The sequence below is a fragment of the Cetorhinus maximus genome, chromosome 20 (genome assembly GCF_964194155.1).
Source record: "Cetorhinus maximus chromosome 20, sCetMax3.hap1.1, whole genome shotgun sequence".
NCBI lineage: Eukaryota > Metazoa > Chordata > Chondrichthyes > Lamniformes > Cetorhinidae > Cetorhinus > Cetorhinus maximus.
In genome coordinates, this window is record NC_135898.1 from 83,057,559 (window position 1) to 83,309,326 (window position 251,768).

The window sequence follows — 251,768 nt, forward strand, 5'->3', positions numbered from 1 at the left end:
TGCAGTGAATGAGATAGGTTCAGTTCCATATTCCTAGAATTATGCACCACTTTCTTTGTGCAGTTAATTACTGTCCAACCAAGTGAATCTACTACAACATACTCGCATTTATATATCGCCGTTAACATTGTAAAACATCCCAAGGTGCTTCACAGGAGTGTAATGCCACCCAGATTAAAAAAAGAGACGTCAGGAGAGGTGACCAAAAGCTTGGTTATAGAGATGGGATTTAACTCTTACAGTGGGAGGGATATTTGGGGAAGAGTTTATGGTCCAGCATCTGAAAGCCTGGCCTGCAATGGTCAGCTGAATGAAGTGGGTGTGGACAAGAAGTTGGAGTTGAGGAATGCAAAGTACTCGGAGCGTTATCAATCTGGAGGTGGTGGCAGGGGTGTGGAGGAGAGAGGCCAAGGAGGGATTTGGATATGAGGATCAGAACTTGGCCTGAGCTCTGCCGTCAGGTTTGGGCAGAGTGGCCATTGGATTAGTGATAGTATTCCTGCCTCTGGGTCAGAAAGGAGGACTTGGACCCCGGTGAGCAGAGACCAGCCAGGAATACTGAATTGACATTCAACAGGGTACTTGCATAGTAAATGATAAGTGGGCCTCTTTAGTGCTGGTTGGACACTACTGTTCGCAGAGTTTTTGCCATGGCTGAGTACTACTGAAATACATTGTTAATATGAGCACTGTGAGACATGAAGTACAATATCGGACCATTTCTTACCTAATGGTCAATACTTCTTTACAGTTGAAATTTTTATGGGGAGACGGGGGTGTGGCACTAGGTGAGTTGCTCATTCAGAGAGCTGGTGCAGACACAATGGGCCGAATGGCCTCCTTCTGCTCTGTAACAATTCTGTGATTCAGCAGGCCACTGCGGAGATGGTGTTCTGAAGAGGAAAAGAAAATGTGAGGAAGGCAATAGGAGACCATCTGAAGCCTGGCCGATGTTATACTCATTTAGAGGGACTGACGACGGCTATTTCATTGGTTGAAGAACCTCAGTGTGTCATTTGTGTGAGGATCCGCGTTACTGAAGAGTTACTGAACCTCCTCTCAAACTATTAGTGTTAGTTCTCCCCGGATTTCATCGAGTCATACCTGTTTTGTCCCTGAATCTTCTCACTTCTTTCTGTGAAATGAAGGGAGGTTTATTTTCTGGCAATAAGAAGTTGTTTGCTTAGGGGGTTGTTTACTCTGAAGACAGATCATTGGCAAGATTCCCACAGTACCATCTGCTTCTGCCTTCATCAGTAACAAAAACAGAAAATGCTGGAAAATCTCAGCAGCTCTGGCAGGATCTCTGGAGAGAGAAACAGAGCTAATGTTTCGAGTCCAATGTGACTCATCTTCAGAAGCCTGGATTTTGAAGAAGGATCATATTGGGCTGGTTTAACTCTATTTCGCTCTCATGCTGTCAGATCCAACACTTTCTGTTTTTTTTGGGAAACATATACTTAATTCATAAAATATCTGAGAGAATATTACAAAACATTTCTAAATGACCATCACAAAAAGTGCAATGAGATTCAACTTTTACACATGGATCACGAGATTCTTTAATACAATCAATGAATATTACAGTCATTTCAATATGGTCATTACAGACAGTCAGACAGTGCAATGGGATTGGAGTTATTGACATTTATAATGTTGCACTCTGCAATGCTTCAATACAGTTATGATACATTTAATATTCACTACATGCATTTATTGTGAGTCATACAGCCCGAGGGGTCTATAACTTTCCCAGCCCCTCGGTGCACCATAGCAGACAGGTTTTAGAAAGCAACCTTTCCCCATTGCGCCTTTGCGGAGGCTGCCCCAAGCTTTAGTGCATCCCTCAGCACATAGCCCTGGACCTTGGAATGTGCCAGTCTGCAACACTCGTTCGGGGGCAACTCTTTGCACTGGAAGACCAACAAATTTCGGGCAGACCAAAGAATGTCTTTCACCAAGTAGATGATCCTCCAGCTGCAGTTGATGTTTGTCTCAGTGTGTGTCCCTGGGAACAGCCCGTACAGCACAGAGTCCTGTGTCACAGAACTGCTCGGGATGAACCTCAACAGAAATCACTGCATCTCTCTCCAGACCTTCTTTGCAAAGGCACATTTCACAAGGAGATGAACAATGGTCTCGTCTCCACCACAGCAACCTCTAGGCAACGTGCAGAGGGGTTGAGACTCCTGGCGTGTTGGAAGGATCTGACGGGGAGGGCCTTTCTCACCACCAGCCAAGCTACATCTTGGTGCTTGTTGGAAAGTTCTAGCAATGAGGCATTCTGCCAAATGACTTTGACAGTCTGCTAGGGGAACCATCCGATGGGATCCACCATCTCCTTTTCCCTCAGGGCCTCTGGGACGTTACTTGCCGACCACTGCCTGGTGGACTTTCCAACACTTTCTGATTTTATTTCAGGCCTCCAGAATCTACAGTATTTATTTATCCTCGCCCTCTTCAGCGTTGAGGGTTCACCCCGCCCAGTCGCTGGTGCCTCAAAGTCAAGTGGAAAAATATGACACCTAATTGTGCATTAACTTTCATGCCAAGTTAAGGAATTAAATATTTCAAAGTATGGGGACAGTAGATACTGCCCCCATGCACCGGCAAAAGCCTTAATGTGGGTGAGCATTGCAGGGCACGGGATTAGTCGACAAGGCAGTAAAATTACTGAGCGGTAAAATACAAACAAGAAATAAGTACATTCCCCAATATTATTTTAAAAGGCAACAGTTGAAATGATCGCGATGCATTACCATCATTGCCGAAAGATCAAATCATCCATGTCAAGTGTTTCACACACACCAGTGGATTCCCAGTTGTTCACGGTCCAATAGCTTGAGTTGTGTTTGAGGGACGCAGCGATCTATCGATCTGAATAAAGGCAAAACAGTGCGGATGCTGGAAATCTGAAAGGAAAACAAAAAATGCTGGAAAAACTCAACAGATCTAACAGCATCTGTGGAGAGAGGGACAGAGTTAACATTTCGAGTCGGTATAGATCTCCTTCAGATCTTGATAGATCTTCTCCGCTTCAGCCCGGGAAAGATACACTTTGCGGAATCGTTGACTCTTCTCCATTTCGCAGACACTGAGGTGTTTGAACTTCAGAGGGACCGGGAACTCGGGTTTCTCCTCGGGCAGGTAGAAAGCAAAACTCAGGTACTCCCAGGAGCGACAGTCTGGGTAACAGTCATCGACTCTCCAGCCCCCATCGCCATCCCGCCTGAGCACTCGGATCTCCGAACCTGTTGACTCTGGTTTCCATTTCCATTCGGCACCTTCCCGGGATATCACTGGGGAAGGGAGGGGAGGACATTCCTGGAATATCTCGACCCCGGGAGGGTGCACAGCCACAGTGTGCATGATTTCGGAGTTATATCTGAAAGTTCCCAACACCCTGAACTCAGGATCGTTCCCCTGACAGATGGATTTTTTATATTCTCCGATGAGATCGTTGATCTTGTAGGTGAATTTGAAATTCCCGTAATTGGACACTTCCAGGAAAGCGGGAGAGCTGACAAACTGCTCCATCAGGGAGTCCCGCAACATTCCCACATCCTGAGGCAGATTTCCTGTAGCTTCTGTCAGCCACTTTTCCGTTGTTATCTTGAGCTCCCCTCTCCTTTTCTCTTTCTCCACTTGGCTCGCTTCGACATGCCACCATGAGAAAAGGACTTTCAGATTCTCTCCTATTCCCTTTCCCTTTGCAAATTTCATGCATTGGTCGTGGAGGATGCCCCTGACTCCTTTGGAGTCAGTGACATGGGTGAGGTTTGTGATGGAAAACCAAGTACGCTTACTCTCCCGGAGATCATCGATTTTTACACCAAGTACAGCGGAGTCTGGGAAAGTGAAGACTCTGCCCCATTGGTTGTAGCTAAGGTGTTTCAGGGGGTAGAAATCTTCAGGGCCGCCAAATCCGACATTAATTCGATGCCATTCCTGGGCAGTGTACATGGTTTCTGCCAACCGAAGAGGCAGGGTGAGAATTTGGGATGGGAGTCTCATGGAGCATCCTTTATACCATTGGAAAGTATGGGCGGGCTTTTGAAGAGCGTTCAGATCCAATCAGCTTCCATCAGCACGCAACAGATTCATGAAGTTGTCCTTATATGGTAACGTCAAACGAAAGTAAACCTTTTCTCCGGAATTGGAAAGGGGGGAGGTTATGACTTTGGGAGTCAACAGGACTGAATTATTGTGTGGATTATATAACTAAACGCAGCCCCTTCAAGCTGGCATTGCGAAGGGATGACTGAAGATTGAAGATATTGGATGATGAACCTGTTGATCTTCAAAACAGCGAATAACGGATGTGACACCGCCCAACAATATGTATAATTGGGTGGGGTTACAGGAGGCTTGACTGACAGTTGGATATTGAGGAGGGTGACCAACCAGCATTGTGGCGACCCCAAGGGGATAGCAGAAGCCGAAGAAGCTTGATGCCTCCCGCCTTTTGTCGTTGTACCTAATTCTCACTTCATGACCTTACCCTGCTCCCCTCACTGGGGGTGCGGAGTATATTCAACACGATTAAAAGAGAAATCTTTTACCCAACTTTGAGTTGGTGCATCTCTTAACACTGAAGCTATGTCTTGATTTAATAGGTGACCTGGTTCCGTGAAAACTTGCCAATTAACAATATATCTGTGTTGAGCAACATATCTCTTTTTGGTTGATAAAAGTAAAATACTGCGGATGCTGGACATCTGAAATAAAAACAAAAAACGCTGGAAAAACTCAGCAGGTCTGACAGCATCTGTGGAGAGAGGAAGAGTTGTATCTAAATTTTATATACAATGTGAAATGAAACAAACAACACAAATAGACCAGTTTGAAGTTTTTATTTCAGTCCCTCAAAGCAAAAATAAACATTGAATTAACGCATAATCGATCAACTCAACCCGGGGTTTAACAGAGTCACAGTTCCCCTCATTCCTCATTAAATGTCTGACATTCAACATTACTTTTGGTCACATTTCCAGAAAGTGAAAGGGGATTGGACAGAGCCCGCACAGACAGAAACAATTTTTTTTTTACAGATATAAAAACACTTTCTACCTTTCAGGCTCTGGCACTTTAACATTAATATCCAGGGCAAATCTCAGATCATCAGAAAACAGCAACAATAGGATTGATAGGCTAACAGCGAGATTCCTGTTCCAATCAGACTGCCTCACACAGCACCTTGGCTTCCTCCTCATCCAGCCCAGGACCATCCCCAGATTCAGTCAGTAGCTCTAAGGGCTCTTCAGTGAACAGGTGACCCCCGACTTCAGCATCCATCCTCCTCCCTGACCTCCTGCTCGGCTGAGTCAGCAGGTTCAGACCAATACTTCCACCCAGGTTGAGGAAAGGTGCATTCTCCTTGTGGACTGACTCTTTTACAGGGCTCTGTCATCACAAACCCGCGTAGAACTTCTTCGCTTCGTCCAGGCTCATGTAGGTGTGAGGCGGCCGAAATCGTTGACTCTTCTCCATTTCGCAGACACTGAGGTGTTTGAGCTCCAGAGGGACCGGGAACTCGGGTTTCTCCTCGGGCAGGTAGAAAGCAAAGCTCACAAATTCCCACCGCCGACAGTCTGGGGAACAGTCATCGACTCTCCAGCCCCCATCGCCATTCTGCCTGAGCACTCGGACCTTTGAACCTGTTGACTCTGGTTCCCATTTCCATTCGGCACCTTCCCGGGATATCACTGGGGAAGGGAGGGGAGGACATTCCTTGAATATCTCGACCCCGGGAGGATGCACAGCCACAGTGTGCATGATTTCATTGTCATATCTGAAAGTTCCCAACTCCCTGAACTCAGGATCGTTCCCCTGACAGATGGATTTTTTATATTCACCGATGAGATCGTTGATCTTGTAGGTGAATTTGAAATTCCCGTAATTGGACACTTCCAGGAAAGCGGGAGAGCTGACAAACTGCTCCAGCAACATTTCCACATCTTGGGCTGGTGGGTCTTGGATGGTTTGCCTAAGCAGTGTTTCCACTGCGTCTCTCCTCACCTCCCTCTCCCTCTCCACCTCCTCCTGGTCCACTCGGACGCTCCACCAGGAGAAGGGGAGCCTCAGGTCTTCTCCAATCTGCTTCAACCTGGCGTTTTTCAAGCACCGCTCGTCGAGGATGCCTCGGACTCCGTTGGAGTCGGTGACATGGATGAGATTGGTGATGGGGAACTCAGCCCGCTCGCCCTCTTTGGGAGCATCGATGTCCTTGGAAGGTAGAGCGGAGTCTGGGAGGGTGAAGCTTCTGCCCCATTCCTTGTGGCTGACGTGTTTCAGGGGGTAGAAATCTTCAGGCCCACGAAACCCGGACTTAATCCGCTGCCATTTCCCAGCGGTGAACATGGTTTGTACAGAGCAGCGAGATCGAGCTCAAGTACCCAGCGCAGCATCTGCTTTCTGTGCCGCAAAGAAGCGGAATTGGCAAATCAGATTCAGACCCAACCCTCCTCCATGTCCGCACGTCATCTGTTTGTTATATTTGCTTCTCCGGTTCTGAATATTCGGCTCCAGCCTCCAGCTGTTGTGTCCAGTGTAAATGCGTCATGTCGGCCGCTTGGAGTAAGTTGCGCCCCATTAGTTCAACATCCCGGCCGCATCCCATTTCAACCACTTGAACTGGCTTGAAATAACTCACTGACTTCACTCCAGCTCCCAACAATGAGGCAGCGCCGCTTCCATCCAGCCCACAGCCTCTCCATTAAAGCAGCAGATCGCTGTCCTGGTGCTGAGAATGCCCGGTGTTCCTGCTCTCTCCGCTGGCCCAGAGTTTACTTTAAGTATTCGTCATCCTGCCCAATGTGAACTGTCAGTGAGGCCGCCCCACAACAGCGGAAAATGAAAAACAAACTGGAAATATTCATACACTATTAGACTTTGTTCTCATTTCACCCTCAGATAAATGGTACTGATTGATGTGGCTACCGCACCAACAACTGCCACGTACCGCCCTCCCTCAGCTGAATGAGTCAGTGCTCCTCCATGTTGAACACCACTTGGAGGAAGCACTGAGGGTGGCAAGGGCACAGAATGTACTCTGGGTGGGGGACTTCAACGTCCATCACCAAGAGTGGCTCGGTAGCACCACTACTGACCAAGCTGGCCAAGTCCTAATTGACTGCTACTAGACTGGGTCTGCGGCAGGCGGTGAGGGGACCAACAAGAGGGAAAAACATACTTGACCTCATCCTCACCAACCTGCCTGCCACAGATGCATCTGTCCAAGGCAGTGTCAGAAGGAGTGACCACCGCACAGTCATTGTGGAGATGAAGTCCTGCATTCACATTGAGGATACCCTCCATTGTGTTGTGTGGCACTACCACCATGCTAAATGGGATAGATTTCAAACAGAGCTAGTAGCACAAGACTGGGCGTCCATGAGGAACTGTGGGCCATCAACAGCAACAGAAATGTACTTGAACACAATCTGTATCCTCATGGCCCGGCATATCCCCACGCTACCATTACCATCAAGCCAGGGGTTCAACCCTGGTTCAATGAAGAGTGCAGGAGGGCATGCCAGGAGCAGCACCAGGCAAATCTAAAAATGAGGTGTCAACCTGGTGAAGCTATAACACTGGACAACTTGCGTGGCAACCAGCATAAGCAGCAAGTGATTGACAGAGCTAAGCAATCTCACAACCAATGGATCAGATCTAAGTTCTGCAGTCCTGCCACATCCAGTCATGAATGGTGGTGGACAATTAAACAGCTCATTGGAGGAAGAGGCTCCACAAATATCCCCATCCTCAATGATGGGGGAGCCCAGCACATCAGTGCAAAAGATAAGGCTGAAGCAATTGCAACCACCTTCAGCCAGAAGTGCCGAGTGGATGATTTATCTCGGCTTCCTCCGGACGTCCCCAGCAGCACAATTGCCAGGCTTCAGCCAATTCGATTCACTCCATGTGATATCAAGAAATGGCTGAAGGCACTGGATGTTGCAAAGGCTATTGGCCCTGACTATATTACGGCAATAGTACTAAAGACCAGAACTTGCTGCGTCCCTAGCCAAGCTGTTCCAGTACAGCTACAACACTTGCACCTACCCGGCTATGTGGAAAATTATGAAGTCAAGAGGAACGCCCCTGTTTCCCCTAATGCCACAACAACCACTGCAGCCCTCTACCAGCCTGTGCTCACACCACCCTCCCTGACTGGGATCAGCACCTCAACAATGATCCCCCACCTCCAAATCTGACATGCAGTTAGCTCAGCATAGTAGCTAGCCAAATATTGATGTAAGCTTAAGTTGAGCACCCATCTGTCATCTGAGACCCAAACCCAGGAATAATTCAGGACTCCTGATTTTAGCTTCAGGAGAGAACCGTAACCTCTGCACCAACCGGGATCTCTTTTCAGGTAGAAGTGACACACCAACCTGACTTGGACATATATCACTGTTCCTTCATTGTCGCTGGGCCAAGATCCTGGAACTCCCTATCTGACAAGCATCTTCACCACATGGAATCCAGCATTCAAGAAGGTGGCACACTATCAGCTCATCAATGACAATTGGGGATGATAAATAAGTACCAGCCTTAGCAGTGATGTCCTTATCCCCGAATAAATTAATAAGAATAAAGGAACTGCCCTTCAATCTGGTACCATCCTTAGGTACATCAGCTTTCCTTAACCCAATGTTCATGACAATAATATTCAACACTGTTGATGTTGTGTGTATGCATTTTCAAAATGCTTTTGATACAGTGCCACACACAGCAGACATGTGAGCAAAATTATAGCACATGAAATAAAAGGGAAAGTTGGCACTTGGACAAGAAATTGACTGGGTGACAGGAAACAGAGGAATGATAAACGGTTGTTTTTCAGATTGGAGGAAGGTTTGTAGTGGAGGTCCTCGGGGTCAGTGTTGGGACCCTTGCTCTTCCAGATATATATACTAATGACCTAGGCTGTGGTGTGCAGGGCAAAATTTGCAGATGAGATGAAGATTGGAAATGTTGTCAACTGTGATGAGGATAGTCTTGAACTTCAAAAGGACATAGACATGTTGGTGGACTGGGCAGACAAGTGGCTGATAAGGTTCAATGCAAAGAATTGTGAGGTGATTAATTTTGGCAGGAAGAATATGGAGAGACAGTATAAAATAAAGGGAGAAACTCTAAAGGAGGTGCAGGAACAGAGGGACCTCTGTGTATGTGTACATAAATATTGCTGTACATAGGTCTTTGAAGGTGGCAGGGCATGTTGAGAGAGCAGTTAATAAAGCACATAGTATCTTAGGCTTTATTAACAGGGGCATTGAGTACAAGAGTAAGGAGGTCATGTTGAATTTGTAAAAGATACTATTGGGCCTCATCTGGAGTATTGTTTCCAGGCCTGGGAGCCATACTTGAGGAAGGATGGGAAGGCTTTAGAGAGAGTGCAGAGGAGATTCACAAGAATGATTCCAGGGATAAAAAACAATAGCTATGAGGATGGATTGGAATGGTTAGGAATGCTTTCCTTGGAGAAAAGAAGGCTGAGGGGAGACTTGATAGAGGTATTCAAGATCCTGAGGGGTATGGACAGGGTAAATAGTGAGAAACTGCTCCCACTCAAGGGAATATCAAGAATTAGAGGGCACAGGTTCAAAATAATTGTCAAAAGGAGTAAATGTGATGTGAAGAAAAAATATTTTCACCCAGAGGGTGGTTGGAGTCTGGAACAAATTTCCTGAGAGGGTGGTGGAGGCAGGTTCGAATGAGGTATTCAAAAGATAATTGGATTGTTACCTGAAAAGAGAGAATGTGCAACGTTACAGGGATAAGGCAGGGGAGTGGGATTAGGTGAAATGCTCTTTCAGAGAGCCAGTGCAGACTCGATGGGCTAAATGGCCTCCTTCTCCAATGTAAAGATCGTGTGATTCTGATGGTTGGAGTAGGGAGTCTGTACTTGGCTGGGGTGGAGTTGGGCAGTTTGTACTGGGCCAGAGTGGGGGTAGGAGGTCTGTACCAGACTGGGGTGGGCGTGGGGAGTATGTGCCGGGCTGGGGTTGGGGTGGAGGGTCTGTACCAGGCTGGGGTGGGGAGTCTGTACCAGTCTGGGGTGGGGGTGGGGAGTCTGTACCGGCTGGGGTGGGGGCAGGGAGCCTGTACCGGGTGGGGGTGATGAGTCTGTACCAGTCTGGGGTGGGGGTGGGGAGTCTGTACTGGGCTCAGGTGGGGAGGTGAGTCTGTACCAGTCTGGGGTGGGGGTGGTGAGTCTGTACCGGGTGGGGGTGGGGAGCCTGTACCAGGCGCGGGTGGGGGTGGTGAGTTTGTACCGGGCTCAGGTGAGGGTGGTGAGTTTGTACCAGGCTGGGGTGGGGGTGGGGAGTCTGTACTGGGCTCGAGTGGGGGTGGTGAGTTTGTACCAGGCTGGGGTGGGGGTGAGGAGTCTGTACCGGGCTGGGGTGGGAGTGGGGAGTCTGTACTGGGCTGGGGTGGGGGTGGGGTGTCGGTACTGGGCTCGGGTGGGGGTGGTGAATCTGTACCAGTCTGGGGTGGGGGTGGGGAGTCTGTACCGGGCTGGAGTGGGGGTGGGGAGTCTGTACCGGGCTGGAGTGGGGGTGGGGAGTCTGTACCCGGCTAGAGTGGGGGTGGGGAGTCTGTACCGGGTGGGGGTGGGGGTGGGGAGTCTGTACCAGGCTGGGGTGGGGGTGGGGAGTCTGTACCAGGCTGGGGTGGGGGTGGGGAGTCTGTACCGGGCTGGGGTGGGGAGCCTGTACCGGGCTGGAGTGGGTTTGGGGAGTTTATACCGGGCTGTGGTAGGGTTGGGGAGTCGATACCGGGTGGGGGTGGGGGTGGGGAGTCTGTACCGGGTGGGGGTGGGGGTGGGGAGTCTGTACCAGGCTGGGGTGGGGGTGGAGAGTCTGTACTGGGCTGGGGTGGGGAGTCTGTACCGGGTGGGGGTGGGGGTGGGGAGTCTGTACCAGGCTGGGGTGGGGGTGGGGAGTCTGTACCAGGCTGGGGTGGGGGTGGGGAGTCTGTACCGGGCTGGGGTGGGGAGCCTGTACCGGGTTGGAGTGGGTTTGGGGAGTTTATACCGGGCTGTGGTAGGGTTGGGGAGTCGATACCGGGTGGGGGTGGGGGTGGGGAGTCTGTACCGGGTAGGGGTGGGGGTGGGGAGTCTGTACCAGGCTGGGTTGGGGGTGGAGAGTCTGTACTGGGCTGGGGTGGGGAGTCTGTACCGGGTGGGGGTGGGGGTGGGGAGTCTATACCGGGCTGGGGTGGGGGTGGGGAGTCTATACCGGGCTGGGGTGGGGGTGGGGAGTCTGTACCGGGCTGGGGTGGGGAGTCTATACCGGGCTGTGGTGGGGAGTCTGTACCGGGCTGGAGTGGGTTTGGGGAGTCTATACTGGGCTGTGGTAGGGGTGGGGAGTCGGTACCGGGTTGGGGTGGGGGTGGGGAGTCTGTACCAGGCTGGGGTGGGGGTGAGGAGTCTGTACTGGGCTGGGGTGGGGGGTCGGGAGTCTGCACCGGGTGGGGGTGGGGTACCACTGTATCAGTCAAGACCCATCAGTTAAGCAGAGCTAAGCAGCTGAACCTCAGAACTTTCTGACTTGTGGATAGGTTGTTTGGCCTATCGGATCTTACTGCTATCTTTAACTAAGTAAACCTGTGTTGGTGGGTGAGAAAGGATATGATCAACAATGCGAAGTTCATTTGGTCTGTTACCTGACATAAACTGCTTTGGCCTGTCTGATTTCTGTTTCATTGCATCAAATAGTCAGAATTTAAGATGAATCTGTTGTTAGTTTATTTTTGCAAATTGGGAATTGTATCTAGAATCCAAATTTGAGAGGAAATAACAAAGAATAACAAGGAATAATGGTATCCTCCTCATGTTAACTGCTTTGAATGACTGGAGCTGAAACATCTTGGCTTCATGTTGATGAACAGAAACATTTCAGATGGCAACCTTAGCTCGTGGGTGGTAACATCCTGCTCCTCACTGAAGCTCCCCTGCCAATGATGTACATGAACCAACAAACTCCTGTTCTGTTATTAATGCGGGCTCCGCCCTGTATTACAGGTACACCTGCACGGCTGAAATGTTGAAATGCTGAGGTCACTTTGGTGATTTGATATAAATGCATCGATCCACAGTCTTGATGGCAATAGAGGGTGAACAATGAGAAAACTAACATTTCTACCCATCAGGCAGTTTAAGGGTTAGTGTGCACTGGGATGTCACACACGACCAGCAGATGGGTTATCAGCACTGAATGTCTGCCAGCCACTTTATAATCACCATCTCAAGTAAGATCCTGCACAAACGGTGTCTTAATCCCTAACTGTGGAGGGCTCTGCACACACAACAGGCATGCTTGCTTCTGATCTGCTCCTTCATCCATAGCGCTCACAGCCAATTCATCTGTATTTATGCAGGACAAACTCACCCACAACCAACTGGAGAGAGTGAAGACCAGAGGGAGAATCCTGGAACTGAAGATACTCTCCTCCCATGAGGAGCGAGCGGCAGAGCTCGCTGCAAAGGGCAGGGATCGTTCCTGCACAGAAAGTGAGATCAGACTCCGCCAACAAGCCAGTGAGGATCCATCCAGTATACATTGGCCACATGGAAACAATGACTGTGAGTGACCTATAGTGTAGGAGCCTGCCTAGTCAGTCACTAATTATCTCTCTTCCCTATTCCAGTTACCAGCAAGAAAAGGCGAAGGCCGTCCTCAAGCAAGCGCCTCAGTCCCAGCCCCCAGACCACCTCTGATGAGGAGACAGAGGGTCTATTGCATGAAGACCTGTAACTGCATTCACCTGCATCCTCCAGCAACACAGATACACACACCTCGGTGGGTCCTAGTTCTAGAGTAGGCTCAGGGTCACAATCTGGTGACCATTTCATGGACACGTGTCCACAGCAGGCGGAGGCAGTAACAGCCGAGGTCTCTGACTCTCCGAAGACTGCTGGAGACCAGGCCCCGGCTCAGTCCGAGTCTGATGACGAGCCTCTGCTATTGGCCCTGAGAGAAATGTTGGAGATGCAGAGCCAGGCAAGGGAACATCAGGCAGAGCTGTCAGAGGCCGTCACCAGACTGGAACAAAGGATGGAGAAGTTTGTCCACGTCCTGTCTGATGTCGTGACTCGGCAAGCAAGCGCACTGAAGTCTTCGTGGGAAGAGTGACGGCTGCCTTGTTGACCCAGGTCCAGCAGAACACATAGTTTCTGTTGGATTTGCGCTCAAACCTGCACTCCATGGCTTTCAGCATGGGTGCATTCCAGCAGCGGCTAGGCGAGAGGGGAAGGGGCACCTCAACCTCCCTCCAGGTGTCCCTCCTCCTCAAAGAGTCAGGGAGGAGCCCTGGGCACCCAAAGGCAGGAGGAGTGCCAGCCAGATAGCCCGGGGGCATCCGCCCAGGACTCTCCAAGGGTGTCCTGCCGCTCCCTCTGCCTGTGACCCCATGAACTCCAGCGCTCAGGTTGAGGAGGGTGCACCTGCCCCTGAGCAGGGGACACTTAGCAGACAAGAGTCCCTCCAACCTCAGGCTTCCAGAGGACACCTGCCAAAGCCATCTCAGATAAAAGGGCGTAGCAGTTAGCAGGCTGCCTCCACCTCTGGTGCAGGTATCAGGGCTGCACTAAGACCTAACAACAGAGAAAGGAAAATTAAGAAGTTTTGAAATGCACAGTGATGGCATGGGAGTTCATTCACTGTATCTAGTCTGCACTACTGTAAATATATTTTACATTTATCCCTCTCCAAGTCTCAGGTATTGAATGGCTAATCGACATGATGCAAGATCCTGTGTTCATTCAAGGATACAAAATGAACCCTACCCCCCCTTGCACCTCCGCCTCCCCGCCTCCCCCAGTTATCTTCCATCTTGTCCCTCAGTTCCATTAAGCCTCACTTAATCTCATCACAGTGAATCGCCTTTAGTTCCACATCAACAACATGAACAAAGACACTTCCTATATGAAAATTAAAAATGGTGGCAGGACAAGGCACATGTAATCCTTTCATCTCAGGCAGACATTGTGTGACCTCAATGGAATTGTTATGGAAGGTTAGTGATTATCGTGATGCTGTCACACTGAGGCCTGTTCTTTGTGTTTATCGTGATTTCACTCAGGCACACTTTGCAATGGTATTTATTTTGCCTGGGGGTTTTGGTTAAAGTATGATTCATCGTCGAGCACCTTAACCTTTCATGCCTCTCTGTAGCGTTATTTTGTCTCCGTCTTTAAGGCTGAACGTTATTCCTTTATTAGTCCCCACTCTCCCCATGCATGACACTGAGCGATGGAGTTTGTTTCCACTCGGTGACATTTAAAACATCTGCTAGACAGGCAGGAATGAGTGTGTGATGTCAGAGGTATGTGCTCATCCTGATGAAGCCGTCCAATTACCCGTGAGGATGTTACTTTGCCCCTGAACAGCTGCCTAGTGTTCCTTAACGGAATCGCTCTCTGAGGTCACAGAACTCCAATCGATATGGGATTCATTACAGGGCTGTGCAATCAATGTCTTAGGGTTTATAACAAGGATTGACCTTTGTGAGATGTACAATGTTAAGGGCTGTAATGGTGAGAAAGTGATGCTGCAGCACATTTCCTGAGTGCTCAGCAGTATCTCTGAAGGTACTAAGTTATCATTGGCCGCTGTGTCAAACCTGACTGGGCCACATCTCTCCCAAATGCCAAGACAACGCAGGATGTAAACTTGGTAGGTTTTTGACAAATGTAGGGTAATGAGTGTTTATCAATAATCACATGATGATTCTGCTGAACCACCCTCGGTGAGGACATTGCTAACATAACTTGCAGCTTTGTGTCCATGCTGTCATGTTACTGATCACTGCGTCCTGATGTCCGATGGGGCTCAGTGTCAAGATGCGGGCTCTGCGTTAATCATGCATGAGAGCTGGCATTTGAAGAGATGGTGCTGTCTGGATGTAGCTCTGTCTTCAGACAGTCAAGCACTAACCATTGATGAATGTCTTTCCTCTTCGCGCTGCCTTGCTAAGCTGCTGTCACATTGGCATGAGTGCATCGACGTGTGCAATAGTGTTTCAGCATCTTGAAGAACTCCATGGCCACTGACTTGTTCATGTTATGGTTGAAAGGACTGCACGATGTGTAGTTGCTTGAGGAAGTGCACTAGTGAGTGCTTATCCCATTCTAAACAGCCCTATACTCCCTAGGCTATTACGTTTTCCAAGCATGACCCCATCGCTAGGGTTGAAGGTGATTTGTGCTTCCTCTGTGTTCATTGTGAGATTGATGACCTTTTGTGATATGTTGAAGATGACAATGAAGATGTTGTAGTGACCCCTGCATCAAAGTGTGAAGAGAAGTGCGCTTGTAACAACTAGTCTTCATGTTATACCTCCTGGAATCCTGTAGCTATGAGGTTGTCACAGGTATGTCTTCCATGTCATGCCCGTGCAATGGCATCCTCATGTGGCTCGTCTGAATCTGCGGCCTCTTCAAATTCACCCCATTCAATGTCCTCCTTGTCTGAGGAGATGTCTAGCTCCTCCATGTCTCCCTGTAGCAACACGTCCCCCTTTGCAGTGCTAGGTTGTGCAGGGCACAGCAAACAACGACGATGCAGGACACCCTCTGCAGTGAGTATTGGAGAGAGCTTCCCTGATCAGTCCAAACATCAGAAAAGTATCTTTAAGAGGCCATAAATGCTCTATTAAGGACCTTTTGGCTGAATGTGGAGCCTTATATCTCTCCTCAGATGCTCTCTGTGGGCGATAAACGGGTGTCATTAGCCGTGTCTTCAGGGGGCACTCCTTATCACCGAGGATCCAACCCTCTGAGGACAGAGGGCCCTCAAAGATCTCTGGCGCCTGCGAGTGACTCAAAATGTACGAGTCGTGTGAGCTCCCCGGGTACTGAGCACAAACACACCATCAAAGTTGGGAGAACAAAATTCTAAACTAATTTCCGGCAGGTGGGAAACTGACTTTTTCTATCACGTCAAATTTAGTGCTCCCGGCAGCCACAGTTCCCACTGCAGGCAGGAGAAAAAAATTACACCCACTGTGTAAATGCAAATTGCTGTTCTTGCATTTATTGGCAAATCATTAGCTCCTGGAAATGAATGTTCTGGATTTTATTAGAAGGAATTTGTAATGGTTATAAATCGCCTTGTCCATTATTCTGTTTATTCTTTCATGAGAAGTAGGCATCACCGACAAGGCCAGCATTTGTTGCTCATCCCTAATTGCCCTTGAGGTGAGCCACCTTCTTAAACCACTTCAGTCTGTCTGGCGTAGGTACATCTACAGTCTTGTTAGGAAGAGAGTGCCAGGATTTTGATCCAGAGGCAGTGAAGGAACGGTGAGATAGTGTCAAGTCAGGATGTGTGTGGATTGGAGGGGGATTTGTAGATGATGGTGGTCCCACACACCTGCTGCCCTTATCCTTCCAGGTGGTAGAGGATGCAAGTTTGGAAGGTGTTGTCGAAGGGGCCTTGCCGAGGTGCTGCAGTGCATCTTGCATATATTTCACAATGCTGTCACTGTGCGTCACTGGAGGAGGGAGTGGATGTTTAAGGTGGTGGATGGGGTGTTGATCAAGTGGGCTGCTTTGTCCTAGATGGTGTGGAACCTCTTGAGTGTTGTTGGAGCTGCGCTCATCCAGGCAAGTGGAGAGTATTCCATCACACTCCTGACTTGTGCCTTGTGGATGATGGACAGGCTTTGGGGAGTCAGGAGGTGAGTTACTCACTGCAGAGTTCCCAGCCTCTCCGCTGCTCTTGTAGCCAAGTATTTTTTGGCTAGTCCAGTTCAGTCTCTAGTCAATGGTAACCCATAGGATGTTGATAGCGGAGGTTTCAGTGATGGTAATACCATTGAATGTCAAGGGGCGATGGATAGATTCTCTCTTATTGGAGCTGGTCATTGCCTGGCACTTGTGTGGCACGAATGTTACTTGCCATTTATCAGTCCAAGCCCGGTTGCAGTTCTGCTCTTGTTGTATATGGACATGGACTGCTTCAGTGTCTGAGGAGTTGTGAATGGTGCTGAGCATTGTGCAATCATCAGCAACATCCCCAGTTCTGACCTTATGTTGGAGGGAAGGTCATTGATGAAGCAGCTGAAGATGGTTGGGCTGAGGACACTACCCTGAGGAACTCCTATCGTGATGACCTGGGGCTGAGATGATTGATCTCCAACAAGCACAAGCATCTTCCTTTGTGCTAGACATGACTTCATTGCAAAGTTTTCCCCCTGATTCCCATTGACACCAGTTTTGTTAGGGCTCCTTGAGCCCACACTCAGTCAAGTGCTGCCTTGATGTCAAGGGCAGTCACTCTCACCTCACCTCGGGAGTTTAGCCTTTTTGTCCAGGTTTGGACCAAAGCTGTAATGAGGTCAAAGGCTGAGTGGCCCTGGCGGAACCCAAACTGTGCGTCAGTGAGCAGGTTATTGTTGAGTAAATACCACTTGGTAGCACTGTCAATGAGACCTTCCATCACTTTACTGATGATCGAGAGTAGACTGATGGGGCAATAATTGCCAGGTTGGATTTGTCCTGCTTTTTGTGTACAGGACATACCTGGGCGATTTTCCACATTGACGGGTAGATGCTTGTGGTGTAGCTGTACTGGAACAGCCTGGCTAGGGCATGGCACAATCTGGAGCACAAGTCTTCAGTAGTACAGTTGAGATGTTGTCAGGGCCATAGCCTTTGCAGTCCAATGCCTTCAGCCATTCTTGATATCACGTGGAGTGAATCAAATTGACTGAAGACTGACACCTGTGATGCTGGGGACCTCCAGAGGAACTATTTCTAGACAATCAGATTGGATTCAAGAACATGGAGAATGTGGAGCATGTCCCTTATACACTGGAATACAAATGGTAAAAAATGCTTAGTAGAAATGTTATAATGAGATAAAGAAACACTTGCATTTACACAGCACTCCTGATGCTTCAGTCTTGTCTTTTGCAGTGATGTGCTGGATTCCTCCATCATTGAGGATGGGAATATTTGTGGAGCCAAATTGTTCACCGCTATGCACGACTGGGTATTGCAGAACTACAGAGCTTTGATCTGATTGGTCGTGGGATAGCTTTGTTCTGTCTGTCACATGCTGCATCCACTGTTTGGCACGCATGTAGTCCTGTTTTGTAGCTTCACCAGGTTGACAGCTCACTTTTAGGTGCTGCTCCTGGCATGCCCTCCTGCACTCTTCATTGAACCAGGGTTGATCGTCTGGCTTGGTGGTAATGGTAGAGTGAGGGATATGCTGGGCCATGAGGTTATAGGTTGTAAAGATTACAAAGCATCAGTTTGTTAACAAAGACATTCACATGAAGAAATAAAGACTTGCATTTAAATGGAGCTTTTCAAGGCAACCAGAAGTCTCAATGCACTTTACAGCCAATGAAGTACTTTTGCGATGTAGCCTCTTTTGCAGAAAAAAACCACAAGAGGTCAATGTGTTTGAGTCTATGTTTGTGTGTCTGTGGCTGTGTGTGTACATAGCATGTGTATGATTGTGTGTGTATACAATGTGCATCTATACAATGTGAATAGCTAGCAAACCAGAGACATGAAGACATACAAGGGCGGCATAATCATTTATTTCTGTTGTTAGCTACTTACTGAGGGTCAATGCAAAGAGGCGAAAGAAGCAAGAAAGGATGAACAGAAAGAGTCAAGGTTGATGGATAGGTAAAGAATCATTAATATAGCATCAGTCCTGCTGGAACAGGTTTATTATATCAGCCACCAAGAATGGCTGGAGTTTTATGAAAGTAGCTCAAAGAGCAAGAAATGGCTCTCTTCCCAATTTAATATTTGGGGAGATGGCCCCTTTGCCAAATCCAGGAGATTAGATGTGGTTGAAATTGTCTGATTATCTGCTGCACAGCACCTGGGGCTTTAGACTTTTTCTTTAATTTATTCATTCAGATAATGTGGGCGTCGCTGGCAGGGCCAGCATTTATTGCCCATCCCTAGATGCTCTCAAGAAGGTGGTGGTGAGCTGGCTTCTTGAACGGCTGCAGTCCATGTGGTGTAGGTACACGTACAGTGCTGTTAGGAAGGGGGTTCCAGGATTTTGACCCAACCATAGTGAAGGAACGGCGATATATTTCCCAGTCAGGATGGTGGGTGGCTTGGAGGGGAGTTTCCAGGTGGTGGTGTTCCCATGTGTCTGCTGCCCATGTCCTGGATGGTAGATGTGATGGGTTTGGAAGGTGACGTCAAAGATCCCTTGGTGAGTTGCTGCCGTGCATCTTGTAGAGACTACCCAGTGCACCACGGTGCGCTGATGGTGGAGGGAGTTACGACTAATAATTGGTTGTAATGCATCATTGTGCAATTCATGACCTGACCACATCCATTCCTGTTGCAACAGGCAGCACACGAACCTGGCACTGTCTCGTTAATTACCTGATTGCAGTGCTGGCCCAAGGAGGGTCCATTTTGCTGGTTGCCTGAGTGTCAGCAGGAGGCCAGGCTGGTTTCATGTGGTACAGCGAGACTACTCCTCTTAAATGGCCATCTGTCTCTCTTAAAGGTGAGCTGCACTCAGTGGAAGGAAGCTGCTGCTCACTGCCTGTACTGACACTACCCGCAAGAAGGAGTTGCACAAATAGAGCAGGGAAGCAACAGGGCTCCTGTTTGGGTTGAAATGCAATGACTAGAGGCAGCCATATTACATTCATTCCTAATAAAGACAGAGTACAAGCAGCGGTGTACTCACTAAGCTCGTAACAGCTTCTAGGTTCATGGATGTGGCACTGGGGTCTTGTCATGGAGGTTGCCAGGAAGAGAGCGGTCATGTTTCTACAGGGGGTCAGAAGCCCTCAAGGCAAACCCTCAGGTGGGGATGGAGCAGTTGGCAAGCGCGGTTAATACCTGGAGTTTGGCCCCGAGGTGCTGGTGGAAATGCCGTATGTAGCTCAATGACCTCATGCAAATGATCAAGGTTAGTGAGTCCATCTTCAAAAACATCTCCTAGCCACCACTGCACCAACCACTCATCCATCAGCAGTCCTTAGAACTCAGGGCTCAGGCCTAACATCCAAGTACTCCATCTCACCCTCACATACTAAAGTCCTTTAGGGAAGGAAATCTGTCTACATGTGACTCCAGATCAAATATGATTGAATCTTAAATACCTTCTGAAATGGCCACTTAGTTCAAGGACAATTAGTGATGGGCAACAAATGCTGGCCTTAGCAGTGTCAGCCACATCCCATGAAAGAATAATTTTTTAAAAATACACTGCAAGAGGACTTTAATTATCCTAAATTAGACTAGGATAGTAATAGTGTAAAGAACAGGGAGGGAGAAGTTTTTCTGAAGAAGATTCAAGAGAATTTTTTTATCAGTATGTTTCCAGCCAAAGGAGAAAGGAGGCATTGCTGGATCTGGCTCTGGGGAATCTGGTGGGGTTAGCGTAAGTTGGGGAACTTTTATGGAACAGTGGCCATTGTATCATAAGGTTTAGGATAAGCAATCTAAAGTAAACATACTAGATTGAAGGTGGACCAATTTCAGTAGGGTGAGAACAGGTCTGGCCCAGAATCAAAGACTGGCAGGCAAAACTGAAACTGCAATGGACTGCTTTTAAAGAGGAGATAGTTCATATACAGTCATTGTACATTCCAGGAAGGGGAAAGGTAGGACAAACAACACCAGATCTCCCTGGATGATGAAAAAGATTGAGAGTGAGGTGAAGCTGTAAAAAAAGGATGTATGACAGATGTGAAATTGATAATACCCACAAGAGTTTGGGCTTTTCCATGTCCAGTGAGACACGAGGCAGACAAAGCCTGTGCTTATGTCTGTTCCCATGGCTAGTTTTTCCTGGAACAGATCACAGGCCTATTTCCAGAGACTATAACTTGAGGGGCACCACTCTGCATCAAGCACGGCCGACCAGGAGACTCCCACTCGCCAAAGACATTTGGAAGGATTTACATGTTGATAATTGACCTGTTTGGCTATGTTGTGAACAAACTTTCCTCGGCCATTGAATACCTGGGGCAGGACTCAAACCTGGAGCTTCTGGCTCCGAGGCAGGGATGCTACCCACTGCCCCACAAGTAAGAAGTATTTAGATGAGCACTTGAAACGCCATAGCATAGAGGGCTACGGACCAAGTGCTGGAAAATGGGATTAGAATAGATAGGTGCTTGATGCCCGACATGGGCATGATGGGCCGAAGGGCCTGTTTCCATGCTGTGTAACTCTACAACTCTATGACTCTATGACCTCCATAGCATGCCAACTAGGCTGAATATAAAAAGTTCAGACAGGAAGTGAAAAATGAAATCCAAGAGGCAAAGAGAGAATTTGGCAAGTGACCAGCAGGAAAGTTCAAAACAAATCCAGGCACCTTCTAAATACTTATAAACAGTGACAGGGTTTTTAGGAGTAGAGGCAGGGCCAATTAGGGACCAGAAAGGGGAGCTATACAAGGAGCTGGAGGGCATGGCTGAGGTACCAAGCAAGAAGGTGCTGCTGAAGTCATAGTGAGGGAGGAGAGAGGTGAGATACTGGATGGGTTAAGGATTGATAAAGAGGAGGTATTAGAAAGTACTTAAAGTCAATAAGTCCCCAGGACCGAAAGGGAAGCATCCGAGGATACTGACGAGAGTAAGGGTAGAAATTGCGAAGGCATTGGTCATAATCGTCAATATGAGGGCTTTACCAGAGGACTGGAGAATTGCAAATGTTACACATTTCTTCAAAAAAGAGTATAAAGATAAACTCAGCAATTACAGGCCCATCAGTTTAACCTCGGTGCTGGGAAAGATTTTAGATACAATAACCCAGGACTAAATTAATAGTCACTTATATAATAGACACTGTTAATTAGGGAACATCAACATGGATTAGTTAAAGACAAACCTTGACTTGATTGTGTTTTGTTGTTGAAGTATCAAAGGCATTTGATAAAATGCCACATAATAGGCTTGCAAACTTGAAGCCCATGGAAAAAAGGGATAGCGACAGCATTGATTCAAAGTTGGCTGAGTGACAGGAAACAGTTGTGGAGAATGGTTGTTTTTTGGACTGGAGGAAGGTATGCAGTGGGAATTTCCAGGGGTCAGTATTAGAACCATTGCTTTTCTGTGTTAATGACCTAGACTTGGGTGTAGAGGGCACAATTTCAAAATTTGCAGACGACACAAAACTTGGAAGTATTGCGAACTGTGAGGAGGTTAGTGATGGAGTTCAAGAGGACATAGACAGACTGGTGGAATGGGCAGTTAGGGACCAGAAAGGGGAGCTATACAAGGAGCTGGAGGGCATGGCTGAGGTACCAAGCAAGAAGGTGCTGCTGAAGTCATAGTGAGGGAGGAGAGAGGTGAGATACTGGATGGGTTAAGGATTAATAAAGAGGAGGTATTAGAAAGTACTTAAAGTCAATAAGTCCCCAGGACTAAAAGGGAAGCATCCGAGGATACTGACGAGAGTAAGGGTAGAAATTGCGAAGGCAATGGTCATAATCGTCAATATGGGGGCTTTAAGTGGCAGATGAAACGTAATGCAGAGAAGTGTGAAGTGATACATTTTGGAGAAAGAACAAGGAGAGGCAATATAAATAAAGGGTTCAATTCTAAAGGATGTGCAGAAACAGAGACCTAGAGGCTAGAAATCATGCAATGAGTGACTCACCTCCTGACTCCCCAAAGCCTGTCCACCATCCACAAGGCACAAGTTAGGACTGCGATGGAATACTCCTCACTTGCCTAGATGAGTGCAGCTCCCACAACACTCAAGAAGCTTGACACCATCCAGGACAAAGCAGCCCGCTTGATTGGCACCACATCCACAGACGTTCACTCCCTTCACCACTGACGCATAGTAGCAGCAGTGTGTACCATCTACAAGATGCACTGCAGGAATTCACCAAGGCTCCTTAGACAGCACCTTCCAAACACAAGACCACTACCATCCAGAAAGACAAGGGCAGCAGATAGATGGGAACACCACCACCTGGAAGTTCCCCTCCAAGTCACTCACCTAACTTGGAAATGTATCGCCGTTCCTTCACTGTCACTGGGTCAAAATCCTCCCTAACAGCACTGTGGGTGTACCTACACCACATGGGCTGCAGCGGTTCAAGAAGGCAGCTCACCACTACCTTTTCAAGGGCAGTTAGGGATGGGCAATAAATGCTGGCCCAGCCAGTGAAACCCATATCCCGTGAATGAATTTTTAAAAATTGGGTACAAGGTGGCAGGACTGTTTGAGAAAGCGTTTCAAAAGGCATATGGAATTCTATGCTTTATAAATAGAGGCATTAAATACAACAGTGAGGAACTTATTATAATCCTTTATATAACACTGGCTCAGCCTCAGTGTACAACTCTGGGCACTGCACTTTTGGAAGATTGTGAAGTTTTTAGCGAGGATGCAGAAAGAATTTACAAGAATGGTTGCGATGATGAGGGACTTCAGTTATGTGGAAGGATTGGAGAAACTGGCGTTGTTCTCCTTAGAGAAGGGAAGGCTGAGAGAAGATTTGCTAAGTGTTCAAATCATGAGGTACCTAGACAAAGTAGATAGGGAGAAACTGTTCCCATTGGCAGAAGGGTCAAGAACCAGAGGTCAACAATATAAGGTGATTGGCAAAAGAAGTAACTGTTACATGAGGAAAAACGTGTTTAGTAATGAGTGGTTAGGATGTGGAATTCACTACCTGAGAGTATGGTGGAGGAAGATGCAATCGTGGCTTTCAAAACGGAACTGAATGAGCACCTGAGAGAAAAAACCTGCAAGGCTACGGGTGGGAGAGTGGGACTAACTGAGTTGCTTTTTCAGAGTGTCAGCACAAATATGATGGGTTGAGCGGCCGCCTTCTGTACTGTAACCATTCAAGGATTCAATGATGCCAGCTTCACCTCTGATTCCCACTGCTCCTACATAGCTCCAGCTGATCAGCTGTGGCAGGCATAACACCCAAATATACTGCAACACTATCACTCATTGCCATTCAGCCAGTGTCCTTGCTATTGCTGGTCACCCCAGACTGCTGCGGCTGAGATGGTGCAGTCCAAAGCTGAGCCCTCAAGACCCAGAGCTGCTTGAGGGGTCCTGCAAGACCACCTGCAGTCTCCCCCAGACATTCTGCAGCCACTGAGTTAGTTCTGTGTAGGAGCAGTAAGACAGGCAAGAGAACCTGCAAGACAGGCACTAAGCAATTACACATGGATGAGTTGTTCATATTTGAACTGTTTCATCGAGTGTGTTGTTTGATAAAGATGTTATGGGAAGGTTTTTGTTGGTGGCTTTTATTGCAGGATTCTGGACGTTGTGATGTGACATCGCAGATGAACGGGAAGGTGGGGTATATTGGAGCTATGGCAGTAATGGAATGTCATCCTACAAGAACCAGAGTCTGAGTAGATGCTCACGAGCAGCCCGCCTGGAGTGAAGATGTTCAAGGTACCTCCTCCCTGTCTCCTTTTCTTTCTTGTTCTCCCTTTGCTCAAAGCTTCCCCTCTCCGTAGCCTCTGCTCCATCTCCTTGTCATGTTGCAAACCCAAAGACACTACAGCGGAAGATTTTGCAATCTTTGTGTGGTCAAGTTACCAAATGCTCTGCCCTTCCTGTTTGCTTATCATAACACCCCTTACTAAATCCCGTAACTCACCACAACATTTCCAAACACATTGCACAGTAATTTCACAAGTTCTATTAAAGCAAACTTTAACTTAAATCACCTTATCAGCATGTTGAACTTCTGGTCATAGAAACATAGAAAATAGGAGCAGGATCCCCTGATCTCCTAGCTCAATGCCATACTCCCACTCCCTCCCTTAAAATAACACTAATTGGATGTCCAGCCTGCAGTTCAATACATCTTCTTTGATGAGTGACAAGCAAATGTGTTCAGTGGACTTGCTTATCCTGATTTAGGGAAACATACATCAGAAGAGCCACTACAGCTGATTGCTATCCCAATCCGGCCAGTTAGGATGTGTCTAGTGCATCTTCCCAGTGTGGAGTACTGCACTGGCTGTGCCAGAAGCAATTGGAGGGCCGTCATGCCCAACTACACTTTGGAGCTGAATTTCTAGTTCTAGCTATATAAGGTGGTGGATGGGGTGCCAATCAAGTGGGAGCTTTGGTCTGGATGGTGATGAGCATCTTCAGTGATGTTGCACTCAACCAGGCAAGTAGAGAATTTCCTATCACACTCCTGAGTTTTATCTTGTGGATGGTGGACAGGCTTTGGAAAGTCAGGAGGTAAGTTACAACAAAATTCTCAACCTCTGAATTGCTCTTGTAACCACAGTATTTATATGGCTGGTCCAGTTAAGCCTCTGGTCAATGGTGACACCAAGAAATTGATGGTGAAGTATTCAATGATGGTAATCCTAGTGAATATCAGGGGGAAGTGATTGTTGGAGATGGTCATTGTAGCACATGTGGTGCCAGAGTTACTTGCCACTTATCAGCCTGAATGCTGTCCAGCAAATGGGGCACAGATTGCTTCAATATTTGAGGAGTTGCAAATGGCACTGAATGCTATGCAATCATCAGTGAACATTTCTACTTCTGACCTGATAATGATGAGGAAGTCACCAATGAAGCAGCTGAAGATGATTGGGCCTAGGACAACACCAACATCCCCCCTCCCCCACCCACTGAGGAACTCCTGCAGCGATGTCCTAGGGATGAGATGATTGGCGTCCAACAGCCACAAGCATATTCCTTTGTGCTAGATATGACTCAAACCAGTGAAGAGTTTTCCCCCTGATTCCAATTGAATTCAAACTCGCTGAGGCTTAGATGTCACACTCACTGTCAAGGGCAGTCACTGTCACCTCATCTCTGGAATTCAGCTCTTATGTTCATGTTTGGACCAAGGCGGTAATGCGGTCTAGAGCTGAGTACCTCTAGCAGAATCCAAACTGTGCATTGCTGAGCAGGTTATTGGTGAATAAGTGAATAAGTACCACTCAATGGCACTGTCAACAACAACATCCATCACCTCGCTGATGACTGAGAATAGACAATGGGGCGATTATTGGCCGTAATGGATTTGTTCTGCATTTTGTACCTGAGCAATTTTCCACATTCTCAGCTAGATGCCAGTGTCATAGCTGTACTGGAACAGCTTGACTAGAAGTGAGACTAGTCCTGGAGCAGAAGCCTCTAGCATCAAAACTGGGATGTTGTTGGAGACATATACATTACTTATCCTGTGCGCTCAGCCAATTCTTGATATGGCCTGGGGTTAGTCAAAGTGGGTTTCTATTAAAAGTGTTTTATCACAGTGTGTGGTGCTGTGGTAGTCCAGAGGAGGAGGTAGGAGGATCCATCAAACAGCTAAACCAGATTGGCTCCCCCTGCAAAAATCACTGTGAAAGTTATTTCAAAAATGTTTATTAGTAAACCAGTTGGGAAAGGAAACCTTGAAAATTGCTTTAGAATGTTTAAGCAGGTGAAGGATTTAAAGTTAACACTCGTGAAGACAAATTCTGAACTGACACCACAAAGTATATTGTCACATAAATCAGTGTATAGAATGGAATTAAGAATGCAGTGAGGCCAGATTCCCTGGAATCATTTATGACTCAATTATGAGCTGTATAGGTGAATGTTAGAGTACTGCTGGATGAGTGAACTGAGAAGAACCAAACAGCTTTCTGTATCTGTATTTGTAATATTTTATGATCATGGTTAGAATGTCTCTATATAATCTTGTGTGAATTAAAAAGGGAAACTGAGTTCTTGTATTATGCACTTGATACAAACAGCCTGCTGGAATTTATTCCCTTGTGAAATCAGCCAGTGCTTCCTGTTTATTCCAGACTGCAGCAAAGACGAATAAACCTTCACGAACACATTCTCCCTGGTAACAGCTGATTCTATCCTGTAGTTTTGTTATCATTGGTCAATGGTAGTGAATTAATCCTTGGTTACTATTTCCCAAATTAATTGTTCTATTTTAGGGGACAAGTTTAGAGACAGAGGGCGGAATTTCCCAAGCCCGCTGGCGGCAGGCGGGTAGGTGGTGTGCGTGGAAAATATGGCAGGACCCACTTCCACTCAGCTCGCTGATGCCTGGCCGCGTTTCCCGCCTCACTCAGCAGGAAGCTAATTGTATTTACGTTAGCATAGAATTAAAAGGCCATCCCGCCAGCCTCTTGGAACCCCGCCATGTCGTCCATCCACGTCAGCGGGAAAGCACGCCGACGTGTTTCACAACAGCACGCAGGCGACATGCACTTAGCGGCCTTCACTTTGGGGGAACTGAGGTGAGTGAGCAGAAGCGTTCTCCACAGCTCGCCCATTGTTTACAGGCCTCAGGGGCGCCGCGGTGGGGGAGGGGGTGGTGGGGGCAACTGATGCCTGGCCCCACAGGTGTCCGGGGGCAAGTGCTGGCCAGCCTCGGAGGCAGCTGCAGAAGGGGAGAGTGGTGGTCAATGCTAGCCTTGCACTGCATGGCGCGCACAGGCAATCAACATGGGGGGCAGGGTAAGCGAGGGAAGTGGCCACACATTAGGGACACGTGTATATACTGACCATGGCTCCACAACGGTGACAGATCAGGCGCACCCACAGTGATATGATTGGGTTCAGGCTCCTAGCCTGCCCGCCCATGCAAGCATTGCAGAGGCACCAAAGGGCCACCAAGCACTCCATACTTTACCCCCCCACCACCCCCATTGCTCCCCTCCAACCCCCTGGCACAGACTTCGAGTCCGCCACCACTTTAATGGACTGCGGAGCAGTTGGACTACACACGTTGTACAATCTCCTCGTCAACGCTGGCCGTGTAGCTGTCACTGCTGGAGGTGCTCACAGGCCCTTGCAATCTCAGCATCCCGGTTTGGACCAGTGTCCCCCATGTCACAGGTTGACAGGGCAGCCATGCAGCGCACTCACCTCTGGCCATCCGAGGAGGTGGCCAGCACTCTCCAGTAAATGTTAAGGGGTGGTCACACAGGGCCAGGAAAGGTGCTAAATACACCCATGATAACCACGTCTCTCTCTCTCTCTCTCTTTCATGCTGCAGGAGGATCATGTCAGGATCATGGATCCTGGTTACCTAGCTGTATGCCTGATGGCCTACCTAGACATAGAAGATGAAGGAGAGAGCGACTGACGCACCTGACCACACAAAGGCAGGAGCAGCAACCTCATGAAGACGAGGGCAGCAGGGGCTCCCGCACACTTTACCCAGGAGCCATGGCTGGTCTGTGCCTAGTGACACCCAGGGTCTATAGACACTGCTTGCCATTCCTGCAGATGACTGAGCTGATGACTGCGCATGTCTAGGGCCTGGAGGCTTCCATCTGCCACTTACTGCAGGATTTGTCGCCAAGGGCACATGGACGGCATCCGGTGCCAGTGGCTGTGAAAGTGACCACGGTGCTCAATTTCTATGCCAATGGCTCCTTTCAGGGTTCCACAGGTGACCTCTGCGGGATTTCACAATCCGCCACCCACAAATGCATCCATGAGGTAACGGAGGCCATCTTCTCCATGGCACACAACCTTGTGCATTTGTTTCTTTTGGGTTACATCAGATAGCTTTCCTTCATTCACAGCCAGTTGCTTGCTCTGCACTGCCACCTGCTATTGCAGTTCAGGTAATGTCTCAGGATTTCTGAAAATATATATTTTTGAGACTTCCGGAAAGTTCCCTGCCTCTCTGGTGCACTTGTGTGATATACTTGAGTATTTTTCCCTTTTGGTACTTTACTGGGGTTTTCTGTGACTCTTTTAAACTTCTGTGTGCTCCACAATTTGAAGATTAAAATACTTGTCAAAGGCCTTTAATATCTAATCAAAGCAGGTTGAAGATTCATCAATGCCTTCATGAGGATTACTTTATCTTGTCACAAAACTATCATACTTTTCAGAATATTATTGTGGAGTATTTTAAATTAGGCTTATGTTTGTCTGTGTGTGTGGATGGTTCTGACTGTGTGACAGATTTAATTAAATTAGAGATGGATAGACTGCAAGTTTGAAATTATCAAAAGAGTTAGTTGTGAAAAGGGCATTTGAAATGCTAATGAGTGAACTAGGGTAAAGTCTCAGCAGATAGGGTGTGAATGAAATTTGCATTTTAAGCTAAGTGGAGGGGTGTTTGGTTTTTAAAGAGCCATGGTAGGATGTTTACAACTAACAAGATAAATAGAGCAGATTATTACATTGATTTTTCCCAAAAGTGCTGACCATAATGACAACATAAAAGATGTTTATGTTATGGGAAAAGTAAATTCCAAGGACATGGGGGAGCAATGGGATTTATAGATTAAAGATGAAGAAATATATTTAAAGAAGGTTTGGAAGGCAATGGGGTGTGGCAGTGTAATATCTGAAAGGTACTCCATGTGAAATAGACCTGGGGAAAAGCCTCTGGTCACTTTGCAGAAGTCTGCTTTTCCAGTAACCGAAGTTGTGTTAAAAACCTTTGGAATTCCACTGTCAAGTGGGCACTTGTGGTAACCTTGCTGGATTGTTGCTATAAATTTAAAATCTATTTTGGACTGTTGCCTTAAGGTGAGTGTGTAGTTGGGAGTCTGGTTAAAGAGGAAATTTGGGAATTGTTATAATATTAAGTAACCGTGTAATTCGTAATCTTGTGTATGTGTTTTATTCTTTTATTTTGTTAATAAATATTTTAATTTAATTTTTTAAATCTTCAAAGGTGTTAGTGAACTCATTACTTCTGAATTCGGTGCACAAATCTTCTTGTAATAAATAGGAATTGCAAAACTGTTGTGATAGCATGGCCAAGCTTGACTTGTGGATTTGGTCAGCCTGGCAATTACCACCAGCCGTATCATAACAATCTGCAACTACACCAAACGAGCATTAAAATGTATTAACTTGTACTACTTCTGATTTCTGACTTAATCCTAATGTACTCCCGCAATTTATATTTTTTCTCCATAACGCCCAATTTTGTGTCTGGTTTGGCCCTTGCATGAGCTCAAATTAGTTTCATAGTTTTAATTTACTGCCCGTAGCTGTTTTTTTAAAACAGAGGAGTTCCTCTTTAATTTTTCTTTCTCTTCAGCTTGGCTCCCCAGCAGCCATATACTTTCTAACCATGCTTGCTGGATTTCGGTGGGCTCCCATTGCCCTGGGGGTGTCGTTTTTAAAAACTTATTCTTTCTGCAGAAAACCTTCAAAACAAGTCGCTTGGGCCAGTTACTTGCTTTTTTAAGCCTGGGGATCAAACGGGTGGCAATTTTCAGCTCTGCCATTAATTTGAAAAAACCTTTTCTTTATTCAGGTGAGCGCGGCCGCCAAATGTGTCGGCTGTGGACCCATTGCTGCAGCTTTCTTGTAGCTGTGCTCAAGTTTGCTATTGCTGATCCTGATTGCCGCTGAGTTTAAAAGGTAAATCCTGCTTTTTGACTGGATTTTGCTCACCCTTTTGTGATCCAGCCAGCTCCCCTGCCTCTGCATTCGCTCAGGTTCTCCTTTTTATCTGCACGGTGGATTATTCTTCTGCCTTTCAGCCTTTTTTCATTTTTTTTGAATTTTGCTCAGCCTTTTGTGACCTGGCCAAGTCTCTTGACTCTGCGTTTACCCACATGGCAATGCATCTGTTTTAGGTGATATCCAGCTGTGTCTTCGATCCAGGCACACTTCTCACAGGTCAGACTGCAGTTTCTTTACTTTTTCAAGCTTTCAGGATTTCAGGATCCATCCTTCACCATCACCACGTTGTTTGGTGTCTCACTAAGAGGTTTGGAGGCTCGTATTGTTAAACAGCAACTTATAAACAGCACATAACTATATACACCCCCAAGATACAGCCCTGCATGGGTGCTGTTGCTATGCTGGCTCCTTCCAGACCCTTCATATCATATTGTGGGTGGTACTGTTTTCCAGTCCCACATTAAACCTTCTTCTGCCTGAACACCCTTATATTACATCGATATTCCCAGATTAAGTGTTTTATTTTAGGGCAAAGCTTAGGGGCAAAGTGAGCTTTGTTTCCCTATTCTGGAGACCTATTCCCTATACTGGTTGACTGCATTAACCTGTATCGTTTATTCATATATCTAGTGCAGATAAAGTGAAAATCGCCAAAGTCCCGGAGGGCTGCTCTCTCATCACGAGTAGGGGTGAGTTTAACCTGAGGGTCACCACAGGGTGAGGCTGAGAAGGTGGAGCCTTCCTAGTGACCTCAGTACAGGGGTTGAACCTGTGCTGTTAGTGTCACTCTGCACCAGACAACTGAGCTAACCAACCACCCCCCCAGATAAAGTACTTATTGATTTAAGGCCTATGTGACAATCAAACTGACTGTTTTTATTTTATTCATTGGATGTGGGCATCGCTGGTTCAGAGGGCATTTAAGAGTCAATCACATTGCTGTGAGTCTGGAGTGACATGTAGACTAGGCCAGGTAAGGACAGTAGATTTCCTTCCCTAAAGGGCATTAGCAAACCAGATGGGTTTTAAGAACAAATAACAATGGTGTTGTGGTCATCATTAGACTTTTATTCAGGTTGAATTGAAATTCCACCATCTGCCGTGGCAGGATTCGATCCCAGTTCCCTAGGCATTACCCTGGGTCTCTAGATTACTAGTCCAGCGATAATACCACGTTGCCTCCCCGGCTTGACCAGTATATGGTCCGTAACAAAGTATTTTCTGACAATGTGTGGCATTTTCTTGTAGCAAGTTTACAGAGAAAACTCCCTTAGTTTGGATCTCGGGCTCATGCGATCATTCATGGGGAATGAAATAGAGAAGGATGCACTCCAAATCACAGGGGTCATGAGGTCGATTTACACAAGGGACCAGTGGCAATGAACCCAAAAAAATTCCAAAAACTGACAGCATGGCTACCCCAAACTGTACATAGGATTTACAGCACAGAAACAGGCCCTTCAACCCACCAGCTACTGAATGGTTCTATGAAAGCTCTCCAATCAGTGTGATGTGAGTTTTTTGACATTGCAACATCAAAACACTGAACATCTTTGGTTTGTACCTGCCAATTGTCACCAATCCTCCTATTCTAATAACCTTCACTGGGAGTGGAGTGGTGCATGCAAGACACAGTTATGTGTCTCCATGTAATATTATGTGAATCAAAAAGTAATTTCATCACAACTTTATAAACTGCAGGCTCCAGGAATTTCTCAGTCCTCACTTCTGTCAAACAGTTGAATGATCCAGTGCTTCCTGTTCACTCTGCATTGCAGCACAGACTAACAAACCTGAACTAACACAACCATCCTGGTAACAGCTCATTCTATTTCACAGCTTTGTTTTCATTGGTCACTGGTTCCATATTTATTCCTGGTTGCTATGTTCCCAGGTTATTTGTGTTGAGGAATCCTGTGTGAAACAAACAAGAAGTTAAAGAAAAGGAGAGAAGAAATCACACTGGAGCCAGTCTGACTGAGATTGATTTAGGCTACCTGCCAGAATAACACTACAACTATAACCTTACTTCATAAGACCATAAGACATAGGAGAAGAAGTAGGCCATTCAGCCCCTCGAGTCTGCTGTGCCATTCAATAAAATCATGACTGATCTGATAAACCCCAACTCAGCCTCTACAGTCCACTGCAGTAATGAATGCCACAGATGCACCATCGTCTGAGAGGAGAAATTCCTCCTCATCTCTGTCTTAAATGGACGACCCGTTACTCTGAGATGATGCCCTCTGGTCCTAGGCTCTCCCACAAGGAGAAACATCCTTTCAGCATATACCTTGTCAAACCTTATGTTTCAATAAGGTCACCTCTCATTCTTCTAAGTTCCAATGAGTAGAAGCCCAACCTACTCAACCCCTCCTCATAAGAAAATCCCTCCATACCCAGGATCAACCTAATGAACCTTCTTTGGACTGCCTCCAATGCCAGTCTATCTTTCCTTAGGTAAGGGGACCAAAATTGTTTACAGTATTCTAGGTGTGGTCTAACTACTGCCTTCTATAGTTTCAGCAAGACTTCCCTATTTTGATACTCCATTCCCTTTGAAATAAAGGTCAACATTCTATTTGCCTTCCCTATTACCTGCTGAACTTGTATGCCAGCTTTTTGTGATTCATGCATGAGGGCCTCCAAATCCCATTGTGATGCAGCTTTCTGCAGCCTTTCTCTATTTAAATAATAGTCAGCTCCTCTACTCTTCCTGCCAAAGTGCATAACCTCACATTTTCCCACATTATATCCAATTTGCCAAGTTGTTGCCCACTCAATTAACCTGTCTACATCCCTCTGTAGACCCTTTGTGTTATCCTCACCACTTGCCTTACCACCTATTTTTGTGTCATCTGCAAATGTGATGATAGTATATTCACTTCCCTCACCCAAGTCATTAAAATATACAGTAAATAATTGTGGCCATAGCACTAATACCTGTGGTACTCCACTAGTTACATGTTGTCATCCTGAAAATGCCTCCCTTATCCTAAATCTCTGTCTTCTATTTGATAGCCAATCTTCTATGCATGCTAATATGCTACCTCCAACTCCATGGGCTCTTATGTGTTTAAGTAGCATTATGTGCAGTACATTATCGAACACCTTTTGGAAATCCAAATATATTACATCTACTGGTTCCCCTTTATCTATCCTGCTTGTTACCTCCTGAAAGAATTCTAATAAATTTGTCAGGCATGATTTCTCCTTCATGAAGCCTTGCTGACTCGGCTTGATTATATTATGTATTTCTAGATGCTCTGCTATTACATCCTTTATAATAGACTCTAACATTTTCCCAATGATGGATGGTAAGCTAACTGGCCCATAGTTATTTATCTGTTTTTACCTGTTATTTTTTATCTCCCTCCCTTTTTGAAGCATGGTGTTACATTGGCAGTTTTCCAATCCTCTGGGACTTTTCCAGAATCTAAGGATTCTTGGAAGATTAGCGCCAGTGCACCCACTATCTCTGTACCTACTTCCTTTAATATCCGAGGATACAGCCCATCAGATCCAGGGGACTTATCGGCCGTTAGCCCCATCAGTTTCACTAATACTTTTTCTCTAGTGATAATTATTGTATTTATTTCCTCCCCACCTTTTACCCCTTGATTATTTTGTATTTTTGGAATGCTATTAGTGTCTTCTACTGTGAAGACTGATGCAAGGTATTTATTCAACTCCTCTGCCATTTCCTGGATCCCCTTTTTTATTTCCCCAGCCTCATTCTCTGAGGGGCCTATGTTCACTTTGGCCTCTCTCTTCCTTTTTATATGTTTAAAGGTGCTCTTACTGTCTGTTTTTATATTACTTGCTAGTTTACCCTCAAAGGTTATTTTCTCCCTCTTTATTGTTTTTTAGGTCAGCAGCAATGACCAGCCAGAAGTGCAATGACATGGACTTGCTGACAAAGTGTCCAATGGGAATTTAACTTTGCAGTTGCATTGATGCTATCACTGAAAGTTACAGGACATAGGAACATTAGGAACAGGACTGGGTCAATCAGCCTCTCGGATCTGATCCACCATTTAGTTTGTTCATGGATGCTCTGCAAATTGACTCACCTGCCATAGATCAACATCCTCTTCCCAACAAAAACCATCAATCTCAGGATTGAAAGCTTCAATTGTCCTGGAATCCATTACCTATGGAAATAAAGTTCCAGATTTCCACGGCAGTTTGTGCGGGAGAAGTGCTTCTTGATTTTGGTTTGCATGACCCAGGTCTAATTGTTTCCCATAGAGGAAATAGTTCCTGCATATCCACCCTATCAAATCATGTTAAGGATTTAAACCCCACAATCAGATCATTCCTCAACCTTCTGTACTCAGGGGAATACACGCCAAGTTTTTGAAACCTATCCTTATAATTTAACCCTCTGCCACAGTATTGTTGGGAGATTTCAATCCTACTCCGGAGGCAGAGATGTGTAGAATGTCAAAGTTTATTCAAACATATGCAAGGGAGAAAATCTTGATGACTCAAAGCACCTCTCAGTGATAGAGTTTACAACACACATTTATAGTTCTTACCTTCCTGCTTTCACTACAATGTTTCACGACAGTCATTAATCCTTAACCAAGTTATTCCATCAGTGAACTAGACCATGTAGGTCCAGATGATGTTCCCCTTAGTCAACCTTCAGCATTAGGTCTGCTAGTTTCCATGGTCACTCAAAGATACTTGCCGCTTGTCAGCCCAAGCCTGGATATTTTCCAGGTCTTACTGCATTTGAACATGAACTGCTTCAGTATCTGAGGAGTCATGAATGGTGCTGAACATTGTGCAAACCAGCAGAGAGTTTTCCCCCTCGTTCTCATTGGCTCATTTTGCGAGGGCTCCTTGATGCCACACTCGATCAAATGCTGCCTTGATGTCAAGGGCAATCAAGGGGAGGTGGTGTCATTGTGGAATTGTCAGTGGAGTGGCAATCCAGAGGCCTAGGGCTCAATTTACACAGAATTTCACTAAGTGAGATAGCAGGTGGGTAAAATGGAGTACAACCAGCCGATGAAAATGGTGGGATTTCACACCGTATCTTCCCGAGCCCACCTCATTATATATTCACTCCCGCGAAACATGCTGTTTTGATGGCGGGCAGGCTCTGATTCACCCGCTCGCCATCTCCCCGCTGTTGCATCACGCTGGCCGCCATCTTTAAAAGGCAACTGCCAGCAAAGCGCTCATCGCCACCACCTCACCACCGCTGCCTGGGGGACATGGCCAGCAAAGGAAAAAAGACTGCAGCCCTCCCGCTTCAACAACGGGTCCCTCGAGCGACTGCTGGATGCCGTGGAGTCCCACTGAGATGTGGTCTATCCCCACTGTGGCCACAGGATGGGTAGCAATGTCACCAACCCAGCTTGGGAGGCGGTGGCAGCAGTGATCAGCGTGAACGCCCTGCAGAGGAGGACAGACACCCAGTGCCGCAAAAGGAAGAATGATCTCCGTTCCGCCAGGGTAAGTCACTCTTTTCATCACTCCCAGCTCACACACTCACAAACCCATCACACACCCACAGGGCCCTCACTCACTGCCAGTGCTAGGGACATCACCATTCAATCTCTCACACACACACTCATTGTCCCCATCCTGTCCATGGGACCACTCACCACCCGCACAGGCCAGGCATACTTATCATCTGGTCCGGCAGGCGTCCGGATACACTCTCCCCATCTCTATACATGCAGGACAAACTGCCTCAAACAGGAGGGCGATGTCGCAGACAGGTGGAGGGATGGGGGAAATCAAAGTTCTGACAGAATTTGAAAACAGAGCCATCCAGCTGGCCGGTGATGACCGGGACCGGTCCTGTGCTGACGGTGAGGTCGGCGCTGCTCTACCAAGTGAGGATCCAGCAGTGCAACATCCTTCACACAACCATGCTCTTTCACAGGCCACTGCCATGTACTAATCATTTCCCCTTACTTTCACAGGCACATCCGGGAAGCAGCTGATGGAGTCCACAACCCAGAGCCTCCGAGCAAGTTCTGAAGAAACTTTTGATGAGGAAGCTGAAGGTAAGCTCCCTGAAGTCCCATCACAATGCTCACCCACCACCGATGACCCCCTTACCCTCATCCCCATCAGCGTCCTCTTCATTGGAGAAGACCTCCAGCTCCTCCATCTCCTCCTCAGCCAGCTCCTCTCCCCATCGCAGCATCAGGTTGTAAAGGGTGCAGCAGACGACAATGATGCGTGACACCCTCTGCGGACTGTATTGCAGGGCTCCACCAGACCGGTCACGCACCGGAACTGCATCTTCAACATCCTGATGGTCTGCTCCACCAAGTTGGGAGCTGCTGCATGAGCCTCATTGTAGCGTCGCTCTGCTGTAGTCTGAGGCCGCCGCACGGGTGTCATCAGCCACGGCCTCTGTGGGTAGCCCCTGTCCTCAAGGAGCCAACCCTGCAGCTTCTGTGGACCCAGGAAGATGTCAGGGATCTGCAATGGACTCAGGATGTAGGCGTTGTGCACAGTTCCTGGAAACAGTGCACATACCTGCAGGATGCGTTTCTGGTGGTCACATGCTAGCTGCACATTCAGTGAGTGGAAGCTCTTGCGGTTGATGAAGCCCACTGAGTGTTGTGATGGAGAAATGAGCACCACATGAGTCCAGCCCGTCGCACCCTGCACCAGTAGGAATCCCGAGATCAGGCGAATCCAATGGCCCTTGCATCCTGGCTGACCCTGTCCCGGGCAAATTGCACAAAGTTGTGTGCCATGGAGAAGATGGCACCCGTGACCTCATGGACGCATTTGTGGGTGGCAGATTGTGAAATCCCACAGAGATCATCTGCCCTGAAAGGAGCCACTGGCATAGAAATTGAGCGCCGCAGTCACTTTCACAGCCACTTGCACTGGATGCCCTACATGTCCCTTGGGGCCAAGTCCTGCAGTAAGTGGCAGATGTGAGCCACCAGGTCCCTAGACATGTGCAGTCGTCGGCGAGACTGGTTCTCAGACATCTGTAGTAATGGCAGGCTGCGTCGATAGACCCTGTGTGTCTCTAGGCGCCAACCAGCCATTGCTCGCTGTCGCTCCTGGGCAGTGTGCGCGGGAGTCCCTGCTGCCCCTCCTTCATGAGGTTGATGCTCGTGCCTTTGTGTGGTGAAGAGCCTCAGTCGCTCTCTCCTCCCTCTTCTACGGTCTCTGTGGGCCATCAGGCATACAGATAGTTCACCAGGATCCATGATCCTGACGTGGTCCTCCTGCAGCATGAAAGAGAGAAAGAGAGAGACATAGTTATCATGGTTGTATTTAGCACCTTTCCTGGCCTTCTGCTGGCCACCCCTCGGATGGCCAGAGGTGAGTGCGCTGCATGGCTGCCCTGTCAACCTGCGACATGGGGGGACACTGGTCCAAACCAGGATGCTGAGATTGCAAGGGCTGTGAGCACCTCCAGCAGTGACAGCTACATGGCCAGCGTTGGCGAGGAGATTGTACAATGTGTGCAGTCCAACTGCTCCGTGGTCCAGTAAAGTGGTGGGGGACTCAAAGTCTGTGCCGGGGGGTGGGGGTGTTGGCGGTAAGGTGTGGAGCCCTTGGTGACCCTTTGGTGCCTCCGCTTTGCTTGCATGGGCGGACAGGCTAGGAGCCTGAACCCAATCATATCGCTGTGGCTGCGCCTGATCTGTCTCCGTTGTGGGGCATGGTCAGTTTATACAGGTGTCCCGAATGTGTGGCCACTTCCCTCGCTTACCCTGCCCCCACCTCGATTGCGTGTGCGCGGGATGCAGCGCCAGGGCAGCACTTGAGCTCCCCCCGCTCAGCAGTCCCCTCCGAGGCTGGCCAGCACTAGCCCCAGGACAGCCCCCACCCCTCAGCAGTCGCCTGCAGGGCCAGGCGTTAGTTTCCCCTGCCCCTCCGGCCCCCCTGAGGCCTGTAAATAACGGGCGAGCTGTGGAGAACGCTGCTGCTCATTCACCTCAGTTCCCCCAAAGTGAAGGCCGCTAAGTGCATGTCGCCTGCGTGCTGTTGTGAAACACGTTGGCGTGCTTTCCCGCTGACGTGGACGGATGATATGATGGGGTTCCAAGAGGCTGGTGGGATGGCCTTTTAATTCTATGCGAACGTATTACAATTAGCTCCCTGCTGACTCATGGTGGGAAATGCGGGCTGAGTGGAAGATGGCGACCTGCCTTCACGCAGTCCTGGTGGGTCCCACCATATTTCCCCCGCTCGCCACCTATCATGGCCTCCGCCAGCGGGCTTGGAAAATTCCACCCCGAGGGTAATGCTCCGGGAACCTGAGTTTGAATCCCACCACGGCAGATGGTGGAATTTGCATTCAATAAGAATCTGGAAGTAAAAGTCTGATGATGACCATGAAACCATTGCCGATTGTCAGAAAAACCCATCTGGTTCACTAATGCCCTTTAGGGAAGGAAATCTGCTGCCTTTACCTGGTCTGGCCTACATGTCACTCCAATGTGCAGCAACGTGGTTGACTCTTAAATGCCCTCTAAACAAGGGCAATTAGCGACGGGCAATAAATGATAGCCCAGCCAGCGACACCCACATCCCATTCAATAAGATCACGGCTGATCTGATTGTGGTCTCAACTCCACTTTCCTGTCTGCCCCTCATAACCCTTGACTCCCTTATCTATCCAAAATCTGACTAAATCAGCCTTGAATGTGTTCAATGACCCAGCCTCCATTATTTTCTGGGGAAGAGAATTCCACAGACTAACAACCCTCTGAGAGAAAAATAAGGGAGACGTCTTATTCCTAAACTGTATGCCCTCGTTCTAGTATCCCCCACACGTGGAAACATCTTTCTGGTATCTACTCTATGCCTGGGCGATTTTCCACATAGCCGGGTAGATGCCTGTTTTGTAGCTGTACTGGAACAACTTGGCTAGGGGCATGGCTAGTTCAGGAGAACAAGTCTTCAGTACTGTAGCTGGAATATTGTCAGGGCCCATGGCCTTTGCAGTATCCAGTGCCTTCAGCTGTTTCTTGATATCACATGGAGTGAATCGAATTGGCTGAAGACTGGCATTTGTGATGCTGGGGACCTCTGGAGGAGGCCAGAATGGTTTATCCACTCGAAACTTCTGGCTGAAGATTTTTGCAAATGATTTAGCCTTGTCTTTTAGTTTGTTTTATCAAAACCCCTCATGATTTTGAACAACAAACTTCTATATATTTAGCGCATTTAACATAATAACAATGTCCCAAGGCAATTCAAGGAAGCATTGTAGAAAATATGACACAGAGACCCCCATAACAATAACACCCACCACAACAGCACACATCACAACAACAACACCATCACAGCAACAACACTCACCACAGCAACAACTCCCACCATAACAACAAATCCCATCACAACACCCACTGCAACAACGACATCCAGCACAACAACATCCACTCCAGCAACACTCACCGCAACAACACCCATCACAACAACACCTATCACACCGACAACTCACACCACAGCAACAACACCCACCACAACAACAACACCTATCACACCGACAACTCACACCACAGCAACAACACCCACCACAACAACAACACCTATCACACCGACAACTCACACCACAGCAACAAAACCTTGGTCAAAGGGGTAGATGTTAATGAAGGTCTTAAAGGGGGAAAGCGAGATACTGAGGCAGAGGGGTTTAGGGAGCATATTCCAGAGCTTAGGGCCCAGGCAGCTGAAGGCATGGTGACCAAAGATTAAAATGAGGGGTGCCCAAGAAACTGGAATTAGTGCAGATATCGCGGAGGGTTGCAGGGCTGGAGGAGATTGCAGAGATAGGGAGGGGATCTGCAATATTTACAGGCCAAGCTTTTGGTCACATGCCCTAAAATCTCTTTATGTGACTCAATGTCAAATTTTGTACTTGGCCCTGTGAATCGTCTTGGAACACTTCATTATTTTACAAGTTACCAAAAAGGTGCAAGTTGTTATGCTGTTGCCCCTCCACCTTAGCATACCTGTGTACGTGGAGAGACAACTCCATAGTCATTCATCTAAGTCATTAATGGATATGGCGAAAAGTTGAAGCCATCAAAATAGATCCATGGTGAGTGCCACTTACCACACTCTGCTAGAGGTAACATTCCCCTTTATCCCTACTCTCTGTCTCCTGCCTTGCATCCAATTTCCACCCCAAGTCACAAGGCTCCATTTAGTTCTGTGCACCGTCATTTTTTCTCATCTCTTTAATGAGGAAAAGAAAAACCAGAGGCTTTTGTTGCAAGTTTTACAATACGTTTAATGACAGCAATACAGATTGTTAAGTACTAGCGTTTAATATACAATCAGAGATACACGGAACAAGGAAAGGCTTCAAAACAAAGAAAATAAAACACATTTCCCCTACACGAGTTAACATTAAAAAACATTACAAACAATTCTGAGGGGAAATTGTTCAGCATTCCGCCTTTTTAATTATTTTTTCCAGATTTTTTTTTGCTGTATAAAACAAGACAATGTGCATCTTATAATATTACTGTCTCTCTACAGATTTACAGCCAAGTAAAAAATCATGTCAAGCAGCCAAGAATTCTCTGTCTCCGTCTCGCTCTCTCTGTTCAAAGAGGTACCAGGGGTTAGATGTGGCAGGTAAAGTTCACTCAGGCAAAATTTAAATTTTGAAAAACCTTTTTAAAAAAGGTCCTAGCAAAGATATACATATTTCAGTAGCTATGTACCCTTCACAGGGGTGGGGAGTGAGGGGCAAGCCCAACGGACAGTGGTATGATCAGAGTTTGTGAATGCATACAGCGACTGTCTCCATCAATAAATGGCTCAGTTAAGCCCCTCCCAAGATCACTAACACAATCTAACTGCGCAAGATTGACTTATTGATTGATCTTGAACATGTCAGCAGCAGACAGCAGTTTAATACGTATTTTTAAAGCTTTTGCAGCAATCTCTAAGTTTTGAATCTATAAGCCAATTATTCCACTGACTGTCACTTACAGTCCTTCTGACACACCCTGACCAGAAGACAGATATTGGGCAAATTGATAGGCCACACGTCCTCTGTGTCTGGAAAATAACCCAAGCTGATTCCTTTCCCAAACCCAAAGGTGCTGGCTCCCCGTAATCAATGTCCCAAGCTGAGCTCAGCTAACTCAGTACAGAGCAGGCACACCAGAGTTCAGAATCCTTGTGAGATACAGTGACTGAGCTTAGTGATTCCTTCTCCTAATATTTTACAGGTGGGCAGGATAATGCTGGAATTCTGACCGTGTCTCCGGCACAAAATCTCACTGCCAGAGATCCCCCACCCCCCCTCTGCCTCCCACCGCCCAACCCCTTACACCTCGGTGCCATTCATAAAATCAGCCTCACTGTGCGACTGCAAACTCTGTGGCAGGTTACATCATCACGGTGCTGCCTATTGAGTCTGGCAAGGTTACAGCACTGACCTAACTCAACTGGATCCACAGTGCAAATGTTCAGGGCTGTTTCTAAATTGTCCCACTTGGGATGCATTGTGACTGGTACACAGAAACAGAAGACACGAGAGATGCACTGTGGGGATCTCTCAGTGCCTGAAAAGATAAAAGGCAAGTTAATATTTTGGGTTTGGACCCTTCCTCAGAATCTAATCCACTCCATGCCAGAAACTGGATTTTGGATATCCAGAACATTTGACTTGTACTTTCTACTGAATCTGCTATTTACTTCCTACATTTCCTGTTTTTATGTCTGATTTTCATATATTACCTGTTTGAATATTACTGAAAAGGGAGACATAATGCTGAAGATTTTCATCTTGCACCCACCAGGACAAACACAAGAATGCCAAATTTCAAACAATCATAACAATTTATACTACCCCTGTGATATAAGTAGTTGTAATTGTTTGAAATTTGGTATTCTTGTGTTTGTCCTGATGAGTAGAAGATGAAAAGTTTTGACAACATGCCTCTCTTTTCAGCAATATTCAAGTTCTGTTCTCCCAAGCGACTGTATGAACTGTTTCGTTCTTTTGTATTCATAATTGAAAATCCACATAGATAAATATTCATTTTGTTCAGTATAGACCTGCACACGCTGCAGTGATTGGGACTTACTTCCCTACATTTCAAGAGTGATTAAACTTCAAAAGTACTTACAGTAATTGGCTGTGAAACTCTTTGGGATGCCCTGAGGTCATGAAAGGCGCTATATAAATGCATGTTCTTTTTTTTAATAACCCCAGAGTTTTCAAGTGCAGGCTGGAGTCAAGGCTGAGCGATCTTCCCAAGAGTGTGTAGAAGTGCTGCACTCTACGGAGTAGCACATTGTGATCCCAGATCCCAACTCACAGGGTCCACAACACTGGATTCAATGTAATGTCCCAATCGAGTCAGGTCAAGAATTGTGTGATCCTTGACCAGTTTTACAATGCACGTTAAAAAGAGAACTAGTTTGTTGTGTTAGTTAAAGAGAAGATTTGAAAATATTTGTACTCCAAATGCTGAGAGGCATCCTGCATTAAAACAAAGCTTAACAAGGTACCTACCTCACAGACTATAATGTTCAAGTACTGCCAAAGACCAACAATCGCAAGGAAAATCTGTTATGTATTGAAATCTGAAATATCAGAAAGCAGTGGAAGACCTGTCACCATCAGTCAGAACTTGGAGGGTTCTCCAACACCTTGTCCAGATGGCCAGTCTTCACATATGTGCCAAGAGAGTGAGTGGTAGTAGGGTATTTAACCGAGGGAGTAATCAAAGCCAAGACTGATCCTGTCCTTACATTACATCCACACATATACACTTTCCAGTATTACTCACTGAATACAAACCATGACCAGATGCCTTTTTTCCCTCCAGCCCAAGGGTGCTGAGGTCTAGTGTAGCACCTAAGACATTGTCCTGAGCCAGATGCCAAGCACAGCTTGGCCCAGGAAGGATACTCGAGACCTGCCTGGTCTACGTAACTCAGCTATTTAACTGCTGAAGCTCTGGAGAGTATCATCACTATTTCTATGAATACTAGCAAAAAAAAAGCTTAAACGTTTTTTTTGAATACCATGCAATAAAATCACCAACATCCTTTGAAAGAATATGCAAGCCGTGAAGTCCATCGCTGCTGTAAAAATGCAGGGGTTTGGCGGATTCAGAAGCATGTCACTGTAGACTTCTGTCTTGACAACTCCCTCTAAGGAGGTTCTGTGGGAATGTGGCTTATAGCAGTCTTTTTGAGGGAGAAGAAGAAAATCTGGATACCAAGAATCAACACACCGTCCCCACCCCACACCACCACCCCCCCACCTCTCCATCCCAGTGTTTGCCCCCTTTCTCACTTGTCACTTAAAGTCCCATAAGCATCAGCTGCCCAGACATATGTTCCATTCTTCATGTGATCTAAGACAGTAAGTGACTGTGTGCTATTCAACCACATGGGGCATCAGAGTGCTGTCTTCACCCAACTCCCATGCATGGGTACTTTTTCTGTAATGCATCACTGGACAGTGATCGCAAAAGGAACCCCTAGCTGAGTCCAAGTGTAGGAAGCTATCCCCTCCCCCCACCATATTCTCGCCCCTGCTGAATGCAGCACAGTCCAGGAGATCGAACTTTGGAATGTCCTGGTCCGTACGGCTCAGTACTGCACAGGTGGCCCATTTGCCTACTGCGCCAGCTGTGGAACCTTCTAGAACAGCAATTTCTTTTCCTGCCCAGATCCAAAGTGAGAGAACGCTTGGCAGGAACGGAGAGAAGCCAGAATTGGGGTGAGTTTTAAATCTCCTCAGCAACAAGCTGTTCGTTTAACACTTTTTTAAAAGAGAGAGTTAAAAGGAAAATACTTTGTAGTAGCTAAAAACAATAGAAGCGGGCATTACATCCAATAATTAGTGATAGGTTGGGAAGGAGAGACCAATGATGCTTGTGTTATTGGCTGCACAAGTTGGTTGCACAGTGACAAACCAGCCCCCGGTACCTCCACTTGTGTTTACTTTGACAGGTAGATTTATTTTGGGTTTTGGAACAGCGCTGGCCATTTTGTGCATCTTTACTGTGAGGCCTGCGATGTTGGGTTCTCCGACTTGCTCTCTTGGCTTGATGGAGGCTTGCTGTTCCAGGGGCTGTTGGCCCCCAACGCGGGGGAGTTGTTGAAGCTGTCCTTGTCGTCGATGCCGTTGGTCGCATCGTACTGCGTGTTCTCCAAGCGTGTGATGAGCCGCTCGTCCTCGTCGCCAAACTCGCCCCCCATCAGAGTGGGCTCACCCACCACCATCACGTCCTGCAACAGGGAGGTGACCTCAGCTCATTTAAAGAACAATTCACGACAGGATAGACAAACAGACCCATACAAACATGCACATGCACAGAAACACCTGAACACAACAATGACTTGCATTTATATAGCGCCTTTAACACAGTAAAAACATTCCAAGATGCTTGACAGAGGGTAAATCAGAAAAAAAATTGATTCTGAGCCACATTAGGTAGCATTAGGGCAGGTGGCCAAACACTTGGTCAAAGGGGTAGATTTTAATGGGGAGAGTCTTAAAGAGAGAGGTAGAGAGGCAAGAGGTTGAGGAAGGGAATTCCAGACACCTTTTGAAAACTAGTCTTTGAATACGATTTGGATCGCCTGTCCAATTCTTTCCTATGTGGTTCAGTGTCATTTTTTACCTTTTATGCTCTTGTGATGTACTTTTGGATTTGGACAAACAGAGAGATTTAGGGAGGAAATTCCCTGAACAGCTAAAAGCACATCGCCAATGGTGAGGCAACAAAAATTAGGGATGCATATGAGACCAGGATTGGAGGAATGCCGAGATCTCGGGAGACGGTATGGCTGAGATAGTGAGGGGTGAGGCCATGGAAGGATTTGAACACACGAATGAGAATTTTAAATTCAAGGAATACCAGTGTAAACATTCAAAACACAGACAGTTAAACTCAGCCCAGACACACACATAACTCCGGACACACTCCTAGATACACTGACAACAGAGAAATAACATGCCCATGGTTTTTACATGAGTCCACAGTTGACCATAGGGTTGCAGCCCATGTGCCAATTTGTTAGTGTGTTCGACCCACCATTAACATCCATTTTCACCAACCCCTCGTGACCAACCCGCCTCTCACAACTCCATGCACACAACACTTTGTCAAGAAGGAAGGCGGACAATCTATTCCCAAATCTCTGCCGGTACCACCCTATAATTAGCTTGAGATGGGACCAGGTCTGCTGGACATTCTTTCTCCCACCCATGTAGACTTTCCAATTCACTCCAGCAAACCCAGATGGTCTGAAACTCATCCCATTGGGTGACTTTTGGATCTGAGGTCAATCACCAATGCATCTCATATGCCAACTCTTTTCTATTTATTATTTTCCTCCTAGCACCACCCCTGCCTTAAATTCTCACTCCTCTCCAGATCCTGAAGGTGTGACTCTTGCTGGGTGTAGTTCGAGGGGTGCTTGGCCCCACCATCACACCCTTGAGTGAGGTGCCTGAGTGGTCATCCCAGACCAAGGGTGCGAGTCTGTCATTAGTTCAAAGTTCAAAGCTGACACTGGATGGAAAGAGTGAAACAAAGTGACAAAAACAACATTAAATCCAAAGAAAATTTCCCAGAAAAAGAGGAAACTCTGGTCATTTCCTGTCCTTGTATGGTTCAGTGAGTGAAGGGCAAAGAAACGTGGATGCTTACAGGTACCTGACTGGACAGCGCAAAGCTACTGGCCGGACTCTTCTTTTTGCTGTTGCTGTTGGTGTTGGAGTTTGGGCCACTGCTGATGGTGCTGCCCCCGGACATTTTCCTTTTCCTGCGTTTGCTTGGTGCCTGTCTGGCTGGTTCAGCTGCCAAAACAAGTAATCAATATCAATTGACAATTAGTAATTTTGTCAGAACTTCTTAAACCTGCCTAAGAGGTACGTCCACCTCACCTCACCATTCTCCCCATGAGGCAGCATCCATTTATCACCCTGAGAGATGCTTGTTTTGGGGAATGAAACCAAACCACTCACTGCCAGTGACAGGTTTTTAATTCAACATCAGCCATCCTGGTGCTTGCTTGAGAACCCAGGACTTTCTAATCTGCCTAGCTTAGAAATTGTCCAGAATTGGTGTGAATATCCACTGAGGCTAATACGAACATACGAACAAGAAGCAGGAGTAGGCCATTCAGCCCCTCGAGACTACTCCGCCATTTAATAAAATCATGGCTGATCTGAATCTGCATTCCAACCACCCCCGATAACCTTTCACCCCCTTGCTTACTAAGAATCTATCCACCTCTGCCTTAAAAATATTCAAAGGCTCTGCTCCCACCAGCTATTCTGGAAAAGAGTACCAAAGGCTCATGACCCTCTAAGTGAAAAAAATTTCGCCTCATCTCTGTTTTGAATGGGCGACTCATTATGTTTAAAAGTGACCCCTAGTTCTAGATTCTTCCACAAGAGGAAACATCCTCTCCACATCCACTCTGTCAAGGCTCCTCAGGATCTTATATGTTTCCCATTATTAAAAAAGGGAGGAAGGGATAGACCAGGAAATTACAGGCCAGTCAATCTAATCCCAGTAGTGGAGACGTTACTCAAAAGAATTCTGAGGGACGGAATATATCTGCACTTGGAGAGACACAGATTAATCAGGGATAGTTAGTATGGATTTGTTAAGGGAAAGTCATGTTTGACAAATTTGATCAAATTTTTTGAGGTGGTAACTAAGAGTGTTGATGAGGGTAATGCATTTGATGTGGTCTACATGGACTTTAGCAAGTTTTTTGATAAGGTTCCTCATGACAAACTGGTCAAGAAAGTAAGAGCCCATGGGATCCAAGGCAAAGTAGCACATTGAATCCAAAATTGGCTGAGAGACAGGATGCAGAGGATGATGGTAGAGTGATGCTTCTGTGACTGGAAGTCTGTTTCCAATGGGGTTCCACCGGGCTTGGTGTTGGGGCCCTTGCTGTTTGTGGTGTACATAAATGATTTGGACTTAAATGTAGGGGGAATGATCAAGAAGTTCGCAGATGACACGAAAATTGGTAAGATGGTAAATAGTGAGGAAGATAGTCGTAAACTGCAGGGGGACATCAATGGACAGGTCAGGTGGGCAGAACAGTGGCAAATGGAATTCAACCTGGAAAAGTGTGAGGTAATGCACTTGGGCAGGTCTAACAAGGCAAGGGATTACACCATGATTGGTAGGACTCTGGAAAATACTGAAGATCAGAGGCACCTTGGTGTGCATATCCACAGATGCCTGAAGGTAGCAGGGCAGGTAGATAAGGTGGTTAAGAAGGCATATGGGATACTTGCCTTTATTAGCCAAGGCATAGAATACAAGAGCAGAGAGGTTATGCTGGAACTGTATAAGATGCTGGTTAGGCCACAACTGGAGTATTGTTTGCAGTTCTGGTCACCACACTATTGGAAGGATGTGATTGCACTGAAGAGGGTGTAGTGCAGATTTACCAGGATGCTGCCTGGGCTGGAGGGTCTGAGCTATGAGGAAAGATTGTATAGGCTGGGATTGTTTTCCTTGGAGCAGCGAAGGTAGAGAGGGGACCTGATAGAGGTGTATAAGATTATGAGGGACATAGATAGGGTGGATAGGAAGGCACTTTTTCCATTAGTAGAGGGGTCAGCAACCAGGGGGCATAGATTTAAGGTAAGAGGTAGAAGGCTGAGGCGGGAGTTGAGGAGAATTTTTTTCACCCAGAGTGGTGGGAGTCTGGAACTCACTGCCTGAAAGAATGGTTGAGTCAGAAACTCTCATAATATTTAGGGAGTATTTAGATATTCACTTGCGTTGCCATAGCCTCCAGGGCTATGGGCCAAGTGTTGGAAAATGGGATTAGTGTAATCAGATCTTTGTTGACTGGCGTGGACACAATGAGCAGAATGGCCTCATTCTGTGATGTAAGCATCTATGAGTTTCAATGAAGTCGCCTCTTACTCTCCTAAACTCAATGGATACAAGCCTAACCTATCCAATCTTTTCTCATAAGACAACCTACCCATTCCTGGTAATTAGTCTGGTAAACCTTCTCTGAACTGCCTATACTACTGAAGCATAACCTTCCTACTTTTGTATTCAATTCCCCTCACAATAAATGATAACATTCTATTAGCTTTTCTAATTACTTGCTGTACTTTCATACTAGCCTTTTGTGATTCATGCACTAGGACACCCAGATCCCTCTGCACCTCAGAGCTCTGCAATCTCTCACCATTTAGATAATATGCTTCTCTCTTATTCTTCCTGCCAAAATGGACGATTTCACATTTTCCCACATTATACTCCATCTGCCAGTCATTTATATAAATTGTTAACAGTTGAGGTGCCAGCACTGATCCCTGTGGCACACCATTCAATACATCTTGTTAACCTGAAAAATACCCATTTATGCCTACTCTCTGTTTCCTGTTAGCCAGCTAATGGGAATAATTTTTTTTTCCCACACCAGTTTTCTCTGACACTGTTCCAGAAGGAATTGACTTATTCCTGAGTTATGGCATTTACTGCAAGGAGAATGGAATATAAAAGTAGGGAAGTTTTACTGCAGCTGTACAGGGCCTTGGTGACACATTGAGAATACAGTGTACAATTATAGTCTCCTTGAAAAAGGATACAAATGTGTTAGAAGCAGTTCAGAGAAGGTTCACTCGACTCATTCCTGGGATGAAGGGCTTCTCCTATGAAGAAAGGTTGAACAGGTTGGGCCCATACCCATTGGAGTTTAGAAGAATGAGAGGTGATCTTATTGAAACATATAAAATCCTGAGGAGGCTTGATAGGGTGGATACTGGGAGGATATTTCCCCTTGTGGGAAAGACTAGGCCTAAGGGACACAGTTTAAGAATAAGAGTTAAGACGGAGATGAGGAAACATTTTTCTCTCAGAGGGTCGTTAGTTTGTGGAATTCTCTTCCCCAGAGAGCAGTAGAGGTTGGGTCATTGAATATATTCAAGGCTGAGTTAGACACATTTTTGATAGACAAGGGAGTCAAGGGTTACGGGGGGCAGACAGGAGTTGGGACCACAACCAGATCAGCCATGATCTTATCGAATGGTGGAGCAGGCTCAAAGGGCTGAATGCCCTACTCCTGCTCCTTAATCCTATGTTCTGTTGCAGAGGTGCCAGTCACTCTGTAGCAGCATGTCTTAGTGCCAGGAATCATGCGAGTGTTGATGGTTAATGTCACCAGGTTGCATGCATTTTATAAAACCAAAATCCTGCAGACGCTGGAGATCTCAAATAAAAACAGAAAGTGCTGGAAAAACTCAGCAGATCTGGCAGCATCTGTGGAGAGGGAAACAGAGTTAACATTTCGAGTACAATATGACTCTTCCTCAGAACATATTGGACTCAAAACGTTAACTCTCTTTTTCTCTCCACAGATGTTGCCAGGCCTGCTGAGATTTTCCAACACCTTTTCTTTATATTACACCAAATATTGCCATGTGCAGCAGGGCTCAGGGGAGCAGGGAGCTTTCCTTTATCTTCCCTCCCTCCTTTAAAGTTGCAGACATCAGTTACAATATGAACTCATGAACTACTGAACCTAGATCTTTGTGGTCTATGACTCAGCTTCTCACTGAAGCATCAGGGGAACTCAAGTAGCGTTCTTTTTACTTTGCGGCGGGCATTCCCTAATGCCTCTTTTCGAGCCGGAGGCTAGCCCAAAATTAGGCTTCGAGCCTCCTTCTCTTATTTGGGCAAACTGCCGGGGCCTGTCGGACCTCCACGTGCACCTTATCCATTTTGGAAAAGTCAATGTCAGGACCCTTGCCTTGCCAGTAACAGTGAGTGCAGGGGTGACGGCTGCAGCAGCAACTGGAGGCAGGTTTGGGGTGGTGCTGATCAAAAGTGTTGTGGGGTCCCCTCCACCCCCCCACCCCCACCACTGCCCCTGCCACCCCCCCCACTCCCCCACCACATCCCCATCCCCCACTCTTTCTGGGTTCCACAGGGACAGTTTGAAAAAAGTTTTCCTTTTGTAGACAGTCACTGTCGCAGCCTGATTTCAGCAGCTGTCATTAGGCCCCTCATTTACAATATGTAGTGGGGGGAGCACAACATCTTTTATAGATGGCTGCCAGGGACACCTGACAAACGACCAGACCCAATCTTTCCGTGGTCCTTTGGGTGCAGGCCACTGGTCCCTGAAACAATCTCTCATTATGCCCGCTGAATGAGTGCAAAAAGGTCTAATTACCCCCGTGGAAGTTTTTTTTAATGTATAAACAGTACTTTTCTCATTTACTTTCGCTGTTACAGGCACGCAGAAACTAAAGATTCACAAAGCCTCTCATATACTCACCAGGGGGAGCAACCATCCGCTGCCATTTTTGGAACAGGCATGTCTTGAGGCAATCCCTGGGGCTTAAGCTGTAGGTTTTATGCCTGGACATCAGCTCCTGCATTGGCTCTAAAATAACACAGAGCTGCGAGAGAGAGAAGGAGGGAGTAAGGGGGGGCATGAAGAGGAAATTATGTATTTGTAGGAGGAGGAAGAAGAGGAGTTGATGAGCAAGAAGCAGAATTGGATAAAGGAGGGAGTAAGGAGACAAAAGAGGAGAAGAACCAGTTATGCACCTTGATTCACAGATGATTGTTCATGACGCTGATATTCTACCGTGGAGACGCGGAGGCTCTTTCCGGACATTGAGAATTATCATCTCAGGTCTTTCCAAATCATAAAGGGGTAAAAATTTGTTTTGTTCTGCACAGCCAATGACAAGCTTGCATCTAACCTGGGTCTAAACAAGGCTCACACAAATTTGGCCTTCGGCCCCATGTTATTCAGGGTGAGCTGCTGGTCCCATTCTACCTCCGGGGGCAGCTGCTGCCACTGGTCTGAGTTTGAGTCACTTGGCTCTTGGTGAGTCCTCGAAAGTGGGAGAAGGAGAACATGAAGAGAGATGATCGCAGCCAACAGCAGTCCATGGGAGCGCTGCGGAGACCGGATCATTGATCCTGCTGCTCCCAGCTCCACAGGAGGAAAGTCTCCTGTAGGCTACAGCAATCCCACCAAAACCAGAGAGGATCAGCCCTGGATGCTGTTCTGCTCAGCACTGAATGAGACCTTAAAGCAGGTTTAGGCCTCTCATTAGTATATGCAAAGGGCCTAACACCTCTTTAAGAAGCCTGTAACTCATCTGAGGCGATTATGACATTGGACATTTCAGGCATTATGGGGCCCAGTGCGTTTCCGTGAAAGACTGATCAGCGTTCCCCTGTTTGACCGCTGGGCAAAGAGACAAACAAAGATCAAACTCTACCCAAAGTCTGAAAGGGTAGAATTTGAACTCGGAGAAATGAGCCAGGAATCCATCATCATATATTCTAGCACTTTAGATAGTGTAAAGTCTATTCTAAAACATTTGACGGTCACATGAACATACTTTACAAACCTCCCACAACCTCCCTCTATCACAATAAGATTCTGAATCAGCTGTCCTGGCAACCAAGTTCCCAGTATTGCATCTCCCACGTCTATCGCTCCGTTGGCCAATTAGGCAGTAAAGTTTTTCTACAAGAGGAGCTTGTGCAAATCAACCAGAATCCCTGCCACTAAGTGTGGAAGCTGTTGAAAGAAACCTAACAACTTATCACTGCATTATGTGCAGATAAAGGAATTAGCTCTCTGCACTGAGTCCAACACCACCATCTGTTCTAGAAACCTCAATACTTTGTCAGTGACATCCACATTCCAAAGAACGATGAATTAAAACACTGTAGGACTACAATAATCCAGGGTATTAACGCTGTCACATCCCGAGAACAAATTAAAATAAATTGGAGCAAAGGAATCTGCTTTTCTTCATCTTTCTACCTTGACACCAGTGAGGTCACATACAAAATCTAAATAAACTTTCTTAATAATTGCATATATTTCTAATTGCAGATACTATAAGGTTCTGATATTTTGATTCTTGATTTTTTTGTAAATTATCACAAGTGAGTGGTTGGCTCGGCAACATAAAAGCCCAGTTGGAACTAGATTGACCTTTTTTTTCACTGTCATTGGGTCGAAATCCTGGAACTCCCTCCCTAACAGCACTGTGGGTGTACCCACACCACATGGACTGCAGCGGTTCAAGAAAGCAGCTCACCACCACCTTCTCAAGGGCAACTAGGAATGGGCATTAATAGCAACACCCCTCATTCCAGGAATGAATATTAAAATCATGTACTGTGTGACCAGAGATACCTGTAGATGAGATAGGTTCCTTTCCCAGCAGGACATTTCATTTTTTAACAAATGATAATTAAGCAGCTTTGTAGTCATTTCTTCCTGGTACCAAATCAGATTTACCAAATTCAATTTCATAATTTGTCCATGCTGGGATTTGAACTCAAACAGGTCCAGTACCACAAACACTGCACCACTCTAACCAGAAATGAAACACCTGCGTTTGGGACAGCCCATTCTAAACTCCCAGACCCCCAGATTCAAACGAGTGAGAAGTATAAGTAAAATTGTCCTTTGCTTGCTGGGCAATGAGGACTAAAGCTCAGGAGCCACAGTTTGGCAACCCTTGCCCTAGGATATCGCAGTTAGCACGGTGCTCAACAAATACTATTAAAATCTGTCACTCTCTGTTAAAAAGTTCTCGAACTGCATTCCCTGGTGTTCTCTCATGCACAACAGTGGGAACAGTGGATTCGAGCAGTGGCTAAGGACCACAGGAGGAAATCCAAAGCACTTGGCTCGTTGGGGCTGTGCCTTTCTGCAGCTACAATCAGTAGCCGCATCCCAATTTGGCGCCTTCCCTAGTCTAATAACTGGCTGGCTCCACATTGCTAAGGGCTCACACTTGAAGTGTGGCCATTTTGGTAAAGGACCCAGAGAGTACGTGAGCTCAAGAAAATTGGCAAACAATTTTACTGCTAAATGATGGGAAACCCACTGCCATAAATATTTAATATATTCAGCTGCAAGTTGAAATTTCCTTTCAATTATAATCTTCTAAAGAACACGTAGGGTTTAGTAGTTGCTATGGAGTAAAGAGTCACCAAGGGACAGTGATGCCTTGTTTCTACCTGGCAGATTTTTAAACTAGAACACTTTACTTTAAACTGTCCTTACTCGGAGGTAGTTGAGAGTAGAGTTGGACAGACCACATCTTGTGATGTTCTTTGACAGCTGATCCAACATCTGTGGGTCCTGGGACTGTTTAAAAACAAGTAATACAGATTAATAAGCAGGTTGGTGAGGCTGAGTTGTATAAATGCAAAACCTCAGATTCTCCCACGTTACCAGAAACTCGGAGCAGGGTCATGAGTTTATTGTCAAAATTTGAGTTTGTGGTTTTTGCGGGGGTGGGTGCAGTGGGGAGTGTTATTGATTCATTCTTACTGACCATTATCATCAAGGCATCAATGGCCTACCACTTTAAAAACGCAGCATGTATCAATCCAAGGAAGAGTTTTACACCTTTACTGATGATATGACAATGAGCTGCTTCCTCATTGGAAACATTTCCATTTTTGAGTTAGAAGATGAGTGGTTTAAGGCCCACTCCAGACAGCGCCGATGAGTGGAAATGGAATATGGTCTCTAATTCCTGGGTTGACATCCAGGAGGACTCATCACATGCAGACAAAGTGACCTCTGGCTCAGGGGTAGCATTCCCGCCTCCAAGTTGGAAGGGCTGGCTTTGGATCCCACTCTAGATAGCCCCGGTGAGCAGAGATCTGTCTCTCAGTGCTGGGTTGATGTCCAGTGGGAGCACAGGAGTCTGATGGGCGTAGGTGACCCCCTGCCATTGTAAAGGGTAAGGGGGGATCTTAGTCTTAATTAGAGCCCATCTTGGAGTAAGTCCTCTGAAGCTAAAAACCATGAGGAAGGCAAGGGGAACCCACCTCAGCTACTACTTCCCTAGAAAGTGGCTCAAGAATCTCAAAATTTTGGAGTCTTAGGATTCATGAACATAAGAAATAGGAGCAGGAGTACGTCATAGGACCCCTTCAGCCTGCTGCACTATTCAATAAGGTCATGACTGATCTTTGACCCCAACTCCACCTGCCTCACAGCACACACCAGAATAAATTGAGAATGTAATGTTCCATTTATGGAGGTTAAATCACACATTAAATACAGTAAGAATTTTTAATCGAAATATTAATTGAAGAGAATGTTGAAGTATGAAAACATTCCAAAGACACAACAATAGCACTGAAACTGAGTGAAACTACTTAATCGAGCTTTTCACCCCTCAAATCAAATCAATTACTTCATTCATTTCTGACGGAATTAGCTCATTGAGACCAATGGGAAATAATTTTATCAAACTTGTGGCATCAACCAAAATTCATTCACAAATTTGGCATTTGTGAGTTACCAGTTTAACTCATTTCTTGCACACAAAGCAACTCAAATCACTTTACAAGAAGCAGATATTGTTTTTGAAAGGATTGCTCCCTCCAAACAATGTTGGGGTTTTCTCCCTCTCAAAGCATCTGAATTGGAACTGGAAGAGCCAAATCTCTGGAGGAAACTTTCTTCTGGGTTTTGGCGTTTGTTAAGCTGAGGGTTGGAGAGTTGAACATTTGCTCATTTTAACAGACCAGTGTCAACAATGAGTGCTATCTCTGGGAGTTTGTGGATCATTGAGTTCTTTATCAGATAGTACAACAGATAGTTCTCAGGAGAGGGCTCAGCTCTGAAGAAGTCATATAGACTCGAAACGTTACCTCTGTTTGTCTCCCCACAAATGCTGTCAGACCTGCTGAGTTTTTCCAGCATTTTCTGTTTTCATTTATGAGGGCTCAACTACACCAGCTTCATATCTGATAATACTGCGGGAGCTCACTGCTGGTGTAGTGAACGGTTGGGAGCAAGACACCAGGAAGAGAGGAAATGGAGAGTTATTGGGAAATAGAATAATGGAACTGCTGTACTTACTGTATCGCTTTGGCCCATCTTCCAAACAGAAGGTGATGGTTAACATGGCATCATCTTCAAAAAACTCTGTGGTAAAGGCATCCCACCAGAGATTGTCGCATTCCTAAAGAAAGCAAGATTCAGTTAGAGGACTGGAATGTGAGAATGAAGAGAGAGAGAGCGAATGAAAATGTGTAAATGAAAAACATCAATGAGGTGGAAACCAAAGGAAAGAATAAGAGAACAAGCGCAACAGAATGAGAGTAAGAATGAGAAAGATTGAGTGAAAGATGAGAGAAAACAAAAGAAAGATTGAGAGATGTAGCGATTGAGCAAGATAGTACAAGAGAGACTGGGAAAGAGAGAGGACAAGAGACAGTGGGACAGAGGGAGGATAAGAAAGACTGTGTTTGAGAGACAGTACGAGATAATGTAATAGAGTGGGAGAAAGTATGTGGGTAAGAAAGGCAGATGCATTACTTCATCCCAAGTTACTTAAAAACTATAGCCAGACTGCATTAATGTTAACAATCCTCACTAGCGTTCTAACGTCTCTGCCTGCTGATTGATGTAGTTCATTGAAACAAATAAAATTCTAAAGATGTTGAAAGAATGTTATCCCTGGCTCGGGAGTCTTGAACTAGGGGTCACAGTCTCAGACTAAGGAGTCGTCAATTAAGACTGAGATAAGGAGAGGTTTCTTCACTCGTCTATGATCCTTTTACAAGCTAGATGGGCTGAATGGCCTGCTCCTGTTTCTTACATTCTTATCTGGTTCTTGACCCATTGTTATTCTTCAATCCCTGATCTCCACACACAAAACCAGCTACTAGGCGGTGGTCTTTGACAGTCTTTATTCAGCTGGGGCACATTCCATCGCCTTCAATGTGTCAGATTTCATTAATATGTTTTCCAAATGTCTTCTTAAACAAACCCCTTCACCAAAAATAGAGACCGAACAGCCAGGAGTTTGCAGTCAGTCAGTGGGAAGTGTGGAGAAGTGTACTGACCAACATCCTCCTGATCCACAAATAGCTGGCACCATTGTCACTATATTTCACTTTGACAAGTTTCAAGCTGATCTGATCAGTCAGGTAATTTAGGGGAAGCTGGATAAACACATGAGGGAGAAAGGAATCAAAGGATGATAGGGTGGGAGGAGGGTCTTGTGGAGCATAAATGCCAGCACAGAACAGAGGGGCCAAATGGCCTGTTTCTATACTGTAAATACTCTAACTTCCAAATGAGGCATACTGAGCAGGTTGGTCCCAGTTCACTCCAGGTCTGAACTGAGTCACTCACTCTCAGCAGGGCAAGGGTGAAAGTAAAATAACTGATCTCAACACCCATGGATTAGAAACCAGAGAGAAAGAAAATCAGAGTTTGCATTCCTATTTCTTGCAGCCCGGGGATAGATGGGACAGTGTAGAGGGAGCTTTACTCTGTATCTATCTCGGTGCTGTGCCTGTCCTGGGAATGTTTGATGGGGACATTGTAGAGAGAGCTTTAATCTGTATCTAACCCTGTGCTGTACCTACCCTAGGAGTGTTTGATGGGGACAGTGTAGAGGGAGCTTTACTTTGTATCTATCTCGGTGCTGTGCCTGTCCTGGGAGTGTTTGATGGGACAGTATAGAGGGAGTTTCATTCTGTATCTAACCCTGTGCTGTACCTGTCCTGGGAGTGTTTGATGGGGGTAGTGCACATAAGATCATACGTACGAGCATACAAATTAGGAGCAGGATAGGCCATTCGGCCCCTCAAGCCTGCTCTGCCATTCAATAAGATCATGGCTGATCTGACCGTGGCCTCGACTCTCACTTTCCTTCCTAACACCTATACCCTTTGACACCCCTTGTCATAAAGAATCTAACTCAGCCTTAAAAATATTCAATGGCCCAGCCTCCACCGCTCTCTGAGGGAGAGAGTTCCACAGGCTCACAACCCTCTGGGAGAAAAAAAATTCTCCTCATCCCTGTCTTAAATGGGCAGCCCCTTATTTTTAAATTATGTCCCCTAGTTCTAGTCTCTCCCACAAGGGGAAACATCCTTTCAGCATCCACCCTGTCAAGTCCCCTCAGGATCTTAAAAGTTTCAATAAGATCATCTCTCAATCTCCTAAACTCCAATGGATACAGGCCCAGCCTGTCCAACCTTTCCCCATAAGGTAATACCCTCATCCTAGGAATCAGTCAAGTGAACCTTCTCGGGACTATTTCTAATGCAGTTGTGTCTTTTCTTAAGTAAGGAGACCAAAACTGTACACAGTACTCCAGATGTGGTCTCACCAACGCCCTGTAGCAACTGTAGCAAAACATCCCTACTTTTATATTCCATTCCCCTTGCAATAAACGCCAACATTCAATTTGCCTTCCTAATCACTTGCTGTACCTGCACACTAACTTTTTGTGATTCACGTACCAGGACACCCAGATCCCTCTGTACCTCAAGCGTTCTGCAATCTCTCTCCATTTAAATGATATGTTGCTCTTTTATTCTTCCTGCCAAAGTGAACAAGTTAATATTTTCCCACATTATACTCCATCTGCCAAACTTTTGCCCAGTCACTTAACCTATCAATATCTCTTTGCGGACTCTTTATGTCCTCTCCACAGCTTACTTTCCTACCGACCTTGGTGCCATCATCAAATTTAGCAAACATACCTTTGGTCCCTTCACCCAAGTCATTAATATAGATTGTAAATTGTTGAGGCCCCAGCACTGATCCCTGTGGCACTCCACTCATTATGTCTTGGCAACCCGAAAATGTCCCATTTATGCCTACTCTCTGTTTCCTGTTAGCTAACCAATCCCCTATCCATGCTAATATGTTACCCCCTACATCATGAGCTCTTATTTTGTAAAGTTACTTTTGATGTGGCATCTTGTCAAATGCCTTCTGGAAATCCAAGTGCAGCACATCCACAGGTTCTCCTTTATCCACTTTGCTTGTTACTTCCTCAAAGAACTCTAATGAATTAGTCAAACACGATTCCCCTTTCAACAAACCATGTTGACTCTGCCTGATTTTCTAAGTGCCCTCCCTGCTCTAACCTCCTTAATAATTGGTTTCAGCATTTTCCCTATGACAGATGTGTTAAGCTAATGGTCTGTAGTTTCCTGCTTTTTGTCTCCCTCCTGTCTTGAATACAGAAATTACATTTGCTATTTTCCAATCTGATGGGACCTTTCCAGAATCTAGGGAATTTTGGAAAATTAAAACCAATGCATCTACTATCTCAGCAGCTACTTCTTTTAAGACCCTAGAATAAAGTCCATCAGGACCTGGGGACTTGTCAGCTTTTAGTTCTAATAATTTTCTCAGTACCATTTCCCTGGTGATTGTAATTGTTTTAAGTTCCTCCCTCCCTTTCACCTCCTGATTCACAATTATTTCTGGGATGTTATTTGTATCCTCTACATTGAAGACAGATACAAAATATCTGCTCAATTCATCTGCCATTTCCTTATTTTCCATTATTAATTTCTCATTCTCACGCTCTAGAGGACCAATGCTCACTTTACTTACTCTTTTCCTTTTTGAATACCTGGAGAAATTCTTATTGTCTGTTTTCATATTTCCAGCTCTTGTACTCTAATTTCTCCCTTTTTTTTACCCATTCTTTGCTGTTCTTTATATTCTGTCCGATCTTCTGACCTGCCACTAACCTCTGTGGAATTATACACTTTTTTTTCAACTTGTTACTATCTTTCACTTCCTCAGTTAGCCACAGGTGGTATGTCCTTCCCTAGAGTCTTTCTTTCTCACAGGAATGTACCTTTGCTGAGTGTTATGAACTATCTATTTCAATGTCTGCCATTGCTTCTCTACTGACCTATCCCCTAACTTAATTTCTCAGTTCACTTTAGCCCTCATATTTGCCCTTATTTAAGTTGAAAGCACTAGTCTTAGACCCACGCTTCTCTCCCTCAAGCTGAATACAAAATTCAATCATGTTATGATCACTGCTACCTAGGGGCACCATTACTATGAGGTGATTAATTAATCCTGTCCTGTCTGTAGAGGGAGCTTTATTATGTATCTAACCCTGTGCTGTACCTGCTCTGGGAGTGTTTAATGAGACAGTGTAGAGGGAGCTTTACTCTGTATCTAACCCCGCGCTGTACCTGTCCTGGGAGTGTTTGATGGGGACTGTGTAGAGGGAGCTTTACTCTGTATCTAACCCCGTGCTGTACCTGTCCTGGGAGTGTTTGATGGGGACAGTGTAGAGGGAGCTTTACTCTGCATCTAACCCCGTGCTGTACCTGCCCTGGGAGTGTTTGACGTTGACACTAAGTACCCGATATAGAAAGTGTAACATTCTCCTGCGCTATAATTCCCCCCATTAATGAGCAAAGGTTACAGAAACAAAGTATATTAAAGAGTGAATTATATTTTACCTCTGCCCAGTTCTGTAATCGTTTGTTGAGTTCGAATATCCTGTAGTCGGTTTGGTTCATGTAAGGTGTGTGTCTCCTGTCATAAAAGAGAACAATTGCTGAACAAAGCACCTCATTCACAATGAATCTGCTTTTCTAGTTTTTGTGTAAATGTTCAGAGTATTCTTTTAGTTTCCCATCTCTCTTTACTTCTCTTTTTAAATTCAGTCATGGGATGTCAGCATCACTGGCAAGACCAGCATTGATTGTCCATCCCTACTTGCCCTCGAGAGTTGGTGTTGAGCTGCCTGCCTGCACCGCTGTAGTCCATGTGGTGTATCTACACCCGCAGCACTTTCCTCTGTAGCTGTTTGCTACATTGAGTGGCTTGCTAGGCCATTTCAAATCAATCACATTGCTGTGGATCTGGAGTAACATATAAACCAGGCCAGGTAAGGATGGTAGGTTTCTGTCCCTAAAGGACATTAGTGAATCACATGGGCTTTATGACAATCTGGTCACTAATGATCATTAATAGTGAGACGAGCATTTTATTCCAGATTTGTGAACTGAATTTAAATTACCCCCAGCTGATGGGGTTTGAATGCATGTCTATGGAACATTAGTCCAGGCCTGTCTCCTGAAGGCTTCTATCTCACCGATAGTCTTAGACCTGTCTTCATTTCAAACTCCTTTCATCTGTTCTGTTGAAGAGTCATACGGGCTCGAAACGTTAACTGTGCTCCTCTCCACAGATGCTGTCAGACCTGCTGAGTTTTTCCAGGCATTTTTGTTTTTGTTTTCCTTTCATGATCTTCAGTTTGACACGGCACCAAGGCCTGAATATATGCTACCTGTCCACTGCCAGGATTGGCGGCAGCCATTCTGATGCCTGAGGAACTGAATGTGACTCTTTTGTAGCTGAAGACGGCAGCCTAGGACCGAAGGCTTCCTGGTCAGGAAATTCGCTGGCGCACCAACAAGCTGATTTCAGAATTCCAATTACAAATCCCCCTGTGGCCTGGCCTCATACGATGTCCACCGGCCTTATTTTCCCCACATGCCCCTGATCAGCTGTGGCTCAGCTGGTAACAGTCTCGCCTTAGAGTCACAAGGTTCTGGGTTCCTGCGGACTCGAGCATCAAGGCTAACACACCCCCAGTGTAGCACTGAGGGTGGATAAAGCTCTGCACTGTCAGAGGTGAGATAGCAATCTGAGGCCCTGCCTGCTCTCTCAGGCGGACATGAGATGTTCCGTGACACTATTGGTAGAAGAGCAGGGAGTTACCCCTGGTGTTCTGGCTAATATTTATCCCTCCATTAACATCACTAAAAACAGACTACCTGATCACTATCACATTGTTGCTTGTGAGAGTTTACTGTGAGCAAATTGGCTGCCACATTTCCTACATTACAACATTTTAAAAGTACTTCATTGGCTATAAAGTGCATTCAGATGTCTGATGATTGTAAATGGTGCTATATAAATGCACATCTTTCTTTTTTCCCTTTCTTCACTCCACATCACTCACTACGCCCTCTGCTCCACCGTTGGTGTCCACTCCTTCAGCCCCTATGGAAATCTTTGCCTTCACCTTCTCCACTCCATTCCTGCTTGCAAACCTCCTTAAAGCCCCTCTCTTTCACCCTTCCTTTGGTGTCTCCCTCCCACCACCCCGCTCACTCTCCATTTTACCTTCCCCCTCTCCTGCTTGGCAACAACAGTTTTGAGATTCCTTCTGGTGCATGAAGTGTCAAATAGAAGCGCATGTTGTTAGAGAAACTCATGAATTGGGGCAGGAAGGGGGTAGGTAGGGCTGCCTGTTGCTGACTTGGCTCCTGGACAAGAAAGCCACTAGATCAACTTTCAGTAATGAAGGGCGTCAAACTTCAAAATGGCTTCCACAAATCCTGACAGTGAACAGATAACAAGGGTTCAGGCCTCGGTACGCCAATCTACACCTCTACATCAGGGCAAGCTGGCAATGCAGGCACAATCTTAAAACTAGCGCAAAGCAATTTAGAAGTGAAATCAGGAAATACTTTTTTGCACAAATGGTGGTGGAAATTGGGTAATATCTCCCCTGGTAACTGCAGATGCTGGGGTTCAGTTGAAATCTTTAGGCAGAGATTGATAGGTTTTGTTTTGCTGTGTAAGGGAATCAGCCAGGGTATATCCCTAACAAAAACAGAATTACCTGGAAAAACTCAGCAGGTCTGGCAGCATTGGCGGAGAAGAAATCAGTTAACGTTTCGAGCCTTCATGGCCCTTCGGCAGAACTATATTCCTATCTTCCTTCAGTGACCTTTGCTGGAAACATTGTGAGTTCTCACAACGCCTGTATCTCAATGCACCTTCTTGTTTGTGGAATGAGTGCGCCATGAGATAGCTTTCAGTTCTGCTGAACAGTGATACTTTGTAAAAGATGTGGGAGATCCCTCAGACATGTCTTGGCCATCTGGGGTATCTTGCTTGATCACCATTTATTGTAATAAAGCGATTCAAGAGCTTAAGTGGGCCAGATAACCATGGCAACAGAATCATTGGGAGAGACTGGGATGAACATGAGTGTATCTTCTTGGAACCATGTTAACTGAAATTTGAATTGACTGTCTTTTGATATATTGTAGTTTAGTGTTAGTATTGTATAAATATAGAGATTAAAGGTAGAATTGGTATAAGCATTTGGAGCAAAACACTTTCTATCGTCATGCTGGAATTGTAAAAGACAGTACCTGAGGTCTTATAGTGAATCGTGAGCTCACGAATAAAGGATTATATAATTATATCGAATCACACCATATTACTTGACTTATATTGGATTGTGTAACATGAGCTTATTAAAGGATAAAGATGGTTCTGCAGTTGTTACTTTAGATGTCAGTAATGATGAACAAAAGTAGAACTGGAAAGAAGTCCATCACATGTTAGGAGACACTGGGTGAGGAACGGATCAGCTCTCTGCCTTTGATGACTTCTCTTGGTGAAAAGCTTGATCCACTGTCCTTGGCCAACACCTGTAGAATGGGCAGTCGGGCAGGTTGGCACAGGTTTGGAATCAAAGGTGGAAAATTCCAGCTCTGTATGTCCCAATACCACAAGATCTATCCAGCCTAAGGCCAAACTATTATTACAGTTCTACCACTCACCCAATGCCAGGTTCCAGATATGTCGGAGGATACATCGGTGTCGGACTGTCAAGAGGAAGAAAAAGTACATAGGATAGTTGAAAGTACAGGAATATTCAGTTGGATTCACTTTTCATCCTTGGAATAATATAACTAACCCCCTGCCCCCACCGTGGCAACTTGCCAAGGCTTCTTGAACCAAACTTCCCAAACCCGTGACCTCTGCTCCCAAGAAGGACTGACAGGTGGGGACCACCACCACCAGCCCAAGGGCAATTAGGGATGGGCAATAGACACTGGCCTTGGCAGTGATCCCCACATCCTATGAATCCAAGTCTCTCTAATCAGATAAACACTGCCCAGCCCATTGGTGCATCAGTTCCGGAGGGGAGGGGGAGGGCGGAGGGTTTGGATGAACTCTGAAAATAGGAAATTTCACCCTGAGAGTTTCTGACCTGAATTTGGGGCACAGGACAAGTGTTGAGATTGGAGTGAATGTTTGTGCTGTGTACAGAGATTGAACGCTTTCCATTTCATGGATCCCAGAAGAGATGATGTTCTCATCATCATTTCCCCTTCAAATATCCCCACCCAAAGAATTAACTGCTTACTCATTTGACACGGGCACAATTTACTGGCAACAAACAAATTCAAGTTTTTGTTGTTGTGGTGAATGCTGCCACCTTGGGGCGCTTTGTGGTACTGCAGTGCCTGGCTTTACAATAGCGCCACCAACTGGCAACATTGTGGTAGTACAGTTCAAACATTAAACAACTTGGGCCAGAGAAACTTACCGCACGGAGGAGGCCATTTGGCCCATCGAGCCTGTGCTGGCTCTTTGAAAGAGCAATCGTGCTTAGTGCCACATCCCTTTTTTTACCCGTAACTCCCGTGGTCAGAGATTGTTACAGCGCAAAAGGAGGCCATGGTCCCATTGCACCTGAGCCAGCTCATTGAAAAAGCTATGCAATTTGTACAGGACCATTCCCGTCCTTTTCTCCATAGACCTGCAACTGTTTCCCCTTCGGGTATTTATCTAATTCCCTTTTGAGAGTTACCCTTGAACCTGCTTTGACCAACCTTTCAAGCAGTGCATTCTAGATCATAATATCTCACTGTGGGAAAAGGAAATCCTGTCACCTCTGCTCCTTTTACCTTTAGCCTTTCATGGGTGTACTACAGTTACCAGTCCGTCTGCCACTAAAAATAGTTTCTCCTGATTTCTCCTGATTTGCTGCAACAAAATCCTTCAAGGTTTTGAACACTTCTATCAAATCTTCCCTTAGCTTTCTCAATTGGGAGCAATCTCTGCTTCTCTAGTCTCTCCACATAACTTAAGTCCCAGATCCTATCATTCTAGTAACCTAACCATTCTAGTAATTGAACCATTCTAGTGCCTTTTATTTTATAAAGGTTTAACATCGTTCCTTTGCTTTTGTACTCGATGTCTCTATTTATGAAGCCATGCAACTTTTTAATAGCCTTCCCAACTTGTCGTGTGACCTCCAAAGATTTGTGTGTGTGCAGATCCCCAGCTCTCCCTCCACTATATTTTAGCCGTATGATTTCATTTATATTGTCTATCTTCATTCTTTCTGCTCCAATGTGTCACCACTTGATGTCAAATCAGCCATTAATACAGGAGCATTTGAAAGAAAGCAGCAGGCTTTCACACAGGTTTGTCTCCTCCCACCCCCTTAGCACAATAAATGTCCCATTTGAAATGGCATCATCCATGCATTAATTGGAAGAGAAGGAGTAGAGCTGGGTGTGGGAGTTGGAAGTGGAGGGAGATATGCTGGAGGCCTGAAACCAGCTGTTCCTGAGCTTACAGTAGAAGTGTGCTGAATGTATTTGCATGGCACTGGAGGCAATCGTCCAGGAGGTGGAAAGGAGCAGAGACGCTATGGTTCTACAGAGGCCCAGGAAGCCCAAAAGGGAAGGAATTGTGAGCAGGTCTGCAGGGAGGTGAATCCCTGGAGTCTGTCCCTGAGGACCTGCCTCCAGGTGCTACAAGAACTTCAATAACATTACATCGGACATCTTCACATGACAGCTCCTATCCACTGTATCACCAAACTCTCACCGCTCAGAGGCCACACCTCTAGCAATCAGGGTTCATGCATAATGTTCGCATACTCTACCTCACCCTCACACACCTACCAATGCTGCCAGCCTAACGCCCACCCCTCGGCGCTTCCACATACCTCCAGCTATTCGGCTGGGTGATACATCACCCAAGCAGATTGCAACACACTCACTGATATTCTTCCCTCTCTTTTGGAGGACAAGGTGGCCCATTCCTGTAGGGAGCAGTACAGCACTGGCTGGGGTAGACGTGCTTGCAACAGCCTAGATTATGTGCGGAGGTTGTGCAATGGGGCTTGAACCCACCACCTCCGAATGCTAAGGCAGAGCACCAGCTTTAAACCAAGCTGGCCAAGCAGCTTTTAAACGGAAAATACTTTCTGATCATCGAGGGCAGATGGTGATTTGGGTTGAGAAGCCCACAAGACACATGCACACAGCTTTGCAATTTGCAGAGACCTTAAGGCTTTCTCCCACAGGTGATGACACTACAGGGACCGCAGCTGTTCAAGAAGGCAGCTCACCACCACCTCCTCAAGGGCAATTAGGGATGGGCAATAATAGACCCATAGACGTTTACAGCACAGAAGGAGGCCCATTCTGTCCACACTGGTCAACAAAGATCTGACTACATTAATCCCACTTTCCAGCACTTGGCCCATAGCCCTGGAGGCTATGGCAATGCAAGTGAATATCTAAATACTTATTAAATGTTACGAGAGTTTCTGACTCAACCACTCTTTCAGGCAGTGAGTTCAGACTTCCACTACCCTCTGGGTAAAAAATATTCTCCCCAAATCCTCTCTTAGCCTTCTACCTCTTACCTTAAATCTATGGCCCCTGGTAATTGGCCCCTCTACTAATGGAAAAAGTGCCTTCCTAACCACCCTATCTATGCCCCTTATAATCCTATACACCTCCATCAGGTCCCCTCTCTACCTTCGCTGCTCCAAGGAAAACAATCCCAGCCTATACAATATTTCCTCATAGCTCAGACCCCCCAGCCCAGGCAGCATCCTGGTAAATCTGCTCCGCACCCTCTCCAGTGCAATCACATCCTTCCTATAGTGTGGTGACCAGAACTGCATGCAGTACTCCAGTTGTGGCCTAACCAGCATGTTACACAGTTCCAGCATAACCTCCCTGCTCTTGTATTCTATGCCTTGGCTAATAAAGGTAAGTATTTCATATGCCTTCTTAACCACCTTATCTACCTGCCCTGCTACCTTCAGGGATCTATGGATATGCACACCAACGTCCCTCTGATCTTCAGTACTTTCCAGAATCCTACCATTCATAGTGTAATCCCTTGCCTTGTTAGCCCTCCCCAATTTCATTACCTCACACTTTTCCGGGTTGAATTCCATTTGCCACTGCTCTGCCCACCTGACCTGTCCATTGATATCCCCCTGCAGTTTATGGCTATCCTCCTCACTATTTACCACCTTACCAATTTTCGTGTCATCCACGAGCTTCTTGATCATTCCCCCTACATTTAAGTCCAAATTATTTTCTTCCTTCATGGGATGTGAGCCAGCGAGGCAGCCTGGTATAACACAGCTGAAAGGACAAACTCTTGCTTTGACAGGCTTGGAGATCAGCCAAAGAGAACCTTGAGGCTGCTGTACCATTTTCAACAGCAGCACTGGTCTTGCTGTTACACTGTCTTTAACCTCTCCATCTCATACTGTCCACTGGCATCTCTGGAGTATCAGCTACTTCTGATCCTACCTCAGCTCATCCACCACTCCAACCCTAACCCTAATGCCCTGCTCAACTTTACTCCAGACTATTTTACCATTGTCCTGCACCAATGGTAGGAGGTGCACCAATCTTATAATCTCTGGAATATTACCTGAGCTACATGAAATTTGGATGGAGATAAGCAAGTTATGGAAATCAATGCATGGCCGAAGAAACGGTGCGAGGAAGAGGTGTTCGATTTCATGGAGCATGAAACCAGTGCTGGAACAGAAAGGAGCTATACTGTTAGGACGCGCTCCACCTGAACCGGGCTGGAGCAGTATCCAAGCAGGAAGGATAAATAGGACAATCACAGGATTTTCAACTAGTAAATTGGAAATTGTTTTATTAATCACTCTATGTAAAGGAAAAACTAAAAAATACAAATTAATTAATCCAGGAGGGAAATTTAAAAATGTGCAGGTAAAACGTTAGAACTGAAGGAGAGGTTAGGGTGTGTAGACCAAATAGACGTTCTTTATACGAACACACAGAGCACAGGGGGCAAATCGAATGAATGACGGGTGCAAATTCATGGCAGCCATTACTGAGACGGGGCTGTTAGATGGTCAGGTCTGGAATCTAAACACACCAGGTTAAAAGATCTACAGGAAAGATACGAAAAATGGCAGGAGGGAGCAGTAGCCTTTGTAATTAAAACTGCAATCGCTTCAATGATACAAGAGAATATTTTTGTTTATTCATTTATCGGATGTGAGCATTGCTAGGTTTCTCCAACAATGGACAGAATCATCCCAGATTTGCACAAAGTGCAGTTTCGGGCAGGAAAAGGGTCATTTTAGCCGTCGGCTGCAGTGATACCTTTTTGCGCCGAAGAGTAGAAGATTGGCTGGCGAACAGGTAACAGAGAGTAGCCATAAATGGGTCATTTTCTGGTAGGCAGGATGGAACGAGTGGTGTGCCATTATTATTAATCTCCTCCCCCTCACCTTAAATTCCCACTACTCCCCAGATCTTGAAGATGGGACTCTTGATGGGTGTGGTTCTGGGGGAGTGCATGCACCCACCATCATATAAGCATACGAATTAGGAGCAGAAGTAGGCCACTCTGCCCTTCAATAAGATCATGGCTGGTCTGATTGTAACCTCCCACCTACCTCCGATAACCTTTCACCCCCTTGCTTATTAAGAATCTATCTAGCTCTGCCTTAAAAATATTCAAACTCTGCTTCCACTGCCTTTTGAGGAAGAGAGTTCCAAAGACTCACGACCCTCTGAGAGGAAAAAATTTTCATCTCATCTCTGTCTTAAAGGCTGACCCCTTACTTTTAAACAGTGACCCCTAACTTCTAGATTCTCCCACAAGAGGAAACATCCTCTCCACATCCTCTCCTTGGCCCCTCAGGATCTTATATATTTCAGTCAAGTTGCCTCTTGCACTTCTAAACTCCAATGGATACAAGCCTAGTCTGTCCAACCTTTCCTCATACGACAGCTTGCCCATTCCAGCTATTAGTTTAGCAAACCTCCTCTGAACAACTTCCAACACATTCACATCCTTCCTTAAATAAGGTGACCAATACTGTACACAATACTCCAGATCTGGTCTCACCAATGCCCTGTGTATCTGAAGCATAATTTCCCTACTTTTGTATTCAATTCCCCTCACAATAAACAATAACATTCTATTAGCTTTTCTAATTACTTGCTGTACTTGCATACTAACATTCTGTGATTAATGCACTAGGGCACCCAGATCCCTCTGCACCTCAGAGCCCTGCAATCTCTCATCTCTCTCACCATTTAGATAACATGCTTCTTTTTTATTCTTCCTGCCAAAATGGACAATTTCACATTTTCCCACATTATACCCCATTTGCCAGATCTTTCCCACTCACTTAACCAGTCTCTATCCCTTTGTAGCCCCCTTATGTCCTCTTTTTTTCCCACCTATCTTTGTGTCATCAGCAAATTTAGCAACCATACCTTTTGTCCCTTCATCCAAGTCATTTATATAAATTGTAAAAGGTTGAGGCCCCAGCACTGATCCCTGTGGCACTCCAATTGTTGCATCTTGCCAACCAGAAACAGAATGCTATTATTGAAAAAGAGACTTGAGAGAAGTTTGCAGACCACATCCTGGGTTTTCAGTTCACAGCTGAGACTGACCACAAATCTTTGCTTACTCTATTGAATGCGAAGGAATTAGCAAAGATGCTGCCAAGCATACAAAGACTTTGTAAGAGTTTGATGAGATATGATACCACAACTGAGTATGTGCAAGCAAAGAAACAGACTGTAGTGGATGTGTAGTCGCGTATTCCTGTAGCAACGCCGGAACAAGAGCTTATAAATTTTGTTGAAGATGTGGAAACCTTTACTTTGCTAACTACCAAATATCTACCATTTCCAGCACTATGCTTAAATGAGATCAGAAATGCGCAAAGGTCAGATGAAGAAAGTGCTCAAATCCGTGCATACTCTATCAGAAAATGGCTGGAATATTCACCACAAAACCTTATTCTGAGGCAATATTTTGAGCAAAGAAGTTGTTGTGGATGGCTTGTTGATTTATGATGAGAGACTGGTTATATCTAGAGTCCTACAACTCAGTTTACTTCAGAGGTTACACCAAGGCCACTTGGGTATTGTGCCAGAGTGAGAAACTCTGTCTGGTGGCTAGGCCTCTCCAAATCATTGGAAGAGAGGATATCCTGTTGCATCATGTGAGCTGTCCATTGGCAGGAGCAGAGGGAACCCCTGACAGTATCCTCATTTCTATCCAGTCCATGGGAATGTCTGGGGATGGGTCTTTTTGGAGCTTAGAGGGATAACTTTTTGATAGTGATTGACAATATTCAGGGTGGATAGAGGTAAAACGTCTCCAAGGTCATACACTTGAGGCTGGGCATTGTTGAAAGAAATTATTGCAACACACAGGGTTCAAGACCTTGTCATTTCAGGCAGTGGCGGACAGTTTGCTAATGAATACTTCAGCGAGTTTGCTGAAGCTTATGGCTTTGTCCACACGACTAGCTCACTGAGATACCCTCAAGCTAATGTCGAGGCTGAAAGGAGAGTGTGGGTGGTAAAGGCTTTATTCAAAAGAAGGATGGCATTAACCTGGCACAGCTAAGTTATCGTTGTACCCTGCTCCAGAATGGTCTGGCTGCATGAGCCTTTAGCAGGAAAGAGGCTGAGGGCTCAACTTCCTACCCCTCCGCACGCACTTACGCTGTCTACAGCAGCAGATTTGGACAATGTGAGGGAGAAGGAGGATGAGTACCATTCCACTCAAACGCAGAATACAATAATTGTCATAGAGTGCACAAACTGCCAGACCTCCAGCGTGAAGAGTCAGTGTGGATTCATGACCAAGCTCGTCTAGTCCAATTTCTTGAGAGAACACCGCATCCGTTACGAGCTCAAAGAATACATTGCTCTTGGGACAATGTCTTTATGAGAACTGAATGTAACATGGCTCCCCCCAGCCTGTGCCTCATGGCAGAGGTCACATGACTATGGAAAGCCAGGTAGGACCTTGAGTACCTGATTGCATTTGAATCCATAGATTCCCCCTTTTCATAATGAAGAAAAGACTAATTTGCATGCACTATCATATGTAACAAAGAGTCACCAAGTTACCCACTATAAAACAACTGTTCTCACGCATTAACAAACTGTTCATTATTCTAGTCAGAGACCTTGTATTGCATTGGTGACCGATTTCACCAGTGTCTGAAGAGATGAGACCATTCCATGCCCGAAAAAAGCAGAGTTAGGTTGTCAAGATAGAATCTTGTTGTGGGCATCAAGAGTTGTCATCCCTTTGCAAGGAAGAGAGCCATTCTTTACAGAACTTCACAGCGCACATCCAGGCATATCGAAGATGAAGATGCTTGCATGAAGCTATGTCTGGTGGCCAGGCATTGACAGTGACATTGAAAGCATGGTCAAGCGTTGTCTCCATTATCAGCAATAACAGAAGATGCCTGTTTCAGCTCCGCTGCATCCATGAGAGTGGTCTGATTATGTAGGACCGTTCTTCGGTACCATGGGCAGGATTTTGAGGTTGTTGGGCAGTGGGCGGGAGCGGGAGCGACTGGGAAACGGCTCGCTGCCCGCAATCGACCCCTGACCGCCATTTCAGGCTGGTGGGCCAATTAAGACCCGCCCACTGTGAAACGTGGCTCTTCACCGGTCAGGAAGGGCTGCACAGGGGGCAGGGGCCTGTCGGCCATTGGGTACAATGGTGAATCGGTGGCCAGATTAAAAATGGCCCAGGTAGCCCCTGGAGGGCTGCCATGGAGGGACGTCTGTCACTCATTGTCCTAATGGAGTCGAGCGCAGCTGGAAATGCCAGGTGGGAGAGCAGGTCGGGTGGGCACTCAGCCCCCCGCTTCTTGGAGAGTGCCTCACTGTCCTCCTGGAGGAGGTGGATGCCAGGATGGACACTCTTGTCCCCAGAGATGGGAGGAGACCACCGCACCTCACGAAGAGGGCACGGTAGGAGGTGACAGCACGGGTTAGCAGCGACGATGTGGTGTGGCACACATGGGTACCAATGCCGGAAGTGCTTCAATGACCTGCTGAGCTCAGGATGGGTGAGTCCCGTATTGGCATGGGTCAGTGTGCAGAAGTGTTAAGGTCTGGCTGTCCCCCTGTGGACCTCAGGGGTGCTAGAGTCTGAGTACCAACTGTCAATGACGCCGGAGCTGGCCAAGGGGGTGAGCCCTGGCTGCTTGGACTGAGCACCTTGTGGCTCGAGGGCCATGACTCAAATGTGTCCTGTGAGGTGTTCCTCAGCTGGGGTTGGCCAGGCTGCAATGGCGCTGCAGGTAGAGAGTGGACTAATCCATGCTCCTCTGTCCTTTCAGGAGAAGATGAGCCATAACTGAGCTGTGAGGGCAGGTACAGGCAGAGACCCCGCCCAACCTGTTGCTGCTCTCCCGGTTCGAGCAAGATGCCCTGGAGCTGGAGAGCTGGCACACTCCCCGTGTAACCGGGCGTGGAGAGGCGGAGGTGCCAGACAGAGGTAAGAGCGCAGTGCCCAGAGGTGAGACTTCGGATTGTGCAACCATTCTAGAGTAGTCTCCTCATTGATGGGAGCCTCGAACCTGGATTCCCCATTGATCACTGGAAGACGATGGCACCATGATGCAGATCTCCATTGTCTCACCAGGGTGCCTGGCATGCACAGTGACAGTGTGGTGACTTTGACTTATAATTATCTATAATTAACGAATGACATGTCCTTGTTCTCCCTTAGATTTGCCAGCACACAGTCATTCTCTGGATCCCCTGATGCCAGAGGGCTGCCAGGCTTCATCTGCAGCTGTGTCACACCCGCCCTCTGAAGCTGGCACCAGCACAGATACCAGTACCTGGATGGGCATTAAATCAGCGGCTAGTGCACATTGATGAGGGCACTTCACACTCGCTTGAGGTGCAGGCGGAGGCAGAGAGTGCCCAGGGCACCGGCAGTGGGAGGACTGTTGGGGACCAGGATGATGCTGAGTCAAAGGCTGATGATGAGCCTCTGGAATCGTCCATCAGGTGGCAGATGCTGGATGTCCAGTGAGATGTGCAGGAGTATCTAGTGGAGATCCATAAGGGTCTGCGTACCATGGTCTCCATTGTGGAGGAATCCATGCGGAGCATGAGTACTACAGTGACCCTCATGGCCGAGCGCACTGCCTCCCCCACTGAGAGAGTGGCGGCTCTCATGGAGAGGCAGCTCCAGGGACAGAATGAGGGGTTCCTGGGGTTGTGTTCGGACCTGCAAACCCTCACACAGGCACTGGCCTCAGGTGGGCAATGCCAGTGTGGGAGATGGATGAAGCACCCAGTATCCCAGCTAGGAGCCCGTCCATCAATGGTGAGCAGGAAGGTCCAGAGTGACTTCATGTTGGCACACGAGCTGCTTGTCATCTCTGTGGGCTCCTTTCAGGGCACTGACAGTGGAAGCTCCTCCGCCCCTCTGCCAGTGACCGTGGCATCTGATGAGGCTGCGATGACTGGGGGAGATGTCAGCCGTGGCACTGGCCACTCTCTCCCTCCTGAGATCTGCATCATGGTGCCACCATCTCCCAGTGATCAGTGGAACCAGACCTTGGTAACCTCCTGGGAGGCAGGGACACCAGAGACGCCTTGATCCAACACTCCTTCAGCTAGGCTGCCAAAGATCTGCTTCCACCTCATGCCAGGGCTGCCGCCTCCATCCCGGGCATCTGAAATGATCCTTTCCTTTGACCCCAAAGTCCACTCAGTGCCTGTGCAATAAAGTATCCAGGCACTCATGTCCAGCATTACACACTGCTGCACCCTGCACCAGAAAGGTAAAATGTGAAGCATACTCAGACATCAGAGCCAAAGCAAATTTAATGTTATTGTCACATTGAAAACATTATCACGTTACCATTATTGGTGTTCGTGATCACACCAGCAGACATATAATCCAAACATAAATGAACAGAAAATCACCCGTGAGCTGTCCCTCTCGTGTTCATGGTGCCTTTAATTTATGTTTGCGAGAGCTATGTCTAGGTGCTCCCCCTTCACTGGCAGCGGCATTGGAGACAGCCTCTGACTCTGCTGTCTTGTTGGCCTTGATGACCTTGGCAGTCGTCCTCTGGCCAGTGGAGCCTGTGCTGACCCCGCCTGGGAGAGAGCGTTCTCCTCACCGTGCTCCTCTTCTGAATCACCACTGGATTCATCCTCTGTGGCCTGTGCAGCTGTGTCAAGATCCTGTTCCTCCAGTGGGTCCCCCCTTGCCAGTGCCAGATTGTGGAGGGCGCAGCATGCAACCATTATCAGTGACACCCGCTCTGTGGGTATTGTAGTGCTCCCCCTGAACGGTCCAGGCATCGGAAGCGCATCTTAAGAAGACCCATGGTTCTCTCTATCACTGCCCTTGTGGAGGCATTATAATGCTGCTCTGCCTCTGTTCTTGGGTGGTGGAGAGGTGTCATGAGCTACATTTTCAACAGATAGTCCTTGGCACCCAGCAGCCATCCATCCAGTCAGGCTGGAGCACTGAAGAGCCTCGGCACCTGGGAGTGTCTGAGGATGTAGGCGTCATGGTAGCTGCCTGGGTACCTTGCACAGACTTGCAGAATCTGCATCCTGTGGTCACACACTATCGGCACGTTCATGGAGTGGAAGCCCTTCCTGTTGGCAAAGGCACCCGGCTGACCCGCTGGCGCCTTGATGGCCACATGTGTGCAGTCGCTGGCACCCTGGATGCAGGGGAACCCAGCAATCGCTGCAAAGCCTCCGGCTCACTCAGCCTGGCTGGCCTCGTCCACACGGAAATGAATAAATGTCATTACCCACCTGAACAGAGCTTCTGTCACCAGCTTGACACAACTGTGGACAGCTGATTGGGACACTCCACACAGATCACCCACTGAGCCCTGGAAAGAGCCGGAGGCATAGGAGTTGTGGGCCACTGTGACCTTCAGAGCCACTGGCATGGGGTGTCCACCCACACAGTTGGGGGTGATCTCAGGGCCAATCATCTGGCAAATGGAGGTCATGCTCTCCCTTGAGAGGCGGAGCCTCCTTCGGCCCTGCACCTCGGACATATTGAGGTAGCTGCATCGCCGCCTGTAAACCCTGGCAGCAGGGGGGTGGCGTCTTCTGCAGCCCCTTCGACCTTGGACTACCTGCTGGCCCTGCCCCCTTGTGACTGTGGCTCTCCTCCCACAGGTCCCTCCCCAGAAGCTGCATTGGGACACCTGGCCTCCTCCCCCTTCTGCCCCTCTCTTCCCCCTCAGAGGAGGAGCCTCCAGCGGAGACCACAATCCCCATCACCAGGGTCACGAAATGCTGTCTGATATCTGGAAGGTTCCACATGGTTTGAATCCTCTGGGGAGACACCAAGGAGACCCGAAATGAAGCCTGGCAATGCTAACAATGAAGCCTCAAACAGCGATGAAACTGCCAAGTACCAATAAGCAACTAGCAGCAAACTATGTACCAAACTCCTCACACCTACTCACACTGGCAACGCTGCTGATGTTTTTTTATCCCGCCCATGGATAAGGTTTTGGAAAATGTCGGCTGGACGCCTGCTCGTTTTGCCCATATGGTGACCACGAAATCACATGGGCAATGAAAAATCGCCGTCAATCTGCCCCTTAACCGGCCCCTTAATCAATTGCGGACGCGCCGCCGACTCTCACGTGTGCCCACTGACTGGAGTATCGCGCGAGTGCGCGATGACGTTGGGACATTCGCCCGATGTCATCGCGGCTATTTCACGCTCGAGCGTGTCAGGCGTGCGTCCGCACACCGAGCAGGAGATTCTGCCCCGTATTTTTAATGAGTGTAGACGCGTATCCTAATTGGATGGTTGTGGATGAAGTCAGATCACCGACATCGAGCGCAACTACCGAAATGCTGCGTCATTGTTTTAGCGCACGTGGCCTACCGGAAATCATTGGCTTCTGATAATGATACAGTCTTTACCAGTACAGAGTTTCAGAGATTCACGAGTTTAAATGGAATCAGAGGTATTAAAACAGTACCATGCTATCCCCCATCAAATGGTTTAGCTGAGAGAGCTGTGCGAATGAAGAGGTTATCAGAAGGTACTCGAGAAACTCGGCTTTCCCGATTTCTTCTCAGTTATCATACATCGCCTCATTCGACCAGGGGGTTCAACACCGTCTGAATTACTGATGAAACGCTGCCTATGTAGAAGGTTAAGTTTGGTGATTCCAAACTTAGAGGGGAAGGTAGAGAAGAATCAGAGTAATCATAAATTGAATCGCGATATTCATAGCAAAGCTCGCAGATTCACTGTAGGAGACACAGTTTTTGTGCGGCATTTTGGAAGTGGACCTTGTTGGGGTTCCAGATACAGAAACTGTCTCAGAAACTGGTCCCTGTCCTTCCAGGTAGAAATGGAAAATGGGATTGTTCGAAAACATGTGGATCATCTGCAGGATAGAGAGACATTCCAGCAACCAACTATTCTGTCTGTAATTAACTTCGAAACATTAATCCCTGAGATGACAGATTGACCTAGAATAGACATGCCTGATGTCTCTGTAGAGTTGCCAAACCCTGAAGTGCTATTTTCTAATGATGTATCTAGTGCTGCAGTTCTTGGTCATGTCGATCCAGTGGGAAGAGCCTCAAGTGGTAGAGCTACACCGCTCTAACCGAATAAGGAAACCACCTCAGAGTCTTTACTGTTAATCACCTGACTTGTATATATGTATATGCTGTGGGATATTCGAATGTTCTCTGTAAATCGAAAGTGTAAAAAAAACACTAAAGGAGGAGGAAATGTAGTAATTCAAGGTATTGCCTTTCCTACTATCTATCAGGGGTCATGTGATTGTTCTTGGAAGCTCTGACCAATGAGCCCTAAACACGTGTTCCAGGGGCTGGATTTTTCTTGTCGAGGGCCTGGTTCAAGCATGTAGCATCTGAAAAGCTCCCTGTAATAAAGTTATCTGTTTCTAGTTGAAACCTGTCTGGTACGTCAAATCATTACAGTGCATCTGAATCAAATCTCCCTTCAGCCTCCTCTGTTCCAAGGAGAACAACCCCAGCCTATCCAATCTTTCCTCATAGCCGCAATTTTCCAGCCCTGGTAACATCCTGGTGAATCTCCTCTGTACCCTCTCTAATGCAATGACATCCTTTCTGTAATGAGGTGACCAGAACTGCACACAGTACTCAAGTTGCGGTCTAACTAATGATTTATACAGTTCCAGCATAACCTCCAAGCTCTTATATTCTATACCTCGGCTAATAAAGGAAAGGATTCCATATTCCCTCTTAACCACCTTATCGACCTGTCCTGCTACCCTCAGGGATCTGTAGACATTCACTCCAAGTTCCCTCACTTCCTCTACACCTCTCAGTATCCTCCCATTAATGTTATATTCCTTTGGCTTATTTGACCCCTCCCCCCACAAATACTCACCTCACACTTTTCTAGGTTGAATATGTGAAATGTACTTACCGCAGCACCCAAAATATCATGCATGTGACCTTCAGCGTTTATACACTGGCTGAAAGGCTGGACACTTATTAATTCCTTTATATCGATCTCCAAGAGTGAAATTTGAAATTAACTCGTGCTGTGTGGGTTTCCCAGGGATATGAAAACATCCCAGTGGAACAGAGACAGAAGCTGCCTCCCCAAATTAGTAGGAGCAGGAAGGCTACCTTGCAGCATCTCTCCAGCTTTTCCTATCACTTGCCTCTTCCCAAACCCCAACTGTTGATCTCATTCACCCCACAATTACCATGGGCCTTCTCTGGGAGAGGCTGTCCTTTCAAATGGATGTAAAAAATTATATTGCATTCGCTTCCTGGCTGATAAATAATATTTTCTGTCTGTCTTCACGGGACAAGACGCAAGTTACATTTCAGAAACACACAAGAACCTGGAGGCTAAAAAGAATGAGGAAATCACGTTAATTAATATCAACAAAGAAAAAATATTGGAGAAATTGAAGGGACTAAAATCTGACAAATCCCCAGGACCTATTGGCGTATATCCTAGAGTTCTAAAAGAGATAGCTGTAGAGATAGTGGTATGATTTTCCAAAATTCCCTGGAATCTGTAACAGTCCCAGCAGAGTGGAAGTTAGCAAATTTGTAACCCTGCTATTGAAGAAAGGAGGGAGAGAGAAAACAGGGAACTACAGTGCTGGGGCCTCAGCTAATTACAATCTATATTAATGACTTAGACAAAGAGACAGAGAAAAATGTATCCAAGTTTGCTGATGATATAAAGCTAGGTGGGAATGTAAGCTGTGAGGAGGACACAGAGAGGCTGTAAAGTGATGTAGACAGGCTAAGTGAGTGGGCAACAGAGTGGCAGATGGAGTATAATGTGGGGAAGTGGGAGGTTATTCACTTTGGTCATAAAAATAGAAAAGCAGAATATTTTTTAAAAGGCGTGAAACTTGTAAATGTTGATGTTCAAAGAGACTTCGTTGTATTCATATAAGGAACACAAAAAGGCTAGCATGCAGGTACAGCAAGTCTTCCTACAATTGTACAGGGCTTTGGTCAGACCACACCAGGAATGCTGAGTGCAGTTCTTTCCTCCATATTTACGGAAGGATATATTTGTTCTTGGAGACAGTACAGCAAAGGTTCACTCGATTAGTCCCTGGGATGAGAAGGTTGTCCCATGATGAGAGGGTGAGTAAACTGGGCTTATATTCGCTGGAGTTTAGAAGAATGAGAGGTGCTCTCATTGAAACCTACAATGTTCTGAAGGGGCTCGACATGAGTTGACACTGAGAGATTGTTTCTGTTGGTCGGGGAATCGAAAACACGGGGGGCACAGTCTCAGGATGAGGGGCTGATCATTTAGGACTGAGATGAGGAGAAATTACTTCACTCAAAGGGTTATGAATCTTTGGAATTTTCTACCCCAAAGGGTTGTGGATGTTCCATCATTGAATACGTTTAAGGTTGAGATAGACAGAATTTTGGTCTCTCAGAAATCAACAGATATGGGGAGTAGGCAGAAAAATGGGGTTAAGGCAGAAGATCAGCCATAAACCGTATTGAGTGGCAGAGCAGGCTCAATGGGCTGTGTGCTCTACACCTGCTCCTATTATGTTCATTTACTGTCTGAGTGATTTGCATGTGGCTTCAGTCAAGGGACACTAAGTTAAGAGGGAATCTCTGAGTGCAAATGTTTAATTCCCCCTTCCTGGTTCTTACTTCAGCAACATGTCCAAGGCTGCAATTTGTGCACAGCAAGATCCCACAATCAGCAATGGCTTAAATGACCCAATAATCTGCTTTTGTGTAGCTAGTTGTGGGATAAATGTTGGGGTGAACACCAGGTGAAGTTCCCTGCTCTTCCTTGAACATTGCAATGTCACAGAACTTATTACATCCAATGAAAGGACAGAATGGGTCTCGGTTTAACATCTGCCCTGATGCCTGTCCTTCACACTATCAGTGATGGCGCTAACCATCACACTTCTCATTAACTTTAATATTCACTAATGCCTGTCTGTAAAACACAAACAAGGTTTCACCTTGTTCACTTTGTTAATTCTGGAATGTTGGAGTGTTGTTTCTGTTTATACTTTCTTTGTAAATGGAGGTTGATTGGAGCTGAGAAATGCACTTGTGCAACATTCCAACACTATCAGGGAGGTAGTGGCATAGTGATATTATCACTAGACCAGAAACCCAGGATAATGCTCTGGGGACCCAGCTTCGAATCATCAGAGCAGATGGTAACATTTGAATTCAATAAAAATCTGGAATTAAAAGTCTAATGATTGTTGTAAAAACCCATCTGGTTCACGAATGCCCTGCAGGGAAGGAAATCTGCTGTCCTTACCTGGTCTGGCCTACATGACTCCAGACCCACAGCAATGTGCTTGACTCTTAAAAAATGCCCTCTGACCAAGCGCAATTAGGGATGGGCAATAACTGCTGGCGCTCATTAGCATGTCATGAGTGCTCATTAAAACAGCTGCTCTCCGGAATTTGCCAGGCTTTCCAATCTTCCGTCATGCCAGCGAGAAATTACGTTGGCGTCAAACCCGTTTGAAGAGGGGCTGGTGTGCACAAGTCAAACCTCAGTTTGCTGGTAACTTCGAGGTGAGCGGAACATACCTGCCTGTTGGATTCCGGACCCCGGTGAGTTGGGACTTAAGGATCTGGGTTGCACATTTGTTTCGAGATGACCAAGTTGGTACCACAGACGGAGAAGATCAGTAGACCGTTCTTAGAAGAAACACATTCTGTTTATTTGAATTCAGCAGCTTTGCTTGTGTGCTTACAACTCAAACTCTGTCTCTTCACTTCAGACTCTACTCAAGACTACTGACTATAGAGGTAGCCCGTGCTACTCTGCTATTGGATACCAAGATCATGCGATCTTCCATTACAACATTCGTCTTAAAGGTATATTACACGTTAGATTACTACATCCCTTCCCCTTTAATCAGGAATACATTTTACAATTATGATTACAATTTTTCTCAAGATATCAAATTATTCACACAGATAAGTAATTTATAAAGTCAGTCTTCCTGGGGGTTTCCTTATGCATGTAGAACATCTCAGCTCTACAGCTTCAGACGTTTTGTCCAGAACCTCTTTTACTGAAGCCGCCTGAGCAGCAGGCTCTTCGATAGGTATCTGCAAATCTGTTTCCTCCACTCTTACAGGTACCGTCGATCCTTCAGATACATCTGTACTTAGCTGAGTTCTTTCAACAGGAGACGGTTGACTCAGTCACGAACAATGGCGGAATTATTTCTGGGTGTTTTGTTTCTCCCCTTCTTATATGATCCATATATCTTCGTATGACTCGATCTTCCAATTTCACGTGGTAGGAAAGAGATCCAGTTACTGCACTTATTTCACCGAACAACCATATTGATCCTTCTCTAAAATTCTTCACATATGCCTTCTATCCATGTTAAACGTCCTGTCACAACTGCGCCAGTCATGTCCAGTTTTCTGACTTCCCTGACTCCTTTCCACCTTCTCCCCCAAGTCTGGCATAATTGGCTCAACCTCGATCAAGATGGCGTTTCATCAACAATTCCGCAGGGGTGACACTGTTGTTGTATTAGGGGTGGTCATATAATGGAAAAGAAAATGTGTTAGTTTAGTCGCTATATAATCCCCAGACAATTTCTTCATACCAGACTTGAATGTCTGAACCGGTCTCTCGGCCAGTCCATTTGAAGAAGGGTGGTACGGTGAAGTTTTTACATGAGTAATATCGTTGAGGCTGAAAAATCAGCACTCGCAAATATCATTCGATTGTCTGATACGACCACTTCCGGTAGTCCATTGATTGTAAAACTTTGACACAGCTTGTCTATTGTAGCAGAAGATGTTGGTGACTTCACCTCATATATGTCCATCCATTTTGAGTGAGCATCCACGATAAGTAGAAACATTGTTCCCATAAGAGGTCCCACATAGTCGATGTGTAATCGCACCCATGGTCTTCCTGGCCATTCCCAAGGGTGTAACGGAGCTGTTGGAGGTAACTTTTGCACTTGCTGACACTGCATACAACTTCTCACTAAGATCTCTATTTCTCCATCCATCCAGGCCACTACGGATAGCTGCATGCTGTGGCCTTCATTCGGGGAAATTCCTGGGTGTGCACCATGAAGTTCAGACAACAATGGCTTTCGTCTTTTTGGAGGAACAATCACTCATGCCCCCCCCCACAATAAGGTACCTTCCTGACTGGTTATTTCATATCTTCTCTGAAAATATGGTTTCATTTCATCAGATTCCTGTTCTTGAGACCAACCATGAAGAACTTGTTCTCATACTTTGGATAAGACTTTTCTCGACTTGTCCAATCTCTGATCTGTCTAGCACGTACTGGTGATGAATCTAAGAAGTTCAATAATAAAGCAAATTCTTGAGGGATTGGAACATCCTCGTTGTTTACTTGCAAGGGCAAACGACGGAGTGCATCAGCGTTTGCAATTTGACATCCAGGTCTATGAATGAAAGTGTACACATATGCTGCCAAGATCAATGCCCATTTTTGTATTCTTGCTGAGGCTATAGGGATATAGTCTTGCCTTCGCTGAACAATCCCAGCAAAGGCTTGAGGTTCAATATGATAGTAAAATGACGATCGTGTAGGTGCTGGTGAAATTTCTCAACACCAAAGGTGATTGACAGGCCTCCTTTTTTCCATCTGTGAGCATCCCTTTTCTGCTGTGTTGAGTGTTCTCAATACAAATTCTATAGGCCGTTGTGATCCATCATCCATTCGACGGGTGAGCACTGCTCCCACTCCATAGCGAGCTGCGTCACTTGCCGGGTCAAAAGGTTGGATGATTGCAACAACTGTTTCACTATTGTGAAAGCTTCTTCCTGTGGTGTTTGCCAAGACCAGCGCTGGTTTTCCTTGAGCAAATAAAACAGTAGTGCCAGTTCTGTCGACAAATTAGGCAAGAATCGTCCATAGTAATTGATCATCCCGAAGAATGATTTGATCTCGGAGGTGTTCTTTGGTGCTGGTGCCTCTCTAATGGCTCTCGCTTTTTCAAGTTCCTTCGCATCCGTTGCATCTGTTCTGATGATGCCACTTTCCTAAGCAGTGCTTCTGACATGTCTTTCTTCTTCCTTAACCGAGGTTTCCCACCCACGGTGGTTGACAGGGCCCTCAACCGTGTCCGACCCATCTCCTGTGCCTCTGCCCTCACACCGTCCTCTCCCTCCCAGAAACATGATAGGGTCCCCCTTGTCCTGACTTATCACCCCACCAGCCTCCGTATTCAAAGGATCATCCTCCACCATTTACAACAACTCCAGCACAATGCCACCACCATACATATCTTCCCTTCACCCCGCTGTTGACATTCCATAGGGACCATTCCCTCCGTGACACCCTGTCCACTCCTCCATCACCCCCTACACCTCAACCCCCTCCCACAGCACCCTCGCACGCAATCACAGAAAGGCAACACCTGCCCCTTTACTTCCCCCCTCCTCACCGTCCATGAGTCCAATTACTCCTCTCAAGTGAGGCGGTGCTTCACTTGCACATCCCTCAATTTGGTCTACAGCATTCGCTGCTCCCAATGTGGTCTCCTTTACACTGGAGAGACCAAACACAGACAGGGTGACCGCTTTGCGGAACACCTTCGGTCCAACCGCAAGCATGAACCAGACCTCCCTGTTGCTTGCCATTTCAACGGTCCACCATGCTCTCATGCCCACATGTCCGTCCTTGGCTTGCTGCATTGTTCCAGTGAAGCTCAACGCAAACTGGAGGAACAGCACCTCATCTTCCGACCAGGCACTTTACAGCCTTCCGGACTTAACATTGAGCTCAACAATTTAATTGTTCATTCGGGGAAATTCCTGGATGTGCTGATCATGAACTCTCTCCTCCATCCTCACCCCTTTTTGATCCCCCTTTTATCAAATAATAATTTTAAAATTTTTATATATACATTTTCCCCCCAACTTTTTTCTATTATTTAAAAAAAATTTATTTCCATTCATTGTTTTCCCCCACCTTTTAGCCTAGTTTGATCCTTGCTCCCACACCATCCCCTCCCCCGACACGACTCACCCCACCCCCACTAGGGCCATCTGTCACTTGCTTATTCTGCTTTCTACTCTTAATATCACCATTAGCACTTCCTTTAGCCAGTATCACCACCATCAACACCCCTTCGACCTTTTGTTTATGGCATCTTTTGCAATATCTCCTTTCCATCCACCTATCACTGGCCTTCTATCCAGCTTCACCTGTCCCACCCTCCTTATACAGTATATATTACACCACATTTCTACTTCCCTTTAGTCCTAAAGAAGGGTCATCTGGACTCGAAACATTCGCTCTGTCTTTCACTCCACAGATGCTGTCAGACCTGCTGAGTTTTTCCAGCAATTTTTGTTTTTGTTTGAGTTGCTAGATCTGTTCAAAATCTTTGCCAGCGGGAGACGGTGGCATAGTGATATTGTCACTGGGCTGGTATTCCAGAGACCCAGGTTAATGCTCTAGGGACTCGGGTTCCAATTCCACCCCGCTGGATGTTGGAATTTGAGTTCAATAAAAATCTGGAATTAAAAGTCCGCTGATGATCATGAAACCATTGCCGATTGTTTTAAAAACCCATCTGGTTCACTAATGTCCTTTAGGGAAGGAAACCTGCTATCCTCACATAGTCTGGCCTACATGTGACTCCAGACCCACAGCAATGTGGTTCATTCTTAAAAATGCTCTCTGAACAAGGCAATTAGGGATGGGCAATAAATGCTTGCCAGCGACGCCCACATCCCATGAGCAAATAAAAAAAAGATTGCTGAGGATGAGGTCAAGTATGTTTTTCCCACTTGTTGGTTCCCTCACCACCTGCCGCAAACCCAGTCTAGCAGCTATGTCATTTAGGACTCAGCCAGCTCAGTCAGTAGTGGTGCTACCGAGCCACTCTTGGTGATGGACATTGAGGTTCCCCACCCAGGCTACATTTTGCACCCTTGCCACTCTCCGCGCTTCATCCAAGTGATGTTCATCATGGAGGAGCGCTGATTCATCAGCGGAGGGAGGGTGGTACGTGGTAATCAGCAGGAGGTTTCCTTGTCCATGATTGACCTGACGAGACTTCATGGGGTCCACAGCCGATGTTGATGTCAGGCTGCTGGTTGACTAGTCTGTGAGACAGCTCTCCCAATTTTGGCACTAGCCCCCAGATGTTAGTGAGGAGGACTTTGCAGGGTTGACAGGGCTAAGTTTGCCATTGTCGTTTTTGATGTCTAGGTCGATGCCAGGTTGTCCGTCCGGTTTCATTCCTTTTTTAAGACTTTATAGTGGTTTGATACAACTGAGTGGCTTGCTTGGTCATTTCACAGGGCTTTTAACAGTCAAAAACTTTGCTGTGGGTCTGGATTCACATGTAGGCCAGACCAGGTAAGGATGGCAGATTTCCTTCCCTGAAGGGGCTCCAGCAAAGCTGAAGCCCATGGAAGTCGGGGGAAAGCTCTCTTCTGGTTGGAGTCATGCCTAGCACAAAGGAAAGGTGGTTGTGCTGGTTGGAGGTCAGTCATCTCAGTCCCAAGACATCGCTGCAGGAGTTTCTCAGAATAGTGCCCTAGGCTCAACCATCTTCAGCTGCTTCATCAATGGTCTTCCTTCCATCGTAAAGTCAGAAGCGGGGATGTTCTCACCAATGTTCAGCACCATTTGCGACTCCTCAGATACTGAAGCAGTCCATGTCCAAATGCAGCAAAACCCAGACAATATCCAGCTTGGGCTGATAAGTGGCAAGTAACATTCGTGGCACGTTGCGCCAGACAATGACCATCTCCAAAGAGAGAATCTAACCATCTCCCCTTGACATTCAATGGCATTACCATCAATGAATCCCCCACTATCAACATCCTGGTAGTTACCATTGACCAGGATCTGAACTGGACCAGCCATGTAAATACTGTGGCTACAAGAGCAAGTCAGAGGCCTGAAATTCTGTGGAGAGTAACTCACTTCCTGACTCCCCAAAGCCTGTCCACATGGCACAAGTCAGGAGTGTGATGGAGTACTCCCCACTTGCCTGGATGAGTGCAGCTTCAAAAACTCAAGAAGCTTGACACCATCCAGGACAACGCAACCTGCTTGAATGTCACCCCATCCACCACGTTGAACATTCACTCCCTCTACCACAGTGTGTACCATTTGCAAGATGCACTGCAGGAAATCACAAAGGCTCCTTCGACAGCATCTTCCAAACCTGTCACCTCTACCACCTAAAAATCAAGGGCAGCAGCTACATGGGAACATCACCACCTGCAAATTACCCTCCAAGTCACTCTCCATCCTGACTTGGAAATATATCGCCGTTCCTTCACTGTCGCTAGGTCAAAATCCTGGAACTCCCTCCCTAACAGCACTGTGTACCTACACCACAGGGACTGCAGCGGTTCAAGAAGGCAGCTCACCACTACCTTCTCAAAGGCAATTAGGGATGATCAATAAATGTTGGCCACGCCAGTGATGCTCACAACCCACAAATAATTTTTTTAAAGTCACACGATTGCACTTTGTGGCTGTCATTTGTTAACGAGCATTGGGGGAAAAGTTTTTCAGTTTCTAACACAGGCTGGCGTAGATTGCCCCCATTTGAGGTACTCCAAATTTAATACTTGCTATCAGCGTGCTTCACCTTCCTATGTGTTGTTGGATGTTGCACATGGTGACTTATTTTTCTTGTTTTTCTCAATGAGAACACTGGCTTCAATATTAAATCCCATCTCTCAGGTTGGATGAGAGAGGTCAGGGGTAAGAACAGGGCTTAACATGTGAAATATACTTAACGCAAACCCCAACATGTCATGCATGCTCCTTTTGCAATGTGTACATTGACTGGAAGGCTGGACACTTATCAACACCTTTATACAGGGCTCTAACAGTGAAATTTGGAATTAACCAGTGGTGCATGAGTTGCCCAGGGGTATGAAAACATCCCAATGAAGTAGAGGCAGAAGCTGCCTCCCCAAATTAACTCATTCTTTCTGCACCTCTTCGAGGCCAGGAGGAGCAGGAAGGCTGCCCCCCAGGCTCTTCAGCATCTCTCCAGCTTTCCCTATCACTTTTCTCTTCCCAAACTCCAATTGTTGATCTCGCCCACCCATCCCAATTACCATACACCTTTTCCAGCAGCTTGAACAGGCTCCTGAGATTGAGGTGTCTCAAGCTCTACCTGTGTATCTGAGATTTTAAATCACAATTTGGTGCTGAATAACATCATTTCTTGATTTGTCACATCTGCATAATTGTCTGTTTAGCTTTTTCAATTGTTAGGACCGAAGAGTGTGCAGTTTCTCTCGCCCACTGCTTCACAGGTTGCACCATTAGTTTAAAAGTTTAATTCATTCACCAAATGGCTAATTATTTGTCTTCTCTACTGTTAGACCCAGAATAAAAGAGACTTTAACCAGACTTCTTTCAATAAACTCAGGATAATTGATTTATTATAAACAAAACCTCTTTTTTAAAACAAGCTGCAAGAACTGATTAATACACAATTTGTATTCTGGAAGTGTAACTATCTATCCCTTCTAAAATACCCCAACACACCCACATACATGCACACACACACACACACACACACACAGAGACACAGACACAAACAAAGGACAAGCTTGTAGGATCTCTGCAGACACGGGCAGCTAATGAAAAACTTTATGAAAAGGATGAAATTCGTAGCATTTCAACGCTGTCAATGTGGTGCTCTCTTGTGTGAAGATGGATCCCTAGTCCGAGTAGATGTCTGGAGATTCTCACCAATGGAGCTTCAGCGTGGAGGAGAATAGAGCCAGATCAATCCTTGAGCAGAGACCAAGTAATGTTTATATTGTGAATAAAATTGGTGCTATAAAAGGGGTTTTATTGTTAGAAGAGGTGGAGTTCAAAGGGCCTGGTAATACAATGAGAATTTACATTCAAAGAGAAGTGCTGGATATAACCCGAGAGGAGTTTGTGTGTGAAAGGCAGAGGCATGTAGCATCAAAGCAGCTGTAAGCCTATAACTGTCTGCAAAGGAACCAAATTGAAAGGGGCCTTTTTTTGAATTTGTAAGGTGAAAAAGCTTTGCTTGGTGTCTGCTTAAAGCCTAGTTGCCTTAGTGGAGATTAATTTGGGAATTTGTTGAAAAGTTATGGTAAAAATAATTTGTAGCCATTTGTATGTGTTTAATACCTTGTTGTAAATTAATAAATCTCTCATTTAGTTTGATATAAAAACCTCTCGAAAACTGATGGTCTTATTCCTCAATTTAGAGCTGCAACTCAAAACATAAAATTGAAAATGTAGGTTATGACAATTGTTTAAAGTGTCCCTCTGGTATTTTAAATAACTCAGCCTTTAAAAGCTGCTGTGTCATAACACTTCCAACATCTCACCATTATTTATCAGGCTGGAGGAGAAGGTTGAACATAACAGGTGGGAACAAGGGACCATCAGGGAACCCCCTCCACCCAGCACCAATCTCCAAATTTTAGGCCAGAGCCTAATCCGAGAGGGATTGGGAGAGAGGAATCGGGAGATCTCAACAAGCTCAGCACTAACACCAACCTTTTCATCTTAGACCAGACAAAGTGATGTTCTGGATCCGTATTCCTGCTGTGTTTTGGACACCATGCATCATGTCACTTTTTGTTCTTTACTCTCTCATGGTGCGTGTGCATTGCTGACAAGGCCAGCATTTGTTGCCCGTCCCCAATTGCCCATGAACTAAGTGGCTCGGTGGGCCATTTCAGAGGGCAACTAAGAATCAACCACATTGCTGTGGGTCTGGGGTCACATGTAAGCCGTTAATGATCCTCAGTGTGATCCACTCACTCCAGCTTTCCCACTAGGCTGGGATCTGCAGATCATGGACGATTAGAGAAAGGCCATTCAGTCCATCGGGACTGTGTCAGCCCTTTAAATTAGCCCCACTCTTTTCCCAGGGCCCTGACATCTTCCTGAACAGAACAGTTCTGATTAAGAGTCATAGGGACTCGAAACGTTAACTGTGTTCCTCTCCGCAGATGCTGTCAGACCTGCTGAGTTTTTCCAGGTATTTTCATTTTTGTTTTGGATTTCCAGCACCCGCAGTTTTTTTTGCTTTTAGCATAAGGGAAATCAGGAGCTGCTCCTGTTGTTTGATTTTTTAATTCACTCTGGTTTGAGGAAGGTGACAGTGAGCAAACAGAGAGCAGCTGGTCCTGGCTGAACAGTAAAGGTTCATTTACAGGGTTAGGGAATTGGGGACCACTTATATTTGGATTGTCCTTTTAGTAATCTAATGGTTTTTATAATAGTGCTGTCACTGCAGTTTTTATATATTTTAGCATTGACGCAGTGGTGACTCTCGAAACATTAACCCTGAGTTTCAACTTCCTCCATCAATTGCTGACTCACCCATTCTCCCTAAACTGCTGGAAGTTTTCTTCCGGGAACACCCATTGCCTTTACTGACATAAATTGACATCTTCAGCAGAATCAGAGCAGATGTGGGCTGAACGGCAGGTTAACAACTTCACACCATGTTCGCCGCCGAGACCTGGCACCAAACAGACCGAGTGAAGAATGAACACTTCTGCCCCAGGAGTCACGCCCTCCTGGATCAGCGGCTCATCAACTACCAGGTAAAGACCGACTTGGAGATGCTTCACGCCCCTTCTGGAGCAAAGCGATCTTCATTCCAGCCCTTAAAACTCTCCCATGTCACTGACTATAACGCAGCGAAGTTCATGGTCAGGGAGGGAGCCTTCGGGAGTCAGACAGCAAAGAGGATCGGAGAAGAGGTGGAAGCTCATTTCTCCTGGTGGAGTTTTGAAATAGACGAGGGTCAGAAAGAGAGAGAGAGCGAGAGGTACCAGCGGATAAATGACAATCCCGCGGTCCATGTTGACCCAAGCGGTTACCTTTTCAACTCTCCCCCTTTTCAGGGCAACTCCCGCTACGGAAATTTCAAATTCTCCTATCATATTCAGACCCTGGTTGAATCTTATCAAAACTCGGTCTGCGATGGGAGGGAACCAGAATTCCGGGTCTTGGGCACTTTTTATTACAAACAGGAGATCATGTACGCGGTGCTCGTCGTTGCTCCGGGTGTCGATTTATTGGGGGATTGTCCCCGAATCCCCCATGGTCCTGATGCGGTTGTTGCTCTTTCTGACCAGGGCTGGGAGTGGAGACCCTATTCAACAAGTGCTTATCAGCCAATTCTCCGCTATCGCTGCTGGGATCATGTGAGTTTTGCTTTCTACCTGCCCAGGAATAAGCAGGAATTTAAGATGCCGGATATTGACCTGCCTGTGACATATTGTGGGGTAGGAGCAATAAATCTGTCTGGTTCTGACCCGATCGAAGAAGAGGAATTCGAGCGGCGCAGAGATGAGTTGTTCGAGATCCACAAGAAGCGGAGGAAGGAACCAAAATCAAACTAGAAAATGTCAAAGCTGAATCTGGAGAGAGAAAAGCCAAGTTATCGCCAGATCGGGACTGAGACACAAGAGCCCAATCACTGGACATCTCAGCATTCATCTCTGTTCAGGATACCGATATTAAAAATGATTCCCCTGCACTGCTTTTTATGAACTGTTACTGATTATGATGTTTGTATGGCTTATGGTTAATGGTAGTGATACTGGCTAAAGGAGGTTCTGATGGTGGTATTAAGGTTAGAAAGCAGAATGTGGTAACACAACAGTCTCCCCGCCCCCTAACCCCCCTCAAGTGATGGATGTTAAGGGTTACAGAATTAAGGTGGGTAGATTGAGTTACTAGTCAGATCAGGTATGGTCTAATTAAATGATGAAACAGGCTCGAGGGGCTGAATGGCCTCCTGTTCCTGTGCTCTCAATAGGAAAAGGAGGTGGAATTTGGAATTCTCATCAAAGACACTCAATGGATACAGAGCTTAAAGGGACTGGAGTCAAACTGTGTCAGAGAGTCAGTTCATCAGATGGTGGAGGGCAGTTTATACTCATTATATAATTCAAATGCAAATCCCGATTTATGCTGTTACTGTCAATCAATAAATTCATCCAATACTGGCTACAAGATATCTCGAATGTTGTGTCTTTTACTGTCTTTGCAAATGGTCAGACTGCCTGGACTCACTGTTCACTCCTTCATGGATGCTTTGATGTATTCCAACAACAACAACTTGTATTTATATAGCACCTTTAACACTATAAACACTCCCAGGTGCTCTACAGTAGCATTATAAAGCAGAATCTGACACTGAGCCAGCTAAGCGGATATTGGACAGATGATCAAAAGCTTGGTCAAAGAGGTGGGTTTTAATGAGCGTCTTAAAGGAGGAAAGTGAGGTAGAGAGGTTTAGGGAGGGAACTCCAGAACTTTGGACCTTGACAGCTGAAGACAAGGTTACCAATAATGGAGCGAATAAAATAGGGGATACTCAGAAGAACTGAAAAATAAAGAATACAATTGAAAAGTAGAGAAATTATGCTAAAAATGGTTTACAGTAGAACTGCAAGGATATACTTATCAGGAGAGGATGAACAGGCTGGGGAGGCTGAGGGATGACCAAATAGAGGTATTTAAAATGATGAAAGGTAATGATAGAATAGATACAGGGGGAATGTTTCCTCTTGTGACCAAAACTAGTGGCCATCAATATAAGATCGTTACTAAAAAAATCCAATAGGAAATTCAGAAGGAACTTCTTGACCCAGAGAGTGGTGAGAATGTGGAACTTGCTACCACAGAGAGTGGTTGAAGCAAATAGCATTGATGCATTTAAGGGGAGGATAGTTAAGCATGAAGGAGGAGGATAGAGTGTTATGTGGAGAATTAGATGAGGGAAACAGAGAGAAGCTCAACTGGAGCAGGGACACGAGGGTGGACTGATTGGTGTCACGAAGATATGTCGGGTGCATGAGCGGTATTAATCTTTAATTTCATTGGCTGACCAAATATATATTGAACTGTTTAAAAAGGGCCTTTAAAAAGCAGGCAAAGACATTGACTTAAAATGGCTGCCGTAAGTCACCTGTTACCTGATTTTGCAGGTTGGCTAGTTTTCTGGATGTTTCCAAGGTGGAATGCAATTGTCAGGGGGAATTTATTGAAAGGGAATTACCTAAAAACCCAGCCAGTCAGAGCCATCAAGTACTTTAACAGTTAAGGGTTAGCAGATGAAGTTTGCACATCCTTCGACCCTGCAATCATCGGAAAAACCCTGGGAGCCAGACTGGAGACAGAGAGAAAAACAAGATAGGTTAAGTGTAACTCTTCAACAGATAAGGAAAGGACAGATGGTCCCAGCTTAGATAGGGGGAGAAGGCTCTGCCTGGGTGTAGGGGGATGTATGTACCTATAGGCTGACAAGATTAGAATCTGAACAACGTTCTTGTACATGACCAGTAATGTATAAATATGCTGAATACTTGCAAGAGCTTCTACAGGTATATAAAAAGAAATAGAGTGGCTAAAATGGGTATGGAGCCCTTGGAGGAAGCGACTGGGGAATTGATAATTGATGCAATCCGGCCTTGCATTATTCCCTGTGCCTTAACAGGTCTATATTTGCTCTGACTTCCACACTGACTTAGCTTCTCTTCTATATTTGGCTGTGCATCACCCTCTACTGTATCTCCACTCTGTATCCCATGCCCTGGCCAAATTAGCTTAAATCCCTCCTAACAGCACTAGCAAACCCCGCCCTGCACAGGGATGATGGTCCCGTTCCAGTTCAGGTGCAACCTGTCTGACTTGTACAGGCCCCACCTTCGCCAGAAACAGACCCAGTGCTCCAGGAACTAAAGCCCTCCCTCCTGCACCATCTCTTCAGCCACGCATTCGTCCTCTTTATCCTCCTAATCCTATACTGACTAGCACGTGGCACAGGGAGTAATCCAGAGATTACAACCTCTGAGGTCCTCCATTTAATCTGCTACCTAGCTCCCTAAACTCTTGTTGCCAGACCTCATCCCTCTTTCTAACTATGTCGTTGGTAACAGTGTGAACTACGACCTCTGACTGTTCGCCCCTGCCCCCTTCAGAATGCCCTGCAGCTGTTCAGTGACATCCTTGACCCTGGCACCAGGGAGGCAACACGCCATGCTGGAGTCACGTCTACAGCCAGAGAAGCACCTGTCTGTAACCCTCAATACTGAGTCTCCTATCACTATTGCTCTTGCGCTCTTACTCCTCCCCCTTTGTGTAGCTGAGCCACCCACAGTGCTGTGAACTTGGCTCTGGCTGCAATCTCCAGGGGAACCTTCACCCTCACCGTTTTCCAACACAGAAAAACGGTTTTTGAGTGAAATGCACTCTGGGGCTTTCCTGACTATCTGCCTGCCTCCCTTCTTCTGACTGGTGGTCACCCATTCCCTCTCTGACTGCACTTCCTTAAGCTGCGGAGTGACCACATCTGAAAACATGCTATCCATGTAACTCTCAGCCTCGCGGATGCACCGCTGTGTCTCCAGCTGACGCTCAAGCTCCGAAACCCATTGCTCAAGCTGGTCAAGCCGGTGGCACTTCCTGCACATGTGGTCATCCAGACTGCAAGGAGTGTCTAAAAATTCCCACTTGTGCAGGCCGTACAACACACGGGACTGAGTTCCCTTACCATACTTATTTTTGTTTTTAATTAAAAGGCTCTGCTCACTGAAATCTCTCTCTTTACAGTCCCGCTCTGCTCACTGAACTCTCTCTCTTTACAGTCCCGCTCTGCTCACTGAACTCTCTCTCTTTACAGTCCCGCTCTGCTCACTGAACTCTCTCTCTTTACAGTCCCGCTCTGCTCACTGAAATCTCTCTCTTTACACTCCCGCTCTGCTCACTGAAATCTCTCTCTTTACAATCCCGCTCTGCTCACTGAACTCTCTCTCTTTACAGTCCCGCTCTGCTCACTGAAATCTCTCTCTTTAAAGTCCCGCTCTGCTCACTGAAATCTCTCTCTTTACAGTCCCGCTCTGCTCACTGAAATCTCTCTCTTTACAGCCCCGCTCTGCTCACTGGAGCCTCACTCTTTACAGTCCCGCTCTGCTCACTGAAATCTCTCTCTTTACAGTCCCACTCTGCTCACTGAAATCTCTCTCTTTACAGCCCCGCTCTGCTCACTGGAGCCTCACTCTTTACAGTCCCGCTCTGCTCACTGGAGTCTTGCCCTTTATAGACCCGCTCCGTTCACTCAACACAAATCCAATTAAACCCAAGAGTCCACGAGGGAAAGTCACCAGGACCTGATGGCCTGCACCCAAGGGTTTTAAAGGAACTGACTGCAGAGATAGTGAAGGCATTGGTCGAAATATTCCAGAATTCACTGGATTCCGGGACAGTCCCAGCAGATTGGAAAACTGTTAATGTGACGCCTCTGTTCAAGAAGGGAGGGAGACAAAATGTAGGAAACTGTAGGCCAGTCAGCCTAACATCTGTCATTGGGGAAATGCTAGAATCCATTATTAAGGAAGAAATAGCAGGACATTTAGAAAAACTCAACGCAATCAAACAGAGTCAATATGGTTTTGTGAAAGGGAAATCATATTTGACAAATTTGCTAGAGTTCTTTGACGATATAACAATCCAAATTGATAAAGGGGAACAGGTGGACGTAGTGTATTTGGATTTCCACAAGACATTCAATAAGGTGCCACATAAACAGATATAGACAGGTTGAGCGAGTGGTCAAAAAACTTGGCAGATGTAGTTTAATGTAGGAAAGTGTGAGGTCATGCACTTTGGTAGGAAGAGTCAAAAGGCAGACTGTTATTTAAATGGACAGATACTCCAAAAAAGTGTAGCACAGAGGGATCTGGGTGTTGTGCATGAAACACAAAATGTTAGCATGCAGGTGCAGAAAGTAATTAGGAAGGCAAATGGAATTTTGACCTGTATTGCTAAGGGGTTGGAGTTTAAAAATAGGGAAGTCCTGCTACAACTGTTGGTGAGGCCGCACCTGGAGTACTGTAAACAGTTTTGGTCCCCATATTTAGGAAAGGATATACTGGCATTGAAGGCAGTTCAAAAGAGATTCACTAGGCTGATTCCTGGGATGAAGAGGTTGACTTATCAAGAACGGCTAAACAGGTTAGGCCTTTATTCATTAGAGTTTAGAAGAATGAGAGGTTATCTTATTGAAACGTACAAGATTCTGAGGGGGCTTGACAGGGTAGATGTTGAGAAGTTGTTTCCACTAGTGGGGGAATCTCAAACTAGGGGACATAGTTATAGAATAAGGAGGCAGTCATTTAAAACTGAGATGTGAAGGAATTTCTTTTCTCAGAGGGAAGTGAATGTCTGGAATTCTCTACCTCAGAGAGTTGTGGAGGCTAGATCACTGAAAGTATTTAAAGAGGAGGTAGATAGAGTTTTGAAATATCGGGGAATTGAGGGTTATGAGGAACTGGCACGATAAAGGAGTTGAGGCCTGGGGCAGATCAGCCATGATCTTATTGAATGGTGGGACAGGCTTGAGGGGCTGAATGGCCTACTCCTGCTCCTATTTCTTATGTTCTTATTGCCATGGTCTGCTCAGACATCAGCTAAGCATATACCTTCTGAAATCATTATGGGGAGAGATGCCATGTGACTTTTTATTTTATTATTCATTGATGGGATGTGGGCTTCGCTGGCTAGGCCAGCATTTATTTCCCATTCCTAATTGTCCTTGAGAAGATGGTGGTGAGCTGCCTTCTTGAAACACTGCAGTCCCTGTGGCGTAGGTACACCCATGATACTGTTAGGGAAGGAGTTCCAGGATATTGACCCAGCGACAGTGAAGTAATGGCGGTATATTTCCAAGTCAGGATGATGAGTGGCTTGGAGGGGAACTTCCAGGTGGTGGTGTTCCCATGTATCTGCTGCCCTTGTCCTTCTAGATGGTAGTGATCATGGGTTTGGAAGGTGCTGTCGAAGGAGCCTTGGTGAATTCTGCAGTGCATCTTGTAGATGGTATACACTGCTGCTACTGTGCGTCGGTGGAGGAGGGAGTGAATGTTTGTGGATGTGGTGCCAATCAAGCGGGCTGCTTTGTCCTGGGTGGTGTCAAGCTTCTTGAGTGTTGTTGGAGCTGCACTCACCCAGGCAAGTGGGGAGTATTCCATCACACTCCTGACTTGTGCCTTGCTGGTGGTGGACAGGCTTTGGGGAGTCAGGAGGTGAGTTACACGTCACACTATTCCTAGCCTTTGGCCTGCTCTTGTAGCCACAGTATTTATATGGCTAGTCCAGTTCAGTTTCTGGTCAATGGTCACCCCAGGATGTTGATAGTGGGGGATTCAGTGATGGAAATGCCATTGAATGTCAAGCGGCGATGGTTGGATTCTCTCTTGTTGGAGATTGCCTGACACTTGTGTGGCACAAATGTTACTTGCCACTTGTCAGTCCAAGCCTAGATATTGTCCAGGTCTTGTTGCATTTGGACATGGACTGCTTCATTATCCGTGGAGTTGTGAATGGTGCTGAACATTGTGCAATCATCAGCAAACATCCCCACTTCTGAGTTTATGATCGAAGGAAGTCATTGATGAAGCAGCTGAAGATGGTTGGGCCTAGGACACGACCCTGAGGACCTCCTGCAGCGATGTCCTGGAGCTGAGATGACTGACCTCCAACAACCACAACCATCTTCCTTTGTGCTAGGTATGACTTCAACCAGTAGAGAGTTTTCCCAATTCCCATTGACTCTAGTTTTCCTAGGGCTCCTTGATGCCACACTCGGTCAAATGCAGCCTTGATGTCAAGGGAAGTCACTCTCACCTCACCTCGGGAGTTCAGCTCTGTTGTCCATATTTGAACCAAGGCTATAATGAGGTCAGGAGCTGAGTGGCCCTGGGGGAACCCAGACTGCGCATCAGTGAGCAGGTTATTGCTAAGCCTTTGCCGCTTGATAGCACTGTTGATGACTCCTTCGATTACTTTACTGATGATAGCGAGTAGACTGATGGGTCAGTAATTGGCTGGGTAGGATTTGTCCTGCTTTTTATGTACAGGATATACCTGAGCAATTTTCCTCATAGCCGGATTGAAGCCAGTGTTGTAGCTGTACTGGAACAGCTTGGCTAGGGGCACGGCAAGTTCTGGAGCACAAGTCTTCAGTACTATTGCCGGAATATTGTCAGGGCCCATAGTCTTTCCAGTATCCAGTGCCTTCAGCAGTTTCTTGACATCATGTGGAGTAAATTGAATTGGCTGAAGACTGGCATCTGTGATGCTGTGGACCTCCAGAGGAGGTTGAGATGGATCATCCACTTGGTACTTCTGGCTGGAGATTGTTGCAAATGCTTCAGCCTTATCTTTTGCACTGATGTGCTGGGCTCCTCCATCATTGAGGATGGGGATATTTAGGGATCTTCCTCCTCCAGTGAGTTGTTTAATTGTCCACCACCATTCATGACTGGATGTGGCAGGACTGCAGAGCTTAGTTCTGATCCATTGGTTGTGGGATCACTTAGCGCTGTGTATCACTTGCTGCTTATGCTGTTTGACATGCAAGTAGTCTTGTGTTATAACTTCACCAGGTTGACACCTCATTTTTAGGTATGCCTGGTGCTGCTCCTGGCATACCCTCCTACACTCTTTATTGAACCAGGGTTAATCCCCTGGCTTGATGGTGATGGTGGAGTGGGGGATATGCCAGGCCATGAGGTTACAGATTGTGTTCGAGTACAATCCTGCTGCTGCTGATTGCCCACAGCACCTCATGAACACCCAGTCTTGGGTTGCTAGATCTGTTCGAAATCTATCCCATTTAGCACGGTGGTAGTGCCACACATCACGATGGAGGGTATCCTCAATGTGAAGCCGGAACTTCGTCTCCACAACGACTGTGCAATGGTCACTGCAGCCGATACTGTCATGGACAGATGCATCTGCGGCAGGCAGGTTGGTGAGGATGAGGCCAAGTATGTTTTTCCATCTTGCTGGTTCCCTCAGCGCCTTCCGCAGACCCAGTCTAGCAGCTATGTCCTTTAGGACTCGGCCAGCTCGGTCAGTAGTGGTGCTACTGAGCCACTCTTGGTGATAGACATTGAAGTCCCCCACCCAGAGTACATTCTGTGCCCTTGCCATCCTCAGTGCTTCCTCCAAGAGGTCTTCAACATGGAGGAGCACTGATTCATCAGCTGAGGGAGGGCGGTACGTGTTAAGAGGCAGGCGGTTTCCTTGCCCATATTTGGCCTGATGCCAAGAGACTTCATGGGGTCCAGAGTCGATGCTGAGTCCCAACTGTATACCACTGTGCCTCCACCTCTGCTGGGTCTGTCCTGCTGTGGGCAGAATATACCCAGGGATGGTGATGGTGGTGCCTGGGACATTGTCTGTGTGGTATAATTCCATGAGGATGATTACATCAGGCTGTGAGACAGCTCTCCCAATTTTGGCACTAGCCCCCAGATGTTAGTAAGGGGGACTTTGTAGGGTTGACAGGGCTGGTTTTGCTGTTGTTGTTTCCGGTGCCAAGGTTGATGCCAGGTGGTCCGTCCAGTTTATTCCTTTTTTTTCGACTTTGTAGTGGTTTGTTACAACTGAGTGGCTTTCAGAGGGCACTTACAAGTCAGGTTTCTTTCCTTAAAGTCCACATTAGTGAACCGGATGGGTTTTTACAACCATCGACAATGGTCATCGTTGGACTTTTGATTCCAGATTTTTGTTGAATTCAAACTCCACCATCTGCCATGGTGGGATTCGAACCCGGGTCCCCAGAGCATTACCCTGGGTCTCTGGAATACTAGGCCTGAGCTAGGACGAGCATAGCAACATCTGCAAGTGGCCACTGTCTCTGTAGATTCACCATCTCCAGCCTGATGAAACAGAATGTTGCTGTTATCGTGATGCAGCTGGTGGGAGACATTTTAAGTTTCAGTCCATCTTTGAGGTAACCCTTGGCATCAGCAGGTGTGAAATTCCACAGTGGGGTGCTGCCTGGACATGTCTTAGTTGAAATCCGCATTGGAAACTTCCACAAACTTGACCTACTTGCAGTTGCAGACATGTCTGATGACAACTGGCAGCTATCTTAAATTAGCGCCTTTCTTACCACAATTGAAACTGCGCTTTTTAGAAATTCCATATGTGAGTCCAGCAGGTGAAATTGAAATTTAATGTCTGACATTAACACACCTCTGTGACACTTTCATCTTCCCTCCACTAGGCGTTTGGCTCCAGGTTTCTGCCTGTTTTGTAAAAAAGAACAAAGTTCATCAATTCCAATTTCCCTTTCCTGTATGACTGCCAATCCCCACCCAGGCCAGCTCTGCTCTGAGGAGTGTACCTGGGATTCCCACCTCCCGGTGTTGCCCTAGAGTCTCTAGGAATTAAAAATTAATCTCCTGGACACTGATGCAAATAACCTCAAGAGAGAATAATTCATAGCAGCATAAAAAAAAAAATGGTCTGTTTGTTTAATTTTCTTTGAACACTTCCATTTATTCCCGAAAACAGGGGTGGCAGTGTTGACAAAGGAGAGTGCTGCTGCCCGTGCTGGAGGAAGAGGATGTCGCAAGGGGATGTCTGTGGGTCGAGAATCAGCCTGTTCAGCCACACGAAGATTCACGGTGGAAACTTGCGACCCTGAGTAGGCGTCGCCCTCGGACCGAGGGGCAGCCGTGGCCACGCTGTGATGTGGCTAAGAGACAAACTTCGAGAGGAGTGCAGATCGTTGGAGAAGTGGGGAACAGCGGAAAGGACATGCTGTTTGATACGATCTGCCAGTCTTTGGGGCGGACGGCCTACATACCTAGCATCACACTGGCACTGAAATTCATATACCCACATTACTCATTTGTGTGATAGGCAGAGCGTGTTTTTAGCTTGACGGCAGTTAGTGACGAATACCACTCGTGTTGCTACTGCATAGCAGCATCGTGAAACAGCTAGCTTCACCTGTTGCCTTATGATCGTATGGTTTAAAGTAAGACAGGGAACTGGATGGAAGAGGCCAGTTATCCTGTAGCTTAAAAGGTAAAACATGAACTGGATTAGGAGGATTCAGCTTCTATGGGACATTTATAAAATGAAGACACAATTGAACTGAAATACATGAGCTTTGTTTCTCATTGGTAGGTCCTGCACTACGTTATTCTCCTGTTCATCAGCTATAAGTTTCAGTTTCAATGAAGTTAGTTTGAGAACGTTATAATCCTATACCTTTGCCAGTATCATTATTGATTCTATTCAAACGAACATACAAACAAGGGGCAGGAGCAGACCATTCAGCCCCTCGAACCTGCTTTGCCATTTAATTAGATCATGGCTGATCTGATAATAACCTGAAATCTGCATCCCACCTACCCCCGGTAACCTATCACCCCCATGCTTACCAAGAATCTATCCACTTCTGCCTTAAAAATATTCAAAGATTTTGCTTCCACCACCTTTTCAGGAAGAGAGTTCCAAAGACTCACGACCCCCTGAGTGAAAAAATTTCGCCTCATCTCTGTTTTAAATGGGCGACCCCTTATTTTTAAACAGTGACCCCTAGTTCTAGATTCTCCCACAAGAGGAAACCTCCTCTCCACATCCACCCTGTAAAGAGCCCTCAGGATCTTCTATGTTTCAATCAAATCGTCTCTTACTCTTCTAAGCTCCAGCGGATACAAGCCTATCCTGTCCAACCTTTCCTCATGGGAAGAATTTTCCCCCTGTTGGGGGGGGAAGTGCAGCAGCAGGCGCGGGCGCGCGCGCCTCCGATCGGCGCCCCCTATTGGGGCGCGCTGTCATTTCACTTGACAGCGTGATGTCCGCCAGGAAGCACCATGCGCTCCCTATGTAGGCCGGGGTGGATTCCCTCATCCGGGAGTGCGCTCTTTCGAGCATTGCGCAGGAAAGAGCGCATTGATCTCCCTGAGGCTAAGTGCTACCTCAGGGAGATTGGCTCAGAATTAAAACTTTTAACGTAAATGTTTAAAAAATTTCCCTGACATGTCCCCTCATGTGACACTGTCACATGGGTTGGGCCACGTCCATCACTTAAACTCAAACCTTTAATAAAAATTTTAAAACCCTCATGAAACCTCATCCCACCCCATGGATGAGGTTTCACGCTTCTTCTAATTCCCGCCAGAGCCCCCGGCTTAAGGTTGGACGGGCAAATCCATTAATTAGGTTAATGACTTTTTAAATGGCTTCACCAGGCTGTTGACAGGTCGGCGGGCGCACAGCTGATTCGGCTGCGCCCCCCGCCAACCTGAAAATGGAGGTGACGCAGGGTGATGACGGGAGTTCTGCCTGATGTCATCCCGCGTCATTTTACGAATCGGCAAGAGGGCCCCGCCACCCCCCCCCCCCACTAAAGATCCTGCCCCATAAAACAACCCACCCATTCTCGGTATTGGTCTGATAAACCTTCTCTGAAACCTTATCTGAACCTTCGTAACAGTACAAGTGTTACAGAAAACATTGCAAGGCACTTCACAGGAACATTCTTAATTAAAGAGTGACATCGAAGTACATGGAGATATCAGGACAGGTGACCAAATGCTTGGTCAAAGAGGTAAGCTCTTGATGATCCCAAGTTTATGCAGCTTGGAAAATGGCAAATCGGTCAGGAGAGCATTGGAGTCGTTGACCCTGGATCTTTAGAAAATCATGGTTAAGGATTTGAGTAGCATTTGGGCTGAAGCAAGGGTGGGAACCAATGCTCCCTCTAAGCTGTACAGCCAGCAAGCTGAGAGTTCCCACATATGTTTTGCACACGTTGATTCCTCAAAGTTACCGCAAGTACACAGCCGTGCAAAACATTTTAAAGGAGCCACTCGCTTAAACAAATTACTGCACACTTTGAAAAAGATTAGATATGTGTTGGTGGAGTAAATGAGTAGCCATTGTCCACAAAGGGCCATAGACATCTCTCGCCATTAGAGTTCGGTGACATTATGGAGGTGGTCACCTTGGCTGATTTTGGAGGTCAGCGCAGGGTAAATAGGGGTGCGGCAGTTGTGAACGTTCTGGTCCAGCCTCAGACAGTGACCCTGGAGGTTGCTGCATTAGTGGCCCGGAAAGGGAGCTTGTTGCGGGGACTGAAGACAATTGCTTTGTTGTTCCAATATCGGGGGGAATTTTGTCCCTTTTCTCTCTCACCATCTCTTTGTGTCTCTCTCCCAATAATTGTGTAAATGATTCAGATAGACGGTTTAAGGGACAGGAAATTGTGGTTAGGTAATGTTTTGCAAACTGTAGATTGTTAACTGCGGGTAAGAGAGGATTAATTTGCATTTATATAACGCACTGTCCCAGTTAATGAGTTATCGCTTGAAGTGCAGACAAAGTAGGGAGTTCCAGTTTTCAAGTTTTAGGGACAAGTGAATTAGAGTAAGAGAAAGTGAATTTTCGTCTTTACACAATGCAGAATAAACAAGAAGCAAGAGCTTAAGTTACGACATTTTGAACGTACAAAAGACAAATCGAAGAGCATTAACCACAACAGACTGTGGAGGCTGAAGTAGATACAAAAAAGGTGAACAAAAATGATATCAGAACTGTGACGTTATACTTTAGGAAAGACTGAACAGACTGTGGGCCTTTACTTTTGAAAAGAGAAGGCTGAGGGGTGACCTGATAGAGGTCTTAAAAATTCCCAAGGGATTTGATGGGGTAGACGTAGTGAAGATGTTTCCATTTGTGGGGCATTCATAAAGCAAGGGTCATAAATATAAGCTAACCACTAATAATTTTCAGAAGGAATTCAGGTAAAACCTTTTTAGCCAGAGATTGGTGAGACTGTGGGACTCACAATCCACAAGATATAATTGAGGTGAAGCATTTAAGGGGAAGCTGGCTGAGTAGATGAAGGAGAAAGAAATAGACAGCATGTCACAGGAGTGTTACCAAAGAAAATTTGACTCTGAGCCACATTAGGAGATGTTAGGACTGGTTGGGTGAGGGAAGGGGGGCAGGAGTTTGGGGGTGGAGCACGCACACTGTGGGACACAGAGTGCAATCTCTGCATAAATTAAAGTCTCTCAGTGAGCCCACTGCTTTTATTGGTTAAAAACAGGAGACTGACCTGCCCTGCTGTGCAACTTCAAACCAAGAACTGTGATTGTACTCGAAAGAGTTGCAATCTGTGACTGTTGATATCTCAAAAGAGTTTCATTGACTGCTGCAGGGCAGCTCGGGCCCTTGTGCCTCTGGATTTAAACCACACAGTCATCAGCAGTTAGGGTCATCCTTCAGGTACGTGTTTCAGGAACGGGAAGATTGCCCTGAGGACATAGGAGCAGACCCAGGAACGGGCTTCGGAAAACAGGGACTTATGGTCACCTTCCTCCAGGCCCACCTTCAGTTTGTTTATTTGGCCCATTACCATGGTGAAAATAATGTATTACAGGCCAGTTCGCTCGGCACCAGCCATCAGGAAACTGCAACCCTTCATTAAGGGAATAGTAACAAGGCACTTGGAAAATCATAATATGGTCAGCAGAGTCAACATGTTTTTATGAAAGGGAAAGTGTGTCTGACAAAGGTTGTAACTCACAGGGTAGACAACAAGAAGCAGTGGATGGAGTATATTTGGATATTCAACAGGTATAAATTAAGCTGCACCATGAAAGATTGTTGTACAAATAAGGATTCAAGATGTAGAGAGAAATAATAGCACAGTCAGAGGTTAGGTTAAAGGACAGGAAGGAGAGAGAGTAGGGAGAAACGCAACATTTTCACAAGCAGCCTGTCTGTACAGGAGGGGAGGAAGAGCAATAGTAATAGGGGATTGTATAGTCAGGGGAGCAGATAGGCACTACTGTGGCTGTCAACGTGACTCCAGGATGGTGTGTTGCCTCCCTGGTGCCAGGGTCTGGGATGTCACTGAACGGCTGCAGGGCATCCTGAAGGGAGAGGGTGATAAGGCAGAGGTCATGGTACATGTTGGTACCAATGACATAGGTAGAAAGAGTGATGAGGTCTTGCATCAAGAATTCAGGGAGTTAGGCAGTAGACTGAAAAGCAGGACCTCTCAGGCTGTAATCTCTGGATTACTCCCAGGGCCACGTGATAGCGAGCACAAAAGTAAGAGAATAGCGCAGATAAATACGTGGCTTAAGAGTTGGTGCAGGAGGGAGGGTTTTAGATTCTTGGATCACTGGGACCGTTTCTGGGGAAGGTGGGACCTGTACAAGCGGGACGGTCTACATCTGAATCAGAGTGGGAGTAACATCATTGCTGGTGGGTTTGCTAGTGCTGTTGGGAGGAGTTTAAACTAATTCGACAGGGGGAGGGGACACAGAATGTCAGCAGAATAGGGACACATGATAATACAGTAAAACAATCAAGTCAGAGGCAGTACAGCTGCATTAAGCTTCAGGGGAGTAAGGCAAGGCTGGATGGCCTCTACTTTAATGCCAGGAGTATTACAGGTAAAACAGACGAGTTAAGGGTGAGAATTGACATGTGGAATTGTGATATAGTAGCCATCACTGAGATATGGTTGAGGGAGGGGCAGGATTGGCAGCTCAACATTCCGGATATAGAATCTTCAGGCAAGACAGGGGAGGGAGTAAAAGAGGAGGTGGCATTGCATTATTAGTTAAGGAGTCAGTTACTGCAGTAAGGAGAGATGATATCTTGGAGGGGGCATCGAATGAAGGTTTGTGGGTAGAGCTTAGGAATAAAAAAGGGGCAGCCACAATGTTAGGTGCTTATTATAGACCCCCAGATAGTCAGTGGGAAATTGAGGAGCAAATACGTGCACAATTTGTGGAGGTGTGTAAAAACAATAACAATAGGGTAATTATATTAGGTGATTTCAACTTTCCCAACATTAATTGGCATAAACATAGTGTTAAGGGCTTGGATGGAGTGGATTTCTTGAAATGTGTACAGGAGAACTTTTTAGGTCAATATGTAGAGGGTCCAACAAGGGACGGCGCAGTGCTGGACCTAATTTTGGGGAATGAAGCAGGTCAGATGGCTGAGGTGTTGGTGGGGGAGCATTTTAGTGATAGCGACCACAACATGGTACAATTTAAGCTTGTTATGGACAAAGAAATAGACAAGTTGCAAAAAAATGTTTTGGATTGGGGGAGAGCGGATTTTAGTAAAATAAGACAGGATCTGGCCAAGGTAGACTGGGAACAGCTACTTGTGGGGAAATCTACAGAGGAGCAGTGGGGGGCGTTCAAAAAGGAAATGGGGAGGGTACAGGCTCAACATGTTCCCTCTAGGGTGATAGGAAGGAGTAACAAGCCCAGAGAACCATGGATGACCAGAGATATTCAGGATACGATGAGAAGGAAAAGAGAGGCTTTTAGCGGGCACAAGAGGAGCAAATCAGCAGAGGCATTAGTGGAGTACAGAAAGTGCAGGGTGGAGCTTAAGAAAGCAATTAGGAGAGCAAAGAGGGGATATGAGAAAGCTCTGGCTGGGAAAAGTAGGGAAAACCCCAAGATATTCTCTAAGTATAACAAAGGGAAGAGGATAACCAGGGAAAGAGTAGGGCCCATTAGGGATCAAGGGGGCAATCTATGGGTGGAGCCAGAGGACATCGGTAGAGTGTTGAACGAATACTTCACATCCATCTTCACCCAAGAGAATGAGGATGAAGATATGGAACTCAGGGAGAGAGACTGCAAGGTTCTTGAGCAAGTTGATATAGGGAGTGACAAGGTATTGGAGGTGTTTCAGGCTTAAAAGTGGACAAATCTCCAGGTCCGGATGATTTGTGTCCCAGACTGCTGAGGGAGGCAAGGGAGGAGATCACAGGGGCTCTGACCCAAATTTTTCATTCCTCTCTGGCCACGGGGGTGGTGCCAGAGGTCTGGAGATCAGCTAATGTTGCTCCGCTGTTTAAGAAGGGTTGTGGAGATAAGCCAGGGAACTACAAACCAGTGAGTCTCACATCAGTGGTAGGGAAACTATTGGAGAAATTTCTGAAGGAGAGTATCTATCTCCACTTGGAGAGGCAAGGTTTGATCAGGGATAGTCAGCATGGCTTTGTCAGAGGGAGGTCATGCCTAACAAATTTGATTGAATTTTTTGAGAAGGTGACCAGGTGTGTAGATGAGGGTAGTGTAGTTGATGTAGTTTATATGGATTTCAGCAAAGCCTTTGACAAGGTCCCACATGGGAGACTTATAAAGAAGGCAAATGCACATGGGATATAAGGTAATTTGATAAGGTGGATTCCAAATTGGCTGAGTTGTAGGAGACCATGGGTTATGACAGAAGGATGCTTTAGTGACTGGAAGCCAGTGTCCAGTGGCGTACCACAGGGATCTGTGCTGGGTCCCCTATTATTTGTCATTTATATAAACGACATAGGTAACTATGTGGGGGGGCTAGGATTAGTAAGTTTGCGGATGACACAAAGATTGGCCGGGTGGTTAACAGTGAGGTTGAGTGTCTTGGGCTACAGGAAGATATAGACAAGATGGTCAAATGGGCAGATAAGTGGCAGATGGAATTTAACCCTGAAAAGTGCAAGGTGATACACTTTGGAAGGGATAATTTGTTAAGGAAGTATTCAATGAACGGCATGACACTAGTAAGTTCTGAGGAACAAAGGGACTTTGGCGTATGTGCCCATAGATCTCTGAAGGCGGAAGGGCATGTTAGTGGGATGGTGAAAATGGCATTTGGGACACTTGCCTTTATCAATTGAGGCATAGATTACAAAAGTAGGGAGGCGATGTTGGAGTTGTATAGAACCTTGGTGAGGCCACAGCTGGAGTACTGTATGCAGTTCTGGTCACCACATTATAGGAAGGATGTGATTGCACTGGAGGGGGTGCAGAGGAAATTCACCAGGATGTTGCCTGGGATGAAACATTTAAGTTATGAAGAGAGGTTGGATAGACTTGGGTTGTTTTCGTTGGAGCAGAGAAGACTGAAGGGCGATCTGATCGAGGCATACAAGATTATGAGGGGCATGGACAGGGTGGATAGGGAGCAGCTGTTCCCCTTAGTTGAAGGGTCAGTCACGAGGGGACACAAGTTCAAGGTGAGGGACAGGAGGTTTAGAGGGTGGTGATGGTCTGGAATGCACTGCCTGGGAGGGTGGTGGAGGTGGGTTGCCTCACATCTTTTAAAAAGTACCTGGATGAGCACTTGGCACATCATAACATTCAAGGCTATGGGCCAAGTGGTGGTAAACGGGATTAGGTAGGTAGGTCAGGTATTTCTCACGTGTTGCTGCAGTCTCGATGGGCCGAATGGCCTCTTCTGCACTGTGAGATTCTGTGATTTTCAATTTGGCAGGCTGTAATGAGCGGAGTGCTGCAAGGGTAAGTACTGGGGCCTTAGCTATTTACAATCTATATTAATGACTTAGATGAAGGGACTGAGTTTAATGTATCCAAATTTGCTGACAATGCAAAGCTAGGTGGGAAAGTAAGCTGTGAGGAGGATACAAAGGGCTCCATTTTAATCCTGAGCAAATGGATGTGTTCCAGTTTATTCAGATAAAGTTGGGCTCAAAGAGCCTGCAAAGAGATATAGACAAGTTAGGGATAGAGTACAAGGTGGGGAAATATGAGGTTATTCACCTTGATAGGAAGAATAGAAGAACAGAATAGTTTTTAAATGGTGAGAAACTTTTAAATGTTGGTATCCAGAGATAACTAAATGTCCTTGTACATGAATCACAGAAAGTTAACATGCAGGTACGGCAAGTAATTAGGAGGACAAATGGTGTGTTAGCCTTTATTGCAAGGGGGATGGAGTACAAGAACAAGGAGGTCTCGCTGCAATTGTGTAGGACTTTGGAAAGACCACACCTGGAGGCCTGTGTACAGTTTTGGTCTCCGTACCTAAGGAAGGATATACTTGCTCTGGAGGATCACTAGGCTGGTTCCTGGGATCAGAGGCTTGTCCTATGAGGAGGGATTGAGTGAGTTGGGCTATACTCTCTGGAGTTTCGAAGAATGAAAGGTGATCTCATTGAAACAAGTAAGGGACCTGAAATTGCTTGGTTGGAGGAAGGGAGTGAGATTTGGGTTTCAGCCAGGGAGGTGGGGCCAGAATTTGAGCTGGGAGGCAGGTCCACTGGGTTCCCACTCCAGTTCCCCAGCGTCCACAGATCCCAACAGGTGGAAATCAGTACATGGTTGCGGGATAGGGTAGGGTGATGGGGGGATTTGGCATCCTTCTGCAGACTTGGAGGGCATATCTGTGGTAGCTCCTGGGCTGTCTCAAGAAATCTTTAGAAAGAGTTATTATTCATTCTGGGGATGTGGGTATCAATCAGAGAGCAATCAGATTTATTCCCAATCTGTAGTTGACCTGAGAAGATGGGGTTCGGTTTTAATACAACTGAGCGACTTTGCCAGCCACTTCAGAGGTCAGTTAAGAGTCAGCCCTGTTGGTATGGGACTGAAACATAGAAACATGGGCCTGAATTTTACCTTTGGCGAGTGTGCGTGATCGGTGGGGCCTGGGAGCGGTCGAGGAATGGACCTCCGACCACGATTGGACCCCCCCCACCACGATTTCATGCTGCCTGGCCAATTAACGGCCGACCAGCATGAAACACGCGCTGAAAAGCTCAGCTCTGCTGGGGTGGGGGCGGGAAGAGGGCGGGCGATGGGGTTTCCATGGGTGCAGGTGAGCGCTGCCAGAGAGCTCCCTTAAGGCAGGCAGCTGATTGAGTCCGGCGCACGTCCGCGCGCAGGACATCAAATTCAGCCCATAGAAAATAGGAGCAGCAGTAGGCCATTCGGCCCTTCGAGTCTGCTCTGCCATTCAATATGATCATGGCTGATCCTCTATCTCAACGCCGTACTCCTGCACTCTCCTCCATATCCCCGATGCCTTTAGAATCTAGAAATCTGTTTCCTTCTTAAATATATTCAGTGACTTGGCCTCCACATCCCTCTGTGGTACAGAATTCCACAGGTTCACCACCCTCTGAGTGAAGAAGTTTCTCCTCATCTCAGTCCTAAACGGTCTACCCCATATCCTGAGATTGTGACCCCTTGTTCTAGGCCCCCCCCGCCGGATGAAACATCATCCCTGTATCCTGTATATCCATTCCTGTCGGAATTTTATATGTTTCAATGAGATCCCCTCTCATTCTTCTAAACTCCAGTGAATACAGGCCTAGTCGACCCAATCTCTACTCAAATGACAATTCTGCCATCCCAGGAATCAGTCTGATGAACCTTCGCTGCACTCCCTCTATGGCAAGTGTATCCTTTCATAGTTAAGGAGACCTGTACACAATACTCCAGGTGTGGTCTCACCAAGACCCTGTACAGCTGCAGTAAGACATCCTTGCTCCTGTACTCATGTCCTCTCACAATGAAGGCTGACACACCATTTGCCTTCTTAACTGCTTGCTGCACCTGCGTGCTTGCTTTCAGTGATTGGTTACAAGGACACCCAGGTCCCTTTGTACTTCAACATTTCCCAATCTATCACCATTTAAATAATACTCTGCAATTCTGCTTTTCCTACCAAAGTGGATAACTTCACACTTATCCACGTTATACTGCATCTGCCATGTATTTGCCCACTCACTCAACCTGTCTAAATCTCTTTGAAGCCTCTTAACATTCTCACCACTCACATTCTCAACAAGTTTTGTGTCATCAGCAAACTGGGAAAGATTACATTTGGTTCCCTCATCCAAATCATTGATATATATTGTGAATAGCTGGGGTCCAAGCACTGATCCCTGCAGTACCCCACTAGTCTAAAAAGTACCCATTTATTCATACTCTGTCTGCTAACCAATTCTCAATGCGTGCCAATATATTACCCCCAATTCACATACAAGCCAGACCAGCTAAAAAAAAGGGCGATTTTCATCGCTGAAAGACATTGGTTGGAATCGCTCGGTCCCGTTGGCTGTGGGCATCAAGACAGACGTGAGCGGACAATATGGTCAGACCGCCAAAAATCGGTTTCATACCGTCGTGAAAGTAGTTTGCAATCTTCCACTCCACCCATCAATGACAGCCACGTTTCCCACCTCGCATGTCGGGAATCTAATTTCAATACTTTTAGCATCTCATTATAAGCCCTACTTGGCGGAATCATCCACCCGCGCTGGATCATCCAGGCATGTCGGCGTGTGTTTCACAACTGTACATAAGCGACATGCTCCTGACAGCTCGCAGTTGGTTCGAGGCTTCGAGGTTTGTTTGTCTATTTTGCTTTGGGCAGCACCTCCAGTCATCAGCGCCAGGCTTCGCAGGCAGCAGCACATCACTTTGAGGGGGGCTCATGGGCAGGTCTCTACCTACCGGGCCAGCCATAAGGCGGGGGTGGCTTTTCAATGTCTGCAGGGCCAGGGCTCGCTTGGAGAAAGGGGGAAAAGTGGCCTCAGGCAAGGGAAGAGGCTGCAGGGTGAGGGCTGTACTGGGGAAGGGGGGTACCCCAGTGTGTGTGTGTGGGGACACATGTTGATCTGTGCAAGTGGCCTCAAGAGGGTGAGGGCTGAGGAGGCAGTCTCCAGAGGAGATGAGGCCAGATGGAGATGTGAGGGTGTGTGTGAGAGAGTGAGTGGTGATGTCCCTTGAGCTGGCAGTGAGTGAGATGCCAGTGAATGTGTGATGGGTGTTATGGCAGACAGATGGTAAATGCCAAGCTGCCCTAATCCCAGAGGGTAACCTGAAGCAGCTGCCACAATTATTTGCAATTTGTACTTATTTCGAGATGTGGGCTTTAAATTCAGTAAAAAGAAGGCCATCAAGTCTTATAGGTTTCTAACAAAACTAAATTAAACCTTTAATAATAGAAGAAATGATTTTAAGCACATACATAGATCTACAAATTACTACTATGATAACTTCAAAATCCCCTCATTAATCTAAACCCCAGTTACACCTCTGTTACAGCAACAGTGAAACACATAGATTTTAAAAGACCCAGGCAAAGTAACACACGATACCCTGAACAGTCAAATTCAAAATGAGTTTTTCTCAGCTTCAGTTCCTTGTAGACAGCAGCTTGAGGCTTAGACACAGGAGGCTTTTCACACTTATGTTAAACCTTAGTATTCCCTCCCTTACACACAACCTTTGCTCCTTTATACAAATTTGAGGGCAAATTCCCATTGTTTCACTACGTCTTTGGACTTTTACCTCTCTAATAATAAAAGTCCATCAAAGGACGAATTTTACCAGTAATCATTGGGAAAAATAAACACACTGTTTCTTAACTTCTCCTGGCTAGGTGTATCATTTCACTTCCTCTTTTGAATTCAAGCTAGTCTGGTTTATTTTAAAATATAAATGTTCTCTTTACACCTTATATTCTAAAACCTCCCCCAAGTTTGCCCACTTAACATTTCAAACCTGCCTTATCTTCTGATACATCAAAGCGTTCAGACCAGCTGCCTTTAATTCAATTAAGTCACACACACACACACACATAGACACAGATCCCACTATTACTCTACTTTACAATAAATTCCAATAACATTATGAAAATTATTATATCTTCCTGACATGGGCCTGTGAGTGTGTGAGTTTAGAGTGATGAAATCGTTGCCTTACCCTGGCTGCATGGATAAGATCATTCATCCTTTTTCTGCACTGGATGGCGAACCTCTTCTGTGCAGCGTTGGCACTGACCACCTCTGCCACCGCCTCCCAAGCCGGAGTGGTGAGATTGCTGGACCTCCTGCGGCCAGAGCGGGGGTGGAGGACATCACGGTGGGCCTCCAAAAGGCACTCCAGGGACAGGTCACTGAACTCTTCTTGGCTTTCAGGGCCATGTCTTCACTGGAGCGGTCCTGGGCTGCAGACATTGAGAACTGTGTGCGCGGCTGTAGTTTAGATATGGCGCCTGGAGTGAGGGAACGGTGAGGTAACGGAGTGGTAGGCGATTCAGAGGTGAGAAGGTGTGTTTCCCGTGGCTGCATAATTAATGAGGCAGGAAGTGGACAATATGGTGCGAAAACTAGCCATGGCGGCCAGCGGGTATAACACCTTTTTTCATGCCGCTACCACCACTTAGTGCAATCTTGGGATGATTCTGCACCAGTTGGGTTTTTGTGACAATCCAACAGATCCTGACCATTTTTACCGAGACCAACTTTTTATTTCAAACTGAATTCAAACTGTCCTTGGAGGGATTTAAATTCACTTTTTCTGGATTTTTTTGTCCGAGGATTCTGGATTATAGTTCACGAACAGAACCATTACACTGTCGTACCTCGCAGAGCGCTTAAAGGCTCTGGTTCCCTTTAATGGTCTTGGCCCATGTACCCAAAATATGAAAATGACCCCATCTCCAGGATTTTGGACAGGGTCAATGTTCTGAACAACCAGTGGCCAGAGCTCCTGTTTCCCCCTCCATTTCCTGTGGCGGAGTGGGCACTCACTAATGCCAAGCCCGTTTTTTTTCTTCCTTTATCTGCCGATTTGCTTTCTCCTGCGACCCCCCCTCCCCCATTTCTGCAGGTGTTGGCTTGGTGCTGGCTCTGGTTCTTGCTCACAATGTTGACCCCTCTAAACCCCGAGCTACTTTACTGGGTCAGGACTCATGAGGTAAGCGGCATGCACTCCTCATACACGGTCAGAGCCCAGTGGTGAAGGGGCGGAGAATTCTGGCGGTGCGGAGAAGGGAAGAGGACATTTGCTCTTTGAGGCTTTCGCCGAATCCCTGGCCTGATAAAGGTTTAGTGGTTGGGAATGGAGATCGGGCCCACCTTCCCACCAGCAGGCAAGGGCGGGGTAGCCAGCAGGGGCAGGAGGGGAAAATTGAGGTGGTGGTTGGTGGCAGCAGTCGGGCCTTTCTTACTTTGCTTGCCACTATCCCGACTGATTTCAGGGAGGAACGGGGGCTGGTGAGGAACTGAGAAAGAAAATCCAGGCCCCTCCCACCTCAAATATCTGTTAAGAACTATGTTGAGAAGGGGCCTGTGTTGTTGACACTTCCCAGCAGATACCTGGGTGTGCCCAGTGCTGACACTGAACTGCTGTCAGGCTTTGAAAGAAAGGAACATTTAATTACACATCATCAGTGAAAGGAGGGTGGCAGTCTGGCAAGCGTTATTTGTATGTAAATTTCAGTGAAGGAAATAAATCCTCGAACGTCATTGCTTTGCTTGATAGGAGCTAACAAGATTCAGTTAAAGTTTAACCAAGTACTTCCTTTCAGTTTATGAGTGTGCATGTATAGTTCCAGCTCCTTCCACATTCTAGACCTCTATTTCCAGGTAAGATAGTTTACAGGGCATTAAATGCTTATTCACCTCGCTTATTGTAAATGATATCTGTTAAATATCAATTTGTACACGAGAATGCACACATGTGCAGGGTGAAATCCTGTGCAGGTTTATTTTTCTTCTTTCTTTCTGCAATTTTCTTCTGAAAGCACCCAAACTTTACTGTGCGTCCAAAGCCTCGCTGTGTCGCCCAGGTAACCAAGTGTCATGTAGGAGAACAAGGCTTTCCCCTTTCCTCAGTAGATGCCGCTTGTAGCCCTGGTGCCCCCATCCTCACTGTAGGTCACTTTACTCAGGCTTAAAACCAGGCCTTCCTGCTTTCAATGGCACCTGGTCACATTACGGGTTGCATTTATCCACGGAATCATCAGGCTGGGGGAAGAAGCTCTTATTAATTTAAAATAAGACAGACACATGCCACGTCTTTAATTACTCATTGCATTAATCAGGTTAGGAAATCCATAAAAATGCAAACAAAGCACTGATGCTAATGTCTAGCGGAATGGAATTGAAAAGCGATGGAGTTAATGTTAAACTTGTACGAATCTTGGCTACAACATATTGGAATGCTGAGAACAGTTCTGGTTTCCATATTGTGAAAAAGGTAAAGAGGCACTGGAGAAGGTGGAAAATATTTAATAGAATTATGGCAATACTCAGGGATTCTGAGGAAAGATTGAACGGGCTTTGGAACGTTTCACCAGAATGTATAATCTGATGGAGATCTTTAAGGTTATGAAAGGGTGTTATAAACTTCAGGGTACGATCATTCGAACAAGGAGCAAGAGTAGGCCATTCAGCTCCTCGGGCCTGCTCCATAATTTAATGAGATCATGGCTGATCTGATAGGAACGTGAAATCTGCATCCCACCTACCCCCGGTAACCTATCACCCCCTTGCTTACCAAGAACCTATCCACCTCTGCCTTAAAAATATGCAAAGATTCTGCTTCCACTACCTTTTCAGCAGAGAGTTCCAAAGACCATCTAAGTTAAAAAATTTCTCTTCATCTCTGTTTTAAACGAGTGACCCCTTATTTTTAAACAGTGACCCCCTAGTTCTAGATTCTCCCACAAGAGGAAACATCCTCTCCACATCCACCCTGTCAAATCCCCTCAGGATCTTATATGTTTCAATCAAGTCACCTCTTGCTCTTCTAAACTCCAGTGGATACAAGCCTAGCCTGTCCAACCTTTCCTCATAAGACAACCCATCCATTCCAGGTATTAGTCTGGTGAACTTTCTCTGAACTGCTTCCAACGCATTTACATCCTTCCTTAAATAAGGTGACCCATACTTTACACAGTGCTCCAGATGTGGTCTCACTAGTGCTCTGTATAACTGAAGCATAACCTCCCTACTTTTGTTTTCAATTCCTCTCGCAATAAATGATAACATTCTATTAGCTTTCCTAATTACTTGCTGCACCTGCATACCAGCCTTTTGTGATTCATGTCCTGTAAACTCTTGGGCCATAAATATAACAGTCGCTAATAAAATAAATAGGGAATTCAGGAGAATCATCTTTAACTAGCAAGTCATTAGAATTTTTAAAATTCATTCATGGGATGTGGGCATAGCTGGTTAGGCCAGCATTTATTGTCCATCCCTAATTGCCCATCAGAAGGCGGTGGCGAGCTGCATTCTTGAACCGCTGCAGTCCATGTGGTGTGGGTAAACCCACAGTGCTGATAGGAAGGGAGTTCCAGGATTTTGACCCAGCAACAGTGAAGGAACGACAATATATTTCCAAGTCAGGATGGTGAATGGCTTGGAGGGGAACTTCCAGGTGGTGGTGTTCCCATGCATCTGCTGCCCTTGTCCTTCTAGGTGGTAGAGGTTGTGGTGTTTGGAAGGGGCTGCCTAGCGAGCCTTGGTGAATTGCTGCAGTGCATCTTGTAGAATGGGGAACTCACCACCCAGCTCAGAATCAAGTGCTGAATTTAAGCCAGGACTGCCGTCTGGATTGTTAAACTATGAAGAGTTGATTGACCTCTCTGTGGGGGAGTGTCTTGGCAATTTACATCTCTAATTGGTGTGAAAGTGATCAAGTAGTCCAAAGTGTGGGGAAGTGCATCTACAAACTCATACTGGCACACCTTTTAACTGTTGTCCCAAACTTGTTGCTATCTCTCCTTCTAAATAATTTAACAATTAATTTTTTTCTTGCTTTTATATTCTCTTAAATTTTGAAAGTTGAGGGACAATCTAATTAAGATGTATTGAAATGATTAAGGAATTTGATAGAGCAGATACAGGGGAACAATTTTCTCTGTTGGTGGAGGGATCCAAAAAAAGGCAGCATAATCTTAAATTTGGATCGAAGCCATTTAGGAGTGAAATCAGGAAGCACTTTCACACAAAGGTTATTGAAAATCTGGAACCCTCTTCCCCAAAATTTGTGCATGTTGGGGGTCAATTGAAATTTTCCATAATGAGATCCATTGTTTTTTTTTGGGCAAGGGCACTGAGGAATTTGGAGGAAGGGTAGGGAAATTAAGTTGATGTATAGATCATCCATGATCTAACTGGCAGAACAGGCTAGAGATCCTGAATGGTGCCCTTCTCTACACCCGCTTTCCTTATTCCCTGATCACTATTTCCTATCACGGTCCCTGCATTGAGGACAAGGGGGTGTAGTTGGGAAGTTTCAATGGTTTTCTCTCACAGAGTCCACAGGTTCCAGAGAACTCAGGTACAAGGTAGCAGCACAGCCAACATTTGACAAACATGACCTTCAACAATAGAGAACATACTTAACATTGCAGTGAAGTGTCAGTCCGGAATATGTGCTCAGGTCACAGGCACTTAGGGTCAGATTTTTCATGGAGTCAGGAATGCTCCGTGGATCTTTAAAAATGGAGGACTAACCAGCTGAGGATGTCCCGTCCTCATATTCAATGGATTCAGTTTTTGCTGGTAGGGGTAAGGGGGTGGGGTGTGATTCACACAGGAGGGTAACCAAATTCAGCAGGGCCATTTGAACTCAGTGCTGGGTTCAAACTGACCCCATTTTGGCTGCTGCAAAGGCTTTAACCTGCAGTGTGGGCGTTACAAATTGATTGATAAAAAACAAACCTCTGCTGGACGACTTTGATTGACAAGCCATCTGCTGCTAATTAGGAAAAGAACTGTAGCACATGGTCATGCAGTTTCAATAAAGCTCTTTGTCAACATTTCCCAAAGGGCTATAATTAAGTCATTATGAATGCTTGGCTGAGTTATAAAGGCCATGGGATTCTGAGTTCACTGTTTGAGCCCATTAAAGGATTAGCTTTCTATGATAAGGGGTCTGAATTGAAGTTTGTTTTTCTAGAGATTAACCACTTGAGGAGATTTGAAATCGTTGAATGGCTTTATGAGTGAGAGGTTTTCTCACTATAAAGTGTGCAGGAATGAGAACAATATTAGATGTTTAGAAGTTTACTTTTTTTCATCCCCACATGGGTTCTGAGGACTACCCGCGGTGGATACTGGGTGATTGGCTATGGAGGTTGCATGGAGGGCATCAGGGGCCATGGGGTGGGGGCGGAATGGGGGGGATGGGGGGCATAAGTTGTCATTGAATTGTCATGGAGGGTATGAGGGGTAGCATGGAAGTGTGAGAAGTGAGGGCCAGAGAGTCTGATACCCCCCACACATGAAAATCACACAATTTGAGGTACATTTTACCAAGTGGGGGGGCGGGGGTGGGTGCGGGGTTAGTGGGGGCGGTTTGGAGAGTCAGGAAATTTCCCATCTTGGTAGCGAAAATCCAGCCTTTATAGACTAATTGAGCAGCTTAAAAAGAAATCAAAGATGGGAATATTTGTTAGCTAGAACAATGGCCAGTCAGGGATGTAGTCTGTCTTTTAAATTCATTCTTGGAGTGCCAATGTCACTAACAAAGCTATACCCATCTGTCCCTGAGAAGATAGTGATGTGCTTTCTTCTTGTTTAGGGGCAGTTCAGAATCCATAGCACGGTGTGGGACTGGAGTCACATAAAAGACATGTAATGATGGCAACTTTATGACTTGAACCATTTGGGTTTTTAATGGTATTCTCCTTTTGCTGGTGCCAGTTTTTATGATTAGGTTTTTTTTTAAAACTGAGTTTTAATTCTCAAACTGCCTTGGTGGGATTTGAACTTGTGCTCTCGAGATTATCAGTCTAGTAACAGGAGCACTTGTCTTGGGGGTGGGGAGCAAGCTGGTTAAAATGGATATATCGATTGTTATTATCTCAGTTAAAGTGGTGCATTCAGTTGTAGTGTGGTAGAACACTATGAAAGTGGCTGTTTCAGTACTGTGTGAGAATGTTTTGTCAGTATTGTGTGGTGTTCTGGTCACTTGATCACAGGAAGGATATTATCACCCTTGGGAGGATATGCAATTGAGCAACACTGATGACACAGAATTTTCAAAACTTAAGTTATGAGGAAAGGTAACTGAATTTGATTTGCTTCCTGTTGGGAACAAGGAAAGTTTATTAAAGCTTTCCAGAGCCTGAAAAGTGACTGAATCACCTTTCCTGACTGTGCAAGGGGACAAGCCAGTTTGCGATAAGCACAATAAAACTCTTTGTAAAGAGAACATTGTGTCTTCAAACTCTATGATATCAGGGAGGGCTTTTAATTTTTCACCCTAAGTTTAATCATTTACCCAAGAATCGAATAGTACAAGAGACTGCTGTGAGTAAAAATTAATCTGTGTGCTGCTTTTCACATTACTTCATGTAACCTGGCGCTCGCCCTTGTTTAACAAGAACCTTCCTTTCTAACTGGTGAACAAGCCTGCTGGTTTGAAAAGCTGCAGAATTGTGAAGAAGTTAGATCAAAGGAGGGCAGCAGAGCAGAAACTGAAAGAAAAGAAAATCAGAGAAGATTGGGATTGAGTGCAAGGAAGAAAATGAGTAACCAAGTTCAGATAATGCAATGAAGCTGGAAACTGAGAGAACAGGTAAGTCCCCAGACTGTCAAGTGGAATTATTTCATTCTAATAAATGTTGTTACTGTTCCTTATATGTGTATGTATTCAGCTAGGTCAGAAATAATGATATAAATGGGCATTTTAACCCCACCCTTCCCAGAAGGTGTGTTGTGGTGGAGGGGGAGGAGGGGTAATGAGATGATAGAAGCAGGAATAAAAACAAAAAACTGCGGATGCTGGAAATCCAAAACAAAAACAGAATTACCTGGAAAAACTCATCAGGTCTGGCAGCATCGGCGGAGAAGAATAAAGCTGATGTTTCGAGTCCCAGGGTCATGAGGACTCGAAACGTCAACTTTATTCTTCTCCGCCGATGCTGCCAGACCTGCTGAATTTTTCCAGGTAATTCTGTTTTTGTGTTAGAAGCAGGAGTTTGGAATGAGAGGGCTGATGTGATGATGGGGTTGGAATCTCACTGGAACAGGAGGAGGCCATTCAGCCCCTAAAGCCTGTCCTGCCATTCAGTGAGATCATTTAGCTGATCTGTATGTTAAATCCATCTTAGTTTCCCAGTTCTATATCACTTCATGCCCTCGTCTGGAAAAAAATTACAATTTAAAATTATTAATTGAACTACCATCTACTGATCTTTGTGGGAGAGACTCCTTCACTTCTTCCAGGAAGTTCCTGCAGAGTTGACTCCCGTAGATGAATAGTTGGTTTTAAGGTTCCAGTGGGACTGAATCCGGTAAAGAGGGAGAGAGATCAGGATACCTGCAAAACAACGATTTGCAGAGGTACTGTGTGTGGCTGTTACCTCTGAGTCAAACTTCCAGCACTTGTTCTTTCAGAACACCCACCAATAGACAGACACTGGGGCAGCTTTTCAGTTCACTTTTAACCCCTTCTTTGTATATTCCAAGTGGGAAGCGAATTCACAAATCTATCTGGGCATTGCTCACAGGATTTCTTGATGAGATGATGCTTATCTCCCATTATGCCCCATTGTCTCCACCCGAGGGAGCAATTCGTTTCTGGATGTCTTTAGAAGTACCTTGTCCGGGAACAGGGTGGGGTTCCATTACCTCTTAGAGAGTCACCCTGGAGCATTCCAGCCAATGGCTTGTGTGCATTTTTAAAAACTCAGGTCTTATTTTTAAAGTCTTATATTTCCTGATGCAATTCGGTGTTCTTCCTTCATTATCATGACAGGTCACAGGCTTGTTGCTTCCCCCAGCATTTCTTTACTAACCCTACCATTCCTGCAGGCACTCAGTAACTGGAGCTGTATTTAACCTCCCCTGACTCTATAAGGCCACCGGTCAATGTTTCCTGTGGTGTATTGCCTGAATTATCAACACCCAAGGTCAGAGACTAATTGTAAGGGATATTTCAATAGATTTTCCATTGGTCACAACACCGCAGTTCCCCAGCTTTGGCCCTCGGGAGAGCCGACAGGACTAAAGCTGTAAAAAAATTACATTCTTGGTATGCAGGCATTTGTGGCAAAGTCTGGCATTTTGTTAGTGGTCCTGAGAAGATAGTGATGGGCCTTCCTTTTGGTTTGATATGACTGAGGGATTTGCTAGGCTACTTCAGCAGACACTGAATGGCTCACATATATTCCAGATTGGGTAAGGACAGCATACTTCCTTCCCTAAAAGGATATCGGTGAATCAGTAGCCTGACTGGTTAATATGTTACAAAAACAAAAATAGCTGGAAAAACTCAGCAGGTCTGACAGCATCTGCAGAGAGGAACACAGTTAACGTTTCGAGTCCATATGACCCTTCATCAGAACTGCTTCAGTTTCAGTTCATTCAGTTCTGTTGAAGAGTCATACGGACTCGAAACGTTAACTGTGTTCCTCTCCTCAGATGCTGTCAGACCTGCTGAGTTTTTCCAGCTATTTTTGTTTTTGTTTCAGATTTCCAGCATCCGGAGTATTTTGCTTTTATCTTAGTGGTTAATATGCTACTTTTACTACTACCAATTTTAAAAAGAATTTGAACTGAATTCAATTTCTCAAACTACCTTAATAAGATTTGAACTCACATCCCTCCTGAGTGTGCACTATTCAGTAACATTTATTCATTTATTTTCTTAGCACAAGGGTACATCAACAAAATACCCTCTCTGTATTCCGATCTGCAAACCAAGGCTTCACACGTTGAGAAGGGGCACCTCCACGTCTGAGAACAAGAGTCTGGTTGTAAATTAAACGTGGTCAAAGAGGGAAAAGGAGGATTTGAACCACGTCACTACCACATTCCTTCTCTGTGTCTGTCATGGCTTTGCACTGGCACGTCGCCCACTCCAGGCTGGGATTATTTGTCTTTGCAACACTCACCTGCTTTCAGCTGTCTGCAACCTTACAAAGCTGTGGTGGGAAGCAGAATAATTTCAGTAGCATCCCTGAAGCTCAGTACAGCAGCAACCCCGGCCCAACTTCTGGGGTGATATTGGTTCTTTACCACATGGTGCACAACTTTCTTGACGTGGTCCAACCAAATCCCTTCCCAACAGGTGAGAGTCTTCCTTTTATATTGACAAGAGTACTGGGCAACAGGTCCATGCAACAAAGGAGGGCTATAAGAACCAGGATTGTTAGCACCAAATTTTTAAGAAGAGATATTCCCACCAACAGCCCTTTTAAGAACATAAGAACTTTCGAAATAGAATCTGGTGTAGGCCTTTCGATCCCTCGAGCCTGCTCCTCATTCAATAAGACCATGGCTCATCTTCAACCTCAATTCTAATTCTCTGCCCAATCCCATATCCCTAGATTCCTTTAGAGTCCAAAATTCTGTCAATCTCTGTCTTAAATGTACATGACAACCAAGCATCCACCTCTGGGGTAGAGGATGCCAAAGATGCACAACCTTCCACATGAAGGAACTTCCCCTTAGCTCAGCCCTAAATGCTCGATCACTTATTATGGGACTGTGCCATCCAGCTCTAGGCTCTACAGCCAGGGTAAACAGCCTCTCGGCATCTAGAGGGGGAATTAGCGGAGAGGTAGCTCAAAAATGTTTTATAGATGCTCATTATTGAAACGGCCAAGCTTTCTTAAAGAGTTCCCACCCCAGCTTTACAAGCAATAGGCCAAATATACTGTCATTTGACTGGACCAATAACTCCAGCCTGTTTGCATTCCCCTTAGTATCCATGCTTAATAAATGTATTTGGATGTGCACTTGCGATGCCATGGCATACAAGACTATGGTCCTGGTGCTGGAAAATGGGATTAGAATAGTTAGGTACTTGTTCGGCTGGCGCAGACTCAATAGACCAAAGGGCCTTTTTCTGTGCTGTAGATCTCTATGATTCTATGACTCTAAAAGTCTATTAATCTCAGTTTTTAAATTTTCAGTTGAACCCCAGCCTCAACAGCTTTTTGGGGGAGAGAGTTCCAGATTTCCATTTCCCTTTGTGTGAAAAGTGCTTCCAGACATCACCCCTGAATGGCCTGGTGCTCATTGTAATGTTCTGTCTCCTTTGCTCTGGACTCCCCCCTATCCACAACCAGAGGAAATAGCTTCTCTCCATCGACCCTGTCAACTCCTTTAATTATCTTAAACACTTCACCATTAGATCACCATTTAATCTTCTCGGTTCAAGTGAGTGCAAGCCAAGTCTATACAACCTTTCTTCATAATTTAATCCTTTTAAAATTTTTAGCCCCATCATTTCTGACTGAGGAATAGTCAGAACACTTGCCTGTTTATCCTAACTTGCATCAACTTCCCTTCCCCTATCACACTCCCACTGTGCTCATGGCCTACATTAACTTTCAGTTCAGCAAAGCCTTAATTTTAAAATTCTCACCTTTGATCTTAAATCCCTTAATGTCCCCATCCTTCCCTATCCCTGTAACATCCTCCAACCCTCCGAGGTCTCAACCCAGATTTTAATCTCTCCACCACTGGTGGCTATGCTTTCAGTTTATGAGACTCTAAGCTCTGTAATTCTCTCCCTGAACCTCTGCCCAACTCCCTCTCCACTAGCTTTTAAGATGCTCCTTAAAACCTACCATTTTGACCAAGCTTTTGGTCACCTGTCCTCATATCTCTTTTCTGGTTTGGTGTCGAATGATGATAACAAGCCTGTGACCTTGGAACGTTTTACGGCAATAAAGAGCCAAATATATGCAAGTTGTTGTTGTGATCAATGAGATAGGCTGCCTTTGGGAACCATTTGATGAATGGAGTTCTGGGAGTGATCTTTCTAGACTCTCTTGGGTTTTTACAATGTGCTTAAATAGTATAGAGGAAGGTCTTATGATAAAAATGAACATTTGGTGATAACACCAAGCTAGGTCGTATGTAGAAGAGTTTGATTGGATATGGATAAATAACATTGATGGGTAAAGGAATGGTTAATAAATTTTAATGTGGATAAATGTGAGGTGATATACAATTGAAGTGGCAGCAGGAAATTCAGAGGGATCCATTAGCACATCATTACCTCAGTCTAACATTACAGACAAAACTCCTTTGCATAGATAGTACCTTATCACACCGTCTGCTGCTAACACAAGATGGCGGCGCAAGATGGCCGCTGATACCGTCTGCCCATGCATACTTAACCACGCAAATGCAGAGACGTCATTGTGAGCACCTGCAGCCTTTTACAGTTGGTTGCTATTTAATAGTAACGTTTCTTAAATAGCTGCGCTCGGTGCTGGCTGCTTTAGAAATTGAAGTTCCAGCAGCGGTTTCAATTCCCCCCCTGGCCCGCCATGATTTCCTTTGCTTCACCAGTGTATGTGGCAGCAGTGGCGAAGAAACCAGTTTCTGCTTAGTTTTGGTCATATATTGTGGAGCTTGCTTACTTTATGATGTTTGGACCTACCCATTTTCTTCTTAGTAACTTTGAGTTGCACACTGATAATTACGGCCAGGATTGTAGACACCCTCCAATGACTGACAATGTGCTGCCGCATAGAGAGTCACTTGTTCTCATTAGGATTGCCGCGAGTTGTAATTTTGCTTAAGAAACATGAGAAACTAAATGGAGAGGATGAATATCACACTGAGGTTGGGGGAATGATTAGAGATCTGATCTCTACCACGCGCAGTGATGTCATGGAGTAAAATGGTGCAGCACCCGCGTTGGCAGCAAACGCAGCCATCTTATCATAGCCACCAGCCACAAAGCGAAGCATTGCAATACCAACTGCAACTGGAAATTGTGGGGACCCACTCAACAGAAACTGGGCAATTTTAATGGCTCTGTTATTATCCACGCTCCCGTTTCTGAAATGCTGCCCCACATGTGATCACTCTTTGAGTGAAAGACCTCCTCATATCCACCCTAAATTTCCCTTTTACAAATAGTTTGAGCCTGGTCTCCATTGGGTTACTTTCGCAGTTTAGTTTGAAATTGTTTCCCAGATATTCGTCTCTATATACCTCAGCACAGTCATGGCTGCCCCAGTACAGCTACAACACTGGTATCTACCTGACAATGAGGAAGGTTGCCCAGGTATGTCCTGTCCATAAAAGGCAGGGCAAATCCAATCCAACGAGTTACCATCCTGTCAGTCTACTCTCAACCACCAGCAAAGTGATGGAAGTTGTCAATTACACAGCAATGACTGATGCTCAGTTTGGGTTCCGCCACAGACACTCAGCTCCAGACCCCATTACAGTTTTCCCCGAAAATGGGGTAAAGAGCTGAACTCCAGAGACAAGGCCTGAGCCTTTGTCCTTGGCATCAAGGTAGCATTTGACCGAATGTGGCAACAAGAAGCTGCATGGAGATCAGGTGAAAACTCTCTAGAGCTTGGAGTCATACCTGGCACAGCGGAAAATGGTTGTGTTGTTTGGAGCCCTGGAAATCCTACCCCTTTTAATGGCTAGGATTTTGTCACTTCATTTGTGCAAAATGACCTTTATTCCTCAATTCATACCTGTGACAAACAGCAAGAACACCAATCTCCTACTGAACTTGGTTGATAAGGAAGTGAATGAGAGTGCTGGGCATGTTATGTCCAAGGTGCCTGTGTAATCAGTGAAATTTGTTTACTCAGTGCTACATACAATAAACATTTCATTCATCAGATAATGCCTTGAGTAGAATTGGCTTTTGTGCTGGCAAAATAGAATTCCAGTAGCTAGGCTACATCTTACACACATCATCATCATTAGCCTTGTTCTGTAAGTTAGTTGCCTGATGGTTTCTCCACATTGTCCTTGGCCCATACAAGCACAAGCACTAGTAATCTGTAGAACAAGATAAAAGCTGTGGAAGAGTCATGCGGACTCGAAACGTTAACTGTGCTCCCTTCCACAGATGCTGCCAGACCTGCTGAGTTTTTCCAGGTATTTTTGTTTTTGTTGTAGAACAAGATATCATTCTGAGTGCGAATGGTATCCTTTGCAAAATAATAAAAGAAATACGATTGTTAGAGCTGATTGAAATTATAGTTCCTTATGTTGAAAATTGCTGATTAATTGCCTGGTTACCTACAAAATAGGATACACTGATCCCAGCAGCTCTATTTCACAAACTCTGTAGTGTCTCACTTTTCAATTCAGTGCACCTTGTCAATGGTAGATCAGGACAACCTTCTCTCCCCACCCTCCTTTGCAAATAACATGGTGGTAGTGTTGCAGTTTACTCAGGGAGTCCATGTTGCTGTGGCAACCTGCACTTTTTATGGATAGTGATGGTACGGGCTTCAACATTCTTTCCATCACATGGCTGACCAGGAATCTCCTCCGCTCTTACCGTCTGCCATTGGCGTGTGTTGGAAGGAATTGCAGATTAATACTCAACCTGTGTGGTCATATTATGAACACACGCTCCTTGACCATCAAGTCCTGTTGGGGGGAGGGGGGTGAGGCGGGGACTTGAACTCTGAGCTTCTGGTTCAAAGGCGGGATATTGTGCCACAGGACCTGTTTAAAGAATGCAAGACAAGCAGTAATGAAAAGAGATCGTTTAGCCCCGCAATAATTGTTTCATATTTATGGCTAGTCAGTTTACGATCAGTTTTATGGTATTGCATTTAAACATTTTTATTAATCTTTATCTTTGTCATTGAGTTTCACCATGTAGCCTGTAGCCAAAACATACACACAGCCCATTCTCTATTGCACACAGAACATATGGATATCCAGACTGAGCTATTCACCCTGTGAAAGACATACATCACATACATAGTGGCAAGCATACTGTGGTAATTATGTTTTATTTACCTGTGTAATATACCTTTAAGAATAATGCTTGTTAAGGAAGATTACATGATCTTTAGTGCCCAATAGGAAAATAGCGTGGGCTAACTCAGTAGTCAGTAATTAGAGTCAGTTGTGTAGAGATAGAGTTTGAGTTGAAAGCACATACATAGTTGCTACTGAGTACCTTGTAAATAAACTTAAAGTTTCCATCTAAGAAGTGTCTGCGGATCAATTTTATCAACCATAACACCAACCATAACAACCTGGCGACGAGCATAAAACAAGTTTAACAGAAGAAATCAAGTGAAAAAAAATCAGCACTGTACCTCGACCAGTAATTGTAAGTAGAAGTTCCATCGAATTCACAAAGTTATTCCCTCTTGAAGTGCCACAGTTTGGAAGGATTGATTCTTTCGATCCAGCACGGATGATTGGTCTCATTACATTGAATGTCTCACGTTCTTTTTCCAAGCAAATGAGGTTACGGGGGAAGAGAAGAGGCGAGCGACCCTCTTAAGTACACGTGGGAATAAAACCTATGGCTTGATCTGAAGTTTGACGGTACCCAGTGCCCCAGATTCGAAACATTTTGACGAATTGGTGAACCTTGTGAAGGGTCATTATCACCCTCAGTAACAATGCAAAGGTTCAAGTTTAATTCGAGAAATAGTGCCCCGGGTGAGACAGTTGCATGCTATGTGGCAAATCTGAAGCAGTTAACGGAACATTGTGAGTTTGGTACATCTCTAAACGACATGCTCAAAGGTCGTTTGGTGTGTGGGGTGAATGGGGAGACGAAGTGAATTTGGATTCCAAGAAGGTGCTAGAGATAGCGCTGGCCATGGAAAGCACAGTAAGAGATTCAAAAGCCACACAGGTTGCGCAAAATGACTCCGTCCTCCACATTGGGCAGGACACCCCAGCCAAAAAGGAATAAAAAATGCGAGACTCTGCCAAGAAGTGGGAAACAGTCGAAAAATAAGGAAAAATGACTTATCAGTGAAACCAAAGAATAATTTCAATAGAGATGGAAACACGCAGTCTTTTAATGATTGGCAGTTTAAAAAGATCGAATGCTATTATTGTCACAGAAATGGACATATAATGAGACAGTGTAAGGAAAGATTCAAGCAGGCTTGTAAACAAAGGACAAAACCCAGCGAGATCTACAATGTAGAAGAGCCTGAAGCAACAAATTCAGACATTTACTCGTTGCTTAATCTGAAAGTTGGAAAGACAGAACCAATATTTGTAACAGTGAAAGTAAATGGCCGACCTGTCAGAATGGAAGTGGACACGGGAGCTTCCAATACAGTAATTGGGGAACATACCTTCAGTTATCTGAATAATGGGGAACATCAATTAAATTTAGAAGAAACAACTGCCCAATTAAAAAGATACACGGGTGAAGACATTCAAGTCAAAGGCATAAGTAGAGTAATTTTCCATTACAGAAGCCAATCAGAAAAGCTACCTGTGTTAGTATTGAGAGGCAGAGAACCAAACTTTCTAGGGTGAAACTGGCTAAGGGAAATCAGTCTGGGTTGGCCACTGAGATTCCAAAAGGAAGCTGGAAACGTTCCTTTTTTGGAAAAGGAATGTGTAAGGACTCAACAACCTGAATAAACGTAGGCTACCTTAAGCCACTCGAAGAGACCATGCTTGATGACAGAGTTTGAGATGAGGTGGGCAGCCTTCGCAAGGAGAAAGAAAACCTGCTGAAAGACCTTCACACACTACAAGATTCCCTTAGGTCAAAGTTAGTAACACTGGAAAAGTACAAAGAGAAACAGAAAGAATTCAGCACCTCTCTGAATAAACCGAAGAATGAATTGGTAGAGAAGACACAACAATGCTAAATTTTCCAGGAGGCAGCAAACAAGGACAAAAAAATGATGGAAGAGCTGAAGAATCAGCTACATGAAGCCAAAGAGGCTTTGGAAGCGAAAGTCACAGAATTTTCTAAGAAGCAGACAGATAATGACATTTTGGGAGACACAACCACTGAGCTCAGACAAGTCGAGCTTGTGTCTGAGAGAAGTCTGGCCAATAGTGAAGTCGAAAAGAAGGCCGAGATTAAATTCAGCGCTAGAATGAAGAAGGTACGTAGAAAGAAGATACAGAAATACTAATAGGACTTTAATCCTGGCAGCATACGAGTACAATTTCGTGCATAGGCCTGGCATTCAAATCGCAAACGCTGATGCACTTAATCTTTATAAGAAAATGATGAGGACGTCCCAGTTCCACAGGAACTTGTTTTATTGTTAAATTTCTTAGATTCCTCGCCAGTATGCACTTGACAGATTAGAGACTGGGCAAGTCGGGACCCGGTCCTATCTCAAGTACGAGGACAAGTGCTTCATGATTGGTCACAAGAGCCTGCATGTGATGAAATGAAACCATGCTTTAATAGAAGACATGAAATAACCAGTCAGGATGGCATCTTATTGTCAGGAGCACGAGCGATAGTAGAGGCTCCGATGGAAAGAATGTGGGAGCCACTGTTAATTGAACTACACAGCGCACATCCAGGAATATCCCGATTGAAGACCATAGCACGCAGCTACCTATGATGGAGAGAGAAACAGAGTTAAATTTCGAGTCTGCATGACTCTCATACAGACTCGAAACATTAACTCTTTCTTTCTCTCCACAGATGCTGTTAGACCTGCTGAGCTTTTCCAGCATTTTCTGTAAATATTTTGTTGTCTTGAGAAATTTGTACTTGTAAATATAAAATGTATATTTGAGTAGCGGGGAAGGGATGTGGTAATTATGGTTTAATTAGTGTGTAATATACCTTTAAGAACAATGCTTGTTAGGGAAGATCACATGATCTTTAGCACCCAATAGGAAAGTAGCATTGGCTAGCTCATTAGTCAGTAGCTAGAGTTAGTTGCGTAGAGATAGAGTTTGAGTTGAAAGCACGCATACATATTTGCCACTGATTACCTTGTAAATAAATTTAAAGTTTCCACCTAATAAGTGTCTGCGGATCAACTTTATCAATAGTACTAACTCGGCCACCACTCAACACATACACAAAGTGCAATGAGAAGTGATAGACACGTATACACAAAATTGCTTCAGTCTCTCACACAGTCACAGATGAGCACTGTCTCTTTTGAATTACATGCAAAAATGAATAATAATTAATTATGCTTGCTAACAAAGTCTTCTGTTTCTGTTTTGTAGATATAATCAAGATACTTGTACAAAACACTACAGAAATACAGCACAACTATATAAAGGTGAGATCAGTGAAACAGTCAAAGAGTTTCAGTGTTCTTGGGTTGAATAGAAAGTACTGAAAATGGAAAGCATCTCTGAGAGATAGCATCTTTAACACTCGTAACAATCTCTAAATGAAGAAAGGGTAACAGAAGCCAATTCAGGACACTCAACTTTCCCACTGTCCTGACCACTTTTATCTTGAAGTGAAGGATGATTCCATCTGCTCAATAAGGAATCTGCCTGTCTCCGTTTATAGTGTTTCAAATGAATCCACATCCACTACACTGGAGTGTGAAGCAGTTTAACCAAGTCCCCATTCACTATGGGAGACACTTCATTCAACTGATTCCACCTTTGGAGGAACCAGAGTTACAATTTTTACTCCAGAGTAGAAGCCTGCAAAGCAAGTGACTGCCAGACTCAGCCCGGGGTCTGCCTCATTAGGCCCTCTGCTTGCATTAGTTGGAGCTGAAGCCCTGATCTAGGAATTTGGGCTTGCATGCGCAAAAGCTCCACTCAGACTTTCCTGGTGTGAATACGGCCTAGCAAGCGGCTACCATGTGAACAGCTCCCTGAATTTCACCCCACAATCACCATCTCCCTATCCCTTTTTTCTCTGCCCCACCCCTTACCCTCCTGGTACTTACCTGAAGACTGCTGGTGGTAGGGCAGGCAAACCCAGGTCAAAATGCTGTCTGCTCACCCAAATTATTCGACTGAGCCCTGAGACCCTATTTCGTGTGTCACTCAGGCCTTCAGGGCATGGCCCTATTGGTTATCTGCCCAGAAACAGGGCCGTAAACAACTTTCTACCTCAATGCGTCTGTTTCTGTGCAGGGATCTTTGTTATCCTTTCATTGTCCCTTTACAGGGACAATATAGGTCCCTAAGCTCAACAATCAGAAATTGAACATAATACCATGCAAGAGATTTCATTGATCCTTCATAAATCACCGTTAATATTTCCATGGATTCATGGTTGCTGCTTTACACGTCAACACTTTGTTTGCATTAGCAACCATTGTCTTACAAACAAAAATAACAATATCAAATTATAAGTGACCAGTCTCTCTGAATCATTTCATCATTTTTTTATTCTTTCATGGGATGTGAACGTCACTGGCAAGGCCAGCATTTATTGCCCACCCCTAATTGCCCTTGAACTGAATGTCTTGCTAGGCCATTTCCAAGGGTAGTTAAGAGTTAACCACACTGTAGGCCAGACCAGGTAAGGATGGCAGATTTCCTTCCCTAAAGGGCATTAGTGAACCAGATGGGTTTTTATAACAATCAATGATAACTTCATGGCCATCATTAATGAGACTAGCTTTGAATTCCAGTTTAATAATTGAATTTAAAGTTCACCAGCTGCCCTTGGGGGATTTGAACCCATATCCCAAGTGCATGAACTTTGGATAACTTGTCCAGTGACATTATCACTACACCATTATCTCTCCTCAAGCTCCTTCGGCTGACTATGGATCAACTACGTTAACATACCTATGGTGTTCCTCACCGTGACATAGAAGATTTACAACATCAAATGTGATCCCTTGTCATATTACCAAGAATAGTGATTTGCCAGCATTAAGGGCAGTTGGTATGATTGTGTAGTTACCATATTGTAGTATCAGAGGTTATCAATACAAACCCATGGAAAATTGGGAAAAATGGTAATTTTTTGGTAAGCACCGATAAAACACAAGCGAGTCACCAATTCCCTTCAAGGAATGGAACCAGGCAGCCACTACCCAGATAACTCAACCACATTGTACTGTAAACATGAAGGAATTTACTAAGTGACTATTCAACACGTAAATTTAATCTTATTGCTTTTTCAAATAAATTGCATTCACTCTTGTGATATAGGTATTACTGGCAAGGTCTGGATTATTACACATTCCCAGTTGGTCTGAGAGTGTAATCTGGTCTTAATGACTTGCTAGATCACTTTAAAGAGAAGTTAAGATCTGTCTCTAGGCCCCGAAGGGGTGAAGACAACAAGGTTCCTTTCCTAAAGGATAGTATTAAACCAGTTGGGCTTTTATGATAATTGAATAGCATCACTTTTACCCAGCTTTTAACAACATCACAGGATCACAGAATTTTAATGGCACACCAAAAAATTACCATTTTTCCCAATTTTCCATGGGTTTGTATTGATAACCTCGGATACTGCCATTTGGCCCACTGTGTCTTCACTGGCTCTCCAAATGAACATTATGACCTAGTGCCATTGCCCTGCCTTTTCCCTGTACCGTTGCACATTGTTTCTATTCAAATAATCATCTCTTGAATGCCCTCTTGAATGCTTCGATTGAACCTGCCTTCACCACACTTCCAGGCAGTGCACTCCAGACCTGAACCACTTATTGTGTGAAAAAGTTTTTTCTCACATTACATTTGCTTCTTTTGAAAGTCACTTTAAATCTGTGCCCTCTCGTTCTTGATCCTTTTACAAGCGGGAACAGCTTTTCCCTATCTACACTGTCCAGGCCCCTCATGATTTTAAACATCTCTATCAAATCTCCTCTTGGCCTTCTTCTCCCCAAGGAGAACAGTCCCAACCTCTCCAATCTATCCTCATAGCTGAAGTTTCTCATCCCTGGAACCATTCTTGTAAACTTCTCCTGTACTCTCTCCAATGTGTTCACATCCCTCCTATTATGTGGCATCCAGATCTGTACACAATACTCCAGCTGAGGTCTAACGAGTGCCTTATATAAATTCAGCATAACCTCCTTGCTCTTGTACTCTGTGCCCCTATTAATAAACCCAGGATACTATATGCATTATTAACTGCTCTCTCTACCTGTTCTGCCACCTTCAATGATCTATGCACATATGCACCCACGTGTTTCTGCTCCTGCACCCACTTCAAAATTTCACTGCTTATTTTATATTGTCTGTCCATGTTCTTTGTACCAAAATGCTTCACCTCACACTTCTCCGCATTGAACTTCATCTGCCACCTATCAGCCCACTCCACCAACTTTTCTATGTCCTTTTGAAGTTCTACACCATCCTCCTTGCAGCTTACAACACTCCCAAGCTTCATATCATTCACAAACTTTGAAATTGTCCCCTGCACACTAAGATCTAGATCATTAATATATATCAGGAAAAGCAAGGGTTCCAATACCAACCCCTGGGGAGCTCCACTACAAACCTTCCTCCAGCCCGAAAAATATCCATTGAACGTTACTCTCTGCTTCTTATTTTTTTTCCAGTTTTGTATCCACATTACTACTGTCCCTTTTATTCCAAGAGCAATAACTTTTCTCACAAGTCTGTTGTGTGGCACTGTATCAAACGTCTTTTGAAAGTTCGTGTACACATCAACAGCATTACCCTCATCGACCTTTTCTGTTACCTCTTCAAGTTAGTTGAGCATGATTTCCCCTTTAGAAATTGATGCTGGCTCTTCCTTGTAAATCCATATTTTTCTATGTGACTACTAATTCTATCCTGAATAATTATTTCTAGAATCTTGTCCATCACTGGAACATAGGAACATAGCAGCAGAATAGACAACTGGGCCTTTCAAGCCTGGTCCACCATTCAGTAGGATCATCGCTAACTTGGCTGTTTTCTCAGCTTCACTTTTCTGTCTGTATCTCCATAATCCTTGACTCCCTTGTCTATCAAAAATCTGTCTAACTCTGCCTTGAATAAATACAAAGACCCAGTGTTGCGGAAAATGGAGTGAACACTCAGACCCAGGAGGTTTGTCTCGGAAGCCTTTATTAAATCGTGATATCACGGAGAGCCCAGCAGCATACAATGGAGCTAGCTGACACTCTGAGGAAGCATCAGAGTACATTCATAGTTATAGTAAAAGCATGCGTAATTAATAACATTGAAATTTTATCTTTGGCATGCATACAATTGTTCTGTCTTAGTTTATAATTATGCAAAAACCTTGAGTAGTTACACAAAACCTTGAGTAGCCCATCTGGCGACTAGTCATCTGGACAGACAACAGATAGCATGACTAGGCCCTGTCTCATGTGCTGATAACAGACCTCCTAACTTTGTTTCAAAGACTCTTGGTAGTTTGATTATGAAACTTGTTTTTCTTCCTTCACAATAGCTGACAGCGCAGGTTTGTCTGCTACTGGTGCAAGGAGACTTTGTTGTAGTATTCCACTATGGTTTAACCACTTAACCCTTTGTTATCCTGTAGATGTATTTTATTCTCCCACAATCCCTCCTTGTTAATCTTCTAGATTAATAGCAATGAGGAATAGTATCTTCATTATCATAAGGGGGTTCATAACCATAAGGAAAAGGCCGATCTCTGGCAGGGTAAACCTTTTCTCCCCACCAGTGGGCTTCACTGGGGCCAGTGCACATCATTTGGGGAACAATTGGGGCACTGCCTAATCCAGTGGAGACACTGTTAATAACCTGGGAACAGCAAATTCGCAGAGCAACACATGCACAACACCCTATAACACATGCTATGACCAACCCAATTAAAACACACAGCAGCCAACTTCCCCAACTGGAGAACCACCCCATTACTGTAGCCCACCAGGAATCCTTGTTATAAAAATTACTCAGTCTTTCCTCAACTTTCTTTATTTCTTGCACTTTATCCATAACATGCTGTCCCATGTTAGTAATGTTCTCAGAAACATCAGGCACATAAGTGCAGCACTCTGAACCTATTATGGCACAAGTGCCACCTTTTTCAGCTAGGAGGAATTCAAGGGCCATTCTATTTTATAAGGCGGTCAGGCGTAGGGCTATCATTTCAGTAGTGGTAGCTGAAATCTGTTTCTGTGTCTCAATCAAAGCATCAGCCGTTGAATTAGCAAATTTTTCAAGTGCAGCTGCCAGGTTGATAATCTCTCGGGAATTACGAGCAGCTCCATAAGAGGGGATAGCAATCATCCAGAATCGTTCAGATTCCGAGATGTCACGGCGATGTAGACGCTGATGCGGGTGAATATTTAATTTACTTATATGGCGAAGATAGGGATTCAAATTTGCTGGGTAGCAGCAACCACTCCAGGTGGGAGCGGTAGCGCCCTTCCCCAAACTTCCGTTATCTTGATTAAAGAAGGAAGATAATTGCAGCATCCCAGGCAGCCAGGGGTATGCTTTTTCCCCACAAACCCAGTACGTACCATTTAGAGGATTTGGAGGGTCATAACTGCCAGGGCTAGTAGATAAGGTGTTCTTGCAACTACTGCTTCCCAGGTTATAGGTACCGGTTGCAAGGTTCGAATACCAACAGGTGGCGTTTATCGGCTCCTGAGGAGGCTTGATTCTTATCCCATGATCTGTATAGTTCCACCCATTAGCAGGTGGAGAGCAACGGAACCATCCCCTGAATATATTGGATTCTGCATCATCTGACTGGGTGTGGAAATTTGTGAGATCCTTCACTTCTTCCTTAGTCATTGGTTTTGCCTGATAGGTGCTTGACTCATCCCGGGGTCTGGGCACATATCCAACAGGAGCCCTGTCCTGCTTGTCTAGCATAGGCGTGGCATAAAGACAAAAAGGTGTTAGGGTGAGAATCCTTTGGGTACACCCCACAAAATATAGCAAGAAGACAGAATATAGCAAAAGGCAGTATCCGATACATAATGCAAATTAGTTCACTGGTAACGACGGTTATAGGACTGCCGGACAATGTTTTTTTTACAACGAGTGGCGTGGACCCAATCTTCCTTCCCTTTAATCTTCAGGGCCGTTCGAGTTGTTAGCAGCACAAGGTAGGGTCCTTTCCACCCTCTCATGCAATTCAGCTGCTGTTTTGCATAGAGGAAAATGAGTACAAATCCAACATTCAGTCCGATTAACTTGCGAGGCTACGGCCTGCATTCGTTGAACCGCAGAATTGGTATTCCATGCCCCCGCAAGGTCCACGCAGGACAGGATCCAAATCAGAGTCAGCATTCCGACGGCTCAGTTAAAGTTCTTGCACAAGCACTTCCGTCCGAGGTCAGCGTCCGCTTGACGTGCGATGCCAGGATCCACAAGGGCGTCCTTCAACCTTTACGGCCATATGGGTGGTGAGCAGGACTTGGAAAGGGCCTTCCCATTGAGGTTCCAAACAGTTCTTTCTCCTGAAGGTCTTTACTAGGACTAGGTCCCCGGGCTGGTATTGATGGCAATCGTCAATGGTGGGCTTTTTCTGAGCTTCTACTACCTGTATATGCAAGCTCTTGAGACAGTTAGGGTGAGAGCGCATAGTCATGAGCCCCAAGGGTAGAGCTTCAGGCCCTTTCAAACAGGTTTCTTCACATAATTTAGCTAATTTGTTTTTCAGAATACCATTTTGTCTTTCCACCGCTCCAGTAGACTGGGGGTGGCATGGGCAGGAAAGGTGATGGTTGCATTGTAAGGCCTTCAACAGTTCCTTTATCACTTTAGCAGTAAAATGAACAACAATTTTACAACAACAACAGCATCATTTCGTCAGGTGGGATACGCCTCCACCCATCGCGAGAACAAACATACTAGAACTAAAACATAATTATATTCCATACATTTAGGCATTTGTATAAAGTCCATTTGTGTGTACAAATGGGCCCCATGGCTGGGGTCCTGTACCAGCAGTCACCGTGGGCGTCTTGCCTGGGTTATGTCATTGACATAGGTATGACAGGTATTACTAATACAATGCCTATTAGCATATTACTATTCACTATACATTCAACATTCATTCTACATACACGTGTCAAACCCCTGAGCTGGCAACTGGTCGTCATGATTCTTGTGTCGTGAGAGATTCAATAAGTGCTCATTAGTTACCCATAAAGGGACTACCCCTTCTTTAGTCTGTCTTAAATTTTCTCGGGCTTGTTCCAATGCCCAAGATCCATAGGTGCTGCATACATCATTTCTGCTCGCTTCGTCTGAAATATTTTTCCCTATTTCCATTAATTTATTGATAGTCCCCGCATGACTTTTGAGCACGGTAGCCAGACTTTGGATTAACCAATGATGTCCCTAATTTGAATATCATAGTGGCATCATTTATCAGGCTGCACTTAACATGGTTCCCTCCCAAGCCTAATTGCATCTCGCCATTGAACTGAACTGCTTCAGTCATCAATTGGCACGTCAGAGCCGTATAGAGTGCTTGGGTATGGGTTGAGCACCATTGGGGCAGGACGACACCGGATACATTCAAGACTACGCGTACCCGCTCATGGTGTACATTATCATACAAAACTTCTGATTGACCAGTACCAAACCATTCGTCGGTCCTGGATGCAAAGTTGGACAAGATGGATCAGTCGGTGTGGCTTGATGGGCTTCAATTATCTCTACTCAGACTGTGAAAGTAGAGGTGGGAGGTGGCTGGGTAGTGGCGGACCTCCCATGCTCGATCTGAAGCAAACCCTTACTACAATTTGAAAGCACTTGTTCTCCTACTGTTACATTTATCATTCCCCGTTGCGTGTCCATGCTGTACCAAAGTTCCTCCTGTGGTGCAGGATGAGCAGTGATGATCCCCAACCTTGTTGCCAGTACTGACAGGCCCACGATCAGGATCGTAGATCTGTGGAGACATTAAAATCGATTCCCGTTCTCTGGGTTACCGCTTGGTCAATTGTCATGTATCTTTAACTGTGTGTAATGCCTCCATTTACTTCCCGTTCTCATATCTACAAGTGCGCATGTATCACCTGTCATAATTACCTGGTATGGTCCATTGTTGCTCTTTGGATTTGCCTGTTTCCATATCCTGAATCATCTGTCAGTCTCTAACTTCCTCTCTCAACTCATGTAATCACCTACTTAATTCCCTTTCATTGTCCTGTATTTTTCCTTTCTGTGGCCCTACACCTCCTACTATGATACCTTCAGGTAATTGCATGGCCCTTACCTGTTATCATTTCAAATGGGGTGAACCTGGCGGTCCTGCTTGGGGTAGCCCACAGCGCATTAGAATATTGGGCTGTTCCCTGTCTCTTGATTGATGTTTTTTTTAAAGTTCAGTTCATCCTTTCCACCATCCCTGGACTCTGGGGGTGGTAAGGAATATGGAATTTCTGTTTAATCTTCATAAAATTACACACTTCTTTAATGACTCTCCCTGTGAAATTAGTTCCCTGATCTGAATCCATCTGGGTAGTCACCCCCACTCCTTCCAGTTTACTCTCTCCTGTTGCTGTCTCATGTCAGACCTCAATTCCTTAAACAACTCTACAATACTTCAGTTCTGCCGAAGGATCGTGAGGACTCGAAACGTCAACTGTTTTCTTCTCCACTGATGCTGCCAGACCTGCTGAGTTTTTCCAGGTAATTCTGTTTTTGTTCTACAATGCACCTTCTTATCCTATCTTTCAATGGCTCAGTATTTTCACTTCCAGTGATGGTTCTCTCTGGGAACTGCTTAACTCTGCCTGTCATCAAGGTGTTGATCCTGTGGTTTTACTCTTTGTAGCTTGCAGGCACGTTAATATAGTCAGTAATACATCTATTTAGCCTTTTTCCAGCTTTCCTCATACCAGTTTACACTTGCAACAGCTACCATCTTATCTTGTTCAGGTTGTCTGGAGAGACTTTACAATCCAATAAAGTATTCTCATAACAGTTTTAAAACAGAAATCAGGTATTGACATGTTTTGCTTCCTTTTCTTCTTCTCAAAGATTTTATTGTCTTAAAAGTAACCCACTAAATTGTGTCTGACCCTTTTCTTTTAGAATTATCCCAGATTCATTAACTCGGCCAAAAATTGGATTTCTGCCAAACTTTGTCAAGGTCTTGAGCTTAGCTTCATATTTTGGGAACAGACTTACAAACACAAAAGCTTGCAGCATTTGAATTAGTGCCAATTGTTGTCAGACCTTTTAAAATGAAAATTCCCTTTTGAGAACTTTATCAAGAACCAAACCTCAAATTTTTAAACTTTGTAAGAACTGTAATTTACACTATCAAAATTAAAACAACCTCTTTTTCATGTGTAACGATTTGTATCCAAGTTATAATTTCCGTATGTTTATCGACACATTGTTTATCTTAGATAGCATCCTAGTGATTCAAAAGTAACCTGTTAAATTACACTGCACTTTACATCTCAAGATTGTCCCAAATTCAAATTCCAGTGCTTTTGGAAAGCAGATTTCCTTTAATATTTAATTCATCTCTTCATAAGAAACCCCTTTTTATCCATTGGAACCATCTAGACCTTGTGTTTATGTCTTTTCGTTTTCCTAGAATCTTTCTGAATTTCAAGTAATTTCTTTTTCTCAGAATTTTAGAATACTAACTCGTATGTATTAATCCCAATCAGCTTGGAAGCTGATGATGAGGGTTATTCCCTACTAGTCTGCAAGGGGGTGGTTTGGTTCATCTCAAACAAAGACAAGCCCTGTTTTATCCTTACACTACCTTCAAATTACGATTTTTGCCAGAAATCTCAACTCAAACCTTATACTCAAAACTTTGGAATATTTGAATAAACTTTTTCTTTAATCTAATATGAGGCTTTCGACTCTAAAGTGCTCAACTACACACACAAAAGACAATTCAGGGAAGAAAACACATTAAAGCTCACATACAAATGCTTCATTGCACACAAACAAACACATATATAAAGGTATGTATCGATACTCCTATAATATTGAACTTAACTCTAAACGAAGCTTCGAGTAGCAGTGGGGGGAATAAAGGGATCTTGAAGGCTCCACCTATAGGGACCTTCAAACTGACAAAAGCTCACATTTTCTCTGCTGCTGCTTGTGAGTTACTCATTAACCCCCTAGGGGTACCCTTTCTCTCTCTCTCTCTCTCTCTTCAGCACAAACAGCTCTTGTAACTTAGATCAATTCAATTTTTTTTTAAGTTACAGAAAATTCAGTCGTGGATAATCTACCTCCCTTAAAACATATTATAAGCACTCAAATCTGTCCCGATTAAAAGTTCCAGCTGGTGGGAAGCTCTCTCCTTTACTTTGAGTCCATTTAACCCAATCAGAAACATATTGGACAATTTCAGGACCGTAATGGACATACATATAAGCATTTGGGGTTCCCTTCAAAGGGGGAACCTGGGGTTTCTTTGATGTCATATTTCCCATTTTACTTAATAATATACACAAAAGAAAACACAGAAATGACTTACTTTTCACCTCCGTGGGACTCGAACCCCTGGGTATACTACTACTACTTTTTTACCTCCATCCATTTTTCATTCCGTTTTCTTGCCCATCTTCAAAGTTCCTGATTTAAGCTCCGGTTTCGCCGGTTTCGGTTTGTTCTTAGTACTTTGCGAAGTGGGGGGAGTGGCAGAGCCCGCTCTGCTGTTGCGACCTCCCATTTTTCTGAAAAGAAAACACAATTAACAGCGCGGCGCGTTTCCTACCCTATGCGCTCACCGGTGTTTAAGAGTTCCTTAACAAGTCCTCCGATTCTTTGGGTCACTTAAGTCTCTTTGGTCGGTAGCTACACCTTTACTCGCAGTCCCCCTTTCAGCTGGGACGCTAATTCACTGCAATCCCCCTCTCAGCTAGGATGCAGTTCGTACTCTCCCTAACTTAGGAGAGTTAATCCTCCCTTTCTCCGTGAGGGTTCTTTTTTAGAGATCCGACGGCCCAGGATTTCAATCACCTCTCCAATTTAAGAGGTTACTGGACTTCAGTCGGATCCCATCCTCGTCGCCAATTTGTCACAGAAAACGAAGTGAACACTCAGACCCAGGAGGTTTGTCTCGGAAGCCTTTATTAAATTGTGATATCACGGAGAGCCCAGCAGCATACAATGGAGCTAGCTGACACTCTGAGGAAGCATCAGAGTACATTCATAGTTATAGTAAAAGTGTGTGTAATTAATAACATTGAAATTTTATCTTTGGCATGCATAGAATTGTTCTGTCTTAGTTTATAATTACGCAAAAACCTTGAGTAGTTACACAAAACCTTGAGTAGCCCATCTGGCGACTAGTCATCTGGACAGACAACAGATAGCATGACTAGGCCCTGTCTCATGTGCTGATAAAAGACCTCCTAATTTTGTTTCAAGGACTCTTGGTAGTTTGATTATGAAACTTGTTTTTCTTCCTTCACAATAGCTGACAGCGCAGGTTTGTCTGCCACTGGTGCAAGGAGACTTTGTTGTAGTATTCCACTATAGCTTAACCACTTAACTGTTTGTTATCCTGTAGATGTATTTTATTCTCCCACACCCAGCCTCCATTGCTTTTTAGGGAGAGAGAATTCTACGCACTAATGACCATTTGGGAGAAAGAATTTCCCCTCATCTCTGTCACCAAAGGGAGTCCTCTTATTTTTAAACTATGTCCCCAAGTTTTAGTCTTCCCCACAAGAGGAAACATCCACCCTATCAAGTCCCCTCAGGATCTTATATGTTTCAATAAGATTTGAAACAAAACAGATGAACTGAGAGTGCTGATAGAAATAAACAAGTAAGACCTGATAGCCATGACAGAGACATGGCTGCAGGATGACATAGATTGGGACCTGAATATTGAAGGGTACATGACATTTAGGAAGGACATGAAGCTAGAAAAAGGTGGAGGGGTAGCTCTGTTAATTAATGATGATATTAACACATTAGAGTGGGATGGCCTAAATTCAGGAAGCCAGGATCTAGAAGGGGTTTGGGTAGAGATAAGAAATAATAAAGGCAATTAGTAACTTGTGGGAGCGGTGTACAGGCCCCCTAACAGTAACCATACAGTAGGACAGGGTATAAAGGAAGAAATAATGGGAGCTTATCAGAAAGGTACAGCGATTATCATGGGGGATTTTTAATCTACAGAAAGTCTAGAAAAATCAGATGGGCAAAGGTAGCCTAGATAAGGAAATCATAGAATGTTTTCTGGATAGTATCTTAGAACAGCACTATCTGGCGTCAACCAAACAGCAGGCTATACTATATCTGATATTATGCAACAAGATAGGATTAATTAATGACCTCATGGTGAAGGTGCCCTAGGTAGCAGCGATCATAATATGACTGAATCTTACATTCAGTTTGAGGGAGCGAACAGTGAGTCTAAGACTAATATTTTAAATTAAGTAAGGGCAATTATGAGGGCGTGAAAGTAGAACTAGCTAAAGTGAACTGGCAAATGAGGTTAAGGGATAGGTCAATAGAGATGCAGTGGCAAACATTTAAGGGGATATTTCAGAGTACAGCTAATAGATTCATTCAAACAAGAAAGAAAAATTCCAAGGGATGGACCCACCATCTGTGGTTAACTAAAAAAGTTAAAGATAGTATCAAACTTAAAGAAAAAACATATATTTGTGCAAAGGTGGGTGGCAGGTCAGAAAATTGGACAGAATATAAAAAACACCAAAGAATGACTAAAAGATTAATAAGGAGGGAAAAATTAGAGTATGGAAAGCTAGTTAGAAATATATGGAAAGAATTTTCTGGATGGCGGGGGAGGGGGGCAGACCTAATCACCGCTCGCGATCGGGTCCGCGCCGCCATTTTACGCGGGTAGGTCAATTAAGGCCTGCCCAGAGTATTTCATGACTCCCAGGAGTGGGTGGGCGGTGGCGGGCACACTCAGCCCGCCGGGTCCAATGGCGACCCTGGCGTCCAGTAGAAAGGAAGTCCTGGCAGCCTTGGAAAGACTGCTCACAATGGCTGGGCGAAGGGCTCTGCAGAGGGGCAATTGAGGTGATACAAGTCCAGAGGGTAGGCCACCGGGGCAGGCCAGGCCGGAGGGTAGGCCATCGGGGCAGGCCAGGCCAGAGGGTAGGCCATAGGGGCAGGCCAGGCCGGAGGGTAGGCCATCGGGGCAGGCCAGGCCGGAGGGTAGGCCATTGGGGCAGGCCAGGCCAGAGGATAGGCCATCGAGGCAGGCCAGGCCGAAGGGTAGAGTCAGTAGGCTGGCTCAGATGCCACTCCCAGCGAGGGGTCAACACCAAGGCATAGCACCCGAAAACGTAAACATAAGGCACCTTAGGCACACCATGGCTTTTTCACTGGTGGTTTTGTGTAGGCCCGAGATGAGGTCTTTAAGATTTGCTTTGAATTGGAACACCATTGTCATTTTTTTGGCTTAAATTTCTTTGCTTGTGATATTAAATTCAGACATGTGACCATGGCTGAGGGTGCCTCTTTTCTTCTGCGTGCGTATGGTTTCCAAAAATGTTAGGAGTGCTTTGTGGGAATTTCAGCTTTATTAACAAGGCTCTTAGTTACTGTTCCTAACCTGGCAGATTTTGCACTTAGGTTTCGAGTATTGAGCCAACAGCCCAGGCTTGTCCTGGTGGATCATCTGTGGTGTGCCAGCTGAAGGTTCATTGGATTAAAGTCTCCCAGGTGTCCCTACCTCCCTGGAGTATGCCCGGGTCAGTGTTTACCCCCTCAGCATTTCCCTGTGTGTGCTCATCCTCGGACTCACTGCTGGATTCATCGTGTTCAGCCGCAGCCACTGTGTCAACGTCTTCATCGTCCACTGTGCACCCCCTTTCCAGCGCCAGACTGTGGAGAGCGCAGCATGCAACCACTATCACCAACACACAATCTGGGGGGTACTGGAGTGTGCCCCCTGAGTGGTCCAGGCATCGGAAGCGCATCTTGAGAAGATCGATGGTTCTCTCCGCCACAGCCCTTGTGGAGGCGTGGCTCCTATTGTAGCGCTGCTCAGCTTCTGTTCTTGGGTGGCTGAGAGGTGTCATGAGCCACCTTCTGAGGGGATAGCCCTTGTCACCCAGCAGCCACCCATCCAGCCGGGCTGGAGCACTGAAGAGCCCGGCACCTGGGAGTGTCTGAGGATGTAGGCATCTTGGGAGCTGCCTGGGTACCTTGCACAGACTTGTAGAATCAGCATCCTGTGATCACACACTATCTGCACGTTCATGGAGTGGAAGCCCTTCCTGTTGACGAAGGCACCGGGCTCACTTGCTGGCACCTTGATGGCCACATGTGTGCAGTCGATTGCACCCTGGATGCTGGGGTAGCCAGCAATGGCCGCAAAGCCTCTGGCTCGCTGTGTCTGGCTTGCCTGGTCCCAATGAAAGTGGATGAAGGTCAATGCACGCCTGAACAGAGCGTCTGTAACCTGCTTGACACAAATATGGACAGCTGATTGGGAGACACCCCAAAGATCACCCACCGAACCCTGGAAGGGGCCAGAGGCATAGAAGTTGAGGGCAGCTGTGACCTTCAGAGCCACTGGCACGGGGTGTCCGCTCACAGAGTTAGCGGAGATCTCAGGCCCAATCATCTGACAGATATAAGAACATAAAAACATAAGAACTAGGAGCAGGAGTAGGCAATTCAGCCCCTCAAACCTGCCCAGCCATTCATTACGATCATGGCTGATCTCATTTTGGCCTCAACTCCAATTTCCCACCCTCTCCCCATAACCTTTCAACCCATTACTAATTAAAAACCTGTCTATCTCCTCCTTAAATTTATTCAGCGTCCCGGCATCCACTGCACTCTGAGGTGGTTAATTCCACAGATCCACGACCCTTTGAGAAAAGTAATTCCTTCTCATCTCTGATTTAAATCTACCACCCCTTAGCCTAAAACTATGGCCTCTCATTCTAGAATGCCCCACAAAGGGAAACATCCGCTCCACGTCTACTTTGTCTATCCCCTTTAGCCTCTTTTGTACCTCAATTAGATCTCCTCTCATCCTTCTAAACTCTAGTGAGTATAGGCCTAAACTGCTCAATCTCTCTTCATAAGATAAGCCCCGCATCTCTGGAATCAATCTAGTGAACCTCCTCTGAACCACCTCCAATGCAACTACATCCTTCTTCAAGTAAGGGGACCAAAACTGTGCACAGTACTCCAGGTGCGGTCTCACCAATGCCTTGTACAGTTGCAACAACACTTCCCTATTTTTATGCTCTATTCCTTTAGCAATAAATGCCAAAATTCCATTTGCCTTCCTTATTACCTGCTGTACCTGCATACTAGCTTTCAGCAATTCATGCATGAGGACACCCAGATCCCTCTGCACTGAAGCATTCTGAAGTTTCTCTCCATTTAAATAATAAGTCGCCCTTTTGTTCTTCCGACCAAAATGGATAACCTCACACTTATCCACGTTAAACTCCATCTGCCAAATTTTGGCCCACTCACCTAACCTGTCCATATCCATTTGTAAATTTCTTATTTCTTCATTGCAATTTACTTTCCCACCTATTTTGGTGTCATCTGCAAATTTAGCTATAGTACCTTCTATCCCTGAATCCAAGTCATTAATATAGATTGTAAATGGTTGGGGCCCAAGGTCCGAACCCTGTGGCACCCCACTAGTTACAGCTTGCCATCCAGAAAAAGACCCATTTATCCCGACTCTCTGCTTTCTGTTGGTTAGCCAATCCTCTATCCAAGCTAATATATTACCCCTAACTCCGTATTAATCTTTTGTGCAGCACCTTATCAAAGGCCTTCTGGAAGTCCAGATATACTGCATCTACAGGATCCCCATTATCCACTTTGCTTGTCACATCTTCAAAGAACTCTAGCAAATTAGTCAAACACGATTTACTCTTCATAAAACCATGCTGACTCTGATGGATTGCATTTTGACTTTCCAAATGCCCCATTACGACTTCCATAATAATGGATTCCAACAATTTCCCAATGATAGACGTTAAACTAACTGGTCTATAGGTTCCTACTTTCTGCATCTCCCCCTTTTTGAATAGGGGCATTATATTAGCAATTTTCCAATCCACTGGAACCTTTCCAGAATTCAGGGAATTTTGGAATATTATAGCCAATGCATCCACTATCTCCGCTGCCACATCCTTTAAGACCCTGGGATGTAGGCCATCAGGTTCTGGGGACTTGTCCCCCTTTAATCCCAATAGTTTGCTCAGTACTTTTTCTCTAGTGATGGTGATTGTTCTAAGTTCCTCCTTCTCTATACCCTCTGCACTACCTGTTACTATTGGGGTGGAACTACTGTCCTCCACCGTGAAAACTGAGGCAGAATAGTGATTAAGCGTCTCTGCCATTTCTGCATTCCCCACTATTAACTCCCCAGTCTCATCCTCCAAGGGACCAACACTCACTTTAGCTACTCTCTTTCTTTTTATGTACTTGTAGAAGCTTTTGCTGTCAGTTTTTACATTTTCCTCAAGTTTTCTTTCATAATTTACCTTTGCTCTTTATATTATTTTTTTTAGTAAATCTTTGTTGATTTTTAAAAGTTTCCCAATCTTCCAGCCTGCCACTGACCTTTGCAATTTGGTATGCCTTAGTTTTTGCCTTTATGTTATCTTTAACTTCCTTGCTTATCCATGGATGTTTTTTCTCCCTCTTACCATCTTTCGTCCTCTTTGGAATATATTTTACTTGGGAGGAATTGAATATCTCTTTAAATATCTGTTCTACCTTGTAGTCTTCCTGTCCAGTCCACTAGGGCCAAATCTGCCCTCATGCCTATGTAGTTACCTTTGTTTAACTCCAGAACACTAGTGTGGGACTCAAGTTTCTCGCTCTCAAACTGAGCTTCAAATTCTAGCATGCTATGATCACTTTTCCCTAGAGGATCCTTTACTATGAGTTCATTAATTAATCCCATCTCATTACACAAAACCAAATCCAGAATAGCCTGCTCCCTGGTTGGTTCCACAACATATTGCTTCAAGAAACAATCTCTAATACACTCTATGAACTCTCCCTCGAGACTGCCCTTGCCAATTCGATTAGTCCAGTCTATATGCATATTAAAATTTCCCATGATTATTGCTGTGCCTTTCTTACATGCTCACAGTATTTCCTGGTTTATACTGTGCCCTACTGCTGAACTACTGTTAGGGGACCTATAGATTACTCCCACCAGGGGCTTCTTTCCCTTGCTATTTCTTATTTCTACCCAGACTGACTCTACATCTTGCTCTCCAGTGCCTATATCATTCCTCACTAAAGCTTCCTTTACTAACAAAGCTACACCACCTCCTTTTCCTTCCTACCTATTCTTCCGAAACACTGAGTACCCTTGGATATTCAACTCCCAAACCTGTTTTCCCTGTAACCACGTCTCACCACCAAATCATACCTATTTATCTCTATTTGCGCTATTAACTCATTAGTTTTATTCCAAATGCTACGCGCATTCAGATACAAAGCCTTTAAATATGCCCTATTGTCAATTTTCCCTACTCTTATATGATTCTTTGGTGCAATATGGCATTCACACACTCTGTCCCTTCCTTTCACTTTTTGGTAACAATCAGACTTGTCACTAATCTGCGCGCTTACCCTCTCCTTAAACTTTGATTTTTTATATTTCCATGCAACTGAACCCTCCCCCCAACTATTTTGTTTAAAGCCCTATCTACAACCCTAGTTACGCAATTCGCCAGGACACTGGTCCCAGCATGATTCAGAGTGGAGCCCGTCCGAACAGAATAGCTCCCTCTTTCCCCAGTACTGGTGCCAATGTCCCATGAATTCGAACCCATTTCTCCCACACCAATCTTTGAGCCACACATTAACCTCTTTAAACTTATTGACCCTGTGACAATTAGCTTGTGGCTCGGGTAGTAATCCGGAGATTATTACCTTTTTGGTTCTGCCTTTTAATTTAGCCCCTAGCTGCTCATATTCCCTCAGCAGAATCTTTTTCCTCGTTCTACCTATATCGTTGGCACCTACGTGGACCACGACAACTGGATCTTTCCCCTCCCACTTCAAGTTCCTCTGCAGCCCAGATGAGATATCCTTAACCCTGGCACTAGGTAGGCAACACAGCCTTCGGGACTCTCGATCCTGGCTACAGAGAACAATATTTATTCCCCTAACTATACTATCCCCGATTACAGCTACATTTCTCTTTTCTCCCCCTACTTGAATGGCTCCCTGTACCACGGTGCTATGGTCAGTTTGCTCATCCTCCCTACAGTCCCCGCTCTCGTCCACACAGGGAGCAAGAATCTCGAACCTGTTGGATAAGAGCAAGGGCTGAGGCTCCTGCAGTGCTATTTCCTGGATCCCTCTACCTGCCTCACCCATAGTCACACCCTCCTGACCCTGACCACTGGCCGAATTTAAGGTAGTTAATCTAAGGGGTGTGACTGTCTCCTGAAACACTGCGTCCAGGTAAGTCTCCCCCTCCCTGATGTGTCACAGTGTCCGAAGCTCAGACTCCAGCTCATCATCTCTGAGCCGGAGTTCCTCGAGCAACCAACATTTGCTACAGATGTGGTCACTAGGAACCACAATGGGGTCCACCAGCTCCCACATCATGCAGCTACAACACATCGCCTGGCCCTGCATCTCTATTTTACTTAATTAGTTTTTCAATTTGTTTTTAAATTTCCTACTGATCTTTAGTTTATCAATCCGTAAAATATTTCTCCTATTTACCTTTAATCTGAAAGCAAGTTAGAATAGAGATTCAAAATACACTTCTTAAAATCAACTGGAACTCGGTCTCTCTGCTGAGTTGAAGCTGAAGTGTTAGGCCTCTAATCCTGGGCCCTAATAGTCACCTTTAATCTGAAATCAATTTAGAATAGGTAGTTCAAACTAGCAGTTACTCACCAACCAATGAACTTACGGTTTTCCTGTGATGTCACTCTTTGTTTTTTTTCACTCGGCGACAGTGACTGCAGAGGACACTCTTCCCAGGCTGCTTCACAGCGACGGTGACTGCAGAGAAAATGTTGTTATATAGTTGACTGTCTCCCTTGAGAGATGGAGCCTCCTTCGGCACTGCACCTCTGACATATTGAAGTAGCTGCTTTGCCGCCTGTATATCCTGGCAGCAGGATAGTGGTGTCCTCTGTGGCCCCTTCCGCCTTGGTCTGCCTCTTGGCCCTGCGCCCCTGTGCCTGCGCCTGTCCTCCCAATGGTGGCGTCCCTGGAAGCTGAATGTGCATTCCGGGCCTCCTCCCCCTTCTAGCCTTCCCTTACTCCTCAGAGGAGCTGCCTCCAGTGGACAGTTCAGCTCCCATTCCCAGGCTAAGGGAAGGCTTCCTGAAACACGCAGGCCCAGAAAAGATTCCTCACTGCAGAGTGCTGACCTGAAGGTTGTGAGTCCAGACCAAGCAGCTGGTATGCGTTTCGAAGTATTACAGATCACACACGGGCAAGTTTCAATAACTATGAAAAATCAATATTTGACAGATCACACTTGTGACCCCAGTGAGCCCTCTTATCCCGCCCGTGGATGAGGTTAATACAAATGTGACCTACCTGCCTGTGCACCGACTGGAAGATTGCACAGGCGCCGAAAAATCGGCGTTGATTGGTGAGTCAAGGGCCTTAAGTGGCCCATTAATTAATGGCGGGCATGCAGCGGAGATCATCGCGCACCCGCCCAACGAAATATCACGATGGCGTGCAGTGACATTGGGACACTCACCCGACACCGCTGCGCATCATTTTACGTGCGGACGTGCGGACATGTGGGGCCGGCCACTGCATGACAACGGGAAAATTCTGCCCATAAAGACAGACAGTCAGAGTTTCTATAGGTATTTAAAAAGAAAAGAGTTACAATGTGAGTATTGGTCCGATAGAAAGTGTGCCTAGGGAATTAATAATGGAAAATAAGGAGATGGCAGATGAATTGCATTGGTCTTCACTATAGAGGATTAAAGTAACATCCCAGAAATATATGTAAATCAGGAAATGGAAGGGAGGGATGCACTCAAAAAAATTACAATTACTAGGAAATTGGTATTGAGCAAATTGTTGGAACTGAGGGCTGACAAAACCCCTGGTCCTGATGGACTTCATTCTAGGGTCTTAAAAGTAGTGGCTCATGAAAGAGTTGATGCGTTGGTTTTAATTTTCCAAAATTCCCTAGATTCGGGAAAGGTTCCATTAGATGGAAAATAGCGAATGTAACTCTTTATTCAAAAAGGGAGGGAAACAGAAAGGAGGAAACTACAGGCCAGTTATCTTCACATCTTTCAAAGGGAAAATGTTAGAAGCTATTATTAAAGATGTTATAGCAGGGCACTTAGAAAAATTGACAGTAATCAGGCAGAGTCAACACGGTTTTGTGAAAGGGAAATCATGTTTAACCAACTTATCGGAGTTCTTTGAGGAAGTAACATGCGCTATGGATAAAGGGGAAGCAGTGGATGTGCTGTACTTAAATTTCCAGAAGGCGTTTGATAAGGTGCCACATCAAAGGTTATTGCGGAAAATAAAAGCTCATGGTGTCGGGGTAACATAGTGGCATGGATAGAATATTGGCGAGCGAACAGGAAACGGAAAGTAGGTATAAATGGGTCTTTTTCTGGTTGGCAGGATATAACGAGTGGTGTGCCACAGGGATAAGTGCTGAGGCCTCAACCTTTTACAATTTATATTATTGATTTATATGAAGGAGCCAAAGGACTGGTTGCTAAATTTACTGATGACACAAAGATAGGTAGGAAAGTGAGTTGTGAAGAGGACATAGGCAAGCTGCAAAGGGATATAGATAGGTTAACTGAGTGGGAAAAGATCTGGCAAATGGAGTATAATGTGGGAAAATATGAAATTGTCCATTTTGGCAGGAAGAATAAAAAGAAGCATATTATCTAAATGGTGAGAGATTGCAGAGTTCTGAGATTCAGAGGGATCTGGATGTCCTAGTGCATGAATCACAAAAGGCTAATATACACGTGCAGCAAGAAAATAGCAAAGCTAATAGAATGTTAGAATTTATTGCAAGGGGAATTAAATACAAGAATAGGGAAATTATGCTTCAGTTATACAGGGCATTGGTGAGACCACATCTGGAGTACTGTGTACAGTATTGGACTCCTTATTTAAGGAAGTATATAAATGCATTGGAAGCAATTCAGAGAAGGTTTACTAGACTAATACCTGGAATAGGTGGGTCGTCTTATGAGGAAAGATTAGACAGGCTAGGCTTGTATTGCTGGAGTTTAGAAGCGTAAGAGGCGGCTTGATTGAAACATATAAGATCCTGTGGGGCCTTGACAGGGTGGATGTGGAGAGGATGTTTCTTCTTGTGGGAGAATCTAGAGTTAAGGATCACTATTTAAAAATAAGGGGTTGCCCATTTAAGACAGGGATGAGAATCTTTTTCTTTCAGAGGGTTGAGTCTTTGGAACTCTCTTCCCCAAAAGGCAGTGGAAGCAGGGCCTTTGAATATTTTTAAGGCAGAGGTACATAGATTCTTGATAAGCAAAGGGGTGAAAGGTTATAGGGGTCGGCAGGAATGTAGAGTTGAGGTTACAATCAAACCAGCCATGATCTTATTGAATGGCATTGCAGGCTTGAAGGGCCGAGTAGCCTACTCCTGCTCCTAAGTCATATATAGATCACCTCTTATTCTTCTAAACTCCAATGGGTAAAAGCCCAATCTATTCAAACTTCTTCATAAAACAACCCCTTCACTCCAGGAATGAGCCCATTGAACCTCCTCTGAATGGCTTCTAAAGATGTATTTTTTTAAATACGGAGACTAAAACTACACACCATACTCCTGATGTGGTCTCACCAAGGCCCTGTACAGCTGTAGTAAAACTTACCTACTTATATGTTCTTTTTCTCTTGGAATAAACTCCAACATTCCATTTACCTTCCTAATCACTTGCTGTACCTGCATACTAACTTCATGTGATTCATGTACCAGGACACCCAAATCCCTCTGTATCACTGAGTACTGCAATCTTTCTCCATTTAAATAGTATATTACTTTTCTATTCTCCTGCCAAAGAGAACAAGTTTGCATTTTCCCACATTATACTCCATCTGCCAATTTTTTTCCCCACTCACTTAACCTGTCTATATCCCTTTGCAGACTCTCTATCTCCTCTTGACAACTTACTTTCCTACCAAGTTGGTGTCATTGGCAAATTTAGCTCCCATACATTCGCTCCCTTCATCCAGGTTATTGATATAATTTGTAAATAGCTGAGGCTCTAGCAATGATCCCTGTGGCACTCCACTAGTTACTGCTTGCCAATCTGAAAAAGGCCCTATTCTCTGCTTCCTGTTAGCTGACCAATCCTTTATCCATGTTAATATGTTACCCCTTACATCATGTAACCTTATCTTGTGTAGTAACCTTTGATGTGGCACCTTATGGAAAACCAAGTACACCACATCTACCAGTTCCTCTTTATCCGCCTTGAATGTTACTTTGTCAAAAGACTCTAGCAGATAAATTAAACATGATTTCCCTTTCACAAAGCCATGTTGGCTCTGCCTGATCAAATCGTGATTATCTAAGCATCCTGCTATAACCTCCTTAATAATGGATTCTAGCGCATTCCCTATGACAGATGTTAGGCTAACTGGCCCATAGTTTCCTGCTTTCTGTCTCCCTTCTTTCTTGAATAAGGCGTTACATTAGCTATTTTCCAATGCGCTGGGAGGTTTCCAGAATCTAAGGAGTTTTGGAAGATTATAACCAATGCAGCTGCTATCAATGCTGTGCCACTCCTTTTAAACCTCTAGCCTGCAGGCCATCCGCTCCAGGGAACTTGTCAGCCTTTAGGTCCAATAGGTTTCCTAGCACCCTTTCCCTGGCGATGGTGATTGTATTAAGTTCATCCCTCCCTATCATCTCTTGATTTTCAAGAACCTTTGGGAAGTTTTCTAAGTTCTCTACCATGAAGACGGACACAAAATACCTGTTCCACACCTCCACCATTTCTTTTGTTAAAAAGATTTTTTTAAACTGAATGCAAATGCTTAAACTGCCCATGGAGAGATTTGATCTCACATTCTGATTATTAGCCCAGGCCTGCAATGCACTAGACCAGTAATAGAACCATCATGCTACCCTTCATTTTGTAGCCTGAACTCCATTTTCCGTCTTCCCCCCATAGCTCTTGACTCCCTTGTCGATCAAGAACCTTTCTAACTCAGCCTTGAATATATTCAATGACTCAGCCTCCACTGTTCTCTGGTAAAGAGAATTCCAAAGATCAACGACCCCCTGAGAGAAGAAATTCCTCTTCATCTTCATCTGAAATGGGAAAACCTAATTTTAAACTGTATCCCCTCATTCTCAATTCCTCTACACCCTCTCAACATCCATCCTGTCATGGCCCAAGGGTCTGATATATTTCAATAAGGTCATCTCTCATTCTTCTAAACTCCAATGAGTAGGGACCCAACCTGCTCCAACTTTCCTCATAAGCCAAACCCTTCATCCCAGGAATCAGTCGAGTTGACCTTGGCTAAACATTTTCCAATGCATTCATAGCTGTAACCAACTTTTTACTAAGCAGTGCTGTGGGGTTAGTCTGATATGCAGAGAGATTTATGGGCTCCCACAACCCATACGATGGGGGGATTCGGTCATCCATTGGATTCAATTATCTCACTGGATATCAAGCTGAAATTTTGAATTGGAGCTCGGGCCTCCACTAGGATTCAAACCCTGTACCTTCCGATTCTAGAGCCGGGAATGCTATCTTAATAGAATTTTACCATGTGAGCCAGCACATTCTTAAATATTAAAATTGTGGTTGATGAATGCCCAATGAATTTGAGCATCATTCAATCAGAGCAGCTCCATTATGATTGGTACCTATTATTTACATGCAGGGATGCAGAAGAATTGATTTTTTTTATTCATTCATAGGATATGGGCTTCGCTGGCTAGGCCAGCATTTATTACCCATCCCTAATTGCCCTTGTGAAGGTGGGGGTGAGCCGCCTTCTTGAACTGCAGCCGTCCATGTGAGTAGGTACACCCACAGTGCTGTTAGGGAGGGAGATCCAGGATTTTGACCCAGCGACAGTGAAGGAACGGTGATATATTTCCAAGTCAGGATGGTGAGTGGCTTGGAGGGGAACTTCCAGGTGGTGGTGTTCCCATCTATCTTCTGCCTTTGTCCTTCTAGATGGTAGTGGTCATGGGTTTGGAAGGTGATGTCTAAGAAGCCTTGGTGAGTTTCTGCAGTGCATCTTGTGGATGGTACACACTGCTGCTACTGTGTGTCGGTGTGTGTGAAGGGAGTGAATGTTTGTGTGTCAAGTGCCAGTCAATCGGGCTGCTTTGTCCTGGATGGTGTTGAGGTTCTTGGGTGTTGAGGGAGCTGCACTCGTCTAGGAGAGTATTCCATCACACTCCTGACTTGTGCCTTGTAAATGGTGGACAGGCTTTGGGGAGTCAGGAGGTGAGTTACTTACCACAGGATTCCTAGCCTCTAACCTGCTCTTGTAGCCACAGTATTTATATGGCTAATCCAGTTCAGTTTCTGGTTAATGGTAACCCCCAGGATGTATGGTATGATTCCACGAGTATGACTATGTCAGGCTGTTGCTTCACTAGTCTGTGAGACAGCTCTCCCAATTTTGGCACTAGCCCCCAGATGTTAGTAAGGGGGACTTTGCAGGGTCGACAGGACTGGGTTTGCCGTTGTCATTTCCAGTGCCTAGGTCCATGCCAGTTGGTCCATCTGTTTTCAATCCTTATTGACTTTCCTGTAGCGGTTTGATACAACTAAGTGGCTTGCTAGGCCATTTAAGAGGACAGTTAATTTAACCACACAGCCGTGGGTCTTGAGTCACATGTAGGCCAGACCAGGTAAGGGTGGCAGATTTCCTTTCCAGGGAAGGGAAGGCCTGTAGATCAAGTCGCTCTTTATAAGCTTACCTCAATTGGTAGCACTCTCACCGTTGAGTATGAAGGTTGTGGGCTCAAGCTACTTGCCAGGGCTTCAGCACATAATCCAGGCTGGCTCTCCAAAGCGCGTACTGAGGGAGTGCTGCTATGTGGCATATATCACACTTCAGAGAAGACATAAAACAGAGGTCTCATCTGCCTGTTCTGGACATTTAGATGGAGGTGAGTAAACACTTGGTGCGATTTGACAAAGAACAAACAGATCTTTTGATCTACATCTTCCTCTTAACCAACACCATCAGAAACAACAGGCCTATCACCTGACTCTATCTGAGGGACCTCTGTGCGCCAAATGGCCATTACACACTTGCATAACGCCAGCTTAACTTCAAAGTAACTCAAGTACACACTTCTGTGATAGGTGATAAAAGTGTTAAATAAGTGCATGTCTTACTGTTAGTAATCAGCATAATGCAGAGAAGATGCCACATTTAAAAATCTGTAGGCTGTGCGAGGTACTGAAAGATTGAGGAGTTCCAGAGTTTGGAGGGTTTTATAAAGCTGAATTAGAGTAGACGGTGGATTGGGGGTGAAACCAATCTTGGGCAGTAGCCATCACAATTTGAATCAAATTGTAAAGAAAAGCGGGCAGAGCATTAAACAGGCTGTCGGTTCTCGATTGCTTGATGTGCATCACTGGTGAATGACAATGTGATGCCAAAGAGTCCTCCACTTCCAGCGTTAGAGCTAATAAATAATCCGGTTTATATCCTCATCCCATCCAGGTGTTGAAGTATGAGGTTGGCTTCATCGTGTGTGCTGTCATTGGAATTCTCTTCGTCCTCCTCATGCCCTTGGTTGGCGTTTGCTTCTGTTGCTGTCGGTGTTGTGGGAACTGTGGAGGGAAGATGTACCAGGAGCAGACTGAATCGATGAACTGCAAGAGGAGGACCCTGGCCACCATCTTGTTCCTGGTCACAACAGTGACTCTGTGAGTGTTTATTTAACTTTTTCTGAAGTTCCAGAAATTTTCATCTGGATGGTACTTTTTGCAATTTTTCTGGCTGGAGTTTTGAGTTCATAAAGGAATGTTTGCATGCTGGGAAGGGAACAGATTTCAATTTAATGGTGAGCAGAATTTCAACCAGACACTCCCAGGACAGGTACAGCATGGGGTTAGATACAGAGTAAAGCTCCCTCTACACTGTCCCCATCAAACACTCCCAGGACAGGTACAGCACGGAGTTAGATACAGAGTAAAGCTCCCTCTACATTGTCCCCATCAAACACTCCCAGGGCAGGTACAGCACGGGGTTAGATACAGAGTAAAGCTCCCTCTACACTGTCCCCATCAAACACTCCCAGGGCAGGTACAGCACAGGGTTAGATACAGAGTAAAGCTCCCTCTACACTGTCCCATCAAACACTCCCAGGGCAGGTACAGCACGGGGTTAAATATGGAGTAAAGCTCCCTCTACATTGTTCCCATCAAACACTCCCAGGACAGGTACAGCATGGGGTTAGATACAAAGTAAAGCTCCCTCTATATTGTTCCCATCAAACACTCCCAGGACAGGTACAGCATGGGGTTAGATACAAAGTAAAGCTCCTTCTGCACTGTCCCCATCAAACACTCCCAGGACAGGTACAGCACAGGGTTAGATACAGAGTAAAGCTCCCTCTACACTGTCCCCATCAAACACTCCCAGGACAGGTACAGCATGGGGTTAGATACAAAGTAAAGCTCCTTCTACATTGTTCCCATCAAACACTCCCAGGACAGGTACAGCACGGGGTTAGATACAGAGTAAAGCTCCCTCTACACCGTCCCCATCAAACACTCCCAAGACAGGTACAGTATGGAGTTAGATAGAGTAAAGCTTCCTCGATACTGTCCTCATCAAACACTCCCAGGAAAGGTACAGCACAGGGTTAGATACAGAGTGAACACCCTCTGTTCTGTGCTGAACAATTTACTTTAGATTCAGAATCAGAATAGCACTCCTTACCCGAGCAATCTGATATTTGAACTGAAAACTCAGGTGGTTTAAATCTTCTGCCATTCTGATACATTCATACTTTGGGGAACTTGTTAAAGATCTCCCTGGGAAACTGCGGTTGTGTGTGGTTAGCAGGGTGTCTGAGGCAGACAGCTAGTGAGAGATTAGTGCAGGGAAGGACTAGAAAGGCATGGTAATCAACTATATTAATTGCATGGGTTTTTGGACAGATCAGAGGGCAGGAAGGCCATTGGACGTGAGAGATACAATGCTGACAGAAAGCCAATGTCCTGGCTAAGGATTTTCGTAACCATTTAAAAGAGATAAGATCCTGATCTAGAAACCACCAACGGAAATCTATTTTATAACACTTCCAGTAATATATACAAAACTGAACTATTCACCCTGTGCATTTTCTCAGTGCCTGTCTTATGTGTGCCTTTGATGTTTCTAGTGCTCCTACCCTGGTGGAGAGGGGGTGGGGGGAGGGTCCTCGTGCAGCGCTCCCTGTACACACCAGAAAGAGCTGCAGTATTACTCTCATCACCTCACTCAGCCCCACTGGCTGACTTGATGCTCAAATTCCAAAGTTGGACCCTGCAGGTCCATTCAACCAATTTGTTTGTCACTCGCTGGTAGAACAAGCATTCAGCTGCAAGGGCCCCAGCTAATGTTATTTAAGGAAGCAGTCACCAAACTGCAGGTAAGGCCATTTTCAATAACTTCAGGAGTGTTTCTGGAGGTGTTGAGGTGAGTGCATTTGGCAGGGAGTGTTGCTGCATCCTCACAGGGAGGGCAGAGGATTTGGCGACTTGCCCACAGCAAAGGCTCGACAGGTATGGTGGCTGCAGCTGTGGTGTCTCTGTGTCTGCAGGACGATGGGGAGACGGAGCTGAGGGTATAAAAGTAAAATGCTGTTAACGTCTCAGAACGAAATGACCTCTCATCAGAACTCTGATGAGAGATGAAGCAGAGCCCCTGTGCCAAGCCGGGGCCAGACTCCACCATACCCTCTTGACATGAATCAAGGGACAGCCAACAATGATGGTCACTGCTGTCAGATTCACTGGTCCAGACGTCAGGAATTGACCTCCTTGGCTACCTGCTCCCAATCCCCGCTGAGGGTGTTCTAGAGTTTGTCTTGACTCCTGGTGGAGGCATGGCATCACTCCATCTGCCTGTCTCCACCACTAATCCTGCAGCACTGCTGCTGTATGCTCTCTCTCTGGCCTCGTGCCCCTTGATTACAATTGCAGCAAAAGCATTGAGCAGCAGCCACCTGTATTGAAGTGCAGTTTGCCTTTATGAGGAACAGAACCGAGACTGGCTGGACCACATGCTGCTGGCAGATGCTTTGGCTCCCGGCTAAACACTTAGGGAGTCAGAAACATGCCCAACCCAACACTACAATAATTTAAATGAGGAGGCAACATTCTGCCTAACTACATACGAACATATGAATTAGAAGCAGGAGTAGGCCACTCGGCCCCTCGAGCCTGCTCCACCATTCAATAAGATCATGGCTGATCTAATTGTAACCTCAGCCCCACATTCCTGCCTACCCCTGATAACCTTTCGCCCCCTTGTTAATCAAGAATCTATCTAGCTCTGCCTTAAAAATATTCAAAAACTCTGCTTCCACCACCTTTTGAGGAAGAGAGTTCCAAAGACTCACAACCCTCAGAGAAAAAAATTCTCCTCATCTCTGTCTTAAATGGGCGGCCCCTTATTTTTAAACAGTGACCCCTAGTTCTAGATTCTCCCACAAAAGGAAACATCCTCTCCACATCCACCCTGTCAAGAGCCCTCAGGATCTTAAAGGTTTCAATCAATCAAGCCTCTTCATGGAACCTTCCCCGAATCTAGGGAATTTTGGAAAATTAAAACCAGTGCATCAACTATCTCACTAGCCACTTCTTTCAAGACCTTAGGGTGAAGTCCATCCGGACCTGGGGATTTGTCAGGCCACAGCCCCAACCATTTACTCAATACCACTTCCCTGTGATTGTAATTTTCCCGAGTTCCTCCCTCCCATTTCCTGATTTACAGCTATTTCTGGGATGTTACTTATATCTCTATAGTGAAGACCAAAGCAAAATACCTGTTTAATTCATCCACCATCTCCTTACTTTCCATTATCAATTCCCCAGGCACACTCTCTATAGGACCAATGCTCACTTTGTTAACACTTTTCTTGTTTAAATATCCATAGAAACTCTTACTATCTGTCTTTATATTACTAGCTAGCTTTGTCTCATACTCTAATTTTTCCCTCCTTATTAATCTCCTTGTCATTCTTTGCTGTTCTTTATATTCTGTCCAATCTTCTGACCTGCCGCCCATCTTTGTGTAATGATATGCTTTTTCTTTAAGTTTGATACTGTCTTTAACTTTTTTAGTTAACCACGGATGGTGGGCCCTCCCCTTGGAATTTTTCTTTCTCATTGGAATGTATATATTCTGTGTATTCTGAAATATCCCTTTAAATGTCTCCCACTGAACTTCTATTGACCTATCCCTTAACCTCATTTGCCAGTTCACTTTAGCTAGCTCTGCTTTCATGCCCTCATAATTGCCCTTATTTAAGTTTAAAATACTAATCTTGGACACACTCATTTCTCCCTCAAAATGAATGCAAAATCCAATCATATTATGATCGCTGCTACCTAGAGGTGCCTTCACTATGAGGTTATAATTAATCCTATCTCATTGCTCAATACCAGGTCTAGTATAGCCTGCTCTCTGATTGGCTCCAGAACATGCTGTTCTGAGAAACTATCCCAAAAACATTCTATGAACTCATCTACACTACCTTTGCCCATCTGATTTTTCCAGTCTGTATGTAGATTAAACTCCCCCATGATTATTGCTGAACCTTTCTGGCAAGCTCCCATTATCTCTTCTTTTATACTCTGTCCTACTGCATTGTTACAATTAGGGGGCCTGTATATCACTTCCACAAGTGACTTCTTGCCTTTATCATTCCTTATCTCAACCCAAACTGCTTCTACATCCTGGTTTCCTGAACTCTCCAATGTGCTAATACCATCATTAATTAACAGAGTCACCCCTCCAACTTTTCCTAACTTCCTGTCCTTCCTAAATGTCACATACCCTTCAATATTCAGGTCCCAATCTATGACATCCTGTAGCCATGTCTCTCTAATGGCTATCAGATCGCACCTATTTATTTCTATTTGCACTATCAGTTCACCTGTTTTGTTTTGAATGATATGTGTGTTTAGATAGAGCCTTTAGCTTTGTTCTTTTATCATTCTTGTAGCATCTAGCTTTATCTGCTGACTTAGTCTTAGAATTGTACTCACTGTCCCTTTCTGTCATGGTCTGTCTATCATTTCCCATATTAATACTGTCTCTCTTGCCTTGTCTCTACTCTTTGGTTTACCACACCTACCCTCATTTGATCCTTTACCCCCTCTCTACTTCCCTAGTTATACCGCTCGCGAAGCCACCAGCCCCAGCACAGTTAAGGTATAGACCAACCCAACAGTACAGATCCCGTTTTCCCCAGTACTGGTGCCAGTGCCCCATACCAGTCTTTGAACCACATGCTCATTTCTTCAATCTTATTTATCCTATCCCAATTTGCACTTGGCTCAGGTAATAATCTAGAAATTATTACCTTTTGGTGCCTAGCTCATCATACTGACTATGTAGCGCCTCCTTCCTCATCCTGCCTATGTCGTTGGTACCTACATGAACCATGAGCACTGGACCCTCCCAACCCCACTGCAAGTTCCTCTCCAGCCCTGAGCAGATGTCCCAAACCCTAGCACCAGGCAGGCATCAAAGTGATCTGGACTCTTGCTCTTTGCTACAGAGAACAGTGTCAATCCCCCTCACTATACTGTCCCCTACTACCACTACATTCCTTTTCACTCCCCCCACTTGGATGCCTTTCTGTCCCACGGTGCTTTTGTCAGTTTGCTCATCCACCCTGCAGCCCCTCCTCTCATCCAAACAAGCTGAGAGAACCTCAAACCTATTGGACAATTGCAGAGGCTCACATTCCTGCACTCCTGCCCTCTGGGTCCCCTTCCCTGCCTCACTCGCAGTCAGACCCTTCTGTCCCTGGCCACTGACCAAATCAGAAGACCCTATCCTATGTGGTGTGACTGCCTCCTGGTATAAAGCATCCAGGTAACTTTCCCCTCCCTGATGTGTTGCAGGGTCTGCAGCTCAGCCTCCAGCTCAGTGACTCTGAGCTGATGTTCCTCAAGCTGCAAACACTTGCTGCAGATGTGTTTGCCCTGGATCACAATGTTATCCAGGAGCTCTCACATGTTGCAGCCTTGACACATCACCTGTCCTGCCACCTTAATGTGTTTTAAATAGTTACTTAATTATATTATCATTTATTTATATTGCTTTTTTTAATAAATTTGATTAACTTTACCACCAATTTGTGTACTATTTTAAACCATAGGAATAGAATAGAACTTACCCACTTACCAGATACTCACCAAACAGCTAGCTCCTTTCCCTGTTGTAGAGCAAGAACCAATTTCTATGGGGTGAGACAGGTAGAAAAAGCAAACGAACACGCCCTTACCCCCTTCCCCGAACTCCCCCTCACCAAACTCCACATCTTCACTCAGTTACCTCAGTTGCACTCCGTTTGCCAAGGCTGCACTGAAGAACCCTAAATTTATAGTAAACTGAACTGGGGCTACCTCAATAGGCTTGGACAGGTTGTGGATTGTGACTCCTGTGCTCAAAATAGCACAGACCAATTTCTAGCCCAAAACATTGGACATCATGAGCACCTTATCACCTACAACATATTGCAAGTGAATGTTGACAGTTTTGAAATAGATTTTGCCATAGACAGAGCCCAACATTCGTTTTCAAACCATTTGGAAATAGAGTGTTGTGACACACTTGCTCATTTTAATGGTCCATAATTTTGCTGTAGTGGGGCAGCTAACAGCATCTGCCAATAGTTAGGCTTGCCCTTGCCTGCTGAGGTTTTTACATTGTTTCATGGTGAATTGTTGAGAGCATGAGCTGACATTGTTGCAGTGAGGAAAGTGGAGCATCTGAGATCTGAGTGAACAGGGAAAACAAGTGGGTGTCTCCCTAAACAATCAGATCAAAGGTTTGAGAAATAAACAGTGCAAGGATTGAGGAGAAATTATAGAGCAGAGTGGGTGAATTCAATGTCAAACCAGGTAATGAAAGAGAAATAAACAAAGAGAAAGAAAATTGGGTTAAGACAGAGTGAAAAAAGACAAAGGAATAGTTAAAAAATATCAAAATGTAAAATAGAACATTGTAAAAATCTTTGATTGAAACCAGAAGGATTGAGAGTCCAAGTTTGTAAAAGTTAATTGCCAGTGCCAGAGAGGTTGACCGGCAGTAATTAATGAGGGCATTAGTCTAGCTGGACTGGACAAGATTTAATGTTCTGTCGTGAGCTTAATGTGTTATCTATTGTGCAAATACAGCAAATTAAACGTCATTTAATGCATGGCAATGCTGAGTCAGATGTGAGATGCTGTTTTCCCAAAGTGGAGCAGCACAACCTGGACACTTTTTTGGATTTTTGAGTTTAACCGCACATCTTCCCTTCACCTGAGTCACTGCGCCATTTGCAGATCAATAATACTGGGCGGAATCATCCTAGATTTGCACTAAGTGCAGTAGTAGGCAGGTAAAACAACGGCCATGATGGTGGTTTTCACACCGTATCATCCCAAACCCACCACATTATTCATGCATTCCCGGGATACACGCTGTTTCCATGGCGAGCGGGCTCTGATTCACCTGCCATTCCGTCACCTCGCCACTTCATCACACCAGGCACCACATTTAAAGTACAGCCGCGCTCAGTGCTTCCAGCCCAGGACCGCAGCAAAGAAGACATGGCCCCAAAAGGCAAGTAGACTGCAGCCCTCGAGCACCTTATGGACGCTGTGGAGGCCACTGTGATATCCTCTACCCCTGTTCTGGCCGCAGGAGGGGCAGCAACATTACCACCCCGGCTTGGTAGGCGATGGCAGTGGTGATCAGTGCCAATGTTATACAGAAGAGGCTGGCCATCCAATACCGATAGAGGATGAATGATCTCATCTGTGCCACCAGGATAAGGCAACTATCTCATTACTCTAAACTCACTCACACTCACGAGGCTATCACACATTCACTGGCATCTCACTCACTGCCAGCTCAAGGGACATCACCACTCACTCTCTCACACACACCCTCACATGTCCATCTGCCCTCATCTCCTCTGGAGACTGCCTCCTCAGCCCTCACCATCTTGAGGCCACTTGCACAGATCAACATGTGGCCCTACACACACCCTGGGATACCCTCCTTCCCCAGTACAGCTCTCACCCTGCAGCCTCTTCCCTTGCCTGAGGCCACTTCTCCCCCTTCCCCAAGCAAGACCTTGCCCTGCAGCCATTGAAAAGCCACCCATATATGGCTGACCTGGTAAGTAGAGGCCTGCCCGTGAGCCGCCCTGAAAGTGATGTGGTGTTGCCTGTGAAGCCTGGCACTGACGACCGTGAGTGCTGACCGAAGCAAGGTAGGCAAAAAAACCTTGAAGTCCTGAGCAAAGTGCAGCTTGCCAAGAGCATGCCTTATAGATGCTGTTGTGAAACACGTCGGCGTTTCCAGCCAGGGGGTGATGGCGGGCTGGCCTTATAATGACGTGCTGATGTATTACAATGAGGTTCCCAACGTCCGATGCCGGGGAACACAGCCCGCCACTGGTGACGATCGCAAACTGATTTCTCGACGTCGTGAAACCGAGTTTTGGCCTTCACACCATATTGTCCACTCACGCCCGACGCTGGCGGGCACAAAAAAATCCTGGCCACCGAGTGCCATTCGCTTCACCTTTATTGTGGCAGCAAAATCTGGGCCAATGTATTATTACTCAAACAAATCACGAATTAAAATTGTCTGTAAAGCACTTTTGGATGTCCTGGTGTTTTGAAAAGTGTTTATATAAGAAGCAGGGTCTTCTTCTTTTTCAAATGCTGAAACAATGACACTTGCTTTTTTTCTCCCTCCAACATTCCCACAAACAGAGCGGGAAGTGTCTGCATGTTCGTCAGCAATGAGAAGGTGACAGAATCCTTCCAGGCCGGTGGCAACTCACTGGAAGATACCTTAGGCAATCTGAAGACTTACCTTAACACCATCCCAAAAGTAAGTTTTTATCGTGTTGTGATGTTTCATAATGATTAAGATTTTGAATTAATTGACCATGGCAGCCTCGTCCAGCATGGATACTTCACTTCATCTGCAGTTCCTTCCTAAAGATGAACCATTTCGATATAAGGGTGTTGCTTTTTTACTTTGCTACCTCATTTCCATGCACATTACCACAGAGTTATAGTGATCTCCAGCACAGCAGGAGGCCACTCACGTCTGTGCTGACTCTTTGAAAGGTCTGGAAAAACTCAGCAGGTCTGGCAGCTATTTCCAGCATCCGCAGTAGCTTTTAGCTTTTATTTCCAGCATCCGCAGTAGCTTTTAGCTTTTTGTTTTTATCTTTGAAAGGTCTATCCAATAAGTCTCACTCTCCCTGCTCTTCCCTCATACCCATCAACTTTTCCTTTTCATGTAATTTAGCCAATTCCCTTTTGAAAATGACTGATGAATCTGCTTCCATCGCCCTTTCAGGCAGCATGTTCTAGATCGCAAAAATTCACTGTGTACAAAGAAATTCTCATTTCTCCTCTGGCTTTCTGTCAATTATCTTAAATCTGTTAATTCTCAGGTTACCAACCCTCCTGCCAGTGGAAACAGTTTCTCCTTATTTACTTTCACAAAACCCTTTATAATTTTGAAAGCTATTAAAACTCTCCTTATCCCCTCTGTTCGAGTCTTTCTCCAGTCTTCCCACGTTGCTGTGCTATAAGGTACATGTAATTTTTACACTTAGCCTCCGAGTTAACTCTATTTGTGTATAGTCTTATCCTCAAATAAAGAACGCACATTATTAATTTAGCAGTCCCAATTGTTATTACGTCAAAGAGAAGAATGTAGCACGCATAACGGAAACCCCTCATCCGTGGGATATACCATTGTCGAGTCATTGCTCAGGAAAGGCTCTGCCATTGGTTGAGTTAATTAAAGCAAGAACAGCTCAGCTTGTGAATTAGTTCCCTGGTGTCATGCCCAGTCTGTGATGGATGTCTTGATCTCATGCAGAGCAGGGGACGCTACAGTTAGCCTCAGTCCCGAGGTTAGGAAGGGGAGGATTGGATCCTGCGTACCCTTCAGTAATATTCACTGGAAATGTAAGTGGGAGAATAGGTGAATTGGCCTTGATGACCACTGCAGTCAAATAGCTTTCCAAAACTTGCTGAAGGTCAGTAAGCACAGTGGGTGATGGGTGAATGTGATCTGGAGTGAGTTAAGACACGAGCAGCATAATTTTAGATGAACATAGGTTTATGAGGTTCACACATTATACAACAAATTAGATGGAAATTACATCAAACAAACAAAATGTTCAGCTACACAACTCTATGTTAGTGTTTTCCCTCCACATGAGCTGTATCTGATTCCCATGTGCTCCCCTGATCCCACGTCCCTTTATTCCCCCGCTCCTCCAACCACCTATCTAATCTAATTCTTAAACATTGGCATGGTCCTGATCACTAACTCAAAGCCAACAACGCTCCAATTTTAACTTCTCTCGTCCTTGTGTTCAGATTCTCCATGGCCTCGCCCCCTCACTGCCTCTTTAATCTCCTCCAGTCCTACGATCCTCCAAGATCTCTGCACTCCTCTAATTCTGATCACTTGCACATCGCCGATTTTAATCGCTCCGCCATTGGCGGCTGTGCCTTCAGCTGCCAAGGCCCTAAGCTCCCAAATCCCCTTCTTAAACCTCTCTGCCTCTCTCCTCTATTAAGATGCTCCTTAAAATCTACTCCTTTGACCAAGTTTTAGGCCAACTGTCCTCATATCTCCTTATGTAGCTCCGTGCCAAAAAAATGTCTAAGTATTTTTATCGTTGTTCCTCTTGTGAAGTGCTTTTGGACAGTTTATTACATTAAATGTGTTATATAATGCACGTTGTTACTGTATGTGTTTAGGGAGTACATATTTATGTATTTTTCAAAGCCTGGTTGTGTTTTTTAATCCATATACACCTGGACACTTGGTGAGTTAGAGAATACATGTATTCAGGAACTGAATGTAATTTTCAGGAATTGTGTGTGTGTTGGGATTCTAATTTTTCTTTGAACTCATTTTGCTTCAGCAAATCAGAGCTGTCACTGATGCCAGTGCAATCCCAGTAAACAACATCACAGCTAACCTGGACAGTAAGTAATGATTTATTATTGACGGATTGGTTTAGCATTTGCGAGTTCGGTATATAATTCCAGCCAATTTAGAGCATTAGTATCATCTGCGCACAATGCACGTCGACCTCTTGGTAGTTTGACCAGCTGGCATGATTCCATGAAATGTTTGTATTTGTCCAGAAGAACCTTTGTCACTTACGGGTGAAGATTTGAGATGCACTCTCCTTGTCGACTTCAAAAGCTCTAACCACCTGACTCAATGAACAAGTTACAACTTAGGATTTTCTGAGGGGAGAAAAGGATACCTATTGAGGCAGATTTAACTCCTCAGTGCTCAGATGTAAAGCATCACATGGATGAAAGAAAGGTGAGCTGCTATCGGAGGCTGAAGGAGGGCGGTGAAATAGACAGGATGGGGAAAATAGGAGGGGTGGAGGAGCAAGTGCACAGGAAAAAGAGGTAAGGGACCAGGCAGCCATCGACAAAGGAGGAGACAGTTTATAAACCAATGTTGTCAATGATGAAAAGTTGACACACCACAGAGTCACATCACACCTGTTCAATGAAACTTCTTGTTGCTCCATAGACCTCAGTACAACTGTTCTCCTCCTCTGTCTGCTGAAGCCTTACTGGAGCCATAGCTTTGACTACAGGGGATATCCCTGATGAACAATTTTATTAGCAAAATTTATATTCCAAGGGATTAAAGGTACAGTAATAGCATGGCTAAGGGGAGTAGTTGTTAGTGGCTGCTTTTCAGACTGGAGGGAAGTATAGAGCGGTGTCTCCAAGGGTCGCTGTTGTGCCAGTTCACAGGAGCATTATCAAACAAATACTGACACTAATCACACAAGGTGATGTTAGGACAGGTGACCAAACTCCAGCCCAAGAGGGAGGTTTGAAGAAGTATCTTAAAGGAGGAGAGAAGGTTAGAGCGACAAAGAGATTTAGGGAGAAGAGCAGAATTCAGGACCGAGGCACCTGAAATCATGGCTGCCAATGTGGACCGATGAAAACTGAGCACGTGCAAGAGACCAGAATAGGAGGAGCAGAGAGATCTCGGAGGATTGTGGGGAGATTACGGAGGGATGAGGCATGCAGGGATTTGAAAACAAGGAATCAGAATTTTAAAACCAGGGCCCTGCTGGAATGGAAACCAGAATAGGTCAGCGAGTACAGAGATGATGGGAGCTCAGAGAAAAGGAGATAGCGAGACATCCCAGAGCTAGCTGATAAAACAGATTCCTTGTGCTGCAGCCTGATGTTAACCTGGTGGAACAATTCTATTTTTTAACACACTTCTCCCTCGGTTGTTTTAATGGTGATTGGTTAGAATGGGGAACTAATGGGGCAGAAATTGTCATGACTGTTCCGAGCTGCGGCGGCAGCCAGAGACTTTCTGTACTGTTAGGGTGTGTTGGAGATATCCCAGCAGTGAATGTGCTGAATCCATCACAATAGTGGGATTGGGAAAGGCTGGAAGCAGATTTGTTATTCAGGTGAAAAATAACATGACGTCCCAATATCGACTTTTTAAAATTTCTCATGGTTATTTTTGTGTGTTCCTCTCTTCTCACTCCCCACCCCCCCACCCCACCCCCGCTAGCATCTGGCCTCGTGAAGTATCTCACAATGGTGAATGGGTCAAGGGGATCGCAGGTTGAACCCACCTAACTGTAGCTGTACAAACTGCAGCTTATCTCGGTTGTGTAATCTCATCTTAAATTATTCTTATTGGTTTGTGATTTTCAGATATAGGCTCAACTCTTGGTGAAACAATCAGGGAGATGCTGGGTGAAGCAATATACCCTGCACTGAATTCGGCATCTCAGCTGGCAGAAGGTAAGTGTGACCTCACTGAAGAGAATAACATGGCAGATCCCTCATTTATTGTCTTACTCTCGCGCAGACTTTCGTGGAATCGAAAGAATCTGTGGACCTTTAAAAATAGCGGGTTAGTGTTGGGTACAGAGGACCCGGCCCCATTTCCAACAGTTTCAGTTTCTATAGGGGTGGGGGGGGGGTGGAGGGGGGGTGGCATGGGGACATTGCTCACACAGGAGGGAAGCCCGAACTCAGCGGTGCTGTTGGAATTTAGTGCTGAGGTCAAACAGGCCCCATTTTGGCCTGCCCATTGTGGACTGGTTTGGTTGTCACTGTGTTGTCATGGGGATATGAGCAGCCATGGGGGATGGTTGGGCAGGGGGGTAAGGGTGTGTGAGGGGGTGGGGCTAGAGAGGCCTGAAATTTTATAAAACAGCTGGGCCCAAGTCCCAGAGAACTGAGGCGGGCTTTCTAACCAGCCTGCCTCAGCATTCATCCACCCCAGTGTCCCCCTAGCATCTTCTTTTGAGGTCGGCAGGCGTGAATTCATTCTGCAATCCCTCCGTACCCACGTCCTCAACACCAACCCCTGGAGTGAAAAGCTGGTGATTCAGGGAACTTTTCACCAAGACGGGTCCGGTGAATCGGGATATCTCACACCTTAGAGGCACCAAAATGGGGCCTTGATATCTAATCTGTGCTGTACCTGCCCTGGGAGTGTTTGATGGGGACAGTGTAGAGGGAGCTTTACTCTGTATCTAACCTCGTGCTGGACCTGTCCTAGGAGTGTTTGATGGGGACAGTGTAGAGGGAGCTTTACTCTGTATCTAACCCCGTGCTGTACCTGTGCTGGGAGTGTTTGATGGGGATAGTGTAGAGGGAGCTTTACTCTGTATCTAACCCCGTGCTGTACCTGTCCTGGGAGTGTTTGATGAGGACAGTGTAGAGGGAGCTTTACTCTGTATCTAACCCTGTGCTGTACCTGTCCCGGGAGTGTTTGATGGGGACAGTGAAGAGGGAGCTTTATTCTGTATCTAACCTCGTGCTGGACCTGTCCTAGGAGTGTTTGATGGGGACAGTGTAGAGGGAGCTTTACTCTGTATCTAACCCCGTGCTGTACCTGTGCTGGGAGTGTTTGATGGGGATAGTGTAGAGGGAGCTTTACTCTGTATCTAACCCCGTGCTGTACCTGTCCTGGGAGTGTTTGATGAGGACAGTGTAGAGGGAGCTTTACTCTGTATCTAACCCTGTGCTGTACCTGTCCTGGGAGTGTTTGATGGGACAGTGTAGAGGGAGCTTTACTCTGTATCTAACCCTGTGCTGTACCTGTCCTGGGAGTGTTTGATGGGGACAGTGTAGAGGGAGCTTTACTCTGTATCTAAACCTGTGCTGTACCTGCCCTTGGAGTGTTTGATGGGGACAGTGTAGAGGGAGCTTTACTCTGTATCTAAACCTGTGCTGTACCTGCCCTTGGAGTTTTTGATGGGGACAGTGTAGAGGGAGCTTTACTCTGTATCTAACCCCGTGCTGTACCTGTCCTGGGAGTGTTTGATGGGGACAGTGTAGAGGGAGTTTACTCTGTACCTAACCCTGTGCTGTACCTGTCCTGGGGATGTTTGATGATATATTATCACTAAGCCTGCTTGTTTCCATGTCAACAACACCGACTCTGTCCTTGTCTCAGCCCATCTGCTGCTGAAATCCTCGTCTATGCCTTTGTTACCTCCAAACTTGATTGTTCCAACACACTCCAGGCTGGACTCCCACATTTTACGAACCATAAACTCAAGGTCATCCAACAGGTAGCAGTCGGGCCTGGTACCTAAAGGGTTAATGTCGGCCTGAGTAGTACCGCCCACACAGTGATGTAAGAAGGCACATGACCCTAAGCCAGGGTCAGTCTGGAGATGGACAGTGATGTGTAAAGACCTAGGATGGCGTCCTCTCCATGCCTGTACCTTCTGCTGCAAATATGCATATAGTTACCTGTTGTTCATAAAGACTTGCTGTTAACTTAAACATGAATATGAAGGCTGCTTCATGGTGCCTGGAGCAGGATCCTTCATGGTTGCAGCTCGGGATCAAAAAATCCACATCCTCACACGAATGCTGAGAAATGAAGGAAAAAAGCACCTTCAACAGATTCTGCACTGAAACAAACTCCCCACGGAAGCAACAGACACTGAGAAAACTCACCAGAAAAGAGGAGCTCCAGCAACACAAGAACCTGGAAGCAAAAAAGAAAAGGTCAAAGTTTTACTCAAGCACAAGACTCCATTGAATCCCCTCTGGAAGTCCAGCTTCAGCAAGCAGAGCTCTCTGCCTGCCAGGGTGGGATTAAATCCTTTTAAAATTCCAGGCCAGCCAGTCCCGAGAATTCCCTCTTAACTTCAGTCAGCCAGGAGTGCTGTTGCAAACCTACCGCCGCTGAACCTGGCTCCCGACTCCAAGCCCCAACAAGTGGTTCCCGAGTTCGGAAACAAAACAAAAAATAATTTAACAAGTAGCCCGGGTATCTCGCGGCTCTTCGATCTTCTAAGCAGCTAGCCTGCGGTCCCTCCCAACATGACCCAACACCGTGGACTGACTTCAGTCGGCATCCAGCTGACCCCACAACGCCATTGTGGACCCCTCCTTCCTCAACCGGTAGCATTTTGAAAAGTCTGCCAAAACCCGGCAAACGTGTGAAGATCCATTGTTCAGCGCTCACCAGCGACGCCATCTTGGAAGCTGCACTTTCTTAAAGCTATACACACACTTTTAAATTTCTTCAAATTGGTTCACAACTCCACAGTTCCAGCTCCAATGGGCTTCACCCCTGGCCCAGACCAACCAGAATTGGAGTCCCCGGAGGAGAAGATTTTTAAGATGTAGCATTGCTGCAGGTTTAAATAAAAATTCTGAGGCAAAACAAGTTAGCACACTTCTTTACTCGATTGGACCAATTGCAGATGACATCATTGCCTGCCAAGCCATTACTGAATAATCTGTTAAATTTAATGATGTTTTAAAACCCTTCGATGTTTATTTTAACTTGAGGCCCAACAAAATAATGGAAAGAGCCATATTTAATAAGAGAGTCTAGCTGCCTGGGGAACCTTTCTATTCTTTCATTAATGACATCTGTAGGATGGCAGAGGGAGGTGAATATGGAGATTTAAAGCCTGAGCTCATCTGAGACAGAATCGTGATGGGTGTTGCAGACGATTCACTCTCTGACCTCCTACAAGCTAAAGGTGATCTTAGCCCCGACAAGGCAATCCAGCTCGTTAGACTGTCTGAGCTACATGAACAACACAGGGTCATCCTAAAGGGAGAGAAGATTCCGTGGGGCAAAAACAAACCCTCAGTCCACTACCTCAAGCCTCGAAAGCACGGGCGCTGCCCAAGCCAGGGAATACCAACCCTGAACCGCCCAGCAGAGTGACCATGCCAGCACTGCGGTGTGAAGCGCCCTCACAGGAGAGATCAGTGCCCTGTGAGTACAGCCCAATGTTTCCACTGCCACAGACAGGGGCACTTTGGTAAACTGTGCAGGTCAAAACTCCAGCACTGTACAGATAGCTCAACAGTCATCCATAAGGTCAAGACCGGCAACCCAGAAGACACCCAGCCATGCTTCGTGGCTGAGATCAAAGGATGTGACTCTTCCTTTTGGAATGCTGACATTCTAGTTAATGGTCATCTAACAAATGTTAAATTAGACTCAGGCACTGGCACCGCAGTCCAGTCAGACTAGGAACCGTGGCAAAATGCTTCCAACTTCAACCAACAGACAATTCACTTCACGTGGCAGGAGGACTCTGCCCTCCAGTAAAGGGCATCCTGCAGGCCACTCTGCAGTACAAGGACAAAGTGGTCCAAGCAACTCTCTTTGTGGTCCACAATCAGTCCTACCCTCTGTTAAGCTGCACCGCCCATATCGAGCTTGTCCTCCTGCAACCGATTGGTGAAGTCAACCAGCAAGTGCCTGGCTCCAAGGACAGACAAGAGTTCCCAAAGCTGTTCACTGGACTGGACCACCTGAAAAATGCCTATAGGATCATGCTCAGGAGTGACATCAAGCTAGTGTGCCTCTTACATGTTGTTAATAAAGACGTGCTGTTAACTTAAACAAGACTACAAAGACTGCTTCATGGTTCTGGAGCAGGGTCCTTCCCAACACTCTGCTGCTCATCCCCTAACTCACTCCAAATCCTGTTCATTCAACATCCCTGTGCTCACTGACTCCCAAATAAACAACGCCTGGATTTTAAACTCTCTTCCTGGTTTTCAAATGGCTTTGCCCCCTCCCTATCTCTGTAAACTCCTCCACCTTAAAACCCTCAAAGATACATAAACTCCTCTAACTCTGGGCTCTTGAATATCTCCGATTTTACCCACTCTACCATTGGCAGCCTTGCCTCAGCTCCCTGGGCCCCAAGTTCTGGAATTTCCTTCCTAAACTCTCAGACTCACTACCTCTGTCTCCTCCTTTAAGATGCTCCTTAAAACCCACCTCTTTAACCAAGCTTTTGGTCATCTGACCAATATGTCCCTGTGTGACTTGGTGTCAAATTTTGTCTTATCAAACCCAGAAAGGAAAAAACAGTCGGGACCAGTACTCTTATTTCCCAGGTTTTACTGGTGTTCCATTTTAAAGTATACATGACCAGTTCAGACCAGCATTCTTATTTCCCACATTTTACTGTTTTTTCCTTCTGGGCACTGCTATGCAGTGGAATGTTTTATGACGTTAAAGGTATCCATAGAAATACAAGTTGTTGTTGTACATTTAACTAGCATGTTTTAATAGGTAGAGGAGGCACCATGCGGTGTGAAGTACAGAGCGTTAGGTACCAGAAAGGTCCCAGGCCCATTACATTGCCTTTGTTGAGGCCATTGATATCAGACAGAGTCTCAGTGTCTCTGAGCCATTGGAAGGGGTTGGGGGGGTGGGTCCTGCATCTATTAGCTCTCCAGTGACCCCTATTGGAAAGTATGTGTGTGAACATTGGTTACAGGCTCTGTGTTCGCTTTAATGGTCCCACGGTTCAGAAGCCTTGGCAACTGATGCTGCAGCCCACCTCGCCACATGACGGGTCGCTTCGTTATTGTGGTAGCCAGAGAGCTGCCAACGCCTGCGGCTCTGCCTCCTGATGCAACAGGAGAAACCTCTTCACCCAGAAGTGATTGAGACTCACTACCACAGGGAGTAGTTACAGTAAATAGTATGGATACATTCAAGTGGAATCTAGATAAACGCATGAGGGAGAAAGGAATAGATGGTTATATTGATAAGGTGATTTGAAGAGGGGTGGGAGGAAGTTCATGTGGATCATAATCACCAAATAGCCCATCTGTACTGTAAATACTAAGACAGGGAACATTTGAGAAAAAGATATTAACTGGGAGGAAAATATGTTTCCTACCCAGAGACGGTGGTTTTGAAATTGAGAGTTTTGTTAGAGTTCTGACTGATTCTTTCTCTCGGTCACTTTGTAATTGTTTTTATTCACAGATATCAATCAGACGAATGACAGACTGGTGCTCATAAACTCAACATTAGGAAGGCTGCTACATCAACAGGAGGTCCTCGAGCAGAATCTGACTGCCATCCGTCAAGAGATCAACAGCACACTCAACCAGTGCGGATCACAATGTGTCGACAGCCTGGGCCTCGTCAAGGGCCTTGACCTTCTTGTCAACTTTAGCATGGTATAGAATGTTCCTGCCACTGGTCCCTATCTCTTTTCACCTCCTCCGGTCCTATAACCTCCCAGATAACTGCATTCCTCCAATTCTGGCCTCTTAATCGTCCCCGATTTTCCCTGCTCCACCAGTGGCTGCTGTGCCTTCCGCTCCCTGGGCCCTCAGCTCTGGAATTTCCCTCCTGAAACCTCTCTGCTCTCTCTCTCTTCCTTTAAAAAGCTCTCTAAAAATGTAATTAGGAACACAGCTTACTCTGTTTATAACCCATAAATAACTGACACTAAGACGTACAAGACAGGGACCATTGTGTAGTGTGTGTGTGTACCAGAGCTGCACTGAGAAAAGAGCTGTACAGGAGTGAATGGCTCCCCTTTACTCACAGTGTACAACGAGACACACACAGTACCAGAGAGTGAATCGTTCCCTTTCATCCACTATGTACGTGTGACACGTACAGGAGCTGACGCTGAGACGCACATGAGCCCTCACTTGCTACAATGATGAGGAAAGTCTGCTTCCTGGTGTGTGCATAACCTATTCCTGAGGATACAAGTTAGAAACATTGGGATTGGGCAAAGAGAGCTGCAATGTTGCAGTTCAGTGTGAACGTGTCACAAAGGAACGAGGGGGTGTCTGAGAACGAGCCTGGGCCATTGTTAGGTAACCCTCCAGCAGTCCCATCAACATTGCTTGACACTTCACCCAACACCTCAAGACCCCACTATCCCAATAAGGCCATGTCACCCCAACAACAACTTCCGCCATAGCTGCACCTTCGTCCCAAGGGACACATTGAGGTTGCTGTCGGCAACCAGGGTGGGGACTGGTGCATATGGAGGTTGGGTGAATGAAAAGCTCCCAGCGCTGAGGCCGGAGTGATTGCAGTATAAGCAAGATTGGACCCTCACCCAGGATTAATGACGTGGTTGGTATCCGGAGCAGGAGTTTGTATAGCATGATGAGAAATGTGGGATCTCATCCTCACTCTGCCTTTGAAGTATCCAAATTAATATGCGATGTGAATTCTGATGTTCAAATCATTTCCATTTTTTCACAGGTTCCCAATATGGACAAGGGGATAGAGGCCATGAAGCTGATAGTGAATGCTAACCTCTATTCCATCGTACAAAAGGTAGAGCAGCCATGACCACAATCACTATCTGTCTTCATCATATTGACTATTTTCCAAATGTTAGTGAACCAGATGGGTTTTTAACAATAATTGTCATGGTCACCATTACTGAGATTAGTTTTATATTCCAGGTTGATTAATTAATTGAATTTAAATTCCACCAGCTACCAGGGTGAGATTTGAACCCATGTCCCCTGGGCATTAGTCTGGGCCTCTGGATCACTGGTGCAGTGACATTACCACTATGCCACCATCTTGCTCCTAAGTTAGTAAAATTGATCCCCAGGCAGACGGTTCCTGACTAGCAAGTGTTGAAATCCAAGGAGAACAAGCTAAAAATGAGGAAGTTAGGGATAGGAAGAATGTTAGGGGATATTTTTCACCCAAAAGATGCTTCTAGAGAAAGCACATTGACTGTATAAGTGAGAGCCAAGGAGCAATTAGGGATGTAAGATATGAAAAAAACAGCAGAAGCTGTTTTTTATTGTTGAAATTAAGCACTCATTCCCATGCAGTAATTTCTCTCAGTGACTCATTCCCAAGACAAAAACAGAATTACCTGGAAAAACTCAGCAGGTCTGGCAGCATCGGTGGAGAAGAAATCAGTTAATATTTCGAGTCTTCATGACCCTTCGGCAGAACTGTTCTGCCGAAGGGTCATGAAGACTCGAAACGTTAACTGATTTCTTCTCCACCGATGCTGCCAGACCTGCTGAGTTTTTCCAGGTAATTCTGTTTTTGTTTTGGATTTCCAGCATCCGCAGTAGCTTTTAGCTTTTTGTTTTTAACTCATTCCCAAGTATCGGTTAGAAGATAATCACAGAAGGATACAACACAGGAGGCCAACCCTGTTGCACGCTGTAACACATTTTCAGGTGTCAATAACACTGACTGGTATCTATTGTTCTCTATAACAATTCCAAGAGTCCATTATTCTCTACAGCTCTCAGGTAGCTATGTAATTATCAGTTATCAAACACTCTCAACCTATAAAACTTTATAACTCTCAGTCTCTTTTGAGTATTCATTAACTCGCTATGATTCACTTCCAGTTATCAGTTGGTCATAATAAATCAGTGTTCAATCATTATCTAAAATTACTCAGCCTCTGTAACCTGCCATGTAAATTCGACACCTTGTCTCAGTCCTAACGTATTTGTTCCTTTCTGCAAAGGGTTACAAAGTTTTCAATGACACACCAGCACTGCTTGTCAACCAGTCAGCCAGCACTGTGTCAGGTGAGTGCAGTTCTCGGATACAAACCTAACCAGCCTTCAGCTGCATATTGATGTTGCTGCTCACAAAATCGAGTAAATCTGTGCCAGCAACATTCAAATTTTACTTTCCTCTACCTTGGTGCCCTACGGTACCCTGTTCAAGGGGCAATGGCTCCAATGTACCATGTGTACAAGCAGTATTGCACAGCACCAGTGCAGTGTCTAATACATGATACCCAATGGGAGCTGGAGTGCATCTGGGTTTTCTCAGAACCATTCTGCAATGACATTGTAATAAGGTGGCAATGGAGACTGAGTGCAGCGAGACCAAGTGCTTAAATCGAGCAATCAGGTAAGTGAGGGAATTCGGTACAGTGAGCGAGGAGGTGCTGTTCTGACCTTCACAAAAATGAGTAGTCCAAGATAGGGAGCCTGAAAGCTGAAGCCCGGAGGCATCAATTAGATGTGCTGGTAAATGATTGGTGAGTGAAAGATTGCTAAGCGGGGTGGCCAAGTGCTGAGGCCCACCTCAGTTCTCTGGGACTTGTCCCAGTTATATTGTGATGTTAAGCTCTCTCGCCCTCAACCCTCACATCCCTCACCCCACCCAATCTTCCCCTGGCCCCTGATACCCTATGTGCCAACTCATGACCTCCGCCTGGCCCCCATTGCCCCTTGTACTGTCTATACCAACTCATCCAGTATTTATCATGGGTAGACCTCAGAAGCTGTGTTGAGATTAAATAAAATAAAGTTCTAAAAACCGAATGCAGCCTTTTCTTTTTATTCTTACACGTGATGTGGGTGTTACTGGCTGGGCCAGCGTCTATTGCCCATCCATAATTGCCCTTAAGAAGGTGGTGGTGAGCCGCCTTCTTGAACTGCTGCAGCCCATGTGGTGTAGGTACACCCACGGTGCTGTTAGGCAGAGAATTCCAGGATTTTGACCCAGTTACAGTGAAGGAACGACGATATATTTCCAAGTCAGGAAGATATAGGCGGGATGGTCAAATGGGCAGATAAGTGGCAGATGGAATTTAACCCTGAAAAGTGTGAGGTGATACACTTTGGAAGGAGTAATTTGACAAGGAAGCATTCAATGAACAGCATGGCACTAGGAAGTTCTGAGGAACAAAGGGACCTTGGCGTGTGTGTCCATAGATCTCTGAAGGCGGAGGGGCACATTAGTCAGGTGGTGAAAAAGGCATATGGGATACTTGCCTTTATCAATCGAGGCATAGATTACAAAAGTAGGGAGGTCATGTTGGAGTTGTATAGAACGTTAGTGAGGCCACAGCTGGAGTACTATGTGCAGTTCTGGTCGCCACATTATAGGAAGGATGTGATTTCACTGGAGGGGGTGCAGAGGAGATTCACCAGGATGTTGCCTGGGATGAAACATTTAAGTTATGAAGAGAGGTTGGATAAACTTGAGTTGTTTTCATTGGAGCAGAGAAGACTGAGGGGTGACCTGATCGAGGTGTACAGGATTATGAGGGGCATGGACAGGGTGGATAGGGAGCAGCTGTTCCCCTTAGTTGAAGGGTCAGACACAAGGGGGCATAAGTTCAAGGTGAGGGGCAGGAGGTTTAGGGGGGATGTGAGGAAAAACTTTTTTACCCAGAGGGTGGTAACGGTCTGGAATGCACTGCCTGGGAGGGTTGCCTCACATCCTTTAAAAAGTACCTGGATGAGCACTTGGCATGTCATAACATTCAAGGCTATGTGCCAAGTGCTGGTAAATGGGATTAGGTAGGTAGATCAGGTGTTTCTCACGTGCCATGATGGGCCGAAGGACCTCTTCTGCACTCTGTGATTCTGTGATTCTGATTCTGTGTGTGTTGCTCCTGCACAAGTGGCATTCGCCACTAACAGGATGCTGCTATCAAGCCAAAAAGACGTCCTGCCTACCACACAAATGAGTAATGTGGTTTATGAATTTCAGTGCCAGTGTGATGCTAGGTATGTAGGTCGGACGTCCCAAAGACTGGTGGATCGTATCAAACAACATGTCCCAGCCACTATTTGCAATTGGCAAGGTACAGACCATAGCCAACCAGCCCGTGCTTACAAAACGCAAAACACAGTATCCATCATTAGATGTGATTCCATGATTGGACATTTGCTAAATAATCTTCAGTGTACTAAGAATTACTCTGACAGCCAATTTAAGATTGTCAGTCAGCTCGTAGTGTGGTGCACTTGAGTATATTGAAAGCTACATGCATTAATACACAGGGCCCTGTACAGGAACATGTACACAAATTGCGCCTGTTTCAGCTAGACAAAATAAGTGACAGCTATTTGCTGATTCATTCCCATGGTCAATGCCTTGGCCAATCAGAGTCAAGCTGCCTGGTTTTAATTCCAAACAATGCTCGGCAGTTAACTGTCAGTCACCATAAACTGGTGCACTCTCCATGGCAACGCCTCTACCAATCAGAGCCCACTTGCCAACCAATCAGCACTCTCTTCTTAGACCGTATAAATTGTTGTTTCCATTGACATTGGTAGTCTTGCGCTTGTCCTGATGAGCGCAAGATGAAAAACCTCGACAAGAAAAGTCACTTTTTTCAGCAATGCTCCAGTTCTATACCGCCAAATGAAAAGAGGGAGAAATTGGAGTAATAAAAGTAAGGATGAGGGTTGGGGCACCAGATGGGGTGAGGTAGGGCAGAGACAAAAATCAATCTTGAAATCTTCAATTGTCCTAGAACCCAGTCTATCTGGCGATAGAGTTCCAGATTTCCATTACCCTTTGTGTGAAGAAATGCTTCCTGGTTTCGCTCCTCAATGACCTAGCTCTCAACTTAAAGATTGTGACCAGTTATTCTAGATTTCCTAACCAAAGGAAATTGTTTTCCTGTATCTACCCCATCAAAACATTCTGTCACACCTTGATTAATTCCTCCACCCGCAACCCATCTCACTCCCCACGTCCCCCTACCCCCACCCCCACCCCCCCACAGGCCCCTCACCTCCTATACTCAAGGAAATACAAGCCAGGTTTATGCAAGCTATCCTCAAAATTTTAACCCTTTAACCTGGTATTTTTCTGTGCTGAGTGCGGAATCTGCTGCTTTCCTTCCAAGGCCACATATCCTTCCTGAGGTGTAATGCCAGGAACTGAAAACAGTTACTCCAGATGGCATCTGACTGAAGTACCCTTTGCTCCCCTTTGTACTCCAGCCCCTTGAGCTACAGATTCATTAAGTTGTTCTGATTATTTTTTGTACACTAACTTTAAGTGATTTTTCAAAAAATCGTTTACACAAATCATTTTTATCTTATTTTTACATTCACACAGAAATGAAGAAGATCATAACGGATATTGAAAAGCAGATACAAAATATCACACAAGAGTTTCCGATATTAACCTCACTAACATCAGTCAATTCTGAAATAAATAAGATTAATAGCTCAATAAATAAATATCTCCCAGAGGTCCAGAAGGGAGATAAATACAGGTAAGAAAGGAAAGGAGTGACAGCAATGTATTACCTGATATACCACGCACTCATCATTATAACACTCCAACCTACCCAAAATCCCTGACGATTGTAATAGTATAACCCAGAACTCACTGTTAAACAATAACTGACCCCACACCCCTCGCTGTGAAGCAATAACATAGCCTGCACCTCTCACTGTAACACTGATATATCCCACACCCCTCACTGTAACACTCTGATATACCCCACACCTCTCACTGTAACACTGATATACCCCACACAACCTCACTGTAACACTCTGAAATACCCCACACCCCTCACTGTATCACTCTGATATACCCCACACCCCTCACTGTAACACTCTGATATACCCCACACTCCTCACTGTAACACTCTGATATACCCCACACCCCACACTGTAAAGCAATAACATAGCCTGCACCTCTCATTGTAACACTGATAAACCCCACACCCCTCACTGTAACACTGATATACCCCACACCCCTCACTGTAGCACTCTGATAAATCCCATACCCCTCACTGTAACACTGATATACCCCGCACCCCTCACTGTAACACTGATATACCCCACACCCCTCACTGTAACACTCTGATATATCCCAGGCACGCTTCACTGTAACACTCTGATATAACCCCTCCCTGTAACACTTGATATATCCCAACCCCTCACTGTAACATGCTGATAAATCCAACACCTCTCACTGTAACACACTGATATACCCCACACCTCTCACTGTAACACTCTGATGTAACCCCTCACCCCTCACTGTAATACTCTGATATATCCCAACCCCTCACTGTAACACTCTGATATACCCCACACCCCTCACTGTAAAGCAATAACATAGCCTGCACCTCTCACTGTAACACTGATATACCCCACACCCCTCACTGTAACACTCTGATATACCCCACACCCCTCACTGTAAAGCAATAACATAGCCTGCACCTCTCACTATAACACTGATATACCCCACACCCCTCACTGTAACACTGATATACCCCACACCCCTCACTGTAACACTCTGATAAACCCCACACCCCTCACTGTAATGCTGATATACCCCACACCCCTCACTGTAACACTGATATACCCCACACCCTCACTGTAACACTCTGATATACCCCACACCTGTCACTGTAACACTCTGATATATCCCAGGCATGCTTCACTGTAACACTCTGATATAACCCCTCAATGTAACACTCTGATATATCCCAACCCCTCACTGTAACACACTGATATATCCAACACCCCTCACTGTAACACTCTGATATACCCCACACCCCTCACTGTAACACTCTGATATACCCCACGCTTCTCACTGTAACACTCTGATATACCCCACGCCCCTCACTGTAACATGCTGATATATCCAACACCCCTCACTGTAACCCTCTGATATAACCCCACACTCCTCACTGTAACACTCTGATACACCCCACGCCCCTCACTGTAACATGCTGATATATCCAACACCCCTCACTGTAACACCCTGATATAACCCCACACCCCTCACTGTAACACTCTGATGTACCCCACACCCCTCACTGTAACACTCTGATATACCCCACACCCCTCACTGTAACACTCTGATATAACCCCACACCCCTCACTGTAACACTCTGATGTACCCCACACCCCTCACTGTAACACTCTGATATACCCCACACCCCTCACTGTAACACTGATACACCCCACACCCCTCACTGTAACACTCTGATATACTCCACACCCCTCACTGTAACACTCTGATGTACCCCATACCCCTCACTGTAACACTCTGATATACCCCATACCCCTCACTGTAACACTCTGATATACCCCATACCCCTCACTGTAACACTGATACACCCCACACCCCTCACTGTAACACTCTGATATACCCCACACCCCTCACTGTAACACTCTGATATACCCCACACCCCTCACTGTAACACTCTGATATCACCCACACCCCTCACTGTAACACTGTGATATCACCCACACCCCTCACTGTAACACTCTGATATACCCCACACCACTCACTGTAACACTCTGATATACCCCACACCCCTCACTGTAACACTCTGATATACCCCACACCCCTCACTGTAACACTCTGATATACCCCACAACCCTCACTGTAACACTCTGATATACCCCACACCCCTCACTGTAACACTCTGATGTACCCCACACCCCTCACTGTAACACTCTGATATACCCCACACCCCTCACTGTAACTCTCTGATATACCCCACACCCCTCACTGTAACACTCTGATATACTCCACACCCCTCACTATAACACTCTGATATCACCCACACCCCTCACTGTAACACATTGATATACCCCACACCCCTCACTGTAACACTCTGATATCACCCATACCCCTCACTGTAACACACTGATATATCCAACACCCCTCACTGTAACACTGTTTGCTATTCCACATCTGATGTTTTTGATAGCTGGTGTTATTGCTCTGTATGACTTTCCGGATTCTTTTGGATGACTCTGTTCTTCCTGAATTTCAGGTGGTTCGTTGGGATTGTGCTGTCCAGTATAATTCTCCTGGTTGTTCTGTGTAATTATCTGGGTCTCTTGCTGGGAACAATGTGCCTCAAACCCAATGTGAATCCCACTGAAAGAAGCTCGTCGTCCACCTGTGGAGGGAATCTCTTCATGGTGTAAGAAGAAACTGAGATGCTGATATTTATGTTTTATTTTGAGATTGTAGAATAATTTTTGAATTGGCATGCGCAGTGCCCCTCACAACTCCCTCAATATTTCCGAACACTTTTCACTGCCTCGTGCAGTCAATATATGCAAACCCACGAGCCAATCTGTGCACAGCAAAATCCAGTGGACAGCACGGAGATAAATGGCTAGCTAAGCTGTTTATTAATTGATGGTTAGGTTAGGGATCAATCCTGTACAGAACACTGAAGAGAACTCTCCTCTTCTTCAAAATATTGCCCATGGGTCTTTGTCTGTCTAGCTGTGAGGGTAGCTGGGGCATACTTGGGTTAAAGTCTCACCTGTGTTTCCAACAACACTCACATCCAGACATTGAATATAAAGAAATTCCAACTGGCAGGAGATGTAACAGAACATATTACTGGTCCTTTCCCTCCTCCTGTTGTGTCACTGGCTCTTCATTCAATGCCCCCTCCCCCCTTACATCGTTCTGGGACGTTCAGCTTGACTAGTCCAGCTTCTGAGACCTGAGGCACTTTCCACAATTCCCCTTGTTGCTCTTATCTCCCATAATGGGCTGGATTTTATGCCCCCCCCACCTCTCTGTCCCCCGTCTGGCGGGTTTTCAGGGGGGGAATGTGTAAAATACAAGGGGTGGCTAGCCCACCACCTTCCTGCGCACCACCCAAGCTCTCCCCCATAACACCGAGGGTGCGAGGATGCCAAAATCGGCAGCCCGCCCGCCATTTTAAAATAACTAATTAAATGTTAATATGCTGCCTATATCATGAAACATTTGGCGTTGGGCAGGTAGGAGTGGGCAGGCCGTTCTTTTAAGGAAATTGCTTAAAAGGCGGGAAGGAATGGGGGTATATTCTTTGGGGGTGCCCTATGCGCATGGGGGGCAGCCCCCCTCACGATAATGCCCTCCCTTTGTTCCTCCCCACATGGCCTCCAAAACCCACCCTCCCTTGCCTCCCCACCCCCGATCCTTCCACATCCAATACCCCTGACTTACCTCTCTCTGGGATCTATGACTCCTTCAGCCACCTTGCAGTCCTGGCAATGCCCACAACTGAGCTCTGGCACTGCCAGAGGGTGGGACTTCCTCCCACTGAGGGCAGAAGTCCCACTGTCACCTCATTGATGCCACCCACAGCATATTATTGCTGTGGAGCAGCCTTGTTGTACATGGGTTGGATGGCGTCCGACATTTCTTCCAAGGGCGAACAATACGCCATCATCCCCACTCCTTAAAATTCAGCCCAATGTCTCCTTATGTGGCTCTGTGTCAAATTTAGTTTTGTTTGATGACTCTCCTGTGAAGCTTCTTGGGACATTTTGCTATGTTAAAGATCAGGTCAATAAGGGTACACGGTGAGTGAGGGAGACTTCACCTGAGTGAGACAGGGGCCAAGTGAGTACAATTGGCAATTTGTTTCAAAGTGGGAATTCGGTGCATAGGGGGATAGAGGTGCTTTAGGTAAGGTTTACTGCAAAAAGTAAAGTTTGCTGAGTGGGGAGTTCGGTGAAGGGCAGGGAGGAGGTTTTTTTCCTTCTACTCTTTTTCAGCCTTTAGTATTTGATTTCCACTTTGGTGCAGTAGAAGGAGCAGGTAAACTAGTAACTGGTGTTATTAGAAATGGAAAGTTTTATCAGTATTGTAAAATTTACAGGCAGTGCCAAAACCTATTAGGTGGTGTAGATTTTATTAATTATAAATTAATTAGCAATGATTAATTATTTAACACATATTGGAGATAACAAGGCAGGTGATGTGCTGTGATTGCAACATGTGGCTCAAAGTCTGGTGTGGGAGAAGTGGGTTCCTGTTCATGGGGCCCTGGCACTAGTATTGGGGAAAGTGGGGGCTGTACCGTTGGGATGGTCTACACCTGAACCGTACTGGGACCGGTGTTCTTGTGAGCCACATAACTAGGGAAGTGGAGAGGGTTTTAAACTAAGTAGTGGGGGCAAGGATCAAATTTGGGAAGATGTGGTAAATCAAAGAGCAGAGACAAGGCAAAAGAGAAAGGTATTATTACGGGAAATGAAAAATACACCATGACAGGAAGGGATAGAGAGCACAAATCTAACAGTAAATCAACAGATGAGACTTGAGGTTATCAAAAGAATAAAAGGATAAAACTAAAAGCTCTGTATCTGAATGCACGAAGCATTCGAAACAAACAGATGAGAAAGCACATAGAAATAAATAATTACAATCTGATAGCCATTACAGAGACATGGCCGCAGGAGGACATGGATAGGGGCCTGAATATTAAAGGGTATTGTACATTTAGGAAGGACAGGAAGTGAGGAAAAGGTGGAGGGGTGGCTCTGTTTGTTAATGATGGTATTAGCACAATAGAGATGGATGACCTAAGTTCAAGAAACCAGGATGTGGAAACTGGGTAGAGATGAGAAATGGTAATGGCAAGGAGTCACTCGTGGGAGTCGTGTACAGGCCCCCTAACAGTAACCACATGGTAGGGTGGAGCATAAAGGAAGAAATAATGGGAGCCTGTTAGAAAGGCACAACGATGATCATAGGAGATTTTAATCTCCATATCGACTGGAAAGGTCAGATGAGCAAAGGTAGCCTAGATGAAGAGTTCATAGAATGTTTCCAGGATAGTTTCTTAGAACAGCACATTCTGGAGCCAACCAGAGACCAGGCTGTACTAGACCTGGAGTCAGTGGCTTAGATATCATGGTCAGTGATAAAACGATTGCAATCGCCACTGATCCTGAAGAAAGCTGATCACAAAGATTTCACAATCTCTCCAGTGTGGATTTACCCTTTCCCAATGTCAGTTTGAATCTGATGCCATGGCAATGGGATCTCCAGGTGTCCAGTAGCAGTGATGTCAGCAAGGAGAGTAAGCAGCCAATCAAATTGAAGTATTCTCATGGACAGCAAAGCAGGAAGTGAAAAGCACTGATTATCCTTCCCTTTAATTTTTAAGTAAACTAACTGATTATGATTATAGCTTAAGAAAGAAGCTTATATGTTATAAAGAAACTTTAAAAAAACATAACTTTAAAAATATGTGAAATTTGTTATAAGGGGGAAATTTGACATTCCACAAATAATAAAATTAGATTTTTCAGGGCCAGTGAGGGTGCTTAGCAGTGATTTTGAGGTTAGCATACTGTTAAAAATCAATTATACCTCATTCAACAAGGTGTAACTTTTCAAGGATTTTTACAGCGAGACTAGTGACATGGAAATGGAAATCTTTGTCGGTTCAGTAATTTCTAATTAATTACAGTCTGGAGAACATCAACAGGGCACCCTAGGGGGTAGCGTAAAATCGCTGACAGCAACTTCTGGATTTCCATGTCATTCTGCCCATGTGCGGACTCCAGAAGTTGCAGTTTTGGTGGAGTTATGATGGCCAACACTAACAGTTTCACCATCATTCCTACTGCAAAATGTGGACCAATATTATGCCTCTGCTGACTGTGATGAATGTAAGTGAAGTGAGTTTGATTCAGTTTTACCTCAGCCACTGCAGAACTGGGTGACATTGAGCACAAAATGGTTGCCTGGCTCAAGGAGGCCGTAAGGGTTGTTGCTGTGGGAAATGAAATTGTGATGCTGTGACAGTAAAGAACACTTTTCATTTGTTAAGGTTAAAGTATGTAGTTGGAAGAGTGAGGAGGGAACTTTACCACCCCCAACCACAGTGCCCCCCCACCCTCCTCCAGAACCCAACCCTCTTTGAAAGACCTGTCCTAGGAGTGTTTGATCAAACAGTATTGAATTTTACTCAGCAATACCTTGCTCTGCTCCAACAGGGGAGTCGGCTTCAGTTTCATCTTCTCATGGCTCTTGATGCTCCTCGTCTTTATCATGTTTTTTGTGGGTGGAAATGTATATTCACTGGCTTGCAAACCTTGGTACAATGATGAACTTTTTCAGGTAATACCCGCATGTGTTTCTGTGTTTCTATGTTGTTACTGTTCTCACAGGAAATCTGCAAACGAACAGCATAGAGCCACCTGAAGTAATTGGCCTTGTCTCTTGCTGGTGCTTGTTCAACTTTGATCTTTCTCTGTCTCTAATCCACGTCTCTATCTATCCACTGTTTGTGGTCCTCCACCTCTTATCTCTTATTGTTTCTATCCCTTCATCTCCAATTTTTCACATTCTTAAGCCTCCACCAGCTCCAAGTTCCCCTCCAATCACACACCATCCTGATGTGGAACTATATCCCTTGTTCCTTCATCCTCGCCAGATCAATATCCTGGGATTCCCTTCCTAACAGCACTGTGAACCACTGAGAGTGCAGCAGTTCAAGAAGGTTGCCACCTTCTCAAGAGTAATTTGGAATGGACAATAAATATTGGCCTTGCCACTGAGACTCACATCCCAAGAATTATTTTTTTGAGGAGCTTTGTTTGTTTCATGTCTTCACTCACACTTTCTTTTCCTTCGGGGAATGGCGGGGAGGTTTGAGCAGGCGGATTATTGATCACATCCGGAACACTCCTTTGGTGGTCAGTAAGTCCTGTTGTGGGACTTGAACCAGGCTCTGAGGCCGGGGTGCTGTTCGCTGAGCCATAAGACTTCCACTTTATACAAGTGCTATGTGATGTTTCTGAGAGACAAGATAAGCTGCTGGAAGGATGCAAATCTTTTTTTGTGAAGAGGGGTAATATAGAATAACAGAAGGAGGCCATTCATCCCATCATGCAGTGCTGGCTCTTTGAAGGAACTCCAATTAGTTCCACACCCTTGTTGTTTACCTATAACCCTGCAAATTTCTCCCTGTCAAGTATTTATCCCATTTGCCTTTTGAAAGTCTGTTTCCATTTCTTTGAAGGCAATGTGTTCCAGATCACAACAACTCAAAGCAAAAAACAATGTTTCCACATCTTGCCTCTGGCTCTTTCACCAATCACTTTAAATTTGCGTCATCTGGTCACTGACCCCCCTGCCACTGGGAACAGGCTCTCCTTATTCACACTATCAAAACACTTAAAAATTGTGAACATTTCTCTCAAATTTCCTTTTACGTTCCTCTACTCTAAGGTGATTTAAACCAGTGTGTCAAGCATTTTTATTTCAATGTATCTCCTGACACTAACTTGATGATGTCCTTGGCATCTTCCTGAATCCACAGTTCTGCCTGTCGGTTGGTGTGTGATATCAGTGCTGAAGCACTGTACAATCAGCAGCCCACTTTAAGCATCAGAATCCTGAAGTATCTTTCAGAGGGTGTCAGTCTGATAGGATCCAAAGCATTTTATTACCTGTGGCTAGTCTATTTGTTCATCCCAGTTACTTGGCCTCTCGCCCCTCAGCACAAATAACAGGGTTTTTAATCAGCTTGGGTGGAATGTAAATTTTGAGACAACCAAGCAGTAATCAGGTGCCAGATTTGATCAATTATTAGTGGTTAGTCAATGGCACTATACAAACTGTACAAAATATGCCATTAAATATAGTACAGTCTGCATAAGGAAGTGTACCCTCTGCAGTGACAGCATCATTAGATGCATCCTTTTTATTTTGAACACTCCTTGTGATTACTTTAACTTCTGATATTAGTGTAAAACTGGTGATATTTTAGTGGGTGCTAGCTGTTCACTTTGCATTTCATTTCCATTCATTTCAGTGTGCTTCCTCAATATTGTCCACTTCACACTAACACTAAATGTAATATTATCCCACTAACACTAAATGTAATATTATCCCCACTCACTGAGAGTCACTTCTAGTATTCACTCTCGCCACAAGGTGACAGTGTGTACAAACCAGAATAAAGAGCAGCCTATTAACCTGCAGGAGTTGGACAAAGGGGTCAGGGAGAGTGGCGTGGGGGCGGAGTGAGGGGCATTAGTAATCAGGATGATGGTACAGCATTAGCAGAAAGAAGCAAAGCAATCTTTTCGTCTTGCAGTGTACAGCACAGTGTGCAGGAGATGATTTTGAGACAGGCACAAGCTGGGGAGTGAACTGTACTAAAGCTGTCTGATGCCATGTACACTCCTGTCTTCCGTTGCAGGTAATTGAAACCTCCGGGCTGATTGCTGACTTAGACCTGTCACAGTCCCTGGGATTGGAGAATACCAGGCTGAGCATCAACAGTGCTTATAAGTGAGTGAAAACTTAAACACTCCTTCAAAATTATCACTGGAACAACATCTGAATTAGTTAGCATAACCGTGGGGTTTCTCTGGAGTTTTTGGGGGTTAAGAAGGGGCATGGGTCACCAATCTGATTGCAGCACAATAGTCTGAACGCCCCGCCCCGTTCTCCCTGGGAGCATAGGATGATGGAATTTCCACTTTTATGTGACGTTCTGATTGCTGGAACTACACCGGACAGAGTTCATGGAAGGAGGTAAAAACTGATTCTGGGATTTCAGGCTTTCAATGAATTGTATTCACCCCTTAAGTTCCCTTTAACAGTCTGAATGTCTCTCAAATCAATTCTCAGGTAAATCTACAACAATAACACTCAGTTTTTGTCTGTCTGAACTGTTTTGATTGGTCGGTTTAACGGGCGTGTCTGTTAGTGGGTTTATTTTTTTGGACAGTACCTGGCACACACACGGGCACACGGAGCATGCAGAGGATTTGGGCGCAGCTGCTGCAGTTGGGGGCATTGGGCTGGGGGTGGCTTGTGGAGAACAATAACAGCGGAAGGCAAGGGAATCCCGGTAACAAAGTTACCCTGACGGGAGCGTTTGTTTCCGAGAGGGATGCGATGGGATAAGGATGGCAAGGGAGGGATGGGTTTGGGATAGGAGGAGTGGAAGGAATGGGAATGGCATGGGATGGAAAGGTGACATGGGAGGGGTGGATGAAATGGTGGAATTGGTGAAGTGCAATTATTTGATACCATTTATTACCCAAACGCTGAAAATGAAGATTCCCTAGATTTGAATGAAAATATTTAAGAAAAGCTGTCCAGTGAATTAAAGAGAGCATCGGTGTTGGTTCTACAGGTGAAGAAGATGATAACAGTCTTTACCTGCCAGAGTTTCTGCACAGTCCAACTCCAATGGCCATGTGCCAGTGCAGAAACTTAAACCAGGATTTCCCGCTCCTGTATGTGTCGGGCATCATGGCAGGTGTGGGGGATCATTCGGTGGGAGGGACAGAAATCAGTTTCATGCTAGTATGAAATTAAAGTGGGATCACCCGATGGTGTCAGACACAAATCCCGCTGGAGGCCGGCGTGAAACCGATAAGGCTCGAGCGGAATCGCCCCCCCCCGACTCCACACCGCGCCCGATTCTGCGTTAGGCCAGAGGGAAAACACACCGGCCCAGAACACGTCTGGCAAGCGTGACACGCAAAGGTCGGGACTTACCGTTAGGGCCTTGCTCAGATTGTGGACATCCGAGGAGCAGAAGGTGCTGGAGCCCGACAGCTACCCGGACCCTGGGGGAACACGTGCATCGCCTGCTGGGCGGGTTCTCATGGACACGGCTCGGCCGCGAAGCAGCTCTCGGAAGGTGGGAGGTCTCCGCGCAGCAGCTTCAACTTCGCTGAGGCTTTAGATCTTCATGGGCTTCGCTGATGCTTCGGAACTTCACCATGGGCTCGCACCATCTGACAGGGACTTCGCCATGGGCCCGCACCATCTGACAGGGACTTCACCATGGGCCCGCACCATCTGACAGGGACTTCACCATTGGCAGCTGAGGATGAATGGTGAAGGGTGCAGGGAGGGGAAAGGAAGGTCCAGGTGTGAATGGAAGAGGAAGGTGTACCAGGGGGGTTTGTAGGGGGTGGTGATGAGGGGCTGGGAGGTGAGATTGGGAGGAGGAGGGAAGGTGTTGGGGGAGGTGAAGTTGGGAGGACGTCAAAGGCGTTGGGGGGAGTGAAGTTGAGGGGGGGTGAAGGTGTTGGGGGGATGAAGGTGTTGGAGGGCAAAGATATGGGGGGGAAGAAGGTGTAAGTTGGGGAGAAAGGTGTACGGAGAGGGGAAGGTTTATGGAAGGGGGAAGGTGTAAGCAGGGGGTGGATGTCTAGGTGAATGTGCAAGGGAGGGATTTGTGGAATCTTTGTGAGCCTCCTGGGGAGTTAACTCAGGGTGGGCATAGTAGGATGGAACAGTGAGTGTGAGCGGGGGGGGCAGAGGGAGCCGGTAGGGTGAAAGGGTGAGGAGCAGCAAGGCTGACTGGTGGGGACATGGAGGCAAACACGGACCCTGGGGTGGGGGTGGTTGGGGAGGTCAATGTGGATTGGGGTGGGATTTTCACAAAGGTAGGGAATGTGCATGTTCACCTGGACATTCCTGGAGGAGAAGTGTTCAGGCTGTAGGGTAACGGTGGGAAGGTGGAAGGTGATGCCAGGGGGGTCCACTGTGATGGCTGAGAGGACATGAGTGATTGGGGGGAGGGGAAAGGATGGGGGAGTTTACGAGAAACTTTACCATGACCATATTTGTCAAATTGAAAGTGAGCAGAGCCTTGTGTTGGTCAGGTACAGGTGCTGCATGGGAGTGGAATAAGTGGGTGGGCGGAGATGCAGGTCACTCAGATGGATAACTGAAAGAGAATCCCAGCAGGCAGCGGGACAGTAAGTTGAGTGCGATGGATGAAGGCTCCACGTGTGTGGGAGAGAGTGCTTGCACGAGGCTCTGAAAGGCCCTGCCACACACACACTTCTCCCTCCAGAATCACTCATGGGCTGGCTCCATACAGCTGAACTGTTAGTGATGGGCAGGATGCAGGAGGATGACTCGTGAAGCCTGTTAATGAAGCTGAAAAACAACATTACACATCACACAGTGAAAGTAAATATATTTTCAGATTATAAAGTGACAAAATGTGTCCACCCATGCAACCACTTGTGATCAGAATTTCTTAACTTTTCTAGGCCTACTACTTCTTCCGCAGCAGGGGTGGAGACAGCCTGTTCAATGGTTGGCCCTGTTGCCTCTGATAACTTCAGCATGGATCCTCTGAAGGCCGAGGCCTTGAGGGGCCCTGATTGCTTTGCCTGTCCTCCTGTGGGCCAGCTGCTCCCTCTGCAGTGACAGAGGATGAGGTTGAGGGGGACACAGGCAAAGGGGACTTGGAGGGAGTGGACAACCTCTGAGATTCCTGAGTGGATGACCCAGGGGTGTCCAGCTGCCGCTCCTCCTCCCTTCGTGTACCCCAGGGCCCTGGTCTGACTCTTTGAGGGGAAGGAGCACCTGGAGGGATGTCAAGGTGCCCAGCTTCCCCCTCACATTACCACTGCAGGAAATCACCCGTGGCTGCCACAATGGAGTGCAGGTCTGCACACATCTCCATATTCTGCTGGACCAGGGTCTCCATGGCGTCTGCCATCCTGCTCATGGAAACCTCCGTACACGCACATGTGGGCACCCCTTCATCAGAGAGCAGGCAGACACACTCCCCTGACTTGCATGCCACTCTGTTGAGGGCTTCCAACAGCTCTGTGTGATGTTCCCTCATCTTCTGCTGACGCTCCACAATGAGTTGGAAGGCCAAATCCAGAGATCGTCATCTGACTCGGACCTCACGGATGCCTCTTCCCCAGCAGTCCTCCAAGTGCCGGGGAGCTCGGCTGAACCTGCCTCCTCCTGCTGTGGACACATGTCCGTGCGGTGACCATCAGGTTGTGAACCCGAACCTGCCCTAGATCTAGGTCCCACCGAGTGTGTGTGTCTCTGCGCTGGTGGAGGGTGCGGGTGTGACGGGTCTTCCAGGCTGCTTATTTCCAGCTCTTCAATGGAGGAGGTGCCCTCTTGGCTGGAGGTGAGGACCTGGATGGAGCTGAGGGACTGGCTGGCTGAGGGTGTTGGTCACTTGGCAGAGCTCCCTGTGAACCAAAGTAGAGATAATTAGTGCATGGCAGCAGAGTCAAAAGCAGGAGAGAGAGCACTCACAGTTGCATTGAGAGAGGGATGATCTGGTGCAGGATCCTAACGTGGGTGTTCACTGCCGACCTCACCGTTGCTGCAGGCACAGTCCATGTCCTCACCAGCCAAAGCAATGGCACGCTCCTCAAAGTGAGTGAGGGGTCTAATGTGGGCCACTCCAGCCCCGGTCAGGGACCTCTCCTTGCTGTCGTGAGCCAGCTTCTCCTGCATGAAAACAGATGGAGAGAATGTGAGCAGAACACATGGCACTGTGTGGAATGTTTGTGTGGTGAGCGGAGCCATGGACGGGATGAGGACATGTACTCCAGAGGATTTGAGCCTGATGGAGATGTGAGGGTGTGTGTGAGAGTTAGTGATGTTGCCCCTTGAGGTGTGAGATCCCTGTGGATGTGTGATGGGTTTGTGAGTGTGAGCTGAGTGATGAGGTGGTTGACTTAGCTGGTGGAACGGATAAGACCATTCATCCTCTTCCTGCAATGGATGGCTGACTTCCGTGGGCACTGACTGCTGTTGTCACCGCCTCCCAGGCCGGATCGATGATTCTGGTGGACCTCCTGCGGCCAGAACAGGATTAGAGGACATCGCAGCGGGCCTCAACGTTGTCCATTTGGGGGCTACCATCTTCTTGGCTTTTGGGGCCACCTGTCGCCTGGAGCAGTCCTGGTCTGTAGACACGAAGTAGGCTGCGCTCTGGCGCGCTTTAAATATGGCGCCGGGAGTGTGGAAGCGCTGAGGTGATGGAGTGGTGGGAAAATCTGAGGAAGCGGATGAAACGGCGCAAAAATCTGCCATTGCGGCCGGCCGGAAAAATGTCATTTTTCACGCCCGTTACTGCAATTCAGGGAGTTCAGGGGAAATTTCACAGTGAAGGAGCAGTTATAAGGTTGTTCCGAAACCTGAATCCTAATAAGGACTTTGACAAGGAACAAGATTAGTTGGGAAGCTGTTATTCTTCGAAGCCAGATGTTAACATTAAAGGAGGCTGGTTTCAAAGAATTAGAGTGTTTATTTCTTGAATAAGATCGAGACCATCAGTTGTAAACGTGCCTTTTCAACGGAGGAGAAAACAGTTCCCGATGAGACTTTCATATTCTGTGCCTATAAACAAATCACAAGACTAGACTTTAAACAGAATTTCTATTTCTAGGCCTGTTTTTACAGCTGTATGTAGCTGTTTCCAGATTGAAAATTTTTGATTCTGTTAAAGTCTTTGGTATAAGAATAACTAGAAATCCTGTATTTAAAGAGGTACTGTTACAATCAAGATACTAACATGACCACAAATGTTATACAAGTCTCTGCTGGTTTGAAATGTTCCTCCAAAGCTCTCAATGTCCTACCCCATCTAACCGTTCTCCGCTCTGCATTCTTACTGAAGTAAAATTTTACATCTGGAGGACTAGAATCCAGGGGCGCAGAAGTCATGCTTCAGCTACACCCTGGTTAGACCACACCTGGAGTTACTGTGGGCAGTTCTGGGTGCCACACATTAGGAAGGACATACTGACTTTGGAGGGATTGCAGTGTAGATTTACCAGAATGATACAGGGACTCCAAGTGTTAATTTATGAGTTGGGATTAAAAAAATCTAAGGTCGTATTCCCTGGAATTTAGAAGTTTAAAGGGTGATTTGATTGAAGTTTATAAGATATTAAGTGGAACAGATAGGAAAGATAGAGAGAAACTGTTTCCAATGATTTGGGGAGTCTTAAGATTTTGGGTCAGAGTCTAAAATTCGAGCCAGACCTTTCAGGAGTGAAATGAGGAAACATTTCCACACACAAAGGGTGTTAGGAGTTTGAAAACTCTCTTCCACAAACGGAATTTGATGCTCAGTTATAAATCTGAGATTGATAGGGTTTTGTTATCCAAGGATATTCGGGGATATGGGGCAAAGGTGGGTAAATGGGGTTAGGTTGCAGATGGGCCATGATGACATTGAAGAGCCCGGCTGTCTGGAGGTGGCTTCCCGGAGGCAGACCACGGGTGCGATGCTCCAGGCAGATTCTCTTCACCTACCTGGCTTCAGCTGCAGCTGCTGGACGCCCTGTGGAGGAGTTCCCCCTTCACAACGGCTACTGAGTCCATTTTTTAATATAAAGTTTGATAAGCTGGAGTAAGGGTGCCTCCATCTTGGGGCATCCCCCCTCTCTCTCTCTCTCACTTACCTGAAAAGAAAGTCTGCTGCTCCTTCCAAGATGAAGAGCTCCTATTGGCCCTGTCACCCTTAAAGGGGCAGTGACCCCACCCTATGGTCGCTGACTGGTCAATTTGGGGAAAATCACAGTCGGATGACTGCAACCCACATATTGTGGGCTCTAACCCCTATTTGTCCTTGGCCTCAGGTTCCTGTAGCCTGTTGGGGAAAATCCCGCCCTTCATGTTTATCCTAAGGCGTTGTGCCCAGAATTGAACACAATATTCCAGCTGCACTGAATTAGTGTTTGGTATAGGTTTAGCATATCACCCTGGCTCTTGTTCTCTATGCCTCAGTTTATAACCCTCAGGATCCTGTATGCTCCAGCAGGTTCTTGGTGACCCCTCACACACTAAGCTTCTTTTCTGTACACAGAAGCTGCATGAACAACACATCTGTGTGGAAGGCCCTGGACCTGGCCCAGGACTTCAACCTGGACGAGTATTTGAACCTGAGTAAGGTAAGTCAGTAACCAGTGGGTCCCAGCGTGGGTGCCTGCCAGATTCAGTTGCTTCAATAATGTTTGGCTTCTGCTGAATTTCATCCGATATCCGTTTGGAACAGCTTTTTGCAAGTTGTGTGAAACTGACTGAGTTTGGGCTTTGTCACTGCCGGGGCAGTTACCTGCCTAAGAATATAAGAAATCGCAGGAGGAGACCATTCAGCCCCTCAAACCTGCTCCACCATTCAAAACGACCGTGGCTGATCTTCTGCCTCAACTCCATTGTCTCGCCCGCTCCCCTCGTCCCTTGATTCCCTGAAAGACCAAAAATCTGTCTATCCCAGCCTTAAATATATTCAGTGATAGAGCATCCACATCCCTCTGGAGGCTACAGAAACTCACAGCCCTCTCTTCCAAACGTTAAGTACCTAAACCACGCTGTTGATGGGCCACCAGTGGATAGGTTTGGCTGCTTGGAATGGCGAATAAACCAGGAGATGTTAGTTTTTGTGCGGTGTTAATTTGTCACAGCTAGGGCTCCGCTTGGTAGATCAGATGCAGCAACCTGGGTTCTCATTCCTGGTTGCTGCCTAGTTTAGGGCTAGGTTGGTTTACAATGCCCGTGTGGGTGCCCGGCACTGCTGACATCACGTGAAATAGAGTGTGATGATGTCGGGAGCGGTTCCCAGTGACATCACGCTGCATCGCCACAGTTCAGTGGGCAGACCTGCCCGAATGTCGGCAGCTTGCCCAACACCAATCAAAGGACCAATTGAGCCAATTAAACCCACTGAAATTTTGAGAGGCCTGTTCATTTTGACAGTCGGTGCAGGGGGAAAACGGGCAGGCGGGGATCACCCATTTGACGCTTTCTACACCCAGGGAGGGATACAAGGCTCAGGAGGAAAGGGGGGAGGTCGGAGCACACATGTTGTCTGAAAGTCTGGACAATCCTGTTTCATCAGTGGAGCTTCCTGCTCATTTTCTTATGTAAGTTAGGAGGCTTAAGTCCTTATACAGATTTTTACAGACTGGCCACATCATAGTGAAGGTAGAACGTCTGCAAAACAGAAAGTGAAAAATAGGCATTGTCACTTCAGCTGGAGGCGCTCGCTCAAGTGAGGAGGAGGTGGGGGGGGAGAAGGGAGAGGAGGCTAGTCGGCCACAGGCGTCATCAGAGAATCTACCCGCAAACCAAGCAGCACAACCTGAAGGGGTTGAAGGCCAGCCAGGCTGGCAAAGGGAGAAGGGGCAGGAGGAGGTGCCACTACCTCGCCAGAAGAGTCTCCAGGGTATCTGGACATGACCAAGGTGCAGTGAAGAAGAAGGATTAAGGGAGATAGTGACCTCAATCTGCAAGATGATGAGCCTCAGATCACATCCAGCTGTGTGAGTGGGCACCCAGTGCCAGTGGCACTGGAAATGACTGGCGCCCTCAGTTGTTGTGCCTCAGGTTCCTTGCAGGGTCCTGTTGGTGATCTGTGTGGCGTGTCACAATCCGCAGCTCACAGCTGCTTAAAGCTTGTCACAGACGCATTCTTCAGCAGGGTGAATCCCTTCATACAGTTCAGAACAGATGGGGATAGCCAGGCAGAGCGTGCAAGAGGATTTGCAGCTATTGCAGGACTTACCCCTTCCAGACAGGCTTGCCATCGTGTCTAGTCCCAGGCAGCCTTCTAGGGAACAGGAAGATGTGCCGACTTTATGCCAGGGCTTTACACCCTCAAGAGCCACCAATGCAAGCCCACACATAAACATTGACTCCAGGTGGAAAGGGCCTGGCAGAGCGGACAAGGTCAATCACCCTCTTCCGGCGTTGCTCCCAGGTCCTTCGCATGACCCCCTCAGCTGCAGACTTCTGCTGCCCTGGTGAGATGTGGGGCCTCCTCTTGCCATCATTTGGCAGCAGTAACTCCTGGCGATCACTCGCTGCCTGGATGAGTGCCCGCAGGCTGCGGGCATTTCCAAACCTTCTCCCATGGCTTATAGCTCCAGACGACATTGCCGTATTCCCTGGACACGTTCCTCCTCTCTGTCAGCCTTGAAGGAAATATTGAAATTCCAAGCCCTGCAGCTCACTCTCCCAGAATTCCACATCACTGACTTCACTTCCTTCTGGTGTTTGCAATCCCCCCCCCCGGCCCCACGCAGCTGATCCAACTGAGGTACCCCCCCCTCTCTCTCTCACTCCCCCCACTTTCCCTCCCCCTCTCTCTTCACCCCTCCCCCTTTCTCTTCCCCCCTCCCCCTCTCTTCCCCCTCCCCCCTCTCTTTCCCCCACCCCCCCTCTCTTCCCCTCCCCCTCTCTCTTCGCCCTCCCCCTCTCTCTTTCCCCCTCCCCCCTCCCCCCTTCCCCCTCCCTTCTTCCCCCCTCCTCTCTTCCCCCGCCCCCTCTCTCTTCCCCCTCCCCCTCTCTCTTCCCCCCTCCCCCTCTCTCTTCCCCCTCCCCCTCTCCCTCTCTCTTCCCCCTCCCCCCTCTCTCTTCCCCCCTCCCCCTCTCTCTTCCCCCCTCTCTCTTCCCCCCCTCTCTCTTCCCCCTCTCCCCTCTCTCTTCCCCCTCCCCCTCTCTCTTCCCCCTCCCACTCTCTCTTCCCCCCTCCCCTCTCTCTTCCCCCCTCCCCCTCTCTCTTCCCCCCTCTCTCTTCCCCCCTCTCTTCCCCCCTCTCCTTTCTCCCCTCTCTCTCTTCCCCCTCTCCCCTCTCTCTTCCCCCTCCCCCTCTCTCTTCCCCCTCCCCCTCTCTCTTCCCCCTCCCCCTCTCTCTTCCCCCCTCGCTCTTCCCCCCCTCTCTCTTCCCCCTCCCCCTCTCTCTTCCCCCTCCCCCTCTCTCTTCCCCCTCCCCCCTCTCTCTTCCCCCCTCCCCCTCTCTCTTCCCCCCTCTCTCTTCCCCCCCCTCTTCCCCCTCTCCCCTCTCTCTTCCCCCTCCCCCTCTCTCTTCCCCCGCCCCCTCTCTCTTCCCCCCTCCCCCTCTCTCTCCCCCCTCCCCCTCTCTCTTCCCCCTCCCCCCTCTCTCTTCCCCCCTCCCCCTCTCTCTTCCCCCCTCTCTCTTCCCCCCCTCTCTCTTCCCCCTCTCCCCTCTCTCTTCCCCCTCCCCCTCTCTCTTCCCCCTCCCCCTCTCTCTTCCCCCTCCCCCACCCTCTCCCTCCCCTCCCCTCCTCTCTCTCTCCCCCCTCTCTTCCCCCCCTCTCCCTTCCCCCCTCTCTCTCTTTCCACCCCCCTCCTCTCTTTCCCCCCCACCCCTCCTTGTTCCGCCCCCTCCCCCCGCTCCCTCGCCCCCCCACCCCCCCCTTACCCCGGCAGCGTTGGCCCTCTCAGAAAGTGGGTTTAGCGCGGGTCGGCTGCTGATTGGCAGGACAGTCACCCAAACAGAGATGGGGGTTGGGGATATTTGAAAAATGGCAGGTGGAAGACAACAACGGCACACCCCAGCCTGTCAACCCTGCAAAGTCCTCCTTACTAATATCTGGGGACTAGTGCCAAAATTGGGAGAGCTGTCTCACAGAATAGTCAAGCAACAGCCTGCAGTAGTCATCCTGACAGAATCATACCTGACAGATAATGTCCCAGACACCACCATCACCGTCCCTGGGTATGTCCTGTCCCACAGGCAGGACAGGCCCAGCAGAGGTGGCGGCACAGTGTTATACAGTCGGGATGGAGTTGCCCTGTGAGTCCTCAACATCGACCCCATGAAGTCTCAAGACATCAGGTCAAACATGGGCAAGGAAACCTCCTGCTGATTACCACGTACCGCCCTCCCTCAGCTGATGAATCAGTGCTCCTCCATGTTGAACATCACTTGGAGGAAGCACTGAGTTGAAAAGGGCACAGAATGTACTCTGGGTGGGGGACTTCAATGTCCATCATCAAGAATGGCTCGGTAGCGCCACTACTGACCGAGCTGGCCAAGTCCTAAAGGACATAACTGTTAGACCGGGTCTGCAGCAGGTGGTGAGGGAACCAACAAGAGGGAAAAACATACTGGACCTCATCCTCACCAACCTGCCTGCTGCAGATGCATCTATCTAGGAGTGACCACCACACAGTCCTCGTGGAGACAAAGCTGCATCTTCACATTGAGGATGCCCTCCATCGTGTTGTGTGGCGCTACCACCGTGCTAAATGGGATAGATTTCAAACAGATTTAGCAACTCAAGACTGGGCAACCATGAGGCATTCTGGGCCATTCCACCATTACCACCCAGCCAGGGGATCAACCCTGGTTCAGTGAAGAATGCAGGAGGGCATGCCAGGATCAGCACCAGGCTGAGGTGTCAACCTGGTGAAGCTACAACACAGGACTACTGTTTGCCAAAGATCAGAAGCAGCAAGTGACAGACAGGGCTAAGCGATCCCACAGCTGACAGGTCAGATCTTAGCTCTGCAGTCCTGTCACACCTAGTCATTAATGGTGGTGGACAATTAAACAACCAACTGGAGGAGGAGGCTCCACAAATAACCCCAACCTCAATGATGGGGGAGCCCAGCACATCAGTGCAGAAGACAAGGCTGACACATTTGCAACCAACTTCAGCCTGAAGTGCCGAGTGGATGATCCATCTCGGCCTCCTCCGGAGGTCCCCAGCATCACAGATGCCAGTCTTCTGCCAATTCGATTCACTCCACGTGATATCAGGACACATAAGTCCAGGTCTTGCTGCATGAAGGCACTGAATACTGCAAAGGCTATGTGCCCTGACAATATTCCAGCAATAGTACTGAAGACATGTGCTCCAGAATTTGCGCACCCCTAGTCATGCTGTTCCAGTGCAGCCACAATACTGGCATCTACCTGGCTATGTGGAAAATTGCCCAGGTATGTCCTGTACACAAAAAGCAGGACAAATCCAACCAGGCCAATTACTGCTTCATAAGTGTACTCTCGATCATCTGCTTACTGACACTCAGTTTGGGTTCTGCAGGGTTACTCAACTCCTGACCTCATTACAGCCTTGGTTCAAACTTGGACAAAAGAGCTGAACTCCCGAGGGGAGGTGAGAGTGACATCAAGGCAACATTTGACTGAGTGTGGCTTCAAGCAGCCCTGGCAAAACTGAAGACAATGGGAATCAGGGAAAAACTCTCCACTGGTTGGAGTCATATCTAGAACAAAGGCAGATGGTTGTGGCTGTTGGAGGTCAATCATCTCAGCTCCAGGACATCACTGCAGGAGTTCCTCAGGGTAGTGTCCTAGGCCCAACCATCTTCAGCTGTTTCATCAATGACCTTCCTTCCACCATAAGGTCAGAAGTGGGGATGTTCGCTGATGATTGCACAATGTTCAGCACCATTTGCGACTCCTCAGATACTGAAGCAGTACATGTCCAAATGCAGCAAGACCTGGGCAATATCCAGGCTTGGGCTGATAAATTGTAAGTAACATTCATAACACACAAGTGCCAGGCAATGACCATCTCTAACAAGAGAGAATCTAACCATCGCTCCTTGATGTTCAATGGCATTACCACCACTGAATCCCCCACTATCAACATCCTGGGGGTGACCGTTGACCAAAAACTGAACTGGACTAGCCATATAAATACTGTGGCTACCAGAGCAGGTCAGAGGCTAGGAATTGTGCGATGAGTAACTCACCTCCTGACTCCCCAAAGCCTGTCCACCATCTACATGGCACAAGTCAGGAGTGTGATGGAATACTCCCCGCTTGCCTGGATGAGTGCAGCTCCTACAACACTCAAGAAGCTCAACACCATCCAGGACAAAGCAGCCTGCTTGATTGGCACCCCATCCACCACCTTAAAGATTCACTCCCTCCACCACTGACTCACAGTAGCAGCAGTGTGGACCATCTACAAGATGTACTGCAGAAACTTGCCATGGCTCATTCAACAGTTTTTTCCAAACCCATGACCACTACCATCTAGAAGGACAAGGGCAGCAGATAGATGGGAATACCACCACCTGGAAGTTCCCCTCCAAGCCACTCACCATCCTGACTTGGAAATATATCACCGTTCCTTCACTGTGGCTGGGTCAAAATCCTGGAACTCCCTCCCTAACAACATTGTGAGTGCACCTACATCACATGGACTGCAGCGGTTGAAGAAGGCAGCTCACCACTACCTTCTAAAGGGCAATTAGGGATGGAAATAAATGCTAACCTAGCCAACAGCGCTCACACCCCATAAACATGTAGAATAAAGAAGTCCCACCCTGCCTCTCTTTCATTGGCTCCCAATCCATCAATGTCTCGATTCTAACATTCTTGTCCTGGTTTTCAAATCCTTCCATGGCCTGCCCCTCCCTACCTCTGTAATCTGCTCCAGCCCTACAACCCTCCAAGATATCGGCACTCCTCCAGCTCCAGCTTCTAATGCACCCCTTCCACTCCCCCACTTACTTCACCCCATCATTTGTGGCTGTGCCTTCAACCACCAGGCCTTAAACTCTAGAATTCCTTCCCTAAACCTCTCCGCCTGTTTCTCCTCCTCTAAAAGGCTGCTAAAAACCTACCTCATTTATTTATTTGTTCATGGGATGTGGGCATCGCTGCATTTATTGCCCATCCCTAATTGCCCTTGTTCAGAGGGCATTTAAGAGTCAACCATATTGTTGATAGGTCTGTAATCACATGTAAGCCAGACCTGGTAAGGGCAACAGATTTCCTTCCCTAAAAGATATTAGTGAACTGGATGGGTTCTTAGGACAATTGACAATGATTTCATGGTCATCATTAGACTTACAGTTCCAGATTTTTATTGAATTTGAACCTGGGTCCCCAGGGCATTACCCTGGGTCTCTGGAACACTGGTCCAGTGACAATACCGCTATGCCACCATTCCCCCAAGTATTTGGTCACCTGACCTTATATCTCCATATGTGACACTTTTTGTCTGACATTGCTCTTGCTTGAGACCTTTTACCATGTTAGAAACATTGTATAAATGCAAGTTATTGTTACTGGAGGAGGACTTCCAGAACTTTGCATTTGGACATACAAACTACCGGAAGGTACAGCCAAGTTAGATATCAGCAGGATTTGATTTAGACTTGGACTTTAGGGGAGGGTTAAATGGATGAGAGATTCCCTGATAGAGAGAGTGTATATGGGCTTTGGGAGCAGTGGACCCTATGGGTCAGATTATTTTGCTCCATGATGATTTCACTTTTATTGAAGTCCAGTAACTCACCCAACACCATCCTCCCTTCATCCTATACAAAATATTGTTTTTCTTTTTCTCAGTATACAGGGGACATTTCAAGTAAATTTGATAAGATCAACGTTAGCTTATCGGGGATTACATTACTGGATGACAAAGGCAAGAAGATCATGAAAGACTTCCTGAACACTGGTATCAATGATCTAAACTTTACCAGCATCTCTGAGCAGGTAAGCTCTTTCTTCACGGATTGACTTATTGGCTGGGATTTTCCAGTCTCGGCAGAGTCGGGCATCGTTACAGGCAGGGCGGGAAAATTTGGTGAGGGGCCGAAAGTTAGTTGACGACGCCCGCCACTGGTCATCCCTTGTTTCCCTGAGAATGAGTGGAGTTTCTCCTTGAAACATTGCAGTCCTTTGTAGTTGTGACTACGCGTCAAAAAATACTTCATTGGTTGTAAAACACTTTGGGACACCCTGAGATTGTGACAGGCGCTATAGAAATGCAAGTTTTTCTTTTTTTTCTTATATTTTTCCACAAACATTGGGGTGTCCTCTCAAAAACAAAATTGTCAGTTTAAAAATGAGGTGCCCACCTACAATTTAGCGGATTTGTATCCACCAGTGCCATCATACTCAGGTATATTTATTGTCGGGTAGACAATTACTGCCAAGAGTTTCCTTGGGGTTGTCTCCCACTTTCACCTCTCTAACCTAGGCATAAGTTCAGTGCAAATCCCCTTCATACAGTAAGTGGGGCATCTGCTGCAGCTATGTTGGCACAGCAGGAGAAGCGCTGAGGAAATATTTTAATATGTACGCATAATATACCATTATATCAGGTTAGCTTCTAGCTGTGTCCGCCTCTCCTAACTCTCCACTTGCTGTTTTTCAGTTGGGTAAGCCATTAGTTCAGACGGAACTGCACATCACTGCTGAGAAACTGCAAAATCTCTCAAAGAAGGTGGTGAGTTCATCGACAGTCGGCTCTTACTGGAAACCATGGATAGCACATCTTTCTCCTCTCCTTTCAATTACATTTTATTTTGGCAAATTTCATTTTCATTGGGGTGAAACTTGTTCATGCTGGTGATTGGAACATTCACTCAAACTGAAGCACTCCCACATTACATACAACATGGCATAGATACAGAATATCTCTACAGAGTATCCATCTCCACGGAATACCTCCACAAATATCTCTACGGAATATCTCTTCTGACTCTACACAGGTTTGAGTCACACACCAGGGAACCGAGCACAAAATCCAGGCTGACTCTCCCAGTGTATTACTGAGGGAGTACTGCACTGTCGGTGGTGCCAGTTTTCAGATGAGATGGTAAATTGAACTCCTGTCTGCCTTCTCAGTTGGATATAAAATATCCCATGACATTATGTTGCAGAAGAGCAGGGGGGTGGGGTTGGGGGGGGCAGGGGCGGTGCGTTCTCCCTGGTGTCTTGGCCAATATGTATCCCTCAACCAACATCACTGAAACAGATTATCTGGTCATTATCACAATGCTCTTTGCAGGATCTTGCTGTGCACAAACACGTTTCCTACATTACAACCAGTGACTAGACTTCAAAAGGCACTGAATTGGCTGTAAAACATTTTGGGACATCATGAGGTTGTGGAAAGTGCTATATAAAGGCATATCTTACTTCTTCTTTTTGCCTTATATTCACAAAATAACCCATATATTTGCATTCTGCAATCTAGACTGTTCAGTTTAAAAAGCAGTCATGCAATTGGCCTGCTACTTGAACACTTAGAATAACAACAGGCCACAAAGCGCAGGATAGTGTAATGCTCCCATCATTGCAATAGAACGAAACGGGTGACTTGCAGCGAGCAGTGCCACAGGGAAGCTGCCAGTAAACTGCATAAAAGTAAAGTTAACTATTAAACGTCACCATCCCAGCATTATGTTACTGACAAATCACAAAGCAGTACCAGGGGAGTGCAGTATTCCACTCGGGATGCTGCAGTCTCTGAGGCTCAGCGTGAGAACCAGCAGCAGTGAGGCAGGCCATTCATTCATTTGTTCCACATCCCCACCTCAACCAACCCCTAACCCTCCCGCTCCTGCACGAATGGACATGTTGTGTTGCCAGTAGTTGGAATCTGGGCGTAGCTGGAGCAATTGGAGATGGGGGGGTGGTGGGGGGGGTGGGGGGGGGGGAGGGTGGTGGGTGGGGGGGGTCAGGTGATGAAACTCCATGGAATACATCCAAGCAGATACTTGGATACAGTCGTGCTGTGGTTATGTACTGGCCTCGTAATCTGGAATCTTGGACTCATAGTCCAGAGGACATGAGTTCAAATTCCATCATGGTATTTTGAGAATTTGAATTTGAACTTAAGCAAAATAACTGATATCGGTAAAAGCGAAGTTGTTTTATTGTCCTAATATAATATATTATAATATAATATATTATAATATAATATAATATAATATAATATAATATATAATATAATAATAGTGAATCACTGGTTCATTAGTGCCTGTTAGGAAAGAAAAGCTATCACACTTACCCAGCCTGGGCCTATATAGTGCCTCTTAACTGCCCTCTCAAATGACCGAGCGAGACACTCATTTATAGCAAACCGTTACCAGTGTGGTGTAACATATAAACAGGTTGTGAAGTATTTTTTTGTTGCGTTAATTACTTAATGGGAAAGAACCTTTTCTGTGGCTTGGTATATTAGTCGTCTATTAAGTAATGTTTAATCTACGTTGATATTAGTGTGTTTATTGCAGTAAAAAGCCTTAAAATTTGAAATCCTGGTGTGCAATGCTTTCTGTCAGTCACTGGGAAATTTGAGTCTCTTTTATAAGTTATTGGTCTCAGTGGGGATCATAACAAAGGTAATTGCCAAAAGAAGGAATGGCCACGTGAGGAAAAATGTCTTTAAGCAGCGGGTGGTTAGGATCTGGAGTGCGTTGCCTGGGAGTGTGGCGGGAGGCACTGTCAATCAAAGGGGAATTGGATCATTGGCTGAAGCGAGAAAATGTGCAGGGCTCGGGGAAAGGCAGGGGAGTGGCAATAGGTGGACTGCTCCTTCAGAGGGATAGCACAGACACAATGAACTGAATGGCCTCCTTCTGTGCTGTAATCATTCTATGATTCTGTAAGAAGGTCTTCCACCATCTTCAAAGGGCTTTCCAGCAATGCCCATTTCCCAAGAATGTAATTTTTAAAAGTCAGCAACCTTAGATTGGAGAGAGTAGAGGAGTTTTGCTCTGTATCAAACCTATGCTGGACCTGACCTGGGAGTATTTGGTTGGGAAGATGGGGTTTTATTCAGTCAAAACTGGGTCTCTGAAATGGGAAAGCTTTTTGATCCCAGTGCTAATGAGTGGTCACCTTAACGAGCTCAAACTTCACCCCTGAATGAAACAACTGTCAGTCAGCTTGCTTATTAACACATGTCCATTGTGTTACAGCTAGACCCATTCAAAACTGTACTAAATCACAAGGCAGCCAGCCTTAAGGAATTGAACAACTGGGTCCAGAGTAACATGGTGCCAAATATGGTGAGTTTCACATTGGATGTGTTCACGTATTTACATTCCAATCACGACACAGGAACTCCAGTTTAACACTTGAGCAATAATCATGGGAAACACATTAAGGACTGGATTGTATGGGAGAAGGAGAAAGCCATTAGACCCGAGAAGTCCATCCTTTTCTGATACAGCGATCGTACGGACTTCCTCACCATATTCTCAGTCGCCCTTCTTTCCAGAATTGTGCCTGAAGCTGGCTTCACAGTGTCAGCTTGACTTTTCCGTTGGCCAGCTCCCGTTTTCCACCCTACATCAACTCGAGCTCATCCAAATCTCAGCTGCCCATGTCCTAACCTGCTCCTTAACTGTGTGGGCGGCTGGTGTGACACAGTGATAGTGCAGTTGCTCTCAGAGTCCTTTACCGTGTTCTCACTGCCAAAGAGAAGGCTGAGAGATGATATTATTGTTTATGAATTCGAAAAGGACTGGAAAATCCATGGCCTGCTGTTTCACCTTGTCCAGAACATCCAAACCAGGGGACAGTGCCTGCACTTGGAGCGGGGCTAAATTCAGAAGTAATCTGCGGAAATATTGGATGGAATCTTACCTGCTCTGAGGACACGGGTTTGGAGGTGGGGGCAAGAGTAAATTTGGAAAGGTGCGTGTCAAGTTGCCTCCCTGACATGTTCCCACATCCGTGTGCTTTTGCAGCATGCAGGCTAGGAATGGCAGTGGTTGCTGCCCAACAACAACAGACAGATAATTCGGGTAGTTTACTTTCAATTGAGAACAGGTGAACAGAGTGTCTGGTAACTTTGTGAATGGCACTGGGGTTCCCCGATGTGTCAACCCTCCCCAGCAGGGGAGAGGAGGTGGCCTCACAGTGAGAGGGTGGATCATCATTAACGTTCAGGCTGTGGAGGAGCTCAGTGGCAGTCAATGGAGAGGCTGCTGTCTGAGCTCTGAAAAAGTGCAGACGGATGTCTCCGCTGGCCATATTCATTCACCTTCTCACATCCTCCATGGACGCTCATGTTAGCTGCACTGCTGGCCTATTCGTCCATCATTCTGGGCTTCTGCAACACTCCCACTGATCTCACAGTGGGACTGGACTCCATGGGTATGGCCCAAGCTGTCCTCTGGTCCTGCCTTAAGAACTCTCCTTGATGGCGAGCAGGAAGGTGGCCACTTAATTGACAGTCTCTTGTAAGATGCCCTTGTTGGTGCATCCCTGACCCAAGTAGGGTAGAGACCCGGAAATGATCCGGATGCCTGAAAGTTTTCTAAGAGCCGAAGATTCCGCCCATTATTTCAGTGAACAATTAGTTAATCTTGGTTAGGATGGGTTTGGCCCCCCCACAACCAAATCCACCATCTTAAACATTCACTCGCCAAGGCTCCTTCGACAGCACCTTCCAAACCCGTGACTGCTACTACCTAGAAGGACAAGGGCAGCAGTTACATGGGAACACCACCACCTGCAAGATCCCCTCCAAGCCACCCACCATCCTGACTTGGAAATATATCGCCGTTCCTTCACTGTCACTGGGTCAAAACCCTGGAGCTCCCTCCCTAACATCACTGTGGGTGTACCTACACCATGTGGACTGCAGCGGTTCAAGAAGGCAGCTCACCACCACCTTCTCAAGGGCAATTTGGCATGGGCAATAAATGCAGGCCTAGCCAGCGAAGCCCACATCCCATGAATGAAATTTTGTAAATCTAGGATCTGGCTCCCAAGGGTGACGATGGAATATTGATTCATTCAAATGCAAATTAGATAGATTTCTTTCAGAAAATAACATTTTGGATAAGCAATATCTAAGGAATTTGAGACGTGACATGCGGTGAGTGAAACATGTTTGGGAAGAACAGGTGACATTGGATCTATGGCTCCCAAATCTCTCCATCATTGGAGATTTTCATCATTTAATGTTTGGGTCTGTCATAGATTCATTCATAGAGATTGATCACTATGATTATTCAATAATACCATTATTGTATCATGAGACTGTCACAATGATAGATGGAGACCTAAATGAAATTTGGTCCTTCCTTCACCCACTAATTCTTATGGTTTAGGGAAGGGAGGATCAGCCAAGAACCCTGTATCTGATCATTGTCCAGTGAGCCCTGCTGAAATGAAAGTGTGTGTATGGACACTGGGTTTGGACAGGTTCAGATTCCTCACAACATAGAATTCTTTGAGAAAGCAACTAGCAGCATAGATAAAGAGGAACCAGTAGATGTAATATATTTGGATTTCCAAAAGGCGTTCGATAAGGTACCGCACATAAGGCTCCTTAATAAGGTAAAAGCCCATGGTGTTATATTAGCATGGAAAGAGGATTGGCTAACTAATAGAAGACAGAGTTGGGATAAGTGGGGCATTTTCAGGATGGCAACCTATAACAAGTGGAGTGCCACAGGGATCAGTACTGGGGCTACAATTATTTACAATATATATTCATGATTTAAATGAGGGAAGTGAATATACTATCGCCAGATTTGTGGATGATACAAAAATAGGTGGGAAGGCAAGTAGTGAGGATGACACAAAGGGTCTACAGAGGGATGTAGACAGGTTAAGTGAGTGGGCAAAAAAGTGGCAGGTGGAATATAATGTGGGAAAATGTGAGGTTATGCACCTTGGCAGGAAGAATAGAGGAGTTGAATATTATTTAAGTAGAGAAAGACTCCAGAAGGCTGCAGCACAGAGGGATTTGTGCATGAATCCCAAAAAGCTAGCATACAAGTTCAACAGGTAATTGGGAAGGCAAATGGAATGTTGGCCTTTATTTCAAAGGGAATGGAGTATAAAAATAGGGAAGTCTTGCTGAAACTATAGAAGGCACTAGTCAGACCACACCTAGAATACTGTGAACAATTTTGGTCCCCTTATCTAAGGAAAGATATACTGGCATTGGAGGCAGTCCAGAGAAGGTTCACTAGGTTGATCCCTGGTATGGAGGGATTTTCTTATGGGGAGAGGTTGAGTAGGTTGGGCTTGTACTCATTTGAGTTTGGAAGAATGAGAGGCGACCTTATTGAAATATACAAGATTCTTAGGGGGCTTGACAGATTAGATGCTGAGAGGTTGTTTCTCCTTGTGAGAGAGTCTAGGACCAGAGGGCATAATCTCAGAGTGAGGGGTCACCCACTTAAAACAGATGAGGAGGAATTTCTTCTCTCAGAGGATAGTTAATCTGTGGAATTCTTTACCGCAGAGGGCTGTAGAAGCTGGGTCGTTAAGTATTCAAGGTGGAGATAGACATAGACATAGAGATTTTTAATCTGTAAGGGAATCAAGGGTTATGAGGAAAAGGCAGGAAAGTGGAGTTAAAGATTATCAGATCAGCCATGATCTCAGTGAATGGCGGAGCAGACTCAATGGGCCGAATGGCCTACTTCTGCTCCTACATCTTATGGTCTGTCAACAATCCAGACTCTCACTTGAAGAGTGGAGACACGGTGGAGCTACTGAAGCTATCTGAACCAACCCCTATGTTAAGTCTGTGGCGTGAAGGGAGATAAACCAGGGAAGAAACTCTTTCTCATACGTCGGAAAGTAAATGTGATGGGTTTTGTTGACTATGTTTGATTTTCGGTTTAATAGGAAAGATTGAAAGAAAACATTCAGGATCTTCAGGCAAACACTTCACAGCTTGAGGTACACAATTTGTTTGAAGCTATTTCTTTGCTGTTTTACAGATGTTGCTTCTTGATCTAACTCCCACTCTCCACTACTGTGTGACTACTCTGTGCCAGAGCAGTCGATCGGTGAAATGGATTGTTTGTGATGATCAGACATGAGCTGACACTGAGCTGAGTCATCAAGCTGCAACATCACATGGGTGATCTGAACTTCATTCTTAAATGTCTTGTGATGACAATATTACATTACGTGATCACAAGATGTTTAAAGGACGTAATTCAGCCCATCTTAATTCATCAAGAACAGACCCTATTTCTTGCCATTTTAACATGTTTGTTAAAAGATTCCAGGGCTTTCACCACTCCCCCGCCCTATAATCATTCCACATATTGATCAATTCTATATCAAGAGTAATCTCCTGATAAAAATTCCAAATGTTCCTCTTTCTCCTCATTCATATGTTGCAATTTAGTTTGCGCTAATTTCCCAAACATATCTTTTCTATAGAGGTCATGTGATGCGGTGGCTAATGTCCCTGGCTCGGGTTCATTCCTACTCCAGGACTTGATGGTCGAGGAATACCCTGTAACTGTGTTATACACTGTAACTGTGTTATACACTGTAACTGTGTTAAACACTGTGACTGTGTTAAACACTGTGACTGTGTTATACACTGTGACTCTGTTAAACACTGTGACTGTGTTATACACTGTGACTGTGTTAAACACTGACTATGTTAAACATTGTGACTGTTAAACACTGTGACTCTTTTAAACACTGTGACTGTGTTATACACTGTGACTGTGTTATACACTGTTTGTGTTATACACTGTGACTGTGTTATACACTGACTGTTTACACACTGTGACTGTGTTAAATACTGTGACAGTGTTAATCACTGTGACTGTGTTAATCACTGTGACTGTGTTAAAAACTATGACTGTGTTAATCACTGTGGCTGTTAAACACTGTGACTGTTTATACACTGTGACTGTGTTATGCACTGTGACAGTGTTAATCACTGTGACTGTGTTAAAAACTATGACTGTGTTAATCACTGTGGCTGTTAAACACTGTGACTGTGTTAAACATTGTGACTGTTTATACACTGTGACTGTGTTAAATACTGTGACTGTTTATACACTGTGACTGTGTTATGCACTGTGACTGACTGTGTTCTTCACTGTGACTGTTTATACACCGTGACTGTGCTATACATTGTGACTGTGTTCTACACTGTGACTTTGTTAAACACTGTGATTTTGTTAAACACTGTGACTATGTTAAACACTGTGACTTTGTTAAACACTGTGACTTTGTTAAACACTGTGACTGTGTTCTACACTGTGATTGTGTTAAACACTGCGAATATGTTGTACACTGTGACTGTGTGATACGCTGTGACTGTTTATACTTACTGTGGTTTGGCATGTTCTTCCAGGGAATCGTAAACAATACATTATCGAAGATAGATTCTGCACAGACTTTGCTCCGCACAAAATCTTCAGACATTATTAAAAATGTGAGTACCACACAAGGATTTTTGTGGGATTTCAGAAAAAAAATACCTTTAATTAAATGTTTCTATGGAATGGAAAGGAATGTTATGTTCGAAATGTTTATGAATGTACGATGCAGCCCAAAGCACAATCCATGGACTGGCCACACACGAGATCTTCGCACACAAGCTCGGACCTTAAGCGGGACATCAATGTGGCTGAAATGGTAGACAGGAAATCTTGAGCTTGTCTGTGTGACTGGATTGAATCCCGCAGGTGGTGGTGCACTGTCTGACCCACACTGCACCATTCAGCATCCCTTCATTTCAGAGGGAGGAGCCTTCATTTCCCTCGCCTGTGGGATGGATTTGAACCTAGTACCCGAGAGGTAAAAGGGCACTGTTTGACCAAACAGGGGGTCATGAACCTTTAACCTCTGTGTGTGATCTGGATTCTCAGTTCCCAGAGGATATTGAACTGTGTTCAACCCGCTGCTGCAAAGGGAAGAGACTGAATAAGGGGAGGAACTCCTCAAACCATCCGTTCAATTTCCTGAAATTAACTGGGCCTTTAAAACATCCTGTAGCACCTGAAATGATAGGCCAGGATTTTTAGGATGGCAGCCGGGGCTTCCCTTCCTGCCAATCCGAAGAGACGGCAGAGATCACGTCCCAGCCAACACTCCAATGAGTGTTGATTGGCTGCAGGCGGGACTTCCGCTCCTCACTTGGGCTGGCAGCTCCCGAGTCCCTTCAGTGCCAGAAGCTGCAGTGGGCAGGGCCGGGACTGCATGCAGGAAGAGGTAGGTTTTGGGGGTCTCAGGCCGTGGAGGGTATAGGAGGCCTAGGGGTGTGGACAGTGCGGGATTCGGGTGTCGGGGAAGAGGCTGAGGGGGGAGTGAGGTGCAGCGGCCACTAAACTTTAATGGGGGGGTGCCCGAGGTTAAAAGGGGGCTTCTGATGGAGGTATTTCCCCCCCCACCCACCTGCCGCTTCCTGCCCAAGGCCTAAACCTGATTCATTTCGGGCTTCCCCATACCCAGGAACTCCTTCCACAGGACTAAAAATTGAGGCTGAGCGATAAACGGTCCTTACGTGGTTAATAATTGGCCATTGACCCGGTGAAGAGTATCACACCCCATGAGCATGTATATACACCTATACACACAAATACATACACACGAATACACACAAATACATATATTCGTGTATACGCACAAATACATATACATACTTATACACACAAATATATATACACATGAATACACACAAATATGTATACACACTTATACACACAAATACATATACACACGAATACACACACATACATATATTCGTGTATATGCACAAATACGTATACATACTTATACGCACAAATATATATACACATGAATACACACAAATATGTATACACACTTATACACACAAATACATATACACACGAATACACACAAATACATATATTCGTGTATACGCACAAATACGTATACATACTTATACACACAAATATATATACATATGAATACACACAAATATGTATACACACTTATACACACAAATACATATACACATGAATACACACAAATACATATACACATGAATACACACAAATACGTATACACACTTATACACACAAATACATATACACAAGAATACACGCAAATACATATACACACTTATACACACAAATACATATACACATGAATACACACAAATACGCAGACACATGTATACACATAAATACGTATACACACGTATACATATAAATCCCAACATGTTGCTCTTGGCATAAAAACTTGGGAGTGATGAACATGAAAACCTATCCCATTTAGTACTAGCAGGATCCTGATCTGGCTATTTTGCACTTCCCTGGGCCAGAGGCACTAAGGCCAACTGTGACCTTGGCTTAGAGGTGTTAACTCGGCATGAATTGCAGGTGGACTCCTGGTCAGTGTGGTTCAAGGGCATGGCATCATTGGACCTGGGAACTTGCAGATCTACCTGATGTGCTCAGTACCATAAAGTAAGGCGCACTGACCCATCTCGCTGTACATGGATTTATAAGTCCTGCGCCATGGCAAATATTGACCCTATGACCTTGAGATCATGACCTCCTTTTCAGATAAACCCATTACTGTCCCCAGTAACTAACCACCACCTGGGTTTATGTAGCTGATGAAATCATCTCCTTTCAAGAGTTAGCCAAAATACTCTTTTTCCAAAAATAAATATGAAATGACCATGCTTTTCATCATGACAGGAATCCAAGATTTTTCTGGATTGTCAGCTCGATTATTTCAGTTCCTATGTCAATTGGACCAAGATAATGGTAAGCTAACACTATCAGCAAAGCAGTCATTGAGGTGAGAAATACATAGCACAGTGTGATTCACTCTAACTCTAACTGGAAATAATAGAAACCTGGGAGAGAGAAACAAAGAATACAGATACATGAGAGCTAATTAAACTGAGTGATGAATTACACAGAGATTGATGGGTGTCTGGGAGTGAGTTCTAAAGTGATGGGTGTCTAGGATTGAGTTATACAGAGCGTTGTGTGTCTGGGAGTGAGTTATACAGAGTGTTGTGTGTCTGGGAGTGAGTTATACAGAGTGATGAGTGTCTGGGAGTGAGTTATACAGAGTGTTGTGTGTCTGGGAGTGAGTTATACAGAGTGATGGGTGTCTGGAAGTGAGTTATACAGAGTGATGAGTGTCTGGGAGTGAGTTATACAGAGTGTTGTGTGTCTGGGAGTGAGTTATACAGAGTGATGAGTGTCTGGGAGTGAGTTATACAGAGTGATGGGTGTCTGGGAGTGAGTTATACAGGGTGATGGGTGTCTGGAAGTGAGTTATACAAAGTGATGGATGTCTGGGTGTGGGAGAATCAAGAACTAGGGGTCACTCTCTAAAAATAAGGGATTGTTATGAGACAGCCTTTTGGTAAAGCTGAGTTCTTTAAAAATCCCAGAGGGAAACATTAAACAACTGTCATAACCTATATTTTTAAGTCGTATGTTTGAGATGCAACTCTAAATTCAGGAATCAGACCCCAGTTCTCGAGAGGTTTTATATTAAATTAAATGAAACATTTTATTAAGTTACAACATTAAACACATACACGTGGCTACAAGTTACTACTATCATAACTTTTAACAATTTCACAAACTAATCTCCATTAAGGCAACGGCAAGCCATAGACTTAACCAGGCAGCAGGCAAAGCATTTTCACCTCTTGAATTCAAAATAAGGTTCCTCTCATTTGGTTCCTGTGGAGACAGTTCTGGGCTTACAGCTACTTTGATCTTACATTGCCTCTGCCCTGCACACACAAAACTGCTATCCTTATACCTAGCACAGCTCATTGAATGTAAATTCTCATTGTATCACCAGCCCCTTTGAACTCCACCCCTTCTAACAATAAAACCCCTTTCATAGTACCAATTGTATTAGTAATATAAACATATTGCCTGGTCTCTGCTAGCTAGGTGCCAGATTTCACGCGCCTTCTTGAACGCTGTATTCATAAAATGCAAATACACTCTACCTCCCTTACATCTCAAAACTAGTACACATCAAAGTACCCAGACGAGTTGGCTTTAATCCAATTAAGACACACCCACAGACGAAACCTCTATTTTAAAGGAAAAATATTTTCCAATAATATTGTATACATTAATAGTTTCATGACACTGGGAGCGAGTTATAGAGAATGATGGATGTCTGGGTGTGAGTTAAGAAGAGTGATGTTTGTCTGGGAGTGAGTTATACAGAGTGATGTGTGTCTGGGAGTGAGTTATACAGAGTGATGTGTATCTGGGAGTGAGTTATACAGGGCGATGTGTGTCTGGGAGTGAGTTATACAGAGTGATGTGTGTCTGGGAGTGAGTTATACAGAGTGATGTATGTTTGGGAGTGAGTTATACAGAGTGATGTGTGTCAGAGAGTGTTATACAGGGTGATGTGTGTCTGGAAGTGAGTTATACAGAGTGATGTGTATCTGGAAGTGAGTTATACAGAGTGATGTGTGTCTGAGAGTGAGTTATACAGGGTGATGGGTATCTGGAAGTGAGTTATACAGAGTGATGTGTGTCTGGGAGTGAGTTATACAGAGTGATGTGTGTCTGGGAGTGAGTTATACAGAGTGATGTATGTCTGGGTGTGAGTTATACAGAGTGATGTGTGTCTGGGTGTGAGTTATACAGAGTGATGGGTATCTGGGAGTGAGTTATACAGAGTGATGTGTGTCTGGGAGTGAGTTATACAGAGTGATGTGTGTCTGGGTGTGAGTTATACAGAGTGATGTGTATCTGGGAGTGAGTTATACAGAGTGATGTGTGTCTGAGAGTGAGTTATACAGGGTGATGGGTATCTGGAAGTGAGTTATATAGAGTGATGTGTGTCTGGGAGTGAGTTATACAGAGTGATGGGTGTCTGGAAGTGAGTTATACAGAGTGATGTGTGTCAGAGAGTGAGTTATACAGAGTGATGTGTGTCTGAGAGTGAGTTATACAGGGTGATGTGTGTCTGGGAGTGAGTTATACAGAGTGATGTGTGTCTGAGTGTGAGTTATACAGAGTGATGGGTATCTGGGAGTGAGTTATACAGGGTGATGGGTGTCTGGGAGTGAGTTATACAGAGTGATGTGTGTCTGGGAGTGAGTTATACAGAGTGATGTGTATCTGGGAGTGAGTTATACAGAGTGATGTGTATCTGGGAGTGAGTTATATAGAGTGATGTGTGTCTGGGAGTGAGTTATACAGCGTGATGTGTGTCAGAGAGTGAGTTATACAGGGTGATGAGTGTCTGGGTGTGAGTTATACAGGGTGATGGGTGTCTGGAAGTAAGTTATACAGAGTGATGTGTGTCTGGGAGTGAGTTATACAGGGTGATGTGTGTCTGAGAGTGAGTTATACAGAGTGATGTGTGTCTGGGAGTGAGTTATACAGAGTGATGTGTGTCTGGGTGTGAGTTATACAGAGTGATGTGTGTCTGGGTGTGAGTTATACAGAGTGATGTATGTCTGGGTGTGAGTTATACAGAGTGATGGGTATCTGGGAGTGAGTTATACAGAGTGATGTATGTCTGGGTGTGAGTTATACAGAGTGATGTGTGTCTGGGTGTGAGTTATACAGAGTGATGTGTGTCTGAGAGTGAGTTATACAGAGTGATGTGTGTCTGAGAGTGAGTTATACAGAGTGATGGGTATCTGGGAGTGAGTTATATAAAAATTGTGTGAATTTTTTTAATCATGGAAGGTTATTTATTCAGGATGATAAAGCCTCTGTCAGGTTTATGATTCTTCAGTCGGAGATGATTTATTTTCCAGATTACGGAGAATCTAGCTCGGTGTAAACCGGTGGCGGATGTCCTGAATTCTGCTGCAACAATCACTTGTTCTTATATTTTGGACTCATTGGTAAGAAAGACATTATCAGCAGAGGAAATGGGTGGGGTGGGGTGGGGGGTGGGGGGTGGGGGGCGGGTGTGGGCGGCGGGTGGGCAGGATAGGGTGAGGGATAAGATTGGGGGATTGGCAGGATAGGGAAGGGGCAAGATGGGGGAGAAGGAGGATAGGGGAGGGGGCAGGATAGGAGGAGGGGCAGGATAGGGTGAGGGGTAGGATAGGGTGAGGGGTAGGATGCGGAGGGGGCAGGATAGGGGAGGGGGAGCGATAGAGTGAGTGAGCAGGATAGGGGAAGGGCAAAATAGGGGAAGGGCAAGAAAGGGGACAGGATAGGGGGAAAGGCAGGATGGGGAGGGACAGAATAGGGGACAAGGTAGGATGAGAGGGCAGGATAGGGGGAGCAGGAAAGTTGGCAAGATAGGGGAAGTGGGCAGGACAGGAGGAAGACTGGAATAATTAGATTAAGTTTCTTCAATTTTAGTCAGAACTTGGATTAAATCTCAGGCAATAGAATAGCCTTTATCTGAAACAGTCTGGACATTTCAAAACCTCTGCTGTACCTGTCCTGGGAGTGTTTGATGGGGACAGTGTAGAGGGAGCTTTACTCTGTATCTAACCCCGTGCTGTACCTGTCCTGGGAGTGTTTGATGGGGACAGTGTAGAGGGAGCTTTATTCTGTACCTAACCCCGTGCTGCACCTGCCCTGGGAGTGTTTGATGGGGACAGTGTAGAGGGAGCTTTACCCTGTATCTAACCCCATGTTGTACCTGTCTTGGGAGTGTTTGATGGGGACAGTGTAGAGGGTATTTTACTCTGCATCTAACTCCATGCTATACCTGTCCTGGGAGTGTTTGATGGGGACAGTGTAGAGGGAACTTTACTCTGTATCTAACCCCATGCTGCACCTGTTCTGGGAGCATTTGATAGGGAAAGTTTAGAGAGAGCTTTACTTTGTATCTAAGTTTGTGCTGTACCTGTCCTGGGAGTGTTTGATGGGACAGTGTTGAGGGAGATTTACTCTATATCTACCCCTGTTCTGTACCTGCCCTGGGGGTGTTTGATGGGGGCAGTGTAGTGGGAGCTTTACTCTGTATCTAACACCGTACTGTACCTGTCCTGGGAGTATTTGATGGGGACAGTGTAGAGGGAGCTTTACCCTGTATCTAACACCGTACTGTACCTGTCTTGGGAGTGTTTGATGGGGACAATGTAGAGGGAGCTTTACTCTGTATCTAAACCCATGTTGTACCTGTCCTGGGAATGTTTGATGGGGACACTGTAGAGGGAACTTTACTCTGTATCTAAGTTTGTGCTGTACCTGTCCTGGGAGTGTTTGATGGGACAATGTTGAAGGAGCTTTACCTATCTAACCCCATGCTGTACATACCCTGGGATTGTTTGATGGGGACAGTGTAGAGGGAATTTTACTCTGTATCTAACCCCATGCTGTACCTGTCCTGGGAGTGTTTGATGGGGAAAGTGTACTGGGAGCTTTACTCTGTATCTACATTTGTGCTGTACCTGTCCTGGGAATGTTTGATGGGACAGTGTAGAGGGAGCTTTACCCTGTATCTAACCCCTTGTTGTACCTGTTCTGGGAGTGTTTGATGGGGACAGTGTAGAGGGAGCTTTACTCTGTATCTAACCCCGTGCTGTACCTGCCTGGGAGTGTTTGATGGGGAAAGTGTACTGGGAGCTTTCCTCTGTATCTAACACCGTGCTGTACCTGCCCTGGGAGTGTTTGCTGGGGACAGTGTTGAGGAGCTTTACCCTGTATCTAACCCCGTACTGTACCTGCCCTGGGAGTGTTTGATGGGGACAGTGTTGAGGAGCTTTACCCTGTATCTAACCCCGTACTGTACCTGCCCTGGGAGTGTTTGATGGGGACAGTGTAAAGGAAATTTTACTCTGTATCTAACCCCATGTTGTACCTGTCCTGGGAGTGTTTGATGGGGACAGTGTAAAGGGAATTTTACTCTGTATCTAACCCCGTGTTGTACCTGTCCTGGGAGTGTTTGATGGGGACAGTATAGAGGGAGCTTTACTCTGTATCTAACACCGTGCTGTATCTGTCCTGGGAGTGTTTGATGGGGACAGTGTTGCTGGTGAGAAAATGATGACGCAGGGTTTGGATTGGGGTTTGGGTCGAGGATGGTGTGAAAATGAGGGTCAGGTCTGACTCTAAGCATCATTGAATGAAAATGTGCCAACCTCTTCCCTCTAGGTGGCAATGGGCACTTGACATATTTTGATCACTCACTATTGGCATCAAACACCCCCAGATCAAGTACCTCAAGATTTGGATATGGAGTGAAGTCCCTACATAAAACTGGCACCACCATGTTTTGAACCATGTAGTTGGAGCTCCACCCAGAGTAGAATTGATAAATAAAGCTGAGGAGTAATGATATCCATCTGTATCTCACAGAACGCTTTCTGCTTCAGCCTGGGCTGGAGCACTATATTCTTGATTCCAAGCATCATATTCGCAGTGAAGCTCGCCAAATTCTATCGACGCATGACAACTGCAGATGTGTACGAGTAAGTAAAGATGGATCAGTGGGTAAAAAGAAAGAACTTGTGTTTATCCAAGCACTTTCCCTATGTCCCAATGACCTTTACGGCCAATTAAAAAGTTACTGTTATAATAAGATAGACCAATGTGTTCCCATCTCTGGGCGATCTTGCCAGAGGCGAGTAAACAATCAAAGCAGCTACCTGCCCGACAGGTTGCCAATAATGACCTATTAGGAGGTTAATGAGGATGGGAAGGACTCCGCAGTGACCTCCCCGGCATCGGAGTGGCCTCCTGCTGAGGCAGGAGGAGGCAGCCGCCAGTGGCATTTGAAGTGCCCATCAGATCCAAATTATTCATGACCTATTGACAGGGGCGCGGGCAGGAAAGGCTGCACCCATGGCTCAAACATTTCCTCTGGAGGAATGTTCCCTCTGCTCCAAGAGGCTGACCTGCTCTGTCCCTCATCAGTCTGTAAGTTTATGGATGCTTCAGAGGGCTCTCCTCGCTGCCTGAGCAATGTACACATGTCTCGGCGAGGCTGCTGGCCTTCCAAAGCTACAGGTCCTTTAATTGAGAATCTGCCCTCAGCCATTAATTGGACTGGGCTCCTGGAAGAGGTCAGTTAAGAGGTTGCCTCCAAGATGACCCAGGCAGGCAGGGCTCACGTACCTTCAGGAACAAGACCCGTATTTTTAGGGCAGAGGTAAATAAATTCTCGTTAGGCAAGGGAATCATATGTTATTGGGGGTAGATGGGAATGTGGAATTCAAAACACAAACTGATCACCCGTGATCTTATTGAATGGCAGAGCATGCTCGAGGGGCCGAATGGCCTACTCCTGCTCCTATTTCGCACGTTCATATGTTCCTATTTATCCCCAGTGGGAAAACATTTTCAAAGCAGTAAGATTTTGCCCTATGAGTCTTAGTTCTAGACTCTCGAGCCAGGTGAAGCAGCTTGTCAGCATCTACCCTGCAAGGTAGGGGATATGGCAACCAATTCTGGCACAGCGAGCTCCCATAAACAACAATGAGGTAAATGACCAGATAATCTGTTTTAGTGGTGTAGGGAGATAGATGAATATTGGCCACAAGGATAACTCCCCTGTTCTTCTTCAGGTAGTGGCTGTGGGATCTTCTATGTCACCTGAGGGCAGACAGAGCGTTGGTTGAATGTCTCTTTTGAAAGACGGCACCACCTCTGACAGTGCAGCACTCCTTCAGCACTGCAGTGCAAATGTCAGGCGAGATTATGCGTCCAAATCCTTGGAGTGGGATTTGAAGGCACAACCTTCTGACTTGGAGGAGCGAGCGGTACCCACTGAACCATGGTTAACATGTGAAAAGACAAAAGGGTGTTGAGAATCCAAAGTTATTTGTGGCGCTTTTGAGGGGGCTCCTCATCCGTGATCCACAGGTTTTCGTGGCGAATACACGGCCCAGGGCAGGCCGAATTCAGTCCCTGTTATGTGCTGCTGTGGGAGTGCTACAGTGTTGCTGTGATGCAGCATTGTCCCTCCAGATCATTATCTAATAGGCCCTGCTAGAACATCTGGATGTTCAAGGAGCTGAGGCCCAGCCTTGTTCACTCTAGACACACATATGAAGATGGGCAATTTGGATGAGATATCCTTAACCAGCAGCATGCATCATGGCAGGAAGTGGAAATATTGAGAGCAGGATCAAGGAGGCCAAAACAAAGACAATTTGCAAAAAGAAAACTATTCTGTAAATAGTTTTTCAATAGTGCTTTTGACCTTTACCCCCAAATGGTTTAAGGCATTTTCATGGTAGACAAGTTAGTGCCAAACTATTAGATGAAGTAGCAAACCATTCTAACTACAATTTGGATATAGAAGCTGGAATCTTCCAGGACCACAATAGCAACAGTCACGTTCATTCAGTCACATGTGCTCTGTACAAAGGTGGGTCTTTGGCTCAGTGTCTGCTGATGTTCCATCTTGAAGTGTTTTCTTGGCCTCAGGGGCAGGGTGAGGAGGGAGGTCCCAAATCTACCTCAGCCAAAACTGGAATCAACCCCACACTGTCGGCGTTATTCTGAATCACACGCTAGCCATCTAAGCTAACCTTCCCCCAGCATCAGATACAACGGTGCAAGATTAAATATAATCTTTGAGATTGCAAATAAACTCTTCCTGACCCCACCTGCTTCCTTGAATTGATCATTTTCTTGCCTGTTGGTCAATAACTGTGTTTCCATGTGTCGCGTACAACACTCATTCATCTTTCCCTTATTGTTTCAGGGATGATTACCCTCAGTTGGAAATGTAAGTAGAACAGATCATTGACTGAAATTACTGGCCCTAGGTTCCTGTCGGACTTTTTAGGAGCACCCCAAGTGCTCGAATGATTATTGCAACGGGTGGAAATTGGGGCACAGCAAAGGAACAGGAGGAGGCCATTCAGCCCTTTGAGGCCTGTTCTGTCATTCAATCAGATCATGGCTGCACTTGTAATTCTACTGGCCAAGCTTTGCTCCATATTTCTTATATCCTAACACCAAAAATACCTATTGGGCAGGGACTTGAAAATTCTAGTTGACCCCCAGCCTTTTTCAGATTGCCATGACACTTTGTGTGAAGAAGTGCTTCATGATTTCACTTTTGAGTGGCCTATTTCTAATTTTAAGATTATGTCCCCTTGTTCTTGACCCATTTAAGCCAGGTTGCTAATTCCTTTCGGATGTAGTTGTGTGGGGGTGGGGTGGGCTGGGGGGTGGGCGGGAGATGTGGCTGGGTTAGCCGGATCTTCTCTCTGTCGTCGTCCCCCACCCCCCCCCAAGCCCCGCACTTTGCATCAGAGGTAGGAGAAAGAGACTGAACTGTCGGAATGACGTTACTGGGTGGCGTTCCCTCATGTCCCACCTTTCCTGGAACCCAACAGAGTGTACAAGACCATCCGGTGCAGGAAGGAGGAGCTTGCAGACTTTTTGCAGATGGTTCTTTTCAGTGGACAAGCTTTAATTCAGCTGGATGTGGGCCCTACTCTGCCCAGCAGCTGGCCAATGGCACTGGCCCGCCCCCTCCCCCACCCCAGCGGTACCAATGGAATGGGTTTTAACCACACTCTAAACAGTTTCACTTTTACTGAGGCTGGTTTTTTAAAACTGAATTCGAATTCTCAAAGTGTTATGATGAAATTTGAACTCACTTTAGATATATGGGCTGCTACACTGGGAATATACTAATTTCACATTTGTGCATTTTGGCAGAAGGGATGGTGAGAGGCAATGTAGACTTAATGCACAATTCTAGAGCGTGCAGGGACAGAGGGACCTCAGGGTACACGCGCATTGATCTTTGAAGGTGGCAGGATATTTGAGAGGGTGGTTAGCAAAGTATATGGGATCTTGGGCTTCATAAATAGAAGTATTGAGTGCAAAAGCGGGGCAGTTATACTGAACCTATTCTGCCCTGGTCAGCACACTTTAGGAAAGTTTTGATGGTTTTGAGAGGCTGCAGAGGAGATTTGGCAGAATGGTTCCAGGGATGGGGGAAGGTTTAAACACAATGTTAGGTTGGAAAGGGCTGGAGTTGTTCTCCTTGGCGCAAAGGCGATTGAGGGGAGATTTGATAGAGATGTGCAGGATTATGACGGGTTTAGATGAGGTAGACAAGGAAAAACTGTTCCTGTTAGTTGATGATACAAGGACTAGGGGGCGCAGATTTAAGATTTTGGGCAAGAGCCTTTTTGTGCAGCAAGACCTGGAACTTGCTGCCCACTGGGTGGTGGATACGAAGGCAATCAACAATTTCAAAAGGCAATTGGGTGGACACTTGAAGGAAATAAACTTGCAGGACTATGGGGTCTGAGCGGGTGTGTGGGGCTGACTGGATTGCTCCACAGGGAGCCACCAAGGACTCGATGGGCCAAGTGGCCTCCTCGTGTGCTGTCAATGACTCTACTCTATGACTGATATCCACAAAGAAGTCCAGAGATTGCCTTATCACATGAAGGCAATACCCTCTGAGCAGGAAAAGTGAAAGGAGAGGGAGATAAATAAGTAACGTTATCTATCTGCTCTGATTTAGGAGAACTCTGCATAAATAACTCAGCCTTTCTGAAGCCAGAAATGGGGATTTTAACAAGATACTGAAGATTGCGACTCTCACTGACTCCCCTACGTGGGCAATAATGAACAAACCAACAACATTAGTGGAGCTTCCTCTTGAGTTCAGTGTTGCCAAAGTGCAGAGAGTTGAAATTAGAGCATTTGTAATTTGAATGAAGTTTCATACAGCATGTTTTGTTGCTGTGCCAATCTTTCCCAGAACTCCATGTTTGAATTCTTGCCCCTGCCACAATACTGAAACAACTCTTATCAACATCACAAATGACATCCTGTGTGACTGTGACAAAGGTAAACTTTCCCTCCTCGATCTGTCTGCAGCCTTTGACATAGTTGACCATATCCTCCTCCAACACTTCCAGGTGGATGGGACTGCATTCACCTGGTTACATTCCTATCTAAACAGTCATAACCTGACTTATTTCTGTTCCCATACGGTTACCTCTGGTGTTCCCCAAGGATCTATCCTTGACCCCCTTCTATATCCCATCCACGTGTTTCCCCTCGATGACATCATCCAAAAACACAACGTTAGGTTCCACATGTATGCTGATGACACTCAGCAATACCTCACCGCCATCTCTCTTGAACCTTCCAGTATCTCAGTGTTTTTGCATTGTTTCCTCAACATTTTTTTTTGTTTATTCATTCATGGGATGTGGGTGTCGCTGGCCAGACCAGAATTTGTTGCCCATCCCTAATTGCCCTTGAGAAGGAGGTGGTGAGCTGCCTTTTTAAAGCACTGCAGTCCATGTGGTGTAGGCACATCCACAGTGCTGTTAGGGAGGGAGTTCCAGGATTTTGACCCAGCGGCAGTGAAGGAACGGCGAAATATATTTCCAAGTCAGGATGGTGAATGGATTAGGGGGAACTTCCAGGTGGTGTTCCTATGCATCTGCTACCCTTATCCTTTTAGGTGGTAGAGGTTGTGGGTTTAGATGGTGCTGTTGAAGGAGCCCTGGTGAGTTGCTTGTCCTGGATAAACAGAAATGTTCTCCAATCCAATACTAAGAAGGTCAAAGCCACTGTCTTTGTTCCCCAACCTTGGTGTTCTATTTGACCTTGAGGTGAACTTCCGACCCCATATCCTTTCCCATCACCGAGACCGACTACTTGAATCTCTGATGTCTCCACCATTTCCAGACTTGGCTATTTGAAAGCTGTCCTAGCCGGTCTGCCATCTCCCAGGCTCCGTGGATTTGAGCTTATTTCAACCTCTGCTACCTATTGAAGTCCCATTCACCCATCACCCCTGTGCTCGCTGACCAATGTTGGCTTCTGGTCCAGCAACTTATCAGGTTTAAAATCCTCATCCTCATGTTCTGTCCATGGCCTCAAACCCTCATTATTTCTGCAACCTCCTCAGGCTCTACAATTCTCGGAGTGCTCTGGACTTCTTCAATTTTAACCTCATGCAGATCCCTGATTTTAATCACTTCGCCATCAGCAGTCGCTGATTCATCTGCCCGGGCCCTAAGCTCTGGTCTTCCCTTCCAAAAACTCACCGCCTCTCTCTCTCCTCCTTTAAGACCTTATTAAAAACCTACCTCTTTGGTCACCTGTGTCAAAGCTCCTCTTTGGCTCAATGCCAATTTTCTTGTTGATAATGTTCCTGTGAAACAGTTCTATTTAATTTAATACAAGCCACTCATGTTATTTTAATTCTATTAGCCAATATTAAAAAATTGTAATTAAATAAAGTTGCACTTTTTTGTTACTGTATCTATTTTCTTTTTAAAAAAAAATGAGTTGCTTTGATTCTCTCTGTGAGAGGGTTGGTGTTGCCATGGTTACGTGACTTGCAAGCTACAAAGTAACATCAGAAACTGGCTCAGGGTGTGTTTAACAAAGACCACTCCAAACAAGGCACTCAGGAACTTGCAAACATTTATTAACTATTTACAACTATGTAGGGAGATGGATAAGCATAAGGCTCCTTCCAGAAACATCTCCCTCTGAGTTCTAGAGACACGTGATCTGACATCACTGACGATGTATATTAGCTATTTTCTCAATTCCAACTCATGCCTTTAATCTCCTACAAGCACAACATAGGGGCAGGAATGGGAGGAGGCTGAGGAGTGCTCTGGGGAGGTCACACTGTCCCATGACTCAGGCACACCACCCACCAGTACAGATACACACACACACATACACCTCAGTAAGGGCCTCTAAAGGAGTTAGCCAGGTCGACACATGGTGAGGCATCCATCAGGAATAAGCAGGAGCAGGTGCTGCTGACAGGGACAGCAGCAGAGAGTCCCCGTCAGAGGGTGCAGGATCCTCCAAGCTCTGCTGAGCTGGAAGCAGATGCTGAACTTTGGGACTCATCCTTGAAGAGAACAATTCTGGAGCAGCGGCAGTAACTATATGTGATTGTCTCAGCATTTCCAGAGGCACTCGGCACCATTGGAAAGAGATTAGGGGAGTCCATCTCAAACATGATGGCCATGAGGCCTCAGGGTTTGCACTGATGTCCACCTCCATGTAACGAGATCAAGGATTGAAAAGATTCACAACCCTCTGAGTGAAGACATTTCTGCTTATCTCAGTCCCAATTGGCCTCCCCCTTATCCTGACACTATGACTTTCCAACAAAGGGAAACAGCCTCTTGGCATCGCCCCTGTCAGGCCTCTTAACCATTTTATACGTTACAATTAGATCACCTTTCTAAACGTAGGGCATATAAACACATTTTAATCCAGCTCTCTTCAGAGGATAATGCCCTCATGCCAGGAGTCAATCTAGTAAACCTTTTTTGCACTCCCTCTAAGGCAAGTATATCCTTCCTTAGATATTATCGGATACCATCTTTTCATATTATACATGCCAAAGTGCACCACCTCATGCAATTGAGGCAGAGAAGCTGAGGGTGGGCTGGGGGCTTGAAGGGGGAGTGTTACCTTTGCATTCAAGACTGTACCTGAAGCAGTTTTAGCAGAGGGAATTAGGGCTGATCACAATACCAGTCAGACAAACAAACAGCAGCTCCCAGTTATAGGAGCACCCCTCACAAGGAGGCTGCCTCAGCACTTTTCTGGGGATTGGCAATGAGCAGGTGGCGGTAGGTTAAGGTGAAGGAGGACAGGGGGAGGGACTGTGTGTGTCTCAGAGGTATTTTATAAACAATTGTAAAGAGTAATGCAGCATCTTTATCCAACACTTGTTCATCCCCAGCTAGAGCGATGTGTCCAATTCCAGGCACCACAGCTCAGGGTGGAGGTGAAGGGTTTGTAGAGGGTTCAGTGGAAATCCACCAGAATAGTACCGGGGATGAAGGACCACACGTACCTGGGTAGACTGGAGAAGCTGGCTTCACTCTTCCCAGAACAGAGAAGGCCAAAAGGAGATCTGATGGAAGTGCTCAAAAACATGAAGGTCCTGGGTCATTCTTGCAGTCCTCCCTCCATCTCTCCCTCTTTCTCTCTCTCCCTCCCTCTCTCTCCCTCCCTCTCTCTCTCTCTCTTTGCACCTGCTGCTCTATCCCCACTGTGTTCATGGGCCTCAGACCTCCTGCTGTTCCTACAATTTGGGGAGGGAATTCCCCAGGCAGCTGAAGAGAAGGGGAGAATGTAGGGAAGAGAAACCCTTACTCATGAGTAGAGATATTATCCTGAGACAATCTCAACGGATCAGTGGGATTTTCAGATGTTTGCTGTGAACTATTAGCCATTTTGAGAATCCGGATGCTTCAAATATCACTGAGGGATGTTAATTAGGAGAGTTAACTGACACTCTCCTTGAGGGTGAGTGTTATCCACAATCTCACTATGATGTGTGCACTGGCCTTAGTTCTCAAAGAAATGTCCAAGTGATCTCACTAGTACACTGAACTCCTTCTGTTCCACAACAGACTCCCAGCAAAAACATTTGGGACAGAATTTTACAACCCCCGCTGGTGAGTTTGCCGGTGGTGGGAGGGGTGTGTGGGAGTCATAAAATTCTTCAGATGGCCTTCCCACCAAGCTCCTCTTCACCCTGACTTCTCTGCAATTTTACGGTAGGACGGGTGAAGCCTAGGCTGGCCCACACGCCCTTGCCCCAATTGAGGCCCTTAAGTGGTCAATGAATGACTGTCTAAGGGTCGTTGCCCATCCCATTTAAATTTTGAGGCTGGCGGGAGGGGTTCAGAGGCGGGGAAGCCCGAAAAGTGACTGTTCTCAGGCCTCAAGTGGGAAGAGGGAGTCTCCAACAACTATGCACAATCAGAGGGTCAGTACTGAACGAGTGTTACATTGTCAGAGGGTCAGTACTGAGGGAGTGCTGCACTGTCGGAGGTCTTTCAAATGAGATGTTAAAGTGAGGATTGTCTACCCTGTGGATATAAAAGATCTCATGATAATATTTCAGAGCAGAGAGTTCTTCCTGGTGCCTGTCCAATATTTATCTCTCAACCGACTTCTTTAATGCAGCTAATCTGGTCATTTTCACATTGCTGTTTATTGTTTGTGCACAGATTGCTGTGTGCAAATTGGCTGGTACGTTTCTTACATTACAGTGACTACAAAAAGTACTTCATTGGCTATGAAATTGCTTTGGAACATCCTGAGGTCATGAAGGGTGCTGAGCAGCACAGAATCAGACATTTGCAATGAAAGTTTCTATCTTGATGTTTCTATTTTGCAAAATAAAGGCTTAATGTTTTACGAACTGAAAACAAAAAAATATCTGAATATATAGCAGGACCATCAGCATCTGAGAGAGGACAGATCAACCTTTTGGTTGCAGATGAACAGTCTTCAGACAAAATATTGAAATGTGTTTTTTCATTTAGCAGCTATTGACAGGACTGCTGCGCATTTCAAGTATTTTTTGATTGCTTATTAGCTTTTAGATTTTAAGTTAGAAAACATAAAAACATATGGCACAGAAGGAGGCTATTTGACCCATCATGTCTGTATCGACTGAAAAAGAAGTTATTCCACCTAATCCCACTTTCCAGTTTTTGGTCTGTAATCTGTAGGTTACATCAAGTGCATATCCAAGTACATTTTAAATGTGACAAGGATTCTGTCTCTGCCACCCTTTCAGGAATTCCAGACCCCCGCCACCCCTTGGGTGAAAAAAAATCCTCAACTCCCCTCTAATCCTTCTACCAATTACTTCAAATCTCTGCTCCCAGGTTTCTGATCTCTCTGCTCAGGGAAATAGGTCCTTTCCATCCACTCTATCTGGGCTTCTCGTATTTAATAAACCTCAGTTGAATCTGCCCTCAGCCTCCTCTGTTCCGAAGAAAACAACTCCAGCCGATCCAATCTTTCCTCATAGCTGAAATTCTCCAGCCCTGGCAACATCCTCTGTGCACTTTTTGACAATTATTTGTTAAACAAACCAATGCCAACTATTGCACTAACTTGCTACCAATCATCCTGATACACTAATTAACTGTTGAGGATTGTCTTCTTTCTACTGAATCTGATTTTTCAAAACAACTAATGATTAGTGAAAGCCAGTGATAGGTGGAGAAGAACAGTTGTCTCGCTCCTTCACATTCTTGCAATCCCATCTCTAAAGCTCACAGTGATGCCTGCGTTCAGTCTTAGTGCCACAGCCATGCTGCAAGGGAAACCCTTGTATCATCTAACATTGCACTTGTACAGATTCCATACATTGTATTTTTTTGTTGAGCTATTGCTGCAGGAATACATGTACGGTAGTAAATGTATGGTTTCTGGATGTTTCCTTTCTGATATATCCTGGTGGCTGAGTTGGGAGTGGAGGGGAGGGTGGGTGGGGGGGGGGGTGGGGCAGGGTGGGGGAGGTGATGGGGGCAGTTTTGGGGTGGCAGTGGTAAAGGTCACATGTAGCAGTTCAAAGAACAGGAAGTTTCCTTGGTGATGAAAGCAAAGTACTGCGGATGCTGGAAATCTGAAACAAAAACAGAAAATGCTGGTAAAACTCAGCAGCTCTGGCAGCATCTGTGGAGAGAGAAACAGCTAACGTTTTGAATCCATGTGACCCTTCTTCAAGGGGCATACAGACTCAAAACGTTAACTCTGTTTCTCTCTCCACAGATGCTGCCAGACCTGCTGAGTTTTTCCACCATTTTCTGTTTTTGTTTAAGTTTTCTTGGTGTCCTGACTGATATCACACTCAGCAAAAACAACAAGTGATTGTGCAGTAAAAGCAGAAAAGGCTGTAAACATTGAGTGCCACCAGACAGAGAGAAACAGAGGGGTTACCATGGACTCTTGGTCAATAATACAGCATATCACAAATAAACGGTATCCAAAAAATAACAGGACAAAGGGGTCAGGAAATACAGACAGAAATAAACTAAATACCTCTAAAACTCTTCATTGGCAAACGGTTTGAAGCAGATACAAATACAAGAACAGGGGAGGTCTCCCCAGTGTCCACGGCCAATATTTATCCTTCAATCACCATCATTAATGCAGGTTTTGTGGTCATTATCATATTGCTATTTATTGGATCTTGCTGTGTGCAAATTAGCTGCTATGCTTCCTACATTACATAACTTCAAAAGTTACTTGGTTAGTTGCAAAATGTTTTAGTCATAAGGCTGGATTTAACGTGGCATCCCTGCTTCCCAGATTGGCAAGTCGGTGGGGGTTGGGGGGTGGGGGGAGGGATCAGTTTAACACTGGAAGCAACATACTGGGCAAGCAAGTTCTCCTGACCACATTTCAGAAAATTTTCCCCTCCCTTTCCCTTTACTCTAACATGATCCCAATTAATACTTGGTTTTCACATCTCTGTAATGTCCCTGTAGATTTACTCCTCTATCTATCTCTCACTATTAATACCCCCAGTAACATGATCATTCCTTTTTTGCTTCTTAATTGTATCCAATGGATTCTGTCCTTGCCCTCTCAGGGACAGAGTGCGAGAGGAGGGCCCTGTGACAGGCAGCCAGCAGCACCTAGAGGAAAGTGTGAGAGGAGGACCCTAAGCCAGGTAGTCAGCAGCACCTAGAGGAAAGTGCAAGAGGAAGACCCTAAGCCAGGTAGTCAGCAGCACCTAGAGGAAAGTGTGAGAGGAGGACCCTGGGACAGGCAGTCAGCAGCACCTAGAGAATCTAGTTTATGTAGAGGATATAGCATCTAGTCTATATTCAAGTAGGAGTAAGGGTAAAATAAAAGCAAGGGTCCATATTCAATTTAGTTAACATATGTCTGGGGAGCTTAGTCCCATGATTTGCACATCCTGTGCTATGTGGGAAATCCTAGTCGCTCCTGGTGGTCTGGATGACCATGTGTGCAGGAGGTGCCTCCAACTGGAGCAACTTGAGCTCCAGGTTTTGGAGCTTGAGCAGCAGCTGGGGGCACTACGGGTTTGTGGATAACACATTTCAGGGTGTGGTCACCCCGCAGCTTAAGGAAATGCAAGCGGAGAGGGAATGGGTGACCACCAGACTGAAGCAGGGGACCAGGCAAGTAGTGAGGGAATCCCCCCCGAGTGCATCTTGCTCGCAAACCATTTTTCGGCCTTGGAGTGACGGTTCCTCTGTGGAGGCCAACCAGAGCCAAGGCTATGGCACTGTGGGTGGTCCAACTGCTTAGGTGGGGGGAGGAAGAAGTGTGGGAGGACAATAGTGGTAGGGGATTCATTAGTGAGGGGTGCAGACAGGCGCTTCTGCGGCTGTAGACGTGACTCCAGGATGGCATGTTGCCTCCCAGGTGCCAGGGTCAAGGATGTCACAGAACGGCTGTAGGACATTCTGAAAGGGGAGGGTGAACAGACAGAGGTCGTGATCCATGTTGGGACCAATGACATAGGAAGAGAGAGAAAAATGAGGTCCTACAAGCAGACTTTAGGGAGTTAGGTAGGAAATTGAAAAGCAGGACTTCAAAGGTAGTAATCTCTGGATTACTCCCAGTGCCATGCAGTAGTGAGCATAGGAACAGTAGGATAGAGCAGATGAATGTATGGCTGGAGAGATGGTGCAGGAGGGAGGGCTTTAGATTCCTGGGGCATTGGGACTGTTTCTGGGGGAGGTGGGGCCAGTACAAGTTGGACGGGTTACATCTGAACAGGAACGGGACCAACATCCTCGCGGGGAGGTTTGCTAATGCTGTTGGGGCAGATTTAAACTTAATTGGCAAGGGGATGGGATCCTGAAAAATAGTTCAGAGGGGAGAGAAGCTGAGATGGAATTAGAACAGTAAGTGAGTCTGGAAGACAGAGAAAACATAGGCTAGGTAAGAAAGAAGTGAGTTTAGCAAGGCTAAATAGAATATATTTTAATGTAAGGAGCCTGAGGAATAAGACAGATGAGCTGAGGGTGCAGATAGGCACATGGGAGTATGATATCATAGCTATGACCAAGACTTGGCTAAAAGAAGGGCAGGATTGGCAGCTCAACATTCCTGGTTATAGGGTATTCAGACGAGATAGAGAGAGGTATAGTAGAGGAGGGGGTGTCGCATGTGTTGATCAAGGAAACGATTATAGCAGTGAGGAGGGATGATATCTTGGAAGGATCATCAAATGTGGCCATATGGGTAAAAGTAAAAAACACAAAAGGGGCAAACACGGTGTTGGGTGTGTACTATAGGCCCCCAAACAGTCAGGGAGAGATAGAGGATCAAATATGTAATCAAATTTCAGAGAAGTGTAAGAATAATAGGGCAGTAGTAATAGGGGATTTTAACTACCCAAATATTAACTGGGATAGTTTTAGTGTGCATGATAGGGAGGGAGCAAAATTCTTAAGTTGCATCCAGGAGAACTTTTTTTAGCCAGTATGTAGAAAGCCCAACAAGGGAGGGGGTAGTTCCGGACTTAATATTTGGAAATGAGCCCAGTGGAAGGCATATCAGTAGGGGATCATTTTGGAGATAGTGACCATAACTCAGATTTCGGATAGTTATGGAAAAGGATAAGGTTGGGCTGGGAATAATAGTTCTAAATTGGGGAAAGGCTAATTTTACAAAGATGAGATATGATTGGCCCAAGTGGACTGGGAGCAACTACTTGCAGATAAAACTGTGTCAGAGCAGTGGGAGGCATTCAAGGAGGAAAGAGCAAGAGTACAGGGCAAATATTTTCCCATAAAGACAAAGGGGTGGGGGGGAGGGCCAAGTCCAGAGAACCTGGATGTCAAGGGACGTAAAGGTTAGGATTACGAAAAGAAGAGAAGCTTATGGCAGATACTGAGGGCTCAATATGGCTAAGTCCTTGGAGGAGTATAAAAAGCGCAAAGGGGAACTTAAAAAGGGAATTAGGAAAGCTAAGAAGGTACATGAGAAAACATTGGTGAGTAGAATAAAGGGAAACCCAAAGAGGTTTTTTTTTAAATATATAAAGAGCAAGAGAATAACTAGGTAAAGAGTAGGGTCAATTAGGAACTATAGAGATAATCGGTGTGTGGACCCAGAAGACATGGGTGAGGAGGATAGCCGTAAACTGCAGGAGGATATCAATGGACTGATCAGGTGGGCAGAGCAGTGGCAAATGGAATTTAACCCAGAAAGTGTGAGGTAATGCACTTGGGTAGGGCTAACAAGGCAAGGGATTACACTTTAAATGGTAGGACCTGGAAAGTACTGAAGATCAGAGGGACCTTGGTGTGCACATCCATAGATCCCTGAAGGTAGCAGGGCAGGTATATAAGGTCGTTAAGAAGGCATATGGGATACTTACCTTTATTAGCTGAGGCATAGAATACAAAAGCATGGAGGTTATGTTGGAACTGTATAAAACGCTAGTTAGGCCACAACTCGAGTATTGCGGGCAGTTCTGGTCACCACATTATAGGAAGGATGTGATTGCACTGGAGAGGGTGCGCAGCGGATTTACCAGGATGTTGCATGGGCTGGAGGGTCTGAGCTATGATGAAAAATTGGATAGGTTGGGGTTGTTGTCCTTGGAACAGCAAAGATTGAGAGGGGACCTGATAGAGGTGTATAAGATAGGGTAGGTAGGAAGGCACTTTTTCCATTAGTAGAGGGGTCAATAACCAGGGGGTGTAGATTTAAGGTATGGGGTAGAAGGCTAAGAGGGGATTTGAGGAGAAATTTTTTCACCCAGAGCGTGGTGGGAGCCTGGAACTCATTACCTGAAAGGGTGGTTGAGTCTGAAACTCTTGTAACATTTAAAAAGTATTTAGAAATTCGCTTGTGTTGCCATAGCCTACAGGGCTATGGGCCAAGCGCTGGAAAATGGGATTAGTGTAGTCAGATCTTTGTTGACCGACAAGGACACGATGGGCTGAATGGGCTCCTTCTGTGCTGTAGATGCCTATGAGTCTATGACATCCTTTCTTTTCAACACTACAATGTCTTCCTGAATCTCCCATTGCCCTTTTCTCCTGCACCTTTTCTGAATACTCTATATCCTTGCATATTAAGCGCCCAGTGCTCACCATTTTTAAGTCACATTTCTGTTATTGCCAGGACATCATATTCCCACATTGCTGCTTCTGCTTGTGGCTCACCAACCTTATTCCCTACACTTCATACATTTACGTGCATGCATTGTAAACCTGTCCTTGCATTCCTCATAATCCTTCCTAGTCTGCTCCTATCTAATATGGCTCTACTCTCTTCTCTAGTAATGTCCAACGCTCTCAATTTATGCACCTTATTCCTCTTTTCTACTTCTGTATGCAGGTGCCGACTCCCTGTTAAACTCTCCCTGACCACACCATGGTGTACAAGATGTTTAAACTAGGGAAAATGGAAAAGGAAGCAGTGATCATAATATGACTGAATTTCACATTCAGTTTGAGGGAGAGAGGAGTGGGTCTAAAACTTGTGTTTTAAACTTAGATAAGGGCAGTTATGAGGGCAAGAAGGCAGAGCTGGCTAAAGTGAACTTGGAAATTAGATTAAGGGATATGTTAGTAGAGATGCAGCAGCAGACATTTAAGGAGGATATTTCAGAATACTCAGAAAAGTTTTATTCTAGTGAGAAAGAAAGACTCTAAGGGAAGGACACACCACCCGTAGCTAATTAAAGAAGTTAAAGATAGTATCAAATTCAAAGAAGAAACATATAATTCTGCAAAGGTGAGTGGTAGGTCAGAAGATTGGACAGAATGTAAAGAATAGCAAAGAATGACTAAAAGATTAAAAAGAAGGGAGAAATTAGAGTACGAGAGAAAGCCAGCCAGAAATATAAAAACAGATAAGAGTTTCTACAGGCACTTAAAAAGGAAAAAAGTAACTAAAGTGAATGTTGGTCCTCTAGAGAGTGAGAATGAGAAATTAATAGTGGAAAATAAGGAAATGGCTGATGAATTGAATGGACATTTTGCATCTGTTGTTAGGAAAGGAAACAGTTAAACAAGTTCAATTGCTAATTATTAGGTTGTTTAACTAAGTACCCATTTGGTTGTACAAAAGGGATATGACAATCAATAAAACTCTGTCTGAAGGAGTCTGTCTTGGTTTCGGTCTTCATTTCTAAACAACTATTGGAGCTTAACAGTCTTCACTGTATAGGATAGAAATGACATCCCAGAAATAATTGTGAATCAAGACATGAAAGGGAGGGAGGAACTTAAAATGATAACAATCACTAGGAAAAGAGTACTGAAAAAATTATTAGAACTAAAAGCTGGCAAGTCCCCAGGTCCTGATGGACTTCATCCTAGGGTTTTAAAAGAAGTAGCTGCTGAGGTAGTAGATGCATTGGCTTTAATTTTCCAAAATTCCCTAGATTCTGGAAAAGTCCCAACAGATTGGAAAATGACAAATGTGACTCCTCTATTCAAGAACGGAGGGAAACAGAAAGCAGGAACCTAAATGCCAGTTAGCTTAACATCTGTCAACGGGAAATCATGAGGAATCTATTATTAAGGAGGTTATAGCAGGGCACTTAGAAAATCTCAGTGAAATTAAGCAGAGTCAACATGGTTTTGTGAAAGGGAAATTGTGTTTGACTAATTTATTAGAGTTCTTTGAGGAAGTAAAAAAGCAATGTGGATAAAGGGAAACTGTAGATGTGCTGTATTTAGATTTCCAGAAGGTGTTTGACAAAGTACCACATCAAATGCTACTACAAAAAATAATAGTTCATGATGTAAGGAGATAACATATTAGCATGGATAACTAATGAGTAACTAAGAGGATGGGTAGCTAACAGGAAAGCAGGGAGTAGGGACAAATGGGACTTTTTCTGGTTGGCAAGATGTAATGACTGGAGTGTCACAGGGATCAGTGCTGGGCCCTCAACAATTAACAATCTTTATCAATGACTTGGATGAGGAGACCCGAAAGAATAGTTGCTAAATTTGCTGATGACACAAAGATAGGTAGGAGTGTAAACTGTGAGGAGGACATAAGGGGTCTACAAATGGATATGAATAGGACATAGCTAAATGAAGTGAGTGGGCAAAAATTTAGCAGATGGAGTATAATGTGGAAAATATGAACTTGTCCACTTTGGCCGGTAGAATAGAAAAGCAATATATTACTTAAATAGAAAAAAATTCCAGAACCCTGCAGTATTGAGTGATCTGGGTGTCCTGGTACATGAACCACAAAAAGTTATTATTCAGGTACAGCAAGTGATTAGGAAGGCAAATGGAACATTAGTGTTTAGTGCAAAACAAATGAAATATAAAAGTAGGGATGTTTTGTTACAGTTGTATAGGGTGTTGGTGAGACCACATCTAGAGTACTATATACAGTTTGGGTCTCCTTATTTAAGAAAGGATATAAATGCATTAGAAGCAGTTCTGAGAAGGTTCACTAAATTAATACCTGGGATGAAGGGGTTATCTTATGAGGAAAGGTTGGACAGGCTGGGCCTGTATCCATTGGAGTTTAGAAGACTGAGAGATGATCTTACTGAAACATGTAAGATCCTGAGGGGACTTGACAGGGTGGATCCTGAAAGGATGTTTCCTCTTGTGGGAGAGACTAGAACTAGGGGACACAGCTTAAAAAATAAGGGGTCTCCCATTTAAGACGGAGATGAGGAGAAATTTGTTTCTCTCAGAGGGTTGTGAATCTTTGGAACCCACTTCCCCAGAGAGCGGTGAAGGCAGGGTCAATTAATATTTTTAAGGCAAGAGGTAGGTAGATTTTTGGCTAACAAGAGTGTCCAATGTTAGACAGAATGTGGAGTTGAGGCCACAATCAGATCAATCATGATCTTATGGCTGGTAGAGGAGAGGCTCAAGGGACCGAATGGTCTACTCCTGCTCCTAATTCCTAAGTTAGTATATTCGTAAAATGTCACCACTGGAGAAAACTAAAATCAAACACTCCCTGGATCTGGTGTGTCACAGGATCAATGTTTTTCAACCTCAAGCTAAATACATCACTGTGATCCCCTTCCTCCATGAGTCCCTCTTATGCTTTCTCAATAACATCATCCAATTAGTGAGAAACTCTGGGTTGTTCTGTGCTGTGAAGCTGGTTTAAGGTTACCAAGGTCATTTTGTGTTGGTGTTGCTACATCCAGTGACAAGCAAAGACTTTTACATTCATGTCAGCCTTGTGGTCTAAGTGAGACTACCAATTAGTGTCCAATTATATGGAATTGTGTGTTGCAAATTTGTGCCCACAACAAAGTGGTTAAATTGCCAAAAGTAACTGAGACTGCAAAACAGGCAGTAGACAACTTTAGTCTACTTTGTATTTGGATGATGCTATACAGCCATTCACTACCTCGTCTAGACACACCTTTTGTTTCTTTAACCCTTAAGACTTCCTTTGGCTTTTGTGTCGTGAAACCTTGTTTTTATTTTAATCTCTCCTGTTTTCCACCCCATCACAGACCTTCCCTTTTGTTCTTCTTCCCCCTCCCCTTTGTCACTTGCTCAAAACATTTCTAACCTTCCTAATGAAAGGTCACAGACCTGAAACACTAACCTGCTGAGTACCTCCAGCATTTTCTGTTTCTGTTTCCATCTGGATTGTAAGCCTCACTCCTCAACCTATCACTGGCCCCCTATCGAGCTCTCCTGTCCCAACCCCTTCCACCAGCTTATATTTCATCTCATTTCTATACGTCTTAGTTCTGATGAAGGGTCATACGGACTCGAAACGTCAACTGTATCCCTCACCGCAGATGCTGTCAGACCTGCTGAGTTTTTCCAGGTATTTTTGTTTTTGTTCTAGATTTCCAGCATCCGCAGTTTTTTGCTTTTATCCCACTGCAGGGTGTTGTGACATTGTGAAACACACTACATTTAATGTAAATGTGTTCTTTCTTGCTGTGACTCCCTCATTACAGACTTTGGACAGTCTGACACAACATTTCTAAACATGCGCGGGTTTTAGGGTTGGTTTGGATTTGACTGTCAATCTGAGAGGTTGGATGTTCAAAATCGAGGATGTATTTCAGTCTGACCACCATATAAATGAGACATTTTTGTTTGAATCTAGGCAGTATCTTCACTGATATATTACTAAAATTGATGAGTTTGACGCCTCTTCCCCTACTTAAGCAGATGGGGCTTTCAGTGTCTCCTGATGCTGAACTGACCTGCTATGCATGTGATTGTGTGCAATGCCTGCAGTGATAAGAGTTTTCCCCATTGTCTCAATTTAAAAATTCTCATTATTGTTTTCAAATCCTCCAATGGCCTTGACCCTCTCTATCTCTGCAACCTTTTCTGTAACTCATAACCCTGTAAAGTCTCTGGCAATCATTTAACACATGAGCATTTGCGACCTTTTTTCCCCCAAAAATATTATTTATCTATAAAATTTGCAGAAGTTCATTACAAAACATTTCAACTAGAAAACTACAGAAAGTGCAATAATATTTGACTTGTCTCCTCACAGTGTGTTCCACCCTGAGGTGCCTCTATATCCTGATTTTAATCACTCTAGCTGCCTGGGCCCTAGCTCCAGAGTTCTCTCCCTAAACCACTCTGCCTCTCTATCTCTGTTGCGGCAGTTTGTAGAGGCTCTGTCAACAGACTTTGTTTGCTTTGCTGTTTCTTGCAAAATTCACTGTTTGGCCGTGACTCCTGCTGTAAGTTTCTCCCAGCTTCAGCCCCTACCCATTGACTGTTATGATGTTCATAGTCACTGTTTATGCTGTCACAATTCTGTAAGACTGTGCAGGTTCCCAGTTAAAAACTGTTTGCGCCTGCATATAGTTGCAGCCTCAGGCCACCAGGTCGTGGCATGGAGCAGCTCAAGTAGAAAACTGGGACTTTATGTTTAAAAGCAGAAGTACAGGAAACAACAGGGTAGAAAGAAAAGCTTCTACACTGGGACCCTATTATTGCGTGGTCCACGGGGTGAATATCTTGAGGCCACATCATATGTGAAACTGTGTTATTTCACAGCTGGTGACTATTGCTCTGGCTTGATCCCACAATGCCAGGGCCAATATTATGTGCATGTCCCTACAGGTTCCAGTCCTCATACTCCAAAATAAATGAATGAAGCAGACACGATGGACTGAATGGTCTCCTTCTGAGCTCTAAAATTCAACCCTCTCCTACAGATATACATTCTGCGGTGATTCATTTTCTGGAATAGCGTGAGATCCACATCACATTTCTCAAATTAAATTTATTGCCTTGTTGCAAAACCCTCTATAAATAGTAACACATGACTCCAGAACTACAAAATAACAAGCTTCATGATGAATACGGCAGTGTTTAAGAACATTCTTGTTTACCCTACAAAAGGCTCAGTCAAGTTAATGAGTACTGGTTTAACCAGTACTGTGTTTCCTGTAGAATTACGATATCTCAGTCACGTGGGTCTCGTTTGGATCTCAACTAATTGCTGTTGAAGAGAGTGAAATGCCAAATTTTATCTGAATCCTGGGTTGATCAAGTCTGGAAAGAACCTGGGAATTTTAATTCTAATACACCTCAGGGCACCAAAGCAAGCTTTCTGACTGATTCAGCAGGGAGTGTAAAAATCCACACAGGTTAGCAAGTTCAAACACCTGTCGGTGCTGAGTTAGCTTAACTCAGGCAAAGGTGATGGTTCGGGGGTGCTTTGATTGACCTCAGGACCCTGTTATGATGTGGCGATGATGTGTGCCAGGTGGACCAAATCCACAAGGGAAACTTGGTCCCGCCATCACAATGGTTTTGCAATTTGTATTTATTACGTGAAGATGTATGTACTGAATTCAGAAGTAATGAGTCCACCAAGACCTTTAGAGATTTTTTAAAAAATAAATTAAAATATTTATTAACAAGATAAAGGGTTTCACGCACATATATGAGACTACAATTACTTCCTACTATAACAAATCCTAACGTTCCTAATTGACCTGCCTCCCAGTTATACACCCCCTTTAAGGCAACAGTCCAAAATAGATTTTAGATTTAAAACAAATCCAGCAAGTTAACACAGTACCCACTTGACAGTGGGGTTCTAAATGTCTTTTCCCCAACTTCAGTCACTTTACATAACAGACTTATGTACAAATGGCTGGAGGCTTCTTGAAGGCTGTTTCACATACTCCTGTTAGGTCTTACATGGCCTTCTCTCACACAGCATTTCATTCTCCTTTTTATATGTTTTTCTATCTTTAATATGTAAATTCTATAGTTCCATATGTCTTTGAAACTGTATCTTCCTCATAATATAAAAACTTTCATGTTACCAATTTTGTCAGTAACCTTTTGGAAAAATAAACACATTCCTTAGCCTTGCTTATCTGGCTAGTTGTAAACAGACTAACATCCCTTTGAAATCCAACAATCCCTTCATTTATCTAATAATGCAAATTCCCTTCACACCTTACATGCTTAGCCAGCATCCATGTTTACTCATTAGCATGTCAAGCACATTTCTACACCTAACTTCTTTGATAATTTTAAGCTTGCAGTCTACTTGACTCCAAATATAATTAAATCACACAGACAGAACTACTTATATTTACCCCATAAACCTATTTCACAATAAACCAGAAAAATATTATGAAAATGATATTTTCATCACAGCCCTTTCATTGGTGGTGGGGTGGGCAATATGGGTCAGGGTTCCCACCCCTGATTGCTATTCACTGAGCCCTGCTAGGTAGAGTGTGTGGGCTCCTGCAGATTATCGCAGAGTTCCCGCCGTAAAAGGATCGAGCATGAGTGGGCACAGATTTAAAGCGATTTGCAAAAGAGGCAAATGTGATGTGAGAAGAAGCTTTTTCATACAGCGAGCGATTGGGGTCTGGAGTGCACTGCCTGGAAGTGTGGTGGAGGCAGATTCAATCGAGGCATTCAAGAAGGCATCCAAGAAACAATGTGCAAGGGTACGGGGAAAAGGCAAGACAATCGCACAAAGTTATAATGCTCATTTGGAGAGCCGGTGCAGATACAAAGGGCCGAATGGCCTCCTTCTGCACTGCAACAATTCTGTGATTCCGCTCAGGCTCAATTACAATGTCCACCACAGTTGAAAATCTCACTGGCATTCATTGTCTATGATCACACATGAAGAATGGCCACACGGTAAAGGGGACATTTGGCTCTGGAAAGTTGTGACTCAGCATCCAAAAACAAGTCAGTACCTTTGTAACAGGAAATGGAGAAAGCTACACTCCTTATTTCCCAGTCAGAAGGCTGTGGGTTCAAATCCCACCCCAGGGAGCACACCCAAGCTGACACTCCATTGCAGAGCCGAGGAAGAGCTGCACTGTTGGAGGTGCCTTCTTTTGGATAAGGCATTAAACTGAGGCTCCATCTGCCCTCTCAGGTGAATGCAGAAGATCCCATGCACTACTTGGAAGAAGAGCAGGGGACTCATCCCAGTGTCATAGGGTCACTATTTATCCCTTATCCAGCACCTAAAAACAGATGATCTGGACATTTACTTAATCGTTGTTCATGGATTATTTCTGTGCACCAATTTTCTGCTGTACTTGCCTACTTTAGAACGAGGTGCCTCTATATCCCAATTTTAATCACTCTATCGTTGGTTATAAAGTGCTTTGAGATCATGAGAGGTGCTTTCTTTATGAGAAAAGTGTAAGTTCTTTTTTTCTAACTCCATTCCTTGTACAACTGAGACAGTGTTTTTCATATGCTGAACAGCTCGAACTTTCCTCGTGTGTGAAATGAGCACAACAGGACTTACAGGCACATCCTTCTGATAACATTGCAGCTGGGGCAGAAGACAGAAGCCTTTTCCATTGGGCCATAGAGCCTTGGAGCAGGGTATTGAATGACTCAAGAAAATCTGTTATAGCCCTGTAACTTAGAGACCACAAAGTTCCCAGATTCCTGGGAATATCAGGAAAATCATGGGATAGAGATGGCAGGTGTCGCACTATGGATTACACAACAGCAACTTGCATTTATATAGCACCTTGAACATAGAAAACATTCCAAAGGAATTTCACAGGAGCATTATCAAACAAATTTGACATCTAACCACATAAGGAGATATCAGGACTGGTGATCAAAAGCTCGGTCAAAGAGGTAGGTTTTGAGGAGTGTCTTAAAGGAAGATGGAGCGTTGAGGGAGGGAATTCCAGAGATTAGGGCCTTGGCATCTGAAGGCATGTCCACCAATGATGGAGTGATTAAGATTGGGAATGAACAAGAGGCCAGAATTGGAGGAATGTGCAGATCTCAGAGAATTATAGAGCTGGAGGAGATTATAGAGGTAGGGAGGGGTGAGGCCATTCAGGGATTTGAAAACAAGGATGAGAATTTTAAAATTGAGGCCAGTGTCGGTCAGCGAGCACAGGGGTTGGGCTGATGAGTGGGGGACTTAGTGTAAGTTAAGATATGGGCAACAGGGGTTTGGATGAGTACAAGACTATGCAATGTATACACAATCAACATAGTGCCATACAACAGGCTTGAAGCATTGCATGAGCAGAACTTGCTTTTTTATTTAACAGAGAGGGAGGGACTGAAGTCAAGCTGTCACGAGTTAAACATAAACCATACACCAATGTGATAGAATACTCTCCACTTGCTTGGATGAGTGCAGCTTCCACAACACTCAAGGAGCTTGACATTGTCCAGGGCAAAGCAGCCTGCTTGATTGGCACCACATCCACAAACATTCACTCCCTCCACCACCGATGCACAGTAGCAGCAGTGTGTACCATCTACAAGATGCACTGCAGGAATTTGCCAAGACTCCTTCGACAGCATCTTCCAAACCCACGACCAAGGCCATCTAGAAGGACAAGGGCAGCAGATAGATGGGAACAACCTGGAAGTTGCTCTCCAAGTCACTCACCATCCTGACTAGGAAATATATCGTCGTTCCTTCACTGTTGCTGTGTCAAATTCCTGGAACTCCCTTCCTAACAGCACTGTGGGTGTACCTACACCACATGGACTGCAGCGGTTCAAGAAGGTAGCTTACTACCACCTTCTAAAGGGCAACTAGGTATGGGCAATAAATGCTGGCCCAGCCAGCGATGCCCACATCCCGTAAATGAATTTTTTTAAAAAGTAGAGTTATTGATGGAGGCATGAGCAGTTTCAGCCCATACAAAGTGAAGCACACAATTTGGCACCACTACAATTAATGTTTATAAGAGGGGGGCTGGGTGGGGAGTTTGGTTTTTAAAGATCTTTGTCAATACCCTGATGTCTTCTTGCAAGATGAGACTAAGCTCTCCTGGATGCAGAGAAAGAGGAGGTAAATATGATTTTTTAAACACAGTGGGAGAAATCGCCACCTGACCTTGAGCCGGACAGCTGGATTCTGGGAGTGGTCACCCAGTTTTAATCGGAGATGAAAATGGAAGAGAACAATTTCCACTTCCAGTGTTTAATTGGGACCTGCGATTGTAGCCAGTGAGGCGCTTTTTGAAGTGTAGTTTCAGTTGTAATAACCATTTGCATTTCATTTTCCCGAGCTCTCTGAATGAAGGCAGGTCTAACCCATAGCACAGCTATCACAGGCAGGGGAAGGGGGCAGCTTCCAAATCCAGCCCAGCCGGAACGGGGGCCAAACCCGCTGTTGTTGGCACCAATCTGATCCACACCAGCCGTCCAGCCAACCGGTCCCTCAAGAGTCTGAGCTGGTGTGGCAACATACACTTATACATGTATGTTGTAGTCTGGAGCTATGGATAGTGATGGCAGTGGCTCCAATTTCTTACCATCACATGGCCGACCAGCGATCTTTCCCGCTCTTACTGCCTGCCATTGGCGTGTGTTCGAAGGTTGGCAGGTTGATGCTCAACCTGTTTGACTGTGTTATGAACACATCCTCCCTGGCCACCAAGTTCTGGAGTAGGATTTTAACTCAAGAGGTTCTGGCTCAGAGGCAGGGGTGCTCCCACTTTCAAAACACCCCAAGATGCTTAAGAGAGATAAAAAAAACCACCTTTGATTTTGAGCTACAGAAAGGGCTACAAGGACAGATGATGTCAGAAATGCGGCAGCTAATTTACGGACAGCTTCCACAAACAGCAATATGATAACAACCAGGTAACGTGCTTTTTAGCGATCTTGGTTAAGGGATAAGTAATGGCCCCAGGGAGACCCCCCCACCACCCCATCCTGGAGGTCTTCTTCTGAGCAGTGCTGTGGCATTTTTTTACATCAACCTCAGAGGGTCTACAGAGCCTGTTTAATGTCTCACCCAAAAACAGTGCAGCACGCCAAGTGCTAGAGTCATGTGCTCAAATCTCTGGGGAGGGTCTTGAACCTCCAACCTCCTGACTTGGAGGTAAGAGTGCTACCCACTGAACCACAGCTGATACCTGGCCTTATGAAGGGTGCCGTGGAGTACAGGTCATTCAGCCCAATTAGCCTGTGCTTTATGTTCCACGTGAATCTCTTCGCTTGGCATTTTACTACAGCTTAAGTTCTTGGATTTTATATCTGGAAAAAGCTCATTGTGCGGGGATATTCCCGAATGGTGAATTTCAAAAACATGATGAATCCCCTCGCATTCCACTTACCTCACCTCGGCCTTTCAGCATAACTTTCTATTCCCTTTTCTTTCATGTACTCTTATAGTTTCCTTTTGAAATCATCTATTTGACTCAACCACTTCCTGTGCCAAGTTCCACATTCGAACCACTGTCTGAGTTCTCCTTCTTTACCTATTGGATTTATAAGTGCCTACCATGCACTCATGGTCTCTAATTGTAGATTCTCCCCCAAGTAAAGACATTCTCTCCACATCCACCTGTGCAACCTATTCAACATTTTAAAGACCCTTGGCCTAAGCCCTGTTCAATCTTTCCCTACAGCTGTTGTCTATTAGATCGGGTCCCATCCTCATATCACTATCTTGTATTTTCTCCACTCCTTCCATGTCCCTTTTACAGTATAGAACTCAAGAGCTGTGCACTGTCCTCTTAACTGTGGTCTGACCAGGCTCCTATACAAGTTTTACTTTTGAATTCTACATCTCTAGAAATAAATCAGTGCTTTGTTAGCATTTTTGTTGTTTTACTGAAATTAAGTTATTTGTCTACTTGTATCCCAAGATTCCTTACCAATCCATTTAATCTAGGCATCTGGTTGCACTATGGTTTATGTTATAGGATTTGGATTAATGATCCGGACAAAAAGGCCAATTAAATGTCGAACATCGGGTTTCTCCAGAAATTCCTACAGATAAATAGAAATTACAGCACTGAAGCTGGCTGTCTGGCCGATCTGACCTATGTCTGTTTGTTCTCCACACCAACCTCCTCGGACTATATTACCTCCCATCCCCTTCTGCCTCGTCCCCTTAAATGCGTCAACACTCTTTATTTCAACCACCCATGGCAGTGAGTCCCACATTCTCAGCAACCTCCGGAAACCGTTTCCTAGTTAACCCAAGAGCTTAGTTTAATCAAATTAACCCACATCTTTCATTTTAAAAGTTGCTCATCAGCTGTGTTGAATGAGAATCACTCCAGAGAGCCACTAGCTGCACAGGCTAATCACCCTGTGTGAGAATAACCTCAGAGGCAGCCTTTGTGTTTTGGCAGTAACACAGCAGCCAACTACTGGACCAAGGCAATGGGAATGAAATGTTGAAAGCTGTATTAGAAAGCGAGACAAGTGTACACGTGATAAGAGCGAATGCGTATTGCACCATTGGAAAAATTCATAACAGTTGCATTCCAATTTTACACAGATGTGAGTTTATTTTATTGGTGGACTGGGCTCTACTCTTTAAGCCTTAATTTTGAATTTAGTAATTTCATATCAAGACCCCAATAACAATTGTCATTTTTTGAATAGTCTCAGTACAGTGCTTCTTTGATTTTGGCATTATTCCTTTTAGTTAACACATTTGTGCTGCCACTTTTTGTGACTTACTCCACACTTAATAAAGGTTGTTCCGAAGCAGCATTGCTCTGCTTCCTCCTCATGCGTCACTTTCTGGATTTATGAACAATGGAAGCTCAAGGTCTTCCTTGAGCTGTTTAATCTTTTGGCCTTAGTCCTTCACTAATGTCCTTTAGGGAAGGAAATCTGCCGTCCTTACCTGGTCTGACCTACATGTGACTCCAGAGCCACAGCAATGTGGTTGACTAGGGATGGGCAATAAATGCTGGCCTAGCCAGTGACACCCACATCCCGTGAATGAATTTTAAAAAAACCAGGGGGCAAAGTGTGCAGTTAAACTTTCCATTTGAATTCTTCTTTAGAGTAAAACAGATTTTCTATGCCCTCTTTTCACCTGTTTGAGAGAGTATTCAAACATCAGATATAAAACATAATTTGAGAGGGGAGTTAACTTTGGGGAAAAAAATGAATCACCACTCAAAACTGTAAATGCAGAAAAGTAAAAGGGAAATTCAAACTAGGAGCCACAAATATATAAAAATACATTTTGTCGAAGCTCTGCATGGCAACACCTCTACCAATCAGCACACACTTCTCATACAGTATAAAGTTGTTGCTTCCCCTGACATTGGTATTCTGGCGATTGTCCTAATGAGTGCAAGACATAAAGCTTTGACAAAATGTCTTTTTTCAGCAATACTCAAGAACTGTGCCACCAAACGACTAAATATATGATAGTTACCAATAAATTGAATAAGGAATTTAGAAAAAAAACTTCTTCTTTCAGAGAATGGTGATAATGTGGAACTCACTACCACAGGAGTAGTTGAGGCAAATATTACAGATACATTTATGGGGAAACTGGATAACCACGAGGTAGAAAGAAATATGGTTATGGTTGATGGAGGGTTAGATGGAAGTAGGGTGGGAGGAAGCTCGTGAGCAAAAACACTGGTACAGACCTGTTTCTGTGCTCTTAAGACTGTGTAAATGCAGATAAGCTGTCAAGTCAGTTAAAATAGTCTTTTTAACTCTGTGGCCCTGGTTTGAATCCACATTGATGTGGGTGAAATTTTCCACTCTACAGACTGCAATCAGCACCATGTGAAATTACTTTGAGAAAATTCCAATCCAGTACCAGAGGCTCATGAGTCCACAGAATATAATGTTCACAATTTGAAACTAAATGTTATCAGTCACACTCCACTGATGGCTGGTGTGTTAATAAAACTGAGGGGAATTAACGTACATCGACAGAGGGCCGTGAGGGAGCTTTACTCCATATCTAACCCCGTGCTGTACTTGTTTTGGGAGTGTTTGATGGGGACAGTGTAGAGGGAGCTTTATTCTGTATCTAACCCTGTGCTGTACCTGTCCTGGGAGTGTTTAATAGGGACAGTGTGGAAAGAGTGCCACATCAGTACAACAATTATTTTAAAAGGCATTAAGAAGCTATGTTTTGACTGAAGTAGAAAGTAATAATTTCAACACTGATGGTGGCATCAACAGTGCTTACAATTTATTTGGAGTCTGAGGAAAGATCAGAATGTCCCAAACATTTATTTTAATTATGCATTATGCAAAAAGAGCATCAACAGGGATTTAATAAGCTTTAATGACTGGAACATATGACCATGTTAACTTTGGTACAGTGTTAAGTGAACAGTCTTATGCCGATCTCCTCTCTTAACTACTTAAGGAACCATCTGATGGCCATGAAAGGAAGCGACATGCTGGAATTAGCATTTAGCTACAGGAGTGAGGGCTATGCCCCTTTGGACATGGATAAAACAATTGTAAAAATCAGTCCAGGGCCTTCCCTTTCATTAAAGGCTCTGACTCTTGCTGTGCTATAGAACCACAGGGCACATCACCATTCAGTAACTCTCAGTTTTTATCTTGCTCAGATGGCAAATGTCAGAAGCCATTCCCCTGTAAAGTGCAGAGGATTCCTCCTATCCCACACATTCTAGTAAAGGGAGGGGTAGTAGGAAAAAGCTCATTGACATTGTCCTGGAATTGGAATCCTGGCTGATCTCTACCCACCTCTCCCCCAAATCCAGGATTAACTAGACTCCACTCGCTGTCCAGTCAACTTCACTCAGCTGAGAATCCAGGAGCATCACCATTATCAACTGAGTCATGGTGGGACACCTGTTGATTGCAAGGCTCTTTATATTCTGGTTATCCCAACCTGACCCTCCTCTATTTTAAAACTAAAAGATAAAAGCCGATCATAGAACTGGACCAGGACAAGCAGCATTTCAAAGATTTGATTCTGAAGGCTGATATCAAAGAACTGGAAGCGGCCCAGAAGATAGGGAAGACTGGCAGCAGTGGTTGTTCCGTAACATGGATGTGAACACCATGAGAAACCCTTTGGGGAGATGGGAAAAGCAAGAATTTTGGTTCTCCAATTTTCCTCTGACAAAGTTAATTCACTGCGTGAATCACTGTTCGATCCAGACAGTTTGAGTGGGTTAAAATAATGAGATGCACTGGGTCCCCATTTCATCTCAGTTAGACAGGGTTCCAGTAACACTGCAATGGTGAATGTTGAACAGTGTCTAACTGTACCGTACTGTGAGCTAATACTAGATTCAGCCCTTTCCCAATCAATTGCATCTGCAAAGAACTGTATGGTAAGGCTAAACGACTTTGGTTACAGGTCTGTCCCCGACAGTGGGATGTGATTAATGAAGATTTTCACACAAGACGACCCGAGTGAGATTATTCTTGCAGTAAAGATATAGCGCTCATGACAACGAAACAACAAAAGCAAACAGGAAATTTCACCATCACTGAACCCTCTGAGGATCACTCCTTACTACTTTGAATCAGCCAGGCAGTGCCTGACCCTATATCCTACCAGCCAGGTCATATTAACAGTAGGTAAGGAGAGCTGAAACGAGGATTTCAAAACCTCGGTCTCTTGGCGTGGCTTGCAATCTCTCAAGCTAGTCACACAACACAAGGGGCAGATTGCTCTGACGACGTGATGGGGCTGAGAAATCTCTCCGGCTACAAATGCACATCGTGAAGGTCACAGGTAGTGAGCATACCCTACCTCAGGGAGGTGCTCCTTTCTGGTAGTGGGTGATTTAAGCCACAGATGCCACGTCAACTGCATCACACTGCAGCCTTCGTCTATCCTAATACAAGTAAAATCTTCATGAGAAACATTATTAAACGGAGAAAAACAAGTAGTAAATACAATTAAGATAAATAAGACATTTGTTTATTCATTTCTGAATTTAACACTCAAGGGTGTTCTTTCTCAACCATCTTTTCCAAACCCCATTTCTCAATCGAGCCAGGTGTTAGCCCAATGAAAACAAGGGCAAGGATAATATGGCACATAATTAAAACAGAATCTCGATGGTGGGCATTGGCAAAACTGCTTAATGACCTGCTTGAAATGAAAGGTGCCTTGGTGAGTAAAACAGGGCAGCATTGCTTCTGCGCCTACTATCCACCCAGCACCTCCGGGATACAGGCCCACCGTTGATCTCCCTGTTGTATTAGGTGTAAGAAATGTTTCAAACAAAATGGGGTCAGGGGGTTTATAAAAGTCATTGTTCTTGCACTCGCCAGCTGGGCATTGTCTTTATCATGTGCAGCATTATTATAAAATTTACCTGATATTTTTAAACAACAGTACATTAAACAATACCTCAGGGAAATTTTCAACTCGACCTCACAGCAAAAAGTGTAAACCTTTTGGTATTTCACAGTCTTTATACAGTAGTGTTCACAATGGCTTGTTTGCCTCAGCACTAGGTTCAGAGTTCAGGAGGCTGGATTGACTGGCTGCTTTCTTCTGCCTTGGTGGTGTGGGCGGAGGGAAGACCAGTGTCTTTAGCTCCTCACCCATGTCTGCGCTCCGCTGATCTGCACCCCGTGTCAACACTTTGGCCAGCAGTGGCCGCAGGAGCCCGATGGTCAGCTGGTTACTGTCGCTCGAGTATGGTCCAGGCTCATAGCTTGAGGAGGGCACAGATCCCAGGATGATGTCAAGTACGTCTGTGACCGTGGCATCCTCAGGGCACAGTTCCCAAATCTCCTCCAAGTACGGATCCAGGGCTCGGTGCCGGGAGACCTGGAATATCATGGCAGCAAAAAGCTCCTTCTTCAGCAGCGGCCCTTGTTGTGAGAACCTGCAAGCGGCCTCCACTGCCCTTTGCCACATCCTCCGCTCAATCAGGATCCGAACTGCTTGGATTATGGCGTTCGGCCTCTTACTGCACAGCAGGAGCTCAATAGCCGTATCGGTGGGGTCTCCGGCCCCACCATCGCAGGCTGGCGGGATGACTGAAAGAGCTCTCTTGTACAGAGGGGCATTTTCTGGCCCCTCACTACTTCCATAGTTCCGACAAGCAGCCAGATGCTGCTGAGTCAGCTCGACAAACTTTGGCAGCCACTTGGGTTGGAACCGGTAGAGCAAGCCGCAGGTCAGCTCGAAGACTGGTACCACTCCGTTGCTGGTGACCTGCTGGTCGGATGGGAGACCTGGACTCAGTACCACCCTCCACAGATCAGCGGTGGCTCTGGCGGAGAGGGACCCCTCACTGTTCTGGTGCAGGTGCAGTGTCCTTTTGACAGCCTTCCAAGCTTCCCTTGGGAAGGTGTTGAAAATGGAATTCAAATAGACCAAAGCCTCCCGGTCAAGCTGACAGTGGAGCAGCCTCTGAATCTCCTGTTCGGTTATTTCCTCCATGTAAGTGGCAACCTCACTCTCTGATCCATTTACAATGAAGGACTTGGCTTCCTCCAAATTGGTGTAGCTTTGTACTTCCCCAGCCATGATGTTGTGCAGTTTGCTGTAGGTCTGCTCGTTATAGTGGCCAGTCTTCCTGAGATGGAGTTGGTTCTGCAAGATGGAGCAGAGAGCAAGAGGCGCCTGGAACATTGCCTCACTTTTCAGCTTCTCCACCGTCAACCTGCTGCGACTCAAGCTCCTTTTCTGGTAATACTTGCAGGCTTCCTCCAAGACCAGTTGCTCCAGCATCTCCTGGCACTGGTTTTTTCCCCACCCCGATGCGGTGTTGGAGTGACTGGGGTGAATCCCAAGGCCGTAGACACCATCCTCTGCAAGTAGTTGGATCTCGCTGGTTTCCCGGCAGGCCAGCAGGGCCAGGGGCTGGACCTCCAGAGTCGTCTCCTCCATCATCCGACCTGTCTCGGTGTTAAACACTTGCAGAGTCCTGCCCAACGTGCAGGCCAAGGTAGTCCCGCAGAGCTCCATCATCATCGAGTCCTCGTCCGGGGGGTTGCTGTTCAGGCAGCAGAGGAGCCGGACTGTCCCGTCACTTTGGACCAGGCTGACCTCTCCGTTGGCCGTGGCCAGTAGAAGTCCAGTTGGACAGGGGGAGACTGCCCTGATGTCCAGTAATGGGAGAGAAGGCAAGAGGCCTGCGGTGTCTGCAACCAGCCCCCTGAAATCAGAGTCCCCAGGGAGCAGTCTCTTGGTGCCCAGTGGTCCTCGAGCCAGGCTGGTGATGGTCAAGGTATCCTCCTGGGGGTCCCAGATCAGGATGAACTTGACCACGTTACTCATGGGGCTAGGGCAGTTCCCAGGCAAGGGTGAGCTGCCAGGGCAGTTACCAGGCAAGGGAGAGCTGCCAGGGCAGTGGCTCGGCTTGGGGCAGTGACCAGGCTCCGGACAGTGGCCAGGACCGTTGCTAGGGATGGGGCGGTCGCTAGGGCTGTTGCTAGGCAGCAGGTAGACTGCTTCCCCGGCCGCCAGTAGCCTGTAGGCCGGGCTGTTGTGCATGAGGAAGCGGACAGCCCCCAGGGAGAGGCCGCTGTGCCCGGGGCCCGGGCCCAATCTCCGGCTGCAGAGGCAGCGCTGCGGGGCCCCGGCCCAGGGCCTCTCCTCGCACCAGGTGATGGAGTGACCGGCCCAGGCGGCTGACAGTACCCGAGCCCGGGGATCGGAGCAGAGTTCGGCGGCCTGCAGCAAGCGCCAGCCCCCGGCCTCCCGGCAGCTCCAGAACTCGGCCCGGCCGCGCTGGGTGATGAGGGCGGTGAGGGGCCCCGGGCTCTCCGGGCCCGGGCTCTCCAGCTCCAGCACCTCCAGCAGCCGCTCGGCCGGGGGCAAGCTCCTGTCGAGCGGGCTTGGAGCGGGCCCCCGGGCCGGCCTGTGCTCCAGGCTGAGCAGCCGGTTCCCCCCGGGCCGGTAGAGGAAGAGGCGGCGGGAGGAGGAGGAGCAGCGGAGCCGGGGCCGGGGCCGGGGGGAGGCCCCGGGCTCGGGCCGCAGGAAGTCCCGCAGCTGCTGGTGCCCAGAGTGGGTTAAGCCGGAGAGACGGCGGAGCCGAGCGGGAGCCGGGGGCCTCATCCCGCCCGGGGGCAGGGGCCGGCCTCTCCCTCCCCCCGGGTCTCCCTCTCTCTCTCCCCCCGGGGTCTCTCCCTCTTCCCGGGGTCTCTCTCTCCCCCTCTCCCCTGGGTCAGTCTCTCTCTCTCCCTCCGGCCTCTCTCTCTCCCTCTCCCCGGGTCTCTCTCTCTCCCTCTCCCTGGGTCTCTCTCTCTCCCTCTCTCTCCCCCGGGTCTCTCTCCCCCGGGTCTCTCTCCCCCGGGTCTCTCTCCCTCTCCCCTGGGTCTGCCTCTCTCTCCCTCCGGCCTCCCTCTCCCCGGGTCTCCCTCCCTCTCTCTCCCCGGGTCTCCCTCCCTCTCTCTCCCCGGGTTTGTCTCCCTCTCTCTCCCCGGTTTTGTCTCCCTCTCTCTCTGCCTCTCCCTCGCCTTCCGGACCTGAGTTGTTTCCGGGTCAGAAACTGCATCAATCACCTTGCACAGGAGGATCCCATTCAGTCCAGCCTGCCTGTGCTGAGAACAGTCTCCACTGAGTCCTGCTCTTTCCACATTCACCCGCAATTGTTTTCTTTTGGAAGTGGGTTATCCAGAAAGTGGGTATTCAATCTGCTTCCACCGCCCTTTCAGCCAGTTCATTGCCGATCACAGTAACTCACTGTTCAGAAAAACTTTCTCCCCGCTGGTCCTTTCGCCAATCTCCTTAAATCCATGCCCTTTAGTTACCGACCCTTACCCCACACCCAACCCCCAGACCTTGCAATATTCACATTAATCTATAATCACAAGGCACATTCAGAATATATTTATTGAATACAAAATCGCTCTTACACAGAGCCAGCACCAACTCCCTGGGCCGAATGGCTACAGAACAGAAGGAAACCAGTCTGTGATTCTATAGACAGAAATACCTGCATAATATACACAAATATATTATGTGAATGAACAGCCAAACACTGTAAGTGCACATTCCTAATTGTACACAAAGATTAAATGGAGTTTACAACACCAATAGGCCATTCAGCCCAATGGTTTTATGCTACACATAAGCCTCCCACCCCTCTTCACCTCACCCTATCAGCATATCCTTCCATTCCTTTCTCCCTCACGTACTTATCCAGCTTCTCCTTAAATGCATCTATGCAATTCAACTCAGCCACTCTCCCGGTTAGTGATTTCCACATTCTCACCAACCTATAGATAAAGAAATTTCTCCTGAACTCCCTATTGGGTTTATTACTGACTATCTGATATTTATGGCCTCTAGTTTTGGATAATATTTATCTTCATTTATTCCTATTTCCTTACAGTATATATATGGCAGACAAATAAAAGCAAATACGCAATATCTAATTATTGTATACAAATAGGAATGCATTCAAAATTAATAATCACTGTAAACAAGGAAAGAAGCATAACAACAATAACATTTAGAATTGCTGTACGTAAATCAATGGAGTTTTTTCTTATTCTTTTCAGGTGTGGACCCTATAAGACCATAAGATGTAGGAGCAGAAGTAGGCCATTCGGCTCGAGTCTGTTCTGGCATTCAATGAGATCATGGCTGATCTGATAACCCCCAACTCCATTTTCCTGCCTTTTCCCCATAACCTTTGATTCCCTTACTGATTAAAAGTCTGTCTATCTCAGCCTTGAATATACTTAATGACCCAGCGTCTACAGTCCTCTGCGGTAAAGAATTCCACAGATTCACCACCCTCTGAGAGAAGAAATTCCTCCTCATCTCTGCCTTAAATGGGTGACCCCTTACTCTGAGATTATGCCCCAAATCCATCTGTGCTGCAGCTTTCTGCAGTCTTTCTCCATTTAATTAATATTCATCTCTATTCTTCCTGCCAAAGTGCATAACCTCACATTTTCCCACATTATATTCCATCTGCCATGTTTTTTGCCCACTCACTTTGCCCACTCTATATCCCTTTGTAGACTCTTCGTGTCAGCATTATTGCTCATCCCTCTGTTCTAAGATGGTGGTGGTTGAGTTGCAATTGTCATTCAAATTGTGTGCAAAACAGTTGTCACATTCACCTGCAAAATGAAAGTCGCTACACTCCAAAGCGATTCATTTTTATGTAAAGAGCTTTAGAGACATTGCTGAAAGCTGTCGAAGGTGGTGTTGAAATACCAGACATTCTCTTAAATAGGAATGGAAGGTGCTCCTTCAATTGTTTACACACTCCTCTGTTTAATTTCACGAATTAACATGCAGCCCGGGATCAGGTACTTTATAACTATAATGTGGATCTACAGCATCTACATTGACCTCAGTACTTTATAACTATAATGTGGATCTACAGCATCTACATTGACCTCAGTACTTTGTAACAATAATGTGGATCTATAGCAACAAAAACAAAAATTGCTGGAAAAACTCAGCAGGTCTGACAGCATCTGTGGAGAGAAATACAGGGTTAATGTTTCGAGTCCAGATGACTCTTCAAAACTAAAGAGAAGTAAAAATGTGGTGGAATATATACTGTTTAAGGGGGGAGGGACAGATAAAGCTCGATAGGCCAGTGATAGGTGGAGGCAAAGCAGAGATCGCAAAAGATGTCATAAACAAAAGGTCGACGGGGGGAGGTAGGGGATGGTGGTGATACTGGCTAAAGGAGGTGCTAATGGTGACATTAAGAGTAGAAAGCAGAATGAGCAAGTGACAGATGGCCCTTGTGGGGGTGGGGTAGGAGGAGGGGACGGTGTGGAAAAAAGATTGAAATAGGCTAAAAGGTGGGGATAAAACAATGAAAGGAAAATTTAAAAATTATAAAAATAGGTGGGAAAAAATATATATAAAAATTTAAAAATAAATATTGAAAAAAGAGGATCAAAAAGGCGTGAGGATGGAGGAGACAGTTCATGGTCTAAATTTTTGAACTCAATATTAAGTCCGGAAGGCTGTAAAGTGCATAATCGGAAGATGAGGTGCTGTTCCTCCAGTCTGCGTTGAGCTTCACTGGAACAATGCAGCAGGCCAAGAATGGACATGTGGGCAAGAGAGCAGGGTGGAATGTTAAAATGGCAAGCGACAGGGAGGTCTGGGTCATGATTGTGGATAGACCGAAGGTGTTCCACAAAGCGGTCATCCAGTCTGCGTTTGGTCTCTCCAATGTAGAGACCGCACTGGGAGCAGAGAATGCAGTTTACCAAATTGAGGGAAGTGCAAGTGCAGCGCTGCTACACTTGAAACGAGTAATTGGGCCCATGGACGGTGAGGAGGGGGGAAGTAAAGGGGCAGGTGTTGCACCTTCTGCAGTTGCAGTAGCCTCCAAATAAAAGGTATGGCGATGTGTACCCGCATGGGCGCCAGTTATACCCGTCTCTTTATGGGGTATGTGGAACATCCCTTGTTCCAGTCCTACTCAGGCACCCTCCCACAACTCTTTCTCTGGTACACCAATCACTGTTTCGGTGCCGCTTCATGCTCTCGTCTGGACCTGGAAAAATTCATTAATTTTGCTTCCAATTTCCACCCCTCCATCACTTTCACATGGTCCATCTCTGATACTTCCCTTCACTTCCTTGACCTGTCTCAATTTCTGGTGATAGACTATCCACCAATATTCATTACAAACCCATTGACTCCCACAGCTACCTTGACTACAGCTCCTCACACCCCGCTTCCTGTAAGGACTCCATTCCATTCTCTCAGTTCCTTCGCCTCCGTCGCATCTGTTCCGATGATGCCACTTTCCAAAACAGTGCTTCTGACATGTCTTCCTTCATCCCTAACCAAAGTTTCCCAACACTGTGGTTGACACGGCCCTCAACCGTGTCTGACCCATCTCCCGCGCCTCTGCTCTCACTCCTTCCTCTCCCTCCCAGAACCATGATAGGGTCCCCCTTGTCCTCACTTTTCACCCCACCAGCCTCCGCATTCAAAGGATCATCCTCCGCCATTTCCGCCAACTCCAGCAATGATGCCACCACCAAACACACCTTCCCTTCACCAACCCCCCCGTCGGCATTCCGCAGGGACCGTTCCTTCCGGTACACCCTGGTCCACTCCTCCATCATCCCCTACACCTCAACCCCCTCCCACAGCACCTTCCCATGCAATTGCAGAAGGTGCAACACCTGCCCCTTTACTTCCTCCCTCCTCACCGTCCAAGGGCCCAAATACTCCTTTCAAGTGAAGTAGTGCTTCACTTGCACTTCCTTCAATTTTGTCTACTTCATTCGCGGTCTCTTCTACATCGGAGAGACCAAATGCAGACTGGGTGACCGCTTTGCAGGACATCTTCAGTCTGTCAGCAAGCATGACTCAGACCTTCCTGTCGCTTGCCATTTCAAGACCCCACCCTGCTCTCATGCCCACATGTCCGTCCTTGGCCTGCTGCAATGTTCCAGTGAAGCTCAACGCAAACGGGAGGAACAG

At 45.7% G+C, this 251,768-nt stretch overlaps 3 protein-coding genes across 12 annotated transcripts; 1 reads left to right on the forward strand and 2 right to left on the reverse strand.

Moving 5' to 3' along the window:
* Positions 1–43,631: 43,631 nt before the first annotated feature.
* LOC144694614 (LIM domain-binding protein 1-like) lies at positions 43,632–62,777 on the reverse strand (the record flags this gene model as incomplete). Its single annotated transcript, XM_078565214.1, has 7 exons — positions 43,632–44,578; positions 46,012–46,154; positions 50,627–50,750; positions 53,399–53,482; positions 55,125–55,319; positions 59,596–59,671; positions 62,725–62,777. Coding segments are annotated over 7 exons (906 nt in total), but the record flags the coding sequence as incomplete, so codon positions are not given.
* A 37,048-nt stretch (positions 62,778–99,825) lies between these two features.
* On the forward strand, positions 99,826–219,279 carry prom2 (prominin 2). Of its 10 annotated transcripts, XM_078565030.1 has the most exons (26): positions 99,826–99,947; positions 116,309–116,502; positions 118,580–118,998; positions 126,855–126,910; positions 152,148–152,353; positions 160,424–160,544; positions 162,613–162,676; positions 164,411–164,500; positions 169,983–170,179; positions 171,231–171,305; positions 172,480–172,543; positions 175,830–175,989; positions 178,516–178,668; positions 182,483–182,606; positions 184,696–184,787; positions 191,107–191,191; positions 198,376–198,522; positions 199,187–199,258; positions 201,741–201,830; positions 205,420–205,473; positions 206,900–206,980; positions 209,217–209,285; positions 212,285–212,374; positions 214,791–214,903; positions 217,144–217,167; positions 218,932–219,279. In XM_078565030.1, the coding sequence occupies exons 3-26, from the start codon at positions 118,761–118,763 to the stop codon at positions 218,948–218,950; spliced, it is 2,484 nt and encodes an 827-aa protein (XP_078421156.1). In that variant the 5' UTR covers positions 99,826–99,947; positions 116,309–116,502; positions 118,580–118,760; the 3' UTR covers positions 218,951–219,279. The 10 variants fall into 10 exon arrangements, with proteins under 10 accessions (XP_078421156.1, XP_078421162.1, XP_078421160.1 ...); XM_078565036.1 differs by lacking the exon at positions 214,791–214,903; XM_078565034.1 differs by lacking the exon at positions 206,900–206,980.
* A 25,009-nt stretch (positions 219,280–244,288) lies between these two features.
* On the reverse strand, positions 244,289–247,425 carry hps6 (HPS6 biogenesis of lysosomal organelles complex 2 subunit 3). The gene has a single exon (XM_078565028.1). It carries the CDS (start codon positions 247,401–247,403, stop codon positions 244,818–244,820), a length of 2,586 nt encoding a protein of 861 aa, XP_078421154.1. The 5' UTR covers positions 247,404–247,425; the 3' UTR covers positions 244,289–244,817.
* Between the last annotated feature and the right edge of the window lie 4,343 nt (positions 247,426–251,768).

Excerpts from the sequence above, each read along its gene's own strand:
- prom2 (XM_078565030.1), top strand. The coding sequence starts at position 118,761 with ATGGCTTTGCACTGGCACGTCGCCCACTCCAGGCTGGGATTATTTGTC. Across the intron at positions 171,306-172,479 it reads TCTATTCCATCGTACAAAAG|GGTTACAAAGTTTTCAATGA; the intron begins GTAGAGCAGCCA and ends CTTTCTGCAAAG. Across the intron at positions 214,904-217,143 it reads ACAACTGCAGATGTGTACGA|GGATGATTACCCTCAGTTGG; the intron begins GTAAGTAAAGAT and ends TTATTGTTTCAG.
- hps6 (XM_078565028.1), bottom strand. The coding sequence starts at position 247,403 with ATGAGGCCCCCGGCTCCCGCTCGGCTCCGCCGTCTCTCCGGCTTAACC.